This window comes from Pezoporus wallicus, unplaced genomic scaffold, assembly GCF_028554395.1.
Source record: "Pezoporus wallicus isolate ANWC-B61680 ecotype Strahan unplaced genomic scaffold, APGP_CSIRO_Pwel_v1 contig_3568, whole genome shotgun sequence".
Taxonomy (NCBI): domain Eukaryota; kingdom Metazoa; phylum Chordata; class Aves; order Psittaciformes; family Psittacidae; genus Pezoporus; species Pezoporus wallicus.
The window spans coordinates 1,727,321-1,953,831 of NW_026637826.1; the positions used below are offsets into that span (position 1 = coordinate 1,727,321).

General features: G+C 43.4%; 2 protein-coding genes across 3 annotated transcripts; both read left to right on the forward strand.

Annotated features, from left to right (window-relative positions):
- The first annotated feature begins 105,306 nt into the window (after positions 1-105,306).
- Positions 105,307-178,376, forward strand: SFMBT1 (Scm like with four mbt domains 1). Its single transcript, XM_057407742.1, has 21 exons — positions 105,307-105,415; positions 145,085-145,241; positions 151,483-151,577; positions 156,621-156,861; positions 157,313-157,401; positions 158,289-158,535; positions 159,176-159,273; positions 160,339-160,440; positions 161,671-161,821; positions 163,586-163,668; positions 165,582-165,708; positions 166,398-166,511; positions 167,737-167,779; positions 169,323-169,387; positions 170,855-170,994; positions 172,381-172,490; positions 173,205-173,380; positions 174,110-174,288; positions 174,484-174,729; positions 175,245-175,373; positions 176,253-178,376. Exons 2-21 carry the CDS (start codon positions 145,214-145,216, stop codon positions 176,391-176,393), a joined length of 2,604 nt encoding a protein of 867 aa, XP_057263725.1. The 5' UTR covers positions 105,307-105,415; positions 145,085-145,213; the 3' UTR covers positions 176,394-178,376.
- A 4,809-nt stretch (positions 178,377-183,185) lies between these two features.
- Positions 183,186-225,401, forward strand: LOC130598378 (musculoskeletal embryonic nuclear protein 1). 2 transcript variants are annotated; one of them, XM_057407744.1, is made up of 11 exons: positions 183,186-183,393; positions 200,449-200,497; positions 202,272-202,367; positions 205,526-205,647; positions 212,258-212,370; positions 213,245-213,322; positions 214,185-214,334; positions 215,078-215,188; positions 224,031-224,042; positions 224,429-224,549; positions 225,279-225,401. In XM_057407744.1, exons 1-11 carry the CDS (start codon positions 183,219-183,221, stop codon positions 225,383-225,385), a joined length of 1,134 nt encoding a protein of 377 aa, XP_057263727.1. In that variant the 5' UTR covers positions 183,186-183,218; the 3' UTR covers positions 225,386-225,401. The 2 variants fall into 2 exon arrangements, with proteins under 2 accessions (XP_057263727.1, XP_057263726.1); XM_057407743.1 differs by lacking the exons at positions 183,186-183,393; positions 200,449-200,497; positions 202,272-202,367; ... (4 more) ...; positions 215,078-215,188; positions 224,031-224,042 and adding an exon at positions 221,413-221,691.
- The last annotated feature ends 1,110 nt before the right edge of the window (positions 225,402-226,511 follow it).

Below are 226,511 nucleotides of genomic sequence, written 5' to 3' on the forward strand. Positions count from 1 at the left end.
CATAACCAGAGCAAGGAAGGTATGTATTCAGGTATGCCTGTCTTGGGAGCTGGGTGATTTTGCAGTTTATGGCAGGTGCTATATAACGGGGGGGAACTCTGAAGTGGAGATAACCTCGTTCATAATAGAACAGTGAATTAGAGGTTTCTACAAAGATCTGAAACTCCGTGATTTGAATTCCTGTCTGGTTTGGTTTGAACAGCTATAAATAAAACTAATTCTGAGGAAGTGTTTTTACTGATTAAAAAAGAAAATGAAAATAGCTTGGTAACATCAGATGTATCATTAACTTTTGTCATTTGCTTTTAAGGCCAGCAACACATTTTACCCTGAGATAAATCAATTACTCTATCACTGGCAGAGTTCACACATGATAAAATATCTGTCGTGTCTATGAAAAAAACACCTGTAGACTTTGTTTGTCAATAATAACTTCTCTGGGCTCTAAAAATACTCATCATTCAAGTCTTTGCAGCCCAGCACTTCTGGCTGGAGTCTTCCTGCCACAGCATCAGAGTTCAGGCATCTCAGTGCTGATGTAGTGATGGCTGCAACTCCCTCTTACTTTTAAAAAGGCAACAAATAGTGCAAATGACACAGGGATGATTAGTAAGATAATGCTGTTTCCACGTTACTTCACCAAAAGCAAGACAGGTGGGCTGTGAGCTTGGGTCAGGAGGTAGAGGTGGACACTGTATGCCTACAGTAGGGAAGCCGGAGGTCATGTAGCCTGTGAAGGACAAAACAGCTAAACAGGGCAGGAAAGGGATAATGAGACTTTTGGAGAACGTGTTGCAAAGGTGGCTCACTTAAAGTAGTCCTTGTGTCCACTGGAAGCACTAGGCCCAGCTCAGACTCTGAGCACATCCTGTGTAAGAGCCTTAAATTGCCGAAGTTTGGATGAGAGGCATTGGCTTCTGTGATTTAATATGACTGGGAGCTAAAACTTGCTCACAGAACTCAAACTCAAACGTGAATCTCTAGGACGTCCGAAGATGAAATGGTGCAGCCTGGCTTTCAGACCGGGAGGCAGCTCCAGGTGGAGAGTCAGTACAGGATTCGATGTTCTTTCAGTTTAAGAGATGAGTACCCTTTATGTTAGCAACTTGTGGTTTTCTGAAGAGTTAATTTTTCTGACCTAATTTTCCCTTGAGTTTATTCCGAGTTATCTTAATCACATGCTATAAAGTAATTAAAAAATACGGGTCTTTAGATCCTTCCCTCAAAGGGCTCAGAAGGCAGTATGTGGGTCAGGGGAATGCTGGCACCGGAGTCTCATCAGACTGTGACAAGATAAATTAGTCCACCATTTGCGAGAGCAGAATATAATGAGGTTTGACATAGTGAAAACTGAGCTCATTCTGTGGCTAAAATTCTACATATAAGGCTGGTTTTGAAACATCCCCACGAGGTGTTTGTGCAGCTGTTTAATACTATGAGGTTTCTGTGTAGACGCTTAAACAGGCTTGCAAGACCATCTGGTACAGCTGTGGCACAATGAAGGTCTAGGGAGAGTCAGAGGCAGATCCCAAACTGTCTCTTTGTCCTGTGAATGTTCAGGGACTCAAATTAAAAAAACCCAACAAAAACCAGCACAGTGGTTTAGTTGGAATAAGCCAGAGGCCCTTGGCTGTGTAGAGGGGATTTGGATTAATGGCCTGCCTCAGTGTTCCAAGGTGAAGGCTCTGAGCACAAACTACTATGCTACAGAAGTGCCTTTCCTAAGATGATCTGTCAGAACTGGTAAACTGGGACAAAACATGGCAGGTGAGCAATAGTTCCTGCATGTAACAATAGTCCAGGATCTGACTGAAAACATTTCAATTCACTGCTGAGAAATGTTTGCTAGAAAGAGGAGCACTAATGGTTTCAACATACATGTAAGCAGGCGGAGTGTTTCTTTATCTATTAGTTCTGCCCATTTCTGTGACCTGCAGGAATGGGCATCTGGAAATGCCCGTTTCTGTAGATCTGTAGGTTTCCTGTCTCTGAAAACAGAGAGCAGATGCTAATGTGTAGTTAATAAACCCCCATCAAAGCCATGTCTGAATTTACAGACTTCAACTAGCTAGCTGGATCAGCAGAGCTGCAGCTCTGCAAGGGGATCAGTCAGCGGCCAACGTAACCCTGGAAGAGGATTGATTATCCAGCGAGCGAGTCACTAGAGGGCACCCGGCACTGTGCAGCAGTGGTGCTGCGCAGTGATGCCGCACAGTGATGCTGTGCAGCGCGGTGGTGGCACACACAGGCTGCCCGTGCAGTGTGTGTGCTGACAGACATGAACAGACTTGTTCAGACTTGTTGTACACATAACAGATAACCAAAACTGAACACAAGGCGTTTCTGGGGAGATGATGCTTTCCCGTCATCCTTGGAGAGAGACAGAGCAGAACCAAGGTCTGTCTGCCTGGCCCATGGTTTTGTATCCACACTAGGGAAGACGTGGCTGGCAAATATACAACTGTGTGGTATGTCGTCTCCCTTCCCAAGGCAAAATAGCACACTCGCAAGAACTGCAAGCATCCGAAAGCTCTGGTAGCTGTGGATTTTGTGTTGGGCTATGCCAGGAGGTAACGATGACTTCAACTCCTTGAATCATGGGAAATGCCCCATGTGCAAAACTGTGTTACTCAGGCTGTACTTACAATCATGAACTTGATGCCTATGGAGTAGCTGGGGATTTTTGAAAGGAAAACCCAAGTCCACTGTAATATTAGTAATGTGAATAATATTTTACTGTCCTGCAGTTTTGAGTATTGCCTTAAATAATTTTCCATTGTAATGGCAGTATGATCCAGGAGCTGAGTTAAGAGATCCCCAAGAAGGCTGTGCTGGGTATCCTCCAGCAGATGAGTGTGGATAGTGCTGAGACCCTGCAGTGATGGCTGCTGTCTCGTGAAGCAAGGAGCACTTTGCCTGTGTCTGTGAGACCCTCTGGGAAAGAAGCCTCAGCATCACCCTAATGGCTCCAAAGTAGGGGATGCTGATTCCACTCCTCTGCCACCCCCAACATAGCAACTGACGGGTGTTTTCAGGGTGCCTGAGTAAGAACCACCCAGGCTCAGTTGCAGCTTGTCTGGAAACTCCCCCCAAACATCCCTCCTGGGTAGAATCATGGAATAGTTAGGGTTGGAAAGGACCTTAAGATCATCCAGTTCCAACCCCCCTGCCATGGGCAGGGACACCTCACACTAAACCATCTCTCACCCAAGGCTTCGTCCCATAAATCATCAATAAAAGAGAGGTGGTGGGGATGTTACCAAGCCTTCTGCTTTACCAGCCATGTAACAGTACCTCTAGATTCCCTTCCCAAAAGGCTATGTTTGAGCCCAGCAACAGTAGAAAGGCCTTCATAAATGCAGATTCTCAGCACTGTTTTCCTTATTCTGTTCTCCATGACTGTTTAACCATGTTACCCCCTAAAAAACCCCTCAGTGCTTATAGGGAGAGTCTCTCAGGTACTGTCTTTACATCAAAAACATTCTTCCCCTCTGCAACACAGGTACCCAGCTGTGAGGGTATAGTTTTATCTGGGAAGCTTCTGTTCTCTGTACTCCTCCTCTTCCCAGTGGTGTTTACGTAGAAAGTCTAAGAAATAACACCTATCTGGTGCTTTGAATTTACCTGCCTGGAAAACTCCAATCATCCATCACATGAATAGTAATTCTACATCTTCAGCAGTTCCAGAAACACATCAATTCAGATTATGACACAGCTGCAGGGCTCTCGATTAGCAGCTTGCCTAGGCAGTGGTTTTGCAATTGGACTGTGAAGCTATATCCAGTATGGCCTCAATCAGAGAAAAGCCTGGTCAAACAGCTAACTTTCAGTGCTTCCAAAGAAAAAAAAGTGGGTAAGGGGGAAGAAAGAGAAAGTTCAGCCGGTGTGGCTGCTTCTGTGCTGCAGATTTGTGGTTCCCTGGGAAGCAGCAGTATAGCTGGTGAAGCTGTAATTAAAGCTATAAAATGAAGTGTTTTGTTTGGATAAATTAAATGCTTCGGGAAAGAAGCATTTGCCAAACTCTCCTGTGCTGATACTGAATTTTAAGGATGGAGTTTTGTTCATTAGCACTTTTTTCAGATAGCCAAGCAGGCAGGATGCTGGACAAGAGTTACTGGCCTCTAAGGAGCACAGGCTGATGATTATGTTATTCGAGCCAGAATATTTCACAAGTTCAGGCTGTTTCAAATTGCCCTTTTCCATATAAACAAAATGGAAGCTGCTCCTTCACCTTAGTGACTGGCCTGTGTTATGACATTGCTTTGTCTTATGTGGCAGGGAAGTAATTCTGTCGGTTGGCTATTCGGTCAGCACACAGTACTGTAAAGTGACTTGAGCAGCACAGATGACAAAGGAGACCCTAAATGACATGATGAATAATAAACCCAGACTCTGTCCACGGCTGCTAGTCTCAGTGAAGTAACCCCCAGCTTTTTCCATTACATTAGATTTTTTTGGGTTTTAATCTAATAGCTCAGTAAGTGCCAAAACAAAGGAAAGAAGAAAAAGTCAGATTAAAATCCCCAGTAAAATAGCTGGAAATGTATAGTAATACTAGAATGCTTGTCACACTCCTCTGATTAGGACTCAGTGCTGGTTGCCCTCAAATTAGCATGTAGATGAATTGTTTGGGATTGAAGCTGGTTGGATGCAGATGGTCCCGACACCAAGTGGGTGGGGACAGTTCGAGGGCAGGTTGTGCTTAGGAAGAGGGGCTGCTCTGACAATGGGCTTCAGGAAGCCTGGGACTGGGAAGAAAGTGAGAGTTTAAGGGTTTTGTTGTTAAATATAACTGAGTAACACCATAGTTGCCTTCATCGTTTTTCTTGTAGAAATGAGGCATGTTGAACTGCTTCCAGGCAGCAGATGGTAAGGATCTCACTTTCTTGTTGGCTGGATCTATGACTGGCTGGGAAGCAGCTTTTCTTTTGTATTGTAGGATCTGTTGTGGGAATTCTCAAGGAAAAAAAAAAAAGGTACTGAAATTTAAAGACAAGGAAACAATTTCCATTATTCCCGGACTGGGAGGTGGGTCCTGCCTCAGCAGAGTGCTTCAAGCTCATCTCTGCTCAGAGAAAGTCAGGTATCTACTTTCACAATTACTGATTTGGAGCCATAAATTGATTTGTTTTTTTTTCATTACTACCCAGTTTTCTTTTTTTATTTGGCTGTTGATGAAGAGTCTTCACAGACATACTTCAAATCAAGATTCCCTGTCTGTTATCAAGACAGCCACTTGCAGCTGATGGTCCTTCCAATATTAATCAATGATTGAAGTAACCCATTGCCTTGAGTTAGCCAAATTAGACCCTACAGGAGAAATAAAAATAGTAGCACTCAGACTTTCTGTTTGTCTCTACCAAGCGTTTGAAGTCTTTACTTGAGCCATGACAAAGTAAACACTGCTGGCTGTGTTACAGTCTGCATATTTGAGTTTCACTGTCCAAGGCTAAGGAGAGGCTTTCCCAGTAAAAACTATGGTTTTCCACCAGTGAGGCTTCCTTTGACAGTCTCTTTGTCTAAGAGGTGTTTCAGTTTGGGGTTTGTATTTCTCTTAACTGTACTTCAGCCATGGTGCTGGCAGGCCTGTGATGCTGACTGGTAACTGATGCTATAGCAAAGATAATAGCCAAGGCAGTTGGCAGAATTTTAGGGGTGATGGCAAAGTGTGTAAAGTGCCTATGGCTCTTTAAAGATGCTTAAAGAATAAATAAAATAAACTGGACCAGCTGGCACTCACAACTTTCTACACAGTATTAGCCAGCAGTTCATAGGAAATCAAAGCATGATAATATTGCCTGTCTCAGTGGTTATTAGGCGGGATCATTGTCAAACACATGTAAACACTGAACTGGAATTTCTGGAAACAGCAGTGCGTGCAAACCTGGCAGAAAATCACAGCACTCTGGGGATCATAGTAACAGGAAATAGAGTCCAGTGAGCCTGGAAACACTCTTGGATCCGCAGGACAAGTAATGGCTGGCTCCCTGCATCAAGATGCTGGCAGGCTTCTGGAGATGTGGCACTGCACTAAGCCGTCTGATGTCTTGCAGCCTGTGGGGTTGATAGGGCTGAGTGACATGATGCGCTGGTTCCAAATTGCTCACTGCAATCCTTTACTCATCCTTCAGGAAGGCCAGTTGTCAGGGGGTTGTAAAGGGTGCTTTAAATAACAGACTCTGGTGAGCGTATTGGTAGACTCGTACTGTTTTGTAAGTGCTAATGAGAGAGCTTGTATGAACAGGCATCTTATTTAACAACCTATTGACCGCTGGGTTTAGTTGAGTTGAAAATACAAGCTTCTCCTCCCAGGCTCGTTTTTGAAATTCTTGGCCTATGCACAATAGATCTGAACTATTTTCTTTTTATTTGAACCTTTCTTGAACCTTTTTGTTATGTCTTTTTTCCTTTTTCTTTTTTTTCTTAATATCATAAATTTCAGTTATAAGATTGAAAAGGAAAATGTAGTAATTGGAAGCCTTTATTAAGCTCTAGTGCTTGATGTCTTCATTTCTTTGTTCAGATGCATGTAACTTAGAAAATGTTGGAAGGAAAGCTCAAAAGGATGCTGCCCGTTTTGTGCTGAATAGATAGATTTGTTTTGTCACCTACTTGTTAATGAGATTAAACTTAAATTGTGGAGGAAATGGAGAACCCTGAGCTTCCGGTCTGGCTGCGGGTAGTAGATAATGGTAAAAAGCATTTGAGCAGCAGCTTTGGCTATAATGTCCACCTCAAAATCTATCAGCATATCGCTGCTGTATTTATGCTTGTATGGGACTATTTGACTTGGAATATAAAGCAGAAGGTTGAGCTGTCATTTTAAAGTGGGCAGCCATAAGGAGGTCATGTACCACATAGAAGCTATGAGACAGAAGAACTTGAACTGCCGTGGTAGGAATTAGAGGTAAAAAGCACTGTGTGCCACCAGAAGCCGAGGGGATGGATTGGTTTTCCTCCCTTGTAGCAGGGCTGTGGCACATGCTTACACACCAGTGGCCTGCCTAAAGAAAGGTCTTATTTGCTTCCTTTCTTTTATGGTATTAAAGATGACAGTCGTGGCTGAGACTTGTAAAAGGGCCATCTGCCCACCCCGATCCCTTCTGCATTTTGTTATGTGGTGAGAATTTTTCCTCCCTGGACCTGACTGCAGGATCCAGAAATGCTTCTTGGTGCTAATAAACTGTTACTGGATTTCTAAGTATTTCATGCTGCAGTTCTAAAGAAAACTCTTTAAAGTACAATGAAAGCAATGCAAGTCAAGCTGATGCTTGGAGCTGGAATCCCTGACACAAGGCTGTGAGCACAGGCAGAAGTGAGGAGAAACAAGCTTCGTCCCACAGTTCCTTCTTTTAGGAGCAGAAGTAGGTGATACCCAGTGGTTTTAATAAAATGAGTCTTTGGATATGACTCATTTCATCCATCTTTCGCTGCTTAGAAATTAAGTGTCAGGTCTTAACTAGATTCAGTAGCCACCTGAGAGAGATGGGAATCTCTAGAGACCACTTTGTTCCACCTTGTTAGATACCCGCCATTAAGTGAGCTGAGAGGAGTCCCATTGATCATTGTGTTTTCCAAAGAATAAAACTGTTGATATCGCAAGATTTGACTTTCTCAACAGGCTTGTTCATAGATGTAGTAAAAACATTTCATTTAACTTGATAAAAGTAGAAGAAAATTATTTTGGGGGAGGAGTTAAAACCTCAGCTTTTGTACAAAAACTGAATTGAAAGACTTGTTTTGCTCTGCCCCAAATGAGAATAAGGTCTCAATTGTTTCTCGTGTGGCAGGTTCTGCTGGGACTGGATGTGAAAAATTCCCATCTTCAGAAGCTGATGAAGAATCTTTTGGATTTAAAAATTAATCTGGCTTGATTGGTTTTGTGCCTTTTTGTTTGTTTCTACAGAATTACTGATGAGGCAACATGGTGCTGGAAAAAGTAGTTGGAGGTGAGGCACCTGAAAGAGAGGCAGCTTACACAGTGCCAGGGGTTTGTCTGCTTGGTTGCCTGTAACGTGCGACTCCGAGGGGTCCTGTTGACAGTGGCCAACCAAACATTGCACTTTGGCCTTAAAGAGTGTTTCCTTGTTTCACAAAAAGGATCTTGAATTTTCATAGACATAAACCACTTGAGGCTTTCTTTTCCAAAGCTGATGAAGTGGCTAAATTTGAGTGGATTTTCCTGGAGATAGCAGAAAACATTCTTGCTCTATTTCCACTAGCTGCCAAAGCTTTGAGTTGTGTTCTCAAGTTGCAGGGTGGGTAGGGGCAAACAAGGCAAAGGTTGAAAGCTTTTTACTGTGGGCAAAGCAGTGTAACGTTGCTTCAATTTAATTCAGGAACAGCTGTATTGCTTTAGCTGGAATTAAATAAAAAAGAAAGATAAAAGGAATTGCTTGAGGCATAAGCCCAGCATGTAAACCTTCAGCCTAAAGTCTGGCAATGGCATAAATAACTGACAATAGGGCCTTATACTGGAAAGTGTCGGGCAGCTTGGATAATGACAATTATGATCCTTCCGATACATTTAAATGGGACCATCCAGTGCCCATTGTTTTACTGGGTCTCTCGCTTGCAGCTGGCATTGTTTCTTTATATAGAAGGATGTACCAAAGCGTTTTGTGTACTGGAAAAAATAAATTCCTCTATGCTAAGAATTGTGTAATTTGGCAAAAGTTGGCCAGAAACGCTAGAGTGACTCTCTCAAGTACCCTTTTAAGTTAACTCTGGTTTCTGTGTCTCAAACACAATTGGTTTGGTTTGGTTTATTGTGAGCCATCATGGACTTTTTTTCCCTTTCTGTACAGCTCACATAACTGGCATGTGACAGTAGATCATTTGCAGCTACCACAAGGTGTTGGTAGCTTTGGTGGTTGTGTGAGAGTTTGCTTCCAGTGACTGTAGCCAAAGCCCAAGAGCTAAAGCTGGCTCTTCAGTGGCAAACATTTTACACTACAAGTGAGATCACCAGAGGTACGTCCCCAGGGCAGCAAACGATTCAGCCGTTTTCCCCATTGTCCTCTAGCCCCGCAGTGCTGGAAAACCAGGTACTGCACTGACACAAAGCTGTGGTTCCCGTTTCACACCATCTTCTACATCCTGTGGTGCTTTGGCAACGCACACGGCGAGATGCTCAGTCTAACAGCCTTTGTGTCAGGTCCAGAGCCGGGTGCTAGTCTGACCGGCAGTAATCTGCGTGATTGAAGTAGAGCTGGTGCCAGGTTTTGTGACATGGGTGAGATCAGAATTTTAAACAGGCAGACAACTGATCAAAATGTGGCTGTTGAGGACCTTCAGCTCTGAATCCCTTTTCCCTACATTTGATTGTGCTCCAGGTACCATCCCTTCAAAGCTGGCTGCTGAGAATCCTTTTTATCCTATTCCTTACAGAAGTGTGAGATTGCTAGCATGAAGGAAGGGTTATCTTTTATATCTGAGAGGTGAGGAAAGTCAAGAAGAACTTCTACATCATTGGCTTATGCATAATGGTCTTTAGCAGGCAGCTTGTTGGTGATACTTTTAAAAAGTGCTTTTTAAAACTGCTGATATGCTATTGAAAACCAAAGTTATTTCTAATTATTAAGATTGCATGATCAGGTTTCTCTTGGTTTGTTGTACCTTCTTGCTTTTTCTTGCTTCATTTACAAAGGGAAGCTGTACACAGCAAAATAGGAAAGCAAAATACTAATTAAATGTTTGTTTGGATGAGGCAGGGTTAAAACCCAGCTTGCTGCGTGAACAAAAGCAACTGGGTTTTTGATTTAGCAGCGTCTGATGCAGGGGATGTTCTTACTCCAAATTCAGTCACCATGGAAACAAAACTTCTCTTTAAGCATGCTGTATCTTTGACAGAGCAAGAGGCTTCTTTTTGGCAGACATTTTTCCATCATCTTTGTAGATGATGGATACTTCTGGAATAAGCCGCTTTCTTCTATCTCCTCTGAAATGCACTAAGTTTCTGCAGGGCAATATACAGTGTTCCCCCTTGAAACAAAGGCACCACTTTTCAACAGGATACTGAAATGGCAGGAAATTTTAGATGTCCCTTTTCCTCCAAAACCATCTAAAAATCAGGAACTTCACATGGTGAGAATTGGTAAGAAATTCTATAAAAAGGTGCTCTGACTCTTAGAGGTGGCAAAAGTATCAAGTGATGTGGAAATTGCTATGGTAACTACTTCTATTGTATTCCTAAGTTAAAAGTCACAAAAAACCTGCGCAGACATTAGTGGGGGAGTGAAAACTTGCCTAGGGCAGAGCTCATGTTGTCTGTCTTGCTCCTGGAGTGGGTGCTCTGGGTGCCTGGTTCATGGTGCTGTGCATGGTGACTGGTGACCTAGCTGCTCTTGAGCAACTCTTGATGCTCCTGCTGTGCAGACTCTGCTTATTCCCTGTTCAGAGTTAGGAACCACTGTTCTGCATCTGATGTGAAGAGGTTGTCTTAATTATTTAATCTAATTAACCATTGATAATACAGCCATGTCCTTCCAGCTTAAGCCATGATGCCTGTGAGTGCGGCATTGAAATGGGGACAGACAGTAATGGGACTGTCCATCTCTGGAGGGGTTCCCAACACTTGGTGTCAGCTTTCAATGGAGAGAAGACCATTCAAAAAAATGCTGAAGCCTTGAGAAGGAGAAGTGTCTGCTTTGAAGCACTGTGTTATTACATGGGGCTCACACTGCAGTGCTTTTTGTTCAACTCAGTATATTCGTGCTGTGTGGAGAGGTATGTGTCTGACATTCAAAACATCAGAAGATGGGTGCCTTTGCTAGGATTTGTTTTACTGTTCCTGAGGTCTATTAACGGGCACAGGCAGGCTCATGAAGACTTTGGAGATGGTTGCAGGAAAAAGGCTGAAGAAAGATCATGGCAGGATTTTAATTGCTTTATGTCAGTCAGTAGAATCAGCATTCCTGGATCTCATTATACTAAGTGCTCTGTGAAAGCTAAAAGGGAAAGAACCAGCTCTTCTCCAAAGCTTTATAAGCCAAACACAGGTTATGTATCCTAGAGTGCCTGGGAGGAGGGTCGCTGCTGGTTGCTGCAACACGCATTTGGCTTCTTAGATGGTTTTGTGGTGGTAACGACCCAGGGACCAGAACTGGTAAATTCCAGTGGGTCCTTTAAGGCAGGATCTAGACAAATGTGTCACCTCTGCCAAGTGTCCCTTGTGTTTGAAGAACCCAGTGAGGGATTTTTCATATAGGGTGAGTACACTTTAAAAACTGTAAAAGGCTTGCTTTGAACATGCTTGTAAACTACCACATGTTTGCATGTTTTACCTCGTCCAGAAAGTTATTCATGCCTGTTACCTGCTTAAAGTTCTGTGAAGAGCCCCACTGCGCACGTTTGGTACCAGCCTTGTGGCATGATGCTTGAAGACTTCAGGTTTAGCCTGGAAGGCCAGTATCTGTTAAGATTTGGTGTAATACCTGTCATGACAAGGACTCTGAACTGTTAGAAAGAAGCAGATATATATCAGTACTGTTTGGATCGCTGCAGGTATAAATGCTACTACATAGCAAGAGGGTATCTTCGTACCAAATTCCAGCACAGTCACATAATGAAACTTTAGGGTAGTTTTAGAAATGTAGTTTACAGAGAGCTCTTATTTGTGTCCCTAAAGATATATCGCCTAAGTTTTGACATCTTGCTGCATTACTAGTACAAACCATGAACTTACCGTACTTATTGGATGGTTATAGCCCCATGTGCTCCCCAAAGGGGAAATTACTCATTGTCAGCTCAAGTCTTCTGCTTCTATTGGAGGTTCTTCCTACTCATGTTTTGCTCTGTGGAAGAGTTTTGCCTGCTAGCAACTTCGCAATGCAAAGGAAGTTCAGGGTTGGATGATGCCAGCAGGAGGTCTGTGTCACATTGTTGTTTGTCTTTGCCAAAGAAAGCTTCTGTGTTACGAAGACTTTGGGTATAATCTGTTACTTTTAGATAAAGAACATTGCTATGTTGGGTGACTGGACTATTTCTGAACAGCCTGTTATACCTGAGAAGTAACAAGAGGTGACAACCCTGAAGAAAATACTTCAGGGACTGTGAGAGTAGTCAGTAGATGAATGGACATAATTGCCATCTGGCAGAATTAAGGAAATGGGCTCAAAAGTGTCAGGGTTATGAGAAAGATCCTACCTAAAAATGCAGGTAATGAGTGCAGAAATGGGCAGCAGTGTTTGGAGATATCACTGGAAAAAGACTGAGAAACAAGAGAGGCTTTCAGAAGCTGAAATGTGACAGGCAAGGAAATAAAACGGGGCTGAGTTACAGTAAATACAACTTTTGTTAGCTTGTTTGGAAGTTTTACTCTTTACTATAACTAAAAACCTGGTCCTCAGAAAGCTGCTTGGTCTTGTGGAGAGTGGTCTGCAAAGACCCTCTATTGGAGTGATTGAAAGCAGCTGCAGCTGCTGCATGATGCTGGAGGTGCTGGGAAGGATGGGAATGATAAGCAGGGAGCTGAATTCCAACACTTGAGTTTATCCAAAGTATCACCAGCTAAAGCACAGGGAGCCCAGGGTCCAAAACCTACTACTCAAAGGGTTCACGTGAAAGAAGCTAGGAGATGTATGAGATGCAGCTCACCAATAAGTGCTCTGTGTGTGTCAGTCTGAACCGAGCTTTCCCTGGGTGTTTGATTTCCAGTCTGATGTTCCTATCGCTGAACACGTTCAGTTACCTTCACAGTGATGGGACTGAGTACTGAACACCAGCACCCTGCAGGATCTTCATCCTGTAAATGGCTTTCAATTGCCCTGAGATTTGTGTGCAGTTCTTCTGTTTCAGTGTGCTACACTGGCTCAGGATTTTCTTTAGGAAACAGAGTTGGTTAAAATGAGAGGCTAAAGGCTGGAAATCCTGCATTTTTGCTGTCAGCTCCTTCCGCAAGTGGTGTTTGGCTATATTAGCAGCAGTAGTAGGTTTGGAGACTTTTCTGTCTCTAGAACTGAGTGATTTGGACTTAAAGCATTAAATCCAAAATATAAACTCTTGTTTGCCAGCTTGCAGTAATGAGCAGAAACTGAAAAATGTAGAGTGAGTGTGCAAGGCATCAGAGCACATAATGCTGTGACCTTGAAAGAGAGTGGAACGGCTCATGGCACTAAAATTTCATAGAAAGCATCACTCAGAGACAGAGTGAAAGAGTGCTGCAACGGAAAAAACATGACATTTCTGGATTCAGCCAAGTTGTCTATGAAATGCCATAATGGTGTTCTTGGTATCATTACCCCTGCTTTTACAAAGAGTTTTAATTCAATTATTCCAGGTAGCTAGAGACGTCTTTAAGATATTTGACTTGATTTGTTTGAAAAATGGGTCTGTCTGAGCGTCTTTCCGTGATTACAGTAAATAATCAAATGTGTAAAGATGCTAAAATCAAATTAGAGGCAGACAGACTTCAGCTCAGCCTTCTAGGCTGCAGGCAAGGCTCAGCCTTTTTTGGCTTCAGGCAGGAACAACAGTGCTGTATGCCTTAAATCTGAAAGTCAAAGGAGCTTCCAAGAAAGTTACTGGTAGAATAATGTAAGAAACATGGTCTGTGCTCAGCAGTCGAGCTTGCTGTGTATGAAAATCCTATTCAATATTTAACCCAACTTTTCATTGTTGTATTGGTAAGAAATGCTCATTGGAATGCTGCAGTGGGAGATTTTCTCCTACAGTATAAAACCAGGCTGTACAAGGCATTCCAAGGCACTGAGACTTTTCCAAATGACTCTGCAACCACACCAAATAAAGCATGTTTTTATTTGCACGGTACCTGACAATCAGTATTCAGTGCACTCACACCCTGAATAAACCAAGCTGGCCTGCATCCTTGGCCACGTGTTTTCCTCTTCAGTGAGGGAGGGGTGTCACGATGCTCAGCTCTCCAGTTACCTGACACAAGGGTATATAGTTTATACATAACTATTTACTTGTATTCCTCAGTAGCCTGTGGTTATCATTTCTTCACACCAGTCAGCCATCAGCCATCAGTTTCATGGGTGAAGGGTTATACGTGAAATACTGTGTGCTTTTCCTGATGCTCACGGCGGAGCACTGCTGTTTGCAATACGCATGCACAAAACTGTGTTTGGTAAGAGACAGACAGTGAAATTAATTTCTGGAAACAATGGAAACACCTACTTTCTCCAGAGTATTTTTACTTCTGTTGCAATGTGAAGTTAAACCACTTTGTCCAACAGTTGTCATTTGTGTAGCTGGTAATTCACTACTCAACAGGCATGCAGTCGGCATGGGCCTGGTACCAAGCGGGTGTGCTCAGATCTGCAGCCACAGGCTTTGGCATCAAAAAAGATAAGGAAACACTGAGGAGCTGCCTAGATCAGACTGTGCTGCCTGATGTGTTTTACAGGGCACAGGAAAACAGAATTAAAAAGCAGAGGGAGCCTACAGTCTCATTTGCATCAAAGTTAGTGATTTGGGCACGTTCATGGGAGTGGGAGCAAAGAAGAGTGGAAGGAAATGGCATGATGGGGTTTAGGATGCTGGGAATGCTTTGTGAGAATGCCAAAGTATGAGTCCACACAACAAAATGAGGTTCTTTGCTACTAGAAAAGACTAAATCACTCCAGATTGGAGTGGCAGTGTGCAAATCGTTCTGTAACTTGAATCACAATATAATATTTTGAGATTAAAAAGCATTCATGAGGCTTCTCTGTTCCTGAGGTGAGTTGCAGAAACTGCGGGTCTCTCCCACATTTAAATCCTGAAGCGCAGATGAATGAGCAGCAAAGATGATGTGTCTGTTGGTTCAATAACTGCTTGCTGTTGTGACTCAGCAGTAAACCAGCTCATCAGTGTGGTGAGAAGTTAATCCGTGGGTTGAAGTTGTCATCTCTCCTGCAACCTTTTAAATCAAAGCCCCTGCCCTCCTCGTGAGCTTTGAGTCCTCGGTGAAAATAAGCACACTTCAGTGGATCCCTTCAGGGGCTTCCACATAAAGGCAGACTAACAAACTTTGCCTGATTTCTAGAGTCTTTGCTGGCTTGAAGGGTTGCTGAGGCTGCTGAAGGTGGGTGTTTGTCACTTGAGACTTGTGATTTTTATGGTACGACTCGACCCTGGGAGGCAGTCTGGCCTTCACGGGTGGTGTGGTTGGCCCCGTGGTGGTTGGTGTTCAGGACGTGCCTGCTGGTGGTGGCTGAGGGTCCTCTCGAACCTCTCTGCAGGGAGAGCAACTCCAGTCCTGTCTGTCTAGTAAATGTACATGCGGGAGTTCAGTTAATCAGGCATTGTTTGGTGGCTGTACCTCATTTGGATGAGGCTGCTTCTGAGAAGTAGAATCATAGAATCCTAGAATAGTTAGGGTTGGAAAGGACCTTAAGATCATCCAGTTCCAACCCCCTGCCATGGGCAGGGACACCTCACACTAAAAGTAGGGCTGAAACTGTGGTCCATCAGATCCTCCAATTGCAGGTCTGAGCGTGTTAAACTTGTTGCTTCCTCTGCTGCACACCAGCCTGCCCAAGCAGGGAAGGCCACTTTTCTGGGTAAATTTGGCCCAAAGTTGTTTTTAATGTCTCCAGCTTCTCTCTAATCCCCAAGCCAAGAAACTAACTGAACTTTCAGCCTCTTAATAGCAGTGGAGAACATCCTGAAAATAATTGCTGCAAACAAAATTAATCTCGCACTGCCTGCAGCACACCCCTGAAGGATTGCCTTCGAAGTGCTTGGAGTCAGATAAGAAATAAGCTCTCTTTAGTGATGCGTGTGCTTTCTAAATAAACTCCTTTTAAACAGACTTGCTGCTTAAATCTGTTTATTTACTGTGGCACATTGTGGAGATTATGTTTTAAGGAGCTCAGCAACCAACATCAGAGCTTTTACATAAGTGAGATCTGAGGAAAAATGGGAGTGAGGTTTCAAATACCCCATTAATCTTTTCACTTTCGGTCTGAGCCAGCTTCAGATTGCACCGAACTGCTGCCAAGTATGAGTGAGTTTCAGTCCAAATAGAGGAGACTTGGCAGGTCTGAGCCGCGAGGTTTTGTTTCGGGAGCCTTTCAAGGAGAGGGGAGATGGAGTTTTGGTTGAGGCTCTGCTGGAGCGGCGCAGTGCTTCGTGGCAGCCCTGTGCCAGTTGGCCCCAGCTGCGCGCGCTGAGGATGCACTTCTGGTTTTTGCATTTCTTTGCTTATGTTTTTAATCTGCATGTACAGAGGTAGCTGTTAAATGTTCGTACATGGGAAGCCTGGAGTTAGATGTGCCTTAATCCCGCACACATGTGCAATTCGGCCCCTGCCGGTCACTGTGATTTAGGGCTTAAAGTTAAGGCTTTACCTCAATGACAGATGCAGAATTGTGCTCCTTTTGGATCAAGTTCTCCTGCTCCCATTCACCTACAGTGAACTTGGATTCCTAGATATTGGTTTTCTGTAATGTAAAGCCAGAGAGATTAAAAGGGAATTACTAGAAACACGTGCTGTGAGCATGCTGCTGGCAGAGCTGTGGCCATGAGCCATAACGTGAGAAGCCGAGGAGTGATCTCTGTGTAAGGGAGGGATGCAGTCTTACAGCCTGCTCATGAAAACGGTAAGCCACTTTCGGTTCTGCCTTTCATTCCTGGGGCTGTGGATGGAGAAAACTGTTATTCTGAGCTTGGTTTAGGGTCCAGGCTCCCTGCTTTGCAGAGGTGCAAGAAGGAGCTGTCTGGAGGGGACAAGCTCTGAGTTGCTGTGGAGGGAAAAGGAGCTCCCTCAGTCCAGTGTGTTACCAGCTCAGGATCTGTGCACGCAGTAGCCCTGAAGACCCTTCCTGCAGTCTGCCTGCTTTGTGTCCTGCAGGATCAGCTGTTTGTGAAGTCTTCTCGAACACCCATTCCTTAAATTTGCCTTCAAATAAGAGACGTTATGACAGCAGTAGTGAGGCAGCCATGGCTTCCCTTGTCTCCTGCAGGAGTAAATCAGGATATATGCCGCACAGCATGAGCATCGGCTACTCTCGCCAGGGTTTCAGGTATTAGTCTGCAAGTACTTGGCTGTGATCTGAGTGATGACATCCACCTCAGAGTGCTTGTTTGCTGCAAAGCACTTCCTGCTTCTTGGGGTGACGCGTGTCTAAATCTCTTGCAGAACCCAAGGATGAAACATGGGGTTTCACAGGCCCTCATTCTTCCTCCCCTGTGTCATGCCCTTCCCATTCCAGTGAACGTTTGTTTTCACTGTTTATAAAGGCACTGTTAGTACGAAAAGTGATTGAAGGATTACCTAGAAAACTGTTGTATTTTTGGCACTAACATTTTGAAGCCTTCTACTGACTGGAAAGCAGGCTTTGATGCCTCCACTTTGCCTTGTTTCTATGACTGTAGAGTCTCTGCTATTCTCAGCCTGGCTGCTAACTTTTCTAAGCTAAAGCATCAAAGAAAGCTAAACAGTTTGGAGCCTGCAGGCCTTTTTCTCTCAGCAGCCTCTGCTTGATTTTAAGATGATCCAAATTTCAAAGCACAGCAAAATTCTGTAGTTGGATAAAGCCTTTTCCAGGAAATCTTTTGTGTGTCTCTCCAGCCCAGTGACTTGTGCTTCTTTGTGGGAATGTAGGGACTAGGTTGCTACTGTTTGTACTCCTGTGCCTGGCAGTACTCCTGGATGTCCTATTTTCTCACTCTGTTCCCCCCTAAAGCTTGGTGGAGAATAGTTGTTGTATTTGGATTTTCCTGCCTCCTGAGAGTGAATGTGAGAGCCCGCTGTGGAGACGGGGTGGTACATCCCCCCACCTTTCCCACTTTTGAGCTTTCCCACTTTTTATGGGTCTCTTTTTCAAGGCTTGTTTCTGACATTCCTTCTTTCCCCTTTCTGCTGACTTCAGCACTCCTCACACACACTTGGTTATTCCCTGAAGTCAAGCAAGACACCGTCTCTGGTGCCCACAGTACATACAGAAATCTGAAGTGCACAGCTTTTCCTACACCTACAAGATTAGGTGTTAGCCCCTTTGCATCCCTGTGAAGAGGTTCACTGAAAGGAGGATGGAGACTTCACCGTGTTATCACCTGTCTGGCACTCTGCTAGAATCCAGTCCAAGTTTTGCTGAGGCAGAAACTTGGCCATTATAGCAGCAGATGTCGTTCTGCTGAAGAAAATGTCACTGCGTGCTGGCACAGCTAAAGGCATGTTGTGCCTTGTAGGCCAGCCAGCAAGGACAGGATTTCTGGCTGGGGACTGTGCAATTCAAAAGCAAGCCTATGTTTCTGTTCATGGTACCTGGGTCACTTGTCTGCTTCCTCTCAAGCCAATCTGTTGGTCTGGCAGAGCTGAATCTCAGACAGATTCGGAGCCAAGCAGCAACTTAAATGGACAGCCCACAGAGGGCTTTTTCCACCAGGCTGTCTTCCACTGATCCTACAAACTAACACCTGCGGAGCCTTAGCTGCCACTGCTTCCTTTCCAGTGTTTCTCCATATTTGACATGACAGAAAGGACATAAATTCTTTCATCTGAGGAGGTTTGTCCCCCCTTGCTAAGTAAGAGGCTCTGTTTCCCAGAGCATCCCTGTCGGGAGTGCACTGGTCTGTAGAGGAATTTCTCCTTGGGTGAAATGCAGAGCACGCCACGGGTGTCTCTTCCGTCAGTCAACTCTCTCTTGCAGTAAAGGTTTTTCCTACCAAGTGCTGTTTAGTTCTCAGAGCAACCCTGGGTATGATAGATTTAAAAAGGAAAAAAAAAAGAAAAATTTGGCATTTTTGCAAAGTGGAAATGTTTCTGCATTGCACACCTGGACATCCCTGGAGATCAGCTGTCTGCAGGGCAGCATGGCAGCAGCAATGCACACGGGAGTCAGGTCTGGTCTCTTTCTAGCTGCTAGTGTAGTGCCAGCGCCAGTCAGAGCAGCTACCCTTCGCTTCCCTGGCCATCTCCAGAGCTCCAGGATGGAGGTCTGTGCTCATCAGTGTCTGTGTGTGCCCCAGGTCTGGATTGGATCCTGGACAGAAACCCGAAAGTGCAGTGTAAAATTGCTGGGGGAAGGAATGAAAACTGCCTCTGTTTTCTGGACAAAAGAATGTCAAGAGCACCTTGACAGTGAGTGCTTGAGAAGGGCTGAGCTACTCCTCTCATTCTCTTTTTATCCTTGACAGTTAGGCGTACACTGGTAAGCCTTTGTTTCTTTCTCCACCTTCGAGGAGCAAACCAAACGACGAAACAGCCTCTATGAAATGCTCATTGGGAAGTTGCCCCTTAGCAGTATCTCTTAGTTCACACTGGGGCTTTTGCTATTTTCAGATGGCCATGAGCAATCCTGTCCTCTCTGGCTGCACTTGGAGTTCTCGTTGTGTCTGAGCCTGTGAAAGGTGAGGTTCAGCCAAGGGAAAACAGGCTGCAGCCAGTGAGACGCATTACAAGCTATCACCTCCTGGATGCCGATTTCTTGCGGTCTCTGCACTTCCTTTTTCCTGAAGAAGAGAGTTGCTTTTTTTGCCTTTTTTCAAGTTGGAAACTTCAGGAGATGTGGTTTTGTTTTGCTTGGAGGTAACTCAAAATTGCTACATTAATTTTAAGTCCATTGTCGAATAATAACTGCCTGGAGGTTTGTTACTTGTGTACCAGGTTGTGCCTGATGTGATTTTGAAAATGACCATGACATAAAACCCTGAGAGCAAGAATTTATACAGAAGAGATAAGAAAATTTTTAATAAGAAGAGAATGAGTTTACCTTTCAATTTGTTGGTTTTTTTTTTCCTTAATGTTATCTGGGGCCAAAAATGTCACAGTATTTGGATTATCCCGAATATTGTCATTCTCTCAGCAGTACTTTTAAGGGCAAATATCTTCTGAAGTGCTGAATAACAGATCTTACACCCTTCCTTCAGAGGAAACCTTGTGCAGGGCCATTAAATGCTCTCTTGTTCCGTGTAGTAACCTGGAATATAACTTTGCAAATGAAGTATCATGGAGTGTGCACTCAGAGCACAAACAAGTACAAAATGTGCATCTCGTGGTGGGGTTTGGACCCTTTTCTTTAGTGGACCTTTCAGAGGGGTGTATGGCTGGCCCCTGTGTATCTTAGTGCTTGTTCCTACCTTAGGTACCGAGAGAGGCAAAACCACCCACCTGGGCAAGCCTGTGTGAAACCATGCTGTTATACTTCAAACCACTGGGCACTGGGGGTGCCCAAAGAGCCTCTTGCATAGCAACTTTGGTGTTTCTGTAATGCTGCATCTTACAGAATGATTTCTCTGGGTGATGCATGAAGCGAAATTTGGAAAGAAATATTAGGAGTAGCTGCTATGAAGTTTCAAGTTTAGAATAGTGTTCTTTTAGATTAAAAAAAAAAGCTTGCTTTTTTAAAAATCTTAGTTGTACTAATGTGGATCTGATCTTACGAGATAAGGGAGAGCTGGTTTTGAAGCAGAAAGGGAAACAAATGTGCAAATAACTGAAGAATGAAGGAAGCAAACACTTTAAACCCCCACACTTAAACCCCCCTACAACTACAGCAATATGTTCACAAGAACCTGATGTTAAACACTGTTAAAACCAGTGGTTTATTCTGGGGGAAAAAATAATTCACCTGAAGTGCTGTGAGACAGGGGCTTCAAATAGTTGCCATCTTTTGAAATCTAGGCCTCTGACTGTCTTGGTTACCAACAAATGCATATCCCATGGAGCTGAGATTTAATGGGGAGGCTCTTCTTTTGTGCTTCATCTCGCATGCTGGGGCTGTGGATGTAGATGGTCTCTGGGGGTTCTGACAAGCGTTCTGCGATTGCTCCCAATGAAGTGGGCTGAAGTCTCTTTGATCCTTTACAAAAATACCAACAGCAGTTTAGATGTTTGTGGTGCATTTAATACACTTTTATACCACTTCTATATCGTGTCCAGAAATAACATGTGCTCTATTGTAAACAGCAAGTCGTGGTATTGGCATTTCATTTTAACTCTTGTGACAGTCTCTTGCAATTCTAACAGTAACGAACGGCTCCATGGTATCCCGGCTACTTGCAGTAAACTGCTATAAGTGTAACTGAGAGCTGCATTATTTCCAAATGAAACTGGGGGGGATAATGTGTAAAGAGGGCATGATAAGCAGAAACAGGTACCACTTCTTGGGAGCAACACAGTCTACACTCTGGGTGATTGAAAGGATCCCTACAGCTGTCACAGATCTGACAAAATAGAATTTTGCTTTCTAAGGTTTGAGGGAGAGACTTTTTGCTTGTTGCTTGCTGTTGTGGTGCTGTTGTTAGTCCTCAAAAGAAGCAATGGGTGTGCATCACTCAAGGCCGTGCAAGGGCATCTGCAGACATGGGGCTTTGTTGGCATACAGGTGGCAGAGGTGCCTGCCCTGCACCCTCTCCAACGCAGAGCTTTTACTGCTCAGGCAGTGCCCGTGAACACTCCTGCAGTTGCTTGCAGGCAGTCCTGCTTGAGCGGATGTGCAGCTCCAGGGTGGTGACATCTCACCAGGGACTCACTCTCCAAGGTGTTGCTAGTGTTTGGGTGACAAACCACCAAAAGAAGTTGGCAGTAAAGGATAGGAATGCAAGGATACGTTTGACTTCTGTCCTTCAGCCCAAATGAAAGCGGTGCCTTGAACTGTTTTCCCCTGCTGCCAAATGTAACTTGGACAGGAATTAGAAGTAGGTTTTTGATGGTTTGTAATCATATAAGATCTCACAACAGTGCCTGAAAGTCTGTAGCTGCTAACCCCAGTGTCCTGGCTGCTTTCCAGCTCATATAATTACCGTCTGTCTTTCTTGCCCCCTTCCCTCCGCACCCCCATAGTTTCAATTAGGTAAGTCATTCTTTACTTCTCTCCAGAATGATGCATGTGCCTGTGTTCTCCTCCCAGAGAAAACCTCCAACACCCACTATATGTATTTGTTATTTAGACTTCATTTGCTTTACACTGTAGTTTTATTATCCAATTCGTATTATCATGTCAGTGTACCTGATGCAACCTGTGTAATTCTGGGGACTGGAGGTAGGTAGTGCAGCATCCAGTTAATAATGATAATTATTAACTTTCTTAGCTCTGAACCCAATCAATTGTTTAGACTTGTACCGGGTTCCTCAGTAGTGATTTTTGTCAAGAGGATGTTGGTTAACTCATTTGTACACGGTAATACAGACATCGGGAATTAGAGTCCTTAATGACCCATTTAATGAACCCTGGTGGTGTTCAAGGCCAGGTCCTGGCCATGTTCAAGGCCACGCTGGACAGAGCCTTGTGTGAGATGGTTTAGTGTGAGGTGTCCCTGCCCATGGCAGGGGGTTGGAACTGGATGATCTTAAGGTCCTTTCCAACCCTAACTATTCTGTGATTCTATGACTCCCGGCCACTGTGTGGTTTAAAGAGTGCTGTGGGGATGCTGAAACAGCAGTTTTTTAACTTAAGCTAATGGCAAGAGAAGTGTGTAGTGCTGTCTGAGCCAGGTTTTGGAAGGCAGTTTGGGAGATGGTGAATACTTCAGAGTGGCCGTGGCAGTGCCTGGCGCAGTGACATGAGACTTCAAGAAGCTGACCTCCGTTCAGCTCCAGCTGTGCATGCAGCAGCCTCTGGCGTGGGAGATTTTGAAGTCCTTTAAAAGGCTTCAGTCATTTTTCCTGTTAGGCTGTGTCAGTGCCCCTGTAAAAGAGCCTGAGCTCAAGCGGCTCCGGTGTGACTGGCTGCGTGTGATAGCACTGGCATTTCTAGTGCTTTTTGAACTCAAATGCCTTTTTTTTCACTTCAGCAGTGGAAGCAAGTCCTTCACCCTCGAACGTGAGCTGGGAGCAGAGGGATGATGATTTTTCATGAGCCAGTTGGAGCAGTGATTTCCACTAATTAATTGCTAAGTTAATAAACATTAGGAGGATATTCCACAAGTGACATCTCCAGTCCGCCGCCTTAATACTGGTTGTAATTTAACTCAGGACCTTATAGAATCTTGTGTTTTCCAACCTGTCATTTGAATGTGTTGGATAAAATTAAATCCAGTCTAGTCCAGGTGCAGCAAAATGGATCTTTACTTTCTGTACTTAGCAGGCATTATCCTGGACCGTGCAGCTGCAGCATACTAACTATGTGGTACTTAGGCTTGCTGCATGAATACACAAAGGGTGGGATATAAATAAGAATAACTATATGCAATAATGGAAGAAAATAAACCAAGAAGAATAAATTGTCCTCAGAATCTCTAAAGAATATACTGTTTACTTAAGGAGGAGAATTTAACTGAACTCCAGGGCTGAAGCACACCCCTGGGGAGAGGCTTTAAGTGTGAAGAGAGCAGGTGTATGCCAGAGAACAAAACCCTGATGACTAGCGATTGCTTCAGTGTAAAGACCAAAACGAGACCTAGAAATCCTACTGTAGCATTAGGTACAACAAGCTTTGGGTGGTGTTGAAGTAGCTTGAAAGCACCCTCAAAGTGAGTGGTAAGTTTTTTGTGGGTACTGAGTGTTTTCCTGACTCCTGTTACCCCGGGCTCTTGCAGTGGGTTTGGAACTTGATGATCTTCAGGTCCTTTCTAACGCTAACTATTCTATGATTCTATGTAAGTACAAATGAGCTCTGTGTGTGTACATATCTGAGTGCAGTGACTGTACACTGCAGGTCCTGGAACACCGGACTCGCTTCTTCCTGCATGGACAAACTGCAGGTGAAGGGAGAACTCTGGAGCCCTGGATGCACAAACCCATCAATAAACACAGAGTCCAATGTTCTTAAGACCGGACTGAACAAGTTGATAAAACCTGTGCTAGTCTGAGCTGAAAAATCACTGCATTTAGTTCTCCCTGAATAAAACTGCACTGTAAACGTGAGCAAAACCCCGTGTGTGTTACTGAGAGCTGATTTAGTTTTTCATACAAAATGTTTCAGTAGAAAAAGGAAAAATTGGGGAGGGCATTTTCTATGCATGGGGGCTTTGCAGTGAGTAAACAAGTGCAGAGCCTGGCATTTAGAGGATCAATAAGGCACATTATAGAAACTCAGAGCCAGGAGTTTTCCCCACCCTTTGTGTGCTGGTAAGTCTGGGACCAGATCAATGAGTTTATATCCGCATTCAACAATACCACTACATCTTTCTGAAGTAATTGGGCAATTCATAGAATGAAAGATGCCATCCGAGGGTGCTAATATTCATTTCTGTAAGAGGAACATTTGTCTGGGGTTGAGGTGGTCTATGGAGACCAGGCAGTCATTCTTCTTTTGGGTTTTCTTGAGGTAATTCACTTCCTTTTAAGGTTGCACGTAACCAGACTGCAAAATGACAGCAGAAAGGAAAATGTTGTCTTTTCATTGCTTCATCACTGTTGAATAGGGCAGTCTTATTCTGGGTCACTACTCTTTGACAGAGGACTTTTTCAAAGGAGGTCTGAAGCTTCCGTATTCCAGTGCTTGCAATACAGATGGAACAGGGAATGTCTTTATGCTTATTATTCATGTCTTTTAGTGGTTGGAAGAAAGATGAGTTTGGTCACTTGTGACTTTTACTTACTGTATCATGAGCCTTACATTAGCCTTCTTTTCCCCTGCCTTTGCTGTTGAACTGTGAATAACTGAGCTCGTAAGGGGAAGAGGAAGAACAAGAAGTGTCTGTGCTCAAGGCTTCCCAAAAGGGAACACACAACCCCCATCTCTGTGTTGTGTTAGTGAAAACACCAAGTGCAGCATCCCTGGGCATGGTGTGAAGCACAGCGCGTCTCTATGTGAATGAAAGCTGCTGGGTATGACAAGCTGCTGGATTATGCCAAACTTGTGATGAGAGGAGGGTCTGCATTATATTCCTGCTGCACTGGAAGTTATGTGTGATTGGAAAGAGTCAGAGCTGCTTTTGACTGAGAATTGCCATGGGTGCCTGAAGGGCAGAGTGTGGAATAGCAAATGTGAAGTCCTGAGACCCGTCGCTGTCTCACCCCGGCCAGGGGCCTCAGGAGTTTTATCGTGTGGCCGACAGAGAGTTGAAATAAATCTGTGCAACATCTCCTGTTGCTTCAGTCCTATTATAATAGCACATGAGTAATCTCAGGACAATTGTGCTTCTGTAGTATTCAATGACTTTTCATTTCACTGTCACACCGTATAAACTGTATGTGAAGTCTGCGCCTCACAAAACTTGTTGGTCTATATGTTTGATGTCCGTTTAAAAGTAGATCTCGTACTGAGTGTGAAGGGTAAAGCTCTGGAAGATTTGTTTCCATTCTTTAGCAACATAGTCAGTGCCCAGGCAAGTCCAAAAGATAGATGTGAGCTGGTGAAATGGTGTTGGAAGGGGAGCAAGGCTCATTCTGTGCTCTAGCGCAGTGACCTCCGGTCCTACTCAGAACAAGAGTCCACGGAAACAGCTCTTCCAGCCTAAATTCATGTCTGGGAGGTGGATTTAAACAAAGCACACTGGGAGCAAACTTGAATTCATAAATGCAAAACTAAATTTGAGACCCCACAGACCTGAAATTATAAGGTAGGCTTGTGATACAGAAAATCAGTGTTTAAAAACCAAAGCGAAACCAAGTGAAGCAGCAGTGAACGCATCAGTAGCGTTTGCTAAATGTTGTTTATCTCTGGAGGGAGGGTACCCATGAGGTGCAAAAGGGGTGTTTGTGGTGCTGTGTGAAAATTAAATTCAGGAACTGAGTGAATCTCTGGAATAAATTCCTGTTGTGGAGTTGTTCCAGGAAGTGCTCTGGCCCTAAGTCTTTAATTCCTTTGGACGTGGGTCTAGTGCTCCTTTCCTTCCTCACTGGATAGAACTGCTGGTTTAGTCCTTCTTTTATTACTGCCATTTGCAAAAGAGCATATGCCCACAATTACTTTTCAGTGTGCATCACTTTAAGAAGTATACGGCACATTAAAGGGATTGCCTTCTCTTTCCTTTCTCCTCCAACCCCTAAACCATGCTTCCTCTCTCATCTTTTCTTTTTGAGACATACCCTATATTAAATGATACTCCTCACAGTTCAGTGCTGGGAAGAGCAAGTCTGGGAAGTACAATAGCAGCATGGTGACATCTTTGATTCCTCTATGCTCCTATAGCATCCTATGCAAAGTGTCTGCAACATGAGCTTGTCAAGCACAGCATAATCACTGTCAGTGGAAACACAGATCCAGATAAAATATTATTCATTGCACCATTGGGGAAATTAAATCAAATTAAACTCTGTTTCTTTTGTTGGGGTAGAAGATTATTGCTCATTGTGCCAGCAAATTCTTTGTTTGTCTCAGTAAGGAATTCATCCAAAGTCTAAATTCTGAATGGCTTCAAAATAAAATAAATTTGAGCTGTGCCAAATACTTTCTGTCATTTCTTCCTTATCATTCAGAAGTGAATCCCTTTATTTTTCTCTGTGGCCTCTTGGTCCTGTGAGTGTAACAGAGCTGCTGGTCCTGGAAAGGAGGTCAGGCTTTCAATGTGACCCTCCCAAGGCTTCCAGGTATTCCTGAACAAAAACTTACCCACAAATGAAATACGAAGAGTAGAACATACGAAAATGTTTCCGAACCAGCCCAGTCTTAGTGAGCCTGATTTTCATCAAACTGCAATAAAAAAAAACGTTTCCTCTTCAGGTAAATTAATTCAAATGGAATCAGATGAAAATGAGAAAGTCCTATGTGGGAAGCTCAGGAGATCCTCAGCAGGTGGCAGTTTGCTGAGTTGTACTCAGCAAAGTGATTCTGGCTTAAAGGTAAGTGGGGATCCATCTGTTGTATCCCGTGACACTCAAAATGCTCAACCAGTTGTGTGCGTGCCGCAGCAAGAGCCCTGCCAAAGACCCCAGGCAGGCTGAAAGTCCAGAGGCAGCTATGGTGAGACAGGAAGTGAATGGAGTTAGGTCCCAAATCCACAGGGGAGCAATAAGCAGTCAGAAAGAAATGAATTCTTAATAATTACAAGTGGTGGCTGAATTGGTTGGGTTTTTTAATCTTACTTAAAAATGGCATCCGAGGCTTCTAACATGTAGAGAGGCATCTGTTGTTGGGGGAAATGTGTTTACAAATATGGTGTTTTCTTTGCAATGAGCCAGAGTAATGGGTCTTAATGTAGCAGCACTGAGTCTTTACATTCCTTGCTTGTAAAGCATTGAAGAAAAGAGTAATTTATCAGAATTACTATGTTAAGAGAACAGCAGCAGCACTTTGAAGGGAGGGCTCAAAGAAATAACCAATATATGAATCCTAATGGATTTCCTGCGCATGCCATATGGGTGCAGGAATATTCATTGAAGTGACCACCTGATCATCCTTATCCCAAGTGCCTGCAGAAGAACATATTACTGGAGAAAGGTAACTTTGTTCTTAAAATAAACCAAAAAATCCCCCAAAGAAACAGAACCATCTGAGGCTCTTTTAGGTAATTTAATAGATAACGTTTTTAATCTTAAAAGCATATACTCACCTTATTCCTGGTAGGTTTTGCTTTAGATGTTTTCCCTGGACCATTTCCTAATTAGCAGACTGCTGTTTCCCATTCTTTAAATTGCAGAAATCACCCACCTTGTGATTTCTGTTCATAAAGAGACGTTCCAGCAATTCCAGCTTCTCGTCACTAGAACTACTTTAAAAACATTATATATGTATATTAACCCCCCTACCATATATATCTAGATCTATCTCCTGCAGCCTTTGAAAGCTAACTCCTCACTCTCCTTTATGCTAGTGTCTCTCAAATGGAGAGCAGGGACCTGAGAGGGCAGGCTTATGGTGTCTGAAGTTCTATGATACTGTCACTAATCCGTCCCCCAGCTACAGGTCCTTTGCTTCAAGTCTGGTATCCTAAAACCTTGTAACAATGAAAGCTTTTTTGTTTGCAATGAGCTCCAGTTTTCACTGTGTTTTGGGTTTCAGCTGCAGGCTGGTCTGCTTCCCCACATCACTGCAGACCTGGGAGCCTTTTTCTTTCCAGTAAATTAACAAGAGATTTGGGAAAATCCTATGTGCAAACAGGCTTCCGCTGTGTACTGTACCAGTTACCTGTTCAGGCTGTGTTATGCCAGCCTTATTAAACTCTTCTGTAAGCTCTTGCTCTGACACAGCATTCACTTCATCTTTGCCTTATTGATTTAACCTCAAAATACGCATAGGTTCCTGTCTGTGTAGATCTGAGAAGAAACTGATGTAAAAAGACCTATTTCTGCGGACTGCAGAAGAATTGCCGTTTAAGTCGAATCCAAATCACGAAGCCCAATTTTAGCGAAGCTGTAAATAGGAAAGCCCGGCAGTGCCTCTGGAGGAGGCTGCCTCATGCATTCACTTCCCCTTCCAACAGCTTTCTCCACCTGCTAGGGATCCACTTGACTGTTGGAGGCTGCCCTGCTGATTGCGCTGCTCCCAGGAGAGGGCAGCTCAGCTCTTTTTGATTGTGAGCTGCATCGAGCTGCCGGAGCAGCGACCGTCAGCAAGTTTCATAGAATCATAGAATAGTCAGGGTTGGAAAGGACCTTAAGATCATCCAGTTCCAACCCCCCTGCCATGGGCAGGGACACCTCACACTAAACCATCTCACCCAAGGCTTCGTCCAGCCTGGTCTTGAACACTGCCAGGGATGGAGCATTCACAACCTCCCTGGGCAACCCATTCCAGTGCCTCACCACCCTAACAGGAAAGAATTTCCTCCTTAGATCCAATTTAAACTTCCCCTGTTTCAGTTTTAACCCGTTACCCCTTGTCCTGTCACTCCAGTCCCTAATGAAGAGTCCCTCCCCAGCATCCCTATAGGCCCCCTTCAGATACTGGAAGGCTGCTATGAGGTCTCCACACAGCTTCTCTTCTCCAGGCTGAACAGCCCCAACTTCCTCACCCTGTCTCCATACAGGAGGTGCTCCAGTCCCTGATCATCCTCGTGGCCTCCTCTGGACTTGTTCCAACAGTTCCATGTCCTTTTTATGTTGAGGACACCAGAACTGCACACAATGCTTCAGGTGAGGTCTCACGAGAGCAGAGCAGAGGGGCAGGATCACCTCCTGGGACCTGCTGGTCACGCTCCTTTGGGTGCAGCCCAGGGTAATTTCAGGTAATTGTGACTAAGCCAGTAACGACGCACGGGTTTGCATCCAGATCGCTGCTCAGAAGCAAGGGGCAGACAGAAAGGGGCTGCTATCTGGAGGGCAGGAAGGTCTGTTCCCAACTTGCACAGAGCACTCATGACTGCTGGCAGATTTTGCTGTAGCTAAGCTGCATGACTTCAGTCTTTGTCTTTACAGAAGTGCTCTCAGGCCCTGCCTGTCACAGTTCTGTGTGATGTGTCCTGACCAAGGAAGCTGCTCATCGCACTTAGGCAGTTTCTCCAGGAGGACCATCTGGATGAGTAATGGGCTCATGGTGTCTGGGAGATGAAGGCTGTTGTTGGAGGCAGCTGTTGAGGTGGATATGGTTATTGTAACTGCCGAGGAGAACGCAGGATCAAAATGCTACCTGTGATTTTTATATATAATTTTTCCTCGTTCAGAATACTTTTTAAAAGGTGAAAATCTGGCCTGGGTAACATCGGGGCTCAATCTTTCAGTAGATCATCTGACTGGAGGAACAGCAAGTGCTATTAGAAAATGCTGAATGCCAAAATAGCCCTGAACAGAGAAACCTGGCAAGGTCTTGCTGCACTTCTTAAAAGCTCTTCATTTCCTGCTTGGTATTTCATGGAATGCAAGATGGGGTTTTCTTTAGACTAAAGCTGTGATTTAACACACAGTTCTGAGGAAAAGTTGCTTGGTCATAGAAAAAAGCAGTGATTTTCACTTTATGAAGTGTCAGAAGGTGATGCTAGTGTCTTATGAGATGTAGATTGTGCTCGTGTGGCTGCACTGAGCCACAGCCTCGGGACTCACTCTTGTTCCATAGCAAAAGTACTTTCTGGAAAAGGGAAGACTTGGTTGAAATCCCTGTTGTGAATCAGGGAGGGAATGAATGTCTGTCTTTGATTTGTTAACAATCAGAGATTACAAAAGCTTTTATTTCAGTCTACAGGTTGTAGATTCTACTGTTCTGGTCCACTATAATATGGGTAACTCACCATCTGTGCCTCGCATCACCTCCAGGGGATGAAAAAGGATCCCAGGAGCAGGTAGGAGACCTCCACAAGGCTAATGCTTGTGCTGGGGACTGGCAGCACTTTCAGGAGCCCAAGTTCAGGTGCTGCTGTGCACAGGGAGCTCCTTGGGAAGGTGTGAAATTGTGAGATATTGGCACAGGGAGCTGCTGAGGAGGGATCACTCAGGGGAATGTGTTAGTGAATCAAAGGTACCTCTTGCTTATGTGAGTTGGTATCAGAGTAGCACTCCTGTGAGTTATTCAGCTTTTTGTGGCATGACACTGCCTTCATATGGCTGATTTTCATGGATGAGGAGGTAAACATAGCATTCAGAAACATCCATCCCAGTTCTAGGAATACCAGCTTTTGGGGCAGGCTCCTTAGGGGTGCACAGGGCAGGGTGCAGGTTTTGGACCAGGCTCCCAGTCCAGCTTGGGCTACCTTATCCTGATCTGGACGCACAAGTCGGTTTTGAAACGTGCTTGTGCTGTTGCTGATAGGCAGCACGTGCAAGCGGGACAGGCAGGAGGCAGGAGGAGGAGCTGCTGCTTGCTGAAACCAGCCTCAGATTAGGAGGGAAAGGGAGAAATCTATTAAAATGTTTCTGACGTGCTTCACCCGGCCATCTGAGAACACGAGCTCTTCACGAGTCTTTGCAACCTCAACATCAGCTCAAGTACAGTTCTGCCCATGGAGATTGTAGTGGAGTGAAAGTGCTGTCTCTGTGATGGCAAAGATGCTCTGCATTAGAGCTGACGCTATAACCCTGACAGCCTAGTGCAGTGTTGTGATACAGGTAGGAAGTGACAGATGAAGTGGGCAATAAACTTTATTAAGAGATTTAATCATTCCAGTCCCATCCAGGTAAAACACCAGAAATTTATGATAATAATTTTGTTCTTAAAATTATAAACTCCATTGAATGCTGAAACTTCTTCAGCAGCTAAGACCTCAGACTCTTCCCCAAGGCCACGTAACTCTTTGTTACTTTACCCTTGACTTAAATTACTCCAGTTAATATATCCTTGTTCTCTAACCTTTGCTAGAAAGGTCAAAATCATTTGCTAGCAAATGATAAACTCATTTCTTACCCAGGGACTCTCAAGAGTATAATGATGTCTTCAACTTACAAATATACCTCCGACCAGCATGGGCAAACCTTATAGAGGATTTTACTTTCTACCACCTGCTGTGCCTCATGTACTAATCCACTTCTGCAGGGACTTCTCATGAGCTGAATAGGGTAACTTCTGCCACTGTTTAAGAATAAATAAGTAAATAAATTCAATACAGTTAGATGCATTTCCATCTCCTTCCCTTTAGACGTGCTGTGGGCCCCGTCAAATTACACCATGTGAAAGGCCAAGATAAGCAGATTTCAGTCCTGCACCACTGACAGGTTTTCCATGCATAACCCCATGGCTTTGAAGTCTATTATCTTGTAGTTCTGGGTTAGAAACTTCTCTTCTATTGGAGAGAGGGCTCCCTGCACAGCACATCAACTCAGCTTTCACTCTGCCATAGGAAATACAATCAGCACCACAACCAACATAGTTTTCAGATCCTTTGCGAGCGCACGATGTGTTTTGTAAGTTGGACTCGGGATCGCTAAAGTATCTGGCTTATTTTAGGCCAAATTCTGAAGTAGCAATGACGACACAGAGCAGCGCTGCGGTGCGGAGGGTGAGGAACAGGGTGAGGACATGAGACGTGGGGATCTTTCCTCCCAGTAGACACTGCAGAACCCTGGAAGTTGTTCCTCTTCTGGTCTCTCATCTTCTAACGCAGAGCCCCTGTCTGTGATCTCAGAGGCTGGGGTTGGGATCTTACGCACATGGCTCACCTTGGGGTGTCAGACTTTCAGCTCCTTGGGTGCAAGGAGGAGGTGCAGCACTTTGTGACAATCTGGACATTGAGGTGCCAAGTTTTCTGGTTTCTGCTGGAAAGCCTCCTCCTTTGTGGAAATTTTGCTACGCCCCGAAGTGTGTTTGATTCTATCCGTAGGTCTGCTGCGAACTCCCTGATAACTGCACAACTTGGTTTTCCTTGCGCAGGACAGATTGATTCCGTTTTGTTTGGTTTTCGGCTTTTGCTGCAGTGACTTCTGAAGTCAGGCACATCCTCTGCACAAAGCAAAGAAGAAAACATATTTAATTTGTTTTCCTTTAGAAGTTACACCCCTTTGGCGTGGCTTTCATTTACAAGTGCAGTGATAACTGAGTAATTCATCTTCAGCAGAAGTCAATAAGAGAATCTTACTTCATCTCCATTTCCTTTCATTTTGTTTTGCTTTGCTATGCCACTTTTCTCCTTACTGTCTAATCCCTCTGATGGAAGGCTTAACCCTCCCAAGTACTGCCTTTGGCTAATTGAGTCACTCTTTCCTGCATCCTCTGTCCTATTTGAGAAAGGTTGGAGGACTCAACTGTTGTTCATATGTGCTTAGGTTTAGCTAAATGTAGTTGCGTGTATGAACAGATATATGAATAACTGTCACTTTGTCTTCTAAGTTGCACGTTCCTCACTAAGATGGCACTTGGTTGGGTAGTAAGGGGAGCTTTTATGTGTGAGATTTCTGCCTCTGCTTTGAGAGCCTGGGGCTTCTGCAGCAAACAGCAAACGTGTAGGAAAAGATCCTGGGTTCATGGATAGTAATCACCCCTGTCTGATAGAGCCCTGGCCACACAAAAATGTGTCCTTAGGCACTGCCTGTCACCATCAAATCTATGCAGTTGGGAAGACAAATGAGAAGGATTTTTTTTCTATGTTCTAATTTACAGCAGAGCACACAGTAACTTTTCAGGTTACATGGAGGGAGCTGGAGCACCATGTTTAGAACAAAAGCACTGTATTAGCAGCATTCTTGTTTGTTAGAATAAAATTTAGCATTACAGGTGGAAAAGAAGTTGCAGTCCTGCCTCTCTTTTGCCAGTCCAGAAAAGAGAGGAAATAGCAGATCCTTAAACCAGTGGTTTGCTACAACATATTAATTATGTACCTAGGTAGATACCACTGTTTTGAAACCTGGTCAAAAAATGTCCTTTGCTGCATGTTTTCGGTGGTCCTAACTGGCTTCAGTGGGATTTCGTTAGGATGTTTTTCCCAGTCCTTTTTCTAAGTAGGTTGTTTTCATCAAAAACTTGAAAGCTTTCTATGTGGGTATGCTGCCAGAGCATCTCTGAGGCATCAGCGGGGTGTCTCGGCTTTCAGTCTCCTCTCTGAGCAAATGTCCATGCCTGAATTGTACGTCCTGCAGTAAACTGTTATGTGGAGCTCTCTAAATACTCTGTAGTGGCCAACAGAGGGGAGCTGTTACCTGCTTTATTACCCAAAATGTAGAGCTTGGTCATAAAGGAGAAGAGTGACGTGAAGTACAGAATTCTATCACCTGTAAAGCCACTAGGATGGCAAAGTTAGAAGAGTTGAGAACAAAGTTTCAAGTGATTTGACCAAAATGTTCTGTTCTTGCTTAAAATTTTCTCCGGAGTTTAAAATATTCTTGTCAGCCTGTTCCTAATGGAATCCAGTTGTGGTACCAGCCATAAACAGGAGCTCCTTTTCATTTCCTTTGTTAATTTTCTCCTGTGCATCATTCAAATGCTCTTCCGAGCTAATGAGCATGACTGCTGCTTCTCCCCTTACGTGAGGAGCACTTCTGATGGGCAGCCAAAAGAATTGAGTCTTCTTCCAGTTTAAATTAACAGCGGTTTTAATGAAGTAACTGAGCTGTAATTAAAGCTGCCACTTATTAGCCCCGTATCATTTCAGTTTCTGCTTACATGAATCAGAGGTATAACTGTTACTACTGTGAGCTTCCAGCTGGAGAAACTGTCCAGCTTAGAGCTTATTTCTACCTGTCAATCACATCAGCACTGGGCATTGCTTATTTCTTATTTGTAAAACCTTCAGTAAAGTGTCAAACTTCCAAACCTAAAATACACTTTACAACACCTCAAAGCTTCCCACTCAGTGCAGGCAACACTGTAAGTATCTGTTGAGCCTTTTATCCATGGTTTTGCATTGTGCTGTACTAAATGCAGAGAAAGGCTACCTGTGTAGTAAAACATGGGCGTACTTTAGTAGTTTGTTGGCAATAAAAGAGAAAAAAAAATTAAAGGAGGCAAAATTAGTGATACTGCAGCAGAGGACAGGGTGTAGGGTTGTCATAACACTGTATAGGATTGAAATGTTCAGAATGTGCAGGCTTCTGCAGGGAAGACTGCTGATGGATGCATTATGAGTTTGCTATTTTTACCTCATGGATGTATGTCAAATGATTAAGGAAACAATAAAAACCCCGTGCTGAACCAAACGGCATAACCAGGAGGGAATAAACAACTTCTGACTTTTGAAATTAACTGATGCTGTGACTAGCAGAAAGCCTAAAGATACCAGGCTGCTTCTAGTAAGAGCTGCTTCAGCTTATCCAGCCTCGAGGTAAATTACAGGGACCTTTGGGCATGGGGTGGGAAGTTATTAGAAATCTCCTTAGCTTCCTTTATGGACAAAGTCTCAGGCAAAAACACTCATCTTTAAACACTTCTAAAACAGTACCTGTGGAAAAAGGAAAGTGACACTGAATGAGACGTACACGTATATCTGAGAGTGAGTTCTGTGCTAGGAGAAAATCCACCTGCCAGTGCCCACAAGCTGAAGCTGAGGCTGTCTAACATGACTCCGTATCCTGCAGTAACTGCTGTGGTACCCGCACTGCTCCATTTGGTAAGGCAGTGCCTTGCTTTTTCTGTCCCAGTTTTGAATTTTCAAAGAACAGACTTCATTTAGCTTCAGTGTATGCCATACAAAATGCTTTGCAGCCTGGCTCTCGCAATAGCAGCATGGATAGATAATGCTGAGGCTGGAGGTGATGGATACAGCACATGAATCTCAGCAATGCTCTTCCCTCTCCTGTCTCCTTTCAGTGCTAACACCAGGCTGAATGCCAAAGCTCAGAGCAGGACGACTGCGCTTGTATGTGGGGACCCTGCACATGGAGGAGGTGAAATCAGAGTCCCTCTGCAGCAAGAAGCTGATGGGGCCTTTTAAGTAGCCTTGGTAATGGAGTTTTTATTCTGTGTTACACTTTAGAGCTTTCCACCACAACTCTGAGCCTTAATAATAGTTTTAAACCCCCTCCTGGGGATTCTCACATAAGTGCATGGCATCTAGAAAAAGATCCAGGTGTGAAACTTGACATAAAGTGTTGACAATGGGCACTACTGCTCTTTCTGAGAATACCTATCAGCCGGTGTGGGGTCTTGCATTGTCACTGTTCCCTGTTTGAGACCAATTATTGCTGGGCAGGGAAGAAAGCATATGCAAGAATTTTGCGTAATAACCACTTTTAAGATGCTTTTGTAGGGATTTTTTTGTAGCTAGCGGTCTGCTAAACTGTTTACCTCCTAGAGACCAGTTCTAATGAGAAGCCCAAGGCAGTTTTAGCTGTAGCTTTTTGCGATTTCCCCTCAAAAAGGCCTTCCTCCTCTTCGCGTGTCACCCCTTTTGTTGCCTATTTCTCACTCAATTTTATAGACATAACCTGAATTTTTATTAGAGCAAGTGAGGTCAAATTCAACCTTACCGTCTCTGCTGCGATTTAGAAACTGCTTTTGTGTTCAGGGAGCCATTGTTCTCCAACCTCAGCTCGGAGAGCTCTCATCAGGATAATGTTATCTCATAAAATTAAAATCCAGGCCGTGAGTTACCGGGGTTTTTTGGTTAGTAATTAACTATTTTGACTGACGTTCTGTCTGGGTTTTTGGGGAGGGATATTGCTCTGAGGAAATCAGTCTACACTTTTAATAGCTTGGCACTGAGAAAACCTTGAAATATTAAAAAGAGCTTTTAATATAGGCTGGAGCATGGCTTGAGGCATCAAGCCTTTAAAAAAGTTTAGTGCTTGGTTCTGTGGTCAGAAACTCTCAGCCTGTGTGCATGGAGCCCTTTTGAAATCCGTTCACCATTATGAATACCAGCTCTTTTGCAATCCGACCTTCAGTCCTTTGTTTTAGACTTAAAATGCAGTTTTTCCTTCGGCTGAGCGGGCCGTGGTAGAAATCCCTTGCTGCCAAGCCCATCTTTGCGGGACTCGGTTGCCAGCAGCAGTGACAGGAGCCCTTGTTCACCCCGTGGCTCTGTACAGGAAGCATATCCCCGTGAAAAGGCCCGTAAAACCTGGGGACTTTCTAGCATGCCAAATGCCACATAGTTCAGGCTACTTTGGATTAAATAAAAGTCAGGTCCAGACTGCAAGAGCTCTCAGAGGGCTCTCTGCTTCTCTTGCCCACTGCCTGTAAGGAAGTGTATCTCCTGGTAGTCTGACCCCAGCGCTCACCTTTGCTTTTGTTTGTTTAAGTGAAAGACAGTAACAATGAGTTACTGCTAGTACATTTTACCTCTTTCCTTTGCCTGACTGGTGCCTTTTCCTCTCTCTTGTCAACCTATAGCTACAGGCATTAATACGGAGCATATCACATCATTTGGAACCTGAAAGTGAGGGGCTGTGCCATGGCCATGCACCCAATGCACGATTCAAACTGTCCTGTATGCTGCTCTGTTTCTTAAAAATTCAAACAAATTCATACCAGGGAACTTGGCCTCTTTTTTTTGAACCTTAGAAAGAAACAAACCCAAATCCTGAAAACCAGTAAGAGAACGTCTTGGACATTCATCTGTATTTTCCAAGAAGCAGCCGAAAACTGTGACAGTAACGTTGAAAAGTGCTGCTGTGGGGACAAGTCTTTGTTTAGTGAAGGTATGTTCTATAAGGCAACTGTCACTAAGGTGCTCTCCAGCTCTAACACTTACCTTAACCATTGTTTCTAATCATACTCTTCGTTCACCCAGCGTAACTGCCCTGGTTTATATCGCACGATGTTGAAGAGGATGTGTAGGAGTTATCACTGGGATATGTGCCCCTCGCAGAGCCCCTTAAGGAGCACACCTAACTTATCTAGAACATGTATTAGGAGGAAAAGTTCAACTGGCCTTGAGAAAGATTTCGGAATGTTATAGAAAGGTTAGAAAATGGAACGTAAAGAAATGAATCATCTTAACTGACTCAATGTTTGTTCCCAGAAAATGGGGCTTTTTAAGGGGTGTCAGGAGGGGAAGCACCTGCACCTTCTTTCATTTTTCACTGGGTTTTTTTAAAGGCAGCCTGTGATATTGGTGCTTTCGCAGTGGTGGATGATTGAACTCAGCAGCCAGCCTGAGTCTGGTCTTCAGATGTGCATACCCTTTATCTTGTATAAAGAGTTGGGATAGCTTTAACCATTCGGAGAATGATTGGGCTGGGATAACTGGAGTGTAGAAAGACAGACCATCTCAGAAGCTTTACTTAGATACAAAGCTCAAGGAAGAAACATTAGTCACTTACAGAAAACCCATCATCCGAAAGTCTGGAGGTAATGCTTTAACACATGAGACCAACTTTACAGTGCAGAGAACAGTCAGCCTTGCTAATCAAAATGCCAGTGCTATATGCATTGCCAGTTTTCTGCAAAGAATTGAAACATCAAATCAAACAAACACACTGGGTTCAGTCTCTGAATGCTGATTTTCTTTTAAGGTGCCTTTTACCTGCAGGTGACTTGCAGTGCCTCCTCGTTGCCAGCTTGAATCCCTGCAAAAAATATACACCTTAGGTTTGATGGGGTGTTTGGCTGAGGAAGGAAATCATCTCCTTCCAGCTAGGTCTGATGGTGAATTTCAGAGACATCGAGGGTGAAGGTGGGCACTTACCTTACTGGGATTTTGGCAAGCAATTGAGTGCAGACTTCTAATGGGTGGTCAGGGATCCACACTGACTGTATGTGGTCACTGAAGGTTTTGGCTTTATATATATATATATATGCATTAAATGTACATATAAGTATATGCAATATATTGTATATGCAATATACTGTATATGCAATATATTGTAATGTATATTGTAATGTATATGCAATATATTGTATATGCAGTATATGCAATATATTGCATATATTGCAATATATAGTATGTAAAAGGCAGCATGGTGTCATTCTCCAAGAAGACATGATTACCTTAAACAATGAAGAAGTGCTGCAGATTACTTTTAAACTGAAGGAAGTTAGAATGCTAAGGAAGGTGTGTACTGAAAAGACCGAGTGACTGAATGTCAGCATCAAATGGAAAACAGCGGCTGACAGCGGGTGGGAGATGGGGCTGTCACATCAAGAGGGAAATCAATCTATGGAAACAAAAATGAAGTAACATTTTATCAGCTGGTTGGATAACTTATAATGATGTTCAGCTTTTGGACACAACGCCTTAGGCAGACTGCTGATGTGTGAGGAGCCCCAGCATACCTCTGCCAAGTCATACATATTTTTAGGTGTTTTCAGATTTCAGTGGGCGCAGAAAAAGAAGAGGTGGAAAAAGAAAAAGAGATTACAGTAAAAAGTGCTAAAAAAGTGCTAGCGCTCTGCCACCGTGATCCCTGGGAAGCAATGCCCACTGGAGAGGAATAAGACTCAGGAAATCCGGGTGGCAGCTTGACAGGACAGCCACAGTTGTGTCTGTGCTCGGTTACTGCTCTTCTATAAAACCAGAAGAAAGTGAGTGTCTTAAAACAAAACCTGAACTTTAGAGGTTTCTGCCTGTTTAGTTTGCTTCCCAAGGACCCAATCATCTGGTGCACAAGCCCCAGGTGCTTACATATTCACGGCTGTATTTGCAGGTGTTGAGCCCCCTTCTCTTGGCACGATTTTCACCTGCTGGAAAGGAGTGTGGGTTTTGACCTCTCCAAAGGGGAGCTGTGCCTGCATGTTACTTTTATTTTCTTAAGTTACACGTGCACTTGCACAAAAGTTGGCTCATGATTTATTAGCAGAATGCAGAAGTGGTTTCTCTCTATGCCCCAGCACTGCTTCAGTCCCGTCATTCTTTTCATTGCACGGGAGGATTAAGGAAGGGAGAAGAGGCTGCTGGAAATGCAGGGGCAGCCTCAGCAGCAGACCTTCACTTGTAAGCATGTGAGTTTTAGAAGAGAATTCCTTGTCTTAGGTTCGGTAGGTGTGGGTCAGCTGTCAAGCGGGGGTCTGCTATTTAGGTTTGAATTCATTTCCTCAGTCTCTGAAGAATTCACACCATTATGGCTGCTCCTTTCTCTTCATCTTGCAGACTTTGGAGGGAGCTGTAAGCCCTGCAGCTCCGTGCTGTTGCTGTTTGCTGCTTTGGTACCTCCCTGCACATCCAGGTTGGTGGTGAGCCTGCAGCCCCAGTTGCCTCCAGCCATTCAGGCAACAGTTTCTCTGCTGGGCAGGTTCACTGCAGGATTTGTAAGTCTTTAAAGCAAACCGGTCCTATTAAAACTCCTAATTTAAAATACCTTTTTCTGTGCTTCATGGACGTAAAGCAGCATGTGGGCATCCTCCCAAATGTCTCTGGGTTTTCCCCAGATTTTAAACTTCAGTTTAGTTTAATCTTTAAACCTGTCACCATGTCTAAAGTCTCCTATCTAACGTGTCCGGGTGCTATGGGCTAATGTGGCACCTCAGTCAGTGAGGCCTATAGGCCTGGGACATGACTTAAATAAAACATTTCAAAGTTCTGATGAAACGATTCAAGCAATATGTTACCGACCTGAGATCACTTTGGGTTTGCTGGTTCTTTGTGCTTGAAATACACCACTACGGACAGGAAGGAAAGTGCAAACCAGCTGCTTAGGTTGATCTTTTCATACTGTTGTCCTTGGATGTCAGAAACAGATGCACGTGGGTGTGAAGCTGTATGAAACAGAGCTACATTTTGTCATGGAAGTCCGTATTCCACTTCCAGTTACTTTCCTGTGGGTGCTTATTTTGAGCGACCCCTTCTTATTTGCATTAAAAGCTCATGCAGTGATTTCCATTTCTGAGGACCTTTGCTCATTTGAGTTCTGCTGTGGGTTTGCCAGGGTCAGTGGTACTAACCAGGCTCAAGGGGGGAGCAGTGCCTCCATCGGGAGCTTGCAAACAAAACAGAGACTGCTGATGAAATAATGATGTTACTCAGTGACAGGACAAGGGGTAATGGGTTCAAACTGAAACAGGGGAAGTTTAGATTGGATCTAAGGAGGAAATTCTTTCCTGTGAGGGTGGTGAGGCACTGGAATGGGTTGCCCAGGGAGGTTGTGAATGCTCCATCCCTGGCGGTGTTCAAGGCCGGGTTGGACAGAGCCTTGGGTGAGATGGTTTAGTGTGAGGTGTCCCTGCCCATGGCAGGGGGGTTGGAACTGGATGACCTTAAGGTCCTTTCCAACCCTAACTATTCTGTGATTCTGTGATTTACTTCAGTGCTGACTGAAGTGGAAGTTGCATTTGGTATTGAAGATTGCCATCCTGATGAGAGATAAAAAAGGGGAGCAATAAGTAGTGTTGCTCCTTCTAATCTTTCCCTTTGAAGCATCTGCATGCATAAAAAGAAACATTTGGGGGAAACGTGTTTGAAAGCCAGAATGTACTAATGTGCTGCTTTTCAAACCAAATGACTTTGTGTGCTTTTACAAAACACTGCTGGAATGTCTCTGACGTGAGAGAGAATGCAGTGTTTTTTAAGAAAAGGCTGTTTCCATTTTATCCTACAGAAATATTCTGGATTGGCTTTCTGTGCCGCTGGCTACGTGTGAAGTGGCAGCTCAGGCTGAGAGAACATTTATTCCCGTGGTGCTGGAGCCTTTGGTCAATGCAGGTGGGAAATGATTGTCCATCCACATCAGCTCCTCCAGCAACTCGGTGTCCTTCTGGACGTGCCCTCGGCTGACAAACTTGACCAGCTCAGTTTAGCTCATGAAATCCAATTGCTTTCTCTGATTTCAGGTAGCAGGTATCTGTAGCCCCTGGTATGTTTTATACCCAGACCCATGAAGCAAAAGACTTTCATGTCGTGTTTAGGAATGTTGAATCATTTCTACAGAGAACACCTCAAGAGTCTATGAAGCAAAAAACCTATGGGTGTGTTCTTTGCAGGATGAGATATTCTTTTGATATGACAAAGAGAAATACCTCAAACAAAGCTCATTTTAGGATACATTATATCCATCCCTACAGCCGGCGTTAGGGAGTAGGACCATAACTCCATATGACTTCTATGGTGATGTCGTAACACAGATCTTGTCTGAAAGTTTCAGCTGGGAGAAAGTACCTGACAGCCAGTGAAATTTAAGTTCCTTCTAATGAATAGAGCATTCAGTGGAAGGAAAACATTTTAAGCTGTGGTGATGGCAGTGTATTATTGATCATTAACCGCATTGCTTTCATTTGGGGCTGTTTCCATCATTATTTCTCTTCCTCGTTCCTTGAATCCAATGTGCACTCATCTGCAAGTGAAGGCTGAAACAGTGAAATGATTTAATTCTTGAAAAGCACAGACTGCAAAGGGAGTCAAAGACTGGCAACTGTCCATCCTCACCTGCCAAATACCTGGGTAGAGAACAGGCAAAAGTGAGGCAACCCCAAGACCTCTTCTGCTGTGCACCAGGCGCTGTAGGCTGTTTGGAGAGACAGAAATTCCCTGTTCAATCCAAGAGCTGAACCCACCCAGACTGCAGTATGCACTGCACAAGTCTGGGTCTGTCCTCATCTGCAGCACATCACATCCACCAGTGGCCTCGGTTTCCTTACCCTCGGCATCTCAGCTGGACCAGGGCCATTTCTGACCACCAGTGGGGTTGTAGGACAAGGTCACCAGTTTGGTTACTCCAAGGGCATGTGATGGAGCTAAGCTGTGGTTGAAGTTGCTGCAAAGCTTCACCCATTGAACTGTCTGACAGCCTGAACAGCAGCTGACACGGGTGGAAGCTGAAGAAGCCAACTGAGTTTGGGATGAGCAAACTGCCAGATAGATGTTGGTTTGGTTAGGCTTGGTCTGCAAAGGGTTTCACTACTGACTGATGTCCTGGTTTCAGCTGGGATAAAGTTTGTTTTCTTCCTAGTAGCTGCCCCAGTGCTGCGTTTTTGAGTTAGGATAAGAATAGTGTTGGTATCAACAATGAAAACATGTTTTTGTTGTTGCTGAGCAGTGCCTACAATAGGCATCAGTCAGCATGAGGAGAGAGCTGTCTTGGGTGTTGCTTGTTTTATATATTCTTTTATCGGTATTATTTTCGCTGTCTTTTCTGCCCTATTAATCTATAAAACTCCTTTACCTTTTTTTCCATCTGGGGGAAGAGAGCAAAGGTCTGTGTGGTGTGAAGCTGCATCCCGGGTTACCCCACACCACTAACTAGTACAGTTCGTGAAAAGCCTTCTCCTTAATAATCCTAAAAGTGGGGTGGGACAAAATGCAGAACAGAAATTTTCTGTTTGAGAAAAGGTCCAAAAGCACATTTTTCTTCTGTAACTCAGTATTTTTTCTTCTGTTGGGTTTTTTTGGTGGATTTGTTTGGTTTTATTTTACTTCTTATATGATTTCGTGGCCTGTTAATACCAGCAAAGTGGGCTGTTACATTTCAAATCACACCAGCATTCCCAATCATCCCATATGGTGTAATCCCCACAGTGTATTTCATTTTTATTTACTTTCAATATTGTAGGCAGATGAACATTCTATTTCCTGTTCAGCTCAGAAAAACTATGATGCGTTACCAATAAGGACTTTTATTCTGTGATTAGATGCTGTGATTAGAAAGTAGCAGTTACTGGTCTGACATACAGTCAGGTCAAATAAGAAACATAACTAAATAAAAAACAGTTGCTTCAGTATTAATCCTTGGGGAAGAATTTTTACCATTTTTATTTCAATGTTTTCTCCTTTACAGGGGCTTTTGAAAATCAACTGTTTTCTAATTCCAACTTGCAATGTACACGTTGGACTGAAATCGATCTGGAAATAGTGATGTGTCAGGAGAACCTGAAGCCTCACACTCCGGGTACGATCATAAAACTTCCCCCTGCAGCTTCTGATCAGGTGAGAACTCCACCTAAAGCTGACAGCAAGCTGCCTGTGGAGTTTGGGCTTTGAGAGCGAGCTGAAATCATGGAATCAATGCCAGAAAAAAAGAAGATATTGCAAAAAAATGGTTCTAAAGCAAAAATAAACCAGGGACACCTCACACTAAACTATCCCACCCAAGGCTCTGTCCAACCTGGCCTTGAACACTGCCAGGGATGGAGCATTCACAACCTCCCTGGGCAACCCATTCCAGTGCCTCACCACCCTCACAGGAAAGAATTTCCTCCTTATATCCAATCTGAACTTCCCCTGTCTCAGTTTTAACCCGTTACCCCTTGTCCTGTCACTACAGTCCCCAATGAAGAGTCCCTCCCCAGCACCCCTATAGGCCCCCTGATGATGACCTGGGATAGAAGGAGTCCAGTGAACTCTTCAGTGCATCTGGAAGAAATCGGTCAGTGCAGTCTGTGTGCTAAATGATTGTGTAATTTAATTCTGAATTAAGAAAGTCATAAGTAAAGGTAAGTTATTAAAACACGAGGAGGCTAGAACAAGAGGCAAGACATGCATCTGCAAAAGCTGTTCCACTTGTATGTGTAAATCAAGAGCCTGTGTGCTCAAGTAGAGAATTAGTCTGAGCTGCCTGCTGTTATGCATTTAAATTAAGCAGAAGCCTAATAGCTTTTACAAACCTGGCCCTAAGTGTTATGCTTTGGTTTGGGTTATTTTTCCAGAGAAGAGACCATCTGATGAAAATAGTGCTTTGAAAGAAAGAACAATTTAATACCCAACATAAGCAAGGAGCTCTAACTACTGATAAAGACTACTGCTTGGGTGAGATTTGTTACTGTTGGTAAGGGCTCAAGTGGCTCTTTGCAGCCAGGTTCTCGCTGGAGATGGGAGCAGGGAGAAAGGATGCCACAGTGTTAACGAAACGAATGGTGTTTCTGTCCTTGGGGTGGGCGCTGATGGAAGGGTTGTTTTAAGTTCACTCCCTTTCTTTGCCTTACATTGTGCTGCTGCAGAGCTGCACGGAGGTTTCTAGAAAGGTGAGCCCCTGGCTGTCAGCTCAGCAGCATTCAGTCGCAGGATTTCTCCCTGTTAGCGTTTCATTTCCACATGAGATTGCGTACAGGGTCCTATAGAATTTCTCTCCTTTGATCTTTTGAACTGTGTTCTGAAACAGGCCTCAGAAATTTCCTAGAAAGTTTTGACCTAATTTCTTGTCTCTATGAAAAGTGCTCAGATCACTGCTTCGAGGCAGTGTAGGAAAGCTCCCTTCCCCCTGGTCTGGTGAGCAAAGCCATCGTACTTCCAGCTCAGCACTACAGCGCGGCAGAGCCTGCTCTCATCATCTCCCTGGCTTTTCAGCACTTTGTTTCTCTACCTACAGCAGCTCATTTTGCCCTTTTATCAAAACATCCTCATCTAAACATGGGCTTGCTGTGTGAGCTGAACAGAGCGGCGCATGTGCAATGTACTTTTGGTACAGGGTACCTGTGCCTTTCACCTCCTATTGTTGTACTCCGCAGATAACTGAAAATTAGAGTGAAATGGTTTTCCTGCAGAGATCAGTTGCTAGCAGGGACTTTAAAAGCGAGTTCAGTCTAATTGCTGCGTTTTGGAGCTTTACAGAGTAGCTAATTGCACTTGACTGTGAAGGTTCAGGTTTTCAGGTCTGCAATTGGAAGATGACCTGAAGGTGCCTGCATTGTCTCTAGAAAGGACATGGCTAAAAAGGCAGTCCAAAATTCAGACTCCCCCTCTTGGGCCTAGCATTTACTGCGTGGCTCTGCTGCAGCTGGAGATCCCCTGGCAGATAGAGAGGTGAAGCATAAAGGGGAAGCAGAGGTGCTGAGACCCTTGCCTCCTGCACAGCACCCGCTGACTGATCCCCAGCTTGTCCCCAAGCAGTGATTGGCCCCTCCCAGCCAGCTCCCCCCAGTTTCTATACTGGCCATGATGTGCTGTGGTATGGAGCACCCCTTCGATTATTTTAGTGTCCTGTCTCTGCTCCCCCCGGCTTCTTGTGCCCCTCCTCACTGGCAGAGCATGAGAGACTGAGAAGTCCTTGCTCAGGGCAAGTGCTACTTAGCAACAACTAAAACATCAGTGTGTTATCAGCATTGTTCTCAGACTGAAGCCAAAACAGCACTGAGCCAGCTGCTGGGGAAAAAAAATCACTATCCCAGCTGAACGCAGGGCATAGACCTTTACATGGGAAGATTTCACTTCAGCTGGTGCGTTTTACACAAAGAAACCAAGAAGTAAACCAGGGCAAACTAAAATGCGTCCAGGCTGCTGCAAGAACAAATTCAGTACCCGCCTGCTGGGTTTGGAGGCATGTGTGCCTGGTATGAGGCTCCGTCCTTCCTCCTCCATGTGTTCTGGCTCCCAGGCCTGCCTCCCGTCCTCTGTTTGCTGCAACCACCTTTTTGAAGCTCTGGTTTGGACAGATGCAGAGGAAATGTTAACAGTTCTTGCCTTCCTTTTTAACAGATGTGTCTGTGTTGGGGCTCTGGATGTGCGTTGGACATCCTGCTCCAGCCTACGTGCAGAAAGGGCAAGATCTGGACACCAAAATTCTCATACAGAAATACGACTGCAGAGAGTTATGGAACTGTTGGTAAAGGTTCACTGAGTCCTTCAGAGGAGTAGTTAATAAAGCAGAAGGATGAGCTGCACTACTCAGCAGCCCACCTCTCTTAGTAATTTAAACATTGTGCTGTTTCAGAGGTAAGCAGAATTTGTTTTGAGGCTTTTAGCATAAATGCATTCACTTTAACGAAACAAAATACAAATCCTGGGTCCTCATTGCCATTTTGAGCATGTGAATAAAAAGCAGCAGTATCCCAAAGTATACACAATGTACAGACAGATCCTGTCTTTTGAATGTCCACTACTTAAAGACACAACTGGCATTAGATGACAAAAGATATTAATTTATTTTGCTGTTGTTTCCATCAGGTTAGCTACGATGCACTCTCTGTTGGCTTTTGTCTTCTTTGATTTTAAATACAGGGCGACTCCTTTCACCAGCACTGCTGTTGATCTGTTTCAGAAAGAAAGGAGTATCCTTCACTCAGCTGGCACACAGCTCAGGTAAGTTTCATGGCCTTACTTTTATTCTTAACTTTTTGAGTGATTTTACAGTGGGAGATGTTCCCTAGGGTGTTCATCCAAAACTATCAGTGCTGAATTTTGGGCGACCAGAGGAGAGTATATCACCATCTGGCAATCTCCAGGTGGTGATATACTCTCAGTTTCTGTGTAATGGTTTATATTCTATGGCAACTGGACTTGGGAACAGCCCCATTTTGTGATGAGACTGTGTCTAACACCTTTGGGCCTGGGCCAAGACTACATCCTGGATACAATGGCACTGCCAAAACTTCTCCAAAACTTCTTTGACTAATCATTACTGTAAGTGCTATAATAGGGATTTCTGGGATGGTTATATAAATAACTTCAAGGGGGAGCATTCGTAGGTAGAAGAGAGAAAAGTGACAAACATAAAAGCCATATAATAAAAAGTTGCTCATGCTGCTTCTGTCTGCTGCAAGAAGGGCATGGCTGATAACACATGAATAAATCACAGCCTCATAAGTATAAAGGAAGAGTGTGAAGAAAGCCTAAGCTCATCCAGACTCCCTCCACATGGAGAAGAATCTGTAAGATGGGGAAAATGTTCACATCGACTTGCAGGAAACAATAAAAGATCCCAGAGAAAATACAGAGGCCAATTGATTTAATGTGTCACCATTTGCAATCTATAAATATCCCTGTGGCGAACTCAAAAGATCCCAGTTTATTTGTGACTAGGAAATGGAGACCAAAAGCCTCGTCTATAAATACAAAGGATTTCCAAGCCTCACGATTTATTGTCTCTCCTTCAGCAACGTGAGTTACACACTGAAACAATACTGCAGCCATAATAGGAAAGCTGTCCTACTCAGGATTTATGAATTTATAAAGGCTATAGTCAGTTTTGTCGTGTGATTCAGCAGTAAATCACTACTTACAGATGCCAGAGCATGCATCAGGTGGCACGGTGCTCATGGAAGAACGCGATGCGTTTTCCAGCTCAACCGTTAGGTACCGAATGGCAATAAAGGAAACAAGGGCTGAGTACATGACCTGCCCCAACCCAGCCATGGTGCTCAGAGAAGCATGCCAGTAGCCAGCACTAGGAAGATAAAGCTTCACAGCAAATACTTAGAGGGTTTTTTGATTAGGAAATATATTCTGAAAGGCTTGCACGTAACTTTCTTTGCCTCACCCTTTCCTTACCTCATGGCTTTACTTTCTGCCTATGAGTACGTTAGGACAGGTCACAGTTACGTGCACATCACGGCTTTTATTTTCCTGCAAGTTTAAGTTTCCATGACTTTATCTCTGCACTGTGTCACATAGAGCGTTTGATTATGTACTGCATTACTTTATCTCTGCATTATATCACATGGAGTGTTTGATTATGTACTGCAGCATCTATAAAAAGATTTTTCCTCTTTCAGAGCTGAAGCTGGTGTATTCAGTCTTATAAAAGGGGGGGGTGGAGTGTGTGGTGATGGTGGAAATAGAGCTTTCTGTCCCCAGCCTGGTTGTCGCAGGGAGGGCTGTTCTTTCACCCTCGCAGAGGATGTGCATGTTGTGAGGCATGTTTCTGAACAGCAGGTGCATCGCTGTGTTCCGAGGCTCAGACTTCAAATGGGCCATAATCAGGCATTTCAGGCCCCTACTTATGCTCCTGAAGAGTTGGCCTGATTTTCAGAAGTACCAAGCAATCAGCATCTCCTATTGATTTCTGTGGGAACTAGTCAGCCCTCAACGCATCAGAAAAATTGGTCTGGTTACTTAGAAACCTGCATATGGTTTTTGCATCTACACTCCGGAGCTGGTTTTGGTTGGGTTTTTTATTGTTGGAACTAGCCTATATTTTCCTCTGCTGCATATGATCTTCGTATGCTAAGTAGGACTTTTGCTTACACTGCAAAAAGTGGCCTTTTGGGTGCACTCGGCCCTGGAAATCCTGTAGATGAATTTGTGTTCTCTAGATCTGCTTTTGGGAAAGAAGAGTTGAGGAGTTTGCTTTTGGTAATCAAAAAGTCGTTTGCTCTCTTCCGCATTTTATCCAGTTTTCAGTTACTTTTGCTGAGCAGGAAGTACTTTTTTGGTCCCAGCTGAAAGAGTCCTTCTGCCATTGGCATGATTTGTAATCACTGATGCCTACAGGTGACAATTCCCTTTCTCCTTTTGGTTCAGTAGGCGCTCGGCATGTTGCCTGTCATCCAACAATCAGCCAAATGTCTGCTCTCCCCTCCCATCCCAGGCCACAGTACCCACCATGGAAAAGAGCATGGGGGCTGCTGGTCTGCTGCTCTAGGGATGCTGATGGGATGTTAATAAGCTATAGGATCCTTGATCCGGGCCATAGCTTGGAGTGGCATCCCTTTTCTCATGCCTAATACAGCCAGGCACTGGTTTCTGTCCGTGTGACAGATGGGAATGTCCTGATCTTTTGACTTAGATGTGTAAAACAGCTCACAGGCTGGAAGGAGGGAGCATCCAGAGGTGCTTGTCTTGCCTGTGCACCTTAGGGGCTTCTTAGCTGATCTGTGAGGCCTGTCCCAGTGCTCTGTTTTCATTTACTCAGCGTAGGAGCACCGTGCATCAAGGCAGTAGAGTGCCACTGAAGCTGAACTTTGGAAAGGCAGCCAGAGCCCTGCAGGAAGCTTGGCAGGTATTCTCTCAAACCCGAGAGCCAAACAGAGGTTTTCTTCCTGCATTAGCTCCATGCATGTTTTTGTAAGCATAACAGTGGAACAAGCTCACAAGCAGGCTTCCCGAGGGCTTGTGAGGGATTAGAGATCCTGTCCCTTCTGGCTTCAGTCTTAGGGCTTGCACACCTTTCTCTGAAGACTGGGGGGAAAGAGTGTCTTTCTGGGTAAAGCTCTCTATTTCTTTAGCAGCTTCCTGTGTCACCAGGCAGCAGCATGGGGCATGCCTAGGAGCAGAGCAGGAAAGGAAGTATTACCAGGTCCTAATTTCTCCAGGGCACCTCAGCTGCTTATAAGCAAAGGTTTGGTGTAGCCATCACATGAAAAGTACTACTGGTATCGTTCTGACACCAGAAGCACGTAAAGAATTAGAAATGGATTCTTCTGAAAGAAATAAATAAGACAATGTATTACAGTATCAAAATGTCATAGAATCATAGAACAGTTAGTGTTGGAAAGCATCTTAAGATCATCCAGTTCCAAGCCCCCTGCCATGGGCAGGAACACCTCACACTAAACCATCTCACCCAAGGCCTCGTCCAACCTGGCCTTGAACACTGCCAGGGATGGAGCATTCACAGCCTCCCTGGGTCCTTGGCAGGTAGAATGTATATATCACATTCTGAAAGAGACTGTTTGGAGAGTGATACGTTTCATATTAAAATATATAAATCATCCACTTGGAGAAGAATTGGACTCCCTGGGCAACTAGCTTAGCTACGACATCTGACGTGCTGCCTGTTAGACATATTCATTTCTGGACCTGATAATCATTGCTTAGTTTTTGCATTTATTCCAGGGTAAAATTAGAATTAGATACATCATTCACAACATCCGACAATACTCTGTGTCTGTTGCTGGCTTGATTGTGTTATTCCAGTGTTGCAGTGTACTTAATAGCCCGTAGTTAATCAGTCTATCTATTGATTAATATATATTCCCATTACAGTAAATATATATCATAATAAGTTAGGTGATATAATCATGCAAACCCGCTATATCCAGAATGTAATGTACTAAATCAAAATTAGCAATTACTAATTGAAATTATATCTCCTAGTATAGAATAATATAAATCAAAGGCATTTTCTCTAAAATCCATGCATCATTCAGAACATTAATCCTCCAGCAACTGTAAATGTTTTTCTACTACATTCATTTGGCTTAGCTGGATAATGGTAATAGCCTTGAGGTTAAATACACAATACAGTATGTTAGAGCTGCTCTAGTGGTTAATAAGGCCCCATAGAGCCTTACTGCTGCTCACACTGCTCACTGAGCTGTGGGGATGGACGGTCAGGGAGTTGCACCCACCATGTGCTGTGAGTTGGGCTTCCTCAGCTCTCAGGGTTGAGGAGTGGCTGTCTGTACAACAGTTGGAGGTCTTTTACCCTGCACACTCAGACACAAAAAAACCCTTGCTGATTTGAAAGAAACATCGCGACTTGGATGCTTCCAAACCCACTGGTGAGCGATGCTGATTGCTCTGGGGTGAGCAAGGCATGAGAAGAAGCAGGTGAGACAGTCTGGGCTGCCTCCACTTGCAGCAGCTTCACAAAATGTCCCAGCCATGCACAGAAACCAGCTGGAGCTTACACAAACCTCTTGTGCTTACTTTGCATTTTCGAAGGCTGGGCATCCATCCAAGCCCATAATGAGTGCGAGGGCATGTCACAACAAATAGGAAAGGGATAATTAGGATTTTATGAAGAGTGGCTCTCTATAACGCTACCTACTGTTTACTCACCAACAATTCCAAATTTAGCAACTGATGCATTTTAAGTAATACAAATTATATATAAAAAAAAATAACCTAAGAAGCTCATATTTGCTCTTAGTTCTGTGGGGTTGTTGACTAACCCTGTTCTCCCAGTGTGTGCGCACGTATGCGTGTCTGCTCGTGAAACAGTACGGCAACGTATGAGAGCATAGGGATGCAATGTTAGCAGATAATAACTCTTGATTTCATTGTTTCAGGGCTCGGGTTTGGGGTTCTTTCTTTGAAAAGTCAAGGAAAGAACCGTTCCTATGCCTTCTACCAGTGTGTGAGAAGGTGCATGTAGGAGGTAAGTCTAAAAGCAATGTAAGATGTAACTTTTCTTCGTTGTCTTGCATTACATTTCTGTGACCTAGGTAGCTAGAGTGGCTGTTGTCTTCTACCCCCCCCCTCCCAGACAAGACTCTGTTTCAGTCCTAACCCCTCCACTTTGTGTCCAGTGACATAGCAACTTGACATATCTTTTAGTAAAAAAAAAAGAGGTGCTTTAGCAAGCTATTACATTGAAATTATTGATTTGTTGTAACTAATATAGCTGCATGGATATTCTTATCCATGGGCAAATCCCAGAGTATTAGTCTACCCACAGCCTAAATTACACCCACACAAAGATTTATTTTCAAAGTGAGCACACAGAATGTAGCTCAGCATTAAGTATTTTTATCATCTTAATAAACCCTCTGAAATCAGCAAAAGAAAGCAACACATACAAGCAAATAGTCATCTGATCATTTTTCTCCATAAAATCAGAAATGCATGGATTTTCAAATTCTTTATTGTTTAGTTACTTTTAACCCAATTCACATAATTCAAGCATCTTCTATTCTGCATAAGTAGTCAAAAGCAACCATATGGCTAATTGCTTTCCCGAGTCGTGGTTCTTTTTGAGCAGTTATATCCCTGGCTGTATCTCCATCAGTAAGTGCTGTGGTGCCATGGATGTGGAGGTAAGACCTCAGATGCTGGGAACCCACATCCACACCATTCATGTTGTTATGGGGCAGCTTCCCACAAGCTCTGGTATGGTCCCAGTGGCCAGCATCTGAAGTGCACAACTCACATGCTTTTTCAGGTTTAGCTTAACACCGAGGGGCGCAGCTCTTGCACTCCAGCACTGCTCTGCAAAGTGAGCAGAGGCACAGTAAGTGGAGGGTGATGGGGAGGTTTGCTCCTTCCTGCTAACAACCAAAAGGCTGCGTAGCTACCCCCACTGGATACCCCCTGCTTATGGGCTCGCCTGTAGCAGCTTTAAAGGATATCCACGAAGCATCACTTTTGATCGGTTTTTGCTGTCTGATCACCACTGAGGCTATAACTGCACAGAAGACCACAAGGCAGGGGCAGGTCAGCCTGTGCTGGGTCCTATAAGGAAATCACCCCCCTCCTTTGTCACACAGCTGGACCTGGCCATTGCTCTCCACTTACAACATTTGCAGGGCCATGGTTTAAGGGGAAACCCTGTGTCACAGAGAAAAGGACTGTAAATCATGGGGTAAATTATCCTCAAGCCCAACCTGGCAAGTATACGAGACAATCCAGCCTCACTCCCTCTCTGATTTAGCTGCAGGCATTTAAATCCAGGTCTCCCACCTACGAGAACACTGCTCTGAGAAATGTTTACCCTGCTCTCAGAAAGCCTTTCTCTGCGCTTTCTCCCTGCTAAGGCAGCATTATCCTGCCTTGCTCTGGATCATCTGTGTGTGAATGCATCTCTTAGCTACCTTGTTGTGCCAGTGTTAAGGCTGGCTGGATTAAGGAGTTGATTTGTGCAGTAATCCCATTAGACATCATCAAGGTCTAGTCTGTGCATGTAAAAAATCCACACGTCGAAATGCTGAGCGACACGATGCTGCAAAATATGAAAGTATGGCTTTGTGGTGCTAATGATAAATATTAATTTGTGTAATAGGTTTTCATGATGTGACCAGGGTGAATGGCAAAATGGATTCAGGTCTTTATATTTTCTTTTTAGCTTGTTATTATCTAGAGAAAAAAAACACTAATTACTAGCAGCTAATAGCGAGTGTGTTACCTACCCTCTTAATTAGTACCCTAATTATTAAGTGCAGTGATAACCACTAGTTAGAACATATTTGCTTTTAAAGACTTTGTTTATCTGTCTTCCCACTCCCTCTTTTTAATGACACTGACACCAGCAGAGCTGCTGGAGAGAGAGTACCAGTAATTTCCCCTTGGGAAATGAGTCATTTTGAGCCTCCTGAACACTGTTATGATTTTCATGCTATTGTAAAATGCTTTTCACCTTTGAACTGCTGACTTGTGTTGGATTCTGACATTAAAGCACTAACATTTGAAACTGGGAGGATGAACTCGGGGGAGCAGAAAAGGCCACCTCAGCAGCACAAGATCTTGCTCAGTGTCTGCCATCTGGGAGGCAGGAAGGTGTGTGAACAACGTGGCCCTTAGCTGTCCATTCTGAAGTCTTCAATGAAGTAGTCCTCATAAATGTCTATGTAAAGTCATGATGTCATTTTGGGATGTACTTCGTGCAGCCCCACTGATGACCTCCTTCTCTCCATCCTGTGGAACAGGAGGCTGTATTCTCTGGGTGCTAGCTGCTGCAGTCCCCTGTGTCTGCGCTGAGTCCAGAAGCACAGCACCCACTACGAGAGGAGGTGTCTGTTCAAAGTTCATTCATGCTTAAGGGAAATATCAAGCAACTATATGTGGGTTCTCAATAAAATAGCCATGTATATATAAAATTAAGCATAAATACCTGCCAAAAAATCCTGTACTGAGCTGATTGGTATAGGAGGGCCACTGCCAGGAGCTGTAATAATACAGCCTTCTTATGGAGTCTTATTAATTCTTTCCAGGGCGCGGCACATTGTGAGTGACTGAAGGCAGTGATTTAAGAAGCATGGCAGAAGGGAAGAAAGATCTCTTGATTACAGAGCACAGTGTATGGCCCTGCTTGAGTTGAATATGCTTTGGCACACCAGAAGAATTACTTTGTTAGCTGTAAAATCTAACAGAAGTAGCAGGATATCCCCGCTCTTTCTGCCCTTGATTCTTGGCGGTTTGGGGTTACAAAATGCTTAAAGGATGTGCATTGGGAAAGTTGCGTTAACTATATGTACAGTTACTGTTTGTATAGCCTCATTAGTATGCACAGTGCTTCATGCTGATTTGACATTGTCTCTGCCCTGAGGAGCTTGAAATCTAAAGGCAAAACCCCATGACTGTCTGAAATCTGAACATTTCAAGAAGGCTCTGGAAGAAAGGATTCATGAGACTGTGAGCAAATACGTTCTAGTTGACATGTCAAAAGCAGCGAGCAAGCAGGGGGAGGCAGAGGTAAACAACTGGAGTGGAGGAGAAAGATAGTAAAAGAGTCCTAATTGTTGTCAGCTCGATTCCAGCCTTCTTCACCCAGCCAGACTTCGCTGCCGCTTTGTCAGTGGGGGTACTTCTGATTTACGCTGATCTGAGTGAGAGCATCTTCCATGCCTTTTTATCCAGCACAGCTGCTGTCGGAGCACTTTAAACCCCTCGGTCCTTTTGCCTTGTTCAATATTTACGGGTGCGTGCGGTCCGTGAAGGAGCAGCAGCAACACAGCCAGAAGCAGGATGGGCGGACAGCTGGTTGTGCTTCTCTGCGCAGACACTCCTGAAAGAGCTGCGGAGATTGAGCCGTCCTCCTGCACATGGCAGCTTCCTGCACCTAAAGCACCGCCCGGTTTTCCCAGCCAAGTGGTGACCTTCCATCTTGTCTTTCCATAGTGACCTTCCATTGCGTCTTCCCTTTGATCCACCAGATAAAAGCAGCTGCAGCCCCTTTTACAAGAAGCTGCTGCCCTTGGCGTGTCTTTCCTCTGACGTGTGTCAGTGCCCCACGCTGCTTTTCTTCCCTCCTCCTCCTAACTGTGCCTTTCCCCAGGAGGAAATGCCAGCACCCAGCACTCCCCACGCCACTGCTGGCTTGCAGACCTGCTGCGCGGGTGCCTGTTTGGTGACACAGGGCTGAATCCCTCCTGCGGCGCAAACTGCAGAGCCCTCCTTGGCAGGTTGCAGGGCATTAAGAGCCGGTGTAGGTTTCTTTACACGCATAATCTGGAATTGCAGGTGAATAAATACAGCTTTGAGGGTGACTAGAACGTGCCCAGTGCTTTCCTGACGGTTGCAGTGATCACAGAATCAAGTCAGGGGGAGAAGCAAAGGAAGCTCTTTTGGTCTGCGACCCGGTGGTCTGGAAGACAAAGAAACCCCCCACCCATTCTGTTAATTAGGCAGAAAATTCTCCAGGGCAGCGAATAAAGGCCGGGGCTGGGGCGGAGGCTCCCCGCTGAGCCCGCACACGCTCCTCCGGCTCCGAGCTCAGCCTCCTGCCTCGGCTGCACCCCAAGCTGCAGCGCTGTCCGCGGCTCGGCTGCACCCCGGGCTCCGCTCCTGCGGCTCCGGGGCTACAAAGAGCGCGGGGTGCGGGCTCCGTGCGGGAGCGCAGGCTGCCCATCGCGTGCTTGAAAAGCCTTTTCCTCTGGCTCCCTTCCGAGTAGGCAGGAGCTTCGTTATTGCTGGTGGGAAATGTTTGGTTTCCTTGAAAGACGCTCAGCCCGCGGGAGAAAGGGGCTGCTCTGTGGAAGAGCAAATACGATGAGGCCTTTCCGATTCCCCCCTCTTGGCAGTACTGCAGGAGACAGCAGGCTTCAAAAGAAGCTTCCATTCCTGAGCTGGGTTTATAAATGTCTCTATAGCTACATTAATAGCATTGTTTTTCTTTCTCTTTTTATTCTTCCCCCCCCCCAGCTCTGTTATGCCGGAGAGGTTCTGCAGCAAGAGATGGAAGAAAACTCTTTATTATTGAGGCTTTGGCACATGCTGTTGAGGCTCCAGCTGTTGGATAGGACCCGGCTCCCCTTGAGGCTCACGAGGACTCAGCAGTGCTTTTTAAGGTCACTAAGTGTCCCACTGCCAGGTCAATGCCACTCTCGATCTTGCCTGGGAGGCTGGGCATCATGGTGTCTTCCATGTAATTTTGGTACGTGTTAGCTGTGTGCCCTTACAGTCTTGTTCAGTCCTGCCTACAGCAGTGAAGCTTTGGCTTTAAGTATGTCTTTTTGTCCATGCAAGTGTTTCCATGCAGTGATCAGAGGAACTTTCAGCACAATTTATTTATTAACATGCTCTGATACAAGACTTCCTTAAAACATTATGTACATCAGCATGAAAATCTGTGATTACTTAAAACTGAAGAATGCCTGTTCGGGTATTTTAAAGAAGATCACTGGGGTGGGGACAAACAGCACAGTGCTTTTTAGTTTTGTGTTAATTTTATGCTTTCTAACCTAGAAGTCAATGAGCTGAAGCTGACACCCTACATTTCCCTGGGGTTTCCTCTGTGTGACATCTGTGTCTGGGAACGCTTTCAGTCACTGTACTGATAAATGGCGTGCACGAACACTGGGGATAGAGAGTTATTCCAGGCCTGATCTGCTCGGAATGGCCTGAAATCCATAACTGTTGGCAACAATGGCCCATGGACAGGAGATAGTTTCTCTATGGGAAGTGCCAGGAAACTCATTTCTGAAAGTTGTGCTGCTCTGTGCATGCAGCATTGCCTGGCAATAAGGCTGTGTTGGTGTGATTTCTGTGCACAGGTCTCTTGTCCTTACTGGCAGAACTGGTTTCACAGGTGTTCCATACACTGCACTGGGTTTCTTTCCCTCCAAGCCTTAGAGGTGCAAGGAAATAAAATAATAACACTGTTACAGCAGGAGTCCAGTTGAACGGGTAATTGCTAGGCAATGTAAAGGTATTTGAAAAAGTGGAGGAAAAAAGAATCTAAATGTCCTCCTTTTACGGGGAAAACGTATTATTATTTATGAGTGAGTTTTGTTGTTGAAGGAAAAGCGTAAGATACAGTCAGAGAGACCATAAAAATGAAATGTATAAAGTGTTATTTACATTATATTGGAGATGAGGGAATCAGTGGCAGGAGGAATGCTAGTTTATTAAATAAAAAATCAGGTTATTCAGAATTGCATGCTTAGATTAACTGCTGTACAAAAGGTAGTCTGTAATTCTTCCCACAATAGAAACAGGGATTCTGGTGAGCACTGCTAACAGCTCTGTGCTAGCTCGTATTTGCGTGCCCAACCCATGCAGGAGGTTGGGCTGGGGGCAATATCCTGCTGCAGAAGGAGCTGAGCAAACGTAAAGCTGAATGAAAGGCAGTTTTCCAGAGGGTTTCCTGTCTGTATAATGCGTGAGAGGAACAATGGGATGACACCACCCAGTACTGGGTGGCAGCTCTGCTGGTCCTGGGCACTAACAGCCCAACATCTCCTGGGACTGATGCTTCATTAAATTACCAGCATGTGTGTTTGTGTTGTGAAGCCAAAAGCAATGGGTTTAAGAGGTGTGTGTATATGTGTACGTATAAATTCACTGTTAATAGGGGGTGAATAATTTTTACTAGCTCTTGCTACTAAGGACTGTGAATTGTCATTAGTGAATGTGTTATCCTCAGGTAGCCCCTGGCTCTTTGAGCCTCACACAGTGCTGCTCCGTGGGACAACCCTCCCCTTCCTTTCTCCCCACCCTTTGCAGTTTCAAGTCACCAACTTTGTAGCTGAGGATTGCTTTATTGATACAGAAATGTGCTCCCACCCTACAAACAAAACACTTCTAGTGCTTATAGATGCTGCTGTAGAGACAAAGTGGAGCCATGTGCCTGTTTCCTGAAGCCATTCCCAGAGCTGAATAAAGCTGCTGGCATTCACACTGGCAGAGGAAGGAGTTCCAGAGCTCGCAGTTACTAGATTGCCCTGTGCCTTGGGTTGGTTTTATTCTCAAAGAACAACCAGTTTTCAATGAGGTTTGCTAGTCATTGTCAACGTTCAAAGGTTCATAACTAGATCAGCACATTAAATTATTCCTTTAGATCCTCTTTGGACTGCCAAGCCAGTGTAACCAGGGTTTTACATTTGGGTGCTTTCTGCTCACTTTATTCTTTTGCATGTTCCTGGAAGGCAAAGTTAGCACAGAAAACAGAAAAATACATTATTTACTTTGTTCTTAGGGTGCATTTGGAAAGTGGTGCTGCTGGATTTGTGTAGGTAGATGTCGCACCTTATTGTAGGACTGGTGATCAGCAAAGAAGGATTTTTGCTTTCACTGTTCCAGTCTCCCAGTAATGGAGCGTGAGCAGGCATGAAATGTCATAATCTCAGATTTTTACACTCCTATATTTTACCATAAAATTGATTGCTTTCTCAGATTTCAGAAATTGGACTGTGCTGAACAGATTAGGGTGTGTTAGTATTGGGCAGCCCTGCACATCCTTTAAACAGATGAGCACTCCAGAAGGGTCTGTGCTAGTGGTAATTCTACCCAGAAATAGATGGCTATGTCCAGGAAGAACATTTTTTCATCTTTCCTGTTGACAGAAAAATAGCCCGAGTAATGTGGGTTTATAGCATATCAGATCACTGCCAAGGGAAAAGTGTGGCTTAAATTCAGCTTGAACCTGCTCTTCCCACTGAGAAAGGGAGTTCTTATGGAAATCCAAACTTTAGTGGGAGCTTTCTGCTTTTCACAAGAAATTACAGTTCCTGGGAAAAGGAAAAAGCCTTTGACTTGGGGCTTTGGGTTTCAAGAAAGTTTCCATGTTTTAGGTAGAGCTGAAGGAAGGTTTATGTCCTGACCCAGCAGGGCAGAAGTGCAGGGAGTAAATGGGCGCTATGCTCCATGAAATACTGCTTTAGAGACTTGTTTCACCTAACAGTGTGTTCCATTTGCTGTCATGATTAGCTACTTCCTCAGTCACTGCTTTTGTGCTTTCAATAGGGATGCTGGGGAGGGACTCTTCATTAGGGACTGCAGTGATAGGACAAGGGGTAACGGGTTCAAACTGAAACAGGGGAAGTTTAGATTGGATCTAAGGAGGAAATTCTTTCCTGTGAGGGTGGTGAGGCACTGGAATGGGTTGCCCAGGGAGGTTGTGAATGCTCCATCCCTGGCAGTGTTCAAGACCAGGCTGGACAGAGCCTTGGGTGAGATGGTTTAGTGTGAGGTGTCCCTGCCCATGGCAGGGGGGTTGGAACTGGATGATCTTAAGGTCCTTTCCAGCCCTAACTATTCTGTGATTCTATGATTCAAGGGGAAATTCCAACTGCTGCTCTTGGTGACCTGCAACGCTCTGTGTGTGTGCCTGTGCCTGGTAAAGGACGCTTGGAAAGAACCAGCAAAAGAAAAACCATTTTTATGGTCCATTTTAAGAAAAGTTTCTCCATCTGAATGCTGAAATAAGGCTCAGCATAACGTACAGATGGAAAACAATTTCATGCTGCAGCCCTCCTGAGCCGTGTGGCTGGTGGCTCTTGACGCTCAGGCCCTGTGGATGCCTAATTGCTACATCTGCATGCAAGGCTGTGTAATGTGCTCCAACTGCCACAGTCCGCACCTAGCCTAAAGGAAGGTCTGGAAAGATGAGTAATTGCTCAGAAATAGCTGCAGGAAGCTCTGCTGCTTCCCTCTGTTTGATGCAAGCTATTTGGAAGGTGTTTGCTACGCAGGGATGCAGCCGCATTGGGGGCTTGGAGCCAAACTGAAAGGCCTGAAGTGGTGCAGTGGGGTGGTGCTGTCAAGAACGTCGCTGGCTCAGCCCTGGGAAGGAAAGAACCCAAACCAGGTTGCACTTACAGCAACCTGCGAGTGTTACAGCACATCCCCCTGCTGCAGCCTGCAGAAAGCCTCACACAAGAACCTAGACTCTCAATGGCCCATATACAAGGCTGTGTATGGATTAAATGCATGTACAAGGTAAATGGGCTAGTATAAGCTACCCTTTTTTTTACCCTTACAGCGCCCTATGCATACTGCACAGCTCCTGAATAATTTGTGAAACTATCTATTCCCAAACTTAGGATTTTACACCTTTTTTTTCACTCTGAAAAGAAACAAAGAGGGAGCGTTGTCCATCAGGAATAAGAGCAGACGGGCAGGCTCAGCCGGCGCTGCCAGCTGCGGGAGCCAGAGAGCTGGGACAGTCCCTGAGGAAGTGGCTCCTGTGGATGTGTGAGCACCGTCCGCTCTTGCTCCGCGAGCGAGCCAGGAAGAAAACGAAACTCCGCCAAACCTCTGAAAGTCATTCCTTTTATTGCAGCGTTACTGGGGGCTGCAACTCTGTGAAATACTGTTTGGAAGCTGATTGTTTAAATGGGTGTGGATAGAAAACCAAAGAAAATACCGCCCTTGGAGACAAGGCCATAGTCTTCAATTTCAGGCAGAGGTGGATAACGGTAACTCTTCCTTTTGAGCGCTTTTCGTGCTCTGAAATCACTGAATGCTTGTATAGGGGAAGACACAAGGAAGAAGCAACCTGCTTAAGATAAAGGTAAGTTCTATGCCTTTCCTCTGCTAATGTTGGTGCAAGACTCCTGCTGAGCCTGAACCACAGAATCGGCTCGGTTGGAAAAGACCTTTAAGATCAAGTCCAACTCTTCCCAGCACTGCCAAGTCCACCACTAAACCATGTCACTAAGGGCCTCATCTACATGATTTCTGAACACCCGGTGGTATGTAAAGAAGCCAAATAGTTTCTTTTTACACTCATTATTTTTCCTTTTGGCCCTTCTGGATTTCCTGGGGAGCACCACCTGGTCCCTGCCTATATGACCTGTGAGCTAGGGGATTTCTCTGCCTTTGTTTAAAGCTCCTTCTTTCCAGATTTAAAAGTTTCTGAGCCTTTTGAATAACTGTGAAGAGCAGTTGACTTGATAGAGGACAAGATGGGCTTTCTTTGAGGCTACCCCATGGAGGAGACTTGCTCACAAGGTGCCTGTGTGTTGCAATGCTCTCTGCAGCCGAGGCAGTCCCCTGTCAGGAGTAGAGGGCTCTGATAGGCATTAATGATGTTATCAGCATCGCCCGAAGTCCCCCCGAGCTACATCATAGGAAGACTGGTCCCAGCCCATCTCAGCTGTGGCCCTGCCCAGCCACAGATCCCTACTGATTGACCCTGACTGGTGACCCAGCTCTACCTCAGACATGCCTGGTCCCCAGGGATCACTGGGCTGTGTCCAGCTCTGCTCACAATCACTCCAAGCTGTAGTTTGACTTCTTGGCTTCGCTTTGGACCTTTCTTTGTCACCACGGTTCCTGATGGGTTGGACTCTTGGTCAGACCTGGCTTATGGTCCCCAGCCTCACTCGGGCGTGCTGAGCCATTCTAGCCCTGTAAATCGGAATGAATGAGTTATGTCGGTTGGTTTGGTGAACCTGTGTGCAAAGTACTTGCTTGTTCCCAAGGATTATAATTCAGCTGAGCCACGTCTGCTTGCACCATCCCTCCCTCGTGAAACAGCCCACACAAACACATATGAAAATAGCCAAACGGATTCAAATTATTTTGGTGCCAGCTTCCACATGGCACTTGCATATGTCATATTAGCTGTCCTACTCCAATTCAGCCCACTTTCCTTCCTCCCTTAGATGCCATCGGTTTCATGTATGCTGTAACTTCAGCAAAATCAGAATGGGATGTTCCATAAACTTCCTTAGAGGAGGTCGCTGTGATGGTAGGATATACAAGAATTATAGGAGAAAAGGTCCAACTGATGTGTGTAGATTAAAACCTGGTGTTGGTTTGCAACCTTTGGACATGCTCCTGAAAAAATCAAAACAGAAAGTGGGGATTTCATTTTAAATCAGCCTGAGAAATGGTGAGTTCAGTCATCAGGAGGGAAACGTGCCTCGCTTCTTTGGCAAAGCATGCAAAAATGTCTGTTCTGTGTGAAACCCCACAGTAACCAACGTTACCTTTGAAAAGCTGGCAGGTCTCATCAAGCCGCCCAGAGAGCACCAGTGGAGATTCACAGCTGTAACGAAACCTGAGAGGAGCAAGTTGAGGCTGCTCTCCATTCTTCCCAACCGACCGTTGCTTCACTTGCTCTCAAGTGGAATACTTTCCAGTATAATCAAACTGGTTGAAGTTGTCATTTTGAACGCCCAATCTTCTTTGAAATGTTTCAAGATGTATTTAAAATTCAATCAGTTTTTGGTGCTCTGAGCACAGCATGAAGAGTTCATGCAATATTATTTGATGTGATTGCCAACTTTTTAACTTCGGAGGCTTTTAGAAATTTCCAAATCACTCAAGTATGAGTATTTACATGCAGAGATGAAAATGTTTTGGATTGGATATAAGGAGGAAATTCTTTCCTGTGAGGGTGGTGAGGCACTGGAATGGGTTGCCCAGGGACGCTGTGAATGCTCCATCCCTGGCAGTGTTCAAGACCAGGTTGGATGAGGCCTTGGGTGAGATGGTTTAGTGTGAGGTGTCCCTGCCCACGGCAGGGGGGTTGGAACTAGATGATCTTAAGGTCCTTTCCAACCCTGACTATTCTGATTCTATGATCTGGCTATAGTTTTTATTTTGCAGACTTCATTTCAGAACCAAGACTCGATGGTAATATCTATAAGAGACATATTCCTGGACTGCAGAGTCAGGTTGGTGTATTTCTCCCTAATAAATTTCTGTGTACATATTTACTGAGAACTTCAAAACCATCCATTTTTTGGATGGTTTTGAACATCAGTTGTCAGGCCGTATTTTACAAATTCAGTTCTGTACTACATTTATCCTCAGGCAAAATGGATGCTCTTATTTGAGCTCTCAAAACAGCAAATGTCAATCCTTATGAATTATGGGGAGAATATCTAGTTGATTTGTCATTATAAGGTCAAACTTACATATGCAGAATGGAATCATAGGCCTTTATTTTTTGCTACCAGTGAGGGGGGTGTGTGTATACGTGTAGTTGAGAAAGCAAATCTGCCTGTCCTCTTCCATTTTATAAGATTTTCACCCATCTGGAGGGTTTTATCTTGGTGAAAATGGGATGAAATATAAACTTTGCCAACTGAGCTTTAAAGGCTGCTAGTGAAATTAACAGTCCCACTCACCGGAAAGTTAGCCTGAGTGAATGGGTGCACTCAAAAGGTTATGAACTAAAAGAAAATGCAGAGTCCTGAATTAGATTGCTGGCAGCAGCTCCTCATGTTTCATTTAAGCCAGCTTAGTTAAAATGACTTTCCCTTTGGTTTGGCAGGAAAACCAAGATGCTTTGTTTAACTTCATTACTCTAATATTTTATAAGTAAGTGAGTGCCAAGCGATGCTCTGGTTTCTATGTCCTGAACTCTGAGATGAAAGCATCTTTGTCTGAGAAGTTGCCATTTTGCTCCTATTTACATGTAGAGCATCCACCCTTGTGCACAGACTCTCATGGAGATTTCATTTGTACCCTCTCAGTAAGCTCTGTGCTGGGTTCTGCAGCCTCAGCAGATCTGGTGACTACATATGGGAGACATGATTTTTTTCTCCCACTTGCTTGTATTCTTTGCTTCTCAAGGTTAGGCACAACTGAGATACTTGTCTTACGTCACGAATAAGGGCAGACTTAAAGTACAAACATGATGTCTGTGCCTACCAGTCCAGATTCCCTAGTGCCTATAGAGATATAGGAGGTGGTGTCAGGTGTGAGCCTCCTTTCCTGTTGGCTACAATGGACAAAACGCCCATTGCTGCTAACCTGCATGGACTAATGTGTCCACACAAATATGTCCACACCATGTAAATATTCTGCATCGGGCTCTGTCCCATTTATCTTCTGCCTGAGGCTGGCCAGCTGCTCGGTGCTGTGGTGGAAAACAGGCACTTTGGGATGCACTTTCACAAGGATTTATTCCACGCAGATGGTGCTAAATAGCTGTAACCTGTCCCAGATTATCATTAAATCATGGCCCTTCGGAGGAATAAAAGTATTTTTAACTCTGTTCCTAGTTTCCTCAGCCACATCTGATCTAGCTTGGCTGCAGCCACTCTAAGGGTTTTGCTGTGGGTCCCTGCATCGCTGTTCCTGGAGAAAACAATGCCAGATGCACTGCACTGGTGCATGCCAAGGAGCATACAGGACATAAAGGGGCCTTGCTATTTTGGAATAATATCATTTTAAAGCAAAAGAATTGAGAAGACAGAGTATCATCAGGAGTGATGGAGGCTTAAATAACAGCCTCAGTCAGAAGACTATGAGTAACTTGAGGAAGGCACTTCAAAGTGCTCTTTTGGGCTAAGAAGCACTCCAGCCTCATCCAGGGGCTGTAAATAAGATTGCCCCCAGGTTTATGCTGCTCATGGAACAGCACAGCTAAATTCTGTCTGCAAACCAGGGGCTCAGTTTGGATGCTGGTATTATTAGAGTTTCCAAAAAGCGTTTAAAAGTACTGCAAAGGTGATGGAAACTCAGCAGCTTGGCTTCTTCCTGGCGCCTGCCCCTAAGCCCCACACAAACACAGTGGCTGCTGCTGCACAGCACTGCAACTGGAGGCCAAACCAGTTTACATGAAGGTCTGTTTCTACATTTAAACAAAAAACCCCAACCCAAAAGAAACCCAAATAAATGTGCTGCTTTAAGGGCTCGCTCTTCTGTTTTAGCACCCCCTAAAATACTCAAGTGAACCTCTAAAGCAGATGCGTGTAGTGCACTGTGGGTAAGGATTAAACAAGCCCAGATTCATTGTACAAGGAGTGATCAAATGTGGAAACACCCTGCCTTTTCCCCTTGGGGAACTTCAAATGAGCAGCAGTGTTCAGAGCGAGCTTTGTTGCTTGTTGGTTAGAGCCACCTCCTAGCTGGTTTCCTAATAGCAGTGCAATAGTTGATGCAATCCTACTTATTAACCCTTTCTGTTCTGTATATTTTTATTAAGGAAGACTATTGCGAGACCACTGTGCTTAGCTAATCAGGTTTGTATCCACCCACGGTGTTGCCATCATGACTGGAACACACAGGAAAGGACTGGGCTCTAAGTAGAGAGCAAATGCCAGGTGGTTCAGGCAGGCTGTTAGGGAACGTGGTGAGCAGGTCTGGTTTTAGAAATGGTCACTTTGTGCTGCCTGGAAATGGAAAACATCCCTTCTGGGTATCTGCTCCGCTTGGAAACCAATGGCCACCTTCAAGCTTTGACCCAAGTTTCACACAGAAGGTGAAATAGGTAACAGTAACTAAGTGGAAGCATGAAAAATTGTCTTTTTCTCCCTGGAGAAGAGATCCATTCTGCTGGAGCTGGGTACCACTTGGAAGCTCACAAAGCTCCTTTCATTAGAGAAATGAAAGCCTTGTCATCTCTAGAGCTCTTAATTAGGCACCTTTTGCCATTCACACAAATCTGTGTCCCTGCTGTCAAGTCCTATTTGTTTTAAAAATTGATTCATTCATTTTGGCTCTTTTGTTGGGCAGCAAAAATGGATAGACCAAATGAACCAAACACTTTGTAAGGGGTTTAATATAATCAGCGAGGCCACGCCGTGCTCGGAGAGCAAGTGTACGCCAATGCTTTGCTGCAAAACAGAGCAGTAACAAAAACCACGTTCAAAGCGGGTAGGGCTGCAAAGGAGAGAAAAAAGCACATATGGAGTGTTAGCTACCTGCAGACCAACGTGGTGCTCTTGTATCTGTGGTGGGTATTAATCTGCAGGCTGTACTTATCAGTTAGATAGGAAGGATCAAAATTAAAGTGCTAGGATTTAACAATAATTAGGCTCAATGGTATTAGTGAAGGTTTTCCAATGAGGAGTGGTTTAAATGTTTTATTTGAAGGATTTTGCATTTGTTTTTCATCACCTCCTGAAAAATAACATCTTTTAGGTACTGAATATAAATTTCTACTGAGCCCATCCCTGTAAGCCTTCCTTTGAAGCATTTCTCTATTATAATATTCAGTGTCTGTTTACAAGGAGGTTTTCAATTCATGCAGGAAACTCCTCTTGTACAAACATATAAATGTATATATGAATGCAAGTATTCGCATATACTTTCTCTTCATTATTTTCTTGGTTTAATAATCTCAGTGAACTTTGAAACAGGAGCAAAACAAGAAGCATCAGTAGTGCGACCTGCATGAAGTGCTGGGGATGGAGCTCATCAGTGAAGCCAAGCAAAACTTGACGTGAGACTTCCCATTCAGGAAGATGAGCTTTCCAGGTGCGTGGTTGCTGCTGTCCAGGCTGAGAGGGATCTCCAGTAATGTGCATCTTCAGGTTTGGCTGACCTCTTCAAGAGGCGGCAGTAAATAGATGGAAGTATTTTTCACAGAATTTTGTGAGCACTCTAGGTTTTTCCCAAACTTGTATTTTAGCTTTAAAGTTACTGTAAAGCTCTTTCCATGGATAGAGGGCTGGATGGCCCATTATTGGTCAGTGTGCTGCATTTTGAAAGGGGAAAGTGACACAGGGGCAGGGAAGTATTTAGCTTATATGGACACCGTGTGTTCTGGGGAGAAAGGGTCTTAAAGAAAGGCCAACATGACACAAGGATAAAAGGAATTATCTTTGATTTGAAGTCTAATAGGAGTCATCATCACACGTATTATCTGATTATTATCAGTGTATGCATCTTTCTCTTTAAAAGTGGTCGGGTCATTGTTTACTCTGTTTTGTGGCTGTGCTTTGAGAAAGCCTGAAAGCCTTTCCTCACATGGACACAGAGGTGTATAGACCATGCGTGATACATCCTTGCAAACTCCATCAGCCAAACAGTACTAACACTGATGTCTGAGCTGTCAATGGTTTATTCCTTTTTTCCTCAGCCTGTTGAAGAAGTTGCAAACAAAAGCATCGGTACATTAGAACTACCTAAGAAACTGTAAAAATTCTTACCTCTTGTATTTCTCTGCCCATTTGTTGTTGCTCGTGGTATTACATGAGACCTCACACAAATACCTCTATTTAGTTGAATACAGTATGATTTGGTTTTGAGTTCCTTCTTTTTCAAAGATAAGCAAGTCCAACTCCTATCTTATTGATCGATTGCTGAAATTCCCATGACCACGCTGAGAGTGTTGCTGACAAAGCCGTATAAGCGAATAGTCTTGGAGGCACTCGCTTCCTAGAGGGCTGAATTAAAAAGGTTTTATCAAAGGGGCTCACACACCAGAAGGAGCTTTGCTCTTTCTCATGAGTAGACAGTGCTTGCGTTGCCCAGCTCAGATTGCTGGTGTGTAGAAGAGACAGATCAGATCATGGATGTTGCTAGCGAGGCCTCTTCACTGGCAGATGCTCTTTGCTGCAGCATTTTGTACACAATTTTTTATCCAAGGTTATAGGAGTCCCTGCACCCTGTATTTTGCTTATAAGGGTGAGTGATGGTCCATGAATATACTCTGCATTTGTACTGGATTAACTGGAATTTGCAGCCCAAGTTTCTTTGAATAATGACAGTGAAAGCCTTAAACATCGAGGCACGGTGGAGATGTGTAAAACCCCGCAGACTCACCCTTAAGACTGTTACTTACTTAGTTTCCAATGTGTAAAAATACACTTGGGTCTCCACCTGCAAAAACTCGGGGTGAAACTTGACTCAGAAAAGCCATTTCATCTGTATCAGGGCCAGGCATCGGGGGGTGTCAGAATGAAAATGTGACACATTGTGTTTAGCTGCACCCAAGATGAGCTTTGAAAATTGCTCAGGCTTGGGAAGTCTCACACGGTTTGGGAGGAGGATGAGCTGCTGAAATGCTCAGCTTAGCTGGAGCAGCAACTGCAGGTTTCATATGTGTGTTGAGCAACACGAGGTTAACAAATCTCAGGCCCGAGAGATAAAAGTCGTGGGGAGAGAATATGATGAACTGTGCAAAGCCTGAACTGCTTCTCACTTGTTTGTATGTGAGGGCTGGATTGCTCCAATAAACCACCGGGTAGCTGGCAAAATGATATGAAAATCTGCAGCTATTTGCTTTGCCAGCAGGTTTGTTTAACCACTATCAGAATCACCCCCCTAAAGGTGCAGAGGGCTTCAGTTTTCAAACTTAAGCTTTGAGTGCAGCTCAAAGCTGTGTTTCAGACTTCAATAAATCACAATTCGCACCCTTGTTTTCACTCCTTCGCCCGAAATTTGGACATTCAAGTTGTCCTTGCTGGGCTCTTCCCTCTCCATGGTGGGAGGACACATGAAGAGAGTCTGAATTCTGGTTTTCTATTTTCCATTGTCTGGCTCTGACTCAAGACATACCCTCAATATCCAGAGCTGTCAGGCTTTGTCCATCTAAGCTTTAGATGAACAGCAGAGCACCTCAGTCTCTGGAAGCAGTGCAGCCATACACAGCCTCTCTACCCATCATCACCTCCTCCAGCCTCCCAGGAGGAGGCTCCTCGCAGCTGTACAGAGACTCCCATGCCCTGATTCCCACCCATGTGCAGGCAGTTATATAGCTCTGGTATCTACAAACAGCTGTGTTACAGCTCGTGTAACCGCTCCCTTGAGGATCCATCGTGCTGGGGAGTCCTCCTGTGAAGCTATAGCAGCAACTCCTCAGTGTGGCAGAGCATCCTTACCAGCCTTCTATTTTTGATGGTTATAGTATCACCGTGATTCCGGTTGGAAGGCTGAAGGTCCTGGGCACTGCAGAGGCAGCCCTGGGAGCAGCCCCTGTGTGCCAGCTCAGCATCCAGCCGAGTTAACCAGCTCATTCTTGGCAGGGGAGCACTGCTGGTCTCAGCCAATAGACCTACATGTTACTTTGCTGTGACAAATAGAGGAGGCATTTACAAGCCTCTGTTTACATCTTCCCAGTTCATTCAGCTCCCAGTAATTATTGACAGGTCTAATTACTGCCAGATGGCTGTATTTTAGCGTGCTACAATACCAAAGACCCCCAAAGCTTCTGTAAATATGTAGGTTTTACCTGGAAGCTCAGCAAGGCAGGGAATGTGTCACTGACAATATCTCACAGAAACAGTGCTTTGTGAGAACAGTCAGAGTTTTGCTGACAGATGTCAGATATTTTGTTGGCATTCTAAAGCCAGATACCAATGAAATTGGTAACATTCAATTAACCAAACTGGAGCAGGAAGGGAAAAGTCTTAGGGAAGGAAAACAAATGCTTCCTTTACATAACAATAAAACTTTATAGAAAATAACCAACCTGACAGTATCAGATATCTTTCAGTATTGTCTACTCAGGACAGCATAATAGCACAAGACTTAGTAATCTCAGGAGAATGCTATTGCACAAGAAGGCAAACCTCCTAGAGAGGTTAAACTTGAAAGTTAAACCAAGAGTCTGACATAATTTTCAGTGCAGGCTATGCCATGGGGTCTGGAAATATCTGTTCAGTGCCTTTTTCATGAACCATTGTGTGAATTATTTTGTTTTCTGTAGTACTAACGTAATGGCTCTGGCATCTTAGTAAGTAACTGCACACACTCAAGACACTCACAGGCTGAAGATGTCAAAAGAAAGAATGGTGGAAGGTGCTGTACGGCCAAGAGAGGATGTACAGATCAACTACTGCACCCTGTCTGCTTCGATGTCCACTCTTGCATAGCCTGAATTGTGTATGACACCATGGGAATCCCTCTTTTCCTTCAGGCAAGTGAAGGGGAGATGCTAAGGGAAGAAGTTTTCCCATTTCTTTCAATGTGCTAACAGCAGAATCAATCCACCAAATGTGTGTCTGGGGTAGCACTTCCAGGGAACAGTCCGTTCTCTCATGGTTTTGTAGACTGTGACCAGCTTGGTACTTAAACACTGTTGGATAAAGGCACCAGCAGTGCCCTCAGCTGAAGCCCAACATGTGTGAGAAGGGAGCTGACAGCTTGTCCATGGAAAAATCTTCATGTTAGACCAGAACGAGTTCTGCAAGTTCAGGCAGTGAAGGGTGGGAGATCTGCTGGGCCTCTTGGCTGCTAAAGAACTGGTTTTCTTATATCTTTCAGTGGCGGATGCCTTAAGCTTTTGGGAGTCCTGAATGATTAGGCTGGGAGACGTGATGTGGTGGAAGACTCATTTGTCACCGTGTTCTTTGCTGAGCGAATCAAGTAAGAGACTTGCATATGAACCATAGTCAGAAGAAAGTTCTTGTCAGTCCTAGGTGCTGAAACTGAGTGGGTTTTTGTTTTTTTTAAGGTTTCATATGTCACAGCCTTCTGAGAGATTGATTCGGGAGTCCTAAACCAACAGACAAATAGCCCAGTGTTAAAGGACAGCCTTGGTAAGGGACAGGTACAGTGTGACACCCTGCAGCTGTGGGAATGTGGCCACAAAATGTTGATTTTGGGGGGTCCTGAAATGCTTTGGACCCACTACCATCTCCATTACTGCTTTAAAACAGATTCTCTGAAAAGGCCTGTGTTTGGAAGAAGAAATTGTGTCCCTTAACGCTGTTGAATTTTCCTGGCAAACCCCATTACTGGCTCTAAGCAAGGAGAAGTTGCTGAACAGGGAAAGGCAGTGAATTACAGGGTTTCGCAGCCTCAAATGGAGAAAAGCACTGCAGGAGTCATAAAGCAGTAGCTTCAGAAACCTCCTGTGCAAACAAACAACACCGCAACTCATAGATTTAGGAGCAGAATTCACTTTGTCCTTCAGCACTGGTTCACTTAACTGCTTCACTGCTATCACGAATGCTACAGAAAAGCCCTCTGGGATGGCATATTTTTATAGAATTGAGCCTGTGATACTGGTACCTTCCCCCACTAATCATCCCTGTCAGCTTCTCTCATTTAGTGCCTGGGCCCTGTGACCAAGTTCATCTCTTAACTTCCAGTAGTTGACAGCTTATTGTTTTCTTAAGATAGCACCCTAGACATATAAGGTGGTACCTAACACACCTGACTGTACACACTTGATTTTACTCCTTTGTTTTTCAATTTAGAAACAGCTGACTCTAGATGGGATTTATTATAGGGTGAAATACCTGATTCAGCAGGTGTAGCATCACATGGTGCCTTCCTCAATGGCCGATGCTTCTTCCTGAACTCATTTTGAAGGTTACAAAAGGGGTTTTGAAGGTTACAAAAGGAGACGTGATCAACCACTGGCTTATCCATCCTAAAGCATCACAGCACTGCTCGCTACCAAAGGTGAGTCAGAATTTAGAATCATAGAATCACAGAATAGTTAGGGTTGGAAAGGACCTTAAGATCATCAAGTTCCAACCCCCCTGCCATGGGCAGGGACACCTCACACTAAACCATCTCACCCAAGGCTCTGTCCATCCCAGCCTTGAACACTGCCAGGGATGGAGCATTCACAACCTCCCTGGGCAACCCATTCCAGTGCCACACCACCCTCACAGGAAAGAATTTCCTCCTTATATCCAATCTAAACTTCCCCTGTTTACGTTTGAACCCGTTACCCCTTGTCCTGTCACTACAGTCCCTAATGAAGAGTCCCTCCCCAGCATCCCTATAGGCCCCCTTCAGATACTGGAAGGCTGCTCTGAGGTCTCCACACAGCTTCTCTTCTCCAGGCTGAACAGCCCCAACTTCCTCAGCCTGTCTTCATACAGGAGGTGCTCCAGCCCCTGATCATCCTCATGGCCTCCTCTGGACTTGCTCCAACAGTTCCATGTCCTTTTTATGTTGAGGACACCAGAACTACACACAATGCTCCAGGTGAGGTCTCACAAGAGCAGAGTAGGGGGCCAGGATCGCCTCCTTTTGTCCTTGTCCCTTTTTGCTTGTCCTCACATCAGATATCAGTGTGGTCAGTTTTATAAACCAGGAAGCATTCAGGTTCACTCAGGGAGTTTATAACATGTTAGCTTTTCATTCCGTTCATGCAGAATTTATTATATTTCATGTGAGAATTTGATTTTATACTAGTTAAATAAATGTTTGACTCTGCAGATAACTCCTATAAATATTTTAAGGTTCCTTTCTGTATTAGCGATGTTCACATCTCTACCACAGCCTTGCCAAACTATCACAGTTTTATTTCCCTGTCACCTAGGTGTTGTTGGCTGTTAATATATAAATGGATACTTGCTTTCTCTCTTTTATTTTTGTAATCATCTCATCGTTTGTCCTGGAGGCAAAGGCATGCCCCTGCGCTTCCCCTGTGGAAAATGAACTTTGTTAAGCCTGCGCTGTGTATACCTGTTGAAGCCCATGGAATACACCATCCTTAGGAGGCAATCTCTCATCAAGAAAGTGCTGTCAGAAGGATCTCCAGATCAGGTTAGAAAACCTCTATGGAGCAGGGCATTTAAACAGCCAGCTCTGTTGGTTATTAAATGCCTTAGGATGTGCCTGCCTGGGAAGAGTTTCCGAATGTCATAGTATTTTGGAAGCATTTCTCTGCTCTGTACGGAAAGCTGCTCTAACTATGTCACAAAACCTCCTGTGTGAGCTTGGCAGAAGGGTGGTTTGAGGAGAATGGTTTCTAAACTGCTGGGGTTTGAAGCTTGCTTAGAGACCTACTTGAGCTGCATTACCTTGGTATGCTCCTGGAGCTGCAAAGGCAAGGAATGACTGGATGAAGCCCCTGAGGTTGCTGATCACCCCAGATCCATACCCTGTGTGGGAACTGGGCTTCTTCACAGGGGCTTCTCATGCCGTACCTCAGCCATGCAGGATCTTGGTGCTGCCTCTGCTGTGGTGATTTCCCCAACTCACCCCTTACCTACTCCAAGACCCACATCACCCTGTCCTCACCCAGAGCTGCCATGAGGTAACTCTTCTGTATGTACAGGGCCTTCTAGAGCTCAGCAATGGCAATGGAGTACCAGGCTTCTTCCAAGGAGAGCAAAGGATGGTGAGAGCACACAAAACAAGAGGCTGCTACATGCAAGTATCTGACCAGGATGAGGAGGTAGAAGATGTGAGTCAGATGTGCAGCAGGCTGGGTATGAACTTTTCTTTGGTTAGGAGGAAAACTTGTGGCACTCTGAATGCATCTCCTAACTTCCTGAACCCATGAACATGTTTTTGATTTGTCTGAACTAAATCAAGGGCCTGGGTGAGCAGGTCTAGGTGGTTGCTCTCAGAAGGAAGGGGGAGTCATGTTTAAGCTCTTCCCCTGACCTGAATTCCTGGTCAAACAGCAAACCAGTTTCTTAGCTGAAAAGTAAATGTCAAAAGATAACTAGAATTCAATTATTTCTTATTTCCACCTATCAAAGAGAATTAAGTGAGTGATTAACTGGATAAATGTATAAACCAGCAGTGAAAACAATATACTCCTTTTCTACAACTGTAAACAATTACTACCATGTGATTTAGAAACTGCCAATTAGCCCTAACCACAGTGAATCAGGGCTTCTTTCTGGTGTAATGAAAATAGAGCATCTTACTGTCACATCACTATGGATTGCATTAACCTTAATGACTCCTGTAAGGCTAAACCTTGCCTTGGCAGGCAGATTGAACACTGTGCCTTGTAAGCTTTGCCTTCAACTTGTCTTTGTAAAACTTCCATTGATTCTACTCTAATTTAAACTAGAAATACAGAGATGTCAGGTTTGAACAGACCACTGGTGCAACTCGTTTGATTTTCTGTTGCTAACTGTAACCAGTGACGGATGGACTCAGGGAAAAAAAAAAGAGTAATTCATTCTCTGTCTCCTCCCCCTTTCTCTTTCTCCTTGTATCCTTCCCCTAATTTGTTTAATTGAGTGTGATGCCATGCCATGGAGGAACAGATTTCTTTACCCCCAGTTGACAAGTCTGTGTACTGAAGTGGAAATATTAACAGCTCTTGTCTCTTCAAACTCCTAGTATTCCTAGAGACATATTCTTGGTAGTGTAAATGTCAAATCCCAGTTTGGAAATAATTCTTCCATCTCTCTTTTATAAAATAGATTATTCTAAGAAGTTTCCAAATCCATTGCCAGGAGCCTTCTTGGTTTTTTATATCGTTGAATGCTTCCTTTCAGTGGGAGAAAATGTGAACAGGACCACGTTACTTCATGAGTACCACCATCTGCCACATCTCCTCTTTCCTTATTAATCCCTGCCTAAAGTTTATTTGGTGAATTTGATATTAGTTCCTCTTAGACTTAGCCCAGTGTAACAAAACCCAACGCGCTTTCCCTCAGTTGCAGGGAATGTATCTCTTCATGTTGCATTTAGACGAAATTGCTGACTCCTCATGGGAAGAGAGATATAAGTTGATCTCTCAGCTAAAATAATTTCTTCTTGGTCTAAAGGTTGCTATAGCTTTATTGATTAGCTCCTCCAAAATATCTGTTGACTTAAGTTCCCAGCCTATGACACATTAAAGTGATTTCGCTATGGGCAGTTGCTCTGCACCTCAAAATTGATCCCATTGGGGTTTCGAACTCAGGATTTAAAAATGAAGGTGCCAGAAGTTAATAACTTTTTATATTAAAATATGATGTGGTTTCAATCTCTGGCACATATTAGTTTTACTTAGCGCATACCACATCATGCTTTGTTTTAACTGGATTTCTATTACGCTTTTAGAACAGTTCAGCTATTAATGCAGCAACACCACTGTTCTTGTCAGCCTTATTGATGCACAGGTTTTCTCCAAAGCTCTATTGGTGATGTGCAGAGAATATATATTATCTGCTTATTTGTTGCTCACATAGCAAAAAAAAAACCTGCTTAGGAATTAGGCAAAAAGCTCAGAAATACTTTATTCGTGATGACTGCAAATACCACAGCCTGCTACAGAGCAGATTAGAAGGTTGCAGGTGTACTTAAAGAGGGAAGAGTCCTTCAAGCTGTGAAGTTAACTGGGAATCTCTGAGTAAAGCATTTTCCTACTCGCTTGCGAAGCTGGACAGCATCTTGCTGCACAGCTTTGCAAACCTGGCAGTGTTTGAACAGTAGGGCCAGTGCAGACAATGTACTACAGTATTTGTTTTAAATTCAAGATGAACTACTTTTCCTGTCTTGGTTCTTTTCATTGGCATGTGCAAAAGCTTCTCATTCAAGTGGGAAACTGAAAGATAAATGAGTAAGAACGAAGTAGTCGGGAGGTTGATCTCACAATTCCCACACCAAACAGTGGAAATATTTAGAAGTTGTGCATCTGTAATATCAGGATAAAGCAGAGAAAAACATCACAGAGACCACATCTGGGGGAGCCTGTGCAAGATTTTATGGTCTTTCAGAGCACACAGCAAGGGCTAAGTGAATCTGAAAAGCAAGTGGATTTAGGGAAACTGCTAAAAAACAAAAGGCCCAAATTGTTGCTAAAGCTCCCCTCGCTGAGAGCTATTAACAAATAAATATATATCAGGAGCTAAGGGCAGAGGTGAGGACGAGTTTCCAGTAACTGTGAAACCTTTTATGTGAACCTCAACCTGGATTCGCAGCACAGATGTGTGTGCACACACATTGAGTTGTTCAGTCTAGTGCTTCCTAATGTAGTTCTTAATCAGTGCCAGAATGTTTTTCTGCAGAACTCTCCTTTGCAGCTCTGCTTGCTGTCAGGAGCCCCCCGTCTTCCAGACCAAGTGTAGTGAGCACTTCTGAGCTGGTGTCTCATTCAGAATGGAGCAGCCAGTCCCATAAACTTTTGCTTAATCACCACAGAGGCCATGTTCAGAGGTTTGGATGTAGCATTAAACACGTGGATGATTTTGTATGGTAAGGAAGCTGCTTAGTTCTGTGTGTAGATGAGGGTGTGGTGAGCAGTGATGGCCCATGGAATTTGAAGAAAAAGAGATAAGAGGTCCTAATGGTCACAGAATTTCTAGTAATCTCATTCATCACAGAGGTAGCGGGGCGCTGCTCAGACACAGCATTAATAGCAGGGATCTGCAGCTCCTGAGTTTGAACAACATTTTTGCTTCCAGTTCCCATACTGTTGCAGTCCTGTTCCTCATCCCTTCATACAGAAAATCAAATAGGACGTATCTAAACTTCTAAAGGTTTCCAGATGGTTCTTTTATTAGGTTATTGGAAGGCAATAACTTTCAAAGGGCAGAAGAGCTTTGCCTATCTGGTGAATTTAATCAGAACAGATGCAACTGAAATTGCAGGGCTCTTATGAGGACAAGCCGACAGCAGCTGCATGTTGGGAAGCAGGAGAGCAGCACATCAGAACTGAACCAGGATTCCCCTTCTGCAGGGGCTCTGTGGGGCTTAGGCACTAAATGAGGCCAAAACGCCATGGCAGGGAAGCTGTGATATACATCTGACTGAAAGATGCTGCCAAGAGGTGTTTTGGCAGGCTGAAGAACATGGGCATTGGGAAGAAATAAGGTGTAAGCTGAAAATAAGAAATAAAGTATAAGTCTTCTTCTGAAAGAACGCAAGAAGGCTGTAACACTTATGCTCTATGTTACCTCCTTGGAAGTGTAAAGGAAAAGCTCAGAGTATGCCAGAGCCTGAGATTCTCCTGAATTTAGTAAGAGCAGCAAGGGTCCAATGGGAAGCAGAAGGGCTCCAGGTTTGCTCCCAGGAAGTGCTTTCCAGCTGTTTTTCTATGCTCTCTTTTATTACTGAGATTACTGAGACCATCCTGCCTAAAAGTCCTGCCTGATCCTGTTTATAACTCGAAATACAAAGGGAAAGCCAACAAGTCTGCTCGTGGCAGTGCTTTAAAAGTCTGGTGACATCAGTGGGTGCAGATGCTGAATGCTGCTTGTGTGACAATCTTAAAGTCAGGGATTGCGGAAGGAAACATTGTGGGAGGCAGCACATCTGGGTTAGCTCCTGCACGACATGTGGAACAAGCGACTGTATCTTTTAATTTTACTTTCAAGCCTTAACTTGTAGAAGAAAGTTCTGGAGAAGGGAAGGAAAGCCAAACTAAATGCATTTCTACACAAAGCAGAAAGAACTTTTGTGCCTGGGATTTGTGTGGTCTCAGAGCAGGGTAACTAAAATTGCTGTGATGTTTGTACCTCACACGGTGTCTGCACCTTGGTTGTGTCAGATGCCAGACCCTGGTTATTCCCAGCTCAGGTGGATTAGAGAAATAGTGCAGGGGGTTTACTTGGTTTCTGTTTGTTTCTCTCTTTCACAGCTTTTTACACTGGCCTCTGTGTTTCAGACTGTGGGATAGGAAGAGTTTACTAGTTTGTCAGCTGTTTTGATAACCATAGCTTAAGGCTGGTTAAGTTTGGTTAGCACAGCCATATCACGTACCTTGTGTGCATCACCGGGATTCCTTCTTGCTTTGTCTTCCTGGTGGTTGTGTCTTACTGCTCTTAAATTTCACTGTTCTCAAAACCAAGTGGATGATGACTGAACTGCCACTTGGACAAGCAAAAAACCCTATTGCTTCAAGAGATCTCTTTTTAACTAAGGTACCTCCAGACCTGTTTGCATCTTCCGTTGACCATTTAGTGAAGGAATCTAGATAAACAATTACACTATTAGCAATTTGCACACTCCCAACTCAATTTATTTGTCCAAAGCTCAGTGTCTTTCTGTCTCAAGATCCTATTTTTGAGCTTATAAACAGTCTGCATTAAGTAGCCTTTCCATGTGGCAAATTTCTGAGGCCACTAGAAAGCCAAGAAGGACAGAAACAGCTGCATTCAGTAACTCAAACCCTCTTAATTCTGAATAAATGAGGTGGGGTTTAGAAAGACTGAAGTTTTTTGTTTAGAGAAAAGGTTTCAAAATTAGGAGGCTTAGGTTGAAGGAAAGGTTAGCCAAAACTCACTAAAGCTGAAATTGAGCAATTTTTACCATGTTGGCCAGCTGAAGTGGATTGGTTTAGAATTGGGGTCTGGTGGCATGGGAAATGGAAAAAATCTAAATACGGTTTCTCTCTGAGCAGTGGAAGTATAGGGTATAACAAAGAAAATCAGGGGTGTAGACCTTACATTCCCATTGTACCTAACACCATTTGCAGCGTTTAGCTCCAAATGCAGAGATTTCCAGCCTGAAAAGCACCACAGTCCTCATAAAACAGGAGTGACAGCCTGGCACTCTGGGGTGCTTGTGGCTCCTGGCTGCAGCTGCATCCGTACTCTGAAATAGTGTGGTGGTCCACAGAGGGGGACCCTCCTTCCGGAGGGACACTGCAAGCCTGCTGTCTTCAACTGAAGTAGTGTGTTCAAGAGATGTGACAAGAGCTGTGTCTTAGTTTCTGCAGGCAATAAATCACTGCTGAGCTGCTCACCTGAACTTGTACCAGCTCTGTGCTTTCCCGAGATGCTGTATGTCCAACCCGCTGTCCACAAGCTCATGAGATCTCTTCCTGGTGCAGGCAGGTACCACTGACACCACGTGTGCTGTTTTCCTATTTTCCTTAGTTAACCTGCTTTTCACTTCTGTAGCTTCACTACCAAAGTACTCACCGAATATCACAAACCCCCAGCTGGGTCAGCTGCACTTCGGGTTTGAGCCCATGTTTTCTATTTAAAATGCCTAATTGGTTGCCTGAAGTAATGAAGAATTTTCTCATTTCTGAGGGCTGAAACATCTTCAGCAGAGGCTTGAATTACTGTTGAACACTGTTACATGCTTTTTGTGGAAAGAGTTTGTGTCGCCTTATAATTTATATTAGTCTCCTGGGGTACGCAGAATCTTTCTGTGACTATTCAGTAGCCATAAAAATATGTGAAGAAATGCAACTAAAAATCTTCAACTTCTTTTGGGTATAAACGTATTTCCATTTCTGAAATGTTTATGCAGCTCTAGCACATTTATTTGCAAGATCCAGACTGCTTCAGTAGTACCTAGAGTACCTTAGCTTGGCTGGACTTGGTTCTAGGTGCTTGTGTAATACAAAAATAAAATCAAATTAAGGCCTAACTTCAGTAATTGAATTTGAGTAGCCAAAATTTATGAAGGAAACAAATTTCAGTTACACTCGTGTATTTGTAGAAGATGGATTTTCAGTTGTTAAATACGTGTTCACAGACAAGCGTGTGCACTCAACCAGGGCGAGAGAGAATCAATATCACCCCTGAGCAGCAGCTCAGATTTCAGATATTCGCAGCTTGTAAAGTCGAACTCGTGAAGTTTAATTGACCAGGAGTAATTTGAGGACACAGTGATCTGTATGTGCTTCATAGGCAGAATGCAACTGAGTTATTCACTGGAAATTACTTATTCCGCTTTAGAAATTATGGGACACTTGCAACAGGGCTGTACATTTGCTAAAATCTTTAATTAGCTTAGGAGCACTGTGTGATCCTCAACCAGAAACAGAACAGCAATTAGGAACTTGTTTTCATGTAATTCCCTCCCACCATTGCTCCTCCAAGTAGCTCTTAAAATGTCTGACCTGGATGTCAATAAGCACATACCTTCTGCTACAGCCACGCAGAGGTTTAGCTGTAAAGGAGAAGATTAACACGGGATCCATGGTCCCTTTTGCTTCTGTGACTTCCAAGTTCAGAGCAGAATTAACCTGTGATTCTTGCCTCTGCTCCTCTGCTCAGACCAGGGGCAAAATGCCCATTTTTCTTCCTCAACTGCCAGTGAATATTTACTGTAGTTTTTTCCTGTAGAGCCTTTGGCAGTGCTGAGAGTTTGGCTTACCCAGTTTCAGTGTCCTTTTCTTGTAACCCGTGGCAAAGCCTTGCTCCTCTGTGTGCTTGTTTAATATTATGTGTCTCTGGAATTGCCAGGCAGGAATCTGGACCTGCTGGGAATGTGCTTCTAGGGAAATGGGACAGTCTTCAACCCCCCCAAATACTGTGAGGATTTCACTCAAGAATATAAAAGGTCAGCTAATAAGTGTTGAGAGAGAGTAAGGCAAAATTGAAGTGAACAGAAGTTAGAAAATAAGTAGCATTTCAGTTCTGGTTATAAACCTAAACCTTGGCTTTAATCTAAAATTGTGTATCATTTGTGGCTATTACTGCTGGTTGAAATAAAGTCATTTGGAGGAGACTGTCATGACACAGAGATCCCATATGAAATACTTTTGGTGTCAGAAATGGAATCTATCCTTCTCTCTTGGTATCTGGATTTACCACTTCCTTAAGCCTGTTAAATTAATCTCCAGTCAGGGTCCCTTCACTAGCCAGCAGATCAGGTTACCTCTGGCTAGGTTTGCTAAGGCAGCTGGGTTGGAGAGGCTGTATAGTCACAGAGCTGTCATATTTGCAAGGTTGGCATCCTAAATTAGACAATGTCTTCACTCTTAAGCTACAAATATCAGGAAAGTGGTGAGATGGATATCAGTATCTGTAGGCATCTGTAAATTAGCTGGTAGCCCAAAGTACAAAAAAGCAAGAAATGGAACCAACTCTGACAGGTCTTCACCTCATGTTCAGGTGTAGGTACAGTTAATATATAAATACATACTGTATTTATATGCAGAGAACAGATATGGAGTGCAATGAGACACTGTTTGAAGAAATGTCATATCCTGACTCCAAGATTCAGATTGTCCAGGAGGCATCAGTGGCAGAGATCTCTCCTTTTAGAAGATGAAACTAAAAGGGAGCACATAGCAGTTTCTTTCCGCAGACCTTCCTTGGTGCTAAATCTAGATCTTTAGGATTCAAGTAGGTAACGATCCATCAAAACTGTGAACTTGGGAGTCTAACTAGGAGACAGAGTTACGATGCATTGGTTCCCCTGGCAAGGACCTGGAATCCCTGCCACAGTGCCCAGCTCATACTTGAATCTGATGAATGTTAATAATCTCTTACTATTAGAAATCTTAATTGTTCCATTTCAGAGGTGGTGTCAGAGGGCTGTGGAGTGTGGGCTGGGAGCACTGGGCACAGCTGCCTGCACTTGACAGCCAGCCTGACCCTCAAGCTGGCTCACTGCTGATGCCTGCTCACCACCCTTCTCAAACAGTCCCCTCTTGGCACTTTAGTCTGCATCATCTCTCCATTAGGCACCTTTTCATGTCAGCTTTTCTAGAGGTGCAAGCCAAGTGACTGCTGCAAAAATATAAGGAATCTTCTGTGCTTTGCCCTGTTTTAAAGCCCCTTTGTAACTTAACTGTACATGCTCCCTTCCAGTATTTAAGCAATACGCTTTGATGGCTTTCTTTGCTTTAACCCAACTTGTTTGAAAGGTCAGCATTGTTTGTTACCTGTTGAAATTCTGATGCAGATTTTACAGCTTAAGTTCCTTGGTATAGACCGCCCTGAGAAGCCACCAGCTCCATTCCAGGCCTGCATCAAATCCTTTTGTACAGCTTGCCAGGGAACACTTTTTCCCATCCATTCCTTTTTCTTCTGGAGTGGAAGATGTTGTCTTCCTTGACACTGGCTTGGCATCCCAGGAACCATCCTACTCTCTGGTCAGAGTGGAAGAGCAGCTGTGGTCTGGTATCTCTTCAGTCTGCTCTAGAGTTCAGTGGCCACAACCAAACTGTCACTACACAGATATCCTTTTTGCCCTTGTTGTGGAGAAATGCTGAATGATGATGATGCTCAGTGGTGGCAACAACATTCAAACATGTGTTTCATTGTACTCCAGTACTTAGTTTCCATGGCTACCACAGAAATTGCAGGTTTGCTCTACAGATTGGTAAGAGAGATTTAGAACACCAGCCCATATGCTACAGCCTCCTGAACCTCATTCTCCTCCCCTGGGCTCAGACGTGCTTCTCTCTTTCAGGGATGTTGGCCTCCATTGGGTACAGCCGCTGCCAGGCTGCTTCTGGTCAGGCTCGGAGCACACACCACATTGTCCCCTTGAGGTGCTCTTGGCTGTCAAGTTTTTAAGCAGGGAAGATGATCTGTGTTTTGATGTACAGTCAGAAGTGCCTGGGGGGATGTTTCCTCCCTAGTGCTTGGTTATTCTGCCACTCCTGAGTATAAAGCTACTGAGTCAAGGTTTATTTTAGCATGTGATCTTGGAGCTTTCTGCAGAAAGGCTGCTGGTGGAACATAAACCCAGCCAGAATAAGTAAAGAGAAGCCCATCCAGGCCAGTATCTGTTGTGACTGGAGGCTGACAGCATTGTCCATAGGGAGGATTACAGGAATGCAGAAGCATCAGAAATAGTCTCCCTGTGTCCAAGTAGCTGCAGTCCTGCTTTCCTGAGTGAAAGATGGTATCTGTATGTTTATTTGCTTAGCAGTTTTTTCTATTCATTTGCCTAGTTGTCCTCTGCAACAGCCCAGTGCACAGCTTAACTATGCACTGCATGAATAAATCCCCTTCAGCTGTATCTTTCTATGCATTAGCAGTCCTAGTTCATTTAGCCATTCCGTAACTGTGATTATTGCCCATCTTGTTGTTCCCACTTCTAGTAAATCCTTTTTGAGATGGATAGGGACCAGAACAGCTCATGGTTGTCAAGATGCAGATACATTGTGGATTTTCCTGTTCCTTCCCTAGTAAATACCAGTATCTGGATTGTTTCTCAGCATAGAGCTGGCACTATCTGTCACAATACCAAGGTTTCTCTCTTCACTGCTAGTTACAAAGGCAAAACGCATCTCTGTGTGTGCTGACACAGCTCTCTGTTTTGAGGACTCTGCCAAACTCCTTCCTTAGGACCAACCTATCCCCTGGCATGCCTTGTTCAGTGGGATTGAGACTACGGCTGCTTTTGGAGACCACACCTGCCTTTGGACTGTTGATGCAGAAGTTGTGATTCACACTCATTTTGAGGTTTCTTTCCATGAAGTGACTTGTACCAGTATGATCTTCCTTGAAGGCCTTGTCTTTCAGCATCTCTCTGGAGAAAGGGCAGGCCTCTGGGCTCCTCTTCTATAGCAGGAACGAGTTAACTGCCTGTCAAGGTATGTTTCAAGTGGGCACTTCTGCACTATGGCTACTTTGGTGGTCCTCCAGCTCTGCCATCCCACAATACTTTGCCTTCTTGACTATTGCATGTCTTCTGCACAGAATCCTAATCCAAAAGTGAGCATGGGAGATCCTCAAACCAGAAATGCCACCCTCTACCCCGATTTAGCCCAGTTTGAATTTTAGGTAGTTATTGACCATCATTTATTTGAAGTGAAAGACATACTGAAGGAGGCAGTTCTGGTGCTCTGACAGAATTGTCCTGCTGTAGCTAACCATTAAAAAGTGGTAATTACAGAAGTTTACTTGTTCTGTTACAGCTTCTGAGGTAACGTAGTCACAAAGCACACTCAGACAGCATATCCTGAACTCACCAAGTTCCTCGCAGTGCGTGCATTATGCCTGGCACATTCAGCCACCCAAGAAGTGTGTTTATCTGGTGATAATCAAGTCAATAGAGTGTGTTGTTACACTTGAGTGTGTTACTGCAGTTATTAAATAGCTTTCCCAAGGTTTATTAAATAGCCCTTTTTCAGTAACAGTTTGCATCATACCACCATGAAAGAGTTTTCGTGAGGATTTTTAAAGGTCTGTTAGCAACATACCAATTTAGTTAAGCATTGTAATTGAACTCAAAAACTCATGAATAAAACATGAAGTAGATTAAGCAAGATGAATGGAGTGTTGAGAGAAGATCCAAAATGTGTTTTGGCTAATGCTTATAGCATTGATTCTCTAGAACCACCTTCTTCACCTGCTACTAACTGAAACTGCTTCATCCTTTCAAATACCTACACTGCTGGGGAAAAGTTTCCCCTACGCTTTCATCTTTTACCAACTTGAAGGGGAGTGACTGTGTAGGATGGCTTCTCAGAGGCATAAGTCTAGCATCTAAAGAAATTTAACTCTGCCCTGTAAACACAGCATGTGTTTAAGATGGCTGAAGATTTTGTTGCCAGATTAGAATAAGTTACATTAGGGATGCAGGAATTGCAATGTTTTCTTCTTTTTATGGTAGATCTAAGTGTGTCTTTGCACTATTTAATACTTAAACATTTCTTTTCAGAGAAATTTTAATTCTGACTTGGATCATTTGGATTATCCTGTAAGCAATATAATTTCAGTTTTAGTTGTCTAGAATATTTTCTTTTGGCCCTTACGATATTGTTATTTGCGTTCTTAATTTTGTATATTCTGACTAAATCTGTTAAAGCAGAACAATACCATGGACTATTTCTGGCAGTTTGACAATATATAACATCAACCTTGCTGAGAAGCAAGGATGTCTGTTCTCTGTTTCCCAAGCTTAAGAGCATCACCAGATTTACTCACTAGGCATCACTGCTCCCTCCCTTAATAATGCATTCTGCGAATTTGCCCTCCAAGTTTAATGGAGGACAGTGCTGGCAATCTGGAAAATCTGGCAACATTACTCATTGTAAAAAGCCTATTTACATATATTAACTATGCCTTGCTTAAGTCGAGCACTAGATATCCCTGAACATCCTGGCAGCACTGAACCTCTCAGGTATCAGCACAGCACTCAGCATGCCTTTGCTTTTGGCTAGGTTAATTTATGCAGCTGAGTCAGCTAATAATCACCATGAAGAAAACAGATCCAGATGTTTACTGTGAAGCACTGAGTTCCTTGGACAGGGACATTTGCCATCACTGCAGAAAATAATCAAGCATCAAAGCAGGCAAAAGACCCATCTACTGTAATGATCTGTCTCTGGCCTTTAGCAAAAGTCAGGTGAATAACATGGAGACAGAGCAAGCTTACAGTGATACTGCTTCAAATACTCTCCCAGTCTTCCGTCATGTGAAGCATAAATATTTTCTAAAGCAGTGATTTTGCCTGTTTTGAAGAGCCTTGACTGAGTTTTCTTCCATTTTCTGTCCAGTAAGTTTTGAATCCCTATAAACACTTGCATGTACAACCTCCTGTGGCAAGGAGGTCTCATGATGTGGCAAGGATCTTCCAGTTCATCCTGGCTGTCTGCCTGAAGCGTTAGTTCTAGGAAGTGGATTATTACATGGTAGGCAGTGTAGGGCAACTCTTACTGAGCTGTTTTCAGAGGCATGTAAAGGAGGTATCCAGGCAGCAAGACTTGAAAGCAGGAGTAACTCATGTTCAGTGGGCAAACTGTGGCTGGGAAGCAAATCCCAAGGGTCTGGATGAGCTCTGGTCTCCTCACTATAATGTCTCTCTTCCATGTGTTTGCAGCTTACTCTAACAATACCTGCACTGTGTTACTGTTTGAAACAACTCAGCCTCCTTTGAATACTGATGTGAATGTTCAGGTAGAGCTTTACAGAGTTTAATACACAAGAAAATTCAGAGCTGTTTTAAAGTCCAGGTGTGCTTCCATTTGTTGTGCCGTGGGACTGCCTTACTGCTGTATGCAAAATCCTGCCTGGACATCCGTAGTTTCCACAGCAGCTGTCACTCTTCACAGCAACTCCTACCTGCTCTGCTCTTGCATGTTGATCTCTGTTATAATTTGTCAATGTTACACCTGCCCCATTCTGTACTCTGATTAAATTAGAATCCCATTAACCAGTTGGCTGTCAGATAAAGGAAATGTCTGGTCTTATTCTGCATAGAAGACATGCCCTCTGTTCTGCTGCACGTTCGAAAATTCCCGAGGAGTGATAAGACCTCAGTTTTGATGGGATTCCTACATTTCTCCAAGGATTTGTTGGGAACACAGCAGCTTGGTAGTTGAATATTAGATTACTAGATTGCTCAGTGCAGGAAAGATGTATTGTCTACAACATACAAAGGACTTCCTAAAAAGCTGTCCACTCCCTTGCACTCCTTAAGAGCAATCCTGACATGGCAGCAGCCAGAAGCCACCCTTCTATGGGGCCACAGCAGCAGAAGGACCTGAAGAAAGCCACCCTTTCAATCCATTGGAACAATCCTGCTAATGGGAGCTGTGCCCTAGTGCAGGATAAATGACAAACCGAGTTCGGCAGGCCTGAGAAGTACTGACAGCACCAGAATTTCATATGCTCTGTGGTTTTTCTTTCTGTTGAAGGAGCAGGATATCAGTAAAGCATTTCTCTCAAGGACTATGTGCTGAATATTCCCTTTGGTGTTTCTAATAGAGCCCAGGGGCCTTGCCACAGTGTTCAAGGGATTCCTTACCCATATCTCTATATCTGGTCATGTTCCCACAGGGATTACAAGTTCTTACTCATCAAATAATATTTTAAATGCAACATAATTTGCTGTTTCATGTTGAGGGTATTTGGCAAATCAACAAAATCTCTGCTTAGTTGCTATTGTGTTAATATTTGCTATTTTCCTTTAAAAGGTAGTCTGTCTGCTGCAATCTTCCCATGAAATCAGGTTGTTTAACAGCTTAGTCTTTAAAACAGCATGTGCCTGTTTTGTGCTCTTGGACCATTTATTTTTTTTTTCTACTAAGCAGTAATGGAACAAAACTAAAATACAAGATTTGGGGCTTTTTATGTTCACTCCTTAACTGTGCATCCTTCTGGTTGGGCTCAGCTAATCTCTGGATTCCAGCATCAAATATTATGGCATTCATCTGTAAAACTAATTTGTCCTACACAACACTCTCACTTGAGAAAATCCCCAAACCAGAAACTTTTCATACTAGGTTCATTTATTTTCTGCTATCAAAGGAGGAAAAAAACCCATAGCTTCAGACCAGTAAGCAACTGCAACCTTTTCTGTACACCTTATTTATCTGATATTAGCTGTATTGTGTATTGTACTGTATAGGAACAGAAGGAAATCAGAAGGTGCCTGCAATGCTTGTAAATGTCAGTCAGCCCTCTCCAGATCAAAAATTAATTGTGCACCCACCATGAGAAAGTGAGCAGGTTGGAGCACTCATAATGTTGTGCTCTGTCAGGTTATTAGGTTTTCACCTCAGGAAATTCAGCTTCAAATACCACGTAACCCGCCCTAACTGGTCACTCTGGAACATGTATGCAATATACAGAAAAAGTTAATAAAAGTACATCAGGCACCCCCCACTGACAGCTATTTAATTACCAGCCCTTTGCTGCTCACACAGAGGAACAGTGTGTTGTCCTCTTGGGTGCTTCATTAGTACCATCCAATTTTGGCTATGTCAAGGTTTATTTTGTGGTCAGTCCTTTAAAAACAGAAGCAATCAAATATAATAAAAATATAACCCGCAGTGTTATAACTGTCAGGGTAGCAAATATTGCTCTGCTGAAATCAGACCTCCCAGCCCGGGTTTCACATGCTGTAGTTTTCTTTTGTTGTTTCAAACTATTGTGAGAATAAGAAGGAAATTTAAGAAGAAAAAATGAAATTCAGGTTGTATTGTTCTTCCACAGTGCTATGCCCAGGGCTTTCTGCTGCTCTGTCACACAGACCTGCAGGGGATTCCAGGCATGCTCAAAGGATTAATCCCTCTCCTCTCATCCGCAGCACAGCTCACCAATTTATTTGGTCCTTCAGTCAGCCTGAAGGGTAGTGAGCACCGATGAGCACTACAGAAATGCAGTGTTTGCAGCTGATTTAAGGTGGAAGAGCTGTGATGTTGGGTGTCCTTCTCTTCCCTTAATTTAGGGCTCCATTTGGGCCGGTGGTGTTTAAATATCCAGATCCCATCCTGTGTTCAGAAGGAATGAGATTAAAGCGAGGGACTCAAATAAATGTCATCAGAGCTCTTAGCAGATTCTTGGGCCTCTTCTGCTATCACAGTTTCTGGTTTCCCTTGCTCAGCGTGATAATCGCAACAGCTCCTGGATTTATACACAGGAAGAGGATTAACACACACACAACACTATCCTTCAGAAGGTGCAATTTATGTTTATCTTCCTCCTGCTGCTAGTCCCATCTATTGATTTCCAGCTGCTGCCTTTTTACCTCAGCCTTGCTGCAGAGGGAGATTTAGTCAAATACAAGGTCCACACCTGTTCCTTAGGAATGGCTCAAGCTTCTTTAAATCTCTTTCAGAAACAGGAGTGCAGCTCTGTGCTGGAGCCAGGATCATCTCACCGTTCATTCCACCTGGTCAGCCTTGTTGTTCATGTTACGGTCACTTTATGAAGATGGCAGCCCTAAGCAATCTGGGCACTTCATCTCTAGGGATGGATCTGTTCTGAGCCGCCTGTTTAGACTAAACTTTGCTGGGAAGGAGTTGGGTGGACAGTAATGAGTTTTGTTTTCCAGGACATTCCCGTATGCTACTGTGATACCTGCTAAGCACTGTGAGCTCCAGATTTTTATTGTGTTTTTTGAATTTGAATTTAATGACCCTTCATTTTTGTTGCATCAAGTTGTTTACTGGGTAGTTGCTGTGTGTCGTCAGCCAGTCCAGGTCACCAGTGGCTTCAGTTGGGTTTATTGACTCTTTTATCTTGCCATGTTTCTAGCCAACCCCTGTGACTAATCATGGCATTTTGTGGTGGTCAAAGCACAGCGAGCTCAGGCTTTGTACTGCTATATGCAGGGGCTCTGCTGTCAGTGACTGTTTTAGGATTTTCTTTGCAGAGGCTCTAAACAAGTTTCAGTGCTCTCCTGAAAGCTGCAGCCATCCAAGCTGGAGAATGCTCAGGTTCGTATTCCTTCCTGTGGGCTAGCTCCAGCACATAGAAAATGTCCTTTGGAAAACAATCATGCTTGGGATCACTGCTGTTCGGTATGGCTGGTGCTGTGCACAAGCAGTAACATTTGTGTCTCGCTGAGCCATTCCACAGTTCAGAAATGTACAGAACAGACAATGCTGTAGCACTGTTGGTTTCATGCTTTTCTGTTGCTTGTTTTCACTCAAGATCGCTTAACAGGAGTGATTCTTTGGCTGGCTTACTCCCTCAGCTAGTTTAGAATCTGGACATGCCCGATGCTAAGTATTCACTTTAGGTTTTTCAATTCTCTTTGGTGAGGTTTCTGGCCCCAGTGCTGCTACGCATATATAGCTGTAATTAAGTGGGGATCATGAGGTAAATTTATTTGTATAATCCAGAGGAAAGTTATTAAGAAGCATTTTTATACCCTGCATTAAGAATGTGGACTTACTGAAGCAAAGTGTCTGTGGGAACATACTGATCTTTTAAGAATAATTTCTTGGATGCCATTCTGATTAAACCTGGAGAAGTGGATCAACCCCCTGAGAAAAGAGCTGCTAGTATTTCAGGTAAAAGTCTTGGGTTCAATTTCCTCTTCAAGATCAGCAGACCAGGCCCTGGTCTACAAAAAGTATTCTAATCCTATTGGGATTGCTGGGAAGACACCAGCCTTTTATGATCTCATTTTGCATAAACTGGTTTGGAAGAACTTGTGCTGTTCCTAACACAGATTGAGACAAAGATGTTCTCAAGTCTCAAACATTTGTGCAGAGAGAAGCATTTTCCTGTCCTGGTGTAGTGTAGACTTTACAGTGGATAAATGTAAAGATATTGCAATGGGTTTGCAAACTCTAAAATACAAATCCTTATCTTTCTTATTTCATACTTTCACAACCCAAACCTCAGCTTTTAAAGAAAACCTTTGCTTGTTACTGCAATAGCAGCAGCTAAATCTTGTAATATGACCTAAAAAGCATCCATACAAAGCTCCAAGAACCAGCTTGAAAAGTTCATTGCACCTCCTATGCTCAAATGTAGCATTACTGATTAAGAACACTTCTTTTAAAAGATTTTTTCCATACTGCCATAGTTTATTGCCCAGATAGTCAGATCTACTTTCAAAAATCAGTGGCTTTGAACTCCACTTATCAGTGTAAGTTCATTACCTGAATTAATCTGGGTCTGTAGCAAATAAGACACGTATATCCAGTATTATGTTCCTAGAAGTATTTCCAATCTTACTTTGGCAAAACAGTGTTTTTGGTGGCGTCAAATCGTGTTTTAATCTTCTTGCAATTGAGATGGGAAGAACAGATTACATAATACTTTTGCTATATCTACTAACATGCAAACACTACTTTAAATGTATATCTATACCTGATGTTATTACTGGCATGTATACGCTAAAGGAATCGAATATATATACCTTACAGATGTAATTAGGTATCTACCCTTTCTCCCCCCACCACCCTGATCTTTCATGATGAAAGTAAATTCTAATTTTCTTTTCTGCCTCTTTTCCCAAATTCAACCTGGCAGGCAGAGATTCACCACACAAAACAATGCCAAGGGTTTCCTCTGGGGATTCCTTTGCCTTGGCTGCTGACTTGCAATTGTTTTTTTTTTATTCCTACTTTAAGGTCTGATTGAAAGAAGCCATTCATTTGTAGTTTGCTAAATATAAGTAGAAAAAATGCGAAGCGGGGGGGGGGGGGGGAGCACTATCCAAATCAAGCTGTTGCATTTCACTGATTTAAGAAATTGCAGCATCTCTCTGAGATATCTGCACTCGTATAGTTCTTATGGAGGTGACAACCGCTTTAGTCAAGCCAGCTGTCAGGTTCAGTGAAGCTGAGGAGTATATTACCCTCCCTGCCCAGTGGCATTCTAGTAACTTCAGAGCTCTGCCACAGATCATGTGTAAATGGTACCTTGTTGAGGTGTTACCTTCACATCTAGAGATATTAAAATCTCTCAGTGCCTTGAAGTTTACAACAGCCAGTTCAATTACTTGCATAAAACTTAGCACAAAGGTGTTGGTGCAGCTGCTAATATATTGAGTTTGAACCTAAGAAACACTCAAATGTAGTTACGCTCTGCGTCCTAGTTAATCTTCTTCCTTCCAACTAAGCAACTACAGAGACAAAAATCTTTATCTGAGCTTTTTAATCAGGAAGGCCATGAAATTAACCACAATGATGTAATCTTGACTGTGAAGGGGAACAAACACTTGTGCTTTCCAGATGTCCATCTATTTGGTGACTGTGGCAAAGCCTCCAAAGATGGACAGGCTGATGCTCACCACAGTGTTTTTTCATGGGAAATACAGCATCCCAGAAGGACCTTTCCTATGCAAGCACAGACCAGTGAACTCTAGCAGAAATCCAAATTGCCACCTTCTAGGGTAGTCATGAATATTAAATCACACTCTAAAATGATTATATGAAAGTTGCCCCACCTTACCAAGTGAATGAGCTTTTCCTCTGTGTTCAGTCTCTTTGAGTGAAATAGATTTGTAAGAGTGTTCTGGTTTTGTTAGTACCAAACAACACAGAAGAAATCAACTCAAGAAAAGTCAACGCAGGTCAGTGAGCAAACTGAATTGTCATCTGTCTGCCTGAAACAGAATTGATGGCTATATGTTCATCAGCAGAGAGCCTGGGGAATCAGAAAAACCCTTCTCAGCCCATCTTTTCTGCTGCATGGGCTAAGGGACTTTCTGGGTGCTGGCATGAAGCATGCTCATGGCAAAGGGCTCCTCAGGAACAGCCACTGCTCCTTGGCTTGTCCAATCCTTGTAGAGCCACTTGGCACAGTGAAAGGAAATAATTTGTATTTTCACATTTATGTTCTCTAGCAGACATCAAAAGGGATTTCCTGAGATTAGTGAGGTATAAAATTTTAACTGGCTTTGTATAGCCTTCTTCTTTTTAGACAGGAAGGGTTTTTTTCCTCCTCTATACTACAATGTGCTTTGGCAATAGCAGTCTTACTCTTTTATCAACGGCAGCTTGGGATGGGCATAATATTTATAAACGATGCCATGAACAAGTTATGCAAATCACCCAAATGAGAACCAGTAAGCTTTTATATCCTGCCAAACAATCGTGTATTGTAGAAATGCCACATTTTACAGTCAATTTGAGAAATGTTTTAGAGACTTTAAAACATTAGTGCCCTATTTTTCATATTGCTCAACATATACAACAGCATTCATTAGTACCGTGAGTCCAACAATAGAACCTCTGGAATACGAAGGAAAAAATAACCGTAATAGATTTTTAGAAACCTAAGTGACTTTGAAGAGCTTCTTGGAACTTCATAATACTGTCAATTTTTTTAAAGATCTTGTCTAAAATTGAAAACCTGTATGACTGCGAAGAGGCAATCTGTGCCTTTCTGCTAGTATAAAAAAATCATTTCTTAGTGCATGTAAATGAGCCATTATAAAATAAATCAGCAGAAAGTAATGGGTTCTCTTAACAAATTAAGCTCTCCAAAGGGCTCATCTACACTGCAGAATTTACTAGTGTCTGAACTGAGCTGAGGATTGGTGTCTGCAGGGCTACATTCACTGTGATTTTTTACGTTGTTCCATATCCCTTTCCGTGGTGTCCTGAAGCTCATCGGTTTTAGGAAGTTCCGGCTATCCAAAGTAGGGTTCCTGGGAGCTGTGTAGCCAAGCGAGATTTGCAAGACCTCTGCCTTTCCTAATTCGCTAAGGAGCTCCTGGTGTACGGCCAGCAGAGCTAATTCAGCTTGTCAGCTTCTGGACTATCACTAGCTTGTTTTTGAGTGACTTACCTAAATTTGAGAACACTCCTGAATTACTCGGAAGCTTTTATTTTCCCAGCTCACAAGGGGCATGTGAAGTCTTAAATAGCACAAGGGAACATTGGAAAGAAATTTGCTAATCATAGAATCACAGAATAGTTAGAGTTGGAAAAGACCTTAAGATCATCCAGTTCCAACCCCCCTGCCATGGGCAGGGATACCTCACACTAAACCATCTCACCCAAGGCTCTGTCCAACCCAGCCTTGAACACTGCCAGGGATGGAGCATTCACAACCTCCCTGGGCAACCCATTCCAGTGCCTCACCACCCTCACAGGAAAGAATTTCCTCCTTATATCCAATCTAAACTTCCCCTGTTTACGTTTGAACCCGTTACCCCTTGTCCTGTCACTACAGTCCCTAATGAAGAGTCCCTCCCCAGCATCCCTATAGGCCCCCTTCAGATACTGGAAGGCTGCTCTGAGGTCTCCACGCAGCCTTCTCTTCTCCAGGCTGAACAGCCCCAACTTTCTCAGCCTGTCTTCATACAGGAGGTGCTCCAGTCCCTGATCATCCTTGTGGCCTCCTCTGGACTTGTTCCAACAGTTCCATGTCCTTTTTATGTTGAGGACACCAGAACTGCACACAATGCTCCAGGTGAGGTCTCACAAGAGCAGAGTAGAGGGGCAGGATCACCTCCTTCGACCTGCTGGTCACGCTCCTTTTGATGCAGCCCAGGATACGGTTGCTTTCTGGGCTGCAAGCGCACACTGAAGCCGGCTCATGTTCATTTTCTCACCAACCAACACCCCCAAGTCCTTCTCCTTGGGCTGCTCTGAATCTCTTCTCTGCCCAACCTGTAGCTGTGCCTGGGATTGCTCCCACCCAGGTGTAGGACCTTGCACTTGGCATGGTTAAACTTCATGACGTTGGCATCAGCCCACCTCACAAGCGTGTCGAGGTCAGTCTGGATGGCTTAATCCCAGCAGTAATCCACACAACTATCCTCCCCAGGTCACAGGAAGAAACAAAGGAACATCCTCAGGCAAAACAAACAGCAGCAAATGTTTAATTGATAGGTAATTCGTGGGAACTGCAAAAGAATAAACAGAAAAAAATGTGTTTCCACGGGGTTGTTTTCCAAGCAAAACCGTTTTCATGCCATAGTACCCCAGAAATCCTTACAGCAGCTTTCCACCTCCCTGCTAAAGAGCTGGTAGAAAGGGCTTATAATTGTAAATAGTTTTTAAGTCTTCGCTTTCCTGACAGACTTTACTGAAAAGGTTCCACAGTAACACCACTTCTCTGCCTGCTGCTCTGCTCAGGTTTGTGTCCTGAGCTCCATGCCCCGGCTCTGCGTCAGGCCGGCAGCGCGCGGCTGTTTCAGCAGCGAACTCGTTACTGCTGGGTAGGGGCAGAGGTGGACATCTTCTAACCTTGATTTTTGCAGTGTTTTTTTTTGTTGTTGTTGTTGTTGATGTGTAAAATAATTCTGATTGCAACCATGACAGAGGCAACTGGGCTGAACTCCTGGGATGGACAAAGCCCTGGCCAGGCCCTGCCAGCAGTGGGAATAAGGGGAGGGCAAGGGGTGACGTTTGAGAGGTAAAAAGGACTGCACAGGGTTAAATACGAGGTAGAGAAGAGGCAGCAAGGGATGCCCGTCCGCACAGTAAAAGCAGCCTGAGGAAAAGCTCGGAAATGAGTTTGATGAGCTGGGGAATAGCGACAGTGAACGGGTGAGGAGACAGGAAGTGGCCATCTTGGGTGTGGAGGCCTGAGGGGAGCCTGTCCCATCCCAGAACCTTCCCCTCATCGCAGGGTAACAGAGTCCTGTGGGAGGCTGCCGGGCGGCCAGGGGAGACGTCTGCAGGGAGAGGACACTGCTGAGGACACACGTTTGGGTGAGCTTCACGTTTGGGTCAAAGCACAGTGCTTCAGCCCGGGGCACCGAGAGGGTCAGGGAGGCCTGGTGAGGTGGTGCTGGTGTTCCGGTTTCCTTGATTTAACTGAGGTGTAAAAGTTACCGTGTTGTGCTCCCCTGGGGAGGGTACAGCCCTGAGTGCTGCTGGCTACGGGCTGAGGGCAGCGTGCTGCCTCAGCAGGCAAATGCAGGTCTTTGTAACTTTGTGAAAATAGGTATTTTCACCAAAATACATGTTTTTGTGAAAACATGCCTTCGGAATGATTGTTTTCCACACAAAATGAGTTCAGTACCATGTGCTGCTACACAAAGTTACTAAAAACTGTGCCTCCCTGTACCCTGAGGGACCACAGGGCCTCTCTAGCTGTGCCTTTTCCCTGTGTTACAGCACAGGGGTGTTTGGTGCTCTGTGTCCAGCCTGAAATCCATTGCACCACCTCCTGCCCAGAGTGCCAGCAACAGGCACGGGTTGGCAAGAACCTAATTTGTTAGGCCAAAATGTTGGGATTGAATATAAACGTTATCACTGCTGCAAAGCACCCTACCAGGTTTTGGCACTGAGAAAGCAACAGTTACACTTGGTTCTGCTGGTGATGTTATATTATGAGCTACTTCACCAGTGCTATGGCACATGCAGTATATATTGCGTGTGTTCCAGAGACAGGGAGGGATGATGAATGGGTAATATGTGGCCTGCTTTCTGCTTCTGTTGATAAGTGACTGATAAAGCTGACAAATAGCTAGATTAAGTAAACGGAACCTACATAACTCATTCAAAGTGAATAACTGTTTACAAATTATTGTTATCTGCAAAATTTTCAGTTAGGAATGATGGATCCCACTCCAGTGTAGAAATAACGGGCCGGTGATTATGTGTATCAGGTATGTGAGCAGTAAAGTTGGCCATCTGACAGTGCTCATCCTCAGGATAGGAACTGGCAAGAAATAAAAGAGAAACAAATGCTCTTTGGACCAAGAGCAGCAATTTTTGACTCCAGCAAAGAACAAGAATCTGAATACAATAGAGGCTTCAGGATTTGGCTCCTAAGTACAATCAGAATAATTTGTAGGCTCTCTTAGAAGCTATTGTAACTAGTTACTACTCAAGGACCAATTTCCATCTTGGTCCCATGAGTAGTGTTTGCAGAAAATGTAGAATGTGTATCTTTTTATTAGGACAGGAAGAAATGCCTGCTAATATAACAGTCCTGCATTTCATAATTCATTGTAGGATGAGAATGGGATTTCAGAGCTGTTCATGTTTTCATCTCATGTTTCCTTGGCCAAAGTAAAAAGCTGTGTACAAACAATGTTAAGCTAAACAGATTTAGTTCATCAATGGCTGTGTCATATTTGTGCCACATGTGCAAGGAGGGGGAGGGTTTATGCTCAGCTCTGCATGATCAAGTGCTTGCTTTTAATTTAGCAAGTCCTCTCTGCAACATCCTGATAACAAAACATGGCTTCAGATTCCTGAGATAACATTGAGTGCCAATTGCACATCAGAGAGAAAATAACTTGGCTGGCAATAGCCTAGATTGATCCACAAAGTAAGAGGTTATAAACTGTAATGGAAGTGCTGACACAACCAAATGAGATAATACACTCCAGTACAGCTATCAGCACAGATGGAACATGCGGCTCTGAAGTGGCTCGATGTGGCCTGACCACTCGTGCTGGAGTAGAGCTATCAACGCGGGGGAATTAAGGTGATGCATGAGAGCTCAGTGGGCCTGGGTGCTCTCCCTCTTGGGGGTTTGGCACCCTCTGCTGTCCAGTTTTTGAACCAAAAGACCCAGAAATCGGGCTATCCAGGGGTCATAAAAGCGAAGGAAACTCTGAAATCATCAATTTTGGAAATCAAATCCCCACACTCTTTCTTGCTGCAGCCAACTGCAAATGTTTTTGGTTTTGTGGTTTAGTTGTTTTGGGTTTTTTGTTTGGGTTTTTTTGTTTGTTTGTGGTTTTTTTTGGTAGTGTGTTTTGTTTTTTTTCTTCATAATAGTAATTCCATAATTGCATTGATTCTGTTTCTCATAAATAAGATGACCAATTCTTGGCTCCTAGCCCCTCCGTAAGGCTTCCTTGAGCATCCATGTTGAGTGCAAACAAAGCACAAAGGCTGTGCTCCTAGAGGGGTCTCGAGTATGCTGAGACATCGAGAGGCTTCTACTGCCTCAGCCCTGTCTCTGCACAATTGTCATGGAGTTGAAACAACCCTACCACTGTGGAAATGCAGTGGAAACAAGCAGGTTCATACCTAATATCTGGCATGACTGTTCTCACTACATGAGCATCTTGTGCTGCAGCTGATGGCACGGAAAATTGTGTAGGGCACTGTATGCATGTTTTAGCTATTTAACTAAATGTTTATTCACTCTAGGTTATTTTGAAACAATTAAGAAATGCTTTCCTTGACAGTGAGACGCAGAGCTTCACTGCTGCAACAGGAACACAAAGGGGCACCTGGCTCTGCAGTAAGGGGAATTTAAACCTGACAGCTCCAGAAAACAGGATGCCCTTTTCTATTGTGTGACTACCTCCTTTGAATACCTCCTATATTTGATAGACAAGTTGAAAAATATTCCTAGAATAGGCATAGCAGCCTGTAGGAAACAGCCTTTGTTTGTTCCTTATGCATTTTTCCGTTTGGATATGCAGTTGCACACTGTATTCAAGATAAAACCAGAAATTTATCAACCAGATCTGCAACACACACAGTGGCAGTCCTCCCTTAATAGAATACCAGGAAACCAAGGCTGCGCTTTCCAATAGAGGTCCTGCAGTGGCTTCAATTATTAAATGGTTTCAGTTATGGCTTTACCAGTTTTGAGTTATCAGTGGCTTCAAGTATGAAATCAGTGTTGGCTTGACAAGCATAGGTCAAAGCACCCTTCTTCTGAGGGCACAGAGACAGTTACATCTTGAGAAACGCTGCTTCATTCCTTCTCAGGTTAGCTCATGTTCTGAGTCATGTTCCTCTGGCAGTTTGTCTGAAGTCCAGAAGATACATACGTATATATTGCCTTGGATCACATGTACCTATGTTGCATGGTTTTCATACATGGTGGGGAATGCCTCCCCCCATACAAGCAAGGGGGTAGCAACAATTTGCCCCGAGTGCCCTAGAGCTGTGTGGTTCTCATGGTGACAAGTTCAGCTAAAGGTTGTCCTTTGCCAGAGCTGGCTGCCTATGCCCACTCATGTCCACTGTGTTCCTAGGGAGAAATAATTTAGAGAATGCAGCTATAGGCTAAACAGCCATTTGTTTCTCTTATGTTTCACTTCACTCCAGCAGTCTTCACTTTGCTTCATTAACAGAGAATAAGTAAATGAACTTACTAATCAACTGCTTTTTTTTTTCCATACCCACTCTGCTTCTTCCCACATCTTCTCATATCTGGGAGGATATCTAAAGACTCCAAATGCTCATACTCATTTCTATTATAAGCAGAAGAAAATACACTGATTCTAAGAAATTTCACTTTTGGAAATAGCTTTGGTTTTCCGCTGCAACAACCATAATCTTCTAAATAGACTGCAGCTCTTCACATCAGTCTCAATAGGGAAAAAAATGGAGGAAGTGCAGAAGGCAGCACTGGCATGATTTGCATAGAGTCTTTGAAAACAAGCATCAGAGAGTGGCAACTGAAAACCAGCTTCAGATTAGGCTCTTAATGCAAATATGCTCAAGCCAAGGAAGGAAAACATGACCTGGTAGGAAAGAAAAAAAACCACTGTAGCATATATCTGGGCAGGGGAGAAAGAAACCATGCTATTAGAAAGGCCACAGAATTAGATAAAAGCCTGAGTGGTGGGGAAAAGCTAAATAAACTCCAGAACCCTTATTTGAGATCTCCAGTGAGTGGATGCCGTGGTGCCTAGTGCTGGCTGCACACAGGGCAGTCTGTTGCTGAGCTGTATATTCAACCACAGATTGGTTTCCCCAAGCATCAACCAAGACATTGTTTTTATTGATTTATTTTGCTATCTACCCACTGCAGTGATAGGATGACAAAAGAACCACCTGTGGGTATCCTAATATTTCTAATGCTAGCAGATTTTCAGGTTGAATAAAAACAATAAATCTTTCCAGGCACAAAGGGGAATCCATGAGGTAAGTTAATCTGGGAAACTAAAGAGCATGATTTAGGAATATTGGGTTTGTTAGAATGGATCAGGCTGGTCCTCCTGGTTTTCTACCCTCTCTCCAGGGATAGTTCCTAATGGATGACACACAAGAAGACAAAATAAGCCCCAAAGCAGTTAACTGTTCAGTGACACTTCAAAGGACTGACCTGCTTTCTGACAGTGCAGCAATAACTGTTACACCAGTAAGCATGGGGGCTGAGTCTCACTGTATTATGCATATTGTAAGTGCTTCAAAAATCAGGTGGCATTTCTTAAAGAACCCAGATGCTTATCACTGTGTCTATCACGGGATGCAGCCTGTATTTTTCCCTGCAGCAGTTCAGTTATATTTGTTGTACAACTTCCTATTAAATTAAGGGAGAAAATGAATAAACATGTAAATCTGATCAACTGCTTAATATATTCACAAGTAAAGGCTAAACCCATAGCTAGTCAAAGAAGGTGTAGAGTCTAGCACTTAAGAGAACAAAGTTATCTTCCTCTCCAGTTCTTCCAATGGGTTTTCCTATCTCCTCACTTCCATGAACAGGCTGAACTTGTCTTGTGAGGTGTTCCTAAAAATGCATATTAAGCTGTCATGTTAACATAAGGCTCCTCAGTGCTAATCTACTTCAAACCAGTAATTTTACACTCTTCTGAGCTTTCTGCTATTAAAAGCTTCCAGTGTAACACACCTCTGAGACTGTATTACTCTGCTTTCCCCTGAACAGGTACAGCTTGGCTGAAGTTCCCTGCAAGCCCTGCTAATGTATCTCAGTCCTGGTCCATTCTTGGAGGTGCATCTGGAAAGGTTAGTTTTGGCTTTATAGGAATTTCAGCTCCTGGTTTCTGCATCATATTTCTGTTTCTAACTTTGGATTCAAACCTCAGGAATCCAGGCAATTTTTTTAATCTTGATCTTAGAGGTTTTCAAAATTAGGCTACAAGATGATATATACATGAGCAGTGCTATTTATGTGGCTCAAGAATGCAGTTTCTTGCAGACAATTTGCAAATTGTCTAATATACTTACACTTCTTCAGATTTTTTAAGGGAACATAAATAACGACTCAGTATATCTGCTTTCATCTATGTCCCTGAAACCACAAATCATATTGGTTCTGGTTGCCTCTGTAGTAGAGTAAAGGCAGTAATACACGCATGCCAAGTTCAGGCCTGCACCCTTCTCAGACACAGGAAAAAAAAACAAATTGAAGTGAAGATATAAGAGCTCAGGAGATATTTCCAAGGAAGCCAATAAAAGAGAAAAGCTAGGAACTGACACTCACCAATAACAGGATTCTTAAAGCCTCAAATTCGATAAACCCACAAACCAAAAGAAATTAGGAAGGCATTGCTGCTTCAGGACGGCATGCTACGGGATTTAACAAGATTCATAGGTATTAAAAAATAATGGCATAAATTGGTTATTTAAAGTCAGTATTGATTTGTTGCCAGATTCTGCATATCGACAATCGCACTTGAGCGTCCATTTACTTCGCTCAGAAATAAATATTCCTGCCCAGCTGCATGTGTTAGTTGGAAGAGAATCAGTTTTCACCACTGGCAAAGGGACAGGTTGTTATCTCAAGCCACATGGCTCACTGATTTATCAGTGGTGGTGTAAATACAGAAATTTATAGGGATGCTGTCAAGATCATCTATTTAAAAGCTTTTTTTTTTTTTGAAGGATGATAGCATGTGCCCAGGTAAGAATGTGAGAGGCTTTCTGAGTATTTGGACGTATTGGTTGATGTAAATTGTCTCTATTGGATGTTTCTGGCTGGCAGAGTTAATTTATTTGTACAAAAGTATTTAATGATGCAGGGAGATTGTTATTGGAGGTTTAATTATTGTTTTGATCAGAGTTTCTATATGGGTGGTAGTACTCCTAACAAGATAATCATACTTTTTCATCTGTTAATGAGTCTTTGGAGTATTCCCAATGCAGTTTTAAGTATTAGTTGTTTTCCTGCTCTTGGTTTAATTTCTGTGTTTCATTCGCTTTGCATAATGAAATGAGGCAGGCTGCTTTACTGCTCTTCATAATCTTAATCTGGTTTCCTGGGCTTGGGGCTTGGGCTGATCAGGATTTTCTAAACCTACATAAACATTTCTAATCTGGGGAGAAAAAACACTTTGCCCAGAAACTGAAGCAAATAAATTGGGTATTTGTTCTTAGGTAAATTACAATATTGGGTTTGCACAATTGCATTGTGGTATCTAAACATTATTGTAAAAAGCATGTTCTCTGCCTCTCTTTTCCATCTGTATCTCTTTAAAAAAAAACCCAAACATTCTCTGTATCTCTTCCTGCCAATAGCTGCTAATCAGTATTGGCAAGATCATAGTCCAATACAGAAAAATACAATATGGGCAGTGTTTGCAAGCGAATCTTAGCAAGGCTCTGTCCATACTGAAGTCGAGGGTACTCCAGTACTGGGTGTGGATGGTAACTGTCTTATACAGATGTCAAGTTAAATTGTGTGAGCAGCTGGAAAGTGGATAGAAATGTTAAAAAGGAGAACCATAAAAGAGCAAAGTTAATATCAAATAGGTAGAGGAGCTTTGCTTTTCTATAAATATTCTTCTTGCAGTATCTTCTAGATAGACGTATATAGAGCATTGACATACTCAACATTTCACTGTTTTGTGACCATACTTGCTCCCCCTCTATTTAATTTTTTTATTTCTCAGTTTATTGGGCCTGGAGCTTATTGTTTTGAAGCCAATATTGGTTCAGTTACAGTAGTTTGCATACAGAGATGGCCCACACTGCAGAAATGTGAGAGCCACGAGGGACATGAAGAAGCAAGTGGTGTCTGAATGTTCATATATGCTGCCTGCCACAAGTACAAGTAATATTTTAGTCATCTATGTTATTCATCAGGTGACTGCTACAGAAATTGTACTGGGAGAAGGTGATAATTAAGAAACCTCCTCCTTGTCTTCTGGAATGTTTGCATCCTCTTGATGTCATGGAAAAATAATGTAGACACTGACACATGCATTAGAATACAATCCCCTTCTTTTGCCTGTTGTGCTACCATCACTTGTTGACTGAACATCTCACAGAAACTGGAGAAATTCTAAACCCTGCAGAAGTGCAAAGTGAACATTACTCACTGAAATCTGAACTGGAGGGAAGGTGGAAGGTGAGTGTCCCATGCTGTGGGGACCAGTTTACAAATGCTTTCTTCTGCTGCTGCCAGCCAACCATCTAACTAAAGGCCCTGTACCCATTTTTGGCACTTATTTAAATGACTGATAATGGAGCTACATGGGCCCTGAAGCCTTCTTGTGCCAAGTCTGGAGTCTCGAACCAGAAACAGGCAGGTGGGGAAGGGAAGGTATGGAGGAAGCCACTTGGATCTCAATTTCTTCCTCCTGTCCTACTGCTGAACCTAATCAAGCATATCTGCATGCCAACAAAATGCCTTTTAAAGAGAGCTGTCTTGAATATTTGAAACAAAAGGAAGCATTGCCTCAATAACTATTAATATCCCCAATGTCCACACCTTAAGCTACCAGCACATCTAGCACAGGGTGCTACCAGCAGGAGCATCTTTAACAGGTGCCTGAAGGAGGCAGATGGTCTGGACTGCATTTACCTTGTGTGCTATTGGCATGCTTCTGCAACAGCAAAGGAAGGAATCCAAGGGGGCTCTTCCCTCATGTCTGTATTATAGCTCCTTTGGGGATTGTCTTTCATGGGGCTGTCAGCTGAGCCTTTCATCAACTTTAAAACCAACATAATTTTCAGACAAAATAAAGTCTGAAAACAGGAAGAGCAAAGCAGAAGTCCAGGGATGTCACTGAGTCACCTACAGGAGGTTTTCTTCTGGGTTAGAGTTAGTCTGATTCACTGACCACAGAGATGGCAACTGCAAATGCATCAACATATGTCTCTGGTTCTTATCACAAAAGTACGAGCTGTACATTGATGCCCATGGGAACAGTGGAGAGCACTGAATGCTAGAAAGTCTTCAGCAGTTTTTGTTCTTTAGTGTAATAAAACGCTATATATTTTGGAGTAAGACATGCAGTTCTAAGCTAGCAGCTAAACATCATCAGCATTTGCTGAGAAAGTCCCTATAGTCAGGGAAAACTTAATGAGTTCAAACCACTGTGTTGAACTCCCTATGAAGTAGAGAATTGGATGGACTTGGCTTCGTCTCAGCTCCCTCTTGAGCATCCTGGGCCATATGGGTTTGCCCTGCTGCTCTGGTAGTGCCCCTGTTTCCCTCACAAACACCTACCTTTGCCCCATTAAGGGGCTGGGTTGCAGATGAGGGTGATGAAGGCTCACAGGATTTCAGAAGCATTCTTGGATTCCCCATATAAGATCCAAATAGTAATTCCAGTAAGACCAGTATATGGTACTCATATGTCTATACTAGGTCCAATCTCACTATCTTTCCCCACATAAGATACAAACAGTAATTCCAGTAAGAACACTATAGTACTTGTATGTCTGTGTTAGGTCAAATCTCACAATCTTTACTCAAGCAAATCTACTCTGGAAGTAGGGACAAAACTTTCAACCAACTTGTATCTAATTCAGATTAACAAATGTTAAAATCTTAAAGCAATTGCCTCTGTGTTTTGCTTCCACTGGCAGTTGCAATGTTCCTGTAACTGAATTATGCCCGCTTCACTGAATGGGAATGCTCTGCTCCATGAGTTACATTTAAGAATAAGCACAGGAAAACTTAGCTTCAAAACAAGCTTTACTTAAAATGAGGGAAGGACAGAAGGAAAAGATGGTGTGATGCTAACAATACACGACTTAATGATTTGAGTACCACGGGGGTTAGAGAAACTTTAGAAGTCCTTTTTAATCACTTCATGTAAACAAGAAAAAAAAGTTTTAATGATTAGGAGGCTGATGATGTTAAGATACGTGGATTGTTTTGCGTGAAGCACGAGCTTGTAGGAAGGAGGTGAACTGCTGCGGTTCAGTGTGTTGCCAACGGTACCTTTGCCTGAAGAAGTGGAGTGTACTCAGAAATTTGTGGTGGGAAGTTTCCCAGAGAGAGGCTCAGGAGCAGGCTGCTTTCCAGGAACAGTGTGTTTGCCACCCTTCTGACATGGGCAAAGGTGTGGATGGGTTGTTGCCATGGATGAGGGGAAACCTCGGAGCAGGCTGGATGGTAAATCATCTTAAAAATAGGACAAGACACATTTTTTAAGGCATAGTACCTTCTTAAAGTGCACTAGCAGAATGGCTGAGGATGATCTATTGCCTGGTGTACCAGAAATGGGATGGAATGTAATAGCAAGAAGTCATGCACTTAAAGATTAATTAGAATAACTGCAAGTAAGCTCAGGGGTTCATCAAATGTGAGATTATGAGGAGAGGAATCCATTATCGGTTGTAGGGTAACTATGATGCCTCTGTAATGTGGTCTTAAAAATGCTAATGTATTCTGGAATGCATCGAGTGAGGTATTTTCAGTAGACAGTGAGGTATTAATATAATTGTTCAGACCTTGTTTAGAACAGCACTTGTGGGGTAGAAAGTTTAGAGGACATTGGAAGACTGGGAAACATATTTAAAGAGAAGATTAAAAACACAGCAGAAAGACTGAGAGATGATCTAACTGCTATTCATAGGGACATTTTAGGTAAATATCAGTGAGGTAAAATTAGTTTGAAGGATAGTAATGATAAGGAACAAATGGCTATAAATTAGACTGGAAGTTAGAAATTTCCTGGTTTCACAAGTGGGGATGCTTGGGGAGCCTTGAGGACAGAAGCAATGCACTGAGGGCACAGTGAAGTAATCCAGATTGTCTTCCAGTCTTCAACTGGTGTTAAGCATCTCATGCATTGCCATTCTTGCAGAGGGGATATAAAGAGATGTAATCCCCGCGGGATGATGTGTCTGTGCGTGGTGTGTGAGCCCCGTGTCTAGAGACATTCACTGACACAGAAGAATGTCCAGAAAGGAAGATTCAACCTCCTCTAAAACATCACGAGTGACACAAAGCTAATGTATCATGAGGCTGGCCACTTGAGCGTCTTGTAAATAGCTACCCTGCTGTGACTGACAACTACTATGACACAGAAGTGAGCGTGCAGTGGCAAACGGGACCTTTCAGGTGTTGCAGTGCAGATCGTGTTGGGTTTTCTACACTGTCTTCCCACGCTGTAGGTACTAAAAGCTAATTTCCAGGCTCACCCGAAAGTTTATGGAAGAGCTGGTTTCTTGCTTTTGCCGGTGTGAGGGCTCTGCCATACCCGAGTTTTGGTGTTTCCTCCTGTCGCACACGGGTTTGGGGTTTTGCAGGACGGGAACCCAGTTTTAGCAGCTCGTGCTGCGGGAAGGGGCGGTTGCCGTCACTCACGGGGAGTGCGGGGACGTTCCTGGGGACCCACGGCGGGGAGACGCGTGGCCGGGGCGGCAGGGGGTGGCACTGGGCGACCCGGCCGATGCTTGCCGGGGTTCGGTGGCGGCTGCAGAGCCGGTTGGCTCAAGAGTCGCTTGCACCCGCATCGCCGTGGCGAGACCCCCCTCTAGCGGATGGCCCGGGCCTCGCCGCGCCCCGGCGGGAGGGCAGCGGGCGGGCCGGGAAGCGGAACAGCGGCGAGAAGCCCTCCGGCGCCGGCGGGACCGTCCTCGGACAGTGCCGCGGCGAGTGCCGAGCGGCAGGGCGGGTCGGAGCCCGGGCGCGGCGCCGCTGCCCCGGGGCAGCCGGGCGTGCTGCGCTCCCGCCCGAGCGCAGGGGGAAACGACTCTGCTTTTTAACTTCAGGCCAGCGGGAAACGGAGGTTTCTCGTCTGCTCGCAGAGCAAAAACCCCGCTGTGAGGGTGCGCGGTGTGCACATCCCGCGTGGTTTCGCGCTGTATCGCTCGGGAGTCATCCGGTCCCCGAGTATCTCTCGGTGCCACCACGCACGGAGAGCGCAACGTGTGTCATTTGCCGCCGGACGCGTAATTAGCAAGTTCCCGGTTACATCGTTTCTTCCCGCCGCTGTTCCGGCACCGAGAGCTCTGTCCATTTCTTGGTACTTCGCTACTTCGGAGACAATGGTTTCGGCTCTCTCCGATCCGCTCTTCCCCACCGAACACTTCTTTCCAGTTACAAGCAACTAGTGTCCGCCGCAACGCTGGGGCACGTAGGCAGCGGTAACCCTGCCGCGGATGTTCAGACTGCCGTGAGCCTGCCCCACTGCGAGCTGCCTGGCACGCGTCCTTCCCGGCGGAGACCGGCCGCAGCGCTCCCCCCGCCGTCTCGGCCCTCCGCCGCCACGGCGGGGGGATGCGCTCCCGGGAAGCGCAAGGGCTTTCCGCGCTCAGGTCCCGCCGTCCCGCGCCGCCGTTCGCCACCGCCTCGGTGCGCACCGCCTGCGCGGGCCGCGGGCCGCCGCCTTCCCACTCCTTCGCCGCCGTAGTTCGGGCAGGAGGAGCGCGGTGTTGCACAACCCGCTTCCTTTTTCTTTCGCTTCGCTACGCCGCGGGCAGCCTCGGCGAGTGTGCGGGGCGCCGGTCCCCACCCTGGGCGGGGGAAAACGGGACACGGGACCGGTGCCGCCCGCCTGACCCCTGCAAACTGCGGCGCCGGCGCGGCCCGACTGCCTGCGCGGCCCCGTGGGGAGGGCAGTGGTTGCGCACAAGGGGCACCACCGCGCCCCGACCGCGGATATCGCCGGAGGGGAGGGGGGGGAAAGAGGATGACTTCTCTCGGGGGGACGAGGACGGGACCGCGGTCCCCGCAGGAAGCACCGGCCGCCTGCCGGGCTGTGCCCCTGCCCGCGGCGACGGAGCGAAGGCGCCCGGGCAGGGCGGGGACGCCCTCCCCGCCCCGCCTCGGCCAGCCCCGGCAGAGTCGCGGCGGCGGCGCGTCCCGTTACCGGCGACCGAGGCTACGGTTGCCCCCGGCGCGGCGGGAGCAGGTGTCTGGGGGCAGGAGCCCGGGGCAGCGCGGCGGGGCGGGGCCGGCGGCGGGCCCTGCGGGGCCGGGAGGGCGGCCCGGGCGGGCGGCCGCGGACTCGTCGCGCCCGCGCCAGGAGGGAGCCGGAGCGCCCGAAAAGCCGTGAGGGGAGGGGAGGGCGGAGGGGCGGGAGGGGGGGGAGGCAGGCGGGCGGCGGGCGCATGCGCTCTGGCGGGCCGTGCCATATTGGAATGAGGCAGTGAGCGGAGCGCCGGGGAGCCCGAGCCCCGGTAGCGGCGCAGGGCTGGAAAAACTCCCCGCAGGTGAGGCGGGCGGCGGAGCCGGCTGTGCGCGGCCGGAGCGGCCCCGGGCGCAGCTGTTGGGCGCGTTTTGCCGGCGGGGCGCGGGGCCCGGAGGGTTTTTCCGGGCTCCCGAAGTTTGGATGCGGGGAAAAAAAGGCGGCGAGGGAAGAGGAGGAGGAGGAGGAGGAGGAGGGGGGAAGAGGCAGGCGGAGCGCGGCGGGGAGGCGGCGGCCGCGCGGGGGGAGCGCGCGATCTCCCGCGCGGCGGAGTGATGCGCGGGGCTGGCCGGCCGCCGCCGCGCAACTGCCCGCGCGCAACTCGGCGCGCGCCCGCTAGGGGCCCGCGGTGCCTCGGCCCTCGGCGTCCCGCGGCGCGCTCGGGCCGAAGTTGCCCTCCCGGTCGGGTACGCGCCCGCGGGGGGGTCGGGGGGGGGTGCGCCCGGCGGGGCACGCGCCCGGCCCCCGCGGGAACTTTGTGCGCGCCGCGCCCCCGCCCCGGCGCGGCCGGTCTTTGGCCACGGCCACGGGGGAGGGAGGGGGGGGGGGGAGCCCACCGAGCGCCGCTCGTTCGCCCCCCTCCCCCTCAAAATGGCGGTGGAAGGGGACCTTTAAACCCCGCTCCGCTCCGCACCCCCGTCGGGCGCGGCCGTGCTCTGCTCCGCTTGGCGCGCCGCGCGTCCCGCCCGGGGCAGCGGCTGGCGTCGCTCCCCGTCAAGTGGCCCGTCAGCGGGCGGCTCTTCGCCTCCCGTTCTGGGTGGGTGGGTGGGTGTCGGAGAGAGGGGGGAGAGGGGCGGGATCCGCCTCCGCGGCCGCGCCGCCGGTTCTCCCGCAGCGACGCCGCCCGCGCTGCGGGGCCTGCGCTGCCGCGGGGCCGGGCATTGTGTGCGCGCCGCGTCCGCCGCCGCTCCGCACCCCGGGCGGCTCCGCGCCCTCCGCCGCTCCGGAGAACGAAAGCCTTTGTCTCTCGGGGAGTCGGTCTGCGCTGCCCGCCGTTTCTGCACCTGAAGTCGTAAATCCGCTGCTGGTGCCACGGCCGGGGCGGCCGCCGAGGTGCCGGGGATGCCCCGGGACGCCAACTTCTGGCTGGAGAGGAATCGGCGCCGGGGCAGCGGCTGCGGGAGGGCTCCTGCCTGTACAGCGCCGGCTGGAAACGGGGGGGGCCGGAATGCCCGCATGGGAAGGACTGTGCAAGTTTTCCGTCTGTGGCTTCTGCAAACTTGTTACCAGGGCTCCCCCCCCCCCCCCCCCCCCCCCAGTGGAAATAATGAAAGGAGAGGGAAAACAGCGGGCAGTTAATTGTGCATTTTTAACTCCCTTCACTGTTGCAGTTCCACAAGGCCCTTGTTTCTTCAGAAACAGGCTGGTGATGCCTGTTTTGCAGTCACATGTGTGCTTTAGCAGAACAATTATATCTACTTCAGAGAAACTTGTTGCCCATTATGAGATGATTTTACAAGGTAACCTTTATGTCTGACAGTTTTACCTGCTCCGACAGCCAAATTCCAATGGGAGAGGTTTTACAGCAAAAGAAAAGGCCTACCTTGCTGTTTCTCTGCTGTCCCTTCCTTCACAGGAGCTGGCTGCTGTCAGTAGCCCAAGAGGTTACCATAGCAAATACTTCATAAGGCAGAGTGTAAGGTGTACCTTGCAAAAGTAATGCTGGAGAAGAAGTGACCTGTCTTGTGACTTTAGAAATACCATTGTTTTGCAACTAACTGAAGGCTTATGATGTAAATGGGTCAGAAACATGATTTGTAAGAGAAAAACATAATGTAAGAGATGAAGTTGTTAGTGGGAAATGGTCATGTTCTTACTGGAGTGGGGGCTATAAGTTGTAGCGTCTACAGCACCTGGCAGGATGGATTCCTCATCTAAGGTCTGATTGCTGTTTCAAAATAGCCAGCTTTTGGGGCAGAGTACCTCAGTGTCAAGATGAAAATACATCAGTTAACTGAAAGCAGAGATTTCCTCTGTGGTAGGTACTACTGACATGGGATTTACAGTTGAGAAAAGAGTAAAAAGGCATCTATGTATCTAAAAGATCATCTCTAGGGAGAAGACTTAGTGGGCTTCCTGCCTTCAGTTCAGCCATTTCCTCTTTTACTTTTGATTTGTGAATTGTTGCTGTGATTGAAGGATGAGAATGAAACAGTTCTTCACAGAACCTCTGTTAGTAGAAAAGCAGGAAGATGCTTCTGGACAAGACAGACAACAAAGTAAAACTGATAGATCTCACCCCACCTTTGTTTAAGACTCTAGACTTGGTGTGGAGGTGTGTGGAGAATGACTTTGCTCCCTTCTGGTGGATTTCTCTTCTGGGCAGTTACACTGGGAGACTGAAGCATCCTGTCATGGGAAAGCTGGAGTGTGCCTTCTCCACAAGGGACAGCACTGCAAGATAGAGAGCTGAGAAACTGTGACCCATTGTAGCCATTATCGATCCGTATGGGTTTTCCTTTGCAGTTATTTTCCCCCTCTGTATTAATTTGCTGGTATTGAATTCTCTTATCTGATTCTTAAACCTGGCAAATCCCCTAAGCAGTTGCTGTGTGGAAAAGAAAGGCGGGTTGAGTGTACAGTGACATGTAAATGACTGACGGAGTTTGTGTGGTGTAGTCTTTATATTCTTTCACTGTCTCATGGACAAGATGTTAAAGAGTATTGCAAAAGTATGTTTGTGGTAGTAGGTTGTGGTCACATGTTACAGGGTGGTTTTGTTGTTTCATGGCAGAGCAGTGACAACTCTAGACCCTGCCCTATCTTGTCATGCTCACTTTTTGAATCCACTCCATTTGTTGTCAGAAATCACTCTAACATAATTATTGTGCTTCCAGTTGTGAAGTTTGGCCGTGGCATGATGCTTCTGTGATCAATACAGTCAGTTTGCTTTGGCTTGACTTAAGTAATTGTCCTACAAGTGATGCACTTTAGACACACAGCAACTTAATTACGTGAGCATATTGACAGTGACTCAGGTTAAATTCACTAAAGTGGCCTTTACGTGCAGGAGAAATAGAAACCTAGGAGGTGTTTAGTAAGGGGCATTTTGGGGAGAGAGCTTTGGATACCTAAAACCAGCCATTGTTCCTATATTAACATGGTTGCAGTGTTACAGAACAGTCATATTTGGTTTCTTGACCTTTTAAATGTGCGTTTCTATATCTTGTAGGTTGTGTAGGCTGTGGAAGTTAGAAATGTTTCCTGGAACCATAAGGTCTTTCTTTTCTGCTGTCCATCTGACTCATCGTGCTTGATGATGAGCAGATTGTATGCGTCGTCTTTGTGTTGGTAGCTTTGAGCATCACTGCTGCTGCTGGCAGTGGACTTGACTTTGTGCCCGTTTCCTCCTGCTCTTGGGAAATGGCGATCAGTTTTTAGGTCATAGGTTTAAACCTGAGTGGGTGTTGCTTAAAGCTTTTGGTTGGTTTTTATTTTGCCTTCTCTCAAGATTACTTTCTTACTTAAAAGGGGGTGGGAGTTGATGTTTTGTTTTGTTTTGATTCAGATGCTTGCTGAAATTGTCCTGAAGGCACGTGTTGTGTTAGCATGCAAGATCCTGAAAGGGAGATTTAGCAGATTGCGTGGTCCAAGTTCAGCAAAAGGTGAAAATGAGAGTTAATGTTAATTATATATTAATATCTTATTATTTTAAAATAATGTCATCAGTGTAGTGGTATTTTTATGTAATTATGGTTTTTTTTCTAACTTTAATCAGCAATTCTTTCCACTGCTCAGTTTTTTTTATATTGATAAAGCCTATGAAAGAAGCATCAAGGTGTTGCTTATTGCTCATTTGATTTTAAAATGGTTTGGCTCTAAGGGTACAGATTATTATTATTATTATTATTTCTTATGCTCCTGTCATATGGGTGAGACTATTTTTTTAGTGTTCTTAGCAAAAGCTAGGCTGTAGAACTGAAGCATTACAGGGTGAATTCCACTCTGCATTCTTAATAGGGCATCTCTTAGGGGAATCACTTGTTTGAGTATCTTAAGTGTTCCCCTATGAGGAAGGAGGCTGTGAGCTTTGGCTGGAAGAAGATATTCTGCATATTAGTTGGGACTCTCCAGGTAACTCTCCATGTCTCTGGGAAATTAGTGTGTTAATGCAAAGCTGCAGAGTAGTTACAGAGTCCTAAATGAATGCCTTAAAAATGCTTTGAAGGCAGAAAGCAGTACGTCTTAGGAGTAGCTTTCTGCTTTGCTTTAGTGGTGTTGGATTATCACCCGCAAACACCATGGAGGAGCGTTTTGCTGGGAACTTTGCAGACAAACAAGGCTTGGGAGCCACAGGACTGCTTCCGAGGTCTCTTTTTCCCTCTGTCTCCACCTCCTCTTTTTCCTGTCTTACGTCTTCTGTATTCTCTGTGATGCCTGCATCAGTTCTATTTTCGGTAGAGACAGTGATGTTTTACATTTCTTTTCCTTGTGAAAATAAGTGTCCTGGTACAATACTTGTAGGATCATAATATCATTGAGCCCTCTGCCCCTCTCACGTTTTGTTGGCTGGGTTTGAGGAAGAAGCATGAGAGGATAGGCAGAGAAGTGTACATGTGGACATTTCAAATTAATCAGATGAGCCTTGTTTCCTAAGGAAACCAGATAAACAATAACAAAACCCAAAACAAGAGGACTTCTTGAGGGTTTGTAGTGGAATAACCGTCTCTTCTGTAGATAGCTGACTCTAATCCTAGGATTTCTGCTCTTTCAAGCTATCTTTTTTAATAAGACAGGGCAGTCTTAAATGACACTAGCTTTTTGTTGCATATGTTACTTCCTGCACGCAATGCTCATATATTGAGTTTTTCCTTCGCTTCAGGTGGGTGGGAGCCATGCATGGTTTGTGTTGGCTTTTTTCCCCCGTTTGGATTTGGCAGGTGGGCTTATGGCAGATGCTTGCGTACAGTTCAGGTGAGTTGCTAGTTACAGGGGGTTCAGGTTATGTGGACATGTAAATTGTGATTATTGTACCTAGAGTTTTCAATTGTACCTTGGTTTTCAAGGTCATTGTTATATTGCTGTGGCACTTCATTTACACTGGTTTATTTGCTGTTACACTTGAGGACACTCTTGTTCACTACAGAAATTATCTCTTTTTTTCCAAGAGATGAGTTGGGAAAGAGATTAGTGGAACTTGATGTTATCTAAAAATGATGTGGCTATTAAACCAGCTTTGAGATTCTGAGAGTACTGATGAGAGAGAGAAGAGATGCATCTTGGAGTTTTTTTCTCTCTCTAAGAATAAACTACGTAGTGAGTGACCTCCTCTCCCATTTTAGCTGATTGAAGTCGAGGGCTCTCAGCATGTATCAAGAGGTGCTCTGTCTTGCAGAATTGGGTCATTGGTTGAAAGTAATGGTGGTGGAGAGGAACCCCGCAAGGTTTTGTTGTTTGTAAGGATGTAAGGGACTGGAATAGAGGTACTGAAGTAGGTATCAAGTGGATAGGAGAAGATGAACTCCATCTTGATGTATTTAGAGGCTATAGTCTCTATTTCTTCTGGGGATGTGAGAAAGCCATAAATAGGACCTTCAGATTTGTCATTGTTTCCAGAAGAAACCAGTGGAGTCAGGAAGTGAGGGCACTTCCCCTGTGAAGCTGGGTGCACATTTATTGCTTATGGCTTTTTGTAAGTTCTGTGGGTGTCTTGCCTTTCCTTGCTGGAATAAGCAGTGCCTTGGCGTTTCTTACCTCTTTGTTAGTCTGTTGACCTGTAAAAAGATAAATAAATGCAAGATTTTCTTTTTTATCTGTATATTTGTGTTTTCTTTCTGTAGCTTGACAGCAGTAGGAATACCTGGCTACGCATGCTCTTTGCTCTGTGCATGGGGAGCGATGGCCTCTGGTTTAAGAAAAGAAAGCTATTTGTCTTGAAATCATAGAGCATAAAAAGTGTTTTAAATCTAGGACTGTGGAACTCCTTTATACTGTAAAGCCTTGTCTGAAGCTAGGGGGAGAATTCTGTAAGGATCTTTCTCTCTTGTCAAAGCATCTTCTCTTGACAGGAGCTCACCTCTTGTCAAAGCCCTTCTCTTGAAAGTTGGCCTCAGTGCCCATGCACTTTGCTCCAGGAGTGTGGATGTGGTGCTGGAAAAGCTGTGGTATTTCTAAGCAGTACCGAGAAATGCTATTGAAGCCTTATAGGTGTATGTATTGCATACACAGGCTTTCTCTTTCATATATTAGTATTAATTTTTTCTTATGTCAGGTTCCAAATATGCCCCCATTCATGTGTTAAGGACTGAATTGTTCGAGTGGTGTTTTAATATAAATGACAAGATGTGGACAATGAAATTCTTCAAGAAATACCTGGGTAGGAAATGCCTGTCAGACAGGCAGGGTGAAGCCTCGGGATGCATCCCTGCCATTGGGCCAGGAGAACTCACATAATGCACATCCTAAAAGAGAAATTATTGAAGGTGGCAGTGGTTCCTTTCAGGATTAACTCTGCCTATTGCCCTTTAAAGTGTTACCATGAGGGTTAAACTAATGGCCCTAAGAAATAATGAAAGCGCAGGTTCAGTCAGAAGTGTTACATCTATAGCACTAATTGGCCAATTGAACCAAGCTAATCAACTCCTTTTAAATGAATGTGACCATGGGCACGGGCATATGAAAATCTTCCCCTTTTTCAGGGAAGTTTTTTCTCATTTATGTGCAAAACAAGACTTCATCAAGTCAGCAGCGAGGCTTTTTAGTACATTGGCCAAGAACAAAAGTCTGCTTTTTAAGGTTATTATGTTTTAAGTTGTTTGCTAGACTTTAAAAATAGATTTGGGGGAGAGGGGAGGAACTGTATTTTGAATTCCCATTGCTGTTGTGGCCCGATCTTTCTTTTGAACTCACTCTCTAGCAAACGTAAGCATTTATTTTGTCACTCCTCTTAATGAAAACTAGTGTATTTCAGGATGTGGCTTGGCTAAGTACGTGCATACAGAGCTCACTGTGATTATAAGCCAGTTGTAGGTAATTCTAGCCTGGCTGCAAGTGTAGAGGGAGTGTGTTCAACAGCTGGTTTGTTTGGGTTTGATTTTTCAGCCAGTTCATCTTATGTAAGAAAGGGATGATGTCTGGAAACTGAAAACTCAGAGAAGATTGCCTTGGTACAAAAATAAGATAACATAGCAGCTGGAAGGACCAGGTGACAAGAGAAAAACCCTCCGTTCTTAATTGTAGTTAATGTTTGTTGGTTTAACTTTATGTGCTCATTAAATTGAAAACCAAAATATTGTTTTCTTTATATCTCCTTTCTCTGTGCTTTTAAAGTAAGAATATTACTTAGGTAAGTAAAATGCAAGTGTAGGTTTTGTTTCTAATTGGAGTCCAATTTCCATCTAAAAGCAGCTTGACATAAATTATAATTCTAATGATTATCCAGTAAGAAATACAGAAATTTTTATAGTAAAACTGAGGTTTTTATTTAAATAATCAGGTTCAATCTTCTGCATTTATACATTAATACTTTGTCTGCAAGCAGTAGTTGAATCTGACTGGGAACTATTTTAAGGCTATTGAGAAATTGCAGAATTACATGGTTTAATACTCTTTCATTTAAGGCAATTGATATAAACGTTTTTTGATTATGCTGTTACGTAGATAACGACATCAGAATATGCTTTGTCTGTCTGGATCATGCTTACATGCAACTTGATTGATGGATAATACGATAAAGCGGTATTACAACTGCCTATCAACTAGCAGAGGCACCTTTACAGAAACATAGCAGCATTGATGTTTCTAAAGAGCTATCTTTTCACAAAGCTGGGTTACGTGGTTACAGTGGTCAGGCTGGGAGAGTCTCTGAAGCAAGCAGTGTGTTTTGGATTTCAGGGACTAGCAGTGTATGGTTTCTTTATTATGTGCCCAAAAGGGAGAAATCTGTCTTACCACAATGCGAAAACCTGATTTCTGACAAACAGCGTGGCAAAATGTACTTCAGGGTATAAAATGAACCCTTCTCAGGTTCTGCCTTAGCAGTGGAATTTGGAAGAAAATTACCAGTGTGATAGTCACTGGAAGTGGCTGCGAAGTTTCTTCTCTGCATTGCTGGGGAAGAGCAGTGGCAAGTCTAGCTTATGCTGTGATGAGCATAAACGTTGCCATGTGTCAGACCAGGAGGACACCTGGTCCTGGGTCTCACCGCAGTTGGAATGAGGATAAGAAACAGTGAAGCAGAGTGTGGTCCTTCTCGCAGTCGGTGACACAGCTGCACGGGCTGCACAGGAACTGGTGATCTGACCTGGTCTCTGTCAGTTTGTCTAATCCTTTCTGAATCCACAACTTCCTGTGCTTATGAGTCTGCAGCTTAATTATGTGCAACATGAAAAGTCTTCAGTTTGTGTTTTCTGGTTCTCGTGCTGGGAGAAATAGTGAATAACCTTTCCTTACTCCTCTTTTTCATAGCAGTTCTGATTTTGTGTATTCCTGTTGTACTATTCCATAGTTGCACAGTTCAGCTCAAAGAAAGAACCAGTTTTATTGTACAGAAGATGCTGAAGCCTGTCCACAGCTTGTGTGTGTGCATAGTGCTGGGCTGGGCAGGACTGCTCCTTCTGGCCGTGGGTATTTCTTAAGTTCCCTGGAAAACTGAATTACACATCTGCCTCTTGAATCGAAGTGTTTCAGGCCTCTGATCTTTGATACCTTTTTTGTGCAGGTTCTAGTCTGGCCATGGCTGTTTGACGCTGGCAGTACATGGTGTCTCAGGGTGCTCTGGGTTTCTAGAAGTGTAGCAGTGTTTTCTCTTCTTTTCTCCATTCCTTGGGGCTCTTAACGAGTAGGGATTGATGCTCCAAGAGAATTAAACACAACAGTTTCAAAATCCTGAGTTGCAGTAGCTGATTTAGACCTCATTGTATAGGTGAGGTTGTTTCTTTCTCTGTGTCTTACTGTACTCCCTTTAATTTCATCTTCTGTTATCCTTCTGCAGTTCTTGGCAAACATAATTTATTTTTCATCTCTCAAAACTTCACACTTTTCTGTGTTTGTGTGCTTCTCTTGAAAGGCAGGACTCAGTGCAGACTCAGTAGTCCTCCTTGTAGTGTAAAAAGTTACTTTTTATTTCAGTGATTACTCCTTGTCTTCAGATTCAGCTTCTGAAATACAAGATGATCTTCTAGAAAATGCTCCAAAATGATTCGAGTCTCTCTGGACAATACTAGATCCTGGAAATTGGTACCCTGTCTGTCAACATGAGGCTTGCAAGATGTTCGCTTTCCTTAGCTTGTGTTGAAGACACTGATGGGGATTTAATGGTGGTCAGAGCTTCCCACAGTTGAAACCTAATGGATTTTCATCTTCCTGTTTCAAGCAGGCATTTCTGTGCTGAGCTCCCAGGCAGAGGGCAGGGGAGCCAGAGTGCTGGGACCTCTGAGGAGATGTGCATGAGGGGCTGGCCTCGGGGTTTGTGTGGCCACAGCTGCTGTTATTGTTGGCTTTGGACATTCATGCAGGTATTTTGCAGGGCAGAGGTAGAAGGAATTAAATTAGATAAAACTAACTTGCATCCTTACAGCAACAGTAATAATGAAAAAGTATTTCCATATGCAGAAGACGCTCAAACTGGCACTTCTTAGCACTACAGTACACAATTCCTGTTTAAGAAAGTTTTCATTGCAATGGTAGGGGATGTATAAACCAGAAATGCTGATACCACTTCTTATGTGTTCTTGTTAGTTTTTGGGCACCCTTCTGGCTGAGGTGACTGTTAAACTTGGTTTTGCCGTTAATGCCCAGGTTTTATCATCTCCTCAGTAAAACTCTTAATTTGTGTTATTTGATGACTTAATTTCATTAAATGATGCTTTGTTAGGTGAAGTTACCTTTGAGTGCAGCACGTGGTATGGAACTTAGCATTTTCAACATATAAATAATCTTATTGTGAACTTGCCAGGTGGTGAGGTTTGTAAAATGCTGTTAATTCAGCTGTGCATTGCTGGCTTCCACACAGCCACCAAACCTGCATGCTGTGGTGGGAATAGATCACGCATTACTCCAGTTTGGTAAACGACAAATGAAACATCCCTAGTGTAGGTAGAAGAGAGCAGATGAGTCTCCCTGTGCAGTGCTTTGTAGAGTTCCCTGTATCTGACACCTGTGTGATGTGCGCAGGAGAACGTGGATATTGCATTTAATCTGTATTATGTGGGAATATACCACAATCCAGGGTGGGTTTGTATTCTGTGTGAATTACTCCTGTATAAGGCAGTAAATATGATGGAGATTGTTGCATCGAGAAGCCAGAGAAGTGATTTCCTTTTGCTGCTAATGAGTGTTTTTCTCTCAGCCCTTTTGGAAAATCCATTCATTATTTCTCTGTACCTCAGCAGCTTTTGTTCATTTTGTGGCTATTTACTTCTGGGTGTGCCTAACCCTGGTATAGAAGAACAAGCTTTTAATCTTGTGTGTTTAGAAGACCATTTCTGTAACCGTAAGGGCTGACAAAGTACCTTACAAGATGCTGCAGAGGTGTTGACCTCAGCTTTGGAAAGCTTTTAGGGAGCATTTTTTTCTGGGCCAGTTCTTCACTCAATTCATGCACTCGTTTTGCATAGGGATCCATTTTTTTACATTCTTGTTACTCCTAGAAGTGATCATGGCAATGCTTGTCTGTGCAGTTTCTGGTTGCAGCTGAGGGCAGCACTTAAGTGTGAGCTAGTATAAATTACATCCGATGCTGCACTTCCCGGCCAATGTTTTGCTAGCAACTCTCTATCTGTAGGGAGCAAATCAAAACAGACCTGGGCTGTCAGCAGGGACGTCTCTTAAACACAACCAGGCAAATGGTTTTCTTTTCCATTTAATCAAGAGTATGTTTTAAATTGAATCTCACGGCGGAAGCACATGATTATAATACATACAGGTATTTCTGGTGGGTTTAGCTGTTAAGAACTTCTGTGGGCCTACAGTTAGATGCAAAGTACTGACCAGGGGAAGAAAATCCAGGAGACTTCATAGAAGAACTTTTTAAGGCAGTGTTTTCAGGACAAGGGTATCCTTTGATTTTTTTGAAGCACTGTTTTTATTGCATTCTGCTGTAAAGTTAAAATTCTGATTTTAAAATTTCTGGTTAAGAATTCCTGATCTCAACTATTGATTCAAAAAGTTGAGGTGGAACTTAAATAGAAGAGTATTAGCTCTCTTTCCTATTTATATGTTAGGAACAGAAATAAGGTTGCATGTGCCGATGCCTGAAAAAATACGCACTGAACTTTGCAGGGATGGGGCTGCAAAAATAATTCAATAAGAAAGAAATATGAATTGAAAAATACATTTTGTGACAGTGTAAATATCCCAGTGTTGTCAGGATCAAGCTTGGAAATAGCATTCCTAAAAATAGCGGAATCTTTTCCAGTTGCACTCTGTCTTTGAGCCCTTAGGCTCAAGTCTTGATTTTCCCTTTGTATGAACAGAAGTGCAAAAAAAGATATCTCAAAATGAGAACAGATTTTCCTGTAATTTTACCACTCCTGATGTCGGGGTAATAAGAACATCATCACTTACTGTGAGCTCTTCACTAAAACCCTTTGCTGTCACTCTTCTTAGGCCTTTAGGCCTGTTAATGTTCTTGTGATTTGAGATTAGTGTCGTTAAACGCTGTTGTCTTCTTTTCTTTATTCTTCTTTTTTAAGCTTTCAGTACTTTTTTGGGGGGACTGGGAAGGAAGCATGTCAGTTAATGAGTGGTAGCAAAGGCAAGGCCATATTTTTGTGGTGTTGCCTGGAGAGAGAGTCCCATGATTTAGCACAACTCATAATACTGTAATTCCGTTTAGAAGGAAAAGATACGGGGCTCTCTCTGTGTTTTGTCATCGCTGTTTGTACATGCAAAGAGTGGTAGAGTCTTAGTAATGACTCAGATGGAGCTTTAGCAAGGTCAGACAGCGTTTCCCTGGGTAATACAGAAACGGTTCACGAGCTAGAGTGAAAATAGGGGCTGTTTGGCTCCCTGTCAGAAGGTTTGAAGGTCGTGGTTGGTTGAAGAGACTCCAGGATCAAATGTGTGGACTTTTGAAGATTATTTATGTTGATGCCTGAAGTCTCACAGAATTAATCAATTCAGCAAGACCAGTACTGGCTTTATACCCAGCCCAGTGTGTATGTTTTTCTCAGTTTTCAGGGCTTTAAAACGGCCCATTTAAAGCCTTGTTTCTCTGAAATGTTTTCTCAGCCTCTTACAAAACTTACGTGCTTCACAGGAAAGGCTCCAGTGCCACTTTAACACCTGCAGTGTATTAAGTAATGCAGTCTGTAAGGTGAGAAGTGACTGTATTTCTGTGCTTTTAGCCTCTTATTATTGTTGCTTGGACATAATGTTAAGAGATGCGCTGGCAGTGGAACTGAAATAGCGGCCAAGTTCTGCACTGTAAGTGATGATAGTAGGAAAAGGATTTTCTTTTCACATAAGAGAAGTTAAGAGTCAGGGCATCAGACACTCAGGAGAGTGTATTAGTGGCACAATGGCAGCATACTGAAGCCAGCTTGTCTTTGTGAGATATGCTGGATCCCACAGGTAGAATGAAGAGCATGTTATGATACCCAAATCTGTAATTTCAAATAGACTGTAAATAAGTGTGTCCTGTAAATATCTGCTGGCTGAATAGGATTTTTCTAAGCCCTTGTGATGGATTTCTGGGATCATTTCAGGTACAAAGGGAAACAATTTTTTTGTTATCATTGTAATGTCCCTCCTTTAGATATGCATTTATTTCCATTAAAAACATATTTGCTCATCTAAGCTGGAAGCCTTTTAAAACAAAATGCAGATGAAGTCTTGGAAAGCAGTGGGAGACCTCAGGACTCTGCAGTGAAAGGACTGAACTCTGCCATCCACAGCCTCTTATGAATAAAGTTAGCCTTCTGAAGATAAAAGAAAATTCAATTACAAAGCAAGGAGGAGGGTGAAGGGGTGTAATTAAAACACATAATCCTAAACCAACATGAACAGTGCTTTTTCATGTTACACTCATAGCAGCCTGCTTTGTGTGTGTGGTTGTTGTTGCTTAAGATTATTGATTTAGTTTCCTAGGGGAAACACTGTTCGAGAGGATGCGAGAAGGACGACGTCTGTTGGTGTAAGTGGCAGCGTGATTTCACGCGAGCCTTGTACTTGTGGGCAGCTTGGTGGAGAGTTTTCCTTTACAGCTTGCTCAGCTGCCTTTAAAAAAAGAAAACCAAAACAAAGGCAGAAGGTAAAGTGCTGCTTTTGTTTTTATTCCTCATGCTGGCGGCAGCTGTCCTGTCAGAGAGGGAGTGCTTCAGACAGCAGGAGCAACCAGTGGCAGCACGGGGATGGCTTGTTCTCTCCTGTTACTTCTACACCAAGGGTTGCTTCCCAGCATTTCGTAGCTTGGACCCTGGTTCTCAAAGTGCTTGGAGTCAGATGCCATTGAAGTGACCAGTGTTGCTACCTAAAACATTGATAGGATATATGGCCTGAGGTCCACATCTGGGAACTTGAAATATCTCTGAAGAGTTTATGGATAAATGCTAATGCTGTGTTGTAGTAAATCCACGTCTGCTCTTTGTCACTGCTTCTCTGCTAATTAGCTGCTTAGTCTTATGCGAACGGCAGGACTTGGGTGGGAGCACCCATCTCCTTGGTAGTGCAGCACTCCCTGGCTGGAGCTAGCAGCAGTTCACTATCAGGACTGGGTTTTATGATAAAAGTACTCTGATTCCAGCTATTGGGGTGAAGTTGCATGTACACAGACTGACCTGCTCCCCGTAGATCTGTGTCGGAAATGAGCGCCTGTAGGCGTACGAGAATAATTGAAGTTGACAGGCTGTCCCTCTTTCAGACCTTGCTCCTTCAGGAACTGCGGCTGCTTTGATTTCACAAACATGGGTGATGTCTGGTTTGGTGGGGAGGAAGGAAAGGTGGGAGAGCTGGCAAAAGAAAAATGAAGGTGGCTGTAGAGATCAGGATTGAAAGTGAACTTCACACTCAGGAGGCATCAGAATGTCTTTTGAGTGCTCTTCTGTTATGTTCTTAATATCATTGAAAACCCCATCTCATTCCCGGTAGTCTGGAGTTAAGAATTACAATTTCCTTGGGTTATTTAATACTTTAGGCTGGTAGCTTGATAAAATACTATTTTTAAAAGCATTATTTTATGAGTTAATTTTGTGGAAAAAAAACGTTCTGTGAAGGAAATACTCTGAATTATTGTAAAGAAAGAGATTGGGAGCACCAGTGTCTGATAGTAGCTGATGTGCATATCTCATTCTCTGCTCAGATACTGTGTGCAAGTTTATAGAAGAATTGCTGCTTATATTGGGTGAACTGAGTGTTAAAAAAAAAACAACCCAAAGGCAATGCAAGTTTTGTAGTGATTTTTTTTTGTCAAAACCCATTCTTCCCTTGTTTAATCTTTTCCCGAGTATACCTGATGCTCTGTTTGTCTGCTTTTGTAAAAATAGCTTGTGCTGTCAGTTTAGTTCCTTTGATAAAACTAATAATTAAAAAAATATGCAATTAGAAACTAAAAGCAGCTCTGCTTTTCAGCTGGAGAAAGCAGGTCTGTAATCACACAGCTCACATGAACCTGCTCCTGGAACTGAATTGCAGCCGGCGCATTTGCATTTTGCATCTATAAAAAAGGCACAGTCATTTCTGAAAAGGTAACTGAAAAGCCTGTTTCTGCAGGAGATGAGCACGCTTGGTTTCTCCTGGTCTCGTAGGAAATACAAGTGGAGGCACCTAAACACATTAATAGTATCTTTCTTGTATTGCAATACTTGTGTGTGACTCAGATCCTTCCCTCAGGACGTGTTTCGACGCAGCTCACGTCAAAGTCCCAGGCTTCAGTTTAAAACGGGCATTTCCCAAACGTGTCTCTTGTGTTGGAAGTTTCACAGTAGCTTTTAGCTGACTTTAAGTGACTGTGGTCCTTTGGGAAACTTCATCTGCGATGGGTTAGTTAAATAACTGTTGGCAGTGTGATGGTGTTCCTGGGGAACGGGGTTGGAGTCTGGGGAAGGTCTTTGTGGTGGCTAAACCAGCTTTTGGGAGGGACTGACTAATGGTGGAACTGCAGTACAAATATTTGGGTCTTGAAGGCTTTAAGAGTGACTTGATGCAAGGGCAACCACAGCAAGGGGAAGGTAGAGACTTCTAAAAATAAAATATAGAAGAAGCTTTCCTTGATTTTCTAGCAGGTCTCGTGTAATGCTGAATGGCGGAAATGTTTCTGGATCATTATAGTAGCTCGGGATGTTGCTGTAGTGTACTACCAAGTTGTACAAACAAATTCTAGATGTTTCTGACATTTCCTCATACAAAACAGTGCAAGGCTCAACAGTTTTCAAATGCTGTGGGTGCTGAAGAAGTGTTGAGAATGACCTACAGAACCGGTTAATCCCACGGAAGAAATTTGCCATTTTTTACCATTGCCACTTTTTATAAGAGTTAGGTATTTTTATAAAAAGCCCTAAGGCACCAACACTCCATCTTACCTTCCGTGCATGTTTCTGTCTTCCCACTTCTGACAGCGGGTTGTTAGCTCTGAAGCCTAATTGTTGTTGCCACTACAATTCTGGGGATACACTTCTGCCAACACTTGCTTTCAGCAGTTGTTTTGTTTTGTTAATCATTAGTGCATGAATGTGTTCGCAGGCTGCAAGTGTACGTTTGAGATGGTTCCCTTAATTGACTTGGTCATAAATATCTCTGCCAACAGGCTGAATTATTTCATACACTACTAATGTGAAGTTACACTACAAGCAAGCACTATAATCTCACTCGATAGATAAAATTTAACATTGGAAGGCCAAGCCTTTGCTGGTTTACCTCTTTATCCCCTGTCCCTTGCAAAATGACAAAGCCTGTGCAGACTTTATAGAAATAAAAATCTGAAAGCATTTGTCCTGTTATGAAAATAACACAAAGTTTGCAGTAGCATTAGTTCAGAATTAGAGCAGAGCTGCAATGGGCCTTCTGGGGTTTTGTGGGTTGCCTATCAGGTTTTAAAAGCTGAAATGGAATATTGTGTTAGAGCAGAAACAATATCATACCTATGCAAATACAAAAACTCCTTAAAAATTGTATGGAGTGACACGAGGAAAACTAGTTAATGTTTGCTTGTTCATGCTGTCAGGATGCTTTTGGGCAAAAGGTGAGTGTTACAGTGAATATAGTGACTGGTGGAAGATTTTGTATCTTGGTCATAGGAGGAGGAAGGAAGAGCATGAAGGACCCCGGCCGTATCTCTGCTTGTCAGGGTTGTGCTGAGGAGTCTTGTGTTCCCGAAATAACCAGGGTATGCCAGAGTGAGAAGACCTGGAGTGGAGCGGCCGTGGTTTAATGTGCACGTAATGCACGAAATCTTAATGATTCATTTTCATTAGCTGCCAGCTCTTTGTTGCTTGAAGACTTTCCGTAACAGTATTTTCCTTGAGGGGACAAAAAAAAAGAAAATCAAGAAAGAAAATTCTTGTTACTGGCTGTTGCAGCTTTTCAGTCCTTGGTACGTGTATGTAATTACAGTGAACATACTTGCTTCTTGTAGTTAAAGCAGAAAGCAGCATGTAGTTTTTATTCATGCCTGTTAAGCCTGGTTTCTGACCAATATGCAGAATGGAAGGAGCACACACGGGCTGTTGTTCCTGCCTCGTGGTACCTGTGTAACTTCATATTAAGCCATTCTACAGACATTACATCAGCGGGTTTCAGCCTTCAGCTGGAGCCACTGTCACGGTGGCAGCCTGGAGCTTCTTCACATGCAATGATTTCTCTATCAAAACTCGTTTAGTAACAGGTTTCCTCTTACACCTTATCTCACCCTTGCTTACAGTGCGGTTCCGCTACAACAGCAGGGGTATTGTTAACCTGCATCAAGTGTACATGCAAGACGCGCTGATCACACTGTGGAACGGTTCCTAGGTGAGCTTGAGTGTCTTGCAAATCCCTTGAGCCATCCAGCTTTCCCAACATGAATGTCTCAGATGGCCTTTTTGGCTGCTTGACCATGACTAATTATTACTGTGCAGAAACTTGTATGCTGTGCAAAATTTCTGTCTTCCTTTTACTTGGTTACAGATTCTCCCTAACCATGAGGTTTCCTGTTCTTGTGATGGTGTCTCGTTCTCCTCCTAAACTTATAGAATTTATTCCTCTGATGTCATTATATAGATACAAAAAGCTGAGAGATATTTCACTGAGCAGGTGAAAAGCTCGATATTAGATCTTGTTTAACCTGATAACTAAGGCAAAGCTGCTGATAAGCAGGTTTTAATAATTTGATAAAATGTTTTAAGGTTTATTACTTAATGCATTTGAATAACTGAGATGGCAGTCAGAACTTGCTGTTGAAGTAAGTGTTCCCTGGAGGTCACGTAGGAAAATTGGGTAGAAATTTTGAATAAGGAAGGTGTGATGTGAATGTTCCAGTGGGACATCTGGGAAGTGCTGACATGTTCCACATGCTTTAAGCTGCGTGGAAATCTGATTGTTTTGACCAACCCGAGCTCTGCAGTGCCTCCCATTTTTATTAAATCCTAATTTCCTGTGTGATATTACATCACGATGATGTCATGCTGTTGGGCTTCTCTTGTAAGGTCTTACTCAGCCTGTGGCAGAAGTGGCCTGTGTAAATTAGCCTTGGTCATGAGAGTCTGCACTGGATGGAGATGCTTTTTAAGTGGTTTTAATCTCTTTTAGCTTTCCCTTTTTAAAAATGCCCTTTATGATTGTTTCTTTGCAAGAATACCCTTTTTTAGTAAAAGGTTAGCACTGCAAATTACAGTGGTGTTCTACAGCAGCATCACTTCAGGTGTTACCACAGAAGTCCCAGGTGACCTCGCACACCTGAGCTGAATTCTCTATTTCCTATTTGTGTTCAGAGGAGAGGGCTGTTGTGAAGTACAAGTACAACACAAACCAGCGGTTGGCACCTCTCCTCTCTTGGGACATCTGATACAGCTGTTCAGCAATTTACAGTAATAGTCTGAGTCTCTAGTAAGTAGAAATGTGATGTGCAGATTCCGGTTGTACCTGGGGCATTACCCAGCTCTGCCACCAGATGCAGTTTGCCTGTACAAAGTGCAAAGAGTTACTTCAGATGGGATGCTCGGAAAGCTGCCAGATGTTGTTTTGCTGTCTGCAGACAACACTCCCATATTAAGTCTTCAGCTTGGTGCATCAGAGAAGAAAAAGTACATGTTGTTAAAGGAGGAGGTTATTTTCAGCTTTACTGTTTAAAACAGAAGATCTGGAGTGGGAGCCTGGAATCCCATATTGCTGAAACAGCCAAGTGGCAGTGAAGAGTAAACCAAATTTCTCATTTCCTGTTAACAACTCCCCAAGAACGTTTGATTTCAGTAGTTCTTTAGATACTGATAGTGGATTAATTTAGTTATATTACAAATTAATAAACCCTCATGGCATTTAACTTAACTCCTAATTTATTTATTCCTATTGCATTTATTGTCTTTAACATCAGTGCTGCTATAAATTGTGGAAAGTAATTTTATGTGTCCTCTGCCCACAATCTATTGATAATGAGATACTACAGGCTGTGCTATAGTGATGTCGGGATTTATTTCTTGGTTTCTGCAGGCATCTGTTTAAGATCCAGAGGATGCTTCTAAAAGACACTGCCATTTATGTGCCTTTTGGGTAGTTATGAATTCTTGATAATAGATGTTTATGATGTGATCTGTCTTAACTGACTGCAAATGCAGCAGCTATGAAGAAATTAACTTGGGGTTTTGCATTATAAGGAAATGTACTGGGAGCAGAGGCAGTCAGCTAGTGTGTGGTTTAAGCAAATGAAGGGCATGCCCAGTATTGTGCAGCATTGTTAAATTAATCTAGGCTGTCTGTGTTCAGTGACAACTCAATCCAGACCTCATTGCACTTGTAGCGATTTGGATTAAAAGATGTAGAAGATTGTATGTCTGCTGAGCAGTTCTGTGGCAGTGCTGGATGTAACCACCTCACTGCTCTTCATCACACTCTGCCTTGTGGACCACTTACATGGAAGCTGGGCATATGCACGCTGCTCAGGCATTAATGGCAATAGACATGTGGCATTGCCTCCGCTCGCTCTGTTTGTGTTAATGAGCGTGACTGGAGGGGGAAGCTCAGGCAACTTAAGGGCATCTCTGAATTTTAACTCAAGTCCTGAGCAGCATTTGGCTCTAAGTCTTTAATCTCCAGCTGCCTCCTTGGAAGGAAAGCTATCCTGATCAACCTCACCTACATGTCTGCCGGCCGTGGAACTGCCTGGAAACAGCCAGCCTGAGAAAAAAGCCAGCAGTAAATTCCAAATTTCCTCATTTCCTCACCGCGTTGTCCCCCACCTGGGAGGAGGATTGCATCCCTCTCTCTGTAGATGCAGTATTTTCTCTCAGCCTTTTCTAATTTGTATTATTTTTGTCCTTTCTCCTGCGTAAAAAGGAAGCCAAGACAAAGTAGACAAACTGGCTGATTCAGTGCAGTTTCATTGCCTTCTTTTAGAGGAGAATAGTGCTAGGAAAGCAGCACACTGTGGGAAAGATGGACTCCTATCTCCAGAGCCCCCTGCAGCTGGCAGGCAATTGTTGTCTTGCTCCTCTCTAGAGGCAGTAGGCTGTTTTAGTATGCTGGGCAATAGGAGACCTTTGAACTTACGATTTGCTGCTCTTTGGATCTGTTCTACCTATGTTCCTCTAAACTCAGGAGAAAGTTTGTATTAGTCAGCCCATTCAGATGTAGCACTGTAAAGCAAAGGGAAAGAGAGTAAGCCTCAATTAAAATAAAAGAGCGGTTGCCCAAGAAGAAATGTTAAGTAAAACCCACAAAACAACTTTTATCTTGTATGCTGAGCCGTGAACAAAATGGCCAGGCTGTAGAGCAGTTGACTTTCTCAGGTTGCACAGCTGGTGCTGTACGTGGCAGGAGCTGGGGCAGCCTGACTGTGGCTTCATGGATGCAGAGCACCGGTCGCAGTGTCCCTGTTAGTGCCTGGCTTTGCTGAATGGGTTTTCTGCTTAGCCAGTGCAAGAGCCTCACAGATGATGCTTGAAGGCTGGTGGCACTCCCCAGCTGGGAGTTACTGCTGTGGTGGTCCTTTTGTGATGGATCTGGCATCTTCAACATAATGTATACTGTTGTTTTCAGGTAAAAAGCAAGTAAATTTTTCCTTTCCTGAGTAATCGGCTTCAGAGATCTGGTCCAGCTGACTGCATCATGCAGAATAGATGTCCAAAGCTTTTGTTAGTTCTAGATAAAGTGTTATTTCCCATTCTGTTCAGCAAGTGTTAAAAGGAGAAAGGAAGATATCTAGCAAGCCTGAATCAATAAAAAGTAATACTGAATTATCTTGACAGTGGACATTTTTTTTTCATCTGAAGAAAGCTTTGGAGGACAGGCGCTCTGTCCTTGACAGTGACTGATGGATGTGGCTCAGAGTCTAAACTGTAAACCAGCTCTCATGCTGATTAAAATATATTTGTGTACCTTGCTGGGGAGAAGGGGAAAGTGTCATGTGGTGAGCACCGATGAATTTTCATATGACCCTACTGTTTGAATGAAACAACTGTTTTCAGTGTATTTTGGTTTCAGTTTGTACTCCTGGTCCATGGTGAATTAAGTCGTGGTACCTTTAAAAGCTGCTGAAGTAAAGATTCTCATTTAACACACGAAGCTGAAGTATGTTTCTCCTCTTAACAGCTTTTTCTCCCTTGGAACCAGTCGGATATAAGTTCACTTGAGTTTCAGAGGTACCAGACTGTGCTATAGTGTAAACACAGCTGCTATCAAGTAAAATAGCTTCAGTCTTCTCTAAAGTATACAAGTTCAGTGTTAGTGCAATAATAGATTCTTATTTTATTAACTGTTAGTCTGCCTGTCGGCTTTCTCAGCAAACTAGAACAATGAAGTACAACATATGCTGGCCTTCCATTAACTGATACAGGATGCACATGGAGAGTACTGCTGTAGCTTACTTGAGAAAACCTACATCTGGTCGCCCAAAAGAATGAATAGAGGGGTTCCTTCCTCAGACTATAGTAGGAACAAAGCCACGTTGCTTATGCTGGTTAAGTTATATATATAACATGGCTGAATGCTGGGTACAGTTTCTGGTACTTTAAATACCAACATGGGTAAGGTCATCTTGTGTTCAAGCCTGAATGGGAAACTGGTCAGGAGCAATTGATCCAGTACTAGTGAATGCTGCTAGACATAACCTCTCCAAGTGCTTATAAGTACTACTGTCTTTGGGAAGCAGAGATAACCATCATCTATATAGAACTTAATTTGGAGGGTTTTGTTGCTGTATGAATGCTTGTGTTCCCCATGGATCTTTTCCTAATAGAAGTTTGTTGTTGGGTTGTTGTTTTTTTTTATCTTATCAAGAACAACTTACCAAATACATAAGTTAAGCAGCAGAATGATGCAGTTTAGCTGATGAATGCAAACCCCTGAGCGGCTGTGCTTGTTTCACATAACCTGGGTGTCATGGTTCTTGCATCAGAACCAGGTTTAGGAGGCTCTTTCCATAAATGGATGGCTCTCAGTTCCAAAAGTGTTTGGGTTAGAAAGTAAAAGTGCACAATGGAATTTTATCCTTATATATAATTTGGCTAAAACAGACCAACTTTGTGTGTGTGACTACAATGATTGATTATGTAGAGCTTGTTAACTGTCAGTATTACATTAAATAATAAATACTGTGAAAGAGTGGCTTCCCTTGCTCTGGGTGTGAATTGTTGGGGATTTTTGGAGGCTGAGGTGTGTAAAGCTGTCTGTAACAGCACTGGTGTTCTCTTCAGTCCGCAGCACACATCATGCATGTATAGAGCTAGTGGGTGGAAGGAAGAGGGCAAAGGCAGCTGCTAGGTGGCAGTGAGAAGTTGCTCAGCTCCCGCTTTGGCGGGTGGAAAGCAAAGGATTGCCACTGAGAGCAAACAATGGGAAGGGCAAAACAAGGTTTCAGGGCTTCCCGATTGTTATTTGGAATTGGTGCTTGAAGGGAAGGGATATTGCTGAAGGGGCAGTTAATCTGAAAGTATGATTCAAGCTACTTAAAACTTACTAAAAGCGGCTGTGTAGCTCACAAGTCAGATTGCATCAATCGGCTAAGTTGTAGTCTGACAAAGCGTGTGCTGTCCTCTTGCTGTGATGCTGGGGGAGGTTTACAGAACGTGGGTGCTGCAGACCACTGCAGCCTACTGTGCTGCTCAGTGCAAGCTCCTGGAACTGCGCGGCACCTGTGGACCAAGCCCGGGTTTAAGCCTCTGCTGTACATCCCTCCTCAGCAAAAACCAGGGTCACTGAGCTGCGTGCTGTGCTGCTTCGGGTGCTGCTGTTGCAAGTTAATTCCTGCTTGAGGAGTTCTGCAGGTTAATGCAAATGAAGAAAGTAAATTTTGTTACTCCAAGCTCCCTAGTTCCTAGTCTGTGCTTAAATACTTCTGATGGCTCCATCAGAATGGGGCCTTTGCTCCATCCTTCTGTACCATGCAGAATGGGTGTTACTGTCCCAAAGGATTGCAGAATCAGTGCAGACTGTGTGATAGCCAGGGTGATGTGACACTAACAGGTTTATAAATCATGGAAGTTACGAAGCCTCGTTCATCTTTGCTGCTAGAATTGAGGGCTGTACCTGACCAGGAAGATGAAGGGGATAATAGTTTCTTATAAATCTTAAAAATAAGGGTGAGTTTTAGCCTGGACACAGTCTCCTGTTTGCTTTTACTGCATGAATTTGCTCCAGTGGAAGATTTACTGTGGAATAGGGATGAGCGAGTGGGTGTGGAGCTGCCTTTCTGGGAGTAGTGCACCCCTGTTCTGTTTATTTATGCGTGGAACTATAGCCAAGTTGTAAAGAATCCTTATGAGTCTTTCAAAGTAAGGAATATAGTTGAAAAGCAAACATCTTTTTGAGATGCATTTCCTTGTTCCATGTCGAGGCTGAGCCCTGAGGAGCTGTCATTCCTTAGGAAAGCCTGACCTTTTCTTCCAGGTGCAACATCAGAGGTTCTTGTAGCACACGTTGAGGCAAGAACTTCTTTGGACATTAACTGTTGGCACTTCGATTTTCACTCTCTTTGTCATTACTCATTTGTGGAGCCATGGTGCAGTGGAAGATCTTTCGTGGTGCAGACCCGGGGTCAGCACAATGTCCACTGGTTCCTCACTGAATCCAGGTATAGAAGTGAACAAAGCAGTCACACGAGTCTCCCTGTTTGTGTGGGGTTAGTCTGAATTGGAAGCGTGACACAGCTCAGCCTTTCTGCTTCCCTTCATGCACTGAAAATCTAAACTCTGTTTCATCTTCATCTGAAAGCAAGTGCGAGACTGAAACAAAATTTAGGAGGGGTACAGGACAGCTCTGAAAAAGGATTACATTTATTCCAGTTTTCTCCCTTATGCTGATTTCGAAGAGGCAAATTCCTGCTCCTGCTCTTTTCCCCTTTTCTTCCCTTCAGAAGTTGTCCTTTTCAAGTGCTGGTGCTCCAGAGCTGGAAGCATGAATTGCACTGAGCATATCCCCAGCCTTGTGGGTTGCCCTAAACCAGCCTAAAGCCGTGATGCATACAACCAGTTTGGGCCAAAAACTGCCAGTAGCTTTTTCTTCTCTTCTCCGTAACTGAATTTTATCACAGTAACTGACATACTAATGAACCAGCTTGTAATTAACATCAGTGAAGATTAACTCAGATGTTATTTAAATAATGCAACAATCTTGGTAGCATCACACGGTGGGTTTTGTACCATCATGTAGTGAAGGCAGAGTAGAAAGTTGAACCAGTGAAAATCCCTAGAAGGTGACAATTTAAGAGGCTATGAGAAATATTTGCAGCGTTTATTGAAGTTATGAATGCTGCAGAGTTCATGGATGCAGGGAATGTATATGCTCTCTGGGACACTGGTCTTGGAGCCCTTTCTCACATCACAGCAGTATGGTGCCATGGATTTGTTTGGCTGACACATAGAGAGTCTTCTAGTGTGCTGAAAGAAAGTGGGTTTGTGGACGTGGGGTGGAGTTTGCCCTTTGGTTTTGCAAAGACTTTGACAGAATGAGACCTGTATGGTCAACGTGGTGTTTTCTTGTTGTTGTTGTTATTGCTTTGTGGTGGTGGTATTATTATTATTGTTAGTTAGTATTTAGGCTCCCAGGTGTCCATTTAGCTTTCCAGTTTCTGATTATGTCTTTTTCACCTGCCTGGTAGAAGCCTGTTCTTCATGGGGCTTCTCTGCAAGTCTTTTTCACCTGGTAGAAGCCTGTTCTTCGTGGGGCTTCTCAGCAAGTCCGTCCCTTTTCTCCTTTGGAGATACTTGCTCAAGTATGCAGGCTGGCTTGCTGTGAGGTCTCATCTCCCTTACCTCCACAGCACTGTTTTCCTCTCCTCCCTGTTTTCATAGCTTGCATTTTAGAGAGCTACAAGTCATAATCTTGTTTTGCTTGGCAGGTGAGGAGCCTCGATGCAATTCACTGCCACCGTAACCTTCTTGTGGCTCGTCAGTGTCTTCACCTTTGGTTTCTTGCCTTGAGCACTTAGACTTTGAAAAAAGAGCCTGTCCTCCTATGGCAAAACCTCCTTTACCTTCTTTCCAGGAATTAAAATTAATGTGACTCTGGGAATTGGTGGACACTTGCAAAATGCCATTTTTCCATGGAAAAGGAATAGCTTGCATGGATCATTCACAGCACAAAGATGTGAAGTAAGTTCTGCAAAATTAAAATTCAGGTGGGGGTTATGCAGATTGCCTTATTTGAATATTTAAATCTTCTGTAGCTTTTTGATGACTGCTTTATCATTGTTTTCCATATATATGCAATGATGCTCATTTACAGCCTTCCCCAATCAGTTATACAGCAAATACCACTGCTATAAATAAATTGTCATTTGCAGGAGACAGAGTTTTGTAAGTTAAATGAGGAAGAAATGTTCCCTTTGAAGAAATGTTAGCCATGATCAGTTGGTCAGGATTTTCTATACAGGGTTATTGAAAGGAATGGTTGAAATGTGCACTTCCCATGTCCCCTTTTCCCTGATACTGGCCAAAGAGTACTCTGGGGGTTTTGGGTAGTCTGTCAGAAAGATTGTCCAAATGAAACACAAAAGAGGTCCTTGGATGTTGTTTCCTGTTGCAGCCCACTCAATGGAATGGTGGCTCTTGGAAGGCAGCAGTGCTGCTGGACCCTGTCCTTGGCCGTGCAGTCGTGCCCTCCTCTGCCATGGCTGCTGTCTGTGAAGTCAGCTATTTCTTCTCTTCAGTGAAACACTAATAGCTGTTGAGATTTTTTTGACCCTTGTTCTTGGTGAGATCATGCTTTGGCTTGTTTGGTGCTTCTGTGCTGTCTACTAAATAATTCAGATATTTCTGTCTAGTTACTCAGTGTCACTGGCTTTGCTGTAAGCATTTGAACTGTGTCCGTAAACTCAGATTTGCCACTGTTGGGGAAAATACACTGATTTTTGCTGTTACAATCTGAATTCCCAGTAGTAGCTGACAGATACACCACTTCAACAGCTCATACAGCCACACGTGTGAGTGCTGAGCTGCTTCTGATCCTGGTTCCACCATGGGCTTTCCTGCACCTGCGGGGAAATCATGTAACATCATCTGCAGCTTTATCATTTCTCATGCGGGAGTGATAGATCCTGCACTGAGCTGGTGAGTCTTGTTGAATCAGTGTTAAAGTAACTTAGATTAGATTAGTTTGAGATGATTATACTCAAGACTTCCTACTTCTACAGGGACCATGACATTTCAGCGGTGACTATCTTTGGAAGATACAGAGCAGCTCAGGTCAGAGCAAGTCTCACAGTAGCAGTACTGTAGCTGTTTAAGAATGCATGGGAAATCTATGAAAGAGGTTGGGGATCAAAGTAAAGGTCTGATCGCCAAACTCAAAATGCAGAGGGCTTTTCGTGAGCAGTTGGTGGAAGTTAGGGTGTAGGGTCACCTGCCCTCAACACCCTTTCTCTTAGGGGATCTTTAAATATGCAGTGTAAGAAGTTGAATTTTGCCTTGTCTAGGATTTCTGACTTGAGGTGTCAAGTTTTTACTCAAATAGTTGAGATAGGAAAAGAGTATATTTAATAAAAATGGAGTTAGAAGCTCTTACATTTGCATTTGGAGGCTGGAGCAAAGGGGGATAACCTTTAAGGTTCATTCCCCATTGGTTTCCATGCATGGTAGAATTGTGATTTTGTTTTTGTCTTCCCCTCTGTTTTAAGATGGTCATTCACAGTCATGTTTTTGCTTTTAAATTAGGGAATGCCTGTGAGTAGGGAATCACTGTAGTTCTGTCAAGGTCTCACATTTGGATGGTGTAGCATGCTTTGGGTTGGTGCTGGAGCTGGTCTGCATGGGGATGAAGAGCAGACCCTGTCCTTACAGAAGTGAAACCCGTTACTGTTTAGTTTTCTGTACTCCTGGTGTTTCTGTACTGTACTGTGCTTTGTGAAGTAGTGGGCTTTGTGAAGAGTGGGTCAGCCACAGGCTGCAGGAGCTGCAGGGAGGAGGAGAGGGTGTCCTCACTTCACTGCTCCTTGGCCCCAAGCCGGTGTGGTGCAGGGCACTGAGAGCTCTCCTGCAGTGAACTGTTAGCAGGAGATGGTACCTTCATGTTCAACTGCTCGTCCTGGGATGGTGAGCCTCCTTCTCTTTGTGTAGTACCGTCTGAAATCAGTGATGCTGCACATGAGGACACGTGTGCTTTGCTGGGCCCCAGGGAGGAGCAGCAGTAGCTGGAAAGAGGAGGAGAGGTTCAGCCCTGGCCCGGAGCCTGTCCTACACTGCTGGCTCCCAGGAGCCAGTGGGGAGAGGGGAGCACAGGGCGGGGCTGTTGCAGATGCTGTGGTAGTGCCGGCACCTGCTGTCTGCAGTGCTATTTGGTAGCGTTCCAATACTTCTGTGGTAATGAGACATCGCCTTTCACAGTAATGAGGCGGTGAGATTAAGCTATGAAAATAAAAACCTGAGGCATAGAAGTCCTGAAGCAATGCTGTGCTCTTGAAACGTGGTTTTGTGAGGAAAATGATACAACAGGGCCGGAGTCCTGACTCTTTAGAGTTTGTAGCTTCATTTATTCTGTTTCATCTGAAATGAAAAACTCATTTCTGAAAGCGAGGCCTCAACACCTGATGATGTCCTCATGATGGCTATGCAGAGTTTGTTAAATGAATGCTGGGTGTGGTTGTCACTTTCTAAAATCCTCTTTCCATTTATCACTTCCCAAAATTACGAGCTCCAGCACTTGAATTCACTTGGTCGGTTGAGGCTTGCTTCTTGATAGTAGGTAGCACAGAGTCCTTGCTAGGAAAAATAATAGTCGGTCACTTGCCAAAGACAACTTCTGCAGCCACAGGCTTTCCCCATTCCATTTCCCTGTTCTGTGACCCATGCTGGCTACCCAGGAGTAAGTTAATTTCTTCGTAAGACAGATTATGAGTTCCGAGTCTGTTTTGTTCCAGCTCAATGTGTTGCAATGAGTGCTTTTGATACAACTATTTGCTTCTGCAGCTTTTATTTGCAGTCACATTTTTTCAGTGCTGCTCCTGGTTAAATGAGGTTTTCCATGTCTTGGACAGCAGTTAGATCCGTGGTTGCATCTGTCCGTGTAGGCTGTATGTTCAGTCATGTGCATAACAAGAAATACTGGTCTTGTGTTACGGGCTTTTTTTTTAATAGAAGTTATTTTAACTTGAATTATTTAAATTGAAATTATATGGTACCAAAACTATAAACTTTGAAACCGGGTATTTTTCATCTCTAATTTTCACTCTAACCTGCCACTGAGTCTGACTAACAGGGATTGGTTGTTTGCTCAGGGAAGAAAGCCTGACACTCCATGCCTGGAAAGAAGTACGACTGAGATGCCACTGCTTTTGTTGTCCCCTAATATCACTGCCCATATTTTAAAAGTAGGAGCCTAAGGTTAGACCAGCAAGTCTATTTTTAAACCCAAATCTAGGAGATTGGCTATAATACTGCAAGTGATGTGCACTGAAGACACCAGCTGAGTTGGAGATGCGTTGGAGTTCCTGCTTGCTCTAGGAAAATGGGATCTGTAGCTAGATGCCAGCGTGTTGACAACTAGGTTTAGCTCCTAACCTTTAAACTCCTGTATTGGCGGGATGGAGAGTGACCTTGTTGGGAATATTATGTTCTCAGTGTTAGGTTGGGTTTTCTGTGGATCTCAAATGTCTGGAGGTGGTGTCAGCTCTCTGCCTGATGGTGTCTAGTTTGTCCTGTGGTTGTGTTGGCATTTGGGGGAGAGTTTCCCTTTCTTGTGTGTACCTTGTGGCTTAGGAGCTCTTCTGTGAAATGGGTGTAATAGCTTACTTACCTTTTTCTGTATCATGCACTATTCCGATGACATGACAAAGGAAGGAAGCAAGTAGGAGTAGGCTTTTACATATTAAAAGCATTTTATATGACCGACATTTTTTAAATGTCGTATTTGCAAAGTGCCTTCCTTCCCCCTCCATGACTTCTCCTTCGGTTGCTGTATTGTCTGCAGTAGTGGCATCCATTAGGAGGCTCTCTGGAATAGGAGTGCAATTTCAAAAGCGGGTTTGAAGAGAGTGCAGGTTTTTTCCCTTTACATGACTCGAGTGCTGAGCCAAATCGAGTGTCCTGCTCAGGCTGTATTCAGAGACATTTCCTGTAATGTATGCACAGAATATGAGTCGGCAAGGAGGACTTGTTGGAATAAATGGAGCCTCATAGCAGTATTGTGGAACTGACAGCTTTCATGCATGGAAAGGTGTTTCCACGTCTAGTGTTTTAGCAGTTGAATTTTTGCAGATTCTCCAGGATTCCAGGCACTTACAGGTGAATTTGTATCTTTGATAATTGCCTAAAATATTTGCGCAATGAATGTACTTTTTGGCTTTAAAAGTGGCTTTTCTCTCACACAGTGGATAGCCGAGTAGTGTATCCTTAATTATGTTCCTCCATTGGTGCTTTGTCTTGTACCACTTAGCAATGGAAGTGGTCTTCCTTGAGACCATGGAAAGGGCATGATATTCTTTCTTTTGGGGCTGATAGTTGTTAAGTGCTTGTGTGGTCCACTTGGCCACCTCTAGCTCTCCACAGGTTGCTCTCTAGGGCTCTCTGCTGCAGATCACGCCTCTTGGCATTGGCTCAGTTGTCTCCTGAGCAGCATCCGAGCGAGTTCTGTGCATTTTTATTTCAAGCCAGAAGAATGAGACTGGTGAAGACTCTGACAAAAAGTTTAGTCATTTCACTTCAAAAGTCTAAACCAGGATACTGTTCCCATGACTGTGGGAGAGCTCAGAAACCAGGTATTTTGTAGTGCTGTTTGAGGTGGTATGTGTTTCACTTAAAGCTGCTCTAACTTTAGAGGGTCTCTTAATCAGGTGGCTTTTACTGCTGCTGGTAGTTTAACTCTTGTGTACCACTTTCTGTTGGGCAGCCATCTGTATCACGTCATCATGTCATGTTGGGTTCAGGAGTAGAGGTAGGAGTCTCTTTCCATTTGAGTGCTCTATTATTATCTCACCATGAATTACACTACATGTTATTGGCAGAATGTTTACTTGGCCGCGTTGCCTGTCTTCACACAGAGGATAAGAAGATAAGAAGTTGCCAAGCTGTTGTCTGGGACTTGGGAACAGCAGGAACATCACTTTCTTCCTTCATCTTCGTACCCAGCTTTTAACTGGCGGTTGTATTTGTGCTACAGGACACATAATAAAAAAATCAGCAGTGAAAGCAGAGTATCCTGTTCAACCCCCAGTAATCTTGTAGTCTCTGTGTGTAAAAAGTAGATGAAGAAAGCAGAAAAATGCTGGACATTTTGCATTTAAAAAAACAAAACCAAACCCAAATGACCAAAAGACTCACTGTCTTCAATGTTGAAGACTGAAACTAAGAAATTCTTAATAGCTTCTATTTGCAACCAGTTATAAATAGAAAGGAACTTTTTGGGACATCCTGTTGTGTGTTGTTTCCCCTGTCAAGTGAATTCTCTGGCTGTCTGGTGGCATCTGAATTAGCTGGGAACAGAGCTGAGACTTTTACATTCTCACCTGGATTTAGCGCATAGTCCCATGGAAATTGCTTTACCAGCTGCATAGCTCAGCACAGGTTGTAAAGGCAGATCTCATCATTTGTTGAGCTGGACCTCAGTGTTTTCAACATTTATTAACCAGGCTTCCCAGTTCTGGTGTGTTACATGCATAGTCAGGCATATCCAGATGGTAAGTCAAATCCTGGAAGTGACTGGATTTCAGGCATGGGTTTGGCTAGGAAAACGGGCATAAATTGGCATAATCTAAATGAAAAAGGTAAGTGCCACATATTGTATCAGCAAAATTTGGTTAAACAGATTACTGCTTGTTGGGTTTTCTATGATGTACAAGTAGCTCTAGTAAAAGGCTGAGGTAAAGGTACAAGCATTGGTCCCATTTTGTTGCAAAGCGGTTTCTCCTTTTCTCTGGTAGATACCTTAATGCCAATAAAAATGCACATTCACAGAGAACATTTCCACGTTTCCAAGGCAGGAAGGCTTGCCAGGCTGTAACCTTCCAGTCTGCTGCGAGGTTTTGTCTGTGCAATGCCAGCACGTTGCTCAATTTAACCTGACATGAAGGCTCTGCCATAAGCTTGATAGTGAAGTGAGCTATGTCGGCACGGCTGCGTGCTGGGCAGGAGATGATGGGATCCTGCAAGTAACTTGGGGGTTTGCTGGTTCAGTGTGAGCAGAACAGTGTGTGTTGGTGTTCTTCCAGCTTGCTTTGTGGGTGGTGGGTAAACCCCAGGAAGCTGTTGTACACAGAGGCTTTATTTTTTTAATAAACCCTTGGAGTAAATTAAAATGTGTTTGTTCTTGCAGTGGTCTGCAGTAGTGTGGGCTGGCTAACCTCCTGCAGAGGTGCCTGTAGTTGCTGCTGTTTGGAAGGCGTGCTGCTTACTGTAAGTCTGGGTTGCTATTGGTGGTTACATCCTGGATTCTCCACAGCAGATCCTTTGCCCCTTTTATGTTTTCTGAGAATTTCTTTGGAAATGTAAGAATATAAGGTGTGTTCTTTAAGTGCCGCTCTCTAGAGGAATCTTAATGTTGCTGTTGCAGTGGGAGGGATGAACAACTTGTAGCTGTCTTTGCTAGAGGAGATTTAATAGAAGTAGCAGGGAAATGGAAAAGGCCCTGGGGGGCCTGATTGACAGCCACTGAACATGAGCAAATTTGTGCCCAGGTAGCCATGAAGGCCAACAGCATCCTGGCCTTCCAGGATGTATCAGCAATAGCGTAGCCAGCAGGAGTAGGGCAGTGATTGGCCCCCTGTGCTGGGCACTGGTGAGGCTGCACCTCAAATCCTGTGTTCAGTTTTGGGCCTCTCACTACAAGAGAGTCACTGAAGTACTGAAGCGGGTCCAGAGAAGGGCAGGGGAGCTGATGAAGGGTCTGGAGCACAAGTGTGATGGGGAATGGCTGAAGGACCTGCAGGGGTTTAGTCTGGAGAAGAGAAGGCTCAGGGGGGACTTTATCACTGCCTGACTGGAGGATGGAGCCAGGAGGGGCTGGGCTCTGCTCCCAAGGAACAAGGGATAGGACAGGAGGTAATGGTTTCAGGCTGTTCCAGGGGAGATTTAGACTGGATATTAGGAAACATTTCTTCACCAAGAGGGTGCTCAGACATTGGAACAGGCTGCCCAGAGCAGCGGTGGAGTCACTGTCCCTGCAAGTGTTCAGAAACCGTGTAGCTGAGGCCCTCAGTGAGACTGGGTTAGTGATGGCCTTGGCAATGCTGGGGTAAAGGTTGGACTTGATGGTATTAAAGGGCTTTTCCAACCTGGTTGGTTCTGTGATTCTTTGGAAGGGTGGAACTGCTCTGAGTGCCGGTCTGTAAGCAGAGATTGCAGTGCAGGTGTGATAGAGAAATGTAATAAGTTTTAATAAATAATCTAAATCTGGTGATAGTAGTTCCTGTTTGCATTTATACACATACATAATCTCCGTGTTCTATGCGGTTTCTTCTCAGAGGCCATACAGAAGCTGTTCTGATAAGAGCACTCAGGCGTGCTCTTGGCAGGCAAAAAGATGAAAGGGATGGCAGGAATTCTGTGCTGTGTCTCCAGAAGAACTTCCTTCGCAAGGAGCCGAGTTGAGTGTTAAGATGAACACAGCTTTTTCCTTGCAAGGACAAAGCCCAAATAAGTTGACAAGAGTGGAGACATGGGGGAGAGAGACTCGAGGGGCTGAAACGTCAGAAACGTTGACTGCTTTGGATGAAGGAACGATTTCTCATGAAGGTATCATTGCTTCTTGGTTACTGCTGCGGTCGCGACAGAGCAAAACCATGCGAAGCAAAGTCTGCAGCCCGAGCTGCTGAGGAGGGGCCGGTCACCAGGAGGGTGCCTGTGGCCTGTTAGAGGAACACTGTTGTACAACTTGAGTGTCAGAGACGGGTGAGAGGGGTGACTGGAAGGTGGGAAACACAGACCAGGTTTGGTTACAGTTGGCGCAGCAAGTGCAAAAGTACAGAAACGTAGCTGTCCCTGTTCTTAATTTTTTTTGGATATAGGAATAATATAGGAAGGTTCTGCTTTATTTTGGAACAAACAACTTGGCTACCAAGAAGGCCTAAAGAAAATGGTGGTGATCACACCTACAGTAAATGGCAATTCAGTGATCTCGGATAAATCCTTACAGAAGCAAACAAATAAGCTCCTGTTTACAGACCCACTGTTCCATACACGGGTGTAAAAATGCTTTCAAGAGCTGCAGGTCAGGCAGAGGTTTCTGTTGTCCATATTGGATGGGATAATTCCCGTGGCAGCAGTGACCTTAATGAAAGCAGGAGTATTTTTATTACTTTGTTATAGAAGCGTCAGACTTTATTTTGCCTCTCTGTAGTCTGCTTTCTGGGCCGTTCAGGGCTGTCTTGGAAGGATTTGGAGTGCGCTCACAGTGCTGAGCCACAGACTCTGAGTTTCCCTGCAGAAGCCACTGAAACTGATATTTGCTCGTCACAGAACAGCAATTAAAATGGTTTGAAAAATCGGAATTCCAGCATAAATTGGGGATTGTGAGAAGTCTTCCACTTTGCTTTTTGTTTGTGGAGGCTCAGGTTCTTGGAAGGCACATGCTTGTGAAATACCTATTGTATTTATACGACTGAAAGTTAGAAAGTATCTTAAGTATTATCCAGGCTTCAAAGTGTTAGTGACTAAATAAGAGAAATCAAAATTGCACAGAAAGTCTTAAACCCTATTTTGTCTCTAAAAGGCTTAGAGAACTATGAGCTTGCATAAAGTATGGGACTCTGGAGACCCTTGGAGAAGTAGGATTTCTGTGAGGGCTCCAGCAAGGGGAATGACAGGGAGATGGGGCGAGAGGGAAGGGCGTTGAATGAGGTACTGTGATACTTTGCTTCCCAAGAAAAGAACGTGAATATCCTGTCTGACAGCTGTGTACTGTCCTCCTGGTACTGTGGGTAGGGAGGAACGGTTAATGGGCCCTCAGAGAAGTGCTGGTGTGGTTGTTGAATCACAGTGTACGAGAAGTGAGAGGTTGGCAGGTTAGGCAGAGGCTGGTTTTGTGCCTGCCTTGAGCTCATGCGGTGTGAATGGAGTTAAAAATCCTCGAGCAGGGGGGGAAGCTTGCAGACTGCAGCCTGCGTGCTCCTGCGGCTGCGGCTTTGTGGGGCTTTGGTGAGTTGCTTATCCGAGTGAAGCAGAAGTGCTCATGCAGACATTTGCTGATCTGTGAATTTTAAACAGTTCCTTCCCATCCCAGATATTAAAGATTTCTTACACTGAATGCGCTTCTGAGTATTTGTTTGCTTTTGTCTCTCTCAGCCCTGATTTCAAGAGTGAGGGGTTTTTCAAAGGAGGCAAATATCTGCCATGCCATCCAGGCTCTGATGGAGATGCTTGCTGATTTGCTGTGGCAGGTAATCAGCTGTATCCTTCCACTGAGCCGGCAGCCGTGCCTAGCCAGTCTCAGACATTTTCCCCCAAAAGGATATAGCTGTTTTAAGGAAGTGGACTGACCCTAACACGGGGGTGGCAGCTTTGGGTGTTGCTGTGCTGCCAGTGCATTGCTACCAAAGAGTGAATGAAACTTGCACTGAATAGTTTGAAAGTTAATTTCCTCCAGTACTGTTGATTTTGGTTCTGACGGAGAAATTTGCTTGCTCTAGGTATCTTTACGTTTTTGTGCTGAAAATATTAAATAAAGGTACTCCGGACTACTCTGTCACAAAACTCACCACTATACATGCCAGTAATGGATGTCATAAAGACGTTTATGAGGAATCAAGTACTACACATTGTAAGTGGACCTAAATTGGTTGGTTCCTACCTCAGTAGTTTATTATGTGGTGTCCTCTTTGTGCTTTTCTCACAAAAAAAAAAAAAGAATAGATTTTGTTTCTTTTGTTTTTATTGAATTATACTGGAATTTAAAATACTTCTACTTAAGTTGTTATCCTTGCTGGTCCTGTCCAGTTCTTTACTTTCTTCTATCAGTGATGGGTTGGCAAAGGCTCAGTCAGGCCGGGTGGTAACTCTTGGTCCTTGGAGAGGGTGCAAATGTGTTTTCCAGAGTCCTGGTGTTTTCTGGTTTATCTCCTAGGGTGAAGGACCTCGCCCAATTGGTTTAGATCTATTTATACGCTGATAAGGTGTGTGGCCTGCAAGTCTCATACAGATCTTGATTCAAACATCCCCCCCTTCTCCACTCTCGTGTTCTGGTATCAAAAGGGGTAGCTGGTGCTATATTCAGAAGTGACACTAGTGGCATTAGATTAGGAGAAAGGTTAGAAAAAACCTTGAAGTTGTCTTTTGCAGACTGTGGGAGTTGCATATTTCTTTCAGTAATCATGAAAGCAGAGGGCAAGTGAGCATCTGGGACTGGCTGCAGGTTGTAACAGCGAAAATAGCGCAGCAGTGTCAGGAATAAGGCTCGGGAGGCCCTGTGCCCTGTGTTCCAGAGGTGCAAGATGAATTGGGAGCATTCACTGCAAGGGCCACAGAGTTAAAGTGGACGAGAAGGCACAGGTTGTTTCCTGTTTATATGGACACTGGGGAAGGGTTGCCGCTGGGTGCTCAACTGTACCTGGTTTGTACTTTACGCTGTTCTTTGTGAGTGTTTTTCAGACTCAGGTTTGTGGCAGGGAGGTGTTTTTGTCCTGCATAGCTTCTCTTTCTGAAACACCACCAAGAACCTCTGCTGTTAACACTGGACCTAATTAGAGATGTGCTGAGCAGTACATTGTTTATGATCGCATAAGCTGGAGTTGTGAAGTCTTTAGATGAAGTCCATGTGTCATCTCCCCTCATAGGGATCACGTAATTAGTATTTCCTTGAAGTAACAAGCATATATGAATGGGCATAGGGACCAAGAGGACATACACCCCCACTCTTCCCACCTTCAGGGTATGGTCCAACAATAACAAAAAGGACCTTTATCTTCCCTTGTTATCTCGGTATTCAGTAGCAGAGTTGTAGGTTTCAGGTGCCAAAAAACCCTTTCCCTGCTCTGACAGACCTCTGCAATAGGCTCTCTGCCTGCCAGTGCAGGGAAAGCTCTATATGGTAGACGCAGGGTTTTAAAATACATTTTACTGGATGCGTTTGCATCAAAGAGTTCACAGAAACCTAATCCTTTCTGTAGCTTCTTCCCCAGTCCGCAGGGGTGTCTCCTGTCCCCACTGTCTCATGTGCCTTTGTTGTAAAATAATATTAAGCCACAGACACCAGCTGATTTACTTTAATTCAACATCCAATTTATGTTTGATTTCTTTTCATATTCAAGTGAGCCATCTGGCTTTAATGAACTGTAACTGTTTTTAATACTGCTTCCAGTTGCTAACATCTGAATATTTCATGTGCTGAAAGGAGGTTTGAAATGCAGAAGTGAGACTGAAGAGTCCAAAGTATTTCCAAATCAGCTCTGTTCCAGCAGCACTTGTGCTCCCCTCCTCTCGAGATTTATCAGAAGATAATCTTTGGGGTGCCAGACTGTAAGCATCAGCCATGGCGGGTGCTAATTACAAGTGCTCTCAATTTTGTGTACGTAAACCACCAGAGCTGCTTATGGAACCCAACTTGACTTGGGCAGAATATCAATCAACTTCAACAGGAGCTGCCAGTATTTGGCATCTGTTAAGCAAACAGCCTCCTCGGGGTTTGGGTTTGGGTGGGTTTTGTGTTGATTTGGGGGTTTGGGGGTTGGGTTTTCTTGGGGGGTGGGGGAGGGATTGGTCTTAACTATTTCCATGTTGAAAAAAAGCCTCAAACCCTTGAAGTCAGTTTTGCATCACCTCGTTTAGTTGTAAAAGTTAATTAAGAGCTGGGTCCCGTAAACTGAGAATACCTTAATTGCAATTAAATTCTGAGGATACTCTGCCAGGGCTACACTGTTGGAAACGGGTGGCATAGCCCCAGATTTGTTGGACTACATGCTTTGCTCGGCGTTTTCACAGCATTGCCTTTGTGTTGGTTTAGTAGTGTGACAGCTGATAGACTTACGATAGGCCAAAAGCAGGAAATATTTTGATTAATGATTAAAAAGTGTTTTGCTGGTTAATTGATTGCTGTTGATATCATCATGCATCACGACTTCATCGAGGGTAGAATAAATGGAAGCTCAAGCAGTCAGTCTCTCTACAGGAGGGAAGACTTCAGGAGTTTCCAGAAGGAATCCTGCATTGCTTTGTCCGTCGTGCAGGAGAAACACCTAAGGAACCACTGAAGGTTGCTGGAGATTGGTACCTGGTCTTAATTTCTCAGTGACTTTCTCACAGAGCCAGAGCTGAGTTGGGAGTTAACTTGTCACCCTGCAGGTATATGCCAAGCAAGGCCTTTCTGAGCTGGAGAGGAGCAGGTTAGAAGCAGTATAGCAGAAGCTGGCAGAAGCAGTATAGCAGAACTCCTCCTGTGTTCCTAGAGCTATAATGATAAAAGCACGCTAGTGTCTTCTACACAGTAGATTCTTACAGCATTAAGCTACCATTCAATAGGAGCTCTTAATGGTACCTCTTCCTACTCTTAAAAATTGTTATTCTCCCATGTAATAAAAGCTTTTGAAGTTGGCTGTGGTTCTGATTGTACTTGAGAACTTCCCGCACCACTGAGCACAGCTGGTGGGTATTTCTTTAATTCTACTCAAGTTTGTTTTATTTGTGTGTGAATGAAGCTATTGGTGTTGTGTACAGAGGCTTCAGCCAGCCTTTTCAGTGCTTTGCTCTGCAGTTCCCTTAAAATTCATGCCAAGGACTGTACCAGTCTACAGCACAGCTCTGGCTCTTCACTTTCAGTTGAAGTGTAACTCAGAGTTTGGTTCGACTTGTGTGCTGTTGCCAACCAGCAAGCCTGGATGTTCCACAGACGTGCTCAGGACATTTGCAGCCTGCTACACAGCATTTTACAATTAAGCCATGGAAATCCTCCACAGAATTGAATTATGGAACTTTGGGATAGGTGGGGATTTTTTTTCCAAGTTCTCTATGTCTTAAATGGTGGAGGCATGTCTTGATTAACTTGCTTTGCATGGGGACCATGGGAGCCTAGAGATGCTATCGGCTGGGACAGTGATGCTGCCCTTTGCAGTCCCAGCCACGGGCAACCACCCAGTCCTGGTGCCTGGGATCACAGGAGCTGCCTGCTCTGAGGGACTGCTGAGGAGCTGGGCAGGCAAGCTGGCAGAAGCAGTTGTTTTCCCACCTAAGCTTCTGCATCCCTGTGATAGAACTTCTACAAAATACTTCAATTTTTAACAAATCGACAGATTTCAAAGGAAAATAACATTAGTTAGAATTTTTCAGACCAGCTGGAGTTCACAAACTGCTTATTTGAATGACAATACAGATGTAACTGTAGCCTGTATAAAGCTGCTTATGGTCTGCTTGCAGTTGTGATGGGGTGGAAGATGCTCTTTCAGAGAAGGGCTGGACAGCGTCTTAGTCATTTGTGGTTACTGTGTGTCCAGTTCAGTTATACCTTCAGAAGTGAAATAAATCATGGTTGCATCTTCAGAAGCAGTACTGTACTGGAAGATCTCTCATTTGTGATACTCATTTTGAACTAAGATCTTTGTGTTGCCATCTGGTAGGCAATTTGCATTTTTTAGTTATGTCCATGCTGCATTAGAGAAAAAAAAACACTTAAAAGAGATTGGAATCTTTAACCTTAAAAATTGAACAAAACCTCTCTAAGGCTTATGGGGCAGTCTCCATAGATTATGGAGATAAGACATTAGAGGTATATGAAACTCAAAAAACCCTTAAAACTTTTCAAATGTGTAGGGCTTCCCTTTTTTAAGCCATAGTGATTCAAAGTGTGTTTAGGTGAGAAGTGCAGCCTGCGTGTTTTAAAACCTGATTTTTAACCTGGTAGGTTAAAAAACCACAGGTGATCTTCCCCTAATACACATGGGGGCAGGAATACTGTCAGCTTGCACAGCTGTAGAACACTGTGTGTGCACATGCATGTGTGCAGTAAAAGGTGTGAGAGCCACTTTCAGGGTATGTTTTTTACACTGAACTCTCAGCTGTTCTGCATGGCAAAAGGTTCTGGTTGGGGGTAGCAGAGGAAGATTTTGAATGGTTCAGCCGCCTCCATTTGTACAACCTCTGTATTTGTAGGGTGGGTTTGTCAAAACAGAGTGCAGAATTTCCTTGCGCTGTCTCCAGAGCGGTTCAAGGCTCTATTGGCAGAGATGAGTATTAGGAGAGTAGAGAAGGGCTGTGTCCTTGGCAGTGAAGGGGATGCTTAAGAAATTTGGGGAGTGGAAGAACTGTGTGTTATGGGTAGGCCATTGTTCTATCACTTGCTTGTTTTTAACAAGGATCATCATTTTAATGTAATGTACTTAGGAGCAGTCTTTTGCTGTTGTACAGGACCCATTGGCATGGGTGAAGTCAGTACAGACATCTTGTAAGTATACAGAGTGACAGGTGACTATATACCTGTATTGATTATTTTAGAGTATGTTTTACCAGCTGATACACAGCAAAATGAACTGCCATAAAAGCCAAAGAAAATTTTAAGACTGGTAAAATATGAAATTAAATAAAGTACATACCTTGAGTGTGTCTTGGTATACAGAGTATTAATTGGGTTTTCCACTTACATAAGAGGCAACGTTTTGATACTAAATGAGCTACTGTGTCACAGCAGACACTGGTGTGTTCAAGTCCTATTAAAGTGATGACGCACTGGCTCCTTGGTTGAACTGTTAAGAATCTAGTAAGTTTAAAATGTATATGTATATGTAAACTTGTCTTGTACCTGGTCAAGACCAGAGCTGCAAATTGCCTGAAGGCTTGTGGAAAGTAAATGGCTAAAGCCTGAGCAGACTTTTTGTAAGCTTCATTGTGCTCACTCTTTACCGGTATCAGTTTGTCTTTCTTGACTTTAGCTGTTTTCATTGGTCCAGGTGACAAAGGAGCTGAATTCTTTTTTGGCTTGTTCCTAAGCCATGACTTGGTTAGTTCTCTGCTTCTTTAGCGTTGTGAAGGGTTGAAGGAGCTTTTGAGAGGGATGGATTTGTGGGGGGCTGAAGAGATGTTGAAGGTCAGCTTTATAATTGACTGATTTAGGAAATTGCAGTTGAGGGGTGTGGAATAACTAAACATACATTAACACAGTGAGAGGCCCTTGTTTGCTTTAAGGGTTTTTTTGTCTTACTGCTGGAGTAATGTTTTCAGTGTATCTTAAAAGTACTTAAAACCTGATAAACATTTTCTCATCAGTTATTTCTTTCTGGTCTTTTCAGGATCCCTTCTTGAATGTCCTGGCTGCCAGTAGAATTGAAGGCAGGAGGCAACTCATGACCACCAAACTGTGACAGCCTTGGATTCCCCTGCTTCTGGCTGCTTGAAATAACTACTGGGCTGCTGTGGAGATGAATGGAGAACAGCAGCATGATGCAGGTATTGGTCTGGCTCAGCTCCCAGACTAATGCGTCTCAAAAAGCTTGGCAGGCAAGATGAAGCAAAGATGAGCACAGTGCATGTTTCATAGTTGGATGTGTGTGATGCTGTGTACTAGATACAGAGAGAAACTCGCATTTCAAAGACTGTGAGTTAGATTCTGGTTACAGGGCTTATGTTTGTTATTGCTCTGTTTCAAAAGCAGGGTGTATCATTGACTTAAAGCACAACAAAATCTGAGCCACCTTAGTAATTGTGTTTTTAAGGAGTTTTGTCTTTCTTCTTTGTGGTACCTCTATGAGATGGGTTTATGAAAAGCTCAGTGGCTTTACCACTATTATTTTAAGGCATTTATCTGTAAAAACGTTTAATATTATCTTGTTCTGTCCTTGTGTTCATCTTGTTCTTAATATTTTGACATAGTTGTGCTGCTGATTTAAAAAGTCAGGTAACTGAAGTTGTTTACCTTGTTAGCTCCTGTGTCTTGGTGTGCCTACTTTGATAGGCTTGGGATATCAACTCCTAACCTGCTGCAGAGGGGTATATTATGATGAATTAGCTCAGGCTTTAGTTCACCTTGAAACACCAGGCCAGGAAAAGCATTGGTACAGGAGAGCTGGGGATGCAAACAGCTCTCTGGGAAGAAGTTCTGGGATTGTGCACTCTTACGGGGGTAGGGACCATCCATTATTCTGACTTGCCTGCCATGGTTTGTGCCTTTTCCTTGAGGAGCTCTCTACTAATGGTGTCAGTACAGTAAATATAAAGTAAATTTTAATTTGACCAGTGTACACAGTTGGATTAGATTTCATCTGAGTACTACTTTCCTTTGGTACCTGTCCAACAAGCAGCTCTTCTCATAGGACAATTCGCTGTTGGTAGGTTTTGTACCTTTACTTTATGGAAGTCTCATTGCTATCAGTGTTACTGAAGAAATATTAAATGTGATTTTAATCTATAGTGCTTTTAGCAGGATGCTGTTATCTGCTTTATGATGCTGAAATATGCATTTTAATTATTAACCAATGAAGTTGTTATCAACATTATATTCTCAAATAAGCAAGAAAAAAGCAGCATGCATAGGTATGCAGAATGCCTCCAAGCACATGCAGATACTGTTTCCTCTGCTAGTGGAAACTGCTAACTTCTGTCATGTAGTGTAAGAAAAAGTTTTGAGCAGCTGAGAAGAATAGCTGGGAGGTGTATATGTGGTTAGCAATGGTCTGTGCACAGGCTGATAGCACATCCCTCTGTACTGAAACCTTTATTGGCATTTTTCCATCTTCCTCAAAAAGTATGAGAGGCCACAGAGTCCTCTCTGTGCTCTTGGAACAGCTAGGCAGGGTTTGATACTGTCTCAAAATTACTCAACAGTTGTTTTCCTGAGCATCCTTTTTGTGCCTGGTTTGAGGACAGGTGGCTCTGAAAAGCGAACAATAATTGAAAAGAACTTTACTTACTGAGTTCAAAGCAAATGCTACCCACAAGCACACCGGTTTTGTATTGTGCCTTCTTAATATTGTTTCCTGAAGTGCTTTCTGTTAGACCAGTCCCAACCACTACTGGAACATTCCCTTCATATTCTTTGACTGGTGTAATTTTTCCACTTGATAGTTTTTAGCAGTTTTTGGAGATTCCCCTCTGCCTTTCTGGTTTTTACGTACAGGCTCTCAGCCAACAAGACCCCAGACAGTGCTGTGGGTTGTTCTTGCGATGCTCTCCAGCACTACAAGAGAAAAAGACAACTTTCATTCTTGTCACAGTCTTTCTCAGCTGCTGAAATTCCAACCTGTCTTTATTTATTCATGGCCTTGCAGCTGGTATAGATGGAAAAGATTAACTATTATTAAAATCAGATTGAAATATATCTTAAGTTTCAGGGTGAGAAACCTTTGGGTTAGCCTTAATTGAAGACCTTGCAGACTTCAATATGATGTACTTAAATGTCCAATATGACAGTTCAACTAAATCACATTAAAGATGCATGAAAATTATTTGCAGTGAGGATTTAACTTGAATCCAAAGATCAGAACAGACTGCTCCCATTGCAGGTATTTTTAAGGGCTGATGTACTTAATACTTCACTGCCTTCTCATGTCAAACGGTACAGTTCAGTATTCTTTCTCTTCCTGTATGTATCAGAGAACAACAGGACATAATTAATGGTAAAATTCAGAAAGGAAGAGTTAGTGTTCACAATAATGCTAGTAGAAATAGTGATAAACGGGAAACAATTTACCTACTTGGGAAACTTCTGATATTCTTACAGGCAATTTTCTCTCCTCCACAGTGGATCTTAGCATGTTAGCTTGATTTGAAAGTTTTACTGAGAAAAACTAATTGTATGGTGAGGCCACAGACATGGGAATTGCATCTGGTTTCTTTGCCCACCTTTGCCAAAGTTGTGCTTTGGCTAATGTGTGATGACTGAGCTAATGTGGGGCTCAGTCACCCTGTCTAATATGGAAAAATATGTCTCTCTCTAGTAGAAAGCTGGATTCACTTAGGACTTGTAGCAATTAAGTATGTGGGGAGCAAGAGAGTACATACATATAGGTACACCTGTGCAGCATTAGATTAATGACTTGTGGTTTAGGATTAAATGAATTAAATGTGGTTTTGCTTGTTGTCATCTGTGATATTAATTTGCAAGTTTTCTCACAGTAATGAGAATCTCGTGTAAATATCTGAGGTTTTATTGAGTAGTTTGAAGTGAGACTGATCAGGACATTTAGTACAGACATATGGCCCCTCAGGAATGCAGCTTCATTAAAACCAGTCCTCTGCATATCCTGGATCCGCTAACCTGCAGGGATGGGGCTGTGCAATGGGAGCTTGGAGAAAAATACCAACAGACTACAGCAAAGGCTTGGTTTAAACAGGGCCTGCCCTGGTGCAGCTGTCCTGCCAATAAAACCAGAAGAGCAACTGCATTCTGACTCCCAAAGATTTCTAGCTAACGTGCACCTCCTTCACTACAATCTGAGGGTGTTTCTGCATTCAGATGTCAAAAAGCAGACTCTTGATTTCTGAGTCTTCTCGTGGGTTATGCAGTCCTACTGCATGCCACAGTTAAAACACTGATTTACTGCGCTCATCCTGAAGCCTGATACAGCATTTTTGCTTGAAGCTTTACTCAGTAGGTTTTTCGTGTTCCACAGTGATTTGGTAAGTGCACTAAACCAGTGCTGCTGTGGCAGGGCTGTGTAAGAGACGCAGCACAGATTTGTTGTGTGATACAGTGAAGCACAGCCCTCAGTTGTGTCGGCCTCCTAAAGGATGGAATCCACCTGAACTCCCCAGCTCAGCGTGCTCAGTGGTGGAACTGCGAGGATTATCACCTGGGTCTGGTTTGATTGTAAAACCTTAGTAAAGTGTAAGCGTGAGCTGGGATGAGCTCTTACAGATGAAGGCAACAGCAGAAGGTCTGGGTGCTCTTTACAAAAGTTTTTGAAAAAACCCCTCTCACTCAATGAAAATCCCTAAAATAAAGCAGGAAGATTAAAAATAATAGTAGTTTTGCCTAAGACAAATGAGTCACAAGGGAGCTCTGGGTGTACTGGTGAGATTTGGGCACTGTACAGCACAAAGCAATCTGAGCCCTTCTCACTGCAGTGCAGACCTGGAAGGAAGCGGCAGAGACCATGGATGAGTGGAGTGACAAAGGACCTTTGGTAGCTCTGTTCCAGATGGGAACTGGTTTTAAACATAGAAGCGAAGGGCAGCTAGAGCAGCATGCAAACTGGCTTTCTCTGGAGTTCCTTGTGGCAATTAAGTGGCAGCACTAATTGACCCTTTCAGTGTGTTAAGTGACCTGTGCCTTCATTTAAGGAGCTTAACTGCCCTTTACAGTTATGGGATGGTAACACCTTATTGAAGACTTGGTGCTGCCTGCGGCTTGGTAAAGAGCACCTCTGGAAAGTCTCAAGGTCCTTGTTGTATTCCCTGTGCGCACCACTTGGCTTCCAAACCTGTTAAAAAGCCCAGAGCAGTCCCGTTGCTCTGTGTTTCTTTTCAAGCAGGAGCGCATTGGACATTGCAAGCAGTGTTTTTCACATACAAAGTGCTTTCTGGAGTTGGACAGAAGTGGGGTTGTTGCTGCTGTTGAGCAGCTGGGTGCTGTTTGGTGGGACAGAGTGAGCTGCCTTTCTCTAGGGGAGAAAAGCCAGACAAAGGTCACTCTTGGTTTTGACTGACCATAGATGATGTGTTCCAGCTGATGCTTCATCCCACTTTGGTTCTGGAGCAGTAAACTTAAGCATTTTGTGGTGATATTAAAGTAAAATGCGGGTTTAATGAGTTAAGAAAACTTAATCTGTTCTAACAACATTTGCAATGTTATTTTTTGTAGAATGACTTGCAGCCAAAGCTTTGATGAGCTCCACCCTGATTTGCAGACAGCTATGGTCTGTGCTTTAACAGCTCTACTCTCTCACAGGTTTTTAGGGTTTTTTAAATTGTGTATTTCTGTCCTTTTCCAGGTTATTCCTTCAGTAGGGTAAAAATTATCCCCTAAAAGCGATGGTGTTATTCGAGGTCTGAATTTTGTGAGCTCTGAGCCTGATGAAAGGCCAGTCTAACCAACTGTGGTTGTTAAAAACAGCAAAATGAGATTGGGTTTGGGAGAGAGAAGAGCTTCCTTTAAAACAGATACTGTCATCAGCAAACAAAAGCTAACTGAACATACATTTCTAAATTTTGGGGAAATGATAATTCATAGCATTACCATGGAAAGTCAGAGATGAGCTTAACGATCAGCTTGGAGATAAAAAGAGCCTACTTTACACTCAAGACTTGTAGGTTTTTCAGATGATGTAATGTAGCTCAGACTTTTGGGCAAATATTTGCCCCTCTCTATTCGAGGAGTAGGGGCTGTGTGGAGCATACTTAGCAGGTTGTCAGCATGTCCATGGGTTTGATAAGGGCACGTAATAGTACTTCATTCTCTTTCTTTGGACATATGATGTTTCCTGTTCAAACTACAACTCCTTGAAAGAACAGTTACAACCTGTCCTAAGAAAGGCTGAGTGTGTTGGAAGTGTTGGTATCCTTTAACCTTTGCTGAGCTCTCCCCATGCTTGTGATACACAGAGATTTCTGTTTTCAGATATAAACGAGGTATCAAGTTTCCTGGTACTGAGAGATGGAAATCTCTCGTGTGCTTCCATGAAGACAGCTATCGTGCAGATGGTAGAATTGGTCTAAAACGGTCAAAGAGAAGGTTTACTTAAAAAGTGTCATGTCACTGCCATCTCATTTTGCTGCTGAACGTGGACCTGTGTGTTGAGGTTAAAAATGCGACTCACATGAGTTGGAACCCACACTGTGCCTGCAGGAAGAATACAGTGTGCTGTGTGCTGAACTAAATAGGGGACCTGAAATCCAGCTGTGCTGGTTGGGGTGTCTTTTCAGCAGAGTGGATTACAGGTCAGAGTAAACAGGAGTGGGAAGGGAGCAGGGAAGTGAGCCAAGAACAGTAGGGAAGACCTATGCTGGGGGACTGGCTTGATAGTAATAATAATAGGAAAAGTGAGTAATTTGTAGTGCGGCTCACTACAGCTGCTTGCTTCCCTAACAGCCTGAGTGAGGTTTGAACTGTGACTTGAGTGGTTTTAGCACATTTTTGCTTTAAATGCATCCAGAAATGAGATTTCCCTTGGTCTGAAGAAGCTGTTACACCTTGTGAGTTGCTTAAGTGTTCTTGGCTTCAGTTGTGTCTTGAGCTGTTTTCTTCAGAACTATCCTGAATCATTCTCGATGCTTTTGGTGTTTTATAACGTCTAAGTAAATACTATCTAACTTAAAAAAGGAGGGTCATATTTCAAATCTATTTTTAGTCTTTTTTTGTTCAATCTTCTTATTACTGGTATTGCTGTTTCCTGAGTGGTTTCTAATTTAATACACTGACAGTCCAGTGTGCCCCGGAGTTTTGAGTGTCTTGTATTGTTCATACACAGAGCTCTGCTCTCTGTGTTCTCCTCTCACAGATTTAAAGGGATCTGTGCTTAGCCAAAAATCCTCAGGCACTCACTATTTTTCGAATCGGGTCCAACTTAAAGTGCCCTTTGCATGCAAAGAAAGGCTGAAGAGTTGTCTGTGTGTTGGAATGTGTAACTGAAGTTCACTGCACACTTGTGTGCTCAGTCATTTGGAAGTGAAGGAGATTTTGCGGTAGCTCCTAGTAGCCTAAAACTTAAGCCAGCAGGTTGCTAAATAAGGAGGGCTGTGGCTTCTCTTCCAGATGCTGGTTCCAGTGTGGAAGAAATGGAATTCAATTGGGATGAGTATCTAGAAGACACAGGAGCAATTGCAGCCCCCCATGGATCTTTTAAACATGTAAGTAAAGGGAGTATTTGTTTACTTACCATCTCTTGTGTCGGTGGGGTTTTTTAGTACACTGCATATTTAGGGTTTCTTTGAATGCGTTCCAATAGAATAAAGAGAAATGAGGAATTTCACCTGTTACAGTTGTTTCTCATTTTTTTCTCTGTATGTAGCACAGGGTAATCCCATCCACAAGTGCTGAAAGTTAAGGGGCTCCTGGTCTTTTCTGCGCCAGAAGATAAGCTTGATTTTTGTCATGAGGCGTAAACTGGCCAGTCTCTGCCTTCTTTTGGTGGTTGCTGCTGGATGACTGCGATGGAGGAGCTAGCTTTAGAAAGCTGGTGGCATAGTTTTTGAGCAGCAGAATTCACATGTGCTCTCGAAGAAGGTTTTAGTGGTGGCTCATAAGGAGGCCAAGGAGAAAATAATAGCTCTGCCAAACACTTGACTGTAGTAGTTGGAAAGCTGATTAGGATAATTGTCAATCACAGGCTTAATGGATGGGATGAATTCATGATCAGCCCTTGTCTTTACCCTTGGATATCTTTAATCAGATGTTTGTTGGTAAAATCCTGGAGTGCACTGTCCCATGGGGTGAGATCAGAATGTGAAGTCTGCCTTCTTGTACTGGGTCATCAGTGAAGGTGAACTGTAGAGAGCTGCTTTCCAAACCTCTTGGATCTCTTCCAACAACTGAAACACCTTTCAGACTGCCAGCCTGTATGCTTATTCAACTCTTCATTACAGTTATTGTTTAATAGTCTTTCAACTGGCTGTGGGTCTTTTACTATGGCAGTGAAGGTAGTGACTGGTGTGTCGCCCATTGCTTGGAAAGCACTCCAGGCTTTTGGGTCCATTATCACCACTTACAGTACAGGAGACTTAAATCAGAAGGAAAAATACTTGATGTCTGTTCATGGAGGATCATGATGCAGAAGTGTAACACATCACAAAATCTGTCAAACTATGGCAGTTGTGTTACTAGTGAAGTTGCACAGTAAATGTAGCTTTGCAGAGGCTCTTCCACACACCGGCATGTAACTGTAAACTTTTTCTTCAAAACAAACATTGAGGTATCTCATTTCTGAAAGGGAGAGACCTGTTCTTGCTTTGCTTTTCCTTAGTGTACTGAGTCTCCAGCAAGAGCAAGCTTACTCAGGTGGTTGTGTCCATGCAGCCCACATGGAGGAAGCAGTATGGCATTTTGCAGTAGTGCAGGGAGTAGCCTGTCTGTTCTTCTGCTGTGGTTTACCTTACTTGATCTCTGTTAAAAGAAAATAGCATAGCTCAGACATTATACAAGCAAATTGTAATGCCAGCTTTACAGTGTTGGCCAACTGAATTTACATTGCCAGCTGTATGTTCTCATCAGCAGGAGACACACTTGAATTTTGCCCCCCCTGGCCTGCATTCTTTGCCATCTCAACTGTGTAAGACAAGAGGTCTGATTGCTGTGGCCATGGTCAGTAAAAATATAGTTAGTTAAAAAAAAATCCGTGTTTTTTATGTTGTTATTCCCTACATATGCAGAGCACAGTGCAGTTGTGCTGGTGCAAGTGGAAAAGGCTTCCGTGAGCGGGTGTGGGCAAAGCCTACCCGTGTTGCCCGGTCCTTTAGTGGTGTGTTGGATGTCCTCTCATGGGCAGTGTGCTGGGGGAACTGTACTTTCGGGAGCTTGGCTGGCCATGGGGAGCTGGCCTAGGCAGTCGGGGTGCCAGGAGCACCACCCAGGGCTTCAGGGATGAGCAGAAAGATAGATGCCTACATGTTCAGAAGGGGAACAGTCAGGCATTTGCTAGCAGATTTCGCTTAGAAGTTGTCTGGAAGCCAATTTTCATGTCCTTTGTAATGAGCTTGGCATAAAATTTTGGGAAGTTAATGCTGACACTGAATTGACAAGCAGAGAGAGGAGCATATTTAGAGCAGCCTCATATCACCTGAATCTTGCTGTGAATAGACATGCAGCAGTGCAAGTTCTCAAGCTCGGGATTTCTGCTGTCTGTTACAAGGTAATGGGTTGGAAAAGGTAGAGAAGGAGAAACCTCACTGCCTCCCAGTGGATAGTGACAGTCTGACTATGTGACAAAGCCCTGAAAGAATGTGTGGTTCCAGGATACACCAGGTGAGGGATTTTCAGTGAAGAGCATACAGATGCTGATGTTGCTAGTGACTTCTGGTCCCTCCAGCTGGAATCGGTGTTGTGCTGGCTACGGTCAGAAGAGCTATGAGGGAACTACTTTTGCACTCTCAGAAAAAGAGTGTAAAAACTAAGCTGGAGAATAATACTGGCACAAGAATAAATGAACATGTGTAAATAAATTTTAGACAGAAGCTTAAGGCTTTTGTTTGAGTTTCTTAATACTGGAGGAGCGAGACTGTGACCAGCCTCCCCTTAGGAGTGGTGGGTGAGAAATAACTGAGCCACACTGTAGGAGAGGACAAAATCAGGTTAAAAAAAAAATGCAATCTGTGATTACACAGCCTTTGTTAGCAAAGAATCAGACTTGCTGCTGGGGGAGAGGACTTTCATATTTGTGTGCTTATATTCATTCTGACAGGTTTGCTCTTAGTATAAGCAAGAGGCATTGGAAAATGTAAGATCCTTGCTCAAATTAAGCATGTCCTAGTGTTCAGTTTGTCTGCATTTTAAAGGTTAAGCCACATTTAGATCAAAATGAGTGGTTTGCTTACAGCTGAGCAGAAAAGAGAGCTTACCAAAACCCTGGAGCTGTGCTGGAGCCAGCATTCTCATCCCCTCCCCCAAGTCTAAATACACTGGAGCTGGTGAATGCTCATTTTTAGTTCCTTTCTCCTGCATATATATGTGTGTAAACATGTATTAAAAATAAGTTAGTGTTCAGCATCATCTGAACACACATATTTGCTGTGACTTGCATGCTTTTAACACTTCTTGCCCATTCTTTCTCATTCTCCCCTCCTGAGCTGGGTCAGATGCCAGGTCTGACCTGTACGTGGTCAGTGGGGGGCTCTTACTCGATGGGAAGAAGGTGCTGGGCTTGGAGCTGCCTGGGTAGGGTGGTCCCTGACTGCTCCATCTCGGTTTGCCCTGTGTGCAGCAGGAACCTGCTGCTCTCTGACACACTGCTCCGAAGAAAATACTCAGCATCCCCTGCCAGCCAGTCTGCTCCCTGAGCCAGCCTCAAGAAACAAGGTTTTGGGCTTTAAGCCGCGCAGTGGTGTCGTCTTGCCCAGCTGCCAGAAGAGGGTGCTAACTTCTTGGTCTCTGCTTTACCCACCGAGGAACACAAATGACAGCGTTAGGAAAATGCACCTGACTTCAGGGAAAGCTCTGTTTGTGGCTGTTGATTTGGCTGAATGCAGCTCTCTCAGTCAGGAGGCTGTGCTGACAGTTCAGGTATAGAGCTGCACAGATTGCCCAGTTCCACGGGCTTTGTGCCAAGCTCATGGCTTTTCTCTCAGGAATCAGAAGTCTTTAGGAATATCTCCTCAGCAAGACAACTTACCTTTTTGAAGAGATGATCTCTGTAATGCCACTTCAAAACACCTGCAGGTACTGGATCCTCTGATTTTGTTTTTAAGAAGCGGTTTTACGAAGCGAAGAGTGTTACCCTAAAGGATGTGAACAGTTAACAGATGCTTATGCTTTTCTTTCTGATGTGGTTCTAGTTTTATTTTTAGCAAACCAGTATGTGCTGGCTGATGAGACTATAATAGCCATGGCAGTTACTGAACTGTCAGTGCAGAACTGGTAATAAATAACCCAGAAAATATCTCCTGCATCTGCATGGTGCTGAAAGACTTTCTTGCAGTTGATTCAAAGAGGAAATTTAACTTGGGACCACTTAAGAAAGAAAAGCACCAGTTACATTCAGCTGAGAACAGGGGATTGACACGTTAGATTTTTAATTAAGACTGAGGCCATAGAATTAAGCATAGATAAGAAACATACTATGGTGAGAGCAGAACAGGGTCCTTCTGCTTTCAGGAGTACTTAAACTAGGAGAAGTTATGGATATGAGGAACTTAATGTTTTGCCTTCTCCTTTGAAGTTTGTATTTCAGAGTCTGAATACTATGCAGTCAGTTTCCTCACCTGCACACAACACAGACGTACATACACACAGAGCACATGGAGTGTTTGGTGCTTTGTTGTTGTCAAAGCATGAAGTTCACTGAAGAACACATACTGTTTATGTTCCATGCAGTTAATGTACCAATGCTACATAAAGAATCATTTAGGTTCTTGGATAGAGCCATTAAATATTCTGCAATTTGTGCATCTTTGTGGCTTCTTAAATGAGCATGGCAGAAGACTGTGATACCATTATCTAAAGCTCACGAATGTACATTAAACAGGCTCATTGTTCAAAGTGACAGATGTAGTTTAACACAAAAAGTCAAAGTTGTGCTGCGGAGTTTGACCTTTAGGTTTGCCCAGCTGTGAGTTGAGGAGCCTTTCAGTGGTGGGTGAGGTATTGTCCAGGGCAGGGAGATGAATTGCAAGGTATTGACTGAAGGTTGAAAAGATACTCTGAAATGCAAAGGAGATTTCATTAATGATAATTCTGTGTGCATTCCAATGCGAGTCCCATACAGTGATGAAGTTGTTTCTCTGAAGAGGCTGGATGCATGGAGACCTCTTAATAGCCTTCCAGTATCTGAAGGGGGGCTATAGGGATGCTGGGGATGGACTAGTGATAGTAGTGATAGGACAAGAGGTAATGGGTTAAAACTTAAACAGGGGAGGTTTAGATTGGATATAGGGAGGAAGTTCTTTACTGTAGGTGTGATGAGGCACTAGAGTGGGTTGCCCAGGGAAGCTGGGAATGCTCCATCCCTGGTGATGTTCAAGGCCAGGTTGGACAGAACCTTGGGTGAGATGGTTTAGTGTGAGGTGTCCCTGCCCATGGCAGGGGGGTTGGAACTGGATGATCTTAAGGTCCTTTCCAACCCTGACTATTCTGTGGCATTTGGCTTGAGGTTTCTTGCTAATAAACCCATCCAAGTTGTTCCTCCTGTTGTTCTACAAACTTTCTGGGAGGTGCTTAAATGTGATCATGTTCTTCCTCTTCAGGTGGATACAAGTTTGCAGAATGGTTTTGCCCCTGGTATGAAGCTAGAAGTTGCTGTCAAGTCTGACCAAAACACCTACTGGGTAGCCACCATCATTACTACCTGCGGGCAGCTGCTCCTGTTGCGGTACGATGGTTACGGGGAAGACCGCAAGGCTGACTTCTGGTGTGATATCATGACAGCCGATTTACACCCCATCGGCTGGTGTGAGCAGAACAAGAAGGTTCTCAAAGTGCCTGAAGGTATTGTCTCTGGGTGCAGAAGTGGGGAGTACACACAAAAGCATCCGTTTGTGTTTTGTGAGCCTGGCAGGTAGTCTTCATAATCACTGTTCTGCACAGGTGGGGTTGCTGTGGGGACAGGCTGAGCTTGTCTGCCATGTTTTTCTGAAATCTCATGACTTTACATTAGGAGATTGCTCTTTCTCGAGAGAGGAGTTGGCTTAATTTCAGAACTGGACTTAACTTTTACAGAGGCTTGTGGTTGTCTTAATCATCGCCCACCAAATTCTACTGCTTTGTCATTTCCTATGAAGATTTTGTTGTTGTTTTGTTTCTTCTTTTAACGTGTTACTAGTAAGCACATTGCAGATTCTTGTGAATGAGGCAGTTCAGGAGTATGGTGAAGCCTTGTCTGCATAATCTTTAAGTGGCAGGAGGAATCACTGTCTTTTTTTCCTCGCTTTTCACTTAGGTATCAAGGATAAGATACCTGACCAGGACGAATTCCTTCAGCGGGTGCTGAGAGGAGCATGCAGTGCTCCTGCTAACCTGCTGGAGGGGGTAAGTGATGCAATGTGCTGCATCATGGGTTTTGTCTTGATTTTTCCCCTTTGTAATTAAGGGAACCCCTATTCAGATTGTCAGTTCAATTCAAGTTTAGGGAGCATTATAGTATGCTGCTGACCTTAAAGGTCCACTCTAGTGTTTCTTCTTCATACTATTTAATCTTGACGGTGTGTCCTGAAACATATCTGTCAGTGCAGGTTTGGGCTGTACATTAATCCTATCAAAAGAAGGAGCTTTTTCAAACTCTCTTAGGCTTCTGTTCTCCTCCTGTTCTGTTCCTCCTTCATACAGCTCTAAGGAAATAATCCTTTATTTATCCAGCTTTCATGTTGTCCCTGTTTTCAGTTGTTTTCTTTCAGTTTCTCTTTTTTTTTTTAAACTAATGGCAGGTTTTTGTTTCACTTTAATCGTGCATCTTTGTTAGTAAAGAACCAACTTTTTATCCCCTCCTCTGCATTTAAAACAATACTTGCACCTCATATCAGTGTCTGTTCGTAAAGTACAGATCTTTCATGTGTTCTTTACAACTGATTTTATCTTTGTATGTTTTCTGTCTAGTCATCTTTGTATGCCCGATGACTCGGTTTTAGAGATTATTCATGTTTCCTTCAAACCTTGAATATATAAATAATAACGCTTCTGGAAATGATGAGGAAGACTTAAGTGAAATGTGTGGCTGTATCTACAGGTAGTGCAGAAGCTCTGATGCAAGCACCAGTGACTCTAAACATTGTCATTTCTGTAGGCTTGTGTTAATAAGGGACCTGGATTTCTTCACTTCTGTATTCATAATTTATTTATGCAAAAAGAACGTGTATAAAGAAGTGGAAGTACGGGATTTGTTTTGTTCTGTGGTACGTAATAACGTGTTCTTTCTGTAGCTTCACAGAGGGAAAAACCCATTGGATCTCATTGCACCAGGCTCCCGACTAGAACTGCAAAATGTCCGGGATTCCCTGGAAGCCTGGATAGTCAACGTGGTAGAAAATGTTGGTGGGAGACTTAAACTGCGATACGAAGGGCTGGAGGAGTCTGACAAATTTGACCAGTGGCTGTTCTACTTGGACCCTTTCCTTCATCAAGTGGGGTGGGCAGCTCAACATGGATATAGCCTGCAGCCACCTTTAGGTACTTCAAAACATATATCTTTTGTATGGGGATTGGAGGCCAGAGAATACTGATTCCACAGCGCTACTTAAGTGAATGATGTCTTTTAAAAATGCTGGTTAGCTACTGGACTTGTTTAGTTTTTATGTCTGTGTAAAAGCTTTGATACACTCACAGGGATCCTTTGTGCATGAAGGCACTGGTCCATGTAGTTCCTCTTGTATCAGAGTGGTGTATGGTCTGCAACTACAGATGTTAGAAACATATCTTATGCAGCTGGGACAGACTCGGGGAGCATGTCTTGCACTCTGCTTGTTTAAGCATAAAGCAAGTTAGCGTTGTCCAGGTGGGATTTGTTTGCTGGTCATCCATTTCTCCAGAAGTTTTTCTCGGTGTTGATGTGATCTCATTCTTCTCAGAAGAGCTAAACCAGGCAGCATACGGGTGATACAGTGTTGCTTGACTTCAGTCCCTTTTGTAACACATCCAAATGTCAAAGAACACTTACGTTTTCAAGAAGGAAGGTATTTGCACAGATTCTGAAAAGATGAGTATAGCAGTTGGAGGAGCACAAATCAAACCATTAGCTTTATCGCTATGTGTTTTAAAGGGAAAGAGGAAAGATGATTTCATTCATTGTTTTCCTTTCTTTTTACTCAAGCCATTAGGTCTTTGAAGAGTGAAGCAGATTGGCAAGAGATCCTGAAGAAGGTGAAAGAGGAGGAAGAGGAGTCATCAGTTCCTACAGATCTCTTTAAGGTAGAGGCACAGTATATGTAGTTTCATGTTGTGGATGCTGTGAATGCTGTATGTCAAATAAATGATTTGGGGAAGTCAGTCCCTGTTACTCAGAGTTCTTTCACTGTTTTGGTTTGTTGGCTTTGGGGTTTTTAATTTTTTTTCTCCTCTAGCTTAAAAAAATAAGAATAATAAAAAAAAATATGCAATTATTATACAATTCTTGTTAAGTTAGACAATGCACCCTTCACAAGTATGTGAACCATTAGTCGTGGGCTGGGCAAAATCCCTGGCTCTGATCCTTTAGAATGGCACCTCTGGTTGTTCACCAGCTGGTCTTGCAGATTAGTGTCCTAGAGGAGGGCAGGGTTACTGCAGTCTCTCTAGATGTGTGAGTACATTTAAAAGTTTAACGTGTAGCATCTTAACACGTGGTGTTTAAGAGTCCTGTTACATCCTGAATGTTAGCAAATGCTACTGAGTCTGAATTTAAACATACATGGATTAAAAATATATATATACAAGTACTGACATGTTTTGAGAAGTAGGAATGTAAATTTAGTCCTTCAAGTTCTTATTTAATTTTTCTCAGCTTTGTTTGGACCCCTAAGCAGAATAGAAGAGGAGCTGCTGTTGCTCTTGAATGTGTTGGGTTGAATGTGTTGCTCTATGTATGAACAGGATATGCATAATTGTGGAGCAGGAGTTATTTTGCAGGTTTTGTTAGGCTGAAAATGAAGACTTTTCTAGTTCTCCTTTAGCTCATGATGAGTGCTAGAGGTCAGGGGTGGAAAAAAAAATCACTGACTTACCAAACCACCCTGTATTGTGAAACCTTGCTTGTGGGTGGAGAGTGGCAGAGGAGGAAATCTTGGGGACTCAATTTCCTTTAACTTACAGAACTCTCTTAGTCTCGGGGGGGGGTAGTTGGCCTCTTTGTTATAGAGGGGTTGCTAATTCCCTGAGATGTTGATTCCTTAGAGTGAACGAATAAAAACTCAGGTTGCCCTCTTCAATTAAATTACAAAACATTTGTCCTTTTTAATGGAGAAAGGCAGGTAATCGCACTGATACGTCATCTTTCAGGATAAACCTGTGATTGGAGTGCATTCATTCTCTGAAGGCATGAAGTTAGAAGCTGTGGACCCAATGGCTCCTTTTGTAATCTCTCCTGCTACAGTTCTCAAGGTACCAGGATTCTTTAATTTGTCCTGCTGAGATTCAATTCTGAACAGATGAATTTAGCAGTTGGAGGAGCACAAATCAAACCTTTCTGGCTTTCAATGCTCAGGAAATTCTCACTAACTGATTACCTTAAAGTCCTGAGCCAGTTTTCAAACACAATATTTTGTAGGTCTCACTTAGGGGACAGGTTGTTGTGAAAAAGAATCTTAACTGCTGATGGTGAAGGCATTGGATTTGAATGGAGGGGAAAGTTCCATAAGGATACAATCTCAAAAGATCAAATGGCTTAAATTGTCAAAACCAGATTTTAAAAATCCAATATATTCTCTCATAATCTTCAACCTATCCAGTTGAAGATAGGTTTGGGGGTTTTGTTTTTGCCAAAGTTATCATTACGTATCATTACCATGTGCACGTTCTGACACGTAGGTGGCCCACACATGAGTTTGAAAGTTGAAATTAAAGCTCCCCAGCATAATCAGGTTTTGAGCAACCTGTCTTCTTGTGTGAGTAAGCAGGTGGAAGGTTCTAAAGAGTCCTGCTTTGATGCAGTAAACTAAAATCTTGCTGTACAACATAAAACCAGGACATACTTTAAAATCTTTCATTTTCCAGGCACTGTTTCTTTTTCTTTAGGACAGATAGGCTCTCAATGTAATACCTTACATTTCTGTGGTCTCTGTCTTTTAAACTCTAACACAGAGTTTGTTCCAGTAAGTTGGTTGTTTATTACTAAAAGGCACAGCCAGTTCCAAGATGAGCAAGATTATTCACCTGTCTTGATATTTTCCTGTCGTGCTCCTGGGTGCTTCAGGAGCATGGTGCTTTACTTGTGACAGTGCATCCTGGGACATAGTTCAGCCTTGCTGAAATAAGCAGTTTTTCGTTTGATATTACAGAACGGTGGTAAGACCACAAACTCTTAATTTCACTGCAGTTTTTCATGAGAAAATTTCATATAGCACTTGATCACCTTATTTTTGACATGCTAATGCATTACCTCTTACTATTTATTTTTGTTAAGTTTCCAGGTAATGCAGAGGAGTCTGCTGGTTTATGAGTCCCATAGATTCTGTTTTAATTATTTTGTATAAACCCTCACATTATTCAAGGTAAAGGGTTTCCATCACTTGGTGTTGCTGTTTAATAAAGTTATCAAAAAGGGGGAGAGGGAGCCATTGATCAGAAGCTGCTGCTTATGAGACCACATGATTCTCTTTTGGCTAACTGCAGGTATACAATGAAAAATACTTCCTGATAGAAATTGATGACTTGAGACCAGACCGCACAACCAGCCAGACTTACATTTGCCATGTCAACAGTGCTGGTATTTTCCCTGTGCAGTGGAGCCTGAAGAATGGTTTGCATCTCACTCCACCACCAGGTATGTTTGTTTAGGACAATGCATTTGCAAAAGAATTAAACACGAAAGGATAAGGAAGATCAAGTCATGAGAAACCAGAGCTTTCAGTTAGTGAAACTGAAGCTTCCTGGTTACATGCCTGTGTTTGAGAAGATGACAGTGGCTGGGGATGCTGGTTGTGCATAAAAACCTGAACCTTGAATTGAGTTCGTGTGCCAGGGCTGAAGGCACTGTTGATTTCAGCATTAATTAACATCATACCAGAATCCTATAGTCTTTGCATTGGATTTTTGCTTTTGGTCAAAATGGAACATTGTTATCCAACATTTTGTAACGTTTTTAGAGTATCTCATCACTTAAGGTTTGTTTTTTTTTTCCCCCAAGGACCTATCAGGCACTGTAGCAGATTGCTGAAACCTTGCTTCAGGACATAAGGGAATAGGGGAGTGATCTTCAGCTACTGAAATATTTATTCATTTTCTCAACATGGAAATGTCAATGCTATTGTAAAACAGGGACTCAGTCCTCTTACCACCACAGAATTCAGAATGTTTTGGTTTAGCCACTCGTGACATTAGAGGAGCAAAGACCATAGTAGGATGTTTGTCTCTTGCCTTTCCTTGGGTGAGGTACAAACTGTGGCTTTGCTTGACTCAGCACTACCTGGAATTTTGCATGTGAAAGATGAAACCTCACTTTCTAGGCATGTGACTGGGACTGACAAAGATTTTTAAGCTTCTTGTTTCGTAGTCCCCCTGGAAATGGTGGGCATTCTGAATTGTATGAGGTCTCAAGAGCTCTACTGGCACTGATAGAACTGAGAAAAACAAATGGGTCCTTCTGCGCTTAACCCCTCCCTAAGGGGTACTTGAAATTCATGGGTTTATATTGTCATATTAATACTGTATTCTCAGACTAGGTTTAAAATTTTGCTTGATCTCTTAAACCCTTGTCCCAGGCGTTCCTTGTAGGGGAGTGCTTCCAAGTTCCACTGAAATAACTGCTCCACTTGTCTCCTTGCTCATATACTGCCTGCCTCAGACTCTGATGGCAGCACACTTCTGCACCCAGTTCCATTCAGCTGTTTGCTTTTTATTAGCTCACAGGGAAGCGAAGTATTTCCTCCAAGAAGAATTTAATTTGTCTTTTTCTTGGAAAGAGGCTCAGTATCCTGATGGACTCCATGTTCACTCTTCCCTTCAAACCTGTATGCAGATTTACAGCTGCTAGGAAACTTAATGAGCCTCTTAGGATGTCTGACTGCTCTCTTTAATGACTTAGTATTTAACATGCTTTTGAGAGAGTAGAATGTTGGTACTGTGCACATTTTGAGTGCTCTATTCTTTAAAAAAATACGAAGTTTCAGAGCTGACACAACATCAATGAAGGAATCTTGCAGAAACCTTTCCTCAACGTCATCTGTGTCCTGTGAAAACAGTGTGAACGCTTCCTCTTGTTTCACTTCCTACCCATGTCTGCTTAACAGATGTACTCTGTTCACACCACTGGTTGCTCTCTGTGAAGCCACTTTTAGTTTGGCATTATTTCAAGTCAAAAATGGGAGTCAAGGTGGGGCAGTGCCCCCAATCCCCTCTGCAATGAAAATAAAGAGTATGTCTCAAATACATGAGAACCCTCATGGGACTGACCTCAAGTGGCTCAGTGAAGCCTTAGTCAGCTCACCAGGTCGAGTGACCCCACCAGATTTCAGTGACCTGTACCTTGAGCCAGTTTGCGATGAGTCTCATGCTGCTAAACTAATGCCTTTGCCTTTTCTTCACCTAGGTTATCCTGGGCAGGACTTCGATTGGGCAGACTACCTCAAACAGTGTGGTGCTGAGGCAGCTCCCCAGAGCTGCTTCCCTTCGGTAAAGTTCTCTTGCAGAAACACCTTTCTTCTCTTGTGTGAATGACACTCTGGACTCCTGGGAGAAGAACCTTTTACATGTTTTCGGCTTAAATTGCCTTTCCAAGTAGATCAGAATAGAATAGTTTATTTGGAAGGTGCCTACAATGATCATCTAGTCCAACTGCCTGACCTGTTCAGAAAGTTAAAGCATGTTGTTAAGTGCATTGTCCAAATGCCTCTTAAAACACTGACTGGGATGGGGCACTGACCACCTCTCTGGGAAGCCTGTTCCAGTGTTTGACCACCCTCTTAGTAAAGAAATGTTTCCTAATGCCCAGTCTAAACTCCTTTGGCACAGCTTTGAACCATTCCCATGTGTCCTATCACTGAATACCAAGGAGAAGAGATTCCACTCCACTTCCCCTCCTCAGGAAGCTGCCTCCCTTTCTCCAAACTAGACAAACCCAAAGCCTTCAGCTGCTCCACAGAGGACATGCCTCCCAGCCCTTTCACCAGCTTTGTTGCCCTCCTCTGGATGCTTTTGGGAGCTTCTAACATCTTATATGTAATAACTGAGGAAAAGAAAGGGTTAAGAGAGTTCAAATATATGCAAACTGAAGTAGGTTTATGCCAGTTTCCTAGATGAGGAGGTGGTGGACCAAATACTTCAGTTTTGATAAAATAGATCAAAGATAAATGATTGATTGTGAAATTGAGATATGTAAGAGTCTGTGGAATAGTCATAAAACAGCATCAATGCTTGGCAGTCCTGTAATTGTGGAAACACGGCCTTTTAATAGACCTTACTTTCATTTACTTGATGTGCTCTTTCAATCTTCCTTTCTTTCAGGTTGAAAAATTAATTCCATTGTATTAATCAATACCAAGTCATCTTAAATTAATACCAAATAATAATCTTACATTAATCAGTGCCTTAAGTACTTGGTGGATTTGGGGCTTTTGTTGGTTCAGTGGCAGTATTGCTGTCTCCCAAAGCACAGTACCTTGTCAAGCAGAAACGGGTGCTATTAAAACCTGCCTTCCAGTTCCATTTACAATACTTGTCTATTGTGGTGCTTAGGGAGAGAAATTAAAATGATAATTACCAGTTTGTAAAGAGGATGAGGCTGGCTGCGAATTCTTGTTGCCCTGGTCCTGTCTTTAAAGCCCCAGACCCCACCCCCAAACCCAAAGCCCCATCCACAACTTTTTACATTCAGTTTAATAATTGACATCTGAGAACAAGTCCCTGAATTTATTATCCCATTTCTGAGAAAAGTTGCTCCCTGTAGGCTAGTTCCAGAATTCATAATGTATTGATCTGTAATCATGCTGCAGAGTGGCTCTGGGGGGAAGAGTCCTGTCTGGCGCTTATGTCTTACCTTTAATTCAGGAGCTTCAGAGCTGGATAAATATCGATTGTTACATTTTAGGAATGTTTTGTGTAAATGTGGACTAAATTGGTGAATAAAGTAAAATCCTACTTGGCCCCAAAAAGTAAAATGGAAAAAAAAATCCCATGTTGTCTGTCAGAATGGGAATGTTATTTGCATATGAAAGTGGATTTCAAAGCTAATAGAATGGAGAGCTGGGTCAGACTAGTTGTCAGACTTATCACTTAGGTAGCAAGCAGCAGAGAATTCCTGGTTGCTTAGAATACACTGAGTCCTTTCAGTGAGTCTCAGCATCTTTGAGTACAAACATGTTCTTTTCTAGGTTTGCCTATAGAACCTTTTTAAATTTAAATTCTTTGTAGTTTGTAATACATCTTATGTATATTTAATGTGCTAATTATCTGAAATCTCCTCTGACTGCATATCTTTCTGTGTTACTCAGACACTGAGGCTTTTTGTGTTGCTTCTGTTCATGGCAGCTCATATCATATAGTAGATATACAGATGGTATTTTACTGAAGTGTTGTCTTTCTCCTAGTTAACTTCTGACCATGGATTTAAAGAGAATATGAAGCTTGAGGCTGTGAACCCTGTTGATCCTGAAGAAGTTTGCATTGCTACAGTCACCAAGTTGAAAGATTCCTATCTCTGGCTTCAGCTGGAGGGTAAGCCTGATGTGGGAGAGGAGAGTAGCACTTGGATTGAGTCTTCTGTAGTACCATCATCAAACCTGAGGAGTGTATGGAGCAAACTCGCTGCATGCAGAGTATGAGCAGCAGGTCACCGTTTCCTCAGTGAAAAAGCAGCAGTAATACATTTGCAGTGTCTGTTTCCCACTTAGCCCTGGATGGCAGTGCCAGTTTGAGCCAGGCAAAATGGCATTTGTGTCAGTGCTAGGCTTGTGCACTGTGCAAAGGGCTGATCGGTGTCTTAGAGAGCAAGGGCCTTGTAATGTTTTTACAAATGAGTGACCTGCTTTCTGAGCAAGCTTTGACTAGACCTAGGAAGAAAACTTTTGGAGAGGTTCTTCATTAAGATAGAATAGGCCTATGTCAGCTGTTCTCCTTTATAATCCTGTTTCTTGATTGGAAGTACATCAGCATACACTTACTATGCACTGTGCATCTCCTCTAAACTGCGGATGGCAAATTCCCATCCCCAGCCTTTAGGAGGAAGCAAATGAGGTCAGGAAAGAATCTGGTCAGTAAAAAGGGATGAATAAATAATTGATACTGTGTTCCAAGTACAATATAAGCAAAAGCAGCTTCACTGGCAAACATATAACAAGCGTTAATCAAATTAGGGGGTTTATTTTTATGAGTTGTTTCAATTTTTGCTTCTCTAAATTGAACAGGCTCCAAGAAGCCCGTCCCTGACTGTATAGTGAGTGTGGAATCAATGAATATATTTCCAGTGGGTTGGTGTGAGACGAATGGATATCAGCTCAGACCTCCTCGCAAAGCAATAGGTATCAGTTCTGTTCTCTTTGTGGTGGTTAGTTGGGTCGATAAAGATGGCAAGATCTTCTAGAGCAGGCTACTGCAGAGTTATTGCTGGCATCGCTGGATTTGGAAACATTCACCATATGCAGAGAATCTATGTCTTGTGCAACTGTTGCCCTGGCTGTTAGGTCAAGTTGGAATCCATACAACAACTCCAAAACGGGCAGTGTTGGCTTGAGACCCTTGCATGCTGTATGAAATAGAAATAAAGGGGATAGTTTCTAAATGGGCCAAGTGGTAATGATCCCTTAATGACAAAATGTTGAATAGTAAATTCTACCTCTTTAAACTACACTAGTAAGTAGCATAAGATGGTGTCTTGTCTTAACTGGTTATTGAAGCTCTGTTTATTGAAGTTTAATGGGAGCTGGAGAAACTGAAGAACTTCCTCAGTGTTTTCTAAGTAAGATACAGAAACTGTAAGATGGGGATGGGCTGTCATTTACTGCAGCTCAAAGCAGGAGAGAGTAATCTGGGACGTGTCTGCCCTGCCAAGGACACAGGAGGAAGCAGTGGGAACCTAATTAGAGAAAAGATGATTAAAAAAAGGCAGAAGTTTGTAGGGGCAAAGCCTGAAATTGGTGAAGAGGCACATGTTGCATTACCTTGTTTGACATTATTACCTGCTTGTGAAAGCCAGAGTTAGCAAGTGGACCCATCATTCAGTTGACTTTCTCAGTTACAACACCGGTTTCCTCCATAGCAATTGGCTTAAGTGGTAGATGTTTTTAACCATCAAATTTCATTCCATTTTGAAGTTAAGCAGTGTTGAAGTTATGCCAGTAAAGTGGCAAGTTAGGCCTAGGAACCTAACCTTTGGTTAAGTTTCAGTACTCAAAGTTGTTGAAAAGGAAAGCACATCATTCCTTTTTGGCTGGTATTACCGGTAGTTTAGGAGCTGTGGTACAAAGAAAGATGCACAATAGGTGAGATCCCCTAGAAGACTGGGGGGATGCATACCTGGTTTAATGAATTTTTACTGAAACTTAAAGCAACCCTGGTGGGTTACTTCACATTACATGGGCCAGCAGGCCTCCAGTGCAGACAGGTCAGCTGTCTAACATCGTGACGACTTTGAAAATGGATTCTTTTGTGCATATAACTTAGTGAAAATATATATATATATTGTACCAGATGTTTCATTTGTTTGCCTCTCACACCTTGCTGTTTATTTCTTCTTCTTCCTTTCAGTAAACAAGCAGAAAAAAATTGCAGTAGTTCAACCAGAGAAACAGTAAGTAATGGGGGTTTTTTTGCTCTTATTTTTTGTTGCAGTTTCGTTTAGTATTTTGGTTTTCTTTCTTTTCATTCTCTAATTGGAAATCATGTTATCCTGGGGGAGATTTTGCTTTACAGAAGTGCTATACTGAGGGTTAAGCAATTCCACAATCCATTTATCTTAATGCTAGTAGTTTCTGTTCATTTTGAAAAAGACCTCTTGCACTGCTGTATTAGGAAATAGAAAGGATGGAAATTGTCTTTTAACAATGCTTGTGCAACTCAGGTGAATTATTGAATAGGTCAAGTCATTGAAGTTCTGGGGTTGAAGTTGTTGGTTGTTCATTTTTAAAAGATTGTGTTATCTGTAAGTGTTGGAGTGCATTTAAGAAAAACTAGCCTGACCTTAAGACTGTTCATAAGTTTGTGCTTGAGCCTTTTTTTCAATAGTGATAAATAGGGAAAATTACTGGATTTCTTTTCAGTTGTATTCCTTTCTCAAATAACAGTTTCTGTAATGTAAGCACGCAGGAAATTTGGCTGCCTTAACATGCAGCTGTGATTTTGCAAAGCTGAGCAGAAGATTTGGCTTTAGTCTGAGTAGATTTAGTATCATAGAATCGTAGAATCACAGAATAGTCAGGGTTGGAACAGACCTTAAGATCATCCAGTTCCAACCCCCCTGCCATGGGCAGTGACACCTCACACTAAACCATCTCACCCAAGGCCTGGGTCTTGAACACTGCCAGGGATGGAGCATTCACAACCTCCCTGGGCAACCCATTCCAGTGCCTCACCACCCTTGCAGGAAAGAATTTCCTCCTTATATCCAGTCTAAACTTCCCCTGTTTAAGCTTTAACCCGTTACCCCTTATCCTATCACTACAGTCCCTAATGAACTGTAATACTTCTAATAGTTCCTTCCCAAACTAAATTTGGTCCTGACTAACCAAAAATGAGAGTTCTACTAAGATCTATGATTCGTCTATGAACTCTGTGTCATGGATATGAAACGCCTTCATGTGAGGCTGCTCAAAAATGCTCAGAATGCCTGACAGTTGGTTTTATTGACTCTTACAGCTTGACAAACACCAGATCTGTCAGTAGTCCTGCCAATGTTTTCGTTGCTCCTAAAAATACTGAGCAGACTGTTCGTCCATATTTTGTAACTGGGATTCTTACCAGAGTACTTGAGTCATTCCAGTTGTATTTTGTGTAAAATAGGTACGACTGTACACTGCCTTGTGCCAGGAAATGGGAAATGAAGTTAAAAGGAGGCAAAAAATAGAAACTGCTGTCAGTAGCTTTGTGCTTACCAGCTTGACGCCTATCTACTTCAACCAAGGAAGGATTGCTGCTAGCTGTAGCAGTACAGTAGTTCTTTCCAAATTGAATTTGATGGTTTTCACATGTTGTTGTTGTGAAACAGGCGAGGTGTAAAAAGCAGATTAATAAGGCTGGACCTGGAGGGAAAAAAAAGAATGGTATGGGATGTGTTAATAACAGAGAGGTGACTTTCCTCACATCTGTCCTCGTGCCCAATCCCTTTGTCATTTCAGAATTTTGTCTTCAAGGACAGTTCATGATGGACTCAAGAACCAGGAAATGAACTCTTCTGATTCAGGTATTGATCAGGGAGGGCAGGCTAACAAAGACAAAATCCTGGAACACTTCAGCTGCCTCATTGTTTAGTTGTTCAATGCTCCTCTGTTAGGAGAGAGCAGGAAATGGTTTGAACATTTTCATCCCTTGATGATTTGTTGTACTTCCAAAAAGAGTGAAACAAACAGAACCAGAATTACAGGTGTCCTGCAATTGATGTGTGCATTAAACCTGGAGATTAGCTTTTTACACTAGAACATCCACCCTTGCAGCAGAGAATATGTGGAGCCAAATGTGTACTGTGACCTATGCAGGTGATTCTTTTTATTGTCACCCGTTACGTTTAATAATGTTGGGAGAAGTGTAACAGGCATGCTGCATCTGTGCTCTTGAGTTGATAGAGTCTAGCTTTGGGAAGCAGGTTTGTCTGTTTTTTATGATAACTTCATCATCATGATAAACAAAAGCAATTCAAACAGTAAACTGCTTTGTGTGCCAGATGGCGAAATCTAGTAATTTTCTAAACTGTTGCGAGAATGAATATGACGAATAAATACATCTGCTGGTGAAACAGTCACACAGATCTATCTGGCAGCAAAATACCTCCTCTGCTATTTTCTGTGCAGTGAAATGCACATCTGAAGCTGCACCAAATGTAAGCTTTACAGAAATGGTTCGTGCTTGGTTAGCATCTTAATTGGCTTCTAATAGAGTGGTAATGTAAATTTGACTTCATTTGTTTATCTGCAGTTATCAGCTACTGAATTTAAGATCTTTATGTGATAGCGTTGTTCAGTCAAGAAAAACTACAGCACTGCTAGGGGAAAACAGTTTTGTATTTAGACATGAATATCTTGCAATACATAATATACCTAATTTTAATTTTGAGCAGGGCTGAAACATTCAGTAGGTGCAGACAGCTTGATGTCACTTCATTGACGGTCATGTCATCAGTTGCTGCATCTCTTGTTTGCTGATTGAGGGAAAAGAGTGTAAAAATGCAAAGCAATGGGATACTGCACTTCAGGGTTAACAGTGGAGAACAAGCTTGCCGGGTTCTCTTGGGGGCAGAAATTTGGGGGAGAGGTAATTACTTGACTGGAAAATTTGTCATAAATGCTATGTAGGAAGTGCTTCTGCTACCAGAAAGTTGGGATTGTTGTTTTCTTGCCTGTTCCCACTGGTATAATACCATGAAGCATCAGACTAGCCAGGCAGAATTGTTGCTTTTCTGATAAATGACCAGATTTATTTCTTGTAGTTTGACAGTTTGCAAGCATGTGTATGAAGTCTGAAAAATAGTTTGGCAACATCAAATAACTAAGGCCATCACTGCAAATGTGACACTGAAACTACCCCAAATTCATGTCAGTCAAGACTTTTTCCCCTCCTTTTTTACAGCAGGCAAAATACTACTTATTGAAAGAAGTAATTCTTTCCTGGGGAGGTTGTAGTGTGTGATTTTAATCTTTGCTTTCTCATTTCTCAGTGGTAATTAATGGAAAGTACTGCTGCCCAAAGATCTACTTCAACCACCGGTGCTTCTCAGGGCCTTACCTTAACAAAGGCAGGATTGCAGAGCTTCCACAGTCTGTGGGACCTGGGAACTGTGTCCTTGTTCTGAAAGAGGTGAGGTGGTTGTACATAGTGGACCTGCATGCAACAGTGTATCATAAATGCTGGAGTCTCTCTCTAATTATAAATGGGTAATTAATAAATTTAAGCTTATAATAAGTAAAGAGAGTGTTTTGCATAAAGTCAAGCATAAATCATGGTCCATTTTCTGAGTGGCTGGAAAGAGTAAAAGCCTCTCATTTATCTGAGTTACAGCCATCCTGCTACTACTAAACTTCATGTTAGGTTAATGTGGAGTAACCTGTAATTACCACAGTCAAAGGAGTTAGTATCTTTTTATAGCTGTAATAAATGCTTCAATTTTAATGAACAGAATTTAGCTTCAGATAATCCCAGAATTCCTTTACAGTTCGAACTGTTGATGTTAAAACAGAGAAAATGCAGATTTTCTTCATAGAAATGGCAAACTGTTTTCAATAATTAGAAAATTAAAGAATTCTCAGTGTTTTGTAAGTTGGATGTGATTTGCAAAGATCAGATGAGATAGTGGTTTTAAAAACTTCCTCATGTAACTGAGGGAGGGGAAGAAAAATGCACAAATCCTGCGGAGTGTTGCTAGAAGTTCAACCGATATTCTTAGTTGTATTAATTTCAATTATGGCTCTTGCTTAATATATGAATCCTACAGTGAGTTGGGTACTTGCATTGTATTTAATACTCTTCTTTTGAACTGTAGACTTCTGGACTGCTGCATTAGTGGGAATGCAGCTGCAAATTGATTATGCCAAGGTTCTGATGCACCTAATTTGGGAGTGATTTGAAATAAGCACATATTGAAAGTAAGAAATTCAGTTTGAATGCACATTTTTTACTATCCCCCACTAACTTCAGGTTATTCACAACTTTGAGTTACTTTACAGCACCAGAAAAACTCTCATTTTATTGTAATACAGGCCTTATCATGGTTCATAAAAGCAAAACAGAGGAGAGCTTAAGATTCTGCAGTGGGATTTGGTAGCAAGTAGCAGGTTGGCAGGCAGCAAAATCCTGCAGCGTTTTTTGGCACGTTTTCACATGTCAAACAATCTCTTAAGATAATCACTTAGATCTACCTAAGGTTATGCAAGTTTTGTAGTATTCAGCCCCAGGGTTTAATTTAGTGATGTGTAATTCAGGGGCAATGACTTGGAAATTGCTGGATACACTTGTGACTCTGCAGACATATTCTGAAGGTTTGGCAAGGCCCAAAGTGTCAACTGCTCTCTTGTTTTCATTTTGGCAGTATCAGGAGATATCTGAAATCCTGCTGTGAATGAGTGCTTTGATGCTGGATAATTTGGATGAATAGAAGTAATTTCCTATTTTATCCTGGCACTTTAAAACGGATTTTTGTGCAAATAACTTAAGTGTAGTTTCTCCTTTTCTCTCCCTCACTTTCAGGTTCTCACTTTACTGATCAATGCAGCTTACAAACCGAGCCGTGTCCTGCGAGAACTGCAGCTGGATGAAGAAGCTGCATGGCATGGGCATGGAGAGACCCTAAAAGCCAAGTAAATATTTTGTCCTGTTCCCTGTTTAGCTGATCCCAGTAGCACTGTTATGTGCAGTCTGTGCTTCAACATCTCATGTTTCAGAAAAGGAAAAATTGCTGATTGTGTATCAAGATGCTGACAGCCATGAAACTTCCAAATCTTTATACATTTCTTTATGAATATCTGGTGCAGTACATCCCTTCTTAATGCTCCTCAGTATGTCAGGTGTGCTCTGCTACTGGTAAGGAAGCAGCTAGTGATCAAGTAGGAATGGTGTGGTAATAGCACAACGTTGCATATATGCTGGCAGACCTGCAGGTGAGGTTCAAGATAAAGATAATCGTCAGTATTTTAAAGCAGAGACACATGTGCTTAGGAAGCTTCTCAGACTTCCATGGCATTTCCATACAAATTTCTCTGTGGAAGAAGAAGATTTCTCTGAAAGTACGTTATAGCAATACTCTGAAATGGTCTGGCATGGCAGTATTTTATAGTTAACCTAAAGCACTCCCTCATTCTCCTGGTGAGCTTTTTGGGTTGGAGCTTATTGGCAAGATTATTTTGTGTCTAGGAAAAAAGTAGTGATCATATTTGCATGTATTTGATAAATCCAGATATTCCTTTATAGTCTAGTGAAGGTCTTGTCATTAAGTCACTGTGTTTGCATGCTACAGATTAGATTTTCCTGATAATTAGAGGATTCCTGAATTATGACCATATTTTCAATGCTAGGTACAAAGGAAAGAGCTACCGTGCAACTGTGGAAGTTGTGAGGACAGCAGATCGGGTGGCAGATTTCTGCAGGAAAACATGCATCAAGCTGGAATGTTGTCCAAACCTCTTTGGCCCTCAGATGGTGCTGGACAAGTGTTCAGAGAACTGCTCTGTCCTGACAAAGACTAAATACAGTGAGTAGGTTGCTGATCTCAAACAAAGGTGAAGCTTTGGGCGTTATGTTCTTGTTTCTTTTGTCTTTGGCGTCAGAAGGAATCCAAAATACATTGCTTTGCTTACACAGAGAGCTTGAGCACCACAAAATGTCCATGTGCCAGTGTGTAAGGGAGAAAAAAAGAACTCTATATTAAGTGGTAGAACCGTGGCTTTATTTTTTTGTTGTGTGCTTAAAGCTTTATCTGCTGAAGACAACTTCTGGAACAAGAGCTGCCTCTGATACTGTAATTAAGGCGGCATTGTGATTCCTTTACCAACTTGGTGTGCAACAAAATAAAACACCATCAAGCTCTTTTCTTAGCTTTTAGGAGTTTTAGGGGTTTTTTAAAGCAAACTTTAACCATTTGACACTGTGAGAACAAACAGTCCATTGAAGTTGTGTTTAAAAACTATAAAACATCACCAAAAGCACCATTAGATTAGACCAAGTCTGTGGTTGATGATTTTTATATAAAATCTGATCATTTGGGGCTTCTCAGAGGTAGAGGAAGTAAATCTTTATAGGGCAGATAAAACTGATTGGTAACTCTTCTTCCTTAACCCAAATTGAAGAGGAGAATACAGACATGGGGATTTCTATAGGAAAATGTCCTTCTGCTGATTTCCCAGTCCTGATGATGGACAAACATAACTAGCGACATTGAAGGTACGTTTCAACACGGTGCTCCTTTCTTCTGTCCTGGTAGCGCACTATTACGGAAAGCGGAAAAACAAGCGGATAGGTAGGCCTCCGGGTGGCCACAGTAACCTGGAAGTAGCCATGAAGAAACCAAATAAAAGACGGAAGAGACGAAAACATTTTTTTGTTCATAAGAAAAAACGTTCTTCTGCGTCAGTGGATAACACTCCAGCGGGATCTCCCCAGGTATGGACTGCCAACAACTTTGATCGATACACTATGTGATCTTTGACCAGCTCCATTTGAAACAACACTTAGTTGCTTGTAAGCTCAGCTTACAGCTGACAAATGGGTGGCAGTTACAGCTTTTGTCCTAAACTTCCCTTTTTTGTATTTATTTTTTTTTGTTTTATCACTTTTTTTTTTTCTCTACTTCTTCAGGGCAGTGGGGGAGAAGAAGAGGATGACCAGGATGAGGTAGATGAAGAGTCTCTGACTGAGGATAGTACATCAGAGCACCAAGATGAATTGCTTGAGGAATCAGAGGTATCAGAGAAAAAATCACTGTCATCCTCTCCTACACAGAGTGAACTGTCTCATTCCCTGCCTCAGGACAGAGACAAGCGGAAGAGGAAGCTCAGGACCTTTTCCTTTTCTGATGATGAAAATAAACCTCCTTCGCCAAAGGTAACATTGAATGTAGATTTCTATTCTAGCTTGCTCACTGTTGGGCAAGAATGAATATCGTGGGAGTATTTACCATCATCATCATACATGTAAAAAATACTCTGCTACCCCATAAAAGGCATTGTGAAGACACTACAGAATAAATACACAATTTTTACTATGGTCTTATTACAGCACTGTAATAGAAGACTAAACAGCAAGCTGTAGACAGAATGGTGAGCTTTCCATTTCCCAGCTGCTAGCAGTCTTCTTGGTTCAACTGGAGCAGTGATGTGGTATTGACCAAATCCTGGTTTTAGATCCCTGCTTAATGGCTCTAATGATGTTTTAGCCTACACTCTCAGCACAGTGCTGTTCTGCACATCTCTGCTAACCAAGAAACCTCTGCAATTTGTGCTCTCGTTAGACCTTTACTTGGCAGCTGAATGTTTGAGTGTGGTGGAGTAGAGGAGAGTGTTGGCCCATTCCATATGTAATATTTTTGGAATCGTTTTTGTGCTGGGTGGCTTGTCTAGGACATAAAGGTGGAAGTTGCTGAAAAGCTGCAGCTGGACAGTAACCCTCTGGAGTGGAGCGTGGCTGACGTTGTACGATTCCTCAAATCCACTGACTGTGCACCACTGGCAAGAATCTTCCTTGATCAGGTATTATTTTCTGTCTGTTAGAATGTTGAATCTGTCACTTTGCTGCTTATCTTCTAACGAATCACCAAAAGAAGCTACTTTAAATTCTCTAATGGTCTTTTGAGGAAAAAAAAGGTGTGCAACCTTCTGCATTTTGGGAGAGAAGAGTTAAGGGAACAATCAAAATTTTTCAGGTTTCTTAGTACCCAATAGAGAGCATTTGGTCTGTGGGTCGCCCAAATCCCAAGTCTGCATTGTAGAGAATGCCTACAACAAAGCACCATGAAGGCAGGAGCCTGTTTTCTAGGAGACAGAGTTTTGCTGCTTGTGTTGACCTTTCCAAATGATAAATATTTCCTATTTTGCAGACTAACTGCAGGTGTCATAGTGTTCTACAGCTGCACAAGTGAACATTTTTGTCTTTAACTAGGACAGCTAGAGTACATACATGAGTTAACATCGTATCTGCATCTTGGTTAATATTCAACATAAAATTGCCTATCAAAACTGTATTACTAGAACTAATGATGAATATGGTTTGTGGTAGATGTTGCAGAAGATATTCCTTGTGGAACTTCTGTTTCTATAGACAGATGCAGAGGTGAGGTACATTGACTTTCTGCATGAAATTTCCTTGGTTTCCATTGCTAGACTGATCGTGTATTTTCTTTTATAATAGCATCTCAAGAGATTCTGTCCCTTAGGCAGTGAATCTGAGCTGTCAGTTTAAGAAAGAAGTGAAGTTGTTGTGAGTAAGAAAGATTTTTAAGCTTCATGGGATGCATGAAAGAAATCTATAATTCACAAAGGGTCACAAATCTGAAACTGCAGCAAGTCAAAGCTGAAGGAGCAGAGAATATAAAAACACAAAGTCACTATGGAGTTTTTGTCTTCTGACAGGAAATTGATGGCCAGGCTCTGCTGCTGCTGACCCTGCCCACCGTTCAGGAGTGTATGGACTTGAAGCTCGGGCCAGCTATTAAACTTTGCCATCACATTGAGAGGGTGAAGCTTGCCTTTTACCAGCAGTTTGCTAACTGAGGAGCAGCCAAGTTGAAATGGACTTTTGAAGCACAACTACAAAAACATTCTACTTTCTTTTTAGCAAGGAAAGCCAAATGAAATTAAACTGAGGCCCTGGTGACCTAAGAGCATCTTGTCAGCCTCAGGTTTTCACTTTGACGAAAGGAAGACAACATCTGGAGCAAAATGCCAGTGCAAACACGGGCTACTCCACCAGCTGCCAGCTCGGGAACACAGTAGTCTCTTGCTCTATGGTTCCCTTTTTTTAATGTATTTTTTACTGATGACAGAAGTCTCCTCTGGTGGGAAATGACATTTCAATAGTTCTGTTGGCACGGAACTTTAAAAGGAGAACCGGATCCTGTTTACGTTAGCATGTAGGCTGCCAGAAGTAACCTTTCTCTGTTCCTGATGATTCACAGAATTCCCTTTCCTCCCAGTGGAAGAAAACTTGCTTTACCACAGCACTGACTTTGGAATGTGCTCTTTGCACATTCGTGTGTTAATGTTGAGTTTTTAATGAATTTGTTCATTGTAAGGACAACAACATGGCCACAGGGTTCTGAATGTACAGTATAGCAAGAGTGTGGTTCCTTCGGGGTTTTCGTTTGGTTGGTTGGTTTTTGTTTCATTGCTGTTGGGGTTTTGTTCTGTTTTGTTTTTACTACCTCTGTAGCCTGAACAGTAGAAGTGATGAACTAAAAAAGGAGGGAACTGCTTGGTCTGGACAAATCATCTGTAGCTGCACAAGTCTCTCTTCTGTAGGCATGTCAGGAGTACATACCTGATACAAGCATACAGAGTTTCTGTTCCAAAGCTTTAGCTGAAACCTGTGTAAGGCTTAACCTGGATGTTTCCTTTCTCTCATATATCAGAAAACTTACTTATTTTGCACTTCTCTTACAGGTGGACTGTAGGAAAAAAGGAAGGAAAGAGAAAGTGCTTCTGCATTTTCTGTATTTTGGTTGTCAGATTTTTGTTCTTTTTTTGAACTGTGTGAAGTTATTTCCTTTTTTTTATAGCAAACAATTGGGCCATGTACACAGAGCCTGTCAGCAGACTTTTGCTTTGCTACCTGAACATCTTTTTAGAGAATACACTAAGGAAACTGCCTATAGAGGACTGCAACTTCGCTGTGCCAGTGTTTGCATACTGGAAGCTGTCTTATGAGCATGACTTTGTATTTTTAACTATTTACAGCTGCTCAGGATCAGACTTGGTGAAAATGGGAGGGGTTGAGAAGAGGGTTGTATGCTTGTTTCAGAGAAAAGGACAAGGACTAGAAGAGACATCTAATCACATCAGTAGACCCACAGTGGGATTAACTGCTGATTTTAATTTTCCAGGATAATAAAACCCTATCAGCCACTTGCTGTAGACCTCTGCTTTACACTTCAAGTAACAGGGTTTACATTACTTTCCATTAAGGATGTGGGGAACCTTACATCAGGCTCAAGATCTGCATCAGATAAGCATTAGGTTTCAGCTGGCCTGCATGCATTGACTGCCTATTCTCAGAGTATTTGGGGCAGCATAGGCAGGAGCTTTGTGTGCAGCCCTGGTCCTTTATCTCCTGTTCAAATACATTTTTGCAGAAAGCCCCTGGCATGCTGAGGTGTTTGAAGTAGGAAGGTGCTCACTGCAGGTACCTCTTTAGGAAAGACACATATGCTGGTTTCTGATAAACACTGGTTCCTCTGGTCAAATGGATTCATTCAAGCATCTCTTAGGCCTAATGCGATCAGTTACTCTGATGCTGTGAGCTGTGGGATTCAGCAAGGAGGTAGATCGTAAACTAAGTGGAGTTTGCACAGTGTGTCTGCATCTGCCACATAGGTGTTGAGGGGGAGCTACCTTCAATGAAACCTGTTCAGAGTAAGCAGCGAAATAACTGGGGTTTATTTCTTTTGCCCCTTAGAAAAACTGCCTACTAAAGGCAGCACTATTTACAGAAGTACTAAATGAGACTTTTTCCCCATTCCAGAACCAGTAAGTAAATGTCAGACATTTACTGCTGTTTAATAGCCGGGTGTTCCTGAGAGAGGGAGGGCAGTATGTAGCTAGGATGATTTTTTTTCTCCCAAGTTGTAAGCAGAGTCTGAAAACACAATTAAACTGAAATCAAAACGTGCCTCCTTCTTCCTCACACTGGGTATGTGGGTAGTAAACGGCTTTCATATTCTGCTTAGGTCATGCACCTGTACTCCCCTCTCTTAGGGCAAGCTCAGTGGTAAGCCATTAGGCTTGAAAAAGGTTTTGAAAGAAACACTGCTGCTTTGCTGTCAGCATCTTGTCTTGAGAAATGTGACCAGCAGAGAACTTCTGGGGTAGAAGATGATGCTTTTGGATCAGATTTGTCATTCTTCAGGGTTTCCAGAACACCATTGCACTGATACCCAGCAGAACTGACCTGCATAGCCAAGAGATGTTGCTTCCACCTTTCCCCGTGGGCAGATAGATGTCTTTTTAAGTAATTGGCAGGAGAGAACAGAGCTTAAAGGATGATTTAGTGAACCTGTTAATGTGGCGCCTAGGGTTTTAAATACAAATGTCATACTTTTTTTCCATGCAGTAAATAAAGCAGTCAGCAGTTTCAGAGCTTAGTGGGATACTTCCTGGTCACCTTTGGCATGTTTTATAGGCTGGATTTTTCTGCCTTGTTTTGGGAGGCACTGACAGTCTGGTCCCAATGGGATCTATTTTTGTTGAGGTTTTCAAAAGGGATGTTTTCATTATTTGTGAAATGTTTTTATGCACACGGGTACTGTACACTCTGTTTCCTGGAAAAAATGCACTCTGTTTTATTGCTGGATTTAAAAGGGATAATTGGGGCTTTATCTTGATGAATGGTGTTTCTACTTGACTGTTTCAAGTTCCTCTTTCTCTGTGTGTGGCAGATGACACAACTGCACTTGTGTTTGTTCATTTTACTCCAACATGACTTGAAATCAGCTCACACGCTGCTTTAGTTGCTCTCTTTCTTCAAAACTGGATTTTGGCTGAGTCTTGTCGATGTTTCACCAGCAGGAATTGCTGGGGCTGCAGTAATTTAGGCTTCAGGGATTTGTGCTGTCCTCTACCACATCATTCATCATAAAATACAACACAGGTGGAGTACATTGATGGCTTGCTAATGTCTTCAGTACAAGAAAATGTGCCCTCCACTGGGCCTTGTTGATGTGGATGGTAAAAAGAGACTACCTTTGGCTGACCCACTGAGGGTTTGTATTCTTGTGTATTTTCATAGGTACAGTCTTGGTTTTGCACATCATAGCTTTGGAAACCTGGTGGTGCCTCCACCTGGTACTTGTACTGTGCTAAGCTAAACCTTGTTAGGCAGAAGTGTTTTCTTGAGCTACTATAGCTGTCTGTACCACCCCAACAATTCCGTAACAGAAGTATTTGACCTCCATACATGTCATAGAAGGTTAATGTGGTAGAATTGTCCCCCAAAGCCTGAGCAGCTTCAGTCCATCCTAAACTGAACGCAGAGGGTTACAGCACTGATCTTGGTGAACAAAGACTACTTTTTTCTAATGCGAAACATTTCTGTGAGTTGCTCTTTGAGGAATGAAGTAAAAGGCAGATCGTTTGTGTGTTGTGTAGAACTCCCGGAGTGCTTGTAGTCTCTCCTGGGAAATGGAAACAGTACATACAGAGTTTGGGAATGGTTGTTAAAATTACTTTTCCTTGTCAAAGCTTTCAGCAGTATTTTATTGTTTCTTTAGGATTTGCTAGTGTTTATTCTTGATTCCAGTGATGCTTTAAAGGAGGGAAGGAGTATCTGGCTGCTAGGTCTGCAGAAGTGTAAATATATTTACAGTTGATTTGACTGAACACTCCATTCCTCTGTATACAAAGACTTGGTTAAGTTGTTGGCAAAAAGCAAAGCAGCTTCTGAGATTTTTGAATGTAATGGAATAGGCTTCAAAACTGTCAAGCTCATACTGGAAACTGCATACCTTTGGACCAAATCTGTTGTTAGAGGAGAAGTTACTAGATGAAGTAGCCTTACCAGAAAGCCAAAAATACAATGATCCTGTACAAAGCTACTCCATAACCAGTCTTGTCACATGGTGGCAGGCTGGTTACTGCCTACTGTGAGCTCAAATTACCTAAAAGTAACTAAGCACAAAGACATAGGCTCTGTCAGGAGACTTTAAACGGTGGCTGAAGGCTCCATTTTAAAGGGATTGTGTGCTGAACCCCTGTTTCAGAGTGCTGCCGACCTTCCCCAAACATGCATGTAGCCTTGTTTTCAAAGGCAGCCTTTTGGGTGAAGGATTAGAATGGGACTTGGGAGCACCAGATATAACAAGCCTTTTATTGTGAAGTGTTTTTTCTAAAAAAAAAAAAAAAATAATTAATAATGTGTATGAAATATGGCAAAAATGAGTTAAGGTTAGTGACGCTTTGTCTCCGCGGTCATTTCTAGCTTCCTCAAGATCACATCTGTTCTGAAATGCACCAGACTTACAAATGGACTTTTAGATGAGAAGACAAAGTTACTGTTAGGTGTAAAGCCCAGCTTTAAACCCTGGAAGTGAGCAGGTCTTGCACTGGCAGAATTCAGAGGCAGTAGGTCTAAGTGACGTAGCACAGCCGTGGCGCAGAGCCTGTGGAAGCCCCCTAGCCTTGCACAGTACAAGAGGAGTAGGCCTTCTGCTTGGGATCTGGGGCCGGCTCACTCCAGTGACATGGATGAACAATGAGGTCCGGACACCGACGAGTTCCTGCCCACTCTGAAAGCTGTTGAGCACCAGTTTCCAAGAAACCTCATGGAGAACAAAATCAGTCTGGAGGTGTCGTGTTTCTCCTCTCATTTCATTGCTTTTTTTCCCCCCAGTTTGTTTTAAATAGATTTTAAATAATCTTTATAGACAATCAGAGGTCTTTTAGGAGGCTCTGCCCTGAAGGGTACCTGCTCTCCACCTGTGGGCCTCTTTTCTTATACTAACTCATTGGAACTGATGCACTTTTCCTGTATTTTGCCTTTTTTAATTAGCTGCTTGTTCTTAAACAAAGATTTAAATGCATATTGTGTTGTGTCCCTTCTGCTTGTTGTTTTATCTTTCTTTTAACTTTTAAATATATATATATATATGCAGTGAGACTGAAGTACTACATGGAAGAGAAACATGCACAAGAAAATATGCCTATGAAGTCCCACCATTGTTTGAGCAGGTGTAACAATTTAATAAGAGGATTTTTTAAAAACTATTTTGGATGGATATTTTGCTTGTTTTGTCTGTAAATAGTGTACATAAATTTGTGGTATATGACAGTTTTAAGTGGTTGTAAGAAAATTAAAAAAGAGGCTTAAACTGTTCGTGGTGGTTCTGGTGTTAATGTGTTCATGCTGCTTACCATAAGCAGTTTCCTATCTTGCACAAAGTGGGGGGTGAAAACTGTAAAGCATGTTCTGTTACTTGCATGAAAGGTAACTGCACATAGAATCATAGAGTCATAGAATAGTTAGGGTTGGAAAGGACCTTAAGATCATCCAGTTCCAACGCCCCTGCCAGGGGCAGGGGCACCTCACACTAAACCATGTCACCCACATAAATACCAATTGCATGGGCATCATGGTAAGAGCTTGGCTGGGGTGTATACAGCTCCCTCAAACGCAGGAATCCTATTTATCGAAGTCTTCTTCAAAGGTAGCAGGTTTTGTTTCACAGGATGCTGAAATTAATATACAGGAGCTGAGGAAGAACCTATGAATCGAGGTTAGTTTCTTTCATGGGTTGCTTTGAACATAAGAAGATGCTTGATAAGATCCCAAGTGAACCTTGCAGATTCTGCTGCTCCTTCGGGATGGGTTTGTAAAGGTTTACCGTACCCAGCACGTTGGAGTCTTAAAAAAGAGCTGACTTTGCTTTCCCTAAACAACCTGAGGCTCCACAGGATGTTTCAGACAAGTCAGCCTTGCAAAGGTTTTGTTTCCTTACTTGGGGTTGCAGCAGATTGTACCCATATGCTCCTCAGCACTTGTTTCCTGCCTGCGCTTCAGTCGTCTTGAACTGACTTTATACTGGCTGCAGAAAATACGTAGCAGTGAGATGAAATCAATTTGCTTAACGCTGCCCTGAAGCACGGAAGCGTGTAGGGCTTAAGGTAAATCTTCGATACCTTCACGGAGTGGAGTCTGCCGGAGAGACGTGTGACTAGCCCGTGTCAGGAGGCAGCGGCTTGTCTGCCACGGGGTTCAGAAGGGCTCAGGGGAGGTGTGAGGAGCTGAAAACTGGAGGTGTCTGGGGAGACCGGTCTGTTTTGAAGCGTGGACTACGGAGTAACGAGGCGTAAGCGCTTCAAGTTGCGTTTCCGGATTCCTGGCTCAAACGTAGATCTCGTGTTTAAACGAAGCACTGGGTAAATCCTCAGCCAGTGCCAATGTCCAGGTCGGGTGTGGGGGGGACGTCCGATGTTGGGCAGCAGCTGTGGAAGCGGGTCAGGTCCCTGTTTGAAGGGCAGCGCTTGAGGCATGCGATCCGCGTGTGCAAGGCGGGGAGCAGGCAGCTGCTTTGGTCGCTGCTCTGTTCAGGTAACCGCTTGCGTTCCTGAGCTCTTGCTTTGGTGCAGCTCGGAGCACAGGAGCGGGCACCGGGGCCGAGGCGCGCAGGGCTCACGGCGCCGGCCGAGCGGACCGGACCTGCCCCGCCCCGCCCCGCCTCCTCACGCCGAGCTGCGGGGCTGACCCGAGAGGGCCGCAGGGGCGGGACTCTGCCAATGGGATCGCGGCGCCGCCGGTGACGTAGCGGGGCGGGGGGCGTGGGCTCTGCCGCCGGTTGCGCCGTCGCTGTGGCCATGCGTCGCTGAGGCGGGCGCTGGCCGGGTCTCGCCATGGGGCTACCGCCGCCCAACGGCAGCCTCGGCTTCACCGGCGGCCCCCCGCAGCCGGGCGGGGGTGCGGCGGTGGGGCCGGGAGACCGCGGCTGCGAGAACGGGGCCCTCATGGACAGCTTCGGCATCTTCCTGCAGGGGCTCTTGGGCGTCGTGGCCTTCAGCACCCTCATGCGTGAGTTCGGCGGGGGCGGGCCGCGGCCTCCGGGCCTCGCGGGCTCCGAGCGGCCTGGCAGCAGCTGCCGGGCCGCGGCCGCACGGGTCCTTCCGCGTCCGGGGGCTCGGGCTGGGTTAACGGTGCCACCGCCTCGCTGCAGGGCCCTGAGGCCGTCCAGGGCTATATCGGGCTCCCGGCCGGGCGGCGGCCTGAGAAGGTGCAGCCGCGGCCGGGGCTTTGCTGGTGTCAGGTGAGCTGGAGCGGGGCCGTGAGGTGAGGCCGCGGGACACGGCTCGGCAGCTCCGGAGGCCTCTTGGTGCTCCCCGTGCTCCCCTGACCCGGACTGTGCGGCTGCAGGGCTGGGGGGGCGGTCGGTGCGCTCTGAAGGCAGGCGCTAAGGATGAACAGCGTTGTTTCCCAGAGCCTGGGTGTCAAGTGCTAAAAGCACACGACTTTCTGAAACTTGTTTTCCTAATGTTTGCACCAATGTCAGTGCAATTTATCGCTGTTGGTGCGAACACGTATTCGCTTTGAACGCAACAGCAGGATGTAGTGGGGTGTGCAGGATTACTCGGGTTTAAAATATACAAAAGGCAAGGGTTTGGCTGTGTCAGTTTCGTTGCAAGTGCACCTTGTCACATTGTCAACAGCGCAGTCAGACACGGCTTGTTTAAATCGCAGCGCACTGTGCCGCGCTTGCTCCGTACCTTGGAGCTGAAGCAGCCGGTGAGCTCGTGTGGCTGCTTGCAGCAGCTCAGCTCATGAGCAGGAACTTGATACCTGCTCGTTTGAGTTTGGTGGAAAGGCAAGGACTCGAATGATTCCAGCCCTGCCTGCTCTGAGGGAATCGCAACAACGTGGAGCAGTTCTAGTAGATTTTTCTCTCTGTCCCATCCTGTAGTTAGTGTCCCTTCAGTTGTGGAGTGGAAAAGAAGCCCAGAGCTATTACTCAGCTCACCATGAAGTCGCTTTTAACAAAATGTGGGGGAGGGAAAAGGGAGCATGTGTTTTACAGTTTGAGCCAAAGGCCAAGATCCCGTTTATGTTAGAATGGCACTGATACCACGTCATGCTAGTGTCATACTGCTGTGGTTAAGTCAAGTTTGCTAACACACTCTATTTGCATACTTTGGTGTTTCCGTCGCAGCAAACAATTGCATTGCTGTTACGAAAACTATGTATGCATGTAGCATAGTTTTCTGAATGACAGCAGTAGTCACTGGTGTAACACTTGCTTAGTCAGCATCCTCATAACTAAAAGTTTTAAAAGTTTGCAAACAAAAGTACTGCTTTAAGATGATGATGTGTAAGCATTGGGATATGTAAGCGTTAAGATGATGATGTGTAAGCGTTGGCTTTAGAATGAAGAGATACAACCACATAATTCATATGGGTTGTATGTCAAAAGATGAAGAGCTGCAGATGTTATTTGCTGGGGTAGGATTTTTTTCCTGGGAATGGTATCGCTTATCTTCATGTATTTTAGAGTGACACTGGAATGCTCGATGAAGACAAGAAAAAGTGAACACAAGAAGTTTTTAACAGGAAAACAAAAGCCTGGTTGTAAGCTGCACTTCCTGACTTTGGCTAGATATTTTTAAACCATGAACTTTTAGAAGCAGACTGTCAATAAAGGGCTTGTAGTTGTGGAAGAAGGAGGTGAAAGCAAGGGAGCTGGTCCTTGCAATGGTACTGGTGAGGAAAGGAGTCAGTTTCCAAACGAGTTTAGAGCAAAAAGGGTAGCAACTTGTTGCGCTTACAAGTGCTGAAGCAACTGAAGGATGGGTATGTTTGATTCAGGTTTGACAGCCATGTTCTTTTCCACTTAGTTTTGGGCCTGTCTCCTAGCAGGAGGAGAAGCTGGCCTCACAGTGGGCCAGTTATACTGGCAAACTGGCAGTTCCCCCTCAGTTAAGTGCTGTGCTGGAGCGATGGTTTTATCTGTCCAAATGTTACTGTCCTTTTTGTATCATACACAAAGCACCTGGAATGTTGTTCCAAAACCCTTCAAAATTGCCTCTACACATAGGGCTTTTTGTGATCTCATGTGACAGAGAAGTGGGAACTTTTGGCTGGGAACAGGAGGGAGCGTGTGACCTCTCCTCAGCAGTCACAGTTGTTCCTGTCCCTGAGCTGCTGTGGCAGAAGGGATGACACAGCTTCTGGAGCTGGATCACAACTGATACAGCAAGAAAAATAAACAGGGAAGTGTAGTGACAGGACAAGGGGTAATGGGTTCAAACTGAAACAGGGGAAGTTTAGATTGGACATAAGGAGGAAATTCTTTCCTGTGAGGGTGGTGAGGCACTGGAATGGGTTGCCCAGGGAGGTTGTGAATGCTCCATCCCTGGCAGTGTTCAAGGCCAGGTTGGACAGAGCCTTGGGTGAGATGGTTTAGTGTGAGGTGTCCCTGCCCATGGCAGGAGGGTTGGAACTGGATGATCTTAAGGTCCTTTCCAACCCGAACTATTCTATGATTCTGTGAAATGTGGTTACTTGTAAGCCGGAGGATTTCTGTGCTCTGGTCCTCCAGCTGTCCAGCACAACTGAGCTGGTCGTGCTGAGGGAGAAACAAGTGGCTGTACGTGTGGACTGCTGGAGAAGTAGCACTGCTAACAGGGCAGAGATGGGCCTCCCTTTTGAATGGCATGAATTGTTTGTGTGTGGCTGTATCACTTCTCCAGCTCTTTGTAAAAAGTCAGAGAGCTGAAGACAAACGACTGGCTGGTATTTAAATTTAATAATTAAATTTGACTTATAAAGGGAAAATCGCTTGTCTTTTTGTGTGGTGGTCCTTTTTTGCCTTCTATTTGGAAGGGAATCCTAGAAGGAGATGCTAAAATACTTGGATATAAATGGTGCAGAATCCTATGTAGAAACAGAAATGAAAGTAATGACAACAGAAATACATTGTGGAATTGCTCTGTATGCACAGAGGCTGTTTTCCTTTGAAAAATACTTGATTTGACATGTAAAGAATAGAATGGTTTTTGTAAGTGCCTAAATCAAAGGCTGACCCAGACTTGCCCTTTTCTAGAACTCTTGCCATGCTTGCCTTCAGTGGAATGAAGGCAACTTTGTACTGGTTTGTTCTGATTATAGTAGCTGGCTGTAAGAGGAGGACCTTTCCTTTGCCTCGTTGGTGAAGGTTCATCTACAAATGACTGAAGGGTTATTCTTGGAGCTAAATTGTTTAAGGTCTGACACGCCAGTTTGCCACCTCTTGTTTGTGAACCTACTCAATTGCTGTAAAGTTGTGCTATCAGCTGACCCGCCATTGACATCAGCCAAACTTTGTATTTTAAGGGCTAAAATGTGGTCAAGTGTCAGGTTTTTAATTTGCTGAAGATGTGACTCGGACGGAGGGAGTGTGGAAACTGCCTTGCTGAGACTGTCTTCTAATGCTTCAAAGGATCAGTCATGTTATCAGCTGCCTTGTGCGTGCCCTCACTACTGAATTGGCGCAACCAGGAAGTGACAGGAGCAGAGACTTTCTCGCTTTGAGCTGATGAAGTGACCATTTGAAATTAAATCTGAAGTTTCTTTTTCTTCGTAGCTCTTGCCTCCCAGTTCTGTCACACAGGGAACGAAGAGCAGTTTAACTTATTCTCTTACCTCACAGTAGCCTTTTCAATGAGTGACTCTCCTGCTATTTTCAGATTCAAATATACAACCCGTCGTAACCCCCTAAATCTTTTTCTTGTAGGAGATGCGTTAGTTATCATCTACCCTGACCTTATGCAGGAGCCTTCCTAGCGCCTTAACCAAAGAACAGACGTTTGCATTTGTCTTTATTGCTGTAAGTGTAAGGCCTCCCAGATCTACTACTTAGTCGCTCTGATTTCGGATCTTGCCCTCCTGGTCTTAGTGTAAAGCACTGTGTGCTAGAGAAGTGAGGTACTTTCCTGATGTCTGAGTAAGCAGTGAATATACTTAATATTATTGGAGCCCATCAGTGTGTTGCCTTTAATCACTGTGGATTAATCTTTCCTGCTCAGAGTTTGATTCTCTGCTGTGAAGCTAAAGATGTGTTGAAACACTTTCACCCACACACTACAGATATTCCAGTACATCAGTAGCTGTGCTGAAGTTGGGTGAGACAACTTCTGTTGCTTCCTTCCTAACCATCCACTGTAACTCCATGCCAGAGGGAACTAACTGATTAAAAACTACCTCTTTGTGGCAAATCTGCTTGGCCTGGCAGCCCTTTTGGATCTGGCCACTCATTCTCAAGACTGTTAGCCTGCTTTTTTGAAGTCTGCTGTTTAATTTTACTCTTGTCCCTCCTACCTAAGTGTGTGTTATTTTCCACCCTTGGTTATTTAAGCCAAGCCACTTCATAACAGGAAGTAATAAAAGATACTGTGTGTATATATATATATATATATATATATTTGAGGTCTTTTTTGCTTATAGTGCCTTAAAGGAAATACCTTAAAAACTACATCCCTAGGATCAGTTTACTTCACAGCAAGGTTTTCCCACCTGATAAGCCATTCAAGGAAAGTGAATGCTTCTTCACCTAATAAGCTGTCTTGGTAAATAGTTCAGTGGAATTTGAAATGCTTTAGTAAAAATATGCTTTTCAGAGGTATGATTTCATATTTGTGTGAAGGGAAGGGAGTATTAGTGCAGGAGATAATGTTCTGGGGAGCTGGGACTTGAAAAGGAATTTAAAGTAATTCCAGTGGCCTTTCAAAAAAAGGATCTTAAAGAGAACTATGAGATGAAAAAGAACCAAAGCATATTATTTTAGTTGTGTTCTGTAGTAATTTTCTTTCTGCTTGAGCAGATTTAAGGAACATGAAAATGGCAGGGAGCTGACTTTGATATCCCATAAAATCAGCAGTGGAATACAGGCTTCTGAGTAGCAGTATCAAGTTTATTCTACCTGGCCATTTCCTCAGATATAGGGAGAAGCCTGTTAGCAGGGTGGTGTTCTGTTAACAAAGACATTGTTTTAAAAGACTTGATATTACCTGACTGGTTAACATCCCATCATTGTATTCGCTCTGAGTGATGTGGTACATGTTCACATGGACTGCTGGGGACTGCCTCATCTTCTTTGTGTGACCCATTTTAAAACTTGTCTCATACAGAATTTCAGATCACAAATAGGACCTTTCCTATTGCTGAAAATAGGAAGAGTATTGTACTTGCACGCTGCAGCACACCTTGCAGAATGCGCTGTGTGTTCTTTCCTAGAGCTCTTTGTGAGTGCAGGTACCTGGTGAATTGCCAGGTGCATGTAGAATGTGTGTTCCAATGTCCACTTGGACCTAGTGTTAGGTGACCTGAAGTCACTTTAAGGGCCGCTTTCAGGTATCATCACAATGTCGTGGTTTAAGCCCAGCTGGCAGCTGAGCACCACACAGCCGCTTGTCACCAGAGCAGGTGGGTGGCCGGGCAAGACCATGGACAGCTCCACCGCGGCCGCGGGGCAGGGCCCGGCCCCGGCCCCGGCCCCGAGAGCTTCCATTGGAGTCCGTGTTGGGTTTCCCGTAAGGACTCCCTGTGTACAGCGAGTCTTTGTCTCCCAGGGCAGTCGGTCTGCAGGGCTGGCTGGCTGACTACCCGGTATGAAGGGATGATGCGATCCCCTCCCACCCGGTCGGAAGCCAAGGAGGAAGCAGGAGGGCATGATGGCAGTGGAAAGAAGGTGTATTTACCCCTTGCTCCTTCAGGCCCGATCCATGGTAATTAGCAATGATCAATGTCTCAGTGGGCTGTAGTAGCTATTAGCCTGCGGGTTAAGTGGCTGCATGTGGCTGCAGGACTTGGAAAAGCCCTTTGAGGTCACTTTGGTCACAGCCAAGTGAATTATGCTTTACAGTGATCAAGTGCTTTGTTTATTCTGGGATGGTGAAGTATTGCTGGCAGCCATGTAACGTGACTGCTTCTTGTTTGTTTTAAATAAATCATCAGGCCTTTCGGTGTCTCTGTGACATTCTTATCTGTGTTTGAGACAAAAACGAGAGATGCACTACAAGCTGTAGCAGGGGGAGGAGAGGGGGAGCAGCCATGTGAGTACATTAGCTAAGTAAATGGCTTGCTTTTACCATGGTAATATCATAGTGCTTTTTAATGTATGAAGTACCTAGTAATGTAAATTCTGTCCCTTCCAAGCTCTCCAGGAAAAGACAAACCTTTCTAACAAATTTCATGTTGTACAAAACCAAGTAATAATAGCGTCAGGAAATACTCAGCTGAGCCTTTTTCAAGTGAAGAAAATAATCTGAAAGGAAGTTAGGAATAACAATTTTGGAATTGTTTTCTATTTTGAAAACAGAAAACCAGTCTTATTTTGTAGCATAGTTATGTACATGGCTTTGCATTTATTGCCAGTAAGAGAAACATGTTTTCGTAACGTTTATTCTTGCTTAAACTACATTTTCTTGGGGGTTTTGATTAAAACTGCCTACAGGATGCCTGATTGTAATAGCATTTTATTGGGTGTATTAACATCCCGATGGTGTCAGGTCATTAGTATGTGTCAGTAAATGCAGCACCTATTGCCAGAAATGCCATGCAAGTAAAAGTTAAGGGAAAAAAAAAATACAAATCTAGATAACCAATCTGCACATTTCATTAGCAGTTGTCTGATGCCCTTCTTTGTCTTGTTGGCTCAGAATGTACGAAGTTTTCATATTACTCAGCTGCTTGCTGGATATAATTGTACTCCAGATAATAAGATTGCTCTAAGTATAATTTGGCATGTCATTCACATTATGAAATGTTTAGGAAAAAGGATAAGTTATGTTGACATTTGTAAACTATTAAAATGATAAATTAACCAGAAACTCTGAAGCTGTGTTTAATTAGAACTAACTTGTGGACTGTTAGCTAGCCTGTTGTTTAACTGTGCACTGCATAATGAATGTGTTCTTGACTAGTGTTTTATAATTAAATTTGTAAGGAGCTGATTGTATAAACACACACTGTGCATTTTTGTGTTCTGCAGTGGTATTAATTTCATGGTTAATGAAGTTTGCATTCTTAAACTGGTATTTAACAAAGTCTTATCTGGGTGGGTTGTGTTGATGAAATGAAAAATCAGGTCTGCCTCCTCATGCCTGCTGGGAGGAAATTCTTCACGTTATAAAAGATTTCTTGGTCACAGCACGATATATTCCCTACAAAACTTAATATGTTAGATCTCAGTGGCACACTGAATATGAGGTTAGAGCTTGCATGAGGCTGCCTTTGCAAGTGGTGTTGTATAGGGATGCGGGTTTAGGGTTTAATCAGGAATAATTAAACTTGTTTGCACTGTTGCTCAAAATACTGAAGAGCTGTTTTTCTAGCACTGACCCTAAATCGCACGTTATTTAAATTTGCAGTTAGAACCTAGTACATACATTATATGGAATGAATGCTGGGGGTAAAAACGGACTAAAATGGATTCAGAGTTCAAACCTCTCACAGCTTGCATTCATGGTTTGGATCCATAGTTTCACATACAAGTTAGTTCAGAGGCATGCTGAGCTACAGGAGGGAAAAGTCATCTCAAGGAAGGTACTAAACTTGGTTTTTCTGTTGTTCATGATGTTTGGTTTGGTTTTGGGTTTGGTTTACCTAGAAATTGCAATTTTTTTAATAATCAAATGTTTTTGTAGTTTTAACTTAGGCCATTTTAACTTTTGTCACTTTTTTGGCTACCTCAGATTCTAAGGCAAACCATTCCTCATCTTGCCGTGATTAATGTGTTGGCTCCTCTGGGAGAAGAGGAGCGTAGTACTGTTCCCTTGTTTCGTCTGGTCACAGAGCATTAAATAGAGCTTGGAGGATTTGGGGAGCAGCTGCCTGTGAGCTGCTCAAGACAGAAAGATTTGGGACAAGAAGTTTATTTGCGTACTTACTCTTGGAGAGGTCTCTGCATTGCTGTGTTTCAATGATGCTGTTGAAGGAGATGAACCAATGGAAGTAACTAGAAGTCTTTGGTGAGAGGTAAACTAGAGAGAGGAGTTCCTGGATTTGTGAGGGTTTCAAATGTAACAGCAGATTTTATAGGGCTGATGTCGTTTTGGTAACTGGTAAAACTTACAGAATCATCATCCTGGATTTCAGTGCTTAGAACTTGGCCAAATACTGTTTTTATAGAGTACATCTTACCTATTTTGGACAGGCTAACCAGTCACCTTGAATGAGTACTCACAGAAACAACCTTTGCTTGGTTTTTGTTGTTCCACTCTGGTTATTTTTTTTTCCATTTACCAAAACTACAGGTTTTATTTTTCCCCATGGAACAGAAATGACAAACAACTGTTCACAATTAACAACATACATCCTTTGTCTCTAATTTTTGAGGATATGCTCTACAATTTTAATTCCTTTTTAGAATAACTGCTGTTCTTCCCTTGTGCTGGAAAAGCAGCTACTATGCAGCATATTCCAGCATAGCTTTCTCTTTCGGCGCGGATGATGTGACTAGCAGTGTATGTTATTTTATATGCATAGGGGTTTAATGCTTTCTTTGGAAGGTAATTGTAATGTTAGAAGATGAAATGGTCCAAGGTGCTTTAAAATTAAACTGGGGAAAAGGAAGAAAAACATCCTCGTCCGTATGATCTAAAAACCTTGAGGTTTCTTATGGCAGTACTGTTTAGTGCTGGCATTAGGTTTTGGTGTTGTGAAGCTTTAATGAAACTTACACAAATGGTAAGAAGTATGAAGCTTTACCATTAAAAAGAATGCTTATGCACATGAAATTGTTACATATTTTCCTCTTGATTTCAGAAGTCTAATTTATACTGGGAACACCTAGTTGTTGCTATATTATATCAAAGAAATCTGCCTAATTGGCCACTGGCTCCTCTCTTGACATCTGATAGTGTGTTAAGAGAATGTATGAGCATAGGTTCTCTATCTTTTGTTCCTTGTAAAACAAGCTGGTGCTATGTGAAATGTGTCTTGCTTACAATTCAGTGCTTCAATAGTTTCAGCAGCCTAGGAAGAATGAATCTGGTAAGCAAAGCTACTTGGAGTTTAATGGACTCTAAACATACAGTGTACATCTACCTTTGGCCTTCTTGATTTAATGTTTTCTGTTTATCATTTTCTACAAATGGAAACACAGTTTTCCTTGTACAGTCTTTCTGCCTGTATCTGAACTGACATTTTGGCTTTGCTTTCTGCTTTTAAAACTGCTACAGTCACTGGCTTAATTAATATTTTAATGAATGATGAGTGAGTTTCTCTCTGTGCTTTGGCAGTTCTCTCGGTTCCCAAGAGCTGGTTTAAAACAACTGGCTTGAATGACTTAAAGTTCATTGATATCTGTTGTCATGCTAATAACGTTAGGGAAGCTTCATGTATTATTGAGTGATCTTGTGAATGCTGTACATGAAAATGGTGTTGTGAATCATAAGTTGCTGCTTAGTGCACATTAATACAGATTGATTCTGTTTGTTTTGTACTCAATAATGCATGTTTCCCAAATGGTTCTTATTTTTAATGCAGGGGGGAGAGGGGGGAGGAAACCCACTTGAACACAGCAGACTGCATTTTCCAGCTCTCACTAGGTGCGTGTGTCACACGGTAGGAGTGGTAGGTCCTTCTCCAGCAGCCTACCTGCTCTTTGTGGGGGTAGTTGTTTAATAACAGCTGCTTCCGAGTGCTTGCAGGAGGGCTGGATATGAAACTTCTCAAACCGATTGTGCAGGTACTTTCAGTACTGGAGGCTTAGATTTCTTTTGCTTTAAGTATCTCATACCTGCTGAAGACACAGACCAGCATATGCTTCTGTTACTGAAAGTGCTGGGAAATTGTATTTATTGTGACCTTTCAAATGGAGCATGCTTTGGCTGAACAGTGCTGCATGTGCTAAATGCAGAGATAGCAAATGTCTGTCTCCAAGATCAGATCTTGTCTTATAACTTTAATACATGGATAAAAAGTTCCTAAGCTAGTTCCTAAGCTGGACAGTGCTGCATATGCTAAACGCAGAGATAACAAATGTCTGTCTCCAAGATCAAATCTTGTCTTATAACTTTAATACGTGGATAAAAAGTTCCTAAGCTTGGTTTACCTTAGAGTTCTTAAAGCAATTACTTGCAACCCTTTAGTGTTGCTGTAGTGCTGGTGTGCCTTTCAGGGAGTAAAGGGCTGAATACTTTTGTTCATATAGTGTGCACCGCATGGATTTTCTGACTTCTAAAAGTACTGCTTTCTGTGGGGAGATAGGAAATAAGTTAGCAGTTGAGAGTGAGAACTTGTGCCTAGCTGTATTAAATACTAGCTGTATTAAAAGTAAGCTTTACCTTTAAAAAAAGGAGCTCGGTTGATGGGGTATGTCTGGGCTGCATGCTCTACTAAGACACGTTTGTTTTCTTCATTGACAGCCAATTACTGCCTCTGTCAGAACCGCACTATCATGTGCTGCCAGGATGCATGAGATCAGCCTTGGTGAAATTGGCTCAGGCTGGGCTGTCTGTGGCACGTAATAGCTGTGTCTCCTGCAGCCAGTCTTTACAAGCTAAAGCATTTGGCAAATACGGTTTTTGAGATTAAATTATGTACGTGTTAGGAATAAAAAGCTCACCAACGTCATGTAATGCGCTTGGCCGCTCTTCCTGGAGAAACAATATTGTCTGCTTTATGCCAAAGCTCGGGTTGCAGTGGTTTTAGTTTTTCCTAGTAATGATTTGTCCTCTCCTCCCCTGCACTGTGAAGGCGAGCTACTTTTTACAATAGGCACTCCCTTCGCTATCATAAAGCCTTTGCAGGGACAGAATTTCTGTGTAGGCTTTGAGCTAGGTGTGGAAGCAGGTAGGAAGTAAACGTTTTTACTGAGGCAGTTTCCAGTAACTGCAATTCTCCAGTGTTTATCCAGCAAGCACTGCTGCCTATGCGATAGATTAGGTGAAATCCAGTGTTGGCACACCATTTTCCGTCATCTGTGTTGAGACAAAAGAGCCCTGCTCATGAGATAGCTGGGCTTGGTGGATGCTCGCCACTGGCTTATCTAACTGCAGTAAAACAAAGTCCTTGTTCTCCGCTTTAACAAGCGTGCCAGTCAGATCCACTTAGCTGTTGCCAAGGTTTTGCTGCTCAAGAGCTGCAGCCACATTATCCTTCTAACTGTTGCCATTGGAACAAAGAGACTGGCAGAAAACCTGCAGTTTTGCAGGTACTGCATGGGTGTCCAGGCACTGAATCATTAGTGTGATGATGTCCCTGAATAACTAACTCGCTGGGTCATTAAACCTTATTGTGTCCAGCCTTTCTATAAAGGTTCTCCCTGGGTAACCATCTCTAATGGACAATCTCTTAATTACACACATCTACAGAAGCGTTGAGGCCAAGGGTGAGGTGGAATTAAGAAAACAGGTTGGGTACTTGCATGGCCAGTACTGTTTTCTGTCTTACAGAAGTTTTAGAGCTCCGTTTTGCAGGGGAGCGAAGCTGGTGAGCTCGTGCACTTCGTGTATGCCAGGCTTTAACATTGACTAGAACAGTTTTCCTTTGAGTGAGTTATTCCGTAGCTTTCTTCACCATGAAGAAACAAACCGTGGTTCCTGATACCTTTTTTCCACACGTGTCACTGGATGTGGCTAGAAACCAGCTGCTCTAGTCCAGTATCATTTCTACTTTAGTAGAGTTGGTGTCCAAGAGTGTTGACAAGTCTAGGTCATTAAGTAACAATATAATGAAGAATTCAGGGGTTCTTATGTGGGGAAGTAAGCAGGTAGGCTTTCGGGGTGTCTTGTATTTGAGCATCTCAGTGGTAGCTAATGGGCTATAGGAAAAGAAGGAAGAATTGCAGTAGGGCAAAAATTGAATTGCCAAGACAGTAATGGCATAAAATTCTCTCTGGAGAAATGAGCAGCAAGCCAGAAACACCGGGGTTTTTGTCCTTAGTGCAATCACATTTATTACCTGTCTTTAAATACACACAGCTGCTGTGTCCCTGGGTTTTTCTTTAAGCTATGAGTATAGGAAGATGCTGAGCTCATAACTATCACTGAAACTTTTGACAGTCAAGTGATACATGGTTGTAAGGCATGATTTTAGCTTGTTCTCATCAGACAAGTTGTGTCTTCAGAGTTAAAATGGAAAAATTCCATTTTGGAGAAGTATGTAACTTCTTATTCTCTCTTTGCTGCTAAGAAAATAAGGGATGGGGCACAGTGAAACTGCGAGACAAGCCTCTTAAGAGCTTTGCTTTAGTGGAAAAGGGAGGTAAGTTCAAATACAGGACAAAGATCACAGGTAACATAACGTTCACTGATCATTGTCATTCCATGGTGGTGTGAATTTTCAGGAATGACTGTTGTGCATGTGCTCATGAATTGCAGGCATGTTTCCCACTGTTGTAGGCAAAGTGTTGATGCTAACAAGCAGAACAGTGTTTTTGACAGTCTTCCTAAACAGAATTTTCAAAACCTGAAATCTGCTCTGCATATGTAGTTGATTTTACAAGTTTTTTACAGGGTTAGAAATTGCAGGATCAGATTTGGGATGCATATGTTCTGATAACCAAATGGGCTCAAAATAGTTCAGTTCTCTGAGAGTAGCCATATGAAATTCTGCATCCCATTCCGAGTTTGGATGCTAATGTTCAGTTTAGCTCTTTGGCTGTTCCTCAGTACATAGTTAGCAAAAAGTGTTCTACTGGAAACTTTAATGCTGGAATGTTGGAGATTATGTGAATTAATATCAAAGTAGCCCTGCCCATCACAACCGTCTTGCACTATGAGGGCTCTGCTGGAGGATCTGTCTGGTTGCAGCATGTTGTTCAGGGGGCCCAGCAAAGCCATCCTGCTGGAGGAGATTTACCAGTCTCATGATACAACACTGCATGGAAGCTCAAAGTGCAGCAGACTGTTCTTGCTGTTAAATTCTGTGCATACATAGATACGTGTGTGTACGGTTTATAGTTAGGCATACTTTGATCCTTTGGTAGTTGGTCAAATCTTGGAGATTTTAAATGTCATATCACAGACAGATGATTTTTAGACTTACAGGCCAGGTTTTGTTGGAAGCGAGCCTAAATGTCACCTGCTCCCACCTGTGCTCAGAGCAGGGCCAGCCTGGCTCCTGGCTCAGAGCACAGCCCAAGTGAATTTTCAAGGTCTATGAGACTGAAGGCACTGCACGCTCTCTGGGCAGCTTGTTGCAGTTTACAGCTGTCACTGGAAGGCTTTTACTTCTGTCATGCTGGAGATTCCCTGGCTGTAACTTTTGGCTGTTTCCTCGTGCCAGTTGCCTGAGCACCCATGAGAAGGCTCCGATTCCATCCTGGCTGAACCTGCCCACGCTCATGAGCAGGTTTGCATGTGTGACGTGCAGATGTCACCTTACCCTTACTAACCTTTCCTCCTTTTGGTTTTCTTCTCCTGTTTGGCTGCCTCAGCTGTCACTTTGCTGAGGTCTGATGACAGAGATGTATCGGAGGTTTGTGAAACAAACCAGTTTTCACATGCTTTGTCTTTGACCTGTTTTTTGAACGTTTTGAGAAGCACTGGAAATACAGGTGAAATTCCCCCCAGTTCTCTCCTTAGAAGAGCAGTGTTATTGTACAGCTGCAGAGGACATCAAACAGTTTGAATAGTCTAAGAAATGCAATACATGATATGTAGAAGCATTTCAGACATCTGAGGCAGGCCAGTTGTGTGCTGCTACAAGAGCAGCCATCTGGAAACTTGATGGGAGTTCTTGAATCCATACTGAAGTTAGTTCACATCAGCAAAATATTCCCCGTGGTACGTTTTGAGGAGCTGAAGGAGCAAGAGAATTCCAAGTACCAGGTTCAAGCATTGCTTTTTGTATTGACATTTTGGAGAGATTTACTTTTATTTCTTGTTTTTGTTCTTTTATATGACCCTGTGCATCTTCAGTTTTCTGGAATACTGATTGCAGAACTCCTGTGTTTCTAACTGTTAGAAAGCCTTCCACAGTACTCTGGCATTAATTATTCCTAGACTTTCAATGAAATGGGAAGACAATTTAATGAACTTGGATTTTGCATTAACAATACTCTGCCTTCTATGCTTATCTATTATGGATCCATCTGGCAGCTCACATGCCTGTTGGCAGAAGTGCTTTTATTTCCTTTCCTGACAAATTCTGGCATTGAATGTATAAACAAGCAGTGCTGCTTCCTTCATTTATAATTCAGCATGGAATTCTGAATATTATTAGTTAATTAATATTAAATATGGTGAATCCTTGCTAGTGCGAGTGTAACGCTCCGAACTGAAGCATATGGCGTGGTCCCACCTCCTCAGTGAGAAGCTGGCAGATTGAGATCCATCTGTCAGCTGCCACACACACCAGTGCACATCTCCGAGTTTACAGTGAGGCAATGCAGGCTGCCAGGGGAAACTGAGAGCTGAGTGTGGCTACAGTCATGGCATCTACTGGAGGTGGGCAGGGGGAAGAATTGCTTTCCCCTCCCCAGTTTGAGAGATCCTTAAAACATTTGCAGAATCTTGGGGGGGGATTGCTGGGTTTTAGTTGCAAAATTAGTGTATTAATAGCAAACATGCTATTAATCCTGAGCTTACCAGTGTGGTTATTTACATCTGAGAGGGTTTTGCTCAATTTACTTAGTGGGAAGGCCTCAGCTGTCTCTAGCCCTACAGAAAACATGCTCCCTTGCTGGGGAAGAAGTGAAATTGCTCTCAACTTGAACCACCCTGAAGTGATACTGTATTGTGCTGCATAGGCAACGTAACCTGCGTACTGCATCGGGGGATGTAGGGCAATTCCTGGCAATACCTGTGTATGTCAGAGGTACCTGATGCTTGCAGACACAGCTGCATGAAACTAGGCTGAGCAAGCAACCCTGTTTCATGTGGATCCAGAAGGCCTTCAAGTGTACAGGTACCTATTCATCAGGTAGCACCTCCTAAGGCATTTGAACGTATCGTCTCATTTAACTTGAGGGATAAATAAAGTTCCTGGTGTGATCAGCCATTTAATACATTCCCAGAAGACATCTGTAGAGGCTTTCAAAGTTAACTTTCCTGTTTAATGATAACTCAAATGAATTGTGATGTTTTCAAGAGCTGGCTGGAGAAACATGGACTTCCTGAAGTCTTTTCTCAGTCTGGATAAGCCCGGAAATGGTGTTAGTTGAATTGGTTTGGAATATTCTCTTCCACAATGATTTTTTTTTTGGTGAATACTTCAGAGAAAGAAATAATTCAAAGGTTTATACAACTTCTTCATAGAAGAACTCCCCCCTCTCCTCCAGAAGTATTCAGATCTTACCAGTTTAATCTCCATTTTGCCTGCATCTTGCACAAATCCCAGTAAGTTGAAACTTCTGCTTCTTGCATTTATTTTGTGATGCTTTGTGGCTTCTTGTTGTGTAGAAGGGTCACTGATGAAGGTGATCCATAGTGTGACTGGGGAGGCCTTGTCATGAACAACAAAGTGGTTAACTTAGCTGGCTGCTGCTCGTTTGCAACAGCAGTTTTGTATTTACAGCATGTGATTCACAGATTAAACTGCTGGCAAATGTTGATACTACAGCTTCATCTTTGGTGTAAGTGTTCAGGCTTTTCTCCTTGTCACTTCTTGGTTTCCAACAGTTGCGTTATCGGGGGGTGAAACCTGGTTTCTTTCTCTGCTGTCAGAGGCGATGGCAGACAGTTGTTAGCTTGGTGCTCCCTGCAAACACTGCCCCTCCACCTTGGAGGTGAATTTTTCTTTGTCCATTTTAAGGCCTTTGGGTAATAATATTAATGCTGTATTATGTCTATGAGGTTGGCTTTGGGGAATATTGCCTTATGTTTTGAAATAGTTGTGATTGGTTCATAACCCAGCATGTGTTTTAAAGGCTTGTAAGCTAGGTGAGCATAATTTATCATTGAATCATAGAGTAGTTAGGGTTGGAAAGGACCTTAAGATGATCCAGTTCCAACCCCCCTGCCATGGGCAGGGGCACCTCACACTGAAATATACGCATACATTATATGCAGCATCCTATTTGAAACTTGCATTCCTTGCTGCTCCCAGGTTAGAATCCTATTGACCTTTTGGAGGACTGAAATAAGAGCCTAAAGAATTATTTTTCAAGATGTCTGTGGAAGGAGCTGGTGGGTGACACAACCTTTGGCAGAAGAAAACCCATATGTTAAACCCATGCATAAACCCCATCCTTAGTGAAAGGGTTTGCTATACTCCATTGTCTTTGGTCTGTCTTTATGATCTATAAGGAATTGGTTATCTTGCAGCTGTAAGAGAAAACAAATCTGCATTAGGCCAGATCAGGCAGAGGTGAGGCTGCCCCAGCCCCCTGTTCCAGGTCTGACCAGAGCTCAGCATGAGTTCCCAGTAGGGAAAAAGGGTTTTCTTGCTCAGAAAGAGTTAAGAATGGAATTTCCTAGGATAGTACCTGGGAGTAGCAGGGCAGGGGGTACGAGGAGCTTTCAATCCGATACCCAAACAGTTTGTAAACTGTATCAAGATTGAAATAGTCAAATTCATCTATTTCTTTGGCTTTGTATAGTTGGCATTGATTTTAATGCTGGATTGGGGGGGGGGGGGGGGGGTTTAATAGTACCAGCTTTTTTGTGAAGGGATTATCTGACTAAAACGTCTGCCCTGCTTTCCTTTTGCAATTCACTTTGCCCACAAAAGTCTTATTTGTCATCCGTAAAATAAATATGCTTTGTCAGAGAATACATTTGTCCTGTTACTAATTCACTTGATTTATTAGTGATATTACAGATTGCCCCTGTATTGCGAGAATATTTTCCAATTTGACTTTTGGACTGTAGTGAGCAAAAGAAATGGGTTTTTCTAATACCTGCTTTCCTATTGGAAATTAGGTTTTCTGGATGGGCAGTCATAAAAGTTAAGGCCAGTGAAACGGTGTCGGTAATAGATGTTTTCGAGTGAGCTATATTGGCAGTCAGATGATGGATCTCTAGGAACTTGAAGGTGACAGAAGGGAGCCAGTTTCTTTGAAAGTTCTCCTTGGAGTTGAGAAAGTGAAATGCTGTTGCGTAAGATCTCGTTTATTGAAGAATGTACAATTTCAGCAAACTGATTTGCTTTCACTTGTTGGTTTTGGGAGCTCCCGATTGTCTTCAATTATTTGCTTTCTTTTTTTCTTCTTAGTAAAACGCTTCCGAGAACCAAAGCATGAACGACGTCCCTGGAGGATATGGTATGTTTGTGCGTGCTTTATTCTTACTTTTGTTGTTTCTTGCATGTGTTAGAAATTGAAGGAAATGTTTTTTTTTGCGTATGATGGTTGAAGAAGAGAAAAGCGATGACAAGAAATCGGGGACTACCCGTGAGGAACAAAAACAAAATGCATGAGTCAATGCAGATCTCTTCTGCGTGTTTCTCTGCTAGTTCTTTCTTACTAAGCACTTCCAGGAATCTCTACAGAGATGTGCATTTAGGCATAAACCTTCAAGTTGTGCTTCTTCTGAAGGTGGAAACTTGGAGTTGCCCGGAGATGCATCTGAACATGTGCAAACTTCCATAAGCTTACAAGAAGCTCTCAGCTGGGCTTAAACAAAATTCCATGTTCTGTAGCTATCCTGCTATACATAATACAGAAAACAGTGCAATGAAAGATATAAATATATAAGCTATAAGAGAAGCAAGGTCTAAAAAGTAGATTTGTTTTTATTACTTCTTAAAGGTTGTTGGATTGTAGCAATGCCAGCACAGCCTGTACTAATTTTGAGACTGGGGTGAATGTTAAGCAGTCATTCCAGTTGTTGAAGAGTTCAGTGGTTTAAATTCATCTCGTACAATGCTGTTTTTCAAAACTAACCCTGACCTTTATTTTATTGAAAAAATAAATACAAAGTCTTGTGTACTGTGGCCTACATCAGCCTGAAATTCTGATAAGTGGGGTGATAACCCTTAATTTTTAAGCAATGAGTCTTGTTGTGGGACTTGCTTATTGTTATTTATAGTGTGGTATACTGATTAGATAAGGAACTCACTGGCTTCCTGCCTCATCAACACTCTGCTTTCTGTGTCATGCAATGAATGTAAGAGAATGAAGTTTAAGACAAAGTTATTAGGGAGGGGAGATGAATTCAGGCATAAAATGTTTGTATCTGTTGGGGCGTTTGGATCTTTGTTTAGACCAGGAAACAACAGACAGAAGGGGTGTTGGTCTGTTATAAAGAACACACTCCTGCCTACAGAATACTTTTTACACAATCCCTTTATTTAACATCTAATGAAACATCCAATGAAACATCCACTGGGAGTTTTGGTTTTGTGCAAAGGGTGATGATAAAGGGTTGGAGTCAATACTGAATCAGTGCTTAAGTGCTTTTTTCTGGTTTTCCCTGAAAATAGCAAACTATTTTCAAGGTTGTAATTCTTTTGTAGTGTGGTCTAAGCTGTTGTACTACAGATAAAAATCGGTGAGACCACTTCATGCTGTTGGCTGAAAGATGTTAGCTTTTTAGCAAGGTACTCTAGCTAAACGACTCATTATTAGTCAGCTATTAAACTGCTCACCAGCAAGCACATGATGAGGATGTTGGTTTTGTCCCTGCCATAAACTTGCTAAAAATGCATAAAGGGACTGAAGTATCTCATGAGACTGGGATCCTCATTGTTTACACAAGGTTATTAAAGACTTAGCTAGGTTTAGTGAGGATTAGCTCTTGAATAATACATATGATACCAAGAGGATATCTCTGGACTTGAAATTTACAATGGTAAGGTTTCAAGTTAGTATGATTTGGTTTATTGTTTGCAATGTTCCAGGGAAAAAAAGGGGGCAGAATTTAAAGTGGAACATTGTTAAACAAGCTAAATTCCGGGGCACTTCATCATTCTGGTGGTCTCATTTGAGGAAAACAAATGAATAATTGAGATGGAATTTTAATTAACATAAATTTGCAGTGTCTGGCTGTCATGTAAACGTTTTTGTCTGTCTTAAAAACTGTTTTGACTCCGTACAGGTTTTTAGATACTTCCAAGCAAGCCATAGGGATGTTATTCATCCACTTCGCAAATGTCTATCTATCAGACCTTACAGAAGAAGACCCCTGTTCACTGTAAGTGTTTAAATTCGGAATATTGGTCTTTATGGAAGCTCTGCAGTTGTGTTTGGTGGTGTACCTGGGCAATAATGCAAGACAGGGCTGAGCAACCTATTTTCATGGTAGAAATCACTTTCAAAAACCTGTGCCTTAACCTGAGTTAATCAAGGATCAGAGTTCTGCTCTTTTTAGTTCACAGCTGGCAGGACCTGAGAAGGGTTGTTTTTTTTTGGGGGGGGGGGGGGGGGGGGGCTGTCTATAAATCTTTTAGACCAAGAGTAAACTCTTACTGCTTCTTCCCCTCCAGTTAATGAATGAGGATTTAGGATGCAGGCTGTAACATGAGTCTGCTGGAGGAGGTGCTAGGGACCAAAGGAAATGAATAAGTCAGGTTGCTTTCAAGGATCCTTAGCAAAAATCATTCATGCTTGTATTTTCTTCTAAACCCTACAGTAGCTACTGCAGTATTATTTCATTAGGTTCAAACAGGAAATATTGCTCTGCACCCAGGCAGTTAGTGCACAAATTAATCTTGCAATGTCACGCTTGGAGCAGTGTGACTAAGTAGATAAGCATTTCACTGTAGTATATTAAACCTGAAGATTTTATGACTAGGACCCTGCCAGGCTCTTTACAGGAGCTCCTGAAGCAAATGGTAATTGTTTGGGTTTGTTCTTCATAGGGCTTATGCTCAAAGAAGCTTACACGTTCCTGGTAATAGAAGCTGTGAAATTACTTTAAAAAGCCTGATAATGTGCCCTTTAAAAGCAATCCAGATCCTTCAATGGCATCTGCTCACTGTTGTCCTTTCCTAAACAAAGAAGCTACACAGCCCAAGGAAATGCTTGTGTTGCTTCACAAGCCTGTTTTATTTCTCTTATTCTTCCTCAGTTTCTTCTGCGTTCTTATATGCTATAAATCACCAAGTAAAACACTGCTTTCCTCTTCCCTCCATAAACCATTGTGGTGGGGAAAATGCCTTTGTTTTAACACAATAACGGTAAAGCTTAAATTATAATTGAGGGTTACAGTAATATCAGGCATCATTGTAGGATTTTCCCTTGCTTACCCTGATAGGTTTAAAAACTGGCAGGTGCAAATTGCTTTCATTCTGGTTTTATATATTGAAATATATATTTGAGGAAGCTTACCCCAGCTCGCCTAAAAGTGTCAGCGTTTGAAGGTAGAGCTCGAGTATTTTTAAATTGACAATAGCTGTGCTGTGTGCTGAGTTTTCAAAATGAAAGGCTTCCTAACGTGTTCCATTCTACACGTTTTAATGCGCTCTACATAGCTTTATTTTCAAATGCACTTCATGTAAGTGTAGCATGATACAGACCAAGAGGGTGAGGCAGAGAGCTGTTCTTCACTGTTCTCAGGGTAACAATATAATTGCTTGGACAAGGGCACAGGTCCTCCTTGTTAGCAGAAAAAATAGGATGTAGTATTAACCAAAGCCACTTGTGTTTCTTGGGAATATTATATTCTAAGTGCCAAGTGGGTCAAAATTAGTGAGTAAAAGCCATGTTTCTGTCTGTGACTTTAAATAGTAATAATGTTGCTGAGGAAATTCAAACATGGATAGCTTTCTGTTCTTTCCTGGTTTGTAGTTTGTGGGCTGTTTTCAGAGCAAACCCAGAAAATGTACGTTTGGAAAGCATCATGGTTCAAAGCTTGGACAAAACCCACAATTGGAAGTTGCCATTTGGGTTTGGAAATGCAGTGCTGTAGTTCAGGCAGGTGTGTGATAATAGCAAAGCTGATAAAACATCTGTTGAAACACCTGGACAGATGGGTGGTTGGTTGAAGGATTTTAAGCAGAGCAAGCAAACAGCACCCTCCTTGTGTAGTGCAGGGTAGTGGGCTGGTTGTGCACGGCACACGGGGAAGGTTGTATGAACCCAGCCTTTTACTCACTGAACTCAGCCAAATGCATTTATCTGATAGTGGCAGCAGCTTTTGTTATCAGTGCCAGTGCCCCGGTGACACCTGAGCAGGGTTAATGCGGTGCATGACAGAATGAGCATGTTACCTACGTGTCCCGAGCCTGATGTGCTTGGGAATATCGGGCGTACTTGGCCTGCTCTGTAATTTGATGTGAAATAGGTGTTGGCACATCTCTTCTCCCTGCTCCTCATGGCTGCCTTACTGCTGTAGACTTAGAGCAGCCCCTTGTGGCCTTAGAATGACTTGTGTTCTTGTGAATGCTGCCGTTCCTCTGCCAAACCCTAAACTTTGGGTTTAATGTTTGTCCAATACGAAGTTCATTACAACTCCTATTAGAAAATAACTATTTTTGTTTTATTTTATTTTCTGAAAGTTTATGGGTAAGTCTTGGCCGAATAAGGGCATGAGCGCTTCATTTGTATTCGTGAGCTGCTCTTGAATGGGATTTTGGGGGTCAGAGCAACTGCTCCTTTACTGATCTGAACGCACATACCCTTTCTTTGCTTTCCATTTTCTCCTAGTTTTGTCTGCAGGGATTTGCTCCACAGCTAGCAAAAGCCCACAGTTCTCTGATTTGCTATTTTTATCTGTGCAGATAAGTTCCTATAGCTCTAGAGTTTACCTTAACTATTTGGAATTACCAAACAAGAATCTCAGTAGCAGGGATTTACTGTGTGTCTTATGGTTGGCTCTTTCTCCCCTGCTGTTTCATTCAGTACATTTGGTGATAGCAAATAAAAACCAGATTCACTTACAAAATGCTCTGAATTTCAGGTGAACCATTTAATGAACTTAAGAATTAATTTGAAACTCGTAGTGATCTCCAGTTGCTTGAAGAAGAAGTAAGATTCCTTTTCCTCTTCTTCCTTTAATTTTGCTCAGATGCAGGCTTTCCATGCAGAGTGACCTGAGCAACGGTGAAATGGAAATCTGGATTTAATTTAAAGGAGTAAAATTAATATTGGCATTTATACAGAGTACATAGGTGCACACATGAAAATAGAGGCTGGAGCTTAACATTGACAGAAACAAAATATTGAGACTCTGCTAAGCCTGTTTAAATTTTAGGCTAATAATGTCACTATGGATGCTGGTAAATTATTACTTTCGATATTCTGGCTTCTCAACATATGTACAGATCTTCTAGCCATCACGGTGTTAAAATACCCTAAATCTTGAATAAAATGGACCCTGCTCCTTGTTTTCTTTTGCATTTTTCCTTTCAGGTACCTTATCAACTTCTTGTTAGATGCCACATTAGGGATGCTGTTAATCTACATTGGTATACGTGCAGTCAGCAGCATTGTGGAGTGGCAGCAGTGGGAGTCCCTTCGCTTTGGTGAATATGGTAAATGTTTCTGTTCTTGCACTGAAATGACTTTCAGGATGGAATCTCAGAATATTTCAGCTAATGGTTAACTCATCTTAAAATCGTTAAACAGTGATTATAATGGTCACCTTAACATTTGACTTCTCATAAGGGTTCTTTTAAGTTCTGTATCTCGGCATGCATCTTCTGCGTTAGAAAGCTCAGCAACTCTCTAAGCATTTTGCAAGTTCACACCAACTGCTTGAACATCCTTTTTATTTTCTGGGAGTGGTGAACAAATTGCGATAGTGGCTGATGTTGTGGAAAAAAGAACAGCCTGATACATTTACTCTGAAGCACTTTTAAATAAATGATAGGTGGAAGGTCATTTCCTATTAAAGCCTTCACTGAACCGCATGCCATTGTCTGATGATATGGGCTAAGAGCTCTGCCAGCCCTCTTTAAAATGAACAGCCACGTACCTTCAGTGAAGAGAATGGCAGGATGACCTGTGCTTGTCTTAAAGTAGTGATCACTCAAACTCCTGCATGCAGGGTTTGTATCATTGATGAAAAATGCATGTCTTTCGAGCAGGCTAGGGAATAGGCTAGTGAAATCACTTTCACATGAAGCTGTGGGGTTTATCTTCTGTTATGTTAGCCATGGAAGTCCACTGATGTGCACAGGTTGTGGATTTGCAGGTGCAAATGAGTATCATACACATCAACATTTAATTCTGTTCAACCTGGTATTTTCAGATTGCTTAGTCTGGCTGGTGGGGAATGGAAGTTCTGTATAGATGCTAAAAATTACATTTGAAGCTCCTTGAGATAGGAATGGGTGGAGAGATTGCCTCATAAGACAGCAGTTATGGCTCTTCATCAGAGAGAAACAAATAAAAATTCCCTATGGTTTGGGAGAAAAAAAAGATAAGTAAAAGCTTTCATAGCAATTCCATAGTTATCGGTGGTAGGCTTTCAGGATCTGTAGGTTTCTTCGGTTTTAATGATCCTAAGTGGCTGACAGAATTAAGAATAAGTAAGTAAAGGCCTTGCCAAGATGAACTATTTCAAGAGCTTGGGAAGTTTACAACTGAATAGCATTAACTGCTATTTGCTTTAATGCCAGAGGTTTAAAATAGTGGTGATGACAAGCATCTATCTTAGGAGAAATAACTGTATACACCATTAGGGCTTTTTTTCTTCTTTTTTCTTAGATTTATGTAGATTTAATGTGTATCTTTTAGGGTAACATTTGTGGCCATTCAAGCTGTTTAAATCAGCAGTGTCACAACTCTGGTTATCGGCTTTTTATTGCCACACGCCACAGTCCAGTATATACACTCTTTTCTTTGGCCTGGTGAACATCTGACTCTTCATGGAACTGATTCAGAGAGCAGAAACTTCACCATATGTAGAAGAGTAAATAGTTCCCCCAGATCAGTCTCCAGACTTGGGTCTCTAAGGGTTTAAATAAGCAGCAATGCCCAGGGAAGGGAAAAGGGCAAGGAAAGGGCTGAGACACTGTTGTGATATCCCTTCTGACAGAGCTTTGAGACTGTTGCCCAAAGTCCTATTTTCTGATAGCTGGTTGGATTGAAGCCATTTAAAGACAGATTATAGCCCATATAAAACTGGCTTTCCACTCAGAGTAAAGAAACTTGGTGTATCTATTAAAATTATACATAGGTGTTTGTAATCACATCAAATACCAGATTTTATTTCTTCCTAAGAAATAGCATTCTGTTTTTTTTTTTTTTTCTGTAGTCTGTTCTCATTTTCATGTCCTTCTAACAATAAGAAGTCTGTGTGGATGGGAAGATGTGGGGAGTGTATTCATTCTGTCTCTTACTGACTTCAAAAATGAACCTGATTTTATTTTAATTAGCTGTGAGGCATCTGTGAATGGAGCAACTCAGCCCTTAAAATCAACAAGGGAACCTTGTTACTTGTGTTCTGTGGTGGAGGTGGGCTGCAACTGCTCTGTTATTATCATTCTGAATCAGAAGATCTTGTTTATCAAGCCAGGCACAGCTACAGGTTGGGCAGAGAAGAGATTCAGAGCAGGCCTGCAGAGAAGGACTTGGGGGTGTTGGTTGATGAGAAAATGAACATGAGCCAGCTGCAGTGTGTGCTCACAGCCCAGAAAGCAACCGTATCCTGGGCTGCATCCAAAGGAGCGTGACCAGCAGGTCGAAGGAGGTGATCCTGCCCCTTTACTCTGCTCTTGTGAGACCTCACCTGGAGCATTGTGTGCAGTTCTGGTGTCCTCAATACAAAAAGGACATGGAACTGTTGGAACAAGTCCAGAGGAGGCCACGAGGATGATCAGGGGCGGGAGCACCTCCTGTATGAAGACAGGCTGAGAAAGTTGGGGCTGTTCAGCCTGGAGAAGAGAAGGCTGCGTGGAGACCTCAGAGCAGCCTTCAAGACTATTCTTAGGGACTGTAGTGGTAGGACAAGGGGTAATGGGTTCAAACTTAAACAGGGGAAGTTTAGATTGGATCTAAGGAGGAAATTCTTTCCTGTGAGGGTGGTGAGGCACTGGAATGGGTTGCCCAGGGAGGTTGTGAATGCTCCATCCCTGGCAGTGTTCAAGGCCAGGTTGGACAGAGCCTTGGGTGAGATGGTTTAGTGTGAGGTGTCCCTGCCCATGGCAGGGGGTTGGAACTGGATGATCTTAAGGTCCTTTCCAACCCTAACTATTCTATGATTCGAAGTATTTCTGTGTGTGTGTGTGTAAGCTATGTATGAAACTGTCTGAGTCCTCTTTACTTAGTTGTTCTTTCCAATATCAGATCATTTTATTAGTGACTCTTTTCTGTATCTTCATTAATGTGCTGTCCCAGCCTTAGTGTGTTGGTGTTTTAATCAAGCCATCATAAAGACTATTAAAAACCATATTGTAAATCTGATTTCTGTTAATCATGTGGGAGAGCCTTCTGGTATAAAGACAAATAGCAGATGGAAAGTTATTGGTAATGGCTGTGAGGTTAGTAGGGTTAGACTATGTTAGAAATCTGCCTGAAAGGACAAGTTGCATTGGATTGTTTGCTGCCCTGTTAAATACTGCTGTTGCTTCTGATGTAACAACCTTCATGTCATCAGTTTATTTAAAATTTTTCCCTTTGCCCCCAAGAAAACTTATTTTTCATAAGATTATTTAAAATAATGAAGTAGGGTAGAAGAGGGAGCTAAAGTTTAGTCCTGTGGGGTCGCAAGTGTATTTAGACTTAGTATTTTGAAATGAAATACGGATGTTTAGCATGCATGGGTGGTGAAGGCTCTGCTTGTTGAGAGGTATCGGAAACTTGTGGTGTTTTGTCTGAAGTGGTAAAGTCAAGTCCTCAGCTTGGAGATCAGAGTGACTTAGTTTGTTTGCAAGCAGGGGCAAACAGCAGTCCCGTGTCTCCCCCACACCCCTAACAAGTTTCTTCTTGTGATTGAGCCATGTTTATGTTTCTAGAGCCTAAATAATCATTTGTCTCAAGTTAATTCTCACTGTGAGCTCATTTCCCTTCTTAGCTCTATTACTTGATCCCTGGTGATTCACTACTTGAAGCTGTCACAAAAATAGCAGTGTCCTGCTGGCTTTAAAAGCCTCTTCTTTATATGGAGGACAGTTTTTCAACATAAATGCCTCAAGGAAAGAATAGATACCAGATACCAGCATTCATAAATGGCTGCTGTTTGTACAGCAAAGCAGCGCTGCACGCTCATTTCTGAACAAAGTAGCATGGCACTCCCTCCAGGGCTTTTTTATGTCAGCATTTAAAAGTATTAGATTTGTCTTCATATTTCCAGTTTTGTGATTTCAGATTCCTTACATCAGCAGCTGGATTTTAATAGAAGTGCAAAATCAGTTAATATGTTTGAGTATGTAAAGAACAGTCATGATCTGTAGCAAGAAGAATGTTCCCTGCATTCTCCTTCCCTTCTTGTCTTAGGCTGCTTTAGCTGCTGTGAGTAGAAAACAGGTGACCAAATCCCTCTTGGGGACAACGAGCTCTATTGGCAGCTAAATTGTGCTGTGGTCTCTTTCCTTGTCCTTGCTTCTCAGATGGCAAAGCTTTGAAATTGCCTTTGATGCATCTCTTCCCTCCTAGCTCTTTGTGACTTGCAGAGCCGTATGGGGTAGATGGGACTTACTTTAAAACTTCTGTAATTTATTTTGGAGTAGTTCTGTGATTTGGCATTTTCTTGAGAAAGCTTCTTGGGATTTGAGCAACAGAGAGAAGTTCCAGGACAGAAGAATCACAGGTATTTTGTTCAAGAGCTGTCTGTAAACATGAACTTGCAAAGTGGCTGATGCAGGTAGCTTATGCTACTACAGACTAGTTTTTCTCTGCCCAGCAGTTGCCACTGAAGATTCAACGTTTCTTTGGTTTCAGTCTTTATGCACTTTTTCTTGCAGTAAGATTTCTTCTGACTTGCTGTTTTATTCTAGACATGTAGTTCATACGTGACTGGTATAAAATCAGAATTTGAGAGACTGTCAGACTTTAGAAAGTGGAGCTTTATGGTTTCAGCAGGAGCATTGTAATTTGAATCTTTGAATGTACAAATGTCGCAGATATTCTTGGGAGCACCTCCTTGGTGATGTTATTAACTTCCACTTTTCCCCTTGAATTGCATAGTTTATAAAATGGTAAAAAAAAGCTTGGTTGGAAATTTTCTCCAGAGATCATCTGATCCAGCCTCCTGCTTGAAGCAGGGTTAACTTCAAAGCTGCAGCAGGTTGTTCAGGGTGGCTCCAGTCCAGCTTTTAATTTATCCATGGTTTAATATTTAAGAACCCTTTTGAGTAACCTACTCCAGTGCTTAACCATTGCCACTGTGAAAGCTTTTTTGCTTTCTGTCAGCGTTGTACATGCACCCATCCAGTCCGTATCTCCTCAACTTACCTACAGGGGTGCTTTCGGGACGTTGTCAAAAGATTTGGTAAATTCAAAGTAAAGAACACCCCTGTGTCCCTGCTTGTAGTTAGAGCTGAGAGATCATTTTGTAGAAGCAGTAGGGCACACAAAACCCTTAGGTAGAATGTAACATATGCAATGTCTAATTTCAGTCATACACCAAGGAAAACAGACAACCCTCCCCACAAAACCGCCACTGAACAAAACGTTCACTGGCGATAGCACACAACACTCTTAATACAGAGTTTCACAATTCCTGGACGTTCAGAAATCTCATGTGACAGAGTTGGAATAGGTGCAAATTGCTATAGCTGTCTGTGCTTTTATAAATGAAATACAGGTTGGAAAAGAGCTTAGAATAAACCGGTAAAGTTTCAGTGGTAGATCTGTAGCTAAAGGTAGTTAATAAAGCTAGAGAATGCTAATAAAAATGTGGAGTATAGAAATTAATTGCTAAGCTGTAATTCTCAAATCTGATTCAGGCCTTGTGTCTTCAGCAGAATCACAGTTGCTCAGCTTAGATACTGATGGTTCCCTTCTTCAATTTTCTAACTTTTTTTTTAAACAGAAGCTATAAACTCTGGTGTATAACAGCAAAACTTGAACATTTAAACCATTTCCCTCTTGGGCCATTGAGTGTTGATCGCTAGCTCTTACTGTAAAACTTGTTTAGAAAGTTCTCTTTGGTTTGGACCCCAGTCTGATTCATGTTTTTCTTCATAGCATTTAAGCAGCAAACAGTAACTCTCAAGACTGTTACCAGGTATTAATACTGAAAGCCTTTCAGAAATATTTCAGAAAAGGAAGTAGCAACTCTCCACTCTGCATTCCAAATACATAAAAGCATCTGAATTTTATTTAATTGTTCATCCCCAGACCGTGAGTTTTAAGCTGGCTTTGAAGATGTGGAAGCTATTGTGAAGAACAAAGAGCTAACACCTCCCTCCAAAGCTTCCTTTTGGTTTCCAGTGAAGTGCTGCTTTAACCTCACCTGCGAAGCTTGCTGGGCTTATCAGTCCTCTTTTATCCCTTTATTTTTTTGTCCTTTCCTCTCTCATTGCTTTCATAGTAGTCTACATAAGTTTTCATGTTCAAATATTTGTTGTTCTGTCCTGACAGATAACTTAATAGACTCAGGTTTTCACTCTGCCACAATGAGTGCTGTACAGTTTCAGACCCTTTCAGATTGAAACTAAAATGTGATCATCTTAATTTTTTTGTTCAGTTGAATTCTTCATAGCATCTCTTGCATCTGTTGCTTCAGTTATGATTGGTTAGTTATGGTAACCAACTTTGTAGAGAGAAAAAAATGTTTAAGGTAGCCCTGGGAGAACAGCAGAAATCTTCACCTTTCTGCTTAGACTAAAGGGATATATGTTTTTCTTCAGCTATGTTTCCCTATTAAGAAACTAATGCTTCATGGTAGAGGGTCAAGAATAACAATTTGATGAGAAACAAAAGTAACACAGCCATGTCTGTCTTGCTTTCATCAGCATTATGTATAACCAGGTACTGCTGAACTGGATAAAGCCCTGTTACATTCAGGTTCTAACTGATAGTTTCTGCAAGTTGTGGTGAGGCTGAGGGAGGGGAAGGAGCAGCACCAAGGAGACTGGAGAAGGCACTTTAAGAGGACATAGCTGCCCTGCCTCTTCTTATACTGCTTATCTAAAATGTTTACTGTGAAGTCAAATCAACCCTGTGCATATATAGAACCTTTCTTCTTTCCTGCAGGTGACCCACTGCAGTGCACTGCTTGGGTGGGCCAATGTGCTCTGTACATATTGATTATGACATTTGAGAAAACCATCATCATTATAGTGCTGCTTATACCTCAGTGGAAAGAGGTTTGTATTTTTACAGCATTTTACAGACACGAATTTCAGGTGGAAGCTGTAAAGCAATAGACTTCTAATAGTGTTTATTGGTTTGGCTCAAGCATCATAACTATCTACAGTCAATGCCATGTAACTCTGGTACTGGTATGTTGGTTTTGTTGGATTAGGACACTAGTTAAGGCTACTACTTCGGCTTTCTGGCATCCATTGCCAGGAGCATCCCACCATATTTTGGAGGGGGTTTTATATACTGCAGTATCTAAAATTTTATTCTCTCTCCTTGTCTGAGTGCTCTTGAAGCCCCAAAGTTATTCTTCTTTTTCTTAATTCTTTAACCCTTACTTACAGCTATTTTGGATTTGCAGTATTTTAACAGATTTTCCTTGCTTGACCTTTTTAATAGATGTAGACTGTGCGATGGATTAGTGAAGCCATTGCTGATAACGAATAATTTTGACAGAATGTGGGCAATGTATTACTCAAAGTAATAGTGCCTAGTGTTATAGCCCATTAAAACCAGTGAGTCCTATTGTGCGTTCTGGACTACTTTGGGACCCATCTTGTGTGTTTTGTAAATCTCTGTTCTGTTTATGAATTCTGTTCCTGGGGAACGTGCAGCTCTGAAATGTTCGGGATGATTCCAACACAGCTTTTCAGACTTCTGTAAACAAACGTGACAGAGAGAAGTTTCTTGCCAGCCCCGCTTAGTATCTGTGGTGATTTATAAGCTGTCCTCAGTACTTTCCTTTTCTGCAAAGCTGTCCTTTTTTGGTTCATATGAATTGTTTCTGTAGCAATAGCTGGTACATGAACAATTGCACTTACTAATCCAGTTATGTGCACATGCTGCTATGATTTGAACTTGATCCTTTTCTTTTCACAGGTAGCTTTATTGAACCCTATAGAGAACCCCCAGCTGGAGCTGGCTATCGTCATGCTGATAGTTCCCTTCTTTGTTAATGTTAGTACAACTTTCATGCTTCTGTGAGATGTTTACTTGGATATCTTTCAGCCGTGTGTTTGTTAGTTAACATTAGTCCTTAAAGCACAGTGTACCTTGGTGCTTAAGTTCTCAAGAGGAAGGGTGTTAAAGAATGAATAAGATGTCTGGCTACGTAGATTTTACAAAGCTGAAATCCATATTAAGCCAAGTAACCAGGCTCAGGAGAGGTGCAGAAATGCTTCTTTGGTATGATGACTTCAGTAGATTGAATGTAATACTGAAATACTGCCATAGAGGTTATAAAATTACAATGAAATTTGCTTTGGGAAACAGTTGGTCTATGGATAGCTGTTCTGTGAAGTATCCTGTGTCTGACCATAGCAAATAGTGGCTGGCCTATGACAGAGCAGAAGAAAAGGGCAAGTGAGCAGTCATCCTTCCCAAAGTAAACTCTCCTAGCAATCTGGGATTTAGGGCCTAGAACCAGAGGTGGTGGGTGTCCTTGTATTTAATAACTGCCGGTGTGTTTTCTTTTCTTTCATCAGTTTGTTCAAGCATTGATTTTATCCTTTGAGAACCTAAAGTCTGTTGTGCTAAGACGTCTGTCTAAACCGGTCACATTTCTACGTGAAAAGTTAATATATGATCACTCTGAATAACAGCTACTTTTCTTATTTTCTTCTGTCCTATAAAGGAATAAAGTAGCTGTTTTCTAGAGCATTCATGCAGTGTGTAATCAGCTATGCCTGTAAAAGATTGTACCTGTTTGGCCAGTTCACAATTTTTGCCAAGTTTTCCTAATTCTATCCAAATACTGACTAAATGAACATGTACTACTCTGAGGAACACTGAACTGTCGCTTCTCCCTTGTCCTTAACAGGCATTAATGTTCTGGGTAGTAGATAATTTTCTTATGAAGAAAGGGAAGACAAAAGCTAAACTTGAAGAAAAGGAAGCAGGACAAGATTCAAGAAATGGAAGTAAAGTCCGATACAGGAGAGCAGCATCACATGAAGAGTCAGAGTCAGAAGTATGTACAGTTAATTATTGCAATTAATACAGTATCAATCCAGTTCATCCCTCATGTACTTCTAATGGTAGTTCCTAGCATTTGCAGTTGAAATCCAGTTCAGCAGAATGGCATTGTTGCACCACTAATGGTAGTTATCTTCTCTCCAGACGAGCAGGAAGACATCATAATATGTGTGAATATCAGAGGTGAGCTGTGTTACAGATGCTTCTGAGAAAGCCCACACAGAATACAAAACTAATAGACAATTCTAGCTTAGAGAGTTTAAAGCTTAAAGAGGAAGCTGGTGGAGGCAACTGTCCTGACTTTGGAGAAGTATTTATATCCTTGCTTTAGCATAATTTTGTTTTAAATTATATTAAGTGGGCAGTTTTCAGTTCAGATGAATGATGTGTGGTATCTTAGAAGGTAAGTTGTTTTAGCTTTAGGTGGTTAACGTAACTTTTCTGTGTTACAGACAGTACTATTTATATGGGGTTTTCTTTATCAGTTCTTTGGGTTTAGAGTCAGTGACTTTAGTAGACATTAATACATATGCATCTTTCTTTGAAATATACTAGAGGTTCCAGAGGGGATGTCTGATGTTGTTTGATGGTACTGACAGTAAAGCCAAACTGTGTTCTGTAAGCTTGCTCTTGAGTAAACAATAAGGTACTTTGCAAGCATGAAAAAAGGTTAAAAGTAGAACGAAGAAAGGGTGTGACTTTGGTCCATGTTACTCAGAAGCTGTAATTTGTTTTTAGATCCTTATTTCAGCAGACGATGAGATGGAGGAATCAGATGCTGAAGAGGACTTGCGTAGACTGACCAACTTAAAACCCATTAAAAAGAAGAAGCATCGCTTTGGTCTGCCTGTATGACAAATTCCCTGACCTGTGTATTTGCAGGTTTCATGGCAAAAACTTCAGTCGGTGGTGTTTAATGTTGCAATTGCGTCTCCCTTTTCATACAAAGTGACTTAAAAGCAAGGTCTACCAACAGAACGCAGATGGTTGGAAGGCTTCCAGTTCAGTTGCACTACAGACACACTGACCAATATGCAAGAATGTGTTTCCATCATGTGTGAAAAATACAGCGTTGTTAAGGACTAGTCGCTAAGGGGATTTGTATCTGACACATCAGAGAAGATCCCAGGAAGCAGATGCAGCAATCTTTCACTTGTGGTTACCGATGGTGCAGTTTAAGATGTTCTCGAAAAGGCATCAGAATCAACTAAGTTAAAGGAGTGTGTTTTATTACTAAAACTGGCTTTTGCAGCATAATTCCTAGAGCAGAATAGTTTATGGTTACAAGCTGTAACTTAACGTTATTTTTTTAAGTACAAATGTTTACTTGCTACCGGGTACCTATGGAACTAATAGGTGGAACAAAGATTTTTTTCCAAGTCTCCTCAAATCTATTTGACTATTTTATATTTAAGTTATATTTTCATACAGTTGTATTTAAAGATTCTCTTTGTCAGAAAAAAGGGTGCAGTTCCCTTTTTTTGTGCAGAGCAGGTCAAAAGATTTGTAGTAAAAATCTTATTTATCCTTGTGTCCTGGTTTAAGACAAAGGGATTGCAGAGAGAAGAGCTCTGTCAGTGCTGAAGTCACCAAATACCACAAAAAAATGCAGTTCTAAGTGTGCTTCTGACCACATAATTTGACAATACCTTTTTTAATAGGAGGTGGTGTTTGCATATTTGACAAACGTGCACTTTAGTGTATAACAAAAATCTGTTGTGATAGGTTATTTGTGAAACTAGTATCTATGGATGACTGTAATTATTTGTTTCTGCAAGTCTCTTGTGCATACCTCTCAAATGACCCAGAAGAGATGGAACGTTCCTTATGCTTTTTGTTATATAGGGCCCATGGTACAAGACGGTGACCTGACTGAAGCAGTTGTGCTGTAATATCGCAACTAATTCTGTTCCTTGGTTTTTGTTGGAAAAGCAGTCTTCTTTTTAATATCCTGAAAAAAGATTTCTCCTGTTTAATTTCCATAAAGTCTGATAATCCTTTAGTCCTTAAGAAAACCCCCAAGAGGTATAACACAATTGTTACTCCAGAATTCCTGTGATTTTCAGTGTCTGTCTTCTCGTAACTGACAACACGTGCTGATCTGAAACCTAGCAAGCATGTTTTCAGTGACATCCTTTAGCTTTGCATGTTTTCTCAATGATTGTTTCTGACAGCTTTCCTTGCTCAGTTAAACCTTGTGCAGGACAAGAGGTGACAACAGACCTTAACTGCAAATCTGTTGTAGTATCTGGACATCAGAAATGATCCAAGCCTTAAACCAAACAGTTTCATTGGAAAACTGCTCAGAACTTTTTAAGATTTTTTACATTTTTTTATAGATTTACTAGGTCTTAATGTGATTTATTATCCAGACCACTTAAACGGGCCTTAGTAAATACTGAACTGTGCGCTCCCGTTCCTATTTTCACTACTCCAGCATTGCTTTTCATTGCTTGGCTGCTGAGGTGACCAGAGTGCTCTGAGACTTCAGGTGCCCGGCCAGCTAGACGGGACATTTTACCAACCCTAATATTTGCTCGTTTAGTTGAGCTACTGACCTTTGTTACTGTGCACTGACATGTAATAACTGCAATAAGTTTTAGTGTTTCTTTTAGACTAAATCTAGAAACTAAGGACAATGGAAGCTTAATTGAGTTATTCCCCCCCCCCCCTTTAGAATATGTCCCTAATCAGTGTTGCCTCTGTTTTAGGGGTTGTTTGTTGGGGTTTTTGTCTCATTGATTGTGACTTGCATCTTCACTGACTATGTACCACTGGGCGGGCGCATATCTCCAAAAGCACAGTACTTCAAAGAATTCATTTTCATCCACAGAATAGTCTCATACAGCTCACTTTTTGGAAGGGGCTTAACAGCTAGGACTGGCTCTTGTTGCAGATGTCAGCATTTTAATGTTTTAGCGTAGGATTTGTTCTATTTCAGGTAGTGAAATAAAGCTGTTCAACACTGCCCAGCCCTTGCTGTCCTCGTCAGCCATCAGAGATAACTGAGCAGCACACACGAATTTAACTGTATGAGTTTTCATTTTATCTTCTTTTACCCTCTTTTTCTCCAGTTACCTAAATTATCGAATTATTTCTGTTTCTAGTCTCATGTTTAGTCTGTGAACTGTTAGTATAAAATTATGGCCTTAATCATGTAAAAATGTTTTGAGCAGACCTCAAACTTATTGACCAACTACAAAACAGTGTAAAGCACTATGGAGCAGTTTCTTGAAGATGTTTGTAGCAAAGTTATATGAATGCCTAATTGTTCATGTCTTAAGTGCTTTAATGTCACTTGGTTTGAGATTTTGATATGCCTAGCAAGATGATGTAGTAAAGCACTGTAAGCCAAAGAGACAGAAGTATTTTGAATACCACAGTAGTAACAGGAGGGGGGAAAACAGCTCTACCCTTCTCTACTAAGGTAAATTTATTTACAATCTTAGCCAAGTAACAAAAACTGGGTAGGAATTGTTTGTTTTGTTGGTGGGGTTTTTTTTCCTATTCATTCCTTTTTATTATGTTAAAGAGATGGAAATGTAAAATCGGCAGTTTCTCTCTTTATAAGATAAAAATTGGAATTCATGTAGTAGGTGCAAGCAGCACAAGTGCTCTGTCTGCAGAGCTTGTATGTGGGAGAAGGAAGTATGTGCGTCGTGCTTCACTATGTTTTACTGTTCATTGAAATGTGTTGGCTGTACAGTCTGAAATAAACTTTTCATAAAGAGTTGGCCCAGTAGTAGTACTAGAACATGATGACTTTGCAGTATCCTCGAATTCTTGCTCTAAATTTATGCCTGGTAAACATACTTCATGACAGCTCATAGGAAAGGTTTAATTCAGGCTGTGCTTAAGAAATGGGATTCTGTTTAATGAAAATAAGCTATGTAGGATATGCTGAAGTAAGAGAAAGGGATTGTAACTTAAAGAAGAGACACAGAAGTGTTAGTGGAGATTGAATTTACCACTAATGGTCAACCCAAATGTATTAACTGTTTCTAGAATCTGTGACACATCTGCATAAACTTAAAACACTAGTGCTGTCTAAGATGTGGTTTTCAAGTTCTGGCTTTAATATGTTCAAGTCCCCTTGTCTTACTTTAAGTAGGTAAATGCTGTTTGTTAATGTTGCTTACTAAAATGTACTATAGCTTTTCTTCAGGGAAAACTCAGAAACTGAGTTGCAAATTAGAGCAATGCAAAGCAATCCCCTCCGCAGGTGTCTGCTCTCATTCCAGCTGTGCCTGGGGAGGGAGGCATGGGCTCTGCCTAGAGCTCAGCATCACAAGGAATTTCTGCCACTGTGCTTGACTAACCCACGTTTGCAACTTTGCTGTGCTTTTTACAGGAGAAAGCAGTAATGAAAGTGAGTATGTTCAGGCACATCGAGTCAGAGTAGAGCCACAGCATAGGCGTGCAGACTTTTTTTAGGTAAAGTTTCCAGTTCAATTACTGAAAATTACTACTATGGTTTTACAAAGTAAAACTGCAGTATCTTTAAAAAAGGGACTCTTTTGTAGGTGTGTTTGTCTTGCGTGGGTATCCGTCTCAAACTGAATGTTGGGTTTGTTTGTAAGTAAATTCAGAGTATAGCCTATGTGAGCAAAACCAACAGCTGTATTCTGCTGCCCTATGTTTGGACCATATTGTTAAATCAGTGGTGTTACCTTAAACTTTTAAGGGTATCTGATGTAATTACATTGTATAATGGTTTACAATAAAGTTTGACTTATTACAGATTTGTACACTTGTTTTATACTTGTTCTGTTTAAATGTGTGTTTCAATGTTCATAAAGTGCTGGTTTGGCTACTGGTTTTGAACTGCAGATCTGATTTTTGGCACTGTCATGTTGGTATTAATTTCAGTTACCTTACCTTAACAGCAAGTTCCATTTCACTTGGAGGGACTGCTGTTCTTAAGTAGCATATTTTGTTTATGACTAAGAATTCTTGCAGGCTCCTCTGGGATCTGCTCCCTGCGGAGGGATTTTGCCCTCTGCGTGTGCACAAAGGGAGAATCACCGTATACGTTTTCATGCTGAAAATAAAACCTTTGATGGGCAGCCTGAGAACTCCTGGGATTGCAGCACGTTGACCTCGGGCCTTCTGGGAGTGCAGGATGCTGTGAAAATGCTTTAACTGCACAGCCGATGGTCACAGCCTGCTTTTGGCTCAGGCAAAGCCAGACCTTCTGGTTGCTGCCAACAACAAATGTGTAAGCTCAGAAGTAGCTAGATTTGCCTGCCCTTTGGTAGAGGCGTGGCCTAATTCAGTAACTTGTTAACCTGTTTTTTCTCGTTGCCCTCCTGATTTGTTTGCAGCGAATAGCAGAAATTCAAGCAGAGGGACGACGTCTGAGCATCCTGTTGAGAAGTTTGCTTGTGCAGTGCTGTGTGTCACAGAACTGGTGTGGTACCTCCTTGAGGACAGAAAAGGGCCACGTGGGAATGTCTAGTTCCAGAACCAATAGCCAACATGCTGGAGGTGACCAATACCTTCTTTACTTCCCAGAACCATGCAGAAAGAAAAGAGGGCAGCAGTGCTAATTCTCTTCTGTCTGATGAAGACGTCACTCCTACGTGCTAACTTTGTAGTGCAGACTTGTCTCTTAAGCTCCTGGGAAACAGCGTCTTTGATTGTCAGTGTCTGCAGCAAGCCCTTGGACTTCCTTTGTTATACCCAGCAAAATGAATGTAGCCTCGCTTCTTTGTTTTCCTGTTTTGCTGGATAGAAAGATGCCATCTTAACTTTCCAGCTTCCCATGGAGGTATGGCATTCCAGAATGCTGGAGGAATGAGGATGACTGTGTAGGAAGGGAGCTGGCTCACTGTGAAGCTGTAACACAACCACGTGCAGGTGAACAATTTTTTGTTATTATGTTAAAGTTTTAGGGTGCAAATAGAGGTTGATACCTTTATGCAAGAGTAGAGCAGAAATCCTGTTCTCGGTGAGCTGCTGTTGCTGTCACCCCTGCCTGTTTTGATGGAAGAAATTTAGTGTGTTCCGCTGGGCTGGACCTGCACAGATTTGATCCACTACTACCTCTGTAGCTCCTCTGTTTACCCATTACTTTGATTACTTTCCACCTACTACCTTCAGGCAGCCCCATACCCGCCACCACCTTAAATGGAATTCAGAGAATAATCTTCAACTTATCAAGTCTGTCCGTCCACTGAGGGATGTTGGCACTTTCTTGGAGGAGAAGTCAAATCATCTGTAAGATCTGTGTGAGTGAGGAATATTTAGTACCCATTAAATGAAGCAATCCTGAAAGCTGAAGGGAAAAAACAGCTCAGTGCCTTGAATTCTAAATATTTGGTTTAACCATGCAGAATGTTATTTTCCTGTTGTAATAAACAGCATCAGAACAGTGATGCGTCTGGAACTGTATAGAAGCATCTGAGTAATTTGTATAATAGAAAAAAATCTGCTGTTTTTTCCTGAAGTTGATACATTATTCCTGTGCTTTGTTAGCTCACTAAAAGGTGCTGTTGTTCTGAGGAAACATTTCCCCTTGTTTACTAAGCCATGGGTTAAACATTAAAAACCCTGGAAAAGGTTTTTCTACTGTCAGCATATGTAGTAGGGAACATGGTAGCCGTGTCTGAGTAAGCTATTCCTATACAGATGACAGGTGAGATAATCAAACTTAAATAGTGCTGTAAGTAGAAAGTGATTTTACTCTCTGTTGTGTAAGAGCTGACATCAGAACAAGCCTAGCAGAACTGTAGAAGTAAAACCATGCCCTAATGTATCAGCTCTCCTAAAAGCACAAAATACTCTTCTGTTAAAGATCCCTGTGCAAAAGTGGTTTAGGGCACAATGCTATGCTTTTGATAGAAGGTTCATATAATCTTTAGAAAATGCATCTTTTGTTATACTACAAAAGGAATGCAAACACTTTCTTCCCCCCGCCCCCCCATCAAGAGGATTCAGAGCCCAATTTTGTGGCCATAACAAAGTTTTGCCTTTTAAAGTTATAAATAGAGCCCCAGCAGAGTCTCAGGAATTCGTTTTTGTAGTGGCTGGGGCTTCCCTGCGGTGCCGGTGCCTCAGCTGTCTGCTCCCGTCAGTCCCAGCTCCATCCCTCCCCAGGCACGGGGCACAGTAAATACCGCAAACCCTCGTCATGGCTAAGAATAACGCTTCCAACAACAACAGCCTCAGTCAACCTGAATCATCCGGGGTTCTGGTTTGGGAAAATGACCCATCTAATGACTTCATGTGAGATGTTCTATATAAGTCAAGGGAGAAAACAGGCATTTGCAGAGCTCACAGGCTGGATTTAATCAAAGGGAAACAACCTCGGAAGGGATTACAGTGGACTGAGCACCGCAGTTATGTCACAGGTACTGGGAGATGTGGCCCTCGTTAGAGCAGGGTGCCTGGCAAACATGCTGCTGCTTTGGATGCTCTGTAGTTTGTTGGCGAGTTCCTGTTGTTAACCCATGAATTCAGTGTTTCTGCTCGTGTGACTTGTTTGTGTTGAAGTATTTAAACACTCTGCTTATGTATTTTAACAAGTAAGTTGCTAGGAGGGATTATGTGATGAAGAAAAGCAGCTGCCCTCTACATGGTTAATTTAAAATGTTCTGGTTTAAAAATGGCCTGCTTTGCCATAAATATTTCTGCAGGAAGGGAAAAGCCATTTCCACTGCTCTGGTTTGGGATGGTTCACAGAAGGAATGGTTTCCACTTTTCCAGCATGCTTCCTCAGACAGTGATTGGAAATTTCGGCAGTAGTTTTGAAAGGATGTGGCTGCACTGGAGTGTGCTGCTCTGTAAAGCTTACATGTGTGAAACTTCAGGTGCAGGAAAGGAGGGAGCATACTGGCAGTTGTAACTGTTCAGATATGGTATTTGAGACTGACGTTTTGTTAAGTTTGTAACTGATGGTTTGTCTTTACTGTGTTCCCCAATAATCAATGTTTAAAGTGATCTCAAAATTACCTCAGAAATACTGAGGTTTTCACTTAAGCTTTAGGTTTTCAACACAACGTGTGCCTGGCAGAGTGAGAATTTTACATGATGGGTGGGTGGGATGGGATGGAGGGGTAAGAACGTGGGAATGGTAGAAGAGCACAATCCTTCAGCCGCACAGAGTAGCCCAGTTCGGCTGATTTTCTTGACTCCAAAGAGACTTTAAAAACCAGCCATAAATCTTGTGACCCAACGCGTTCTGACTTGTTGACAGGAGGAGATAAAGCGTGGGCTGCACTGCTGTGCCAGCTGGGAATCGCTCCTGGCAAACCCTGCTTACAAACGCACTTGCCTTGGGAGCGATTAGCAGTCCTGCGACCAGGACACTGACAGGTCCAGGGCTCACCTCCGTGGCTCACAGTAACCTTTCGGTGCAGCATTGGTGCTTTTCAGCTGGGCACTGACTAATCCGCAGCAAGTCAGTGCTGGAAAAGCTTGAAAGGGTTTGTTTTAAAATGCCAAGGGGAAACTCAACAGTTCTGCTCAGCCTGGCTGCGGCTCAGTGCATCTCAAGAACCTCCTTTCCTTTCCCTGTCCCCAAGAAGGCCCTCATCCCGGTGGAAAGAAGTCCCTTGCCAGTCATGCATGAAGGACCTTAGCAGGTTTTGTATTCCCGTCAACAAAGCATATGGGGGTTCCCTTTTCTGTCTGGGAGTCAGCATAGGTCTGTACTGGCTGGCTGTGGACCGTGCCATGGGCATGGGGGACTGTTCCCATCGCATCCTGATTTTCATCCCCGATGGACAAATGAAACCATGGCTGCAGGGATGTTTGGTTAAACAGCTGGCAGGCCAAAAGCTGTTGGGAATTTTGAAGGACTTGCTACCACCCTTTCCCATTGCTTGCTTTGGCTACTCGTAAAGTGTTCTCCCCAGAGGTCTTGTTAATGTTTTGTTTCCCACAACACGCTCAAATGGGATTGACAGCGAGCTATTCCGAGCGTTCCTGGGAATTCACAGCTGGCAGGAAACATGCGGAAGGCTCCGGTGCAGCCAGCCCACCCTTCCGAGAGCCAGGCATGCATGTGCTGTCTCTGAAAGCTCCCTGGGACTTGCTGCTCCTGCCACCTGTGGGTCTTGAGGGGCTTCTTTCCCTCCATAACTGTTTTTAGCTTTATGGATGGCGCCTAGAAATGTGTAATGGGCTCCACCGCTGCCAGAACCCAATGTCAGAAGCTCTCCATGTGTAGCGATCGATAGTCAGAGTAGTTTCTCATTGATGGTTCAGCGTGCAAACCCGTTAGTGTTGGAGTGGCAGGGAGGGGGTGTCTCTTGCTTTTAATCATATCTCCTGTGCCCCTGCACCCTGCTGCAAGGTCTGCCTGGTGGGACCTTGTCCATCTGTCTTTGTCAACTGAAGAGGGAACGTTAACTGTGCTGGCTGTTCCCAATTGGTGACTGGCATTGTGTCTGGCTTAGAAGTCCTAATGTAGAGGCAGGAATAGGGTAGGCTGTAAACAGATCAGTACTTGGACATTGCAGAGCACCACTTGATGATACATCTGTTCCTGTATCAGCTTTCCTTCGCCACGCTCTGGGTCCACCGTTTCAGATATGTTCAGTACATGCTTGTAGACAGCGTGTTGAGTGCTCAGATACTTTTGTTACCTAAACTTAAGATCAGTAACAACAGGTCAAGTGTTCAGTTTATTCCAGCTAAATCAGGCCAGACTTCAGAATCTCTAATTTTCCAAAGAGGTACTGAGTAGGCTGAGGCACAAGCACGGCTTGGTAATGACGTTTTCCTTCCCAAATGCTGGACAAATTCCTGAATTCCTAGTCCGTACCTGCGGAATGACCAGGCTGGGCTGGGCAGAGAGAACTTTAAAACAAAACAAAAATAAAAGTAAAAATTCAACAACCCTTTCAAAGGCTGAACAATCAGAAAGCAATTTCAGCACCGTAATAGAGGCAACCGATTTCGGCGAGGGCAGTGAAATCATGGTGGTGCAAACATTTGGAGTAGCCCAGTGTACAGTCCGAGTTCAAATAGGTGGAATATTGTGTTAGCAACTCTGCATGCTGTAGCCTTTGGGTTGAGGCAGCTTTGTTCCCTGTGCTTCTAAACACAAAATACTGATGCGTGGGCAATACGTCTGTTTCTTAGCCAGCCCCCGTGAAAAAGAAGCGTCCTCCCATGAAGGAAGAAGACCTCAAAGGAGCCAGAGGAAACCTTTCCAAAAACCAGGAAATCAAATCCAAAACCTACCAAGTGATGAAGCAGTGTGGTAAGTCTCCTGGATGGAAATGAGCAAGCAGTCTTCCACAATAAAATGTCATAATTGCTCTTTTCAAGAGCAGCCAGCAGTGCACTGCCTGGCCTGGCCTGGCTGCGCAGGGCTTTGCATCCAGCACCCTGATGGCGCCAAGAGGGCTCTGATGTGGACAAAGCAGAGGGAGATCCCTGACTCTGCTTTCTGAATGCAGGTTCCAACCAAGCCCTGGGACCGTAGTCGATGTCAGTGGCTGCCCAAGTCGAACATTGTTAAGTGGTCATAGATTTGGGGATTTCTGGCCTCACAATTGCAGGACTTCATGTTTGAGATGAAGCAGAAACTGGGGGGGGATAAAAGGCAGAAATTGAGAGAGAAGAGAACAGCTGCTTGCCCTGAGCACTCCTGGTGCTCTGGACTTGCGTTGCCTCTGCACTTCCAGTGGGACAGCATAAGGAAAAATTACCGATCTTAACCTCTTTTCAGTGTAATAGCCTGCACCTCAGTAGTTTCCAGGTTTCTAAAGCACCTGTAGGGATTTGGGGCCGGTCTATGGCAGTGACCACCTGCAGATGCTGTCAGCTGCCGTGTGCTTGGGATGGGAGCACTGTCCTTGAAGGTCTGGGAAGTTGATTTAAGTATTCTATCACGTGTATGTATGGCTTTCAGCAGCGCCGGTTTCACTCTCTGAGTTCGGTGAGCTACTTTACTTCACTGACTGCTCTCCCGGTTTTCTTTTCCAAGAACAAATGGGCTCTGCAGCACCTTCCATATTCAGCCGGGATCGGACAGGGGGTGAAACAGTCTTTGAGAAACCGAAAGAAGCGCCAGCCAAGAGCGTCTTCGGCTGATGGTGGAGCTGGATGTTGTTGTTGTTGTGACCTGTCCCCACATTTCTGCCCCTTACACTGAAGTCACTGCAGACCGAAGTAGCTAATTCCTACTGTAAGTCATTAAGTAGGGAATAGACATGTGCCAAAGGCTGTAACTTCCATATCCATTTTTATTACATGCTTTCTTTCTATGTATTAAGTGGTGTTTGCCATAATGGTTTAATAAAAAGATGTTGGACACAACGTGGCACGGTGTGGTGACTGATCTCACTTTAGGTGTGGGGCTTGGAACGCATCAAAACTGTCAGAGACCATGGGAAGGAGGAGCTACAGCAGGCAGTTAGGAGTGACCCGTCCCTGACTGGTGCTTGGAAGGTGTTGGAACTGGAAAGAGGGTTTCTAGACCTTTCACCTGATGTAACCACAAGGCAAACCCAGATGTGCTTGGCTAAGTGCTTGGAAGCATATAAATACTGTGTAACCATTGCAATAAATGATCCAGCTTGCACTCCACCTCTGGGTCCCTGCCTTTCACCCTCACATTTAGGCTTACATTGATGGTGTGGCTGCTTTGGCATTGCAAGCTCTCATCTGGCCTGTCAAACACAGAAATAACCACCCGGGTGCACGGCGGCAGAGCAAGAGCTTCACACCAAGGAGGGGCTGAGGAGGAGCCGGTTAAAGGGCATCACACAGACCGCAGCCTTAACCCCACATCTGGGTTTGCTGCATTAAACATCAAATCTGCTTGCCTCTGAGGTTACAAAATGGAGTGACTTCACTGCTGGATCTTTGCTCAGACACGGATGATCTTCTGCTTTCTCGGCACCTGGCGTGCTTTTCACACACCCCGAGTCCCTGGCAGGGTAAGTGATGCTTTACTTTAGGGCTTACTGTAAGTTTGTACAGGCTACACCTGGTTAAGAGGTAAAAGTGATATCGGAAGGCTCTGTGCACTGTGAAGTATTTTGTGTTTGTCTTTTGTGTCCCGAACACCTGATGGATGAAACACGCCAATGTCCACGAAGCTCCCAGAGAGACTGGGAAATGGGCCTCACATGGTCCTGCCCCTCTGCTCTGCTCTTGTGAGACCTCACCTGGAGCATTGTGTGCAGTTCTGGTGTCCTCAACATAAAAAGGACAT

Bases quoted from the DNA above. Each gene is read 5' to 3' on its own strand.
- LOC130598378 (XM_057407744.1), top strand. From the start codon at position 183,219: ATGGGGCTACCGCCGCCCAACGGCAGCCTCGGCTTCACCGGCGGCCCC. The intron at 183,394-200,448 runs GTGAGTTCGGCG...TTTTCTTCTTAG, and splicing joins GGCCTTCAGCACCCTCATGC to TAAAACGCTTCCGAGAACCA. The intron at 205,648-212,257 runs GTAAATGTTTCT...TCTTTCCTGCAG, and splicing joins CCTTCGCTTTGGTGAATATG to GTGACCCACTGCAGTGCACT.
- SFMBT1 (XM_057407742.1), top strand. From the start codon at position 145,214: ATGAATGGAGAACAGCAGCATGATGCAG. The intron at 157,402-158,288 runs GTAAGTGATGCA...TTCTTTCTGTAG, and splicing joins CTGCTAACCTGCTGGAGGGG to CTTCACAGAGGGAAAAACCC. The intron at 167,780-169,322 runs GTAAGTAATGGG...TTGTCATTTCAG, and splicing joins GTAGTTCAACCAGAGAAACA to AATTTTGTCTTCAAGGACAG.